Source organism: Drosophila albomicans, chromosome X, assembly GCF_009650485.2.
Source record: "Drosophila albomicans strain 15112-1751.03 chromosome X, ASM965048v2, whole genome shotgun sequence".
Lineage (NCBI taxonomy): Eukaryota > Metazoa > Arthropoda > Insecta > Diptera > Drosophilidae > Drosophila > Drosophila albomicans.
This window is the reverse complement of record NC_047627.2, coordinates 3,855,594-4,099,386: the sequence shown is the minus strand read 5'-3', so window position 1 is coordinate 4,099,386 and position 243,793 is coordinate 3,855,594. Positions and strand designations below refer to the sequence as shown.

Genomic DNA, 243,793 nt, shown 5'->3' with positions numbered 1-243,793 from the left:
AGACAATTTTAGGTATTTAATTATTTATGGTAATTATGCAATATTATGCAACGCTCTTTAAATGCCGTTAACTAATTATTGCATCGCTTAAGGGATCAATTAAAACCGCAGAGGGCTTAAATAATCGTAACAGAGTTTTTACAACGCGAGTTATTTGAGTTTGAGTGTTGCAAATACAACATTGTTGTCGTTATCACCATTCTGTTGGTCGGCTTTAAAGCATGCTATATTCGGACATGCCACAGTAAAAATTCATTATAACGAAACATTCGGTCAACAAGTAATCATGAAAAGTATAATTAAAAATAAAGAGCAATACAACAAAATAATAATAATAATAATAATAATAATAATAATAATAATAATAATAATAATAATAATAATAATAATAATAATAATAATAATAATATAATAATAATAATAATAATAATAATAATAATAATAATAATAATAATAATAATAATAATAATAATAATAATAATAATAATAATAATAATAATAATAATAATAATAATAATAATAATAATAATAATAATAATAATAATAATAATAATAATAATAATAATAATAATACCAAATGACAAAATATGTACTATATATGCAAAATTTAATATTGACAAATACTATAAGTATTTCAAAAGCTCTGGCTATTTACTTAAATCATAAACAGAAACTGTTAGTGAATAATTCCGCTATTAAAAATAAAAATATTCATTATAATACTGTGCTATTGAATTCGCTTTTGAATTTAAGCGCCAAACTACGCAGCTACAATCAAAAGCGACAGCGACAGCGACAGCGCTGCCAGCTGTGAGCGAAGTCGGGCAAAGCTCTCGCTTTGTTTACAAACAACGTGAAAGCGAAAAACAAAACAAAAAGCTTTGGCCGGCATTGTTGTCGCTTGCTCTCTCGCTCTCCCTCTCACTCGCCTTACTGTGCGCTTCTCTTTTGTTCTCTTTTATCGTAAAGTGCGCTTGCGCGTCAAATGTCAAAAATTGCAAGTCAAAATGTAAACGAAAGAAAAATTGTGTGAAAAGCAACGGCAACGACAACGACAACGACAACAGCAACACACAAACACACACAGCGACACACACGCGGACAACACAGAAAAACGCAAAAGACACCAAAAATAATTAAAACGAATAATGAGAAGAAGCTGAACACGAGCTAAGCATATGATAAATTAAAGTCGATTGAATTTTTCGCCAGACGTCACAAAGCATTTCACATACGCATTTCGTATTTTGCATTTGTCGCGTAAATCGAACTGAACTAAATACAAAAGTTTAACAATTTTCCACTGTTTTAAGGCATTTGTTGTTTTTGTACTCTATATTTGTGTTTTGGAAAACTACTCGAAATACTCGAAATATCTACGCAACGTTGTGTTATGAAATCGTGCGTGTGTGTGAAAAAAGAAAACTAAGCAACAATTACTATTGAAAACAAACGTGCAATTTATTCCATTTTCGATTTTCCAACCTCGCCCCGCAGCAATAACAATAACAAATCCCCTGCGCTTGCAATTCAGGTAGAATTTTTGTATATTAGTATTAAAAGTGCAACCTCAAGCAAGCAAAAGTTTATCTATTTAGTCAAAAAATTGTATGGTGTGAAAATTCGTTGCGTTTTTCGCTGCTGTCTCTGCTGATGACTCATTGAGTGTCCAAGTGTTTGTTGCTATTTGCTATTGTTGTTGTTGTCGTGTTCGTTATAGTTGTTATTGTTTTGGCCGCACGCAAAGGCCGCTGGAGGCTTATTTTTAGACCCACCCCCCCTCCTTAAATTGTACTCATTATTTGAACAAACGCTGAACGGGACTTGATAGATCGATATATTCCACTTGAGTTTGTCATTTTAAAAAACAAAAAAAGTGCAAAAAAAAAAGTGAAAAAACTAAACTCGTTTTAGCAATTAGCCGGCGCAACAACAAATAGCAACAACAACAGCAAATGGACATGTGATAAATGTGATTTATTTTCTTCACCCAGCGAGAGTCAGCGGCTTTCAAGCAAATTTTCGTTGCATACTTTTAGGCTGTGCCTGTAAATCGCTTCAATTCCTTTATTTTTTGGTTTTTGTTATCGTTAATGTTTTGTTTTGTTTTGTGTTTGAGTTAATTATGACTTCACACTATGTTTACACGTCAAGTGTGCGTTACTCAATTTTTGTTTCACACTTTCGGCAACTTTCGTAAACATTACTTACTCGACACACACTTCAAAGTACATTCAATAAATTGTTTAGTGTACATATCGAATTAGAGCTTATTACCTTTTGTTTCGTTATCATGTTTTCATTTATTTTTCGGAAATAACTAAAAATTTAATTGTAATCGCAGCATCGCCTTCACACACACACACACATTCACAGAAACACATTCACACACACTTAAAAACAAACACACGCATATTCATGTAGAAATTGGAATATAGTTTTGGATGCCTCGATGGCTCTTGTTACTTTGCCGCAATTGTTAAAGAACTTACGCAATGCTCCAAACACTTTGCAGTTGATCCCTTCAAAGAAATCCGCATTATTAATAACTAGCGCATCAACAACAATTACAAGCAGAACAACAACTCAAACAGACAAAGAAAACACAAGAACAACAAGAACAGCAGCAACTGGCAAAGCCCAAATAACGAATTACGTCGCACAGCTGCGTCAACTGAGCAGCTTCAGCTTCAGCAGCCGCAGCAACAGCAACAACTATAGACGCAAGAAGAAGAGCAGCAAAGGCAAAAGCTGCGAGTACAGCAGCACCTATGCAAGCTTAGGCAAAGCACCAACAACAACAACAACAGCAACCACAAGAACAACAACAACATCGACAACTATGTCTCAAGAGGTGGCGGCCGTGGCCGGCATGGCAGAAGCTCAGGCTCAAGCTCCGTTCAGCGGAGAGTACTTTGACATGCCCCCCTTTCACGTAAGTACGAATGAGATAGCGCGCGCGAGAGAAAGAGTAACATTCACGCATACATAAGTGCATATGTTACATGCATGCATAAAAGGGACAAACAGACAAGACAGACAGACAGACATACATCAATCAGCTGCAGCAAAGCTCATTAGCTTGCAGTGTCAATTGTGTCAGTCTTACACACACGCACACACAAGCACACACTCACAGACATCCTCTTACTCACTCACACAGGCTTGGACGTGTGAGAGCAAAAGATTTTTGTACTGTGCTGGATGTTCTTTTATGCACTTAATTGCTTTTACTGCACCGCCTTCTACTTAACATCCACTTCCTTGCCAATCTCTGTCGCATGTTCTTTTCTCTATTCTCTTTTGTTGTTGTTGTTGTTTTTGTCTTTATTATACACACGTACTACCTTTTGTAATAGGCTGTGTAAGTGCGTGTCTTGGTGTCTCTGTGTGTGAGTGTATTTGTTCAGCATAATACTGCACTAATTTCCCCATGTATTCACACTCTCTCTCTCTCTCCATCCTTCTCCATCCCACTCATCTGGGATTTTACAGTGCGAAATGAGTGACTCTGCGCCCAACACGCCCGGCCCCAATTCGGTACCGAAAAAGTATTATCGCCATGCGGCCCACAGGTGAGTGCACGTCTTAAGTAAAATCATTCCACACACACACACACAAGCAAAGGTGGCAACTACTTCCACAGAGCATATTCAATTTAAATTTAGCAGTGCGTGAACAGTATATGATTTTGATCTGCTATTCATACCATATAAATATAAGAGCAGTTCAATTAATCTAAATATATTTCATATGCAAACACACACACACACACACATGTTCCATCATTTTCCACAATGTTCGAAAGTTGCCAATTCATTCTGCTCGAGTTTCTGTTCGTTCGCTGTGACGTCACAGCAACAACTCGCATAGACAAACGCATGTGATGAGATGGGGTGGGCAACATTTTAGATGAACCCACGATTACTGTAAACAAACTCAACGTGAGACTGAGACTGAGTCTGACATTGAGAATTGAGAGTCATCGCGTCGTCCCTCTCTAGCTCATTAGGCTGTCAAGACTGACCCAGCAAGTTCTTATCATCAGCGTCATTTTGTTGTCGAGCTGTTGATTTTCCTTAACCCTGTCAGAGGTGACATAGGTCAGCATTCTCTGTGCAAATAGTTGGGTAAATTTCAAACGAGGTCAAAGTTGAATTCACACAAACACTTTAAATCGCTTTAAGCTGGCAACGGGAATAGTTTAACTAAAACAAATGTAAAAGATAAAATATCACAGCTGATGACAATGCTAATGCCAAGCATTGGAAAATTCCGTTGCATATTCAGAAGTTAAAGTATCTTTCAAATTTCTAACAGTGTATCGCATTACGTATGCCTCTAGAATTTTACAGAGAGTTCAGTTTAGCTGTGTTCACGGCCAATGACGAATGCCGAATGCAAAACACTGTTGTTACCTTATCGCCTTATCTCTCAGCAGAGACGCTGTGGAAAACAACAGCAAACTTCCAACTACACACAAGTTTACATAGATACGTAAGTGCAAATATGTGAAGGTGTGTACTATATGTATGTATGTATCAGCGAGTCTAACGCAGCAGAACCAGGGACATTACTATATAATACTATACTATATAATATATACTATGGAATATATACTTTGTAATGGCGAAATTTAAGTTATCTATCATATCTATATCTATATTAACTCACTTTATACTGCAGCTATTTTGCATAGTTTTCTTTTTTGACTAACGTTTGCATAAAGACCTAATATATCTATTATTTAAGGTCAGCTATGAACTATGAACACCGAAAGATATAAGTTTTCTAATATAAAATTAGTGAAGAAAGGCTCTAGAGAATGATATAGGGGCAAATTCTAAATTGAGGAAAATAAATTATTCATCAAAAACAAGAACTTAAGATTATGTGAACTATCACTGAAAGAAATTACTTTTGAAATTTAAAATTAGTGAATAAAAGTATGACATTGGGCCAAGTTTTTAATTGAGGAAAATAAATTATGCATTAAATTCAAAGAAGTTACGATTCTGTTTTTATTAACTCACTTAATACCGCAGTTATTTTGCATAGGTTTTTTTTTTGACTATCATTTTGATCAAAATATGATATTATATTATTTAAGATCAACTATGAAATCACTATCACTGAAATAAATTACGTTTGTAAACTAAATTTAGTGTATGAAAGATTTAGAGTACGATATAAGGGCAAATTTGAAATGAAGGAATATAAATTATTATTTAAAATTAATGAACTTACTATAATGTCTTTATTAACTCAATTTATATTGTAGCTATTTTGTATAGATAGATTAGAAAACTGATCTAATATTATTTAAGATCAACTATAAACTGTCACTGAAAGAAATTACTTTTGTTATCTACAGTTATAAAGAATAAAAGCTTTAGAGTATGATATAATGAGAAATGTGATATGAAGGAATATAAATTATTATTTAAAATTAAAGAACTTATGATTTTATCTTTATTAACTCAATTTATATTGTAGCTATTTTGTATAGATTTCTATTTTGCATAGATCATTTTGATCAAAAACTGATATTATATTATTTAAGATCAACTATGAACCGTCACTGAAATAAATTACTTTAGTAAACTACAATTAGTGAATAACAGAGTATGATATAGGGGCAAGATTTAAATTAAGGAAACTAAATAATTTAAAAAAAAATCAAGAAATGATGATTCTATATATTTATAAGTTAAGGGAAAGAGCATTGCTGCCTCGACTTGGCTTATATTGTTGTTAATTTATATTTGTTTTCGCTTATTTTGTTTTAAACATGTCTGAACACAAGTGTGTAAATGAGTATGTACTTATTTTTCGTTGGTTCCACAATATTAACCAGTTTTCTGGGCGTGTTTTATTTCGAGTGGGCTCTTTTCGCGAGTGTCAATTGCATTTTCCACCACGCACACTTGTGCATTAATATATGTATGTATGTACATACATATATCTAGCATATAGATGACTTTCTGTCTGGATGTCTGAACGTCAACTCTCGTCTAGTTTGCCACGTAACACGCATGACATTGACACACTACAGACACGACTAGCCACACACTCAGTGAATATTTCTTCTTCTTTTTTTCTCGAGTGTGTGTATTTTTTAATGGAATTCCTTAATTTGCAAGAGCAAATAAACAGATGAGTCGAAAATCATATGATTTCAATGCTGTTTTGTATTTTTTCCTTAATGGGTTTCCATGAAATAGGCAAACATAAACATTGGAAAAGAAAAAAGTGAACGTGAATTATGAATAATGAGATCTAATTTTAGGTACATTGTTTATCGTTAAAATTGTCACACTGTAGCTCTATTAAACAAATAGACTTTGTGATAAGTCGAAGAGCAGCGACAATGATTCACAGATCTCTGGTGAAATACTTTCCCAGATATTCGATACTTGCACATTTGATACACTTGATACGATTGTGGGATTGAATTGTTCAGATCGGAAACACTCTCCGATATGCTCTAACATTAAAATGTTAATTCCCTCCAGATATTGGGACTACATGTGTAGACTATATATGTTTGTTTTTGTTTTTGTTTTTGTTGTATGATACGACGACTAGGCTTATAAAATATTTATGAGTCTACGCTGAACAAATCATTATTATAATTGGCTACACAGTGGGTGCAGTCAGTCAGCGTCGAAGAAGCATTTCATTTCATCTGCTCATCGAGTGTAGCATACAGTTGGCAGACACTGTGGTGGCATAATTAATGTGGCCCCAAAACAACAACCGAATATAAAAATCAAAGCATTTTGACAGGTAAAGGTGTCAAAACATATTCGATACTATATGTTGGATTTGCATATGTTATGCATATTGGGTTGATACTATATCTATAACTATTGTATAATCAAATTGAAATGCTCGTAAATCTCTTTCATAAATACGTTACACGTTTCACTTTTTGGAACGTGTTGTTGTTGTTGTTGTTGCTGTTGTTGGTATTGATGCCTGCTTAGCGAAGTCACAAACCCACGCAGCGTGCAAACGCCCAAACACGATCCATGTTTGAATAGACTTTTAACTTGGCTTTGACGTCGATGTGGATATCGAGTTGTTGTTGTTGTTGTTGTTGCTGTTGTTGCTGTTTCTATTTATAATTTCTCATTTGCTTTCGAACGCGTCTTTCCGACTGACACACTGAAATTTCCATTGGTCGCTGCTATTTTCGAGTGTAGTACACTCGACTCGTCTGTTCACTTTATGGCGTGAAGATAAAACGAGTAAAAGCAACACTCACCACCAATACACTGTACATACATACAATAGCGACATGTGTATGCTCTATGCTAAGTGATACTCTCGTTGTTTTTAGTGTAGTGAGTGATTCACAATTGTTTCGTCAAGTTGGCAGGCTCTTTCACCCTGACCATCACTAATTTCAGAAGCTTATAAGGCATAATAAGAAGAGAGAGGGAGAAAGAGCGAGCGAAAACAGAAACACTTTGTATTATTATTGCATAAAAGGCAACAACAACGACGCCTCGAAACGTCTACAGGGTAGACAAGAACAGCAACAGCAACAGCAACAACACAACAACATTAAATAGTACACAGCTGTGCTATGTAAGTGCGCCTACTCTTTGACACGCAAATACACGACGCGGCGATGAGACGAAGAGCTTTCGAAGAGCGAGAGAGAGAGCATGCGCGCGTCGCTCAGAGTTGCGTTGAAATTCTCTCAGCATTGCTTATTTGCTGTTTTGTAATTGTTGTTGCTGTGCTGCCTGCTTGCTTGCTTGCTTGTTGCTGTTTGTTGTTGCTTCCTTCCCATTTCTACTACGTTGCATTCGATGAGCGTCGCCGTCGACGTCGCCGTCAGTTGAAATTCGAACGTTGACCGAAATTGTTGCTCTCGTCATAAACACTACGCCACAAACAAACAAAAGAAATCCCAATTGTTATTATATTTCTTCAATTTTTTTTTGTTATACCTTATATACGTACATACATATTTTTTTTGTTGTTGTGTCGACGCATTGTTTTCTGTGATAAGCTGTCAATGCTCTCAGCATAAATTGTCAAAAAAAAAGAGAAAAAAAAAAAACAAAAGAAAATTACAACAAGCGCAAAAGGAACTACAACAACAACAACAACACCACGCAGAAGATCATTCCACACACGCTACGTGACTGCTGCCGACGTCGCTGCTGCTGCCGCTGCCGCTGCGCTGTCTCCTTACATAGATTCGTGACGTTTCTGCCCAGCTGATAAGAAAGGCGGCCGCCACATTGCTTGTTTTTGTTTTGTTTGTGCGCCGTTTTGGTTACGTTTATTCTTTCATCGTCGTTGTTGTTGTTGTGTGTTTTGCTTCACATTTCGCACGCGTCGCCTACTTGCTCTCTCTCTCTCTATCTCTCTCGCTCTCGCTGTCGCGCTCTTTGAGCTGTGCTTTTTTGAGAGCTCTGAACTGTGTTGGTTTATCGGCAGCGACGCGTCGCCGCAGCAACTTAGCTCGCATTGCTCTTTGGCACTTTTGGCTAACCAGTCGCAGTCGCAGCAGCCAGCAGACGAAAATGCCGCTAACACAAAAACAACAACCGTCATCATCCACACATTCCAAGCCGAACACTAACAATAACGGGACACGCGAACGTGAACGCGAACGCGAACGAACACAAACGATTGGCGAAACGGACATGGATCAGTCAGTGTTGAATGGGCTTCATTTGGGGGATGGCAGCAGCAGCTATCACGGTCACAAGCGTGAACAGGGACACAGGTGAGCCAAAAGTAGCAGTGAAGAGTCGCAGTCACAGTCGCAGTCGCAGTCACTGTGAACAGTCACTTGCTTATCAGCTGAGTCAATACGCAAGTCATTCGTCAAGTTTCGTCGAGTGCGCTGCAACGCAGCTCTCATAACAATAAGCTTTTGTCTATGATCTTTATCTTGATGACGGTCAAGTCCCCTTCCCCCCTCTCACTCAACCCTCTCTCTTTGTCTTTCGGTCAGCAACAAATTGCGTGCAAGCTGTGCGAATATTTTTCATTATCTTTTCTCTTCCTGTATGAAAGATTAATGACAGATCTTTTTGTTGCTATTTTTTTTGTTTCTTTCTTTCACCTAACTGATAAATACACTATATAAGAGTTGAGTGTTTAGTGTTTAGTGATGAGCGCGCACAATGACAACTTGGTGACAGCTTCAATTATATATTGCTGCGTGTGTGTGTGCCTTGTTATCGGTTATCGGGTTATCAGTTTTCTTTGTCAGCCATCTATCGATAAGCTAAGATTCACGGCATATTCATTTTGTACGCTTATCTCTGCGACTGTGCTAAGCTCCATTATCAAAGCACCCATCAACAAAACTTCATGGCTTTATCTAATCACACACTATTTTATTTTATTATTATTTTTTTTTTTTGTTCTACACTTATTAAATGCGTTACGCTAATCCTGCGAGTCTCAAACAAAAAAAACATCACTTTTGCACTTTCACTTCGGATATTGCTTTCTCAATTGAACCACAAAAAATCGTTGCATATTTTGCGGCGCTCATTTGTGGGTGGCTGAGGGGAGGGAGAAGGTAATGAAGGTTTATTTGCCCTTGCGTAGCTCAGCATCGCATCGCAGTTGAAATCTCTCGATGTCGTTGTCGTTGTCTTGATCTACAACATTCCCCCCTTGTGTTTAGCTGCCCTTCTCCCCCTTTCTCACCCCTTTGCACCTCCCCTGGCCGTACCTTTGCCACCCCACGAATGTTTTCAGTCTTAATTAATAGCGAAGCGTTTGCTGGCAGCTTGCCTAATTGCTGTCGTCGCAACACGCGACGTATGCGCAATTTTCGATAATTCTTTGCTTGCTGTTGCTGTTGTTGCTGTTGATTTTTTTGTCTGTTTTCTCATTTTGATTTCAGTCAATTAATGTAATTTTGCTTTGCCCACAGCGCACAGCTAACTAATCTGCTCTGCTAATCAATTTTGATTAGATTTGATTTCGTCTCCCCTCTCCCCTCTTCACTCTGTGTTGTAAATCATTTGAACTTGACATTTATGTTATGTTTTGGTTTTGGAAATTGGATTTACACTTTGCATTCAATGCGTTCAGTCCCCTTTCTTCCCCTCGTAAATGCCACAACGTGCTTGCGTTTAGCTTCCCCCATCCCCCACTTTCTCCTCCTCAATCTCTGAAGACGTGCCCCGTGAGAATTGTCTACAACCAAAAAAAGATGTTATGTTATGTTAGAGTGAGCCACAGTTCACCTTTTCTTTTTCAACCATCCACAAAATTGGTCGCCCTCGCTCTTTGGGTCACGTAGTCGAAAACTTTTGCAACTTTTCGCGACGCCGGAAACGGAAGCTGCAACAACGATAACTGCAACAGCAACTGCAGCTGCCACTGCAACAAACTGCTGCAGCGAGAAAGCTCAACGCAATTTACATTTCATTGAAATTCCCATGTGAAATGTACTTTACACTTTTTATTTTCCCCAACTTTTTTCTTATAGTATTTCATCGCTTTTTTTGTATTTGTGTATTTTAAATATAAACAAAAATTGTGCGTGGCAAAGTAATTATTATTTCTGTTATTACCAATGCTGCGCATAATTTATGTTGTTCTCTCTTTTTTTTAAGGGAAATAAAAATAACAAACTGCAGTTTGCGGCATTAAATTAATATTTTTTTGTTTTTAATATTTGCGCTTTAATAACTGGCCAAAGTAATTAAACTTTGCACCAAATAATTCAGGAATATTCTAGTTGAGCTTCCAAGTTAATATTCAAACAAATTTTATGAATATTTATGTATTTTTTTCTGAAACAAATTACTTTTCAAAACTGATGAAAATTATTTACCCTTAGCAATGTTAAGGAATATTCTACATAACGTTTAAGAGTTAAATTTCAGTTTAAAGAGATACAAAAGAGGAATATTTGATGTATCGATTAAGAATTGAGTTTTAGCTTAATAGCTGAAACAAATGTATGCATTTCTAAACTATTTGAATCTGTTCAATTCGATTTCTTTACTGATAATTTGTTCTTAGAAAAAAATAAAAAATAATAAATGAGTAAAAGGATAAAAATACTTAAGAAATATTATGCTGGAAAAATTCTAAAAATATGTCAAAGGCTATTATAGGTATATTAAGTACTACAAGTAGTAAGTAGATGTTTCTGATTTTATTATTTATTTATTATTATTTGATATGGGATAAATGCGATTAATGAATTGATTAATTTGCTGAAACAAAATGAAGAAATGTATTGCATAAAGTTCAGTTAAATAAATTAAATAAATATAATGATTACAATTTATTTTCCATTTGTGAATAAAATACTTCGACTTTTAAAATAAACTATATTTAAACAATAAATGGAGTAAAATTAAATGACTTGAAATATAGTTTCTAACGAAGCATTAAATGAACTTAAGAAAGTTAAATCTGAAATATAAATATTAGTTTAATTAAATAAATCTAGAATATTTTAGCGAAATAAATGTATAGAGAACATATTTTAAAATGCTTAGTTGTCTAAATCGTTTTGTTTGCAATTAATGCTTTCATGCTTTGAATAATTGACAATTTATGGTCATCCTATTGTTTGTGTGTGTATTAAATGTGAATTTGTATCATTTCGATTATGCACAGATAAGCTAATCAAATGATTAATGCGAAAATTCCAATTGCTGTTGTCGATTTGCATTTCACATTCGGGAAAATTCGGGGAAAATGCAATCCAAAATCCTATCAAATTGCAGTTGCAATTAATAATTGCAAAATGTAATGCAATAATAACATATTATTACAAAATCCAATTCGACATTAAAGCGAGAGAAAGAGAGAGAGAGAGATAGGGAAAGTTTGTTTGTTTACATATCAATGTGTGTGTCATTAAAATGCAAATAGCATTTGCCACGCCCACCTCCCAAGTCCGCCCACCTGGCAAGTGTCACGTTTACGACTGCGAAGCGATGAAACTAGAAGAACTCGTAAAAATGGGGAAAATTCTGGAACAAAAAAGGAAACCAACAAAAGAAAACAACGCCGAAAAACTTCACTTGGCATTCAAAACCTCGAAGCGCATTTTACGTGCTCGTCGCGATTTCGCATCCTGAATTCCTTTGTGAGCCAACCGAGCTGAACATCGAAGAACCGTGACAATAATTAAACACTCCGCAGATTGTCTTTTAAATACTTTACTTTACTTTACTTGACTTTAATTTGGCCAAACACAAACGCTTTCTTCAACTTCTTTGTTCCATTTAATCACTTTAGTTTGCCAACTTGCTTTTGATTGAGCAACTGCGAAAAGCGAGCGAGATTTATTTGAACAAGAGTTTTTCATTTATTTGGAGGTCTCTTAGTCTTATTTTTACCTTTTATATACTACAGTATTTTATATATATTTTATTTAGGTTTCTCTTAGCATAATCAAAGTTACATTGGAATGTTGTATTGTTGGGAAACAAAACTCTTAATTACTACGAGTTAGTTGCTTTGGCTATTTGGCAATTTGGTATATTTTTAACTCTATGGTATTTTTATAATGTAGTACTTTAGCAATATACCGAATACAGTATTCGATGTATTTTAGTATTTTTGCGGTACATTTATTTGGTATACTTTATATACCAAATGAATCCATCGATATATTTTAGTATTTTTGCGGTATATTAATTTGGTATATTTGATATACTAAATGAATCCTTCGATTTATATGTGTGTATTTTTGCGTTATGTTGAATTGGTATATTGTATATACCAAATAGATGTTTTAGTATTTTCTGGCATATTCATTTGGTATATTTGATATACCAAATGAAACCTTCGATGTATATTTGCATTTTTGCGGTATGTTGACTTGGTATATTCGATATACCAAATAAATCATTCGGTATATTTTAGTATTTTTGTGGTATTTTAAGATGCTTTTATTCCCGCTGAGTATAGTCGAGCATACCCGACTATAATTTTCGCTCTTGATTATATCTTATTTAGTTATGCCTGAATATAATCAATGTTAAATTTGTCAGTTATATTCAGTCATCTTTTTTTTTTAATTTTTTAATGGGATAATTCGGAGATTTAGTTTGAAAGTTTAGTTTTCCAAAACGCATAATCCCATAACACAACATTTTAATTTAGATCTATTTTGTTGTTGAACATACTATATATATTTTAGTTATGCCTTTATGAGATTTGAGATTTTATGATTACGCTTTTTCTTGTGTAATTAAAAGTGGATGAGTTTTGAAAAGATTTTAATTGTCTCCTAATCCAACGAAAGTTATATTGGCATGTTATATTTAGTCGTTATTTTTATAACTTTTTTATATAAGTTAAATTTTGAAAATATACTAGAATTCAATTGAATTGTTTATTGCCAATAAAGTTAATCTAATATGACAAAATTTTTAATAAATTTTAAGCGTAAGACTTTAGGAAAGTGACATAAAGAAATTTGCTAAATTTTGTTGTAAAATTTAGTTTAAATCACATTAATTTTGCCACATCAAACGCTTTAAAAAAATCATCAGTTAGCAACACTTAAAAATGTTTTTTCTTGCAATAAAATTCGTATACATTTGATTAATTTCATCATAATTCATAACAATGATGAAATTCCTGTCCGGCATAGAGAGAGAGAGAGAGAGAGAGAGAGAGAGAGAATGTAGTTTTTTTTTCGACTTACTTCCGGGGCGCTTCGTTTGATGGTCGCACAAAAACGCATAAAAACTGTGCTAATCAGATTAGCGAATTCGCTTCTCACGCTGCGCTTTTCTCTGGCAAAAGAGCAACAATTGAATCTACCTTTATTTATTTGATCAATCAGAGTGATGCCGCTCCACTTGTTGAGTTTGTTGTGGAGGCGAGAGAGGGAGAGATGAGAGATGAGGAGGAAAACACACACACACACACAGCTAGGGGCTTGACCTCGCTGCCGTTAGGGTGCTTAACAGTTAGCTTAACAGTTATACGCGGGGTTGGCAGCCCTTACTTTGGCTTGCCTAATTAACCCCGCTCAATTCACATGCGAAGCCGCCCTCAATCAATTGCTGCGGCATCTGCAGCCATTAACCCAGCCCCTATTTTGATACAAAGTTCCCCTAAACTGAAACTAAAAAAAAAAATGTGAGAGCGTTAACGTGCTCGACTTTTAGATACCCGATGCTAAAAACAGCATGTGCTACAATTATACCAAAAATATACCAAAAGTATACCGAAATATACCAAGAATATACTAAAAATGCTAAAATAAAACTTATGATATAATTGAGATACACGCTACACATTTTCAATAAAACTATATTCTTCAAATATACCAAAAAATACTAAAATATACCGAAGGCTATTTTTAAGATACCAGATCCCTATTCTCAAAAAAACACCATGTGCTACAAATATACCAAAAATATACCAAGAATATACTAAAATACTAAAATACAACTTATGATATAATTGAGATACACGCTACACATTTTCAATGAAACTGCATTCTTCAAATATACCAAAAAAAAAACTAAAATACACCGAGAACTCTGTTTTCCACCACCGAAATATACCGAATTTATACCAACAAAAAAAAACTGAAATATGACGACTTTATTAGAAGCCCGCGACCTATTTTCAATAAAACTATATTCTACAAATATACCATAAAAAACTAAAATATAATATCTGCTACCGTTTTTCAATATAGACCATATTCTACAAACAGAAAATATTAAAATATAACAAAAGCTATATTTGATAAATTTGGTAAAAATAAAATTGAGCCATATTCTATAGAGTTTAAAATATACTAGATTGTCATCTAAAACCCAAAAGTAGATTGAGTCTTTTGCCATACAAAAGTAGCTTCAACAATTTCTTCTTCTATATAAGCGCAACCAATTTTTCAAGAATCTTAAATATTGCAATTTTTATTATATGTTAAAAAATTAGATTTTTGTCAATTCAATTTATGTCAACATGTCAACAAACTTGATCTGGATGAAAAACCTTTATCTCTTTTAGCGTCTAAAGTCTAGGTTTTCATGCAGACAGACAGACAGACAGACGGACATGGCAAGATGGTATCGGCTGTTGACGCTGACCAAGAATATATATACTTTATAGGGTCGGAGATGCCTTCTTCTACCTGTTACATAAATTTGCTGCCGGCACAAAGTTATAATACCCTTCTACCCTATGGGTAGCGGGTATAAAAAGAGCAACCCTCTCTCTAATCAAGGTCACACGCAATTTGAAAATTGAAAGTGCGAGTAGTTTTTCGTTTTTTTTTTTATACACATTTGCTGAAAAGAAAGAACACAAAAAAAAAAAAAAAATGTCACACGCAGCAAAAATTTTGCCCACGCAGCTTTGAACAATAATTTTAGTGATCTCTGTTTGTGGAGAAGGGGCAAGACGAGAAACGAGTTCTCGCCACACATTGTGTGTAGATAGAACAGGTCGTCGACGTCGTCGCCTCATCGTCATCATCATCGTCAGTCTACTATTATTATTATTATTATGAGCACCTCGTAGTTTTTTGTGTGTGTCTTTTTTTGCGCCTCAGTTTGGTTTTGCTTCAAGTGCAGTTTGGACGGCAGAGAAACGACGCGACAAATTTCGTATTCGTTGTTACAATTTCCCCAAAAATAAATAATTATAATAACAAGAATAAACTAAAGGACTCTTTCACTGCTGCTGTTGCTGTTTCTAAATGTGTATTGTATTTTTGTATTGTGCTGTGCTTTTGATGCTTTCCAAAGGCGATTAGAGCGCACAGCTTGTAACAGTTTACTCCCAGATTTAAGTATTGAAAGTGTAGTGTCAACATTTCATATCTTACACTAGACAGCAGAAGAGTCGAAATGCGATTTTTTGTGCAACCGAATTTATGTTCTATACATTTCAGTTGATTTTTTGGAGAGAATTTTATTTGAAGCGCTTCATTTTTAATCTTGATTTTAGTTCGAAAATGGTATTTGTATACATTGATTTATTTACCATTTATTATGGAACACATTTTGTTGGAATATCTCTTTTCACGCAATGCAAAATACTATTTCATATATCTATAACTTTAATATAAGTTATCTGCAAATGAGCTGGTCACACTAGAATTTCCCTTTTTCTTTTTAATCTGGTGTTGAGGTTGAAAAATGTGAAATTTTGAAAACATAAATTTTTTTAAAATTAAATACTTGTCTTCTTAATTAGTTCAACATATTAGTTGTAAAGCTTCATTTGAAGTATTCTTTTTCATATTATATATATTCTCAATTGTCAATCATTAGTTGCTGTCGAAATATAAACTTTTTACGTATATTACTCGGCTTTTTGCTTACATTTATTTACATATTCCATTTATTATAAAGCAACCTTTAATTATGTTTGAAAGTTTTATTTGAAAATTGAATTTTTCTGATTTACTTTTAATTGCCAATAAGTAGCATTTAATATACAAATATTTTTTTCGTTTACATTCATTTATGTTCCGGAAATCTTAAACTTTTGTTCATACTTTTGAATAATTTATTTGACGTTCGTTCTTCTTTGTTAAACAATTTTAAAAGCCTAAATAGAGTCTGTTGGGCTTATTGCATAAATTCGAAAAAATATTTTGTTAAAAAATACTATTCGCATTCTTGCATACATTAATTTATATTCTTTTATTGCCAGCTAAACTTTTGTTAAATTTGGTGCAAAGTTTAAGCTTTTAAACTCAAAATATTAAAGTTAAAATAGTTTATAAGAAAAGATGTTAATTTGTTTTCTATTTATGATTAACTAACTTTATCTTTAATTCAAATTATGGTCGATATTTTTTCTACAATTAAAAGCGCTTCATTCTTAGTGCGCTTTTAATCAATCTTTAGTTGCAGCTTTTATTATCTATTTTTTTTTTTTACTATACATATAAAACTTAACATTTAAAGCTGAGTCATATTAAATTTAGTGTTTTAATACTTTATTTAATATGGTAAAGAAATAAAATAATCAATAAAGTGTCATTTATAAGTTGTCAATTTGTTGTCTAAATTTATGTAAAGTTTTATTTGCCAACCTTCTTTCTTGATCTACTTTTAATTGCCTTCTCATTGCCGTCAGTTTGTTTTGGTACACTTTATGGCCTCGATTTATATATTGTCCTTTCATTGCCTAACCTAACAAATATTTTATAGTTTTTCAATAACATTTATTCCTTGCCATTTTCTTCCCTTATTTTCATTGTGATCAGCTTTCAAGTACTTGAAGTTTTTCCTGCTATTTTTGTTCCGTGAATGAAATACAAAGCAGTTATGAGCATTATCCACCCTTGGTTATGTCGTCCTTTTGGCGTTGTCCTTCAGCAGAACTCAATTCGTATATCCTTCTGGGCTTTAATCCTATTTGCTTTGGCCAACAACACTGAATGCGTTCAACAGTTTTGCGCAGTTTTCTAATTTTTGTTGGCCAGCGTAAATGTTTTTCCCTCTCTCACAGTGTGTGTGTGTGTGTGTGTGTGTTTATGTTTGTTGGGCTATTTGGTTTTGTGGTTATGCTTATTAAGTCAATTATCGCCCAATTGTGCCGACACCGATGCGCATGTGGCTAGCAAGTGGTCTCAGGTCTCAGCTCATTTCTCAGTTCCCTTGCCTCTCTCTCTCTCTCTCTGTCTCCATCTCTTCTCTCCTTTCTATTCCTGGTTTCCTTCACACACTCACATACATATTCCACCACAATATGAGTGTGTTTGTTTGTAATTTGGATTTTAATTGAAAGCACATAAGCACACACACACACACACACACACACACATTCACACACTCACAGAGACATTCACACACTCATTCCTCGCTCGACCTTCGCCGTTAGTTGCCCAAAAACATCACAACTCCTGTCAGTTACGTTTCCTCTTTCTCCCTTCCTCCCTTCCTTCTCTCCAGCCTTCTTCCCTTCCAACCTTTTCTCACCCCTTAGCTCTGACCCTGATTCAGAATTCAATTTGCTTAAGGCCTTGGGGCCTTAAATGGAATGCCAATGGAATGCGCTTTCTTAATTGATTCCAGAGTTAATTTCGTAAGACTCGCAGCTGACAAATGCGTATGAGAATTTATATACCTGAAGAGGTCCTTCATATCATTCTGCACTCAAGTTGGTTTAAAGTCAAGAGGAAAGAAGGAAAACTAACGTGATAACGAAACTACCTTATTAATTGTAGTACTCAAAAATTTATTTGTATTTCCATTTCAATGATTTGATGTTGCAAATTTCAATAATGAATTAAAAAGTTAATCAATTCTTACAACATTCTGTTGCAAGCTGCGTATACTTAATGTTTGTTCTTAATATTTAGATTGGTCTCTGTTAATAGTTGCTTGTTTTGTTTTTAAATTGAGTTTTAAAATTGGTGAAACTTATATATTTTAATTTCCCTAATTTTATATATCAAATCAACATACAACGCGTACACTTAATATTGAACTAAGGTATTGTACAAATCTATTAATATTTTCAACAACATTCTGTTGCAAGCTACGTATACTTAATATGTATACTTAATATTTCGATTAGTGTCTGATAATAGTTGCTTGTTTCTTTTTAAACAGAGTTTTAAATTGGCTGAAACATATTTCGCAGTATATCAAATATACTAAATCATAGTACAGTGCGTATACTTTATATTTAAATGTCGTGTATTTATTTGTACAAATCCATCAACATTTTCAACAACTTTCTGTTGTAATGTGCGTATACTTAACGTGTGGATTGATGTACTTCTTTGAACTTTATTTGTAGAAGTTTGCCATTTTTTTCAACAACTTTCTCTTGTAAACTGCGTATACTTAATGTGTATAGCTCATATTTTGTTAATTATATCATATCAAGAAATTCGCTTGTAAGCTAACAAATTTTTTAATTGCCAAGAAAGACTTAGATAATCATTAATTGTATCATTAGTTTATCGATAAGTTATGATGAAATTTCGACAGGATTTATTATCAACGCAATTCTCTATCTTTATAGAACTATTGTGGAATTTTTAGCAGCAAGTTTTTTATTCTTAAAGGCTACATATGATATTTTCCTTATGAAATATTTGCTGAGCAATATTTCTAGAAATTAATTATTTTATTAGTTATTTTTCAAATGGGTAAAAGAAACTGCTAAGAATATTTTAATTTGAAAAAAAAATTAATTTAGAAGCTTTCAGTGCGTATACTTAATATCGATTGCATCTCAAATAGTTACTTCATTTTTATTATTACTCCCTGTGAAAGTGGGAAATAGCGAATTGTGGGTTTCTCTGACAGATTGTGGCTCAAAGTGCTGCGCACCTGGTTTAATGTATTTGTATTTGTGTTTGTGTTTGTGTTTGTGCCAGTGACAGCTAAAGATAAACGAAAGACAGTCAACTATTAGATTCCTGCAGCTTACACGTGTCCAGCGAAAAGCGACAGACAACAACAACAACTGATATGAAATGAGACAACTAGAGGAAAAAGAAGTGTTGAGAATTGCAAAGTGCAGTTGATGACAAAATGGGAAACGCACATTCGAAATAGTAGAAACTGGAGCTAAAAACTGAAACTGAAACTACAACTCAAGCTTAAGCACAAGCTGAAACTGAAATTGAAACTCAATTTAAGAACAATTCTAGCGAGATATGACGCATACGCAGTGTTGTCCACGTGACTCTTACTAAATGTGGAATATGCACTCTTTGTCGACATACGAGAGCAACAGTAGAACACAAAAAAAAAAAACACAAACAAATAATCATTCTTGCCATGTCCCTTTTTGCGTCACTCGCAATGACAATTGTCTCGCATCTGAAGCGCAAGCGAATAATATTTGTTTATGTGAGGTTCTCAATTACAACTGAAATTAAAGAAAGTTTTGTTAATTTCATTTTGATTTGGTTTTTAGAATAATATGAAATTTTACTAGAAAAGTCAAAGAGATTCACAAATTGTTGTCTCTATGCTTAGGCTGATTTAATTTATGAAAAATGAAAGCATTGCTTGGAAAATTGTATTTGCAAAAACTACACAAATTAATCGCATCTAAGTACTGCAAAGCATTGGATACTTTAGTTTTACTACACTAATCCAACATCAACAATAAATAAATATATATTTGCTATGCATATTGGATCGTAGACTAATTGAATTGAAAGTCTGCCTTAAAAATAAAACAATTTTTCAAATTTAAGAACCTAAAGCTCATGTTTTGTGGGTGACAATAAAACGCCAAATGAAATTGATAAAATTAACAAGATTTGTAGTTTTCTTTTCAATCTAGAAAAGAATATTCTTACAGCAAGATTTGATTCCTTAAATAAAATATTTTTAATCCCTAATTGCAATTTAGCTTAAGAATGTTTTCAACCCGAATATCTTATTTCAAGATGTTTTTTAAGATCAAAAAATTTTAAATCAAGATTTGCAACTTTTCAGTCTAGAGTTTTTTTCTCTGTGTATGGAGATTGTCTCCTCTGCATTGATTAACTAAGTTAATAAGTCGGGGAAAGCAACGAATTTACTCTTCTGTCTTTAACTATTGAATATGTATTAGATAAATCAAAATACATAATAAAGTTTTGTTGAATGATAGAAAAATAACATTTTATTTTAAATTGTTACGGAGTAATAAAGTAAAAAAAAAAATGATAAAAAGAATTGCATATGTAACATAGAATGAACTATAATATACTTATGTAAATATATAAAAAATACAAAATACTTATGTATTTAGTATATTTAGTACGCAATGGTATAAGGAATATTTATATACACATCTCTTTATAATTTCATTTGACATTCATTTTGTTGTGTTAAGCTGTTGAAATTTTAATTTCTTCTCTTAAAACATTGACGTACAATTTAGTTCTTATTGTTTTTTAAATTTGAGTTCTTTAAAATTACATTTTACACCAAAAACCGACTGTGAATAGCTCATTATAGAACTAAAGTTAACTTTGGAATTTAAATAATTGGTAGAAACTGAAATTGCACAAACTTTTATTTGAGCCATGCCACAAAATTGAATCCATCTTTTTTTTTATACGCGGGTATTATAATTTTGTGCCTGTTACATAAACAAGCGGAAGGATTCATCTCCGAGTTCATAAAGTTATTCTTGTTTAGTGTCAAAAGCTGAGACAATATAGAAATCTGGTATATTTTGTATGTAGTACTATATCGATATACCAATTATAATCGGCTATATTTTTTCTTCTTTATGGAGTATTTTAAATGTGATATTATATCTATATAACAATAACAATCTTCGGTATATTTTAGTATTTTTTGGTTTTTAAATTCAGTAAATTTGTAGAATATGCTTCTATTAAAATTTTGTAACCGGGTACCTCACAGTCGAGCACACTCTACTACAGCTTTCATACACGTTTTTTCATGCGATTTTGAAATGAAATGTGGACTTTCAGCTAATGTATTTTTTGTATTTAATTTCAGTAAATTTTTAGAATACGCTTTTATTGAAATTGTGTAGCGGGTACTTCACAGTCGAGCACACTCTACTGTAGCTTACATACTCGTTTTTTCATGCGATTTTAATGTGGACTTTCAGCTAATGTCATTATTGTAAAGAGCTATGCTAAATGCATTACGAGCTGGACGAATGTCACTGACAATTGGACAAGGCTGCGAGGTGGGTGTGTGTGTGTTGGTTATGAGTGTGTGGGTGTCCTGTATGTGTGTGTGTTTCTATTGTCCTGTAGATGTGACCATGCTCTGGGCCATGTAACAGGACACAACTGGCAACACAGTGGCGTAGATTGTCATTATGCTGGTTCATCTGGATCAAATCAGCCACACACACACACACACACACACACAAAAAGTTGTTGCTCTATGTGTTGTGTTCGATGCAAGGATAACAGCCATAACAGCCACTTGATATCCTTGCAGCACACACTTAAGCACACAGAGAGAGTGAATGCAATGTCAAAATAATACAAAATGCTGTTGTCGAAACTAAATAAATTCCATTGCACACGAACTTTTACGCACACACAATTCTTGACAATTGTCAGTGAAGTGGAAGGGGAAAAGGATAAAGGATAAAGAACACTCGTCCTTAAGTTTGATCAAGCATTTATTTGCCTTTCTTGAAAAAATGTTACAATTTATTATAGAGTACTTCAGCTTTTGTCGACGTACTTTGAGTTAGAAATCTCCTTTTAGCCATTAGTCGAGATTGTGTTGCCTAGCAAAGGAAAAGAAAAAGAAGAAGAAGCAATGCAACACAGCAACAACAACAGCACAAATTTGAATTGCTGCAATGGCAATTGCAAAGCAGCAACTGAGCAGCAACCTGCTGCTTTCTTTGCATTGCAATTGCCAAGTGACAACACAAATAGCACTAATAATAACAATAATAATAATAACTACAATAATAATAACAAAAGCAGAACGACAATGCAACAGCCGCTTAACTCGTAAGTGTGAAATGTGGAAACAACTTGAGAAACTGTGAAAAATGACAAAACAGAGAACAATCTCGAGTGAAGCGTGCAAAATTCTAGTTAATTAGCAATACAAATTGAGCAAGGAGTGACTCATGGATACCCTGTAAATATGATTAAGCAAAGCATCTGTGAAATGACATTTCAAAATAACTGACAAAATAGAAAACAATCTCAAGAGAAGCATACAAATTTGAACTCAATTAGAATAAATTCTAACCGATAGATACCCTGTAAATATGATAAGGTAAAGCATGCATGGAAAGCTACTTAAAAATATAAATGACAAAACAGAAAACAATCTCGAGTGAAGCTTGCAAAATTCTAGTTAATTAGCAATATAAATTTCGATAAGAAATCCACAAAGAATGTCTCATGGATACCCTGTAAATATGCTTAAGCAAAGCATCAGTGGAAAGACATTTCAATATAAATGACAATATGGAAAACAATCTTTAGCATGCAAAATTTAATTAGTAAATTGAGTTCCAAAAAAACGAAATATCTAACCGATAGCTACCCTGTAAATATGTTCAAGTAAAGCATAATTAGAAAAACGTTACCAAACAAAACAATCACAGTTGAAGCATGCAAAATTCCAGTTAATTAGCAATACAAATTGATAGAAAAAATGCACAAAGTCTGACCGTTAAATACTTTTTGCAAATAAGTTTTACTAAAGCACGAATGAAAAGATAATTTTAAAGTATTTGCAGACACATTTATATTCAGCATGTATTTTCCATTTATACTAGTCAAATTCCCATGCGCCAGCCATATTTCCTTAAACATTATCTTGTGCCAATACAATGTCAATGCACTTGCCAATTAATTCGTGTTAAAACATTTGTTTAATCTATTGCCGGGCAAAGTGAGAACAACAACAGCAGAAAAAAGTGAAATGTCAACAGCCCAATTAAAAGACACGAAGCTACCATCAAAAGTCTAAGGAATGACATTATTTATTTTCATATTTTTTTGTTTGATGCAACAGAGAATAATGAGTTGAGATTACAGCAAGCTTATCAACGGTAGCAATAGTCAATATATATATATAAATATTGAAATTCACTCTATCGCCAGATCAACATCTCTGAATTTGAATAACAAAGTTGTCGATTGACGCAGTCATAAAGAAAATAAATAAATAGGAGGCGAATTGCATAAAGCATTTTGATGGCCGCTGCGTCATAAATATTGCTCATACGCAATGTTGTTGCTGCCAATACAAAGTACATGCCGGATATAGAAATTGTTGTGTGTTGTGCGTAGTTTAGTTGCCACGTTTTTCACATTTTCAACGAGCTGAGTGAATTTTTGACAATAACTCATGCGTCCATAAAAAGAGCAAATCGAATCGCGAATGAAGCGTCAACATGCTCATCAAAAATTATGGCTAAATTCTCGTTGTAGTTGTGGCTGATCAGTCACTAGCTACGAGTGTTGTTCATATGCCTAGCATTGATTTATTATATACACAGCAAATGTAGTACTCAAGGCAATCAATCAAACTGATAATCTATAGCATGACATATGCACAATTCTCTTGAGGCAAACTTAAAGCCTTAAAGAATCTATTACTCTCAATGCTTAGCAATAATGATAAACATCATCAGCGCTCAATAGAGTGCAACATTAAGATAAACAATAGATTCGCGTGCAAAAATCGATTAACCCCAATAAATTTTGCCAATAAAGTCGCGGCTTAATTATTGTTTTTTGTTTACACTCGATTTAAATGTTCTGCGCTTCTAGTTGCATTTGCCTTAATTAATTATATTGAGCGACGCGGCTACGAAAATAAATGCCAACGATTTATGGTGTTGAAATTTTGCATATTCATTTCGCAGCGGGTATAGGAAAAATGTGTGTTGATGTTATTTTTATTAATTGATGCGCAGCGCAATTTGCAAATCCCAAGATTAGCGACAATTTATTTGTGCATCTATTGCTAATTTTAGACAGGGTCAACAGGCTTGTTTTTTTTTCTTTTGCATATTTCCTCATCAAATTGCACAGAGTTAAGCGCAAAAAATTGAACTGTGTAAATTGGCAACGCCGCATGAGCGTAAAATTAATAATTACAATTCAATTCGAAATCTTAATATTGGCGACAATTTATTTGTGCATCTATTGCCAATTTTACCTGATTAAAAATATTTTCGTTTTTTGAATTCTATTTTGCATATTTCCTCATTAAAAAATTGAACTGTGAAAATCGGCAACGTCGCATGAGCGTAAAATTAATAATTACAATTCAATTCGAAATCTTAAGATTGGCGACAATTTATTTGTGCATCTATTGCTAATTTTAGACAAGGTCAACAGACGCGCAATGCGTTTTTTTGTACTCTGTTTGCATATTTCCTCATCAAAGCGCAAAAAATTGAGCTGTAAAAATCGGCAACGTCGCATGAGCGTAAAATTAATAATTACAATTCAATTCGAAATCTTAAGATTAGCGACAATTTATTTGTGCATCTATTGCTAATTTTAGACAAGGTCAACAGACGCGTAATACGTTAGCTGATTAAAAATGTTTTCGTTTTTTGTTTTCTATTTGCATATTTCCTCATCAAAGTGCAAAAATTGCAATGTGAAAATTGGCAACGTCGCTTGAGCATAAAATTAATAATTACAACGTTTCGCCTTTTATTTATTTTTTTTACACCACTTTGGGGAAAATATTTTAAATTTGCAGTCGCGTCTGTCGCACTCTTTGACCCCACACACACACACAAAGAGTGAGTGTGTGTGTCGCAGATTTATGCATTTTGTTCGAATTTGGGTTAAACAACATGGATGCAAGTTTTCGCTTATTTGGCAAAATTTCAACTGAAGCAAATTGCAAAAAGGGACAACAAAATAAATAAATGCACACACACACAGATGCTGCCAAAAGCAAAAACACCAAAAACAAAAAACGACAAACAAACCGAAGTTCAAATATCCTAGCGCAGTGAACTGTGACAAATAAATATATAAATATGCGTATACTTAATATACGTATACTTGATAGCTGCTCTCAACTGATTAATGTGCTTGATGATTGCAGTCTTTTCACTGCTGAAAGTTGACAAGCTCATTATGACCTTTTTTTTGTGTGTATTGTGTCTGTATCTGTGTTGAGTGCAAACCGCAAAAGCAGCAACTTGACAACTCTCTCACTCGATTGCTAATGAGTTTTGCCGCAAAAAGGGGGCGTGGCAGGCAGCTGTCAGTGGCCAGGCGACAGCGTTGGGGGCGTGCTCAACGCCCACAACAAGTTTACTTTTTACAATATTCTTATACATTTCATTTTTCGTTTTTTTTTTTGGAACACTAATTGCTGACCGCTGAACAGACTGCAGACAAGTCGAAACCGCATCAACTTTGACTCGATTTTCAAACGCATTTAGCAGAAATTTTCATTTAACCAATGATTTGATTTGCTTTTGATTTTGGTACGTTTTCATTTCATTGAATTCGAATTGCAATTTAACATCGCATTGCACTTTCAATCTGCTGCGACGTGATAAACTTTTGACCCGTTGCAAAAAAGAGTGAAGGATAGAAGCAGGGAATTGATTTTGTGATTACGCGATAACAAAACTCGAGGCGAACACGAGTTAATAGCTGTTTTAAAAATGCATGCGCTTATTTAATAAGTGCGCTTGTAATTGAAATTCATTTACTATTATCACACTTAACCAATCAGCTCTTCAGTTTCTTTCACTTGCATGAAATGATGATTATTGTGCTCCTTTCGCACTTGTTTTTTAGAGTCCAAATAATGTGCCGTCAGTAGTTTAAAAAAACATACAACTGGTTTCACAATTATTGAATCGTATAGAATAGAATAAACGAAGTGAGAACTGGGTATTAAAATAATTAGAGATTAGGTAACAACAATTTGTAGAAATTTAAATACAATTTATGTCAACTGGAAAGTCAAAAGTACGAAAGTTATTAAATGAAATATAATTTGCATACAAGTTATTATATACAAAGTTTAAAGCATGGTAGATAATAATTATAAATGTTGTTTAACGAACTGTATCTAGAAGATAAAAAGAGTTTATTGCATTATTGTCGTTAATATAATTTAGTATTTTATTGGTATATTAATATAACTACTAGAGGTTGTAGTAGTTTATATATATACTATACTACTACTATACTGATCTATTTTATTATATTTTTGATATAATAATTCGTTATATTTTAAGAAAAATATCGTTATGCTATTGGAAGATTTATTTCTTGTAAATAACATTTGAAATTAGCAGCTGCATTTTTTTTTTTTTGGCTGCCTGAAAGTATGCAACGGTTTTTACTCAATCTAAAAATCTCTTTTAAAGATAATTGTACTCGCAGTAGATTAATAAAAATGTTAATAATGTTTAATAAAGTTTAATATAAACAATGAAAAGATGCATGGAGACTGAGAGAGAGAGAGAGAGAAAGATCACTATAAGTTAAATTTACTTACGATTATGTAATTATAAATCGTATAAGTTCTTAATGATGGCAACAATAAACAGGAAATCGTAATAAATAAAAACATAGATTGACAGTTAAGAGCTTACCATGCAGTTAATAATATTTCTCGCCTATTTTCAAAATATGCTAAAAAACATAATATTTGACCATCAACATTTTCAAAATACTTTAAAAATATTCCAATCTGCATATGTACTTAATCATAACAAATATTTGTCAATAAATATTTCGAAAATATTCTAAAATAACTCTTACACTAAACATATATTTATTTTTGTGACTTGCAGAGTTTTTGTGAACCGTTCGCTGCATTTGGAGAACATTAAGTACTATGGCTTCGACATGGACTATACATTGGCAGGTAAGCATTGAAATCTATTACTAAATACAAAAAATGCAAATCTTAAATTGTTCAACTCAACTTTTTAGAGTACAAATCTCCGCAATATGAGCAGCTGGGATTCAATTTGGTCAAGGAGCGTCTGGTGTCAATGGGCTATCCCAAGGAGATTTTGCAATTTGAATACGATCCAACATTTCCAGTGCGCGGCCTTTGGTTCGATACGCTCTACGGCAATCTGCTGAAGGTCGATGCCTATGGCAACATTTTGGTCTGTGTGCATGGCTTTGAGTTCATCAAGCAGTAAGTCAATTCATTAATTGAGAATAACAAATTTGAAGTAAATATTAAATTCCAATTCAGTCACCAGGTGTACGAGTTGTATCCGAACAAGTTTTTGAAGCTGGATGAGTCGCGTGTTTATGTGCTCAATACGCTATTCAATTTGCCAGAGACATATTTGTTGGCCTGTCTTGTCGATTTCTTTAACCATAGCTCTGAATTTGTGCGGTAAGTTTAGTTTAGTATTTTCAATTTTTAATCTGTCTTCTAACTATTTGTAGTTTTAGTTTGATTTTGATAATTTGATATTGATAATGTATATAACTACCTATCATCCTTTTCTCTATTTTCATTTTTCTCTTTCTATGTCTCTGTCTCTCTTTTTCTATAGCGTTGAACGCGGCATCAAAGCTGGTGATTTTCTTTTTACCTATAAGTCGATTTTCCAGGACGTGCGTCGTGCCGTCGACTGGGTGCATTCCGATGGCGATCTGAAGCGTCGTACCACACAGGTGAGTTAATCGCTTTCTTCTCTTCCGTCTTACATTCATAAATTACAAATTATAGCTATGCAATTCAAAAAGATAAAAATCATCTCATTAAAAACGTTTTTTTAGATACATATATTGTTAAAAGAATTTTGCAATCCGTATTTATTGTTTTAAGAACTTGATTCGAAGATCAAATAGTTTTCTAAATTATGATTCTGATTGGATTCTAGTTGTGAAGGACACTATATCAATATACCAATTTTGTTCTATATTAATTTGATTATACTACAAGAAATAGTATACCATATAGCCTGTGGTATATGTTAGCATCTTTTTGGTATATTTTAATAATAGTACCGCACTGTTATGATTTTACATGTCTTTATCTCAAAATATTATCTATTGAAAACATAAGTTAAAGAACATAATGTACGATGGAAAATTAAACAATTACATTTTTATTTTAAATTTTATTAATAAGAAAATTATTTGTATGTTATTATATTTTCAATTTAGCAAAATAGAAATTTATTTTTTCAATATTATTCAAATAAAGTGTTTTTTAAGTATTGAAATAGAAATAAAAGTATTTACATGGTGTTAAAAATATACAATAAAGTATAGTATATTATTTTCTATTACAAAAACCTCTATCGTTCTGTAAACTGTAATTGGGATTATTTATTTTTAAATGGTATATCATTACACTATCACTAGAAAAATAAATATTTAAAAAGTATATATACTTTATGGTATGCATTGTATTTTCCATTACAAAATCCTCTTTCTAAATGGTATTTTAGTATACCATTATATATTAATATACCATAGTATAGAAATATTTATTTTCCATTACAAAATTCTCTCTCGTTCTTCTTATAATTTAAGATTACTAATATCTAGATCACTTAGTCTTAACTTTATATTTTTACACTTTTTAAATATAAAGAAAATGTTTTAATTTCTCTCTTTTCTCTCTGGTCCTCCAATCTCTCGCTGTCTCTTCTCTGCAGAACATGGCGTACTATGTGAAGAAGGATGCTCGCTTGCCAACAGTGCTGTCGCGCATCCGCGTCTCGGGTGCCAAGGTGTTCATGTTAACGAACAGCGATTATACGTACACCAACGAGATCATGACCTATCTGTTTGACTTTCCCCATGGCGCCGATGTGAATGAACCGCATCGCGACTGGAAGACCTACTTCGATGTGATCGTGGTGGATGCGAGGAAGCCGCTGTTCTTTGACGAGGGAACCGTGCTGCGACAGGTGGACACAAAGACGGGCAGCCTGAAGATTGGCACACACATTGGGCCACTGCAGCCGGGGCAAGTGTATTCGGGGGGTTCGTGCGAACTCTTCACCAAGTTCATCAATGCCAAGGGCAAGGATGTGCTCTATGTGGGCGATCACATCTTTGGCGACATACTCAAATCGAAGAAGATACGCGGCTGGCGCACGTTCCTCATTGTGCCCGAGCTCGTGCGGGAGTTGCACGTGTGGACCGACGAATGTCAATTGTTTGCTCAACTCCAGAATTTGGACATTAATCTGGGTGATTTGTATCGCGATCTGGACTCGAGTGCCAAGGTTAAGCCGGACATATCGCATCTGCGCACCAGCATACGCGATGTCACACACAAAATGGATATGTCCTATGGCATGATGGGTTCACTTTTCCGCTCGGGATCGCGACAAACGTTCTTCTCCAGCCAAGTGGTGCGATATGCCGATGTGTATGCCGCCACGCTGCTCAATCTCATCTATTACCCCTTCTCGTATATGTTCCGTGCACCGGCGATGCTGCTGCCACACGAGTCGACGGTGGCTCACGATCAGGTGCATCAGCCGCCACCTCCGCCGCCATCCTCGTCTAGCACAACACTCGAGGATGCGAGCAGCAGCAGCAGCAGCAAGAATACTGGCTCAACTTCCGGTTCCGGTTCTGGCTCCGTTTCCGGCTCTGTTTCCGGCACCACTGTGCGTGCAGATGAATCGCAGAATGGCAGCAACAATTCGCCCGTCAAAGATCCCAAGGATCTGCATCGTGCCGTAAGTACTCAATATATGTTTATACCACATACATACTTCTATACTAAATATATGGTATACTTCCACATTTAAAATATACAATAGAATATAGTGTATAAGTATTATATTTTAACTTTATTTTTGAATGTAGTAGTACATACTGTACATACATATATCAATATAGCAAATATTCCCTTTGGAACACTTTAGTATTTTTTTGATGTACTAAATATGTGACTATACTACCACTTTCAAAATATACCATAAAGTATAGATTATAAGTATTTATACTTTACGGTGTACTTTGAATGCAGCAGTAATATATTTTAGTATGTTTGGTATACTAAATACTATACTAAAATATATACTCAATATATTTTTATACCATATTTTTATACTAAATATATGGTATACTTTCACATTTTAAATATACCATAGACAAAAGTGTATAAGTATTTTAACTTTATGCTATACTTTGAATGGAGTAGTAGATATAGCAAATATTCCCTTTGGTACACTTTAGTATTTTTTGATATACTAGATATGTGGTATATTACTATACTAAACTATATACTCAAAATATTTTTATACCACATATATACTATATATATGGTATACTTCCACATTGAAAATATACCATAGTAAAAAGAATATAAGTATTTTTACTTTATGGTACACATTGAATGGAGTAGTACATATTTCAATATAGAAAATATTCCCTTTGATACACTTTAGTATTTTTTGGTGTACTAAATATGTGGTATATTACTATACTAAAATATATACTTAATGTATTTTTATACCATATACATATACTAAATATACTTCCACATTTAAAATATATCATAGACCAAAGTATATAAGTATTTTTAAGTTATGGTATACATTAAATGTAGTAGTATATCAATATACCAAACATTGCGTTTGGTATATTTTAGTATTTGTTGGTATATTAATTTGATTATACCATTAGAAGTACTAATATCATATACCACATACAGATGGTATATTTTTAGTATCTTTTTGGTATAATAATTTGGTATATTGTTTATAAATATTAAAGTAAATATTAAGACAACTCAACTTTCTACGCAGAGCTCCATTGTGCACACACGCCCATCGACGCCCACTGTGGTCACCCACACACACGACGAGGACTATTCCGAGGAGGAGGAGACTGCCAGCGGCGCTGAGTCGACGACAGAGCAGCAGAAACGCAACGAAGCCTCCGACTAAAGCAGCGCTGCCTCTTCTTCTTCTTCTTCTACTACTACTCTCCTTCACCATCTCTTCCCTATTTTTCAACGAATTTTCATTGCTGTTTCTATCGCTCCGTTCTACAAACAAACAAAAAAGGATCATGTTGCAACCTTCCGTTTTACAACATGTTGCAACTAGTGAGAAACGTGCGATTTCATTTATTTTTTTGGCGATTTTACATACAACAAAAATTATATATATATATATATATATTAAAATAAATATATACATACATACACAATTATATATACATATATGTGTAACTATATATATACTTGTATATCTGTATACGTAAACATTTATACACTAGCGCGAATTGGTTCCATTTTGCCCAACAAATAAATAGCAAAGTGTATGTTTTTTTTTTTTTTTTTTGAATAAAAACATTAAAAAGGCAAGCCGATTTTTTACTTGATGGGATATTAGGGAATATTTTTGCAATTATTATAATTTGAATAAAAAAAAGTACTTGAAAATTCATTATTATTTACACTGAGTCTTCTGTCTATATGCACATTGAATGATAATTGTACAATTCTATAAGCTAGAGTGACTCAACTTTTTCCATAGCTTTTTATATTTATAGAGCAGCTTCGCCCGCGTTTATTGTTAATACTATATACACTACAGACCCCTCAAAGCTGTGCGTCACTTTGCGAAATAAGCTATTAGTCAAGTAAGGGTTTTTTTTAAAGAAAACTAACATTGATTGAAATGAGCCTTCGACATCAGCCAAGAAGCTCTATGTATTTATGTCTGATTTGTGTTAACAGTTCCAATATGTAATGATTTCCTGCCAAAATCAAGGATGTCCTTTGTTTCTTTGTAGGTTTAAATTACTTGGGGTGCCTTATTTATAGAGAAATAATAGGCACAAAAATGTTTTCCTTATAGGTAAAATTTCATCATACTATTCTTAGGGCACAAATAAATAATATCATTTCTGATAATAAAATGTTACCAGAGAATATTGATCATGAAGTTGATTATGCTTACTGTAACACTCAGAACAACATTGTAGAAAATATAATTGCTTTCCTTTTAATACCCGCTACACATATGCGAGAAGGGTATTATAAGTTTGCCCTTTGTTCGGAAATACTTTTGTATGGCAAAAAACGCCAAATGCAATCGAGTCCTAGCTGCTTTTGCTCACAAGCTGGTATATTGTGTACTCAATGGTATATTGGGAATGTTTATATCGATATACTAAATATTACATTCGGTATATTCTAATATTTTCTGTATTAATATACCGACATTTTTGTGTTTAAAGTCATAATTTCCGAAAATATTGTTGAAAATCGAATAAAAGTTGTCGAAGTTATTTAAGAAATACTTTTGAATGGTAGAACGCTTACTGCAATTGGGGTTTGAATGTAGTACAACATCGATAATCCATTTGACATATGTACTTTCAGTATTTACGGTATATTAATTTGGTATATTTTAGAAATAATACCACACTGGTTTGCTTTTATTCAAAAAGGATAGAATGTATCTGACCGTCTGATACAATTGTCTGTTGCCTTTTTCACTTGTTTTCAAACGAAATCTAAAGTTTAAGCGATAAAGTGCTATTAAAAATGCAAATGTATTATAGTATTCTCATGTACGTATATTCAGAAGAAGAAAAAAAAAAAAACACGGAAAATAGTATGCATATCCATAGCTATAGTTAATATTAGAAGAGAGGCGCGGCACGCTTCAAGAGATTCACTGCTTGGGAATCTTGTTGCCATCGCACTTGAGTTCGTTGTAAATGTGCTCGTTCTGATAGTCGCTCTTCAGCTCAGTGACGAGCTCCGAGGCATCGTCCTGCAAAGAATCAGTATAAGCATAAGCAAGGCTAGAAGTGGAGCAAATGGGGAGCAAATATCACAACTTACATTGAAGATGACATTCTTCTCGCCCTTCTGGTACTCGCTGAACAGGCCAAAGACATCGACGAACTTGCCGTGATCCCCGAAACGTTCCGAGATCAGCGAGAACAGATGCTTGATGGTCTCCTGCTCGACGCTGGTGGCATCGGAGCGTGCAAAGATGGCATTGGGAAGCTGAACCTCAACATTGCAGGCAGCGACATCGGTGACTGGGCGACGCTCGAGCGTTGGGCAGACGAGCTGCCAATCCTTGTGCTGCTCCAACTGCTGGGCGGGCACAATGAGCAGCTGTTGCTCCTTGCTGGGGACAATGTTGCACCAGTCCAAGCTGCGACGTTTGTTCAACAAGGCGGCACTCAAGCGCGCACGCTCGCTGCTGGCATCGTAGTTGCTGCACGAAGAAGAAGACAAGACTTTAGTTTGTGGCAAAGTTTGGAAAAGATTGATTGCTTACATTGGAGCCTGCTGCAGGTCATCGCGGCTGAGCGAGGGAGGCGCCACAGCCACCAACAGCTGCTCAGAGGGCAACTGCTCATAGAGCAGCGGTATCAACTGCTTGCCACGAGCATCCGCATAGCTGCCAGCTGTCACCACTGTGACGTCAGCCTTGTTGCTGGCCAAGGCCTCAATGCAATCGACGGACTGCACACACTCAAGCTCTGGCCGGGCATCGCGTGCGTAGGCGGCACGATGCAGTGCCTCGCACTTGGACAGCTCGGTGTCCCGTTGCACGCACAGACGCAGCTTGCGAATGGCGCTGCCGTCGCGTTCAATCACATCCTTGTAGCCGGCACGCTCCAGATACACTTTGGGATCGACTGCCTCGGGTTTGCTGTGATACACCGCATTCGGTTGGATTAGCAAATGGGCAGCGGCATCCTTGTTCTCCGCATGCAAACCGTTCTCGAAGAACTTCTCCAGACGCGACTGCAGTTGATGCAACTTCTGTTCGCCATGCACCGCCTGCTCGTTCGAAATGTAACCGATCCAGGGGCGTTGGGCCCACGAGCAAGCTGCCCCAGTCACCGGACGACGTGTGCCATCCTCGCACAGATACTCAAAGTCCTCGGGTTTGCCCTCGGGGGGCGGTGCCGTTGCGTTGCCCGTCAAGCCGAAATACTTCTTGATGAACTGCACCTTGGTAAAGGCTACCTCGCCTTGTCCCTTGTCCAGGCAGCGAATGGCGCCGTCGTAGCCACTGAACTTGTCCGGATAGTTGCACTGCGTGGGATTCTCGCAGAGTGCGCACAGATTTGGATACTTCTTCTTCAGCAGACGATCCGTGTCCGGATGAGCAGAGTAAGTGCCCACCAAACAGGATTGCGAGAAGAACTCGGACAGCGCTTTGAGTTCACGTTCAGTGGCCGAAATCTGCGGATCAGCGGACACCTTCAGCACATGGGTGTTCTTCAACTTGGTGATGGGAATTCTGTAGCCAACGTTGCGTCCGAAGCCAGTGTGACAGGACTTTGCACCGCGCAGCTCCTGCAGCGATTTGATTGGCGACGTTTTCTTTACCAGAATGATGCCCTCGTAGCGGAAATTGGCTGCAGGTAGAAATATCATATATGTATGTATTTAATATATTATACTATTTAATATATTATACCAGAAATATCATATATGTATGTATTTAATATATTATACTATAAACTATAAATAGTATATTTAACTACAAGCTATTTATTAGTATATTAATACTATACAAAATTATGGTTGAGGAAATTATCATAGCAGCTAGAAAATTCATATATTTAATATACTATACACTATAAATAGTATATTTAGCTATAAACTATTTATTAGTATATTTACACTATTCAAAATTATGGAAGAAAAGATTGAGGATATTATTATAGGTAGAAAATGCAAATAATTAATATACTATGAACCATAAGTAGTATATATAACTATAAACTATAAATAGTATATTTTAAATACTTAACAAAATAATGGAAAAAGGTTAAGGAAATTATCATTTTTGAAACATTACAAAGAATCTTTATCGTTTCTTTACCAGAATGATGCCTTCGTATCGGACAGCAGGTAGAAAATGAATATATTTAATATACTATAAACTATAAATAGTATATTTACACTATATAAAATTAGGGAAAAGGGTTAAGGAAATTATCATATTAGAAACATTATACAGAATCATTTCTGCCATCGAAAAATAACATAATTGCTTTACAAATTCTAAAAACGAATTATTTACCTACACAATTATTTAAATAAAGATGTAGGAAATCGTAAAATTATTAACAAATAGAGATAATTTGCGTTAGCGAAAGGTAATTTAATTGCTTTATGAATTCCATTTATGACAACTTCGTTTTTTAGAAAATTATCAAACATAAAGAAATAAATATTTCTGTTGGATACAACTAGTCTCTAAGCCCTCCAAATCCCAGAGTTTTCATAAGGCAATAATCATATAATTTGTATTATCTGAGAAACGAAAAACTTTTCAAATAAATTATGTTTTTCAGTTGGCCATAAATATATGATAATTGATTATTGCCAACTGGTAACTATAATTCAAATGACTTAAAAACTTCTCGTTTTTCACATTAAACAAATTATATGATAAGTGTCTCAAGGCACTCTTGGAAATCAGATGCACTTACTCAAAGAACTCAAAAAACAATTAATCAAGCAATTAATCAATCATAATTAAAAAAAAAGAATTAAAAAATATCATTCCTGGTAATAAAAGCATAATAGGAAGGAACTCCAAAACACAATTAATTAACAATTATGGCAAAATAATGAAAAAAAATTAAATAAATAAAGATAATTTCCAGTTATAAAAAAATTATCATTTTAAATTTTACAATATTATAAAATATATATAGCCCAATTCATAAAATTGAAAAGGTCATTGTGCTGGCAAAAATTAATCTAAATGTTTTCGAAATTCCAAAAATGATTAATCGCTGTTCCATCAATATGTTAGAAGCACAACATTTAATTATAATATTAATGAGTTAATTTCTAGCTTGCATTATTTATTGCTCTCAATATAAATTGACTGCGTTATTATGTCGGAATTTGCATATTACAAGAACGCAACTCACTTTTAGAAAGTAATAAATATTTATATATGCCGATTTTTTTCTTTATCAATTAGTAGTCAATAGCGTTCGTTTTACAGCGATAAAATGAAACTTAATTTGCACTTTACTCTAGATAAATTATTTCAATTATTTCGCATCAAGAATTTTGTAGAAATTACATTGTGTTCTTTTTGTACGAATATTGTTTGTAGTTCCGACTTTTAAAATATATGCTTCGGCAGATACATATATACAATTAAAAAAAAAAATAATAATAATAATAAAAAAATATGCGTCATAAGAATGCCATAAATTGTGAGAACATCGAGTGTTCTTTAAGATGAAACTATAGATAATTCTGACACTTGAACGATCACGATATTGAACTGCAGCTATCGTTCTATATAGTCTATATTCTTTATATGGGTAATTCTCTGGAGCAATTTGGAATAAGAAAAAACATAAACTGATACAATTTAAAAAATAAGTAAACGTTATACTTATAGCTCTAGATTAGCATTATATTTTGAGCTAAGATTGACTTTAGCGACTTTTTCTGTTTTACGATAAAATATATAAATTCGTTCATTTTATGGTTTTCATATGATTTTGTTCGTTTTTGCAATTATAGTAATTCGAAAATTATTCTTAGTTCTTTTTAAAGTACTAATCAAGAGCTATAAATTCATCTTTACTTAAAATAAAAAAACGTTGTGTATATATGTTTTTTTTTTCACTTTCGCATGCAACATTTTCGATACTGAACTATCCATATACAAGTCAAACATAAGCTCGAAAAGAATGTGAGAATAACGATTGTTCATTTCGATGAAGTAATAGATAATTAAGCTTTTTAGGCTTCTGACACTTGAACGATATATAGTCTATATTACATATATGGGTAATTCTCTGCTGCGACACTATTAACAGTAAACAAAAAAAAAACTGAATTGTAAAAAAATAAGTAAGGGTTTTTCGTATAGCTCTCGATTAGCATTATATTTTAAGCTAAGATTGATTTTAGCGACTTTTTATGTTTTACGATAAAATATATAAATTCGTTTGTTTTTTTTTCACTTTAGATAATTTCACACGCGAAATTTACGATAAAGAATTATCCATATACAAGTCAACATAAGAATGCCATAAATTGTAAGAATAACGATTGTTTTCTTCGATGAACTAATAGATAATTAAGCACTTTTTTTGACACTTGCAGCTAACTTTCTATATATAATTAATATTCCCGATAGAGTATAGAGAAAGTCAGGAGTACTCACCGTCTTTGCCCTCCTGAGTGCGTATCTCGGAAATGACACGATAATCCTCGTTCTTGCGATGATAGGCCATGTACATATCCTCGGGTTCACTGGCCAGCACATCGGCCTTGCGCTGCTCGATCAACTCGAGGCAATCGACACGATCCCGTCCAGCGACGCACTCCATGCGAATGCCCGCTTCTGACGGATCCGCGAGCAGTTTCTGGCAATCGCTCAAATAGATTTGAGGCACACACAAACGATCTGAAGAGAGTGAGAGTTAAGTATATATAATGTATATATATTTTAGATTTGTCTTACAGATCGGCTCCTCGGCTGCGGTGAACTGCAGCAGCAGCAGCAGCGCCAACATCGCTGCTGGCAGCTTCCAAGTTATTGTCATCATTGTGGCTTTGACTCAACTGTGGAGCTCAGCTTGCCGGCCGGCGCCTTTTATAGCCAAGCCAAGCCAAGCCCGCCCCCTCCCCCCTCCCACACACACACACAAGGGTCGTCATCGTCGTGTTGAGCTCCGTTCAGCTCGTCTTGCTTTTTGCTCTATTTGCTATTATTACGATTGGATTCGTTGTTGTCGTTTTGTTTTTAGTTTGTTTTGTTTTGTTTTGTTTTTTTTTGCTACTCTGTTCTGTTCTGTTTTGGTTTTTTTCTCCTCTTTTTCCGCTTTGATTGCCGGTGATCTTTTCATTAAACGACAGATGCAAAGGAAAACAAGTTAGCAAAGGTGCTCAACTAAATAATACCCTGTATTATACACATTTTACAAGAAAAGACTTATTTTGTGAAATGTGAAATTAAAATAGGTTGGAAATTGTAAATATCTCAAAAATAAAAAATAGACAATTTTTTATTAAACATTTCATTTATTATATTATTAACAAGTGAGAAAGCTACAATCAAGTGTAATTATTTTAAATAAAACCAAAACAGTGCGGTATTATTTTTTAAATATACAAAATTAAAATATCGCATAGATACAAAAATATACCAAAATCTATATTTGGTATAATGATACAAAATTCAAATTCAACATATACCATAGAATGCAAAGTATACTAAATTGTCCTTACAAAAGTTTTTCATAAATAACTTCTACAATTTATATGTGATGGCAAACAAATTTTCAAGAAATATAAACATTAATTTTAAAATTACGTTTCTTATTCGATTTTTTGACGATTTTCAGAGGAAATTTGCGGAATATATAATTTTAAAAAAATTTATTTTAAATTGTATAAGAATATTTCAATTTTGAGATATCTGAAATAACACCTTCACCTACACCTTCAATAAATTGGAAAGTCTTAAAAAATTAAAATGGAATGGAACAGCTTCATATTAGTTTTCTTAAATTAAATTTTAAAAAGACTATAATATTTTCCAAATGTACTTAAATTTTAATCATTATTGCATGCACTATTTATACATTATTACATATAAATTGCCAATTTAAAAAGTGAAAAATATATATAAAATAAATATTCATTGAACAAATTTTGCAATTTGGTTTGAAATTCTCAAGTTGTCGAAAGCTAGCTGCACTTTTGCAAAATTTAATCACTGCGGGGTATGCAAAAAATGATATGAATATAAAAACGTCTCGAGTACTTCGGGTTCTTCCCGCAACAGCTGAAACTTTGCGCTACGCAACAATCGTTGGGCGTGTGGATTATGGATGCAACTGCCTACGACTTGTTGCTATATATGTATACTATATAATATAGTATAGAATATAAAACTATATATTAATAAAAAAAAATCAAGGCCTAAATGTTAATTCATTTGACAAGTCGCAGGCAAAGTTGAATAGATGATAAGCAACAAAGATCTGCTAGACCGAATTGCGATGAGGGAAAAAACATTTTGTGTGATTACCCAAAAAGACCATAAAATAATTATTAAACTCACGTACAAGCGCACTTTAAACATACATTTCGATTTTATTATAGAATTTTGTGTGGAGCCAGTTTTCTAATCGAACAGCTGATCTCTTTTCAATAACCTACAAATTATGAATATAAATTTGAGTTTGGTTAATGGCTTAATTTGCTTGTGCGCTTCTCCCAATTGCATATATAACCATATATAATTATTCGTACATATGTATATTTCACTATCAATCTAATTTCTTGAATGCATAATTCAAAACAAATGATTGTTAGCTAAGCTACATAAGCGAAGCGGCTTCTTAGAATCTAAAATTCAGAATCGAGTATAGATTCGATAATTTCTAGAAACAGGTTATCGCTAAGCTGAGATTCGCTTAGACCGCAGCCAGCGGATCGACTTGATTATAATTTGTCTTGCTTGATTCGCTTAATGCAATTCCAGCACTTTCCCCTCCCTCGCATAGTGCCTACACCGCCACCGCCACCGCCCCCCATAGAGACTTGTCATCATTATTTATTTTCTTTAGGACAACAATTGATTTTAGTTGCATGACAGAACCTGTTTCGTCGACCCTAGAATCCAACCAACTAACTCACCCTCTTATTCCCATTCCCATTCCCATTCCCGTTCTAAATTTGCGCGATCTATTTAAAATGCAAGTCGGGTGGAGGCGACTGGACAAATTGTGAGGCTTGTATTTATTTTTTGTTGTGGTGGGCGGTGGAACTTATAAACGAACCTTAATGAAATTCACTAGAAATGGCTGGTAAACAAGATCACAAAAGTGAACTACTTATATATACTATATACTATGTCTATATGTCGGTGGGTGTACGACAGTCAGACGGACAGCAATAATTATGTATTTTATTTATGACTGCACAGCACCGACGTGAACCAATTAAGCGCCAACTGAAAAAGCTTTACGATACTATACTATATAACATACTATAGTACAATCCCATCAAATTTCTGTTGATGCACCAAATATACGTAAGCAGCAGATGGGTCAATTTATTTATGTACTATACATAATGATGAGAGAGTAGCGAACAGATTTGATAAGTGACGTTGCACTGGGAATTTATAATTTCAAAGTTGCACTTGATTGCATTTATTGTTGCTATAAAATACTACTTAATAAGCAATTATTTAATTGGCTTGCCTCATGATTAGACTCAATCTAAAATGGCTTGCGCAATTGATAACGCTTGGAAAATCCCCCTAAAAGGTCAGTATACCTGGAATCAAATGAACTTTTCAATTCCGTCGTTACTAAGCTAATTCAATACAATTCAATTCAAGCTGGTTGATTTAATCCATAATAAGCAGATTTAAAATAATTCAAATTAACCCGCCAAACGCAATACATCACGTTTGCACAGTGGCGCCATCTAGCGACACTACAGCTACACGTTTCCAACACTGCTCACAGCTAAGAGAAATGTACAGTGACCAATTGCCACATACTGAATATTGGATAGCGCAGCGATGCGGAATGTCTGATAAGTTATCGATGTCATCACAGTTATTAATTCATTCCCTGATTATTTTAGATCTGCATCTCTCCTCAACCCTCTTATGACTATCTTCTGGTCGCACAGCTGACAGACTTCACGGATCCCGTTCAATATGCACAACAGAGACGAGAAAACCTAAACAGTTTAGAGTGAGACAACAAGAGACAGAGCAAGCGAGCTAGAGCATGACTAAGAAGACAACTTGCTTTTAATACGTGGTATGCTTAGTTCGTTTTGTTAATTTTAATAGTACTGTACTATTAACCATTTACCTTTATCAGCACTTATTAATTAATGGCCTTCTAATTTCCAAAACTATCTGAGTTTTACGTTTTCATCATAGAGCGCAATTTCGTTAGCAATTTCATCAGCTTGTAATGTTTCACAATAATTTGAAATAGTCGATCATCGCGCGCATGTGCGTTATTGCAACAACACTTGTCACTCATCGTTAGTGTGACCATTTCCGTTGTATTCTTGATTTTCAGCTTATCGTCGTTTAAGGGTTATCTTCAAAATAAGCAAGCGTGTATTTATCAGTCGGGTTTTATATTTTTAGTGTTTCCATATATTTTTAAATTGTTCATTTTATGCATTAAAAGATCTGTTTAGTGAAAAGAAAAGAAACTTAGAGAGCGATTCAAAACTACCCGCCTTTTTATACTCACACGAATGCGGTGTAACCAAACTAATCTAGTATATTCTATATGGTATAGTATATTTGCAAGAGTAATCGATTACAAAAGATTGACTATCGAATTGCGTTCATCTCTAAAACTAACGAGACCCGCTGACGTGTTTCCAGCAATACAAAATAAAACACGAATCAGTTTCCACCAAAACACACAACATTAATCCATAATTCGTATATATTTACTGAACGACGTCCAACGGGCCATCAAAATAGAAACCATTAGATACAGTACGACAACAGAGTGACGACTTCCCTGTGGTAATCAACAAATGCAACCAAAAATTGCAGTCATTGAATTGAAAGTTGGCAAATCGCAACCGCAACATTAACGAAATTGAGAGCGACGATAGCGGCACTGGGTGGAGGGAGACAGAAGAGTGGCCACAAAAACAGCAACAAACGAGCTGGAAAGACAGAAACCGCATTACAATAAACTGTAGCCGTGGCCACACACCGAACACACACACGCACGCACATTGAGTGCTTGTGGTCCACGTAGAAGAAGCTGCCCAAGCTACAGACATAGAGAGAGACAGAGCAATTCACAGACACAGCAGCAGAGATGGCGTTGCTAACGATGATTGCCCGTGTCATTGATGGTCTTCCATTGGTTGGCACCATGCAGGACGACGAACAGGTGAGTGAAGCACACGCACACAAAGACAGCTAAATGCTTATGTGTATAAACTTTCACTTTTTTGTTTGCTGTTTGTAGAGCGGTCGCAGCATTTTGGACTATCAAAATCAAGCGAAAATGTTGTTTCGAAAGCTGGGTACACACTCGCCGGCCAGAAGCAGCATTGAGACAGGACCATATCTCTTCCAGTGAGTAACCACTAAAAACCATACAAACAAAGAAAATCGCTTATAGAGTATGTATTTTGTATTTCAAAATTGAAATCGACTTCGTACCCCACGATCGACCACCAATCAACTACAACAACAACAGCTATCTAATCGAGAATGATGTTTGCTATTTGGTGATGGTTGATAAAATGTATTCGAAGCGTTTGGCCTTCAACTATCTGGAGGATCTGGCACAGGAGTTTCATACGAACTATGGAAGGCGTGTCAATTCCGTGACACGCCCCTACGCCTTTATTGAGTTTGATGTGTACATACAGAAGGCGAAAAAGCAATTAACCGATCGCAGACGCAACATCAGCAACATCAACACACAGCTGCAGGATGTGCAACGCATTATGGTTCAGAATATCGATGATGTGCTGCAACGTGGCACAGTCTTGGCAGGTGAGTTGAAACACCTTTAAAAGGAGATTATACCCAAGATTATATGTGATTCCGATTGCATTATAGAGTTGGATACGAAAACACAGAACCTCTCGATGATGTCGCAAAAGTATAAAAAGGATGCCAAATTGCTCAATCGCAAATCGATGTACGTGAAGGCGGCGGCTGTGGGCACCATATTTCTAGTGTTTATATTATACTTCTGGGTTTTGTAATATATACATGTGTGTATGCGTGTATATGCTTTAATATGTGTATGTGCATATGCATATGTATATTTAGTTGCTAGTTGTTAATTGTTAATTGTAATTGGCTTAGCACCAGCAGCAGCAGCGGCGGCGACGATGATGATGATGATAATGATGATATACTTAGTTGATGTTGCTGTTGTTGTTGTTGCTGTTGCTGGCAGTGCCCTGAAAACGTCTGAGACGTGAAGCGGGCGCAGACAGCGGAAAGGCCAAAAGACATTTAAATATTTTATATAGTAATTGTACAACAACAACTGAAGCAACGACAGCAGCAGCAGCAGCAATGAAACCGCTAGTTAATAACATTAACAACACTAAATTTGGGGGCAAAACACAACACACGACTTTGACATGCGCCGCGCTTGCTTTCATTTACCTTGCGTTTTGAGTTTTTTTCTTTTACAAATTTCATTTATCATTTAAATATCAGAACAACAACGACAAGATCAACTCCATTAGCCAGCAATAAGAACAGAACGAACCATCACTCTTTGTATTAACGCATTTATGCCTTTGTTAATCTGATTCGATTTGATTTAATTTGTGTTTACATACATCGTAGTATAAGCGGGGAGAACGCGCAGCCTTAGTTTCGAAATTTTGTAAATGAATTGAAAAGTAATAGATGCAAGCAAATGTGTGAATAAAAATAATGTAGATTGTATATGCATATGATATGCTGATCATGATATGAATGACTAATGATGGATGCTATGTAACATCAATAAAATACGATTTAGGCAATTTATTTTAAATTATTAAGAATATTAAATCAATTTACATTGTTTCAAAATAAAATATATGGCATATTGTAGATTGAAACCAAACCAATCGCGAGGCTTTACAAAATCGAATTTGGAATACATACGTCGTTCAGTTTTCTGTTCCCCATTCCAAGAGTAACCAGTAAAAATGCGATTTCAATTTTTTTTTTTTTTTTTTAATGATTAATTTTTCCATTATATATTTGTCATTTGAGTGATGATATATTCGCCTATTCCTTGCCATATCCGTATGCAATATATATATGTGTATGCATATTATATATAGTTGGATGCCACCTTTTGGTTTTCGCGATTTTGCATATATAAATTTTTAATATCAAATTTTTTACAATTAGGAAAAAATGCGCCGGTATCATTTACACAGTTTATATAATTCTTGTATAATTTCCTTCTGTTAAATATATATATATATATATATATATTAATTTATGTGTGTATATACTACACTATATATATATACGTGTGTCTAAATTGCTTTAACAAAATTGATTAAAAAAAAAACATATTCGATAGCGAAACATTTCGTGAAATATACAGTAAAAATGGCCAATCGACAGGGAGCATATTTTTCTTTTCCTTATATTTTTTTTGTTTGTTTTAAATTTATCTTTTTCGTTTTTTTAGATAAATGATAAATGACTGAGTAAAACATTTGTTGTAATGCGAATACAGTATGTGTGCTTGATTTTGGTTTTTTTTACTTAGAATTTTAATTTTGTTTTTTGTTTTGGAGCTAGCACTTTCGTATGTCGTACTTTGGAAAAAATTGGTTTGTTATTCCTATAAATTTAAATGTATATCATTTAATTGTTGTTGCTTGATTTTCCTTTTTTTTTGTATACATCACAAATAAATTGTATATATGTATATTTGGTTTGAATTTCTTTGTTTTTCTTGTATGTATATCAATTGCAATTGCTATATTCGATTAAATTTGTTATGTTTCACTAGAAGCTCTGGCTGTGATCGGTTGGCTATTTATTACGTTTACACAAATCATTATCATTATCATTATTAGTTTGGTTTTCAGCGAACGAACGAACAGAGTCTAGACACTTTGAGACAATTCAAAATACATTTTAAAAGGTGAAATAATTGTGAATATTTTTGCTTTCGAAAACATGTGTGTGTGTGAGTGAGTGTGTGTTGATCTTCTGCTCTCTATGTGAAATAATAAAAGCAGAAACCATAATTATTTCCTAAATTTATATGTATGTATATATCTCTCTATATATATTAGTATAGTACTAGTTATTTTGTCATTAAAAAAAAAAACAAAAAAAATATTTAAAAAAAAAGATATTCCTATTGCCTGCGCATGAAAAATGTTGTACAAAATATTTTGTTTTAATTCTTCTCATGACTAACCCTAATGTTATTAAGCATTTCCTTTTTTTTTTTTTGTTTAGTTTGGCTTCTTGGTTTCTTGATTTCGTAATATTGGTTTTTCTTTTTGTTTGTCTTCTACATTCAAAAGGCAGTTTTTGAGCATGGAGGGACAATGTGAGATTCATGACGAAGCAGATAGATAGATAGTTTTCTTTTTTCCTTTTTTTTTTTGTTTGTTTGTGTTTGTTTCGTTTAGCTAGGAGAGAGTGTTTAAGAAAAGATTTGTACAAAAAATAAAGTGAAGAAAACATATATAGTTAGTATATAGTATAGTAGATGTAACTGTACGCCTAAAATCTGTTTTTTGTCTGCAGAGTGGTATGTATATCTATAGGAAAATACACATACTTTGAATATAATAATAAATGTACCTAACACGTTGCGGTACTTCTTAGAGCTATTCAAAAAAAAATTAATGGTGTTTACAATAGTACAATACAATATACGTTATATATGTATATATGTTATGTGTGTTTAAGCTTGTCTGTGAGTACCAATAAGTAGCTTAGCTTAGGAAAGAACTTGTTGTTGTTATAGTGTTGAGTAGCGCATAAAGTTTGTCACTAGCGATCGTGGCATACTTTACGGCATACGTTGGCTTAAACCCTAAACTGCTGCAGTGTTATTATAGTATATGCTATAAGTGCTTCTTTGTATATGTATGGGTCTCATGTATATATGTATGTGTATGTTCGTTTATGCATATGTAATTCCTCCTGTACACTTTGTTGCTGTTGATGATGATCCCGATGCTCACTTGATGCGCTGATGATCGGGCGTGCTCTTGAGTATATCCGGCTGATGCGGATGCGCCACCTGATGATGGTGATGATGATGATGCGTGCTCTGCGAATTCAGCGTACCCTGATGACTGCCACCGCCACCGCCACCTCCAGCTGCACCGCCATGATGTGAGCTGCTCAGCGTATGCGAATGCGTCGAGTTGAGCGTGTGCGTGGCATGCGAGTTGAGCGTGTTGTGCGCCGTTGTCGTCGCATTCGTGGAGAAGCCAGTGATGCTGCTTGCCGCTCCCACAGCAGTCAAACCGGCAATGCCCCCGCCACCGCCACCCGCTGGCCGCTGAGAGGTCCGCAACGAGCGATGCGATCCGTTGCGTGTCAGCGAATTCATTTGCGGTGTTCCCGGCACCGTGTGACCCAAGGCATTCATGTAGTCGGCAATCAGGAGCGTTATTTCCAGTATCTTCGGTTTGCTCATCGCAAACAGCAGCTTCTGCTCACAGCCGCCGGCCAGCGTGCCATCGTCATGCGACACGACCAGCATAAAGTCATCCTGGCAGCCGCCAAACGTCATCACAGTGCTGTAGGGATAACGCGCCACCGGCGCCATCGTCGACAGCTCGAGCACATTGAGCGCATCCTCTGCCACAGCCAACCAGGCGACCGGGGAACCTGCAGCAGCGTGTGGCTCGCATTGACGTGGCTTGGCCTGGAAGAGGCAGGCACCAAAGTAGGGCCACTTGCGACAGCAGGTCAAATAGATGCGCACACAGTCGAGGGTGGAGCGACCCTTGAGCAGCGTCCACTTCGAGATGAGCAGCTCCTGCACATCCTTCAGCTGCTCGGCACCGAGCGCATCGCGATACCGATACGGATAGAATTTGTCCAGTGCCTTCAAGCACATCACGTGACTTCTCATGCGAATAGTCGCCCATATCGATCTGGGACATCAAGGAGGCCAACTCCAGTGCCAATTCACGGGAGAGTGGGAAGCGACCCTGAACAATCTGCGCGTTCGTCTGATAGCACAACAGCAGACGCTCCTTGTCCGTCTCGCATTTGATGGTGTGCTTCCAGTAGAGACGATTCTTGTAGCTCAGCTGTATGACGCGTGAGTTCTCGAATTTGCCGGAACCCTTTTCTCGCAGCGCCGTCTCCCACTTGCTGATCACATCACAGAGCTTGGCCAGGGGTTCCAGATAGTGTTCCAGATCCTTTTCGATGGGATCGTCGCTGAACAGGCAAAAGCCATTCGTTGCATCGCGTGTGCCCAGCTCCTGAGCCAATGTCGATTGGAACTCCTCAATCGTTGTGGATCCATCGAAAGACACCACCTTGGAAAAGCATTGATGACAAGGTAAGCAAGGAATTTAGCAAGTGGTAGTTCAGCAGTGTAGTAGCTTACCTGGTAAGTAGTGTTCATCATGTGCACGGGTATCGCATGAGGCAGCGAGTGATGATATGGATTCTTCAGCAATATCGATAGCACCTCCATGCGCGACGGTTTCGTTTCGCGTCCCCCATTCTTGAGGGTTCTCTCCAGAGCTCGCTCACAGTATGCGGCATATTTGCCCGTCTCCGTTTTGGTATCCGCATTGCGGGACAAATGCAACTTGAGATACCAGAGCAGGCGACTCGATTTGGGAACGAACAGCGAGACGGCGAGGGCGAGTAATTGCCAGCCCTGGACAAAACTGTAAGCGGGCGGATTGGACTTGCAGTCAATGATGGGCGTCGATACGGGCGCCTGTTAGAAATAAGAGTTTTTTGGTTACGAATTTAAGGAGTAAAGGTTTTTGTTTAAGGTTTTATGGCAACACTACGTTTGAATTTTTTGACTACGAGAACTGAAAGCAAACTTGTACACAGAGGACACACTGACAAAAGTAACGTAAATCGGTAATTATTAATCGTTAATTGTGTTTAGATTAGACAATAGCAATTTCCCCTCATACCTGTATCGATGTGGGCGAACTGCCGTTGGCTTGAGCTTGTCCAGCCTGTTGGGTATCACAGGTGAACAGGCTTTGGGTGGCGCACAATAGTAGTTGCTGTAAATTTCATTGGTTTCGTTGGTTGGTTGGTTGGTTGGTTGTCGTCAGTAGTTCAGTGTTGCAAAACGTTTAGGGTTACGGTTACAGTTACGTTTTGCGGTGTTCGGTTAACGGTTTTATTTTGGTTATCGGTATTGGTTTTGATTTCGATACACATACAAACGAAACGCAAAACGTAATGAAACACAATAGAATAGAATAGAAGAAGAAAAGCCAAAAAACATTTGCTGATCAATTTGAGCTCACGTTCAATTTTCACTTTCTATATATTTATGTTTTGTTTTCTTTTGTTATTTTTTATCGTGTGTATTTTACATCTATACAAAAGTCGTATGCTTTTGTTTGTTTGGTTTGTTTGTTTTGTTGAAGAAGCGCAATTAGCAAACGAGGAAACGAGTTAACTTTCAAGTATAATGCGAAACATTCAAAGCCATTTAATACAAAATGAATAGTGAAAGTAGCAACAAACTATGCGCAAAACAGAACAACAACCGAAACTAAACTGGGCAAACCATAAACAAGTCGAGAAAACTCTAGAGAGACAACAACGTTGAACAACATTAATGCGTTCGCAGCACACAGCAAACGTGATTAGAAGTTTTGTAATTAGTTATGATATTTGGTTGATGCTCTCAACTTTTGTTATCACGTTAAGTGTGCAGCGCATGAACGTAGTTCAGTTGTATGTGAATGTGTTCTATGTGTGTGATACACTGAGAGTAAAAGTATATAGTTATAGTTTTGCAGCAGCGTTTTTGTGATTTGTTTTTTGCTGCTTTGTGACTTGTGGTGACGTAGAGCCTCTTGAATTGATATTGATTTCAGTTAAAAATACTTTAAACTATTTCTATATTTGCTAAACTTATGTTTATATTAAGATATCTAAAAGAAAATAATATCACACTAATTTGATTAAGCTTGTGCTACATTTAGTTCGTATTGATTTCAGACATAATCTAGAAATAATCGACAAAATGCTTAACCCTTTTTTCAAATTTTTTTTTAATGAAAATTATATTCGTATTTAAAACCCTGTTTAGACCAAGTGCTTCTTCTTCAATGATGCGGTTCTATGATGCAAGTGTTTACATCAAAGTTGCATCACGCGAACAGCTGTTTGGTAGTGCAAAAGTAAACCAACTTTTGCAGGAAGAAGAAGAATATCAAAGGTAATAAAAGCAAATGAGCCAAAATTAAACAATTAAATAAATTATGCGACTCTGCGGGCACTTTCAAAGTATAAGTTTATATAAATTGTATTTATTAAGTTGACTACTTATTTCCGTTTAGCATCATATTAAGGCATATCGCTTCACAAGAATCATATTCCTGTATAAAGTGATCTAATTGATCGACATCTTCTTATGCCTCTGTCGATTTCCTTTTAATTTGTCGGCATATTTAGGTTTTTTTTTTTTAAATTTGAAAACAGTTTGAGATAATTTGAAAGCGGCTAAAAATTTGTATGTGGAGATGGATTGCCGCATCATCAATTATGTAGCTCCATTAGTCGTCCCTCTCTTACAAAGGGGCGCTTATGGAATAATGTAGCGAAAGATTCCACTTAACGGAAATTTTCAATGTTGCAGCCCAGTGTAAACAGGGTATTACCTATAATAAATATTTCTACCATTGATATTTTCTTTTTAATTCTAATAAGGATTGTAGTATGGTATGAATAACTTGTGGTTGTCTAATTGTTTTTGAGTTCTCTTCTAAATTTATAAGAATGGGAATGGAGAACCAAGTACAAATAAAGGCAAATTGTATTTATATTATAATCTTACTGTCTTATACTTCTGCTAAGCCTAATGTTAAGAGTACATTTGTTTCTAAAGTCATTACAACCCTCCTATCCTATCCTAAGACATATGAGGGACCTCTACGTGGCTCTGTGGGATGATCTATGGGTGTTTGCAGGCGCGTTTTGTTGTACGATAGTATGTATTGTATGTATGTATGTAAGTGAGTTCCTTGTGATGTAGAGTATAGTTTTGTATGTTTGTAGTACTATACTTGTGTATATGTATGTAAGTATTGGCAAGTTTGTGGGTGTGTGAAATTTACAGCAAATACTTTATACAATGATAACGAATCAACAATAAGATTATATCAAAGAAAGAAATATGTAGATGTGTATGTAGATATATTCATAGTATATATTATATATACATTGAGAATGTAGGCATGTTTGCTTATATAGAGTATATACACATAGATTAACGAGCAGTTTCATCAGATATAGCTGGTGTATTGTTCTTGAAAGCTAATGCACGAATACTTATGTATATAATGTATGTGTATACGGCTAATAATGCGCCTTGTATAAATAGATTTATACGATTATAGTAGATTGCATATGTGTATGACAGTTATGGGGGAAATTCATTGTCTGTTCCACTACTATACTTAAAACAAGTCAGAGAAAAAAGAAATCAAGTTAGGATTAGTAGACAACAAACACATGCATAGAGGAGTATTAAGATCTTAATTTGAGATAAGTTAAGAGTATTTATGTTGGTATGAGAGTATATCTTAAACATTATATTGTGTGATTATAAAGCGTTCGTAAGCTTTTAATTTGAAGCAAAGCTTTTGTTGTGATCAAAGCAAATGCACATGATAAGCAATAAATGCAATTAATCTCGAATCAAAAATGATAACATAATATAGTACGATACCCATATTCAGTTATAGGAAACATTTATTTAGCTAGTATCGGTTGAAGTAGCTAAAGGTCAGCTCAAAGTCTAATAAAGTGAGCTTTTCTTTTGATCTCAATTGAAATTCGCACATGAAATGCATAGATCATGAGAGAGACAGAGATAGATAGAGAGCTACTGATGACGGAGAGAGAGAGATAGATACATAGAGAGAGTTGTGGATTCGAGCGGAATCCAATTTGCTAGACATGTAGTTAGTATTTTTGGGATTAGTACGGGGAAATCATAACGAAACAAAAAAAAACATTAAACAACTCTATTAAAGAGGGGGAAAGGGTTTCAACTAAAAGAACTTTTGAATGATAAGAAGCTTTGCAACTGAAAAACTTACGCGCGTTTGCTTGCCCAGTTTCTTGTTTACCTGGACACCGACACTTAGTTTCTGGCCCATATGTCGGGAGGTTTGCTTGATCAGTATGCAGATCATTTCGGTTTGCAGCTCCGGCATGTCCAGACAGTGTTGCAAAGCATTCTGGGCGAGCACCACATGATAATCGATTCCCGGCTGATTGACAGCGACCGACATGAACAGCTGAATGCTCTACAAAGATCAAATTCAATGATACGATACGATTAGTTGAGAAACCTTTGAGGAAGAACTTCAGATAACTTTTATAGTTAATATGCAATATATTATATAAATAGAACAACTTAAGATAACTTGAAATGCAATAGAACATTCAAAGAGTTTAAATAAATCTTATTCAGTACTATAATATTTGAAAGCCAACTTAAGATAGGTTTGCAATCATTAATGGTTAACAGCTGAATGTTCTATAATGATCGAACTCAAAGTAATACAATTAGTTGACTATTTTTTAAAGAACTTCAGATAGGATATGATAAGAACAATTTAAGATACTTTGAAGATACGTTTTTAAGTAATAGAATACTTAATGAACAATTTAAGGTACAATGTTAAATAGTAATATTACATTAAAAGAACAATTTGAAATCTAGGTTTACGAGCATATATAACATTAAAGAAACCAATTATGAAAAGTTTCGAATCAATCAAGCAATTAAATATAACATTAAAAGATCAACATGAGATAGGTTGCAAATTAATGCTATGATACTATAATTTAGTTTCAGATCAAATGAAAATCGCTGTGAGGTCAATTTAATATCTTACCTTGAAGAGTTTAATGGCCTCTGGCTGCATGGACTCGGTGTGCATGGAGGACAAGGGCGCTGCGATGGTATCTTTGGTGTGTAGCAGTATGGGATGGCGCCAAAGCACGCAGTCTACAAGAAAAAAAGAGAGAGTATGACATTGAAGGACCTTCCGGAAGCGAGAGAGATCTTTTTGGGACTCACTTGGATCGCCGTCGGTCTCCATGAGCTTCTGCACCAGCTGTTCGTATTGTGTGCCCGCACTCGGTCCCCCTCCGGATACCACGGTCAGATGATAGAGCCAATTGTCACGCTCCGGTTTGCCGGATAGTATCAGATACGTGGGACCCTGGTGTGCCGGATAGATGGCGACCGTGAGACGTGCTTGATCCTGGGCGGCATCTTCGCGTTCCTCCGAATCGGAGTCGGACACATGTTCCACCTCCTCGACACGCGCATCGCGCATGTTGATCTGTCCCAATGGATTCTATAAAAAAGAAGACAGTGATTGATATAGTGGTAAAGTGAAGTAAAGAAATATTGAGTTCGACTTACGGTTTCTGCCGGTGCCTTGAAGTAGAGGAACATTTTGCCAAGCAGGACACACCAACACTTCTTGGCGTGGCCGTTCTTCACCTTGGTCACCCAGCCCTGCACCGTGGGCTTCTGATCGTCGCGACTGAGCAGCAACTTTGTCGCATTCCGACGCTGCACATTCTGCAGCACACGTATCCAATCATCCATCGTAGCGTGCGAATCGGCTGTCAGATAGTAGACCTTCTTGCCCGTATCGATCTCAAATGTGGAAGCGCCCTCGGCGCGACTAATGCGACAGGCTTCGTCCAGCTGGATTTGACCCTGCGGCTTACGCTGCACATCGTGCTGACTCTTCCAGTAGTTGAGGCTGCCGTTCTTTAGAACGAACCAGCGTTTGCGCCACGTCTTCAGCTTGCCACCCAGCTTGGCCAGGTGTCCCATCTAAGGAGAATGAATTGAATGGGTAGGAATATAGTTATTTCATTTAATTTTTGCTACTTATTTGCTAATCGAAATTCCCTTCAATTGACCAACTGACTGACTAAACTGTGAGCTCGCAACCGAAATGGTAAGACCTAGAAGGCTGCATTCATTAGTTAGCAATTTATCCACAACATAAAATGACTGATTGAATAACTAACATATCCTAAACAGTAGATTTATTGCCTACATATGCTTATCGCAATTCCTTTAAATTGACAAACTAGCTGACTAAATGATGATTCAAACTGGTAAGAGCTAGAAGGCTGCATTCAAGAGTTATCAGTTCATCGCAGTTCTTGTGCATTGACTAACTATCTGATTGACTAAACTGTCAACGTAAATCCTAAATGGTAGATGCAAGAAGGCTGAAATTTGTACAGTACATTTCTTAACTAGAGTTTTGTTTGCAAACTTAAAATGAAATTTTTAGTGCAATACCTATTACTTATCGCATCACTATTCAATTGACTGACCTCTTGAAATATCGACTCACATTCTAAATGGTAAGAGGTAGAGGGCTGGCATTTTTATGCAAAAATTATTAGTTAGGGATTTATCGACAACTTAAAAAGTGATTATTTGTCGTATTAGCTTAACTTTACTGACTGACTCGATGTGGTAAGAGCTAGAGAGCTGCAACTTGTACGCAACATTTACTAATTAGTGGTTTAAAGATCACTTAATTTTTTTAACTGACTGAATAATTCCCTGATTAATAGTACACTATAAATGGTTAGAGGTAGAAGCGTGTCATTGTTTCATAAGATTGCGTTTAATAAAGAAAAGTGTTAGTCAAAATGCAGAATGCAAAGAGAAAAAAAATGTGGATTTCAAATCTGTTTTCGATCCTAAAAACAAAAATCTTTAGGTTGATAAATCTTAATCTTGTGAATCTTGATTTAAGATCTTTCCGATCTTAAGAAAACAAGATTTTTTCTTTCTGTGTATCGTTGTCATATGGCTATAACCAAAGCATTACAATAAGTGTAGGTAGTATTACCTTCTCGAGGGACTCGAGCTTCTTGCTGGGCGAATCGACGTAGGATTGACGCATGAGCAGCGATGGCATCGAGGCGTCCATGCACGTTGACTCGGAGACGGCATCGGGGGGCAGGGCGTAGTCGTCGGAGAGGCCTGATTCAAAGGAAAGATCTGAAATTACTGTGCCACGCATGTGGGGACTCACGCGCAGTTGCGTCAGCTGCGCGCCAGTGGGCGTGGTCATGGGTATGGTCATGGGCGTGGGCGTGGGCGTGAGCGTTGTCGTGGCATGTAGGCGTGGCAGCGTGCTCTGTACATGTTGCACGGACACCAACGGTGGCGCCTGAGCGTGTGGCAACGTGTGATGATGCTGATAGTGATGGTGATGTGCTTGTTGTTGTTGGTGGTGTTGTTGTTGTTGTTGGTGTAAAGTTGTTGTGGTGCGTGTTGTCATTGTTGTGAGTACTGTTAGGCGGATGTGGGATGTGGTTAATGAAGGCGATGTTTGGGTTAATAATGGTAATCGGAGGTGGAATCAAATATGATGGCGGTCGGTTATCACGACAACAAGGGCGAGACGAAGGGCGATGGAAATGCAACCCGTTTGTATTAGAATCGTTTGTTAGAATACGCTTTGAAAATTAGTTGTATTTAGTTTGACAGAAAGCCAAAGAGCCAGGCAAATTCGGTTTGCTAAAGGAGTCAAGGATTTAACTAGAGTAGATGAGGAATTTCTATAATTACTTCAAGGAAAATTCAGAAGAATAGCAATTGCATGAAGCAACAAAAAAGAATGGAAGAATTATGGAAGATGTTTAAAATAAGAAAAGAAGTATAATAAAAATGTATATAATTGTTATCAATGGAATGCAGGATGATATTTTAAGAATAAGTTCCAAAAAAATAACATTTGAAAACTGAATTTTGAAATATTTGAATAATACAATTATACAGTATTTAAAATTGAATAGAAACAAGGGAATATTTGATATTATTAACAATAGCAATATTAGAAATTAAAAAAAAACTAAAAACAAAAGAAAATGTCACAAAAGGTTACAACATCTCTTCTAATAGAAAATATTATTTTAAATGGATAAAAATGTAAATGGGATATTTATTGATAATAAAAATTTAAAGAAAATATCACATTTCAATATAAAATATAAATGCAATATTGCTGAAAAAAAATTCAAAAAAATTATTTTCAAATTTCATGAGAATTCCCAATTTGAATTTGTGGAAAATAATAAATAAATAATTGTAGAAAATATAAGATTTAAATAAGAAAATATGAAATATTATGAGTATGATAAATTTAAATTTAAATTATAAATTTTGGAGTGGGAAATTTCGTGGAAATTGAGAACTCCGAAATTGAAATTGTGGAAAATAATAAATAAATAATTGTGGAAAATATAAGATTTAAATAAGAAATAGAAATGAAATATTTCTGGACTAAAATCGTATAAATCTTTAAGTGGGGAATTTCGGGAAAATGAGAGTTCCCAGTTTGAAATTGTGTAAAATAATAGTTAAATAATTATAGAAAATAGAAATGAAATATTTCTGGACTAAAATCGTATAAATCTTTAAGTGGGGAATTTCGGGAAAATGAGAATTCCCAATTTGAAATTGTGGAAAATAATAATTAAAGTTAGAAATAGGATATTTATCGGAGAAATAGGACAAGAAATAGGAATAGATGCATAAAGAAAGGATATAAGCAGGCGATCAAAGAGTTAGTTGGGATTACTGAGTTAGTTAGTTAGTTGATTAGTAGTTGGTAATTGTTGGATGTTGGTTAGTTGGTTTGGTTTAGTTAGTTGGTTCGTGCTGTGTGTGGGGCTAAGCAGTAAGCTGTACGCTTTCAGGCTACAAGTCGGGGCTACGAGACAAGCAGGAGGCGGAGAGTTTCACTGAGACTACGGGTCGTATACGTACCACGCGCTTTGGCATTCTTGGGACTCTCGGAGCCGCTGCGCTTGGCGGGACTCAAGCTCGACGAGGTCTTCAGACTCTTCGAGGGACTCGAAGCGCTGCCGGATGTGGAGGTCTCCGTGTTGTCCGTGCTGGAGGAATTGTGCGAATTGTGGGTGAGCATGACGGCATGATCCTCGCCATCGCTCGAATCATCGCTGGAGTCGCCGGTGAAGGGCATCGAGCGTATCTGCGAGGCACGCCCCTTGACCGTGGCATAGACGGGCACAGAGATATCACAGAAGCCGCCGCTGGCGGTTTGTTGTTGCCTCGTCGGTGGCTGCGGCGTTCCCGGTGTCCCGCTGCTGCCCAGCGTGCCGCTGTTTCCCCCGCCACCACCCTCATGATGACCATGACCATGTCCATGACCATGGGCACGTCCACGGCCATTGGACAAGGTCAGACTGTGCTGCTCCTGCTGCTGCACATCCGGTGTGGCATGGCTGTGATCATTGCTGTCCGCCGTGCTGCTGTTGCCATGCCCATTGCCAGCTGCGGCTGTGCCTGCGAGGCCATCGTTGGCCACCTGATAGATCTTGGCCTCCCAGCTGGGAAAGCGATGCAAGGGCGGCGTGGGGGGACGTGGCACGCCCAGTTCGCTGGTCGTCGTTGTGGTGGTGCTCGAGTTGCCGCCGCTGGCCATCAAGGCGGGATTATTCTTCATCCATGCGGGTAACTTCTCACACGATGGCGTATAGATCTCGGCATAATCGTGCGCAGTATCCGTGTCGGAACTATCCGGACGGGCCGCTGTCGATTGCGCCGCCTTGCTGGAGATGCTGGAGAGTGGGGCCAACGTCAGGCCGTCGACTGCGGCCACCAGATTGCGTTCCAATTCCTGGGGCTCCATCGAGAGATTGCGTCGATGCTGATGATGCGGATACGAGCTGGTCAGCGGACGACTGATAATCTCCTGGGGATCAAGACTCTCGCTGCGTCTGCGTGTCTCCGGGGTGCTGGCAAAGTCCTGCACATCCAAGCTGAGACTGTTGCGCACGGGTCCGACGATGCTGTGTCGCTGCGATTGATTGGCAATGTGATTCTTGAGCAGCTCCAGCTGCTGGTTGCACTTGATGTTCTGTTCGCGCAGCAATTGATTCTGCTCCTCGAGATCGCGTAGCTTGTTGTTCACCCACTCCTTGATCTTGGCAGCTTTGGCCTCGATCTGTCGTGCGTCATGCAAACGCAGCTGACGTTGCTCCTCCACCTGGATTTCCAATGAGCTGATTGTCTTCTCCGCCGCGTCCGATGTCGTTGACGAGGATGTGGCACTTGTGCCGCTTGTGGCAAGTGCTGCGCTCAATGCAGCTGCTGCTGCAACTGCCTGTTGCTGCTGTTGCTGCTGCTGTTGTTGTTGTTGTTGCTGGTGGATGGGCGAACTCGTTGCCGTGCTCTGCTGCGAGTGCTGACTATGCGATTGCTGTTGCTGTTGTTGTTGTTGCTGCTGTTGTGCTTGGGGCTTTGGCCATTCACTCAGCCGCTGCTCCATAGCACGCACCTGTAAGTAGAGCAAACAAAACACAATCGAGTTAACTAACTTTGCTTCTTCTGTTTTTTTTTCTTTCTTTAGCGCAATTCAATTACATTTACACTAAGCTCCCCAAGGATTAAATTGATGCCCACGCTTTGTGTGCTTGCCACAGAGCGTTCAATCGTGCAACAACTAATCTACTTCAGCAGCAAGGGAAGCAGCAAGGAGTCAAAGTCTGCACTTTAATTACTATTCGGTTTTTATTGTGTGCATATTTGTAACAATTAAAAACTCTATTTGGCGCTTTTGAATTGACTTTTAAAATAAGGTTTTCACAATCTTTGTAATATGTAGTTAAATACTACCCCATTGTTATTTTAAAAATTTGATTTTTAAGTAATTGTTGAAGATTTTTCTAAGCATTTTAAACACTACTTGGCAGACTTTGTAGTTGAGAGTTTAAATGTTCACACAGTTCATTTTAATCGTAAAATTATGCTAATCATATCGAGCTGGCTTCATCCAATAGTTTTTCAAAATATAAGCTACTTCAAAATCATATAAAATATTATAATATTTAGTAGAAGTTGCCAACTCTCTAACAAAAGTATCCAAAATTGTGCTTTACTTTTTTTATATTTCTTGGCAGACTTTATCAAATTGATTTTATTTGCTGAAATTGCTGTCAAATAGTACAATGATAAAATAATTCGAAGAATCTAAAAGTTTCTCTAAATACAAACGACTTAAAAGACATTTAAAATAATGATTGAAATAGTAAAAGTGTGCTGCTCGCTGGCAAATGATTTTCAAAGAACACAAAATGGACTTTTCTAAGAAAAATTCAATGAAATACAATCAATTTTTCAATCTTAGAGCTTACTTTCGCTCTCTTAATTTCAACTAGAATTGCCCGAAAAGTAAGACTGGGTTCAACTGTGAGATACCTCAGGTATCATACTTGTAACCGCTTTCAACAAAACCATATCCTACAAATATACTCCTTAACAAAGCAACCAAGACCCAATGGTAAAAAAGCGTTTTTTTGTCATAAAAAAGTATTTCTTTAAAAATTTTTATCTGAGCGCAACCAAATTTTTAGGAACCATAAATACTACTAGTGTTATTGTATGTACAGAAAATCGACTTGTGGGGGCGGAAGTGGGCGTGGTAAAACTTTGAAACACTTGACCTGTGTGCAAACATAACAAGTGATGTCGAAACAATGTATATCTATATATCTTACAGTCTCTGAGAGTTAGGTGTTCATACAGACGGACAGACAGACGGCCATTGCTATATCGGTTCGGCTGTTGACGTTGATAAATCATATACCATATATTCTTTATGGAGTCTGAGTTGTATAAATACAATTGTTTTAATGCTCTTATACTTTCGTTAAATGACGAATTAAATTCAGAATATGGAATTCTGCAATCAGCATGAATATATAATTAGTTAAAGCAATCAGAAGAGGCAAGCAATCAGACTCAAGTGCGCAAAAAGAGGAGAAAGAGTATGTAAATGATGAGGCGCAATGGCGCAAAAAAGTTGTGTAATTAAACGCAACCATTTGGGATAGCAAGCATTTAACACACGGCTTTGTCACAGAGAGAGAGAGAGAGAGAGAGAGAGAGAGAGAGAGAGAGAGAGAGAGAGAGAGAAGGCGAAAGGAAGATAGGCGAATGGCATGCGAAGAATGTGGAAATGTGCTCTGCACAGGATTCTCAGTACACATTTTTATGGGCAGCCAACAATTTGCAAGTAATGCGAAAGACAGACGAAGACAAAGCTGATGTGGTGGAACACACAAAGGATGGTGGCGAGGTGCAGAATGTGGCAAGAAATAAGTTCATTTGGCACGCCAAGTTGCCAAGAGTTGTCAAGTTGCCCTCGAGACTGGTCACAGGAAACCAAACTGACAACTAAACCAAACCCGGAAGCATTCTGAGCGCCACACTTGCAACATGCTCCTCTTCCTCGCTTCCTCTTCCACTTCCTCTTCCTCTAGCTGCTGCTGTCTACACCTATTGCATTATTAGTTTTGCCACTTTGGATTGTCTGACAATGCAAATGGGTCAATTGTCCAATGTTCGATGTGTGTTTGTGTGTGTGTGTGGAGAAATTGCAGGTCGTGGAACCCGAGACTCGACTCCGCCTTTGCCGTTGCCGTTGTCGTTGCCACATCATGTTGCGCACACAACTCAACAACTCAAGCTCAGCTGCAGAGTGAAGCGGAATGTTAAAAATAAATAGACTGCCAAAAATAACAACGAGAACGTCAGGTTATTGGACGCGACCGACGCATATAAAATGCCAAAGTTTATGCTTGCTCCTCTGACACGAACAGAAGCTCCTCAAACACACACACATAGACACATGCAATTCTTACACACACACACAGAGAGAGATACACACTGACAACGCCTCAATAACCGCCGACAGTTATAAGCCCGAGAATAAACAGAGTTATGGTCATGCAAAACAACAAAAAATATACTGTATATACATATATAGTATAAAATATGGATACCAACCATCGTCGTTGGTTGTCGGTTGATGACACCGCGCCATATGCGTTTAAATCAAACAAAGGGAAAATGTAATCAAACTTGCCCCAAAGGCACCTTTCTAGCTATCGCTTTCACAGCTTTGTCCAACATAATTATATTTATTTAAATTAGAAAAGCTGCACTTAACAAGAGTTTACATTCGATTTTAAATCGATTGGTTTAAATATAATTGTAAGAGACTTTTATTTCCTTTTAATCAGACAAATATAATAACTAGAACTGACTAAAATATAACTAGAAGAACTGAAATATAATTTAATTAAAAAAAAAAAAACTTTATTTATATAATTAAATCTAGCAGTTTTGATCAGTAATTGAAACTATAGTAGAATAATTAATATACCTAAAAAATGTACTAAAATATATTGAAAACTATATTTGGTATATCAATATTTTACTACATTCAAAATATACGATAGAGCACATAATATACCAGATTCTCAGTCAAGGCAACAAAGAAAAAATGCACTTTTTGTCTGATCGAAACCAAATTTTTAGGATTCTTAAATACTGTAGTTATTAATGTATGTACCAACAAGTAAGAAAGCTACAGTCGAGTGTACTCGACTGTGAGATACCCGCTACCCATTTTGAATAAAAGAAATATACTTTGCGGTATTTTTCTCAAAATATACCGAATATACTACAAAAATACTAAAAATATATCAAATGGTATATTTGGTATATCAATATAGTACCGCGTTCAAAATATACCATAAACGGCACAATATAACAGATTGTCAGCCAAAGCGGGTATAAAAATCGCAGCTCTAGCTTGAAAATTAGGCGTGATATTCTATTTTTGTCGATTTGTGGGGGCAGAAGTGGGCGTGGTAAAATTTGAAACAAGCTTGATATGCGTGCAAACATTACAAGTGCTGTCGAAAAATATTATAGCTCTATCTCTTATAGTCTTTGAGATCTAGGTGTTCATATGGACGGACGGACAGACAGACAAACGGATGTTGATCAAGAATATATATATTTTGTAGGGTTGAAAATGCTTCCTATTACCTAGCAGATACATTTCTTGCTCGCTCAAAGTTATGATAAGGGTATAAAAATTCAGTTTAAGAGTTAAACTATTTTAATTAAAAAATAACCCCAAACAATTAACCTAAGTAGAAATTCCTTAATATTTTGAAGTTGCTTATTGCATGAGCATGCTTTTGAAATATCATCACAATCAATAAAGTAATGCTATACAAAAAATTTTAATAAATCTTTTTTCTTTATTCTATAATTTAGTGAAATATATCTTAGGTTTGAAATGTTTTATTAAAGGTATTGAGAGAACATATTTTCTTTATTAATTTCTTTCCTAAAAGATTTCTTAATATTTGCAAGTTTTACTATTTTAATTCCCATTTTGTGAGCAACTCTTTAAATGCAGTTTTATGCCCCGAAACGTAAGCAGTTGATTTCATAATTTAACGTGCAACATTTTAAGTTAATCTGGGCTAAAATATGTTACCACGTTGTGGCCTGAAAAGTCTATAAAAAGCTTAAGTGCGATGGAATGCGGGGAGAGGCGAGGAATGTGGAAAGTGGAAAAGTCTGGCAAAAGTCAAAGCATTTACAGCGACACTTTTGCAACGGCAAAAAGTATGCAACTTTGTGTGGCATGCAGCTGTTGTGTGGCAGACAGGCAGCCAGGCAGCCAGGCAGAGGCTAAGCTGGGCAGCGTGAATCAAGGCATTAAATACGCCCAAGTAGTTTCTTTCGGTTTCAAGTTTCTGGCCAAAAACTTGGGCCATAAAATTTGATGTCTCCATCCCTCCCCCTAAAAAAAGAGAAAAATAAAAAATAAAACGAAGGGAACATTTAACAAAAGTTGTGCAACGTTTTGTTTTCATGTTGTTCGTTTTGAAGATGCCAACAAATGGGATATCTAATGTTTAAAGTTTAGTTTAACATATGAAGGGGATAACAAGGGAGGGAGGGAATTGGGGTTAAAGTTTAGCATTTGTTTGGAATCCTTTTTGGATATAGTAGAATGCATTTAGGCGTTTGCGAAAAACTTGTTTGTGCTTTGTGACAAAGAACAAATAGGAATTGAAACTTTGGGGCAAACACAGTTGACTTTATCTGTGTGCTGCCACAAGCTGTCGTGCCGTGGCTTGTGGCAACCACAACAACAACAACAACAGCAACAGCAACCACATGAAATGTCAGTCAGATATATTAGTATAAATCTGCCGAGCTGCCAACCAAAAGTAAATCCGGCAATTTTCGCCATTTGATTGGATTTGAATTGGAATTAAAGTCGCGTCTTATTGCCTCCTGAGCTCATAAAGAGCCCAAGACTTGGGTCTTTAGAAATAGAAATAGAAGTTGATGTTGAAGTTGAAGTGGGGGCAAGTTGCGCTTTACGGCTGAACGCAGCTGCAACTGTCAAGCGTAAAAAGGAAACAATTCGATTTTTTATTGCGGAACGACATTTTTATTGCTGACTGCATCGAAGGCAAAATGTGAATGTGAAATGGAAATGGAAAATGGAAAATGCGAACGAAGTTTTCTCTGCATTTCTTTTTGCAGACTGGCCTCATCGTCTGGCACTTAACATAAATCTAGCTGCTTCTGTCTGTGTTGTATGCCACTTGCATTAACTGTAAGCCCAAGAATCCTACACAATAATTTGCCCCAACGCACAATCCGATTATGCCCCAAAGCAAGATAGCGATGAGAGAGTTATGCATGAATGCAAAAAAATGTTTGAATTTGAATTTGAAATTTGTGAATGCGACGCAGAGACACAAAGTTTGCAAGCATTTGGATGCACATAATAAATAATCATTTTCTTCCAGAGGGAATCAAATTTGTTTTTGGCAACAAACTTTTCTCCATCCTTTGGCCCGTGCTCTGGCGAAGCATGAATCCTGCTTTTTTATGACTAAATGAGCAGACGCAATTAAGTTGGTCTGCAAGGGTTGAAAGAGTGAGGAATGCGATGGAGAAGGGGGAAGGGGGAGGGGGGGGGGGCAGCCACCCAGCAGATGACTAACTATTGCTAAGCCGACTGGCTGCCAAGAGCAGCAATAAAGCAAAGAGAACAACACAGAGAGAGAGAGAGAGAGAGAGAGAGAAGTGAGTGGCGAGCCATAGAATGGCCATTTGCGGTGACTCAGTACTGTATGCTTGTGTTTGTGTGCTTGTGTGCGTGGCTGTCACAGATGATTAATAAGTTTGTAATGGCTACTAATGCGACCGCTAGATGGCGCTACGCACACCACTTGCACACAAAAGAAACTCGCGCCACATAAAAGAAACCAACACAACAGAATGCGAGGGCATAAATTATGCAATTAAGCTGATTGAGTTATGCACCACGAACGCCAGGTGGCGCTCTGTGCGTAACAAGCATAAATAATAATGCCGGACAGCAGCAGAACTTTTAATCCTGCAAAAAAAAAAAAAACTAAAAAGAAAAGTTTCTGCCATTTAATCAAATTAGTTTTTGCGCGTAATAATTTAGATCGCCTGTTAGTTGAATAAATTCTTTTTGCAATTTATTATTTATGTATGTGCTCATTTATTGTGGGCATTATGAAAGCAGATTTCTCAAAGGAAAAGATTTACCAAGAAACAAAGTTATTTATACCTAGTTAAGTCATTGCATAATTAGGAGAAGATGAAGAAGAATATGATTCTGTATAAAAACATATTGTTTGATCTTCAAGAAAACAATTTAGGTTTTATTTAGTTATCTTTAAGTTATTAAATAGTTGATAATTAAATAGGTAGTTAAATATAATATTTAAGTGTTTATTGTTATTTGTATGATATATTTTCTATAATATTTATAATAGTACAGAAACGCATAAATTGTCAATTAAATATTTTCTGTATGCTTTCTTTCTGGGGCCAATATTGTTTCATTTATTTACAATGTAAGCATTTATGTTGAAAAACAAATAAGAAAGCTACCCTTTGAAATAATATCATATTCAACAAATATACCAATTTAATATACCGAAAAATACTAAAATATACCAAAGACTTTATTTTGTATATCGATGTAGTGCATTCAAAATATACCGCAAAATACTAAACATACATTCTTTATTACCGAAATTTTTGAAATTAAATCATATACAAAAAATATACCAATTTAATATACCGAAAAATACTAAAATATACCAAAGACTTTATTTTGTATATCGATAAAGTGCATTCAAAATATACCGTAGAATACTAAACATACATACTTTATTACCAAAAATACTAAAATATACCAAAAACTATATTTAGTATATCGATATAGTAATGCACTCAAAATACTCTGAACATACATTAGTACATACTTTTCTATTCTATTCATTAAAATTCTCAAGATTTTCGCATTTTTTTGCTATCTACTTTATCCGCTTGTCTTTCTTTATTGAACACCCTTCAGTAGACGACGATTATCCTTTGGAATTGCTACCTCTGCAAGGTAATTCATTAAGAAGCAAATCCCTTTTTCACTCTTTTGCATTTTTCGCTCAATCTGCTTCGAACAGCTGGCAATTTATTGCCTCTGATTGACAGCACTTTAGTTCTTCAATCTTGGCTTGCCTCATTTTTCTATGCAGCTGTCTGCGAGGGGCAAAAAGGGAGTCTGTATAGGAGAGGTGGGGGGTGGTGGAAGTGAACTCGCTTTCCGTTGTACAAATTGATGGGCCGCTTTGGCAATTTGTTAATATATATTACACACAAATGTGCCGCAACATCGCAATGGGCAACACACACAAATGTTGATATCTGCCCCCCCACCCCCGAAATTCTCTTTATCTCCATTCCCCATCTCTCACTTGCTCTGCATCAATTTGCTGGGGCATCCACTTTGCTGCACATCTCATATTTGGCGTCTTTCACATGTTGCCTCTTTGCGTTTTATTTGCGTTTCTTGTGTTTCTTTCACATCTTGAGCAAATAGCTTCCTCCTCCCCCTCTTCCTCCTCAAGCATTCACCCTACACGCTTGATGCTCCACACGTTCCTCGCCTCGCCTCGCCTCGTCTTGGCTGTCATGCCACATTTTCGACGTTTAATTTCGAGTCATGATTCCATTGTTATTTATAGTCAACAAAGCGGCAGCAACAGCAGCCACTCTAGACAACACTCCATAAAATATTGTGGCTCCCTCCCAGCTGCAGCCTCTCTCTCTCTCTCTCTCTCTCTCTCTCACTCTGTCTCTGCCCCAAGAGGTGGCACGCGTCGCTGTTGCCTTGTGTCGCGCTGTGTTGCGTCGTCGCTTAGTCTGGGGTAGCTTCTGTTGCTGCCACTGCCACTGCCACTTATCTGGCTGCCCCATGCTCCACGCTGAGCTTTTCGTTTGTGGCTTTAAATTGTTGGCAACACCATAAGAAATTTGAATTAAATCCCAAGTAGCTAAAACTCTTTCTCTCCCTCTCTAAAGTCGCATCATCTTATTTGCAGCCTGATGTTGCAACTAAACTAGCTCTTCGCTCTGCCTTGTCTCTGTCTGATGACGACTTTTCCATTAGAGTCAATGTCAATATTTGCAGCATGTTTTGGCAGCTTTGAAATTGAAAATGTGCTTGTTGCAAATTATGCTCGACGTGGCTGCTGCTGCTGCCACACCGGCAACATTGTCTTCTGCAACTTCTACTCCTTCTTCCAGAGTCTTTTTGTCGTCAGCTCAAGAACAATTAAAAATCTCGCGGACATTGCCACGTTTTGTGGCGCATCACAAGTGCCACTCATGCCTCGTGTTGTTGAGTGCAACGTGTTGACGTGTGTCATTTTGGCGAACGTGTTGCATACTTTGTGGCATCCACACACAACACTCTTTTTTTCACTTTAATTATGCTTTAAATGCTGGCAGCACTTCAGATGAAAAATGTCAGAGATTTCCATGCGCTGCCTAATGGGATTTTCCTTTTAATTCTTTTAGTGGGGAAAAAACCGACACACACTCTGGAGTTGTTTATGATGCCGCATCGCATCGCATCGCGTTGCAACTCGAGTAATTTGCCTGCAAGGCTGAGGGCTGCCTGCCACGCCCAGAACGCAGCTCAGCTCAACTTAATCAGTTTTGCTAAAAGCGAGTCGAGGCAAAAAACTTTGCTGCGCCTTTTGCCAGACAATAAACTAAAAACAAAAGTTTTCTCCGCTTGCTGATAAAAGTTTCAGCCAACGACGGCAAAGTTGGCTTTAAAACGAGTCGAGTGTTTGGCTATCGACTGCAGATTTTTAGCATCTTAAGCAGCCCCAGACAAAGTCTCTGCAACCTCTTTTCGGCCACTCTCGAGCGTCATCAGCAGCAAAAGGCAAACAATTGTGTGTGTGTGTGTGTGTGTGTGTCTGGCAGAGAGTGGACAAAGTGGAAAATGAAAGAAGAAAATGGCTATTGCCGGCAATATTTTTCAGCGCTTTTCAATAATAATTTTGGACAACTGTCACTGACAGCGCGGGTGGCATGCCACTTTGCTACTACTTTGCTCTCTCTCTCCCATTTCCCATTTCTTTTGGGATTACTTTTTATACCCGTTACCCATGGGGTAGAAGGGTATTATAACTTTGTGGCGCCAGGTAGAAGGAGGCATCTCCGACCCTATAAAGTATATAAATTCTTGATCAGCAGCCGAGACGATCCATGTCCGTCTGTCTGTCTGTCCGTCTGCCCTTATGAAACACAGGATCTCAGAGAATATAAGAGATAGAGACATAATTTTTGCTGACAGTATTTGTTATGTTTGCACGCAAATCAAGTTTGTTTCAAATTTTTGCCACGCCCACTTCCTCCCCCACAAATTGACAAAATTCGAATAACATCCGTAAGGATTTTAAAGATAGAGTCGCGAATTTTGGGATATACAACAATTAATATAGTCTTTGTGATTCCTGATTTGGTTGCGATCAGATAAAAATTGTCAAAGTTCTTAAAAAAATTATTTTGTATGGGCAATCTTTGGACTTTGGCTAACAATATGGTATAATATCTTAAATTTAGTACCATATAAATATACCAAATATACCATTTGACATTTTTTAATATTTTGCGGTATATCATTTTATTATATTTTGAGAATATTACCGCAATATGTTGGTTTTGTTCAAAATGGGTAGCGGGTATTTCACAGTTGAGCACACTTATTTTTTTACATCCACTTTTGTTGGCCCTGGTGCAAATGATGTTTTTACGCCCGACTGGCGACAGAGGCAACTGCAATGAGCTGTGCATCGATGTAACTCCAACTCCAACTCCAACTCCAACTCCAATGATCGAGACACTGTGGAAGTTGCCATTGCTCTGCTCCCCTTTTGTTAATTATGCGGGGAAACCCCACAAGCAGCAGCAACAAAGCAAAAGCAAAGCAAAGCGAACTGAGGCGAGTCTGCAACTCCAACTGATTCTCTTTCTCCTCACTTCCCCTCTTCCAATTACACTTTGTTTTCCCTTTTTCACGTTTTTTTTTTTTTTTTGTTTGTGTATTTTTCTTTTTTTTTTTAATTTAGAAAAAGGCCTTTGTTCATACGTTGCCTGGGCAATGACAAAAAAAGTGCATTCATGTGTAAGTGCGACAGAGCGAGTGAGTCTGAGAGTGAAAGAGAGAGAGAGAGAGAGAGAGTGAGAGTGAGACATTGTTGTCTCTGCTCATCTCTACTTTAAAATAACAATTATTATTGTTTGAGCCAGCTTCACTTCAAAACAAATTCTATTTGCTAGTTTTGGCTGTAGCAAAAAATATATATATATTTAAATAAAAGTTTGTAAAAGGTGTGGACACAAAAAAGGAAAATATAAGCTTGGGTTTCAAATTATAATTGCTTTTTTAAAGAGCTGCTTTTCTGATTTATGCAAGAAATCTGTGCTTAAATATTAATCATTTACATTGGTACACTAATGAACTTTAACGGCAAAAATAATAAGTACAAAACTGTAACATTTGCTTTTTTTAAAACTTGCTTTAGAATTTGTTTCTCCTATTATCAAATGATTTAAAATTTTAGACACATATTCTGTATTAATTTATCCACAATAAAAGACTAAAATTTTTAACATACATAAATGAGACCTTTGAAGTGAGAAAGTTGTGGTTTTGTTTGTGAGTGTATATGTTGCTTATTAGTTTTGAGAACTTTACTTAATCCATAATAAGCTCACAAAAATCATATAAGTGCAGCCTAGCTAAAATTTAAACTTATGTGCTTTTTACCGTTACTTAAAAACGGAAGATGCAAACAGACTACGAAATATTATATAATTTTTTGTACATTTTTCTTTGCTATATTATTCTTCATGCTTTATTTCGCTCATTTTCGTTTTCTGATTCTGAAATTAAACTTTAAGAGATGTTGTATAATTTTGGACAAACTTAAATGCATGGAAATATTTTCCTCGATAAATTTCAACATGCAGACAAATCGTTTAATATAATTGCAGAGAATTTATAATATTTGACAGAAATACACCCCAATATCGATATAGTATGATATATTTCTGTTCTATTCCATATGATTTTCGTCTAGCGGTTGAGTTTTTAAAGCCATTTGTGGACTGCAATTCCAAAGGCGACGCCAACTTTTTGATCACAACTCATAAACGTGACCTTTTCGTTGTTGCCAACCAATTAAGCGTGAAGCGACTGTTTGCCCCGCATAACAACGGGCGAAAACTGTGAAAATCTGGGAAAACAACAAAGACAACTTCATCCATGTCGCCGCCTTGCCTGAAGTTCAGCGATGCGTTCAAGTCTTCGTGCAGCAAACACATGAAGAGAACACACAGAGCGAACATAAGAACAGAAGAGGAAGAAGACAAGAAGATAGACGAAAAACTTGTAAGCAATTAAAAGCATTTCATTTGTTCCCTCCTCCTCTCTTCCTCTCCTTCTCACGCTCTAGCATTTTGTCGCCCACTCTCACTCTCCATTTCATTACTACGAACTCTTTTCTTTTCTCTCTCATAAATATTCGATTTTTATGGTACTTTTGACACAGCTGCGATTGCAAAATTTACGTTGAGAGATCAGACAATATGGTGCCTAAATAATTTAGAATCTTTTATGATGATGCCAGACAGTTAAGTTTATAATTTGATTAATTGAAAATACGTGTAATACTTTGCTCTTGAATTCATCAATCTATATATATTTTATAGTTATACAATTCATTTCTGAAATTTAAAACTTTTCAAGTGGCAACAATGAAAAAATACTGCTAAATTAATAGTGAATTAGTATTAAGATTTTAATAGAATAAAACTTGTTCTAAAAATGGGAAATTTTTAGTATAAGTTGCACAACTTTAGAAAGTTTTTTTTAATACAAAGTCAATTTATTTACTCTAATTTTGAAATATTAAGCATTCAGCTTAAAAGAAAACAAGTAGCTTAGTAGAGAATTGATATAAATCAGCAGCTGTTTGGAATCTTTTCTTAAAGAACATTTGTCAACTGAATATGTTCAATAAATTGTAACAAGATATGTAGTTAATTATGAGAAGATTTTCATGAAATAATTTTCCCATAATATAATAATCTGAGGCGTAGATTGCAAGTCATTTGAGTCACATTTATTATTATTATTATTATTATTATTGTTCGTTGTTCAGTACATACATTTTGTGCAGATTGTGCAGTTGCCCTGTTCCTTTGGTAGAGTTGCCATTTTGATAGATTTTTCAATTTCGCTTCTAGTTGAATAAATTCGCAGCACTGTGTTCAATATTCTGGTTAGCACTGTTCTTATAAGATCAGAAGTTCATTGGCATGATGAGGATTTGGTGCTGGGGACTCGAGGGCTGCTCGTTGCTGATAAGGGATGGGGGTTGTTTTTCAACAATCTCGCACACAGCACGTAGTAGTAGTAATAATAATAATAATTCGCGTGGCCAAACTATTTTGAGTGTGTATGGAACCGGTTTTTGCCCGACGGTGGTGGGCGGAGAAGGGTAGGCCTAGAAATATAGCGGGCGCTGATCGTGAACACACACACTTTCGAGGGTTGATTCTTAGGCACCCCTTTGTGAGGCAGCACAAAAACTCAAGTTTTTTTTTTGTTCTCAGTTAACAAAAAGTGAAAAAAATTGCAGTTAAGAAAAACTCTTTATTAAATTTGTAAGAATATAAACGTTTGATAAGCTGAGCTATGCCGATGCACGATTTTTGAACCACAAAGTTTAACGGCAATGTGAATGCAACAAATTGGAGACGCCGCCAACGCGACGCGCACGAGTCGAGCAACTGTGAAGCACTGAAACGTCTGTCAGCAAAGCGGCAAACAGCAAGCCAGCAAAGTACCAAAAGGGAAATTTCATGCGCGTGTAGGAGGGAAATTCTATGTGTGTGTGTGTGTTCGGACAGCTGAGCGAGGGAAGTTTTAGCGAATCGAAGCGCAGCGAAGCATTTGCTTGTTGGTTTTATTTTTGGGGTGGCAGGTAATACATCTTGCAATATATGTCATATATCACACACGCACACCTTACTCGCGTGTGTGTGTGTGTGTATAAATAAATAATATGTTGATTATTGAATAAACATTATCTGATACATAGGGAAATTTAGGGAAATCACTCAGCGCTTTATCAGCAGCTAAACGCGAATATCGGTTAGGTCATTAATGTTATTGCTTCTGTATTCTGTATTAGGCGCTTTAATGGCATTCTCACTTGCCACATGCCGTTAACTCTTCTTCTTGTCTTGCTCATGCCACTTTGCTGTGCTTGTAGATGACTCACATGAGGATGACACAGCTAACGGTACTTGCCGGCAACTGGCTTAATTACTATACACGCACTATTTACAGAGAATTAGTTGGCTAGACTCTAAAATAATATCCGGGGTAGATGCGCAAATCAGAATAGATGAAAAGATGAAGTGATTGAGATTTGGTATTGTAAAATTAAAATAAATAAAAGTAAAAAATAATAATAGTAATGATAATAATAATAATTATAAAAATAATAATAATAATAATAATAAAAAAAATAATAATAATAATAATAATAATAATAATAATAATAATAATAATAATAATAATAATAATAATAATAATAATAATAATAATAATAATAATAATAATAATAATAATAATAATAATAATAATAATAATAATAATAATAATAATAATAATAATAATAATATAATAATAATAATAATAATAATAATAATAATAATAATAATAATAATAATAATAATAATAATAATAATAATAATAATAATAATAATAATAATAATAATAATAATAATAATAATAATAATAATAATAATATAATAATAATAATAATAATAATAATATATAATAATAATAATAATAATAATAAGCTTTATTAACTTATTGAAATATCTTTGAAGTTCATATTGAGTACTGGGTAAATCTTTTCTAATTTATTTTGAACACTCTATCGAATACAGGATATCTTAAGCATTAAACATCTTCCTCTATATGCTGGTGTCAATGACTTTCTCCAAGTTTGCGAGCTACGCCGAAATGGAGTTTGCTCAAGGAGGCGTGCTTGGCGGAACTGGGAAGGGAAAGGAAGCAGGGGATAATGGGTAGGTGGAGCATGGGGCGTGGGACGTGGGGCGTGGCGTATGGAGCAACAGCCTCAGACCGAACATCAGTCACTTTGGCTTCCTTCCGGCCAAAAGTGCGTGTCATGTGCAAGGAGCCAGTGAAGGGTCCAGGAATGGGGGTGGCAAGGAGCGGGAAGTGAGGCTTAGAGATGCATGTCAGTTGTCAGATTATGTGTCGGAGGAACAGCATTGAGAGCGGAGCAGAGCATCGCCGCACAATTTATCTACGCCGGAAAGATGGGATAAGGGGAAAGGAAGTTTTGGACAGAATGTTCCTTCACCCTCCCCCCCCCCCATAAAAAAAGAAGCAAACATGAAACAAGCAAACAGACAAGCAACGCCTGAAAACAGGAGCCTGGAGCAAATAATAAATGTACAGCCAAAAATGGTAACATGTAACATGTTGCTTGGGATCCCGAGTCACCGCGACCCCTTTTGTCGAGTCGAGGGCTCTTTAGCTGATTGTTTGCGGTTGGTGTCAACAATTTGTCTGATTAAAAAACAACAACGAAGCATCGCATCTCTCTACGTTTATTTTGTTTTTATTTTTTGGTAGAGATGAGTCAGTTTCATTGTCGTCCTTGTCATCTATCAGAGCGCCAGCCAGCATGAAGATTATTGGCTAGACGCATATGCAACAACAGCAAAAAAAAGCTAGCAAAAACGAGAGAGAGAGAGTGAAGGAAAAACAACAAAACAAAAAAACAAAAAAAAAAACATGCACATATGACTAGACTGGCTGGCAGCCAAAATAGAGAAGAAACACTTCGCTTCCCCCCACCCACGACTTAAAATCGGCAATTTTCGCATATCGCAAAGTTAAACCTCACATCGAACAGCTGCTAAAGTGCAGTTAGGTTTCTGGAGAATCAAGTAATTGACAAAAGTATTCTATTCAACGAGTATGTGCAGGCTCAACACATCATTCGCATGCAACAACTGCAACTGTTGCATGGAGTCGCCAACTTGCTTCTTACTCGTTGCAGCTATTTTTAAATGCATATTAATGTTGGAGCCAAGTCGCGTTGTCGAGACCGCCAAATGATGTCGTCGACTTGCTGATGACTTTTGAATATATATGTATGTACACTTATGTATGTAAAGAAAGCAACTGCAACTGCAATGGCAACAAAAAGACCACTTAAATCAAGAGAAAAATGCAACGCATTACATTTTTCAAATGTGCAACACACACATATCAAGAGAGAGAGAGGGAGAGAGGGAGGGAGAGCGACGCCAACTGAGGGCGCCCCGACTGCGAGTGGGCGGCTGCATCAAGCGAAAGTGGCGCCGTCGTCAACAGCAACAGCAACTGCAACAGCATCAGCATCAGCGTGCGCGTCAACGTCAGCGACTACGTTGCCTTCTGATGACGGATGCATGCATCATTAATTCAACTGAAGCAGCACAGAGCAACAAATAAACAACAACGACAACAACAACAATGAGAGCTGCAACGCCAACGCGATTTGCTTTTCTCTTCTCTTCTCTTCTCTTCATTCTGTGAACTTTTATGCATAATCATGGTGAAAAATATATGGAAAGGGAAATTAACTTTACATACGCGACCTGTGGATGCACTGTAATGCAAAGATTAGGCTTAACTTGCTTTAATAAATAATGTAACACTAATACTAATGCGCAGAGAAATACTACTGAATTTCTTAAAACTAACATGTTAATGACCTGAATGGTAATTTCAATGTTAATGTAAATGCTAAGGACTCATTTCAATTTTTCTGTAAAGCAAATTTAATAATTATTTTAATGCTTATGAAATGTGTGGTACTGCTGACAATTGAATCAATAATTATATTATAATATTTATGCTGCACATTTTTATAATAACAAATTTAATAATAAGGGTAATACTCCAAGAAATACTAATGAGATTTGTAATATGTTATTTGAAGACTCATTAGCAACTTTAATGACAATCCTCATGCTTAAAGAAATGCTTATGAATTGTGTGGTACTATTGGTAATTGGATTGCTTACTATATTCTAATATTTATGTTGCACTTTTCTATAATAATAAACCTAATGATAATGATAATAATCAAGGAAATACTAATAAAATTTGCAATAATATGAAATGAATGAAATTTGTAATACTATGAAGACTCATGCGCATTATTCTATTGTAGCAAATTTAATAATAATTTTATTGCTTGAAGAAGTGCTTAAGGAATTTGTGGTACTATTGATAATTGGTTCGATAACTATATTATCACATTACTGAAATAACGAATTTAATAATAATGCTAATATTTAACGAAATATTAATGAAATTTGTAATACTATTAATAATTGTAGCTCAAATTGTAATATTAAAATTGATGTAAAGGCTGATAACACAGTTGGAATTAAAAATTATGCTAATGCTTAGAGGAATTCTTTTTTACTTTTTAATATTATTGATGATTGTATTACAATATGAATTTTGCACATTTTTTTTATAGAAAATAATTACTAATAATCTCGATTTTCTAAATGTATCTTGCTCGATGCAAGCAACTTATCCAACTTGAGTGCCTTTAAGGTAGAGTATTCGTTTATAGCCAAGTCCGGCTGGTTGGCAAAATGCATTAATAGTGAGCTTGACTGGCGAATGCAATCAACGTTGGCCCACATAGACTCTATGAGTCGACGTCTAAATGTAACTGTTTATTTTTCCTTTTATTGTTTTTTGTATCTTTCTTTTTGTTTAGTATCTTTGTATCAAATCATCTGAGCGCTTTGTTTACACAGAGATAAATGGCCAGTGTTTGAGGAGAGGGAAGCATTGGGAAGTGTTTGTTGAGATAAGGAGAATCTTGCAGAGCATTTCTCCAGAGAAAGAGTGTTAGAGAGCGAGAGAGGGAGAGTGGCGAGAGATTGGCACGTGTCCAAGCAATGAATGCAGCTCAAAGTTGCTGCTGCATTATGGGGCAGACACTGGGGCAGGCAGCAATCAATCAACTGGGCAGCCGAGAGCTGCAACTGATGCGACTGTCTGTGGCAGCGCGAGTTGCGAGTTGCATTGCCCACGTTGCACGTTAATTGATTTTGCAGTATTTTTGTGCCTGATGTGGACGATGATGATGATGATGATGACGATGATGATGTGTTGAGTGCCAGAGGCGCCACAATCGAAACGTTGGGGGAAAGGGATAAACAACAAGCAAGACAAACAAACAAAACAAAACTGGCAAACGCGCAAACCGGACAACAAAGAGATGACGACAAACAGATAAGTGGATAAATAATTGAAAAAATCCCATCAGCTGCCGAGAGTGACCCAATTATTATGGCCCCCACCGAAAAGGTTAAAAGTTCAAATACGAAATGCGAAATGTTTTAATTGAATTCCGTTATTGAAGCAAGAGACAGAGAGAGAGGGAGAGAGCGAGGGAAAACTTCTGCAACGCCCCAAGGCAGCAGGAATTTAGAGAGTTGGGGATTTGAGATGTTGCACTGATGCTCAACATAAATTATGGACCATACATTTCAGCGATTTTGAAATGCGACATAAATTTCATTTTTTTTTTTTTTTTTTTTTTTTGAGTGTTATGAGTTGATTTTAGATACATGTCGAGTGAATGAAACACTGGGTTCCCATTTCTATTTATAGCTTATAGCCGCATGCATATAAAATTAATATAAATTTGTTATGCGGTTAGTTGTTTCCCTTCTTATTTTGTCGTTGGGGTGCTTGGGAGAGAACGTTAACCAGGTGGGCGTCCAATCGGATTACCCAATCGAATTGTACAGCAAGAATTCGGGAAATGTTTTAAAAGTCATTTAGATTTAGGATCTCAGCTAATTATAGTTGCAACTGATTTGAAACAAAATGCAGCAGAAAGTGTCAAATTCTTTTTGTTTTTATATGAACTATGAACAAAAGAGTTGAATTTATGCTGGCCATATATCATTTCAACAAGTTTAGCATAGGAATGCTTAAATTCAAGTCCGATCTTAAACGTAAATGACAAGTTTACTTAGTGAAACTTTGGAACTAATATACAATTTTCTTAAGAATTCTTATTGGATATGTAAATATCACACTGAATAAAAATTATAAGTTTTATATATTTGTTTAAGAAGATTCATATCCCTGAGCTTTCTAAAGTGATGCTTGATATTTGTATTTGCTAAGAAAGTTTTACTTAGTTTCTTAATTAATGAAGTCTCGAAATATTTTAGGACTTCTTTCTCAATCTGAAACTTTTCTTTAATTTCAGAATCTGTTAAACCTAAATACGAAATAAGACTAAAGAAGATTATGGAGTGTTGGTTGCCTTGAAATATTATGTAACCTAAGGATCAATTTGATGGATGTTTTCGCTGGACTTTTGATGAACTGCATCTGCATCGCTTACCTTCTTTCTATAGTTATCCATTCATAAAACTGGTTCGTTGCTCGTTTTCGATATAGAAGTCGTTGTTGTTGGTGTTCTCTTGTTTATTATCGTTGTATTAGCTATCTTAAGTAGTAGTTGTTGTTGTAGTTCGAAGCCTGCTGGTGGGAGGCGGAGGGAGAGGTTTGGCTCATTTGTAGTGCATCATGCTAGTGCAGCAGCCGCTGTTGGAATTTTCTTTGTTTGTGTCGACAGCAAACGCAACAGCGGCGATGTTTCGCACTCAGTCGGCGACAGAGCAACATTCTTATTCTTGCTGAATTTGCCGTTTAACAATTGTTGTTGTTGAGCACTTATCTATGCATTAGCATTAGCTTTAAGTAAGAGCTACTTATTGTAGCGGCATTTGCGTCTGGCAATGCCCGAAGCGATGCGAGCTGCTGGCAATGCTGGAAGAGCAACAGCAGCCAGTAGACAGAAAGCTTCTTCTTCCTCTTCTTCTTCTACTTCTTGTTGTTCTTCTTCTAATATATACAGTTGCTTTGTTGGTGTTTTTGTTGTTCTCGTTGTTGTTGCTGTGTTTGTAAATGGACGTTTCCTTTCGCTTCTCCTTTGGCTTTGCTTCTGCTGGTGTCTTTGTTATGATATGTTTGGAGCTTAATAAGCTGCTTCGTTGTCTCGCTCACATTGTTAAATAGTATGTAATTAGTTTAGTTTATGCACAATTCACGCGTTTTTTTTTGTTTGTTGTCTCCTTTTGTGCTGTGCTGCGTGTGTGCGCTGCTTCCTTTTTTCGCCTTTCGCCAGTCAGCTGTCTGTCATTGACATGTGCGCGCGCTCTCACGCTCTGCTCTCCAATTACCCAGCTCTCTCTCTTTATCTCTCTCTCTCTCTCTTTGGCTCGCGCGCCAATACACAACGTAGGGTGGCCACACACACACACACAAGCGCGCACGTTGTAAATGTGAATGGCCGTTGGGTCTGTGTGTGTGTGTTTGTAGGTTTGTGTATATTTTTGCGCAATACAATGCGAAATTTGGCCTATAATTTACTACGTTTAGCACATTTGGCTGTCATCATCAAATAGATAGCGCACACGCACACATGCATATCCACACTCACTTACACAAATACAGTCACACACAAAAAGAATATATTGGTTAATTTTTTCACACACTTGAACGTAACATTTTTGCTGCTTCCATTTCATTTGTTAGTTTCTTTTCATTTATATCAATTTTCTTGAATGAATTTGATTTCGTGTGATTAATCGCGCGCGCCCTTAACTATGCACTTTGATAATTTGATTTACATATTATTCGATTTGATTTGAATTTCTTTTTCGTTTCCGTTTTTTTTTTTTGGTTTTTGGCTTCTTTTTTTTTTGGCTACGCTCCAAATTTACAACACAAGCGTCGCAGTCGACGTCGCCGTCGTCGCTTGGTTTGTTGTTGCTGTTATTGTTGTTGCCAATTGCTTTTCTTGTTATCACCGTTGTTATTGCTGCTGCTGCTGTTGTGTTGTTGTTGGTGTTGCAGTTGTTTGCTGAAGTTGGTTTTTAAAATTGTTTAAACAAATCGAAACGGAAAATAAAACGCAGCCTGTGCAGCAGCGTTGTAGCAGCTACAAGTCTTCTTTTGCACAACTTTTGCGCTCTGCGCTTTGTTACGCTGCTTTCGTGACGTTCCTCCTTATGTCGTTCATTCGTTCAGTTTGTTCGCTCACTCGCTCTTTCGCTCGCTCGTTTGTTCGCTCGCTCAATCTCCTCTCAGTCAGTCAGCTTTTTTTTCGGTGGTGGTTGTTTCACTTTTTTCGGCTTTCTTTTGATTCCTGATGACGTTGTCGTCGCTGTCGCTGTCGCTGCCGCCTTCTGTCCTTAAGACTGCCTTTCAGCACTGTCCTCCCCTCGCATGTGTCCTGCATACAGCTGGCAACTGAGTAGCACAAAGTTACAGACAGGCTCAAAGCGGAAACTTCTTTCGCTGCAGTTGCCCGACAAACGCAGTCATAAAAAACAATTCAACACACACACACAAACACATGCATTTCTTGCTTTTGCAATGCGTGCTCTCATTATTGCTCTCTTGCCTACTCTTCTCTCTCGTTACGAGCTTAAGGTAAAGCAACCCTTGTTGGTGTGCTTACAGTTTAAGTAGCACTGTGTGCAGTTTGAAATGCACATTAGTCTTGTTTGTTTTGTTTTTACATTTGGTGCGCACGCACGCGCGTTTCAAACATTGTGTTTTGGTTATATGCCGGCGTTTTGCAACACTGTCTGTGCCATGTGCGCCACAGCGGATGCAACATAAATTTCAACGACTATTTTTTTACGATGTTTTTGTTATTTACTCTTGATATCTTGTTATTTAGTCTTGTTAGTCTTATGTATCCAAAAATATTAAATTAGCTTAATCTTATTTCTTCGTACTAATTCAGTAAAAATAAAACAATAACATTAAAGTTATACTGGAATTTTTGTATTGTTCTCTTAGACTTGGGACTGAAAAATGACAATTGTTGTCCCCATATTTTTGAAGTGTTAACTCATAAGAGTTAAGCATAGCAATATGTGTCCTTTGAAAAAGCGGAAGGATATGGGAAGATTCAGATTGTTTTTGACAAAGTACATTTGATTGCTTATTAGCATTAATGATTTCGAAAGGACATATTATTTGTAACCAGGATAACTAATAGAACCGATTTGCATTCAAATATTCAAGATTCGAAAATATTTACCTGAAATGTTTTTGTTGAGGTGAATATAGAAAAATGGTCAAACAGAAATCCTCCATATCTTTATAATTTGAAAGACGGTCGTGATAACTTTTGGCACAAGGATTGCTTTTATAAAAACAAAATAACGGGTGTGCTTGAGAGGACGAATATCCTTACAAGACCCGAGATGAAAGGACTCTTTTCTAAACAAAGATTTGCGTATATCTTGGTCGTAGCCTGTCTGATTCATGCGAGTCGTATCTCAAAGGAAGTTCTTTCATGAGAGCTATCATTGTGGCCAAGGACATTCAAATCGTCTCTGTCGTTGTCAAGTTTTCCTGCAATTTGCTTGAGGTTGCTTTATTCTTTTGGCCCCGGACTGAATAATTAAAAATGATCCTTAAATAACCCTATTTGTTTTTTATGTCAATCGATGGATTTTTATTAAAAATCAATTAATTGCATGGATGCCCCTAAAAGTATGCAATGTAAATACTTTATATTTAAGTGGCGCCATCTGTTGATCGTTTACGCAATGTCGATTTTAAGTGCCACATAAAAAATTAAATATTTGTGCATTAATTTAAAAATGTTGAAGATAAACAACAATTTGGCAAATTTTGGATTTTTGTTTCTTTCATTAATTATTTCTCGAATCGTTTTCGTAAAAGGATATTTCATTTCCAGCCATAACTCTGCCAAATCCATAAAAATCTGGCTAGGACACATCGAATTGCTTTTAACTATTTTAATCATCCTTAAAGAATAACATTGTTTTTACTTAGCCAAGAATTTACCGCATATCGGTAATTTGTTGTGTAAAGAAAGTTCTAATCAATACAAAAGATTCTGCAAACAGCCAAGTAACACAGACTATTTATATTTTTCGCATGATCCCAAAAAGTTCTATGTAAAATGAAGCCAAACATACTCAGAACCATTTAAATAGAGGAATTTCAAAGGTTGTATTTCTATCCCACCTCCGACTCAATCTCTTCACATCTCTGCAGTCCCCAAAAAGCGACTCCAGCAGCTCGTCCTAGAGAAAGTCGGCCAGGTGCACTTCCTGTGGGAAGCCATGCACTTAATTGCCGGCGTTGAGGCGTAGTTAAGAGTACTTATGCTTATGTTTTTGCATTTTAATGATTAATTAATTTGATTGGCATACGACAAACACACAAAAAAGGGGGAAAACTGTTGATGCTGTTGACTACGGAAGGATGAACACTGTTGTTGTGTGTGCTGCTTAGAGTGCAACGTTGCTGAGGGTGGAACAGTACACTGAGAGAAAAAATTCTAGATTAAAAGTAGCCTGCAAATCTGAAGTATGCTTTTCAAGTTAAATAAATCTTAAATCAAGATTTTTATGCTAAATTTCTGTTGATATTGCTGTTGGTGATATCGTATATAAGAAAGAGAGTAATAATTGTAACTAATATTAAAAAGAAATGTATGTAGTAGGACGTGTACCTACACACACACACACATATATATATATATATATATATATTAACTTAACGCTCCACAGAAATTAGACAACATACATGAATGTGTAAGGAATATAAATATAACACAAAAACACGGAATCTTTTTTTTTTTTGTTTTATTTCAATGCATTTAAGTTTAAGATTGTTTGATCCTTGCTTTTTAACTCAATTTAAAAATTTTTAAAGATCCTGAATTTCAAGATTTCAATATATGTACTATAACATTTTTGTAGAATTTTGATATTGTTCATCTTGGTTCAATTTGACATTATATAATCTTGTTTTTAAAATTTTATTCTTGAGTTTAACACGTTTTTTCTTTCTGTGTATGAAATGTGAGCTGCTTATTGTCTTTTTTTCTTTTGTTGTACTGTAAATTGAAGAGCGTACACAAACAAATCCTTTTCAATTTAAGCATTTCTATTTGTTGAAAATCTTTAAAATTTAACAAGAGCTTAAAAATTGTTACTTATTGATATAAATAATAATTTTTAGCGGAATTCTTTTCCTTTTTCTTTGAAATTGACTTAATATTGAAGTGCGTAGTATAGTTCTAATGAGCGAGAATTAATTTTAAAACGGAATTCTTTTCCTTTTTCTTTGAAATTGACTTAATATTGAAGTAACTAATAATTGAAAGAGTTCTTCAAATAGTTCTAATGGGCGAGAATTAATTTTAAAACGGAATTCTTTTCCTTTTTCTTTGAAATTGACTTAATATTGAAGTAACTAATAATTGAAAGAGTTCTTCAAATAGTTCTAATGGGCGAGAATTAATTTTAAAACGGAATTCTTTTCCTCTCTTCTTTGAAATTGACTTAATATTGAAGTGCGTAATATAGTTCTAATGAGCGAGAATTAATTTTAAAACGGAATTCTTTTCCTTTTTCTTTGAAATTGACTTAATATTGAAGTAACTAATAATTGAAAGAGTTCTTCAAATAGTTCTAATGGGCGAGAATTAATTTTAAAACGGAATTCTTTTCCTCTCTTCTTTGAAATTGACTTAATATTGAAGTGCGTAATATAGTTCTAATGAGCGAGAATTAATTTAAAACGGAATTCTTTTCCTTTTTTTTCTTTGAAATTGACTTAATATTGAAGTAACTAATAATTGAAAGAGTTCTTCAAATAGTTCTAATGGGCGAGAATTAATTTTAAAACGGAATTCTTTTCCTCTCTTGTTTAAAATTGACTTAATATTGAACTAAGTAATAATTGAAAGATTTCTACAAATAGTTCTAATGAGCGAGAATTAATTTTAAAGCGGAATTATTTTCCTCTCTTCTTTGAAATTGACTTAATATTGAAGTGCGTAATATAGTTCTAATGAGCGAGAATTAATTTTAAAACGGAATTCTTTTCCTTTTTCTTTGAAATTGACTTAATATTGAAGTAACTAATAATTGAAAGAGTTCTCCAAATAGTTCTAATGGGCGAGAATTAATTTTAAAGCGCTGCACGACTAATTGAAGCGTTAGTAATGAGCCTGTTGGCAAGTCGGTTGTTGCTCGCCAGCTGCTGTTGAAAGGTCTTTCGAATCGGGGGTCGAATTGTGAGCTGAGCTGAGTTAAGCTGGGCTGAATGTTGGAACTAACCCCTTGATGACGATGACTGGGATGTGGAGTATGTATGGAGTATGGCATGTCACGGCTTGGTAGCTAGTTAACAATCCACGTGTTTGTACATGAATTTAATCTCGGCGCAAACAAAGTAACAAGAATTCAATTTGTCACAGTGGTTGGCAATGGCAACGACAACAACAACAACAACACCGAGCCTATGTTGCGTTACTCCAAAGGGGGATCTGGGCCAGGATAACGGTAGCCATAGCCATAGCCATCGACGTAGCCGAGAGATAAACCAGCTTGGAAAATATTTGCATTTCGCCTGTTTTTGGGGGTGTTGCGTAGGTAAAGCCAACAGCCCCCGGGGACTTGTTAATGCAAACAATGCGCATTTGATATTGAAAACGCGCGTCGAGTACTTGCGTGTGTGCTGTGGGTGAGAGGAGGGGGGAAGGGTGAGGGGGTGGAGGGATGCGTGGGTGATGCTGCTGTTGCTTGTTTGTCGCATTCGGGGTAGTTTTACGATGTCTGCAGCGACTGTTGCCTTGAGAGGGTGAGGGGAAGGGGGAAGGGGGAAGGGAACAGGCAACAGGGTTTTGGGGCAAAAAGCTCAGCATCACTTGCGACCGCACGAACTTCAATCCTAAATCGCCGACTGAAAGGGGGACAGAGGCAGATGCGATTGCTACGCAGCGTTGCATTAATGTGTATTTCCGGTGGTTCTGGAGCGGAAGTCGATTTATGTATTGTACGGTGCCTGGCGACAACAGTTGCTGGTCAGAAAGACAGAGAGAGAGAGAGAGAGACATCTGGGTCTAAAAAGAACCCAGACAAGTCCTCCAAGCCGAGGCTAAAGCATTTCATGACCCTGACTTTAGTCAAATCGCATTGTCATGTAAATGCCTTAAATGCTTTAAACTGACTTCTAATGAGGCGATTCTCTATCTGGCCAGACGCGGCTTTTTCTACCCTTGTTTTAATGTACCACAAACTCCACACACTCATAGAGAGGGGACATATCAAAAGGGGGGAAAGGACTCACTGACTGACTGACAGTCATTTAATGACTTACCTTATCTTCAGCTTCTTCGGCGCGTTCTTCCGCTTCGATGACGCGCTGTTCCAGCTCCGTTAACTGCAAGTAAAGTACAAGAGAAACTGCGTTAAGAAAGAAGTAAACTCTTTAGAAAGAGAGAAAGAGAGAGAGAGAGAGAGAGAGAGAGAGAGAGAGCGAGTTACTTAAACGTCGGAAATCATGTGCAAATAATCGAGTGCCCAGCTTTATCACAACACGCCACATAAACATCTAGTTTATGGTTATTAGTTTTCGCATATTGTGAGGGGATTATTGTGGGGCGATATAAGATCTTGGGTCAGGCGAGTAAGGAAATTAAAGACAACCTCATATTGCCATCCATAGCTAGGAATAGGAAGTTCAACTATAGCGTAGATTATTTTAACATAGTTTGTCCAAATGGATTTTGCAAGCTTTTCAATTTAAATTTAATTTCAGTTCTGAGCATATTCATAACATATATGTAAGAAGTCGATACACCTTATCAGTATTAGTTGGCGTCAGTAAGTCGATAGGCACGAAGCTATCGGTATCATCAGTGTTCAATTTCTTTCAGTTGCTGAAAGTCGTGGAAAATATTTAAAACAGTAGCAGCAGTATTCGTTAGTCAGGAAGCAGTAATATTAAAGCCTTTCATTATTATCTAATATCCGTATTCTATATAAAAACAAGTAAGAAAGCTACAGTCGAGTGTGCTCGACTGTGAGATACCCGCTACCCATTTTGAATAAAAACAATATATTTTGCGGTATTATCCTCAAAACATACCAATTATACTACAAAAATACTAAAAATATATTTTGGGGTAGTATTATTAAAATATACCAAATATACTAAAATATACCAAATGATATATTTGGTATATCGATAAAGTACCGCATTCACAATATACCATAGGCGGCACAATATACCAGATTGTTGACCAAAGCAAATTAGACACCTAGTAAGTAGGCGTTTTTGCCCCTACAAAAGTATTTATTTAATAACTTTTTATCTGATCGCAACCAAATTTTCAGGAATCGTAAATACTATAGTTATTATTGTATATACCAAAATTAGCAATTGTTATTCGATTTTTTCGATTTGCGAGGGCGGAAGTGGGCGTGGCAAAAATTTGAAACAAACTTGATCTGCGTGCAAACATAACAAATGCTGTCGAAAAAAAATTATAGCTCTATCTCTTATAGTCTCTGAGATCCAGTGTTTCATACGGACAGACGGACAGACGGACATGGCTTTATCGTCTCGGCTGTTGACGCTGATCAAGAATATATATACTTTATAGGGTCGGAGATGCCTCCTTCTACCTGTTACATACATTTCCTGTCGGCACAAAGTTATAATACCCTTTTACCCTATGGGTATCGGGTATAAACATTACATATACATACATATGTAGTTAGACGCTTCCAAGTCGTACTCTTTAATTAATATATACTTGTAGTAAGATATCCATTTCCCCTATTACACACAAACTGTAAAAAAAACTCGAAAACGAACGCTCCAACACTTTAAAGAAAAAAGAAATCATTAAACATAATCCAAAGATCACTTGAAATCAATCCACCAAAATTTTAGAAGACTCACAAAAATTGTACCAATACACTTAAGAGAAACCTAACTCACAATAATCCAAAGCCGCTATAAGAATTATAATGTTAAACTAACAGAAATTGTAAAATTAGTTCTTTAAGAAGATTTAAAGCTCTTCAGTAGAAAAGTAAAGTTTTTTTTTATTTTGTTTTAGACTGCGTAACAGCATAACATTTATATATGGAATATACAACTTATTGTAATACAAATGGTATATGTAAATGTTTTTTCTTAACTTTCAGTTCATTTTAAAGCAATTTTATTATTTGTTACAAAATGTGAAGAAATAACAAATCATTCCACAGGAATGTAACTTTTGTACGTTGTCTCATTGTATTCAAAATTAGATTAAATCAAGTGGAATACAAAACGAAGCTAAAACTTATAAAATATAGTCATAGTCGCTAACATTTACAATTTCCTTTCAAAATTTTTTTTTGTAGTATCAACATTTGCGGAAATAAATTTTGTTTGAGAATATTCAAACAATGAACTTATTTTGACTAAAAGCTTTGCAAAACTGTTCGGTATTATTCTTACAAAATACAAAATAATATATACATTATAAAATACATATATAATAAACCACAAAATTACTAAAATTTATCCAAATCCTTATTTGGTACATTCGAAATATACTATAGAGTCAAAAATATACTAGATTCTCAGCCAAAGCAATAATATATGTATATGTATATACAATATAGGGTCGGAGTTGATTTCTTCTGTTATGAACATTTCCTGCAGGCACAAATTTATATTATTCTTCTACACTACGTATTTAACATCAAGATTCGTGATAGAATATCTAAAACTTGAACGGTGTATAAAATCCAATAAAAAACCTGTTTATTATTTGCTTTTGATTTTATTATTTGTTATTGTAGGGAAAACATGAATATAACTCGCAATATTGTTACTGAAACATTACGGAATAATCATGTGTATTTAAAAACAACAATGGAAACATCGGATTCTTTTTCTCTCGCATTGTATCGAGCATTCTTTTCTTGATCATCCAAGGATATAGTAGCGAAAAGTATAGAAATAAATGAAACATATATTTTAAATACTCATGTTTATATATTGATTTGGTAAAATAATTAAATAGTTATTACATGCAAATTATTATTAAATTAGTCAAAGTAATCAGTCGAATGCGGTTGGTTTTAATCCCGACTTGTATTTTTCGGTTCGTGCTTTTATGTTTTCCACCCTAAGCCTTGCAAAGCTTTTCTCTCTTTAGCTTTTAGCACAATTTCCCTTTATTCGGTGTGGTGAAGCTTGAAAGCTTTCGCAACGGAAGTGTGTTGAATAGCGCGAGTTGACCGACAGATGGCGCCACGGGTACAGTGCGTCGCTCTTTTAATCCAGCACCCGCTCTTGCGCTCTCTTCTTACCCTCTCTTCACCCCTCTCACTCTTACCACCGCTGCATTGGCATCAATCAATCAATCATAGAAAATGACAGACGATTTGCGGTTAGTAAGGATAATGCGTTCACCAATACAAATACAATTCATAGCCTACGCTTTGCCGCACTTGCCACCTGAGCAGCAAATATGTGGAGGGGGATAAGGGGAAGTTTCACAAAATCTAACGGCGCCCAAATGTCTGGCGAAATTGAACCGTTACAATGGCCAGCCAAAAGAGTGGGAAGCAAGGTGGGGGGAGGCTTTGTTTTCGTGTTCGTGTGCCACACCTTTTGAGCCACTTGAGGCAGCTGCCAGAGGAATCGAGGCCCAACCCAGCTCCACTTGTCAAAGCAACTCAGCTCAGCTCAGTAGAAGGAGGAAGCGTCGTCGATTCAGCTTCGGGTCATGCTTTTGACTTGGGCGGGCGGAAATGCTAATCTCGCACTTTTAACTGCTCAATGGTTTGCCATTAACAGGCCCATAACGGATATAACGTTCGTTTCCCCTCCCTTCCCCCCCTTTTCTTTGCTATGCTTTGCTTTGCTTTGGGTGTGTTCTTCTCCCTCGCTGTGGGGACTCTCTCTTGGAATGCCATCAATTAATCACCAGAGTGGCCCGCGAGCTTCATCGTCATCGTCATCGACTAAAGACTTGATTCCGCTGCAAGAGCTAAAGCCAAAGGCGTTTCTCTTCCACATTTTGAATGCTTTCAGTGCATTAATTTCCGCTTTTTATGCCATTTAAGTGGCCCATTCAGAGAAGCCTCTCCACTTCACTCCACTCCATTGATTGATGGATGCCAAACAAAATATGAGTGCTGCGCTCTGTCTCTTTCTCTCTCTTTCTGTCTCTCATCTCGCAATATATTTAGAGTATATACATATAAATAGCGGAAGCGGAAGTGGAAGTGGAAGTGGAAGTCATAGCGAGCTGCGAGGGATTGTCAGAAGTTTCCTCTGCTTTGGCTTAAATTACCCAGGATAATGGCTCGAGTTGATTTCAAGTACTAACGCTGTCGCTGATTAGATTACATTGTGAGAGCCAATACACAAGTACATCACATAGAACTCAATAAATCTGATGTGTGTATTGCGGATAACGGGCATCAAGTATTCTCCTTCTCAGCTGCGCCTTTGTGTGCTTGAGCTTAGCAAAATATCGCGCTCACTTTGCAAGAGGTTAAGGGTTAAGCATTAGATTTCTTAAGTGCTTAACTCCTTGTGAGAAATATGATAAGGTTGCGATTTGGCCAATTTGATAGCACTTTTACCTCCCAGTTGTTAAAGCTGCTGCGAGCTTTTATTTATTCGAGTAAAATACATTGTTACGTATACGTAATATCTTGTACACCAATTCATGTTTGATTTAAGGCCCGATTTTTCAATCCCTGAATAAGTTTTATTGTTCGTATAAACTGACTTAGAAGGATAATTTCATTTCTTCAATGTCTCAATGTTACAAGCGACTTGTTCCGAAATATACCCAACATGCGTCACATTTATAAAAACAGCTGATGTCAACAGCTGCTCAACTGTTTGGCAACCGTTACTGCGTGTAAATTATGGGCGCGATTGATCTGAATTTTCTGAGATAAGTTCTCATAAAACCTAAGCGTATCACAAAAGAATCAAATGATAACAAATTTACTCCCAGATTTCGCATTTCTAAGGTGCATTATTTCACATTCAAAAATCGATGCCAAAATTAAATCCAAAGTTTAAATTTGGCTTATCAATTTCAAAAGGAGTCGCAAAGATATTTGATATGTGTTATCATCAGGGCGCAAGCTTTGATCGGCATTGCGATTTTATACCTGTTGCAAAATATTTATACATATGTATGTATATGTAATAATATATTTATATATATATATATAAATATATATATATATATATATATATAGATATATATAAATATTTTGATTCTGCCACCAGTCACCAAAAATTAGCTGTTTGGAATACAATATTGTCATCTTGTCTGCATTTTTTACATCCACAACTTTAGACTTCACAACACAACTTTATGGGCACTTTAAAAATATGAATTTTGTTATGGAGAACTTAATAAAGCAAATAATTTTATTAACTGTACATCATTTTATGAGGGGATTGAAAAATTGTCCCGAAACTTTTTTTTCAAGCTAATAATGAAAAAGGTTTTCAAACATTCAAAAGCATAACTTAAGTGGAATATTTGATGTTCTTTTTTATATAGTTTATATCTATCAACTGCCATTTAAAAACTATTGATTCTATTTAATTTTATTTTGTTTTTTTTTTAATTTAGAAAAATAATAAATTAATATCCACTATTATTTTAAGAAATTTATGATTACTTAAAACTTTGTTTGTTTAAAAGACAAGTTTAAAGTTTCTCGAAGTTTTCTTTTTCTTCTTTAATACATAGAACAATGCATAACTTAATTTTAATTTAAAGAAACGTTGTTTCTAAAATAGGAAATTCAACTTTTCTACGAATTATTTTCGTTCTTACTTTAAAAGGAAAATAATGATGACAAAGTCTGCATCATTTCAGTGTTTTTTTATAGTTAGACTGAAAGTTTTAAACAGCTTTGAATGTATTGCATTTAATCAATGCCCAGGCAGTATATTCAGCTAATAATGTTTATTACTTGTGAACAATATTTAAAGTAGCTTAGAGCACCATTAAATTGGGCCAAGTGGCGCCACGTTGATTGTGATCCACATTGCTAGCAGAGATTGATCCGAGTTGATCCAAATCCTCGTCGACAATGACGATCTCGAGGGTGAGCGTGGAAACCGCATTTCTGCTCAAATCAGAATCTGAATTACTTGCGAGGCAGCAGCAGAAAAAGCGACTGAATATGTTGCGCCACATGGCGACGACGATGAGCGCACAAATGCAACTGTGCAACTGCAACAGCAACTGCAAATGATGCTCAGAAGCAGCTGGCCATAAAGTAAAGCTGGCCAACAACTGCAGAACAGTGTCACAAAAAAAAAAAAAAAACAGACTAAGCAACTGCGTTGCTATCAGCAACTGGATGCTATAAAGCTGCCACACAACAGTTTGTTGCATGCAGCATTCGGTAGACAACATGTGCACGAGCTTGGGAAAATTGTTTAGCTGCACTCGGCCCATGGATGAGGATTGGGAGAGCAAAGAGCGTCGCCAGGATCAGCAGCTGAAGTGCAATGATCCGGGAAGGCGACAACAACAGCACTTCAGGCAACGCCAACAACAACGGCAACATTTTGTGGCACCGAGTGGCGAACGAATTGCGCAGCGATGTTGCCACAGGCAACCGACATCAGCTGCAGCTGTTGCAGTTGGCACAAGTCTAGAGCGAGGTTTTAGCAACTCTTACGAGGCAATGGAACGACTCGATCAGATCTTTGAGGACAACACGCTTGAGGATGGCGATGAGCAGCTTTAAATTGTACACAGAAAGAAAAAAGTGCTGAAATCAAGTGTTAAAATAAAGATCGAAAATCTACAAAAAATGTAGATGATTCAATCTTGAAATTCAAGATTTTAATCTTACTTCAAGAATGGAAAAATTTTTAAATTTAACCAAGAACGTCTGAATTTAGATTGTTAGAAATAAACAAATAATGGATTTCGGTTTTTTTTATATATATTTAAATATGTATTGTTCTCTAACAACAAACAAAAAAAAAGAAAAATAAATTTGGCTGTGTGTTCTTTTAAAAGAATCGTTTACTTAAAATAACTATTTATAGTATGAATCAAAAATAAAATTCGTTTCTTGCAGATCGAAAAAATCAAGATTTACAATTTACTTTTCAATTTGAAATCAAACATTCTAGAATCTAGATTTTAATCTTTAATCGTTTTTAATCGAAAATGCAAATTTAGAAAAATAAAACTTGATTCGAAATTGTTTTAACCCAAAAATCTTAAATTGAGATTGTTTTTTTTAAGATCAAAAAATTTAAATCAACATTTTTTAAATCCAGATATTTAAAAGAACCGTTTATGAATCAAAAATAAATTTCGTTTCTTTCAGTTCGAAAAAAATCAAGATTTACAATTTACTTTTTCAATTTGAAATCAAACATTCTAAAATCTAGATTTTAATCGTAAATGCAAATATAGCAAGAAAAAGTTGATTTCAGATTGTTCTGACCTAAAAATCTTATATTCAGATTGTTCTTTTCCAGATCAAAAAAATTCGAAATCAAAATTTTTTCAATCTAGATTTTTTTTTATCTCTGTTTAGTGAAAACATAATGAAATACAATACAGACTTGTGTGGCAAGTTTGGCGATTAAAGCGCAACATAATGTTGTTGAAAACAAAATGCCGCAAATGCTCATCAATATTATGAACAGGGCAAAGTCGTGGCAAAAGCTAATGGATTATGCCAAAGTCCAGCCAAGGGGCAAAGGGGCAGAAGGGGTCGAAAGTTATGCGTGTGTTGCGTGCGTGTTGGGCTTGAATTCAGCAACTTGCCACTTGATGTGGCAGGGTTAAGGTGTGTTTCACCTGCGTGTGACATACGCATATCCGAGCACACACACACACACACACACACACACACATGGTGAACCGCCTTTGGCTGTTTAATTATAGGCCAGACTCGGCAGCCAATTGGCAAGTTAATTAGAACTTTTGACCAGGCCAAAACAGCAGCAGTTTTCTGTATACATTTTTTTTTTTATTTGGCTTAAAGCAGCCACAACGATTCATCTTAATTGTTGGGGCGTTTCTCAACTTGTTGTAGCCAGAAATTATGAGTGGCGCCTCCCGTTTTAGAGGCAATAAGCATATCATTGCTGCAACTCACAGCAGTTGGCACACAAATCTAATTTGCCAGCCACGAATGCAATTTGCGGACAAATAAATGGCCACAGCAGACAGACGGCCAAATTATGAGACCGACAGGGATATGTACCGTAGTATATCAGAGATGATGATGGACGAAGGCAGCTGCTGGTCATTGACTTTGTCATCAACTTTCGAATGTGATTCAAATGTAGTCAGCACACATTTGCAAATGTATTTTTGACTGGCTTTACAAAATGCAAATTGCAAGCAGAGGAAAAAAGAAGACTTGCATCACATTGTATAGCTTGATTAATTATCAGTCATATGCCATTTAAATCACTCAATTATATCAAAGTGTTTAAAAGTTATAATATTTCAACCGAAACGAAACGAAAGCTACACTTTTAATAGAGAGTTAGCTTCCTAAGAAATCGAATTTCTCTGGAAAGGAACAAAATGCGGCTGATCGCTGTGAATTAAAAATAAAATACTCTATACAATTTATATAGACACTCAATTCAAAGTTTGATTTTCTGTCCAAAAACTATAAACCACATTGAAAATGTAGAAATTTAAAAAAATATATGCACAAAATAAAAAAGATGTTAGTATTAAAAGATAGTTAAAACGTAAAGAATAAGCATCCAGTTGAAAATTCAATCTGTAATAGTTTTTGTTAAAAATATATTCATTTTAAAATGCCCTGCAAAATTTAAAGTCAATAAATGCATAGTTGACTTTAACATCCAATATGTTAAAACTGGACTGTTAAGTTAACATTACTGTTATGTAACACATTGATCTATTCTTAATATGTCAACATTGACATATTAAAACGAAACAACAGCGAAACAGGTCTAATTTCCCATTGTAAAATGTAATTATTGCAAAAGCTAACTATTTTGAAAACTTGTCAAATAAATTTTACTTACATTTATTGTAATTATGGTAAATTGTATTTATTTTGAACTTGTGTGCTTAATATAATTTAAATTATGTTAATCAAGAAATGCTTTTAAGAGCAAAGTCAATTTTGAATCGAAATGTTTTAAGCTATTTACATTGAAACAAAAAAAAAACAGTTTTTGAAACCGAGTACATTCATCTTAAAAATTCTGTTTCTAAAATAAAAGTACTTTAAGAACAAATTCTTAAAACTAAGAACATTAATCTGATAAATTGCAAATACTAAATTGGAGTTTCAAAATTCTGTAATTTATTGGAATATATAATAATCTTTTATTGTGTAGTTTTGAGTGTTTTCGTTCATATTTTATTTAGTCAAGCTGTCGCTAACCATTCTTCATTGCAGTCTAAGAGAGGAGGTAAAATGATAAAATAATAAATAGACAAAAAAAAAAAAAATAAAAACAAAACGAAACAATAAAATATAATGTAATATTTAAACTGTAAGTGTTCATCTTATAATAATTTTTGCGTTAAAACTATAAGATTTTTAATTTTTATTAATAAGAAAGTGGGTCGTATATCAAATGTTGTAGAAGTCAAGATGTTCTTTTTTAATATAAGAATTCTTATGTTGTGGACGCACTTTTTAGACCAAAATTCTTACTACTAAGACCAAAATCTTAATTATAAACCGTTTTTTATAGTTTATAAAAGTATATGTTTTTCTAAATTATTATAGAGTTCAAAGTTTATTGCCTTCCAAATTCGTTATAATTTTCTAAATATATGCAAATGAATTTAAAGCATTAAAATATAAATGTCAGTGAATTCAAAATGCAGCATTAATTGTCTTTATAAATCCGAAAGAAAAAAGATTCTGTTTATAGCTTAATTTATGCAAATTATGTATATAATTTCTTGAATTTATTATTTTTATTAAAGTATAAGCAATTAAGTAAATTAAAACAAAATTGTACTATATTTTCTTCAACAACAAAAAACAATGAAGAGTTGCTCCCAAAAGTATGCTATAATTTTTGCAGTTTGCCTCTTTCATGCTTCTTCTGTTTTGTTATTCACATTTATGTCATTCAAATTAATAATTTCAACTGAATATATATTGTGCTTGTATTGCAATCAGCTTCATAATTCCAACTGCTTTTAATTTATTGCGAAATTATGACATTGTCAGCATAGTTGAGGGAGAACACAAAGCGTACGAAGCTGTACGAATTTAATCCCTTGGCGTTAGCTTTCAATTCTGCCTCAAAACGTGCGTTTGATATTTAAAGCTTTGGCCATCACTTTATTTGATTTGATGCCACATATTGAATACGACTTTGTGGCAATTTGTGTTTATGTCGCCTGCAGGTGAAACCTTTGTATGCGGATTAATTTGTCATGCTATTAAATTTCTAGCCAATTCATTTATGTTTATTTATTTATTTTATACCCATTTTTTCTCGTTGTCGTTGTCGTTGTTGTTGCTGGCAGCTGTTTCACTTTTTTCTATTTATTTTCACCGGGCTTATGCACTTGCTTCGACTTGTTTATCTTTTTATTTGGCTGATGGGTATCTGTGTGTCGATTAGAAACAAACAGTTGGCTTCTACCTTCAATGTTAATTGCAAAAAGTTAATTAAAAATTGTTGTAATTGAATTTTATTGCTGTTGTTTCATACATCTTTGTTGTTATTATTCAATTGTGTTACTGCTGCCATTATGTCATTTTGAGTTAATTTTGGTTATTTGCCGTTTGCAAATAAAAGCGAATTGCATAATGAGCACACTACAAAAAAAAAAAAAGAAAAAACAAAACAAATAAATATGAATATAATACACAAATAAAAAACACTCACACAGCAGCATTAAATAATCATTTCGGGTAGTCGTGGATCATCGAATCCATCGTCATCGTCATTCTCATTATCATATTCTGGTTTGTTTGTCTTTTCATTAGCATTCTTAATATCAATAACATGAGCATCTTTAGGTTCCTCGCTGATGTCCACCGAATTGCCAACGGAATCATAATCCGAATCACTTGATATGGCACCTGCCTCCAGTTTCACTTTCTGCGATATTTCTCTTGGCACATCCATGATCTGACCGAGACTCCAAGTGGAGTCGCCAACGTCGGGTGCATTGATTGTGGCACGACGCCAAAAGGGTTTGCGGCAACGAAAGAAGTCCAAAAACAACGAGAGCAACATTCTGGCTGTCATTGCGAGTGCGAACAAACTGAAAAGCGCGATTACGCCTCGACTGCTTTTTATGCACACTCTCTCAACTGTTTACGTTTACGTTATTATTATTTGTGTTTATATTCTTGTTACAAAATTTGTTGCGGACGTTTGCGATAAATCTTGTAAAAATGAAAAAAAAAAAACAAAAAACGATTCAGCAGCTGCTTTCCCCAATCAAATGGATTTGTGTTTAGTTGACCAATATGACATTTGGGCAAAACGTCAGTTTGTTTAATAACATTTGTCAGCTTAGACATTGGCGACACTTATTTCATGGTATTGCATGTCAAGCTGGGAATGTTTGTGATTCAGAATCATATTGCGATAAGTATCGATAAACAAAGTTGTATAGAACAAGTAAGAAGGCAAAAGTGGAGTGGGCTCGACTGTGAGACACCCGCTATCCATTTCAAATAAATTCTTATAATATACCAAATTAATATACCCTAAAGTACTAATATATACCAATAGCTATATTTTGTATATTGATATATAACATACCAAATTCATATACTACATAGTATATACTGCAGTCTACATTCGGTATAGTATAGTACCACATTCAAAATATACCATGGAGTGCAAAATATATTAGAGCAACTATGACCCGTAGAATATACCAAATTAATATACCCTAAAATACTAATACATATATACCAAAAGCTATATTTGGAATATTGATGTCAAACATACCAAAAATATACCGCAAAAACACTAAAAATATTATACAGGCTATATGCGGTATATTGATATAGTGCCACTTTCACAATATACCATGGAGTGCAAAATATATTAGATTATCATCCAGAGCAACAATTGATATACCCTAAAATACTAATATATATCAAAAGCTATATTTGGTATATTGCTATAACACATACCAAGCAAATATACCACAAAAATACTAAAAACTTGCCGCGGGCTATATTTGGTATATTAATATAGTATTACTTTTAAAATATACCATAGATTGCAAAATATATGAGATTATCATCCAGAGCAATTGTGACCCGTAGAATATACAAAACTAATATACCACAAAAATACTAAAACAAAAATTCTGCATACTATATTTGGTATATCGATGAAGTACTATATGCCAAATATACCAAAGAGCTCAAAATATACCAAATTGTCAGCTAAAGCAAGTAAAACCCCAGTGCAGTAGACGTTCTTTACCATTAAAGTATTTCTCAATTTGTATCCGATTTCAAAATTTACAGCAACCATAAATACTGTATTAATTATTGCAAGTACCAAAAATGGCAACGCTTGGAACTCGATTTGCTGGGGCGGAAGTGAACGTGATCTGCGTCAACACATAATTATATAATCTCGAACTCAATGTCTTATTGTCTCTGAGATTTAAGTGTTCATACGGACAAGGATATAACGTCTCAGTTGTTGACGTTGATCAAGAATATATATACTTTATGGGGTCAAAGATGCCTCCTTCTAGCTATTACACATATTTCCTGCAGCCACAAAGTTTCCTTCCACCTTATGGGTAGGTAGAATAATAAGGAAAATTGTATGTGAATATAAAGATGAGAAAGTATAATCAATAACTTAATCAAATTTAAAAGAGAGAGGGAGTAGCTAGAAGTTCACGGCTTTATAAATGTTAATTTCTATTTGTGTACTGAACAAATCTAAGAAAAATGTAAAGATTATTTTGCTTTCATTCCCATGTTCTTAAAAGTTAAGTTATTGACTTTGTATCAAAGCTTACTTAATTATTTATTTATGCTCATATTAAATTCAATATACATATGCTAAATGAGAACATATCAGATAAAATAATGAATCAAAAATGTAATGTTAACTAATTATTAAATTCAGTTTTATTCCGATGTATTGACTGGTTAAAAAGTAGTTAGTGCAGTAGTAAAGCTATTGACATTGAATCAAAGCTTGTTTTAAAGCCTAATAAAACCTCACACAATAGAATGAATAATGAAAGATTTTATGAGTAACTATTAATGCGCTGCTAAATATTTATTTCGATCCCTAAAGCATATCAAATGAAATTTCTCTCTGTAGTTCAACAACTTTAAAGCACTTAAAGCTCGCTAACTCTTTACTGGCTTTTAGCTGAGATTCTCAGGTTGATTAAGCTAATTGAAATCTGAATCAAGAAGTGTGTGTGTGTTGTGTGTGTGTGGAAAGGACCAAAGTAGTTAACACTGCAAATGCGTCACACATAATTATATAATTCGAACTCAATGTCTTATTGTCTCTGAGATTGTTAAGTGTTATACGGACAAGGATATAACGTCTCAGTTGTTGACGTTGATCAAGAATATATATACTTTATGGGGTCAAAGATGCCTCCTTCTAGCTATTACACATATTTCCTGCAGCCACAAAGTTTCCTTCCACCTTATGGGTAGGTAGAATAATAAGGAAAATTGTATGTGAATATAAAGATGAGAAAGTATAATCAATAACTTAATCAAATTTAAAAGAGAGAGGGAGTAGCTAGAAGTTCACGGCTTTATAAATGTTAATTTCTATTTGTGTACTGAACAAATCTAAGAAAATGTAAAGATTATTTTGCTTTCATTCCCATGTTCTTAAAAGTTAAGTTATTGACTTTGTATCAAAGCTTACTTAATTATTTATTTATGCTCATATTAAATTCAATATACATATGCTAAATGAGAACATATCAGATAAAATAATGAATTCAAAAATGTAATGTTAACTAATTATTAAATTCAGTTTTATTCCGATGTATTGACTGGTTAATTTTGCTTCTTTGTTTTGTTCTAAAGTAGTTAGTTGTTAGTAAAGCTATTGACATTGAATCAAAGCTTGTTTTAAAGCCTAATAAAACCTCACACAATAGAATGAATAATGAGTTAAAAAGGTGTAGACTTATGAGTAACTATTAATGCGCTGCTAAATATTTATTTCGATCCCTTAAGCATATCAAATGAAATTTTCTTCTTTCTCTGTAGTTCAACAACTTTAAAGCACTTTAAAAGCTCGCTAACTCTTTTACTGGCTTTTAGCTGAGATTCTCAGGTTGATTAAGCCTAATTGAAATCTGAATCAAGAGCGAGTGTGTGTGTGTGTGTGTGTGTGTGTGAAAGGACCAAAGTAATTAGCACTGCAAATGGCAATGCAAAGTTCACATATATCGCGTTAGATTGTGTAATGAATAGTTAAACAAATGGCGAAATTAATTAAAATTACAATTAAAATTGGAATTGTAATCGGAAACGGAAATGGAAACGGAATGGGAATTATAGTAAATGTAATAATGTTGTTGGCGATACTTTTGTGAAATAGTTTCGGTCGTGTCTAACATGCTGGCTGGCATTATGAATAATGCATAAATAAATAAAAATAATTATGCAAATCTTTTTATGCATTTATTTATATGCAATTTATGTGCATATCTGCAATGCATAAAGTGCATTATATAATTACAGTTATGGGCGGCGCCTCACCATCAATTTCAATGGCCCAACGCATTTGCATAATGCAAGGACCTAGCCCTACTTCACGTCTCCCCTCTGCACCCCCCCTCGCTTGTCCATTTCGTGCCATTGACAACAGCTGGCTTTCGTTTTAAAATTATATATTGAGAGCAAACGATGGGGGAAAAGTTGCAACTGCAAATGGCGCGTGGCACGTTCAACGCTTTTTCTGCATTTTATTTGTTTACGCGTGTTTGCTGCCTTCTGTATTCTGTTTTCTGTTCTCTTCCTACCGCCCCGCTGATGTCGTGTCTACCCGCCAACGGCGACGCTGATTTTAATTAAAGGAAGGCGGCCTGCGAGTGGCAGCTTAATATACGAAAAATATTGCGCATACGTCATGTGCGCCAGGCATATTAATTTTACATTTTGTGTTTGCAAATATTTTATGCCATTATCTTATTCCACTTCAATTTCAACATTCTATGCGCAATTTTTGTTACCTTTGTTTCGTGTTTGTTTCTTTTTTTTTTTTTTTGTGTGGTTAAAAAGCAGGCCAAAAGTTTCGCGTTGGCAATTGGTGTCAATTGCATGAAGGCCAGCAAAATACATGCATACAAACATATATTTATTTCTAGTGTGTACATTATGAGTATATGCGTGCTTTGCATGCGTCAGTGTGGCAAGTGTTTTGGCTTTAGGTCAAGTGTACAACGAGAAGTGGAGGGGGCAAAAGCCGAAAGCCCGAAAGCCCGAAAAAATAAATATATATATATGCATAATGTAGGCTAACATGGGTTAAGGTGCCTCATTAACCTGGCAAAGTTGCACAAACAAGCATCAAGCTTTAAAAAAAAAAATGAAGACTCCTTGCCACCGCCACTCATTATGCAACTGTGGCAAGGTTGCGCGCACCGCGTTGCAAGCGTTGCACGCGTTGCCAGGTGCCACTTGATTGGCAAGCTGAAAGCTAATTAGATGCACCACACTTGCCGCACTTGCCACCGGAAGCGCTTAATGGCAAGCGCATAAAACGCTTAAGGCGCAAAACTTTTGAGGCACAACCCTTTAAAGTTGTCACACAGCACAGTACAGCGTCGTGGGACGACTTGTTAAGTGGCGCAGTGCAGCGCAAAAACTCTTCCCAAATTGACACAAATTGGCATGAGGCAAGTACATCATGGCAATCAGATTAGCAACGACAGCAACAGCAACAGCAACGACAATCTTCCTCGTCAATGTGCTCATCATGTGCCACATTGCCAGCAGACATCTTGCAAGGCTTTTACGCTCCACGCAATGTTTTGCAGCTGCTTTCAATCATGACGCACGGATTAGGACTCAGGTTAAAGATTAACAACAGCAGCAAGAGCAGAAAGAGCAGACAACAGACAACAGACAACAGAAGACAGAGGACAACAGACATAGAGAAAACAAAATAGACAATAGACAGTAGACAGAGTTTGTTAAAGCAAAGGCAAAAGATGAAGCTGAAGCTGCAGCTTGGCGGCAGGATTATAACAGTGTGTCTTCTAGTTAGACAGTCGCTGCGGCCACGCCCAGCATTTGTTGATGCCCTGTGTCAGAGAAAAAGCTAAGCCGATTGTCAGTGGCAGTCAGTGAATTGATGGAATAGAGCACAAAAAAAAAGAGGATAGAATGGTTTCAAATTGAAAGATGAGAAAGCAACAAAAACATAGCTGATTGAATGTTGCAAATTAAAAAGGAACACGAAATAAAAATGAATTAATGAGTCCAAGAAATATGTCTTTTTTCTTTCTGTGAAGTTTCAGGGGAACGAATTGAAATGCAAAGTTAATATTTACACTTTTTCGGCCTGTGAAATCTCTTCAGAATTGTAATTGTAACTAATATTTTATCTTCTTTTTTTTAACAAAATGAAGTGAAACACAAAATAGCACACAAAATGGAATATGGAATAGAACGAAAAGTGGAATAAATTAACTAATGTATTTTTACGTCTTTTATGCTTTGAACTCTCTCGGGGCAAATTGAAAATGAAATTCAATCGAGTTGATCTTTTGTTGGAACACATTGAAAAGGAACACAAAATACCGCATAAGATGGAATATGAAATAGAACAAAAAGTGGATTAAATGAACTAATACATTTTTCCATTTTCATGCTCAGAACTCTCTTCGGAGCAAATTGATAATGAAATTAAATCGAGTTGATCTTTTGTTGGAACACAAAATAGCACACAAAATGGAATATGAAATAGAACGAAAAGTGGAATGAATTAACTAATATATTTTCCCATTTTCATGCTTAGAACTTTCTTCGGAGCAAATTGAAAATGAAATTAAATCGAGTTGATCTTTTGTTGGAACACTTTGAAATGGAACACAAAATAACGCACAAAATGGAATATGGAATAGTACGCAATATAGTTTTGAGTGAAAAGATTCTAATAATGTCGAACTAAAAATATATATAAATTGAATTAAAATATACATTTATATATCTGCATTTAAAGCATTGAAAGGCGAAAGGACGGAGCAAAAATAATATGCAAATGGGAGATGAAAGAAGATGAATCTTAAGCTAGATAAATATGAGCACAAAAACTGCGAGCCACTTAAGGCTGAAACAATAGAGAAATGAGTGCATGAATAAATGATGGAAACGAATGGAAGAGCAAGTGAGCGAGCGAGCGAGAGCGCGAATGAATGACGACTGTCGACTATTAGCAGTTGATAGCGATCCCAAGGACTTTTGTCGGCGTGCAAAGTGTTAAAAGACAAACACAAAGGTCCCTTTTTGGGGAGGCCGAAGACGCAATCAGACGGCAAGAATAGCAATTAGTGCATACTTTTAGGCTTAGCAAGCGTCATGCAAAACACCGAACAGCAGGCGAAGCGAAGGCGAAGAGCGAAAGAGAGAGAGAACGAGGAAGAAAGGCAAATGAAAAGACGCGCGTGCAATAATCACAGCCAAGTGCTGCATATTTATAGGCGCAATCAAGTTAATTGCGCACAGAAAACACAGAGAAGCACAAAGCGAAACAGAGAGAACAGAAAACAGAGGCAGATAACAGACATAACAGACAGATAACCGGACAGCGGCAGAGGAGACGGAGACGGAGACAGACCAAAAGTGGAATGAGCCAACAAAAGCAAGACAGCTACTGTTAATGGACTACGACTTGAATGAGGAAGGAGGCGGAGATGGAGACGAAGACGGAGACGGGTGGAGGAGTGGCAGACAACTGCTAGGGGCAGCAGTAGTGCTCAGGTTCAGGTGGCAGTTGGCAGTTGGCAGAAGCAAAAAGCAGCAGCAACGTCTTAGGTAGTTAATGCGCCTGTTTTTACATTTCGCTTTTAGTGATTTCTGTTTTTCTTTTTGTTCGCTTTTGTATACTAATTAACTTAATTGTGGGCAGTTAGTTTGTTTTGCGGGTTTTTGAGTTTGGGGCACCCATTTTTGCCTTTAGGTTTCAGGTTTGCGTTTAAGTGGCATCCTCACGCGTAATTGCCACTCAAAGTTCAATGCATGCAGCCAAAGCGCCGCTAAGTATGCAATCAAAATTTTCATTCGTTCAAAGCGCTCCGCCCACTTTTGCACTTGTCCACTTCAGAATGCGATGAGTGCTCGCAAATAAAGAATACAAATTATACAGAGAGAAAACTTGAAGTGCGCCAATTTGCGTGAATCGATTGCAAAATATCCTATTAGTTGCATTTCATTATTTATTTTGATGTTGGATTTTGTCCATGATAATGTCTAGTAGTATTTCGTTAATTTTTTTGTTAATTACTGAATACTAAATCAGCTTTAAGATAACAATAAATATCAATTTAGAAAGCTACACTCGAGTGTGCTTGACTATGAGACATGCATTTGTAATAAAATCATATTATAAAAATAATATTATAAAAATATACCAATAATATACTATAATATACTAAAATATACTGAAGTCTTGATATATCAATTCTGTACTAAATTTAAAAAAATACCATAAAATAAAGCCATATTATAGAAATATACCAATAACAAAATACCAAATTATACCGGAATCTTCGTATATCGATTCTGTACTACATTTAAAAAATACCATGGAATAAAACCATTTTATAGATATATACCAATAGAATACTACAAAATACTAAAATATACAACAGCATACTAAAATATACCGAAGCCTTGGTATATCGATTATGTACTAAATTTAAAAAATACTATAGAGTAAAACCATATTCGAACCATAGCATAAAAACATATTATAGGAAATATACCAACAATGTTTTACAAAATACTAAAATATACCGGAATCTTGGTATATCTATTCTGTATTACACTTAAAATATACCATAGAATAAGACTATATTTTTCCAAAAATATACCGAAGCCTATACTTGGGATATTTTCATATTGGACTTAGTTCAAATTATACTACAAAGTACAAAATATACCAGGTTATTTGCCAAGGCAATTAAGACAATTCTTAAATAATTTCTACATCTTTTAGTTGATCGCTCAAAAATGCTGTTTTTATTATTGTAACATATGTAACATAACAAGAATATGTTTAATATTTTATGTAAATGTTAGTATGTCATATTATTGGTAAAATTGAGATTAGTTTTATATTGGTGAAAATTGAGAATGTTTAATATTTGTTGTACAGTTATGTATTTTAATGAATAATTTGTAGTATTCGGATGGTTAATTTTTCAACCACGAAACACGACAAGAAATAAATATGGAATATCAATTGTTAAATACTCTATTATTAAAAAAAGAACGCTACAGTGGAGTATGCTCGACTGTGAGATACCCCCATTGAATAAGAGCAAAAGAGTGTGGTATAAAATATACCTTAAAAATACTAAAATATACCATAGACTTTATTTGGTATATTGGTATTTATTTGCTAACAACGGAATTGAATCTAAAAAGATAATTTCATTTATATTTTCAGTGCTCTGAGAAAACAACGATGAACAAGAAGAATATTGTGATTAATGAAACATGACCGTTTAAATATAAAATAGAGCAACTAAAAATGACAGAATTTGTGAGTAGCTTGAATAGTTTTGCTTGTGCATTAAACTTGCATGTTAAATACTTCACATAAAAGTTGCTGCTCTCTGATGTTGTTGAAAAAATATGAAATACTCTCTGAAACCTTGCCGCTCAATTAGCGAATGCCACAGCCGCAGTTGGGTTGCGGCTTGCCTCACAGTATGTGTGTGTGTGTGTGTGTGTATTTGATGAGCTGCTTAACGCGGCACATTATAAAATTATGAAATTAGCGAGCGATTCCCTTGGCGGCCTTTGTGTTATAGTTGACTCGCTCTCATTCCCTCATTACTTTTTTGTGAGTTTCGTTTGGTGCAGTGGCAGGCAGCATTGCCTCAGCGTTGCATGCCGCAAGCAAGCTGCACCCATCCCAATGGCCATTGAAACCATTCAGAGTCTCAGCCTCCGTCTCAGTTTCGGTCTGCGGTGAATTTCAATTATCCCTGATGGGTCGCCTCCCATCTATTGCTCCAGCTCTACACATTTTCATTTTCAGTTTTCTGTTTTTTTTTTTTTCGTTGTTGTGTGTATGTTGATGTTGAGCCTGCGCCTTGTATTTCATTTTCAGTTTTATGCATGAGACGCCGCCTAGTTTTTCATTTCTGCAAACTCGAATCTTCTTTTTTTTTCGTTTTTCGTTTTTGTGCTCTTGTTGGCTCGCCCTTCATTTTGCCTACATATTTATTTTGGTTTCATGCTTGCTGCCTCCAAAACCATGTTTTTTTTTTCTGCTTCTGCCGTCCATTTGCGCTGTAAATTGTTTGCATACAATAGAGCAACGAGCAACGAGCAACGCCCAACTCTCAGCGTAGCTCAGCTCGGCTCCATTTCCATTTTCCAACGTCCAAGTCATTTGTTGGCCAGCTCAGGTCTTAACTTTTGGCGCGGCTTATTTGTGCGGCAAGATTAAGTTTCAAATTGATGGGCATTCTGGAGTCCCGCTGCTGCCTCAGCTTCAGCTTCAGCTGCTCTGCTCTGCTCTGGGTCCAACATAGTTTTCGTTTTGTATTCATTTTTGTTTTTTTTTGGTGTATTTTTGCCTTGGCTTTGTTTGTTAGTAAGCTCCATTGATGGCCAAACTTAAATTTGATCATGGTGAAACTCAATTTTGCACCTCTCGCATAAGCTACGCGATTTGGGTTGAAACCAAAATCAAGGTACAAAAACTTTTCATAATTGCAAAATAAAAATGCGCAGCTACTTCTAGAATTTCTTAATCATTTCGCAAGTTTTAGCTTAACTTCAATCTCAGCTGTGCCAAAAGTTCTTGAACAGAGTTATGGTAATGTAAAGTAGAAATAGATTCTTGATACTGCTTTGAATTTAAACAATTAAATCCAGCACAAAATTGTGGACCAATATATTGAGCAAATAAAAAACATATTTGCAGGGTTAAAGAGTTTAATTGAAATTTCGATTTCTTTAATTTTAAGGAAGTAATTTTAAAAAATACTAATAAAAAGAAATTTGAAAAGAAAAATTTCATGGTTGAAGCTTAAACATATCGAATAATAGTTAAGAAATTAGTTTTATTTCAGAACAACATTTTGGAATGAAATATTTTATATTGGAACAGATGGAAATGGACCGCAATAAATTACTTATTAAATCAAATTAAACCTTCATCAACGCATTTATAAAAAGAGTTGTAAATGCAGCATAGAAATACAAAATAATTGTTGAAAAATGCGTTTTATTTCTGAAAAACTTTTTGGAATTAAGTATTAAATAGTGAAACTCATTGAAATGAGCAACAATAATTTAGCAGTTAAGTTAAAACGAATTTTGTTATCAACACATTTCTAAAGTGTCTTGTAAATAAGAGCTAAAAACTAATTTCTATTTCAGAAAAACATTTTGGAAAATAGTATTTAATAGTGAAACGCATGGAAATGGGTCACAATAAATTAGTAATTTAATTATATAAAACCTTTATTAACACATTTTTTAGTGGGTTGATAAAAGTTTAAAATAATTTAATTACTTAGTGCAGCTTAGAGATACAAAATAATAGTCGTTCGTTTTAACATATTTCTTAAAAGCTTTTTGGAATGAAGTATTAAATTTCGAAACGCATGGAAATGGGCAACAATAATTTAGCAGTTAAACAAAATGAATCTTGGTATCAACGCACAGTGTTTAGAACTGAGATTGGAGTTTAAATATACAAAATAAGAGTTAAATAATATGTTACCTTCAGAAAAACCTTTTCAAAAATGTTCCAAAATAAATTAAAAGACACTCTGCAACAACCTCTTGAAACCAAAATTAAAAAATGGAATGTTTGGAATGAAACAATTTACCATTAAGTGTCACAAAACAATAGGAATGGTACAAAAAATGTTGCCGCATTTATTGCACTGCATTTTCTTGTTGTCCATCGCCGTCTCTGCCACGCCCGGTGAGTGTTGCACTCTGCACTCTGCACTCGTTGTTGCATGGACAGATAGATGACAGACCACGGGGAGAGAATGCAGCTGCCACTTTTGCCATGCAACTTCCGGCAAGCATTTCCGGCATCTTGGCAGCTTGGCAAAGCCAGAGACGGGCAATTTATGCGTCACTTGGTGTTGTCTTCGGATTGTTGTTCCACACTATCCGCAACTACAACGAACTGAACTGAAATGCCACGCAGTTGCCACGCTGCAAATGCTCGTGTTAAATACCAAGGACACACCGTTTGCCACAAACTGTGGCACTCACCTGCACACCCCTATGACTCCCTCCCTCCCTCACTTGATGTGTGTTTGTGTTTTTGGCGTGAAAAACTTGCGCATAAAATTTCCATATCAGCAATTTTATTTGCAACAATTTGGCAACACACTTTTGTGTGAGGCATGCCCCACTCTCACTCCCCCTTACAGTGCCTGGCCTGGCCTGGCGGTGACGTATCAATTTCCACTTGATTGCATTAAAAAGAAGCAAACAAAAAAAAAAAAAAGAGGAGAAGAGCGAAGAAAAGCACGCGACAAAGCGAAAGAACGAGAGATTGAAGCGAAGTGAGGTGAAAGCAGAGAGCGCAGCAAAACTTTTTGGCGCAAATTAAGTTTTGGCACTCTTCCCCTCCCTTCCTCGGTTCTCTGCCCTACAACACGTGCCACGCCCACGCCAACGCCCAAGTTACCCCCGCAACCCTTGGCACCCTTTTGCGAGCGATCCGTCGCCGCAATAAATACAATTTTTGCGGCAAACGAAAATCGAAAATAAAGTTAAAAATTGTACGTTTTGCCTGCGCATGTGTGTGTGTGTGTGTGCGACACTGACTGCAAAAAGTTTCCACACACACTCACAAAGAGACAGGGAGAGAGAGAGAGAAATGCCGCTTTGTACAGAAAACTTTTGGCGAGTGCAAAAGTTTACAATTTTTGTGTCGAACTCGCTCGCTCGCTCGCTTACGTCCAAGTTTAAAGGTTAATGATACCGCAAAGTAACACCAAATAAGTTAAGGACCACGGCAAAGGCAACGCCAACACCGCGACGGGGGCGGGGCGGGGCGGTGCGATGGAGGGCCAACAACTCGCAACTGGCAACTCGCAACGGGCAACTAGCAAAGAAAGGAAAAGGAAAAACGCTTCTGATTGGATTTGCTACGTGCACGCAGGCAGACAAACGAAAAGACAGACAGACAGACAGACAGACTTGCAGCAAGTTCTTTACATATGACTGTATGTGACAGTGTGACCATGCGAGGCGTCGCAATTGTGGCACACAACAATCGAATCGTTGTGTGAGGACCACAGACTGGCCGTAGAATTTATCAATCAAGTGCAACGCAGAAAACGGAAAAACTTTGCTGTTCACCACAGTTAAATGACGACGTCGACAAAAGATTAAGACAGTGAATATACTGCAAAAATACTGCCATTTAAATTCAACTGTTTGCAACATGTCGTATACGTAATATTATAGAAATTAGCATTGACAATCAAAAAACAATAACTTAAATTTCGCAGTATTTGCCAACATTAAATTACTTCAAACATCGCAAATGATTAAGACAGTGAATATACTGCAAAAATACTGCCATTTAAATTGAACTATTTGCAACATGTCGTATACGTAATATTATAGAAATTAGCATTGACAATCAAAGAACAATAACTTAAATTTCGAAGTATTTGCCAACATTAAATTACTTCAAACATCACAAAAGATTAAGACAGTGAATATATTGCAAAAATACTGCCATTTAAATTGAACTATTTGCAACATGTCGTATACATAATATTATAAAAATTAGCATTGACAATCAAAAAACAATAACTTTAATTTCGCAGTATTTGCCAATATAAAATTACTTCAAACATCACAAAAGATTAAGACAGTGAATATATTGCAAAAATACTGCCATTTAAATTGAACTATTTGCAACATGTTGTATACGTTATATTATAGAAATTAGCATTGACAATCAATAACTTAAATTTCAAAGTTTTTGCCAATATTAGATTTCTCCAAACATCACAAATTTCACATTTGTTGAGTTGTTTTTTCAATATCAATTCAAAAAGGATTTAAGAAAATATATTTTTGCGTGTGAAAAACATTCATTACATTTATTTGGTCATAAATCAATGGCCTCAAATTAATTTGAGTAAAATGTGACTTCATTATGATGACTTGCTTTGTGCAACTTTTTATATCAGCAACAAATATTTGAGGCAACGAAAAAACACTGCTATAAAATGGAAATACCAGCATGTCGTATACGTAATTTAAGAAGAAACTAATTACCCTAAAAACTGGAAAATACTTTAAAATTCATTTAAAATGTGTTTCAAATATGGCCAAAAACTTAAAATTTATTTATTTCATGCATTTCGATAATTAATTATGATTCTATTCAAAAACAAATGAATTCTTGTGAATTGCGTATTATTTTTGATTAATGAAATGCAGTTTCAATGATTAACCAAGGCGATGGATGCAGTCAATTGCACAATTGCACACTGAAACGCACATCATAGGGATTGAAGTCCAAACTCATGTCCATGGCTAATCTCAGCTCCTCCATGGACTCAATCGACTCCAGATGCGTCTGAGAGATGGGTTGTCGTGTCATCGGTGATTCATTTGGCAGGTGCTCGACAGTAGCAGCCACAGCCACAGGCACAGCAGCTGCTGCTGGCTGACTCGATGCCAAAGCCAGCTGCTTGACTGGCCTTGGTCCGAAGCAGAGGCCGATGTCGCTCCAGAGGCAACAGAACTGCAAGAGTGTGAGCATCGTCAACGAGCTGAACCAACTAACTGATGGATTAGACTTGGCCCTGACTGTGACTGTGACTCTGACTTTGACTTCAACTCAAACTCCAATTCCAACTTCAACTGCAACTGCAGCTCTGACTCTGGTCTCTAATCGAATCTTCATTTGGACAGTTGACAGTTGGTTTTGCACAAACATTCGTATCAATTATGCTCGCACTCAAAACACGTGTGAGTCCAAGCAAACGAGTGTTCGAGTGTTGGCCAAATACGAGTATAGCCAGATAGCTGTGATCAGCTTAGGCTTCGATACTGCACATTTTGTTGAGGTTGAGGAAATTAAGGCAACTACAAACATAAGCTGCTTTCTGTTTGCATAACTTTGAGCTTAATTCGTTTGCATTTAAAATTAAACACATCTTTTCAAGTCCACAAATTAGGCTGATTAGGTATTTTTGTAAAAGTAAAATAGTTTTTATACCCTTTACAAATACGTATCTATCGTTTGGATATAAACTGTAGAAGCTATTTAAGAAATACTTCTCTGTGGCAAATAAAGTATAACGCAGTTTGACTGATAGTCTGGTATATTTTGTAGTACTTCATCGATATACCAAATATGATATTTGGTATATTTTAGTATTTTCGTGGTATATATTTCGGTACTTCATTGATGTACTAAATGTAACATTCGGTATATTTCAGCATTTTTGTGATATATTTATTTGGTATATTTTTGCTGATTTAGCTGACTATCTGGTATAATTTTACCTCTATAATATATTTCGAACTTTATCGATGTACCAAATATGTTCTTTGGTATATTTTAGTATTTTTGCAGTATATTTTGGTACTTCATCGATGTACTAAATGTAACATTCGGTATATTTCAGCATTTTTGTGATATATTTATTTGGTATATTTTTGCTGATTAAGCTGAAAATCTGGTATAATTTTACCTCTATAGTATATTTCGAACTTCATCGATGTACCAAATATGGCCCTTGGTATATTTTAGTATTTTTGCAGTATATTTTGGTACTTCATCGATATAGCACTTATGGCATCTATGGTATATTTCGAGTATATAGTTCATCAAATATAGCTTTCGGTATATTTAAGTATTTTTCGGTATAATATTTAGTATATTTACGGTATATATTTGGGTACTTCGTCGATATACCCCTTGCCACATGTTTTTGATGCAATAATATATCAACCACAAATTATCGACTGAACTGTATTTCATTTAAATACATATGTAATTAAATAAATTGCATAATTTTATTTAAAATGTATGTTCAAAGTTTGTATTGTAACTTAAAGAAAATGCTTGAACTCGTTGTCAAACGCGCATCATTAAAATATTGATTGATTTGAAATTAATTAAAATCTCAAGTTCCCTTCAACCCAACAGAAATTGAGAAGAGTTGCGCAAAAAGCGCTTTAATTGCATTGGGATGGCTCATTAATTATTTTTGATGATCATTAAATTTCATGAGCACAACACATGAGCCCCGCCTCCGTTAAACAGCTGTTGGCGCCTTCAGCTGGCGCATTCAACATGCTCTATGCCACATGCCACATGCTTGTTGTGTACATGCCACTCGCTATTGTTGTGTCCTAAGCTCGCAGCAGAATGTGCCACAAAACGGTGGAGGGGGAGGTGCGAGGGGGGATGGGGGTGGGTGATGGGGACACTCTGTTTGCTTAGTGAACATTTAATTGTTGTTTACATTTGTACTTTGGTTTGCTTTATTTTCAAGCACTTTGTTGCCACTCCCTCCGACGATTCCCCATGTTGTATTTTTTTTCGTTACGTTTTGTTTTTTTAATAAGACTTCAGCACATAAACAAGAACAACAACAACAACAGCGACAGCGACAGCGACACTCACACACGCAGAGCAAAAATGTTGAACAGAAATTTACATTTTAATTTCTTTTAATTAAAAAGGAAGCAAAACAAGCAGAGCCAGGAGAAAAAACAGAGCGAAATGCAATGCAAAATAATACATTGAAATGTATGTGTGTGTGTTGCTGTGTTGTATTTTTTATTGGCATTAGCATTTGGCATGCCAACGGGGCGGATAAGTAATGGAAATGAGCTCGCGACGGTGACGACAACAGCTGTCAATAGAAGTTGAAAGGATTCCAGTCTTTAAATTTCTAAATGCCGCAAACGCAGCACCTGGCAAAAGCGAGCTAAAAAAAAAGATAGGATGTGGCACGATTGCCGAACCTTGCCGCGACTCAAGTGTGGCAAGCAGACAGACACAGCAGCAGCAGCTAAGCGGATGAAGCAGGCAAAGACGAAGCTTGTCCCTTGACGCGAGTCAACTTCAATTTGAATTTTGAATTGAAATTGTCTTTGATGCTCTGTCTCTCTCTTTCTCTCTGCTCTTTGCTTTCCAAGAGCTATTTAATGTCGTGCATCAAAGCTACTTTTTAATGCCTTGAAAAACCCAAAAAATAATACATATATTTGAGAAAAAGTGACAGTGAAGCTGCTTTAAGGCTGGATAATCTTAGCGAATCCTTCGGGAAGTTAAAAGGGTTTAAATAGTAATGTGATGAAGTTTTTTGCATAACGAATATGTATATTGACAATGTTGAAAATATTTGCTGCACACCTTTAAGGCAAACTTTACAATTTTTTGTTGAAAAAAGACGATCTACCTTTTTTGAAAACGTGATGAGAAGAGAAGAAGAAGAGAGCAACGTTATTTGAAAACTTCTTTATTTTGATTTCACCATTTGATTTTTTTATAGCAATCCTCTACAATTTATTAAGAAACATTGTCAACTAATTTAAATACTACCTCACCTTGTTTTAAATATTATTTTTATACTCGCTACTTATAGGGTAGAAAGGTATTATAACTTTGTGCCTGCTGAAAGTTTATGCAACAGGCAAAAGGAGTTAGAAGCTTGAGTATATATGCATATTTTCAACAGCTACGGGGCTTAGTGACTTTGACTGACATTCTGGTATATTTAGAATGTAGTACCATAACGGTATATTTTTAATATTTTTGTGGTATATAATGTAGTACCCTATCGATATACAAAATATAGCATTCGGCATAATTTGAGAATTTTTGTGGCATATTATGTAATCCACTCATCAATATCAAATATAAACCTTGGTATATTTTTAGTATTTTGTTGTATATTAATTAAGTATATTTTTTAGAAATATACCATATATACATCCTTGCTTCTTTGAATATGCATTATGACGCCTCATTAAATGTATATGAAAACAAGTAAGATAGCTACAGTCGAGTGTACTCGACTGTGAGATACCCGCAACCCATTTTAAATAAAAGCAATATATTTTGCGGTATTATTCTCAAAATATACCAAATATACTGTAAAAATACTAAACATATACCAAATGGTATATGTGGTATATCGATATAGTACCGCATTCAAAATATACCATAGACGGCTCAATATACCAGATTGTCAGCCAAAGCAACTAAGACCCTAGTAAGTAGGCGTTTTTGCCCATACAAAAGTATTTCTTTAATAACTTCGACAATTTTTATCTGATCGCAACCAGGAATCAGAACCACTATAGTTATTATTATATATACCAAAATTTGCAACTCTAGCTTAAAAATTACGCTTGTTATTCGGTTTTTTTGATTTGCGGGGGCGGAAGTGGGCGTGGCAAAAATTTGAAACAAACTTGATCTGCGTGCAAACATAACAAATGCTGTCGAAAAAATTATAGCTATGTATATCTCTTATAGTCTCTGAGATCCAGTGTTTCATACGGACAGACGGACAGACGGACAGACAGACAGACGGACATGGCTATATCGTCTCGGCTGTTGACGCTGATCAAGAATATATATACTTTATAGGGTCGGAGATGCCTCCTTCTACCTGTTACATACATTTCCTACCCTATGGGTAGCGGGTATAATTATGTTAATACATTATTGAACATAGGAACTTTGAGGCACTAACTAGTTCTATTGAAAAGCTCTTCAACTTATTAAATATGTTATTTCGTAATAATATTCTTTCATCATTATAATTGTTCACAAAATAGCATACGATATATTGTGATTATACTCTCAATATTTACAATTAGTTAAAAGCAAACTTAAGGGTTAACTTATTTGAAAACTTGTTCATCATGGTATAAAACATAATTTGTTTTTAATATTTCTCATGAGTTTAATTCTTTAAAAATGAAAATCAACATCAGCATTATAGTTAACTAACAGAGCAACTTTTAGAACAAACTTCTTCCACTTGTTGCGAAATGTTATCGCTTATTAATATGCAAAGAAAATCCTATTTGAATAACAATTTTCGATGAGAGCTGAAGCACTACACACAAGGGTTAACGTTGCTCATATGCATAGTGTTTTTATTGCATTACAACGAGCTGCAACATTTCCTTGCACATTCACTATATATGCAATATATAGTGTGGCAAGTTTGTTTGGCTCTTTGACATCTCGACCAGGCCTCATCTTCTCTTCTCTTTTTTTTGGCAGCAAGGGCAGGTGGAGCGTGTAGTGTAATGCGATATTTGAGAGCAACAAGCATTGCACTAAGCAAACAGACTTGTGTGACAGAGACAGCAAGAGAGAGAGAGAGAGAGAGAGACTTGCTGAAGCCACAGCTTTAAGCCCAGAAATGGACCAAAGACAGAGAAACGTTGCTGAACGCAAAAACGCAAAAAGCAAAAGCCAACAACGACAACAAACCGCAAACGGACAGCTTCATTAAGGGGTTCCATATACACACACACACACACATACATATAGAGTACACAAATACGTGCGTGTGTCTGTGTGTATGAGTAAACTTTTCAATTTCTTTCGCAATTTTCCATTTCACTTTGTATTGCTCTGGCCTCGGCTCTAGCCCTGGACTCTCCATCTCCCTCTCTCTCTCTCTCTCTCTCTCAGCCTTTTTGCCCCTGTCTCTTTCTCTCTCTGGCTCTATTTGCGTCTTTCTGGTAAATACACGAATGCGGTATATTTATCTTACATTTTTCAACTGACCCACACACAGCGAGCGAGCGAGAGAGAGATAGAGACAGAGAGAGAGAGCACTCATCTCCACCCACTCAGCTCCACCTGACAACATTTTGCACAAATTGAAGTATTTACCATTTTGGTCAAGGCGAATGCAGCAAACTGCGTGCCGCACATACAATATATATTTCATGTATGCCAAAACTCTCTCTCTCTCTCCCTCTCTCTCTCTCTCTTTATACATATACAAGTCTATGTTCACATACTACTCCCAACTATCTGCAATATATTTAGTTTTGTATAGACACACGTCCCGCTTTAAGGGTATATTCATTTAGCAGCACATTCATTTTATTTATACACAAATCATTTATGGAGAAACATTTGTGTTGAACTTGTGACTCTCTGACATGACTTTCAATAAACAGCGAAACTAATTCTCTATTGAAAATCATCTAGTTTCAAATTTCAAATTTAATATCCATCAACAAAATGTAGAAATGCATTAAAATCTAATATCACAGAGCCATTTTTATATTAGTTTGCTGAAGTATTCAAAATTGCATTTCTTATTACAATCTGAACTGATATTTTTGCTTAGTAGAAAACAATTATTATTTGAAGTGCATTCGTTATTAAAACTCTTTAGTCAGCAAAATGTATTTTAAATTATACACCTATAAACTGACATTCTTGTATATTTTGTACTCTATGGAATATTTGAAATACAATACAATATCAATATACCAAATATAACCTTTGGTATGTTTCTAGTGTTTTTTGGTATATTAATTTAGTATATTTTAGGAAATATACCGTACTGCCTTATAATCGAGCACACTCAACTGAACATTGTAATAATAAGTATTAAAAATGTAAAAATTTATATGGACTCTGAAGAAAGACAAATTTATTATAAATGATGTATTTAATTTGCAATCATTCGAAGTATTGAATATTTTCAATTCTTTATTATAACACTGAATAACTCACATATATTTTATATATTTCCAGCGGAATTGTATTTCCATATTCCACCATATCAAAATAATTATTTGTTCACTGATTTATTTGATTAATTACTTTTTAATTACTTTTTATTCTGTAAGTCTTCAGTTAGTCAAATGTTATTTAAATTATTCTTGTGTTCAGCAGAATTTTATTGTTATTTAACAAAAGTATTTGAAATAACATTCTGAATTATATCTTTACAGAAAACCAAATGTATTTTGAATGATGCGGTTTTCCTCAGTGTAGCTTTGTTTACTATTTGTTAGAAGTATTTAAAAGTGTTATTTTTTTTGTAATTTTTAAATCTGCTAAATGTTTTTTAAATGAATTATTTGCTCAACGGAATTGCGTTACTTTTTGAATATTATGTAGTTATGCATTTTGAGTTTAAATTGTTTTAATAATCACCTTTTATATTTTGTTTAATTGCAACTGCTCACAGTTTGTTTATATTTATGTAACGAAAGCAAACTCATTTCCAGATAAAAAACCAAGTGTATTTAAATGTCGTCTATCTGACTCCTATGAATACACACACATTTTTTACAGCTTTCTGGTAAAGTTGCCCGTCTACCATTTCAGGTTCATTTGCTTTATGTAAATTTGAGCAGAAAGACGAGAGAAGCAAAACACAAAAAAGAAAAGAAGGAAAAACTCTCGAAGCGAAGCTATGCGCTCAATGTGAGCTCTCAGTGTTATTTCCCAGTGCTTTTAGTGACTTGCAGGTTGCAGGTTGCAAGTTGCCGGTTGCTGGTTGCCTCTTGCTGTAGCTGTTGTTTGCTGGCTGGGTTGATCGCTGCTCCACCTGGCTGTCAGCCAGTTGCCAGCAAGGAGGAGGAGGAGGCGGCTTCGCAGCCATTTGTCTCGAGAGCAACGTGCAACGTGCAATGTGCCACGTGCTGCATGCTGCACAAACAAATCGTTGCGTAAGCGTTTGCCAAAGTTAAACCGAAAAACCCACGCCGGCCTGAGTCTCAGTGGCTCAGTGGGTCGAACCTAGCGACTGCTGACTGCACCACTTCTTAGATCTAACCCATCACTAACTGACTATCGTTTACTGTCCCTCCTCCCCCTCTCTTTGACTATCTCTCTCTTCCATCCCCTTCGGCACATGTCTGCACGTTCATTTTCAGCTCCTATTCGTAGCATTCTGCTTTGGTAAATTCTACGGCTGATGCTTGCTTCCGGGCTTCCGCTCTGCTTACATTTCTTTTTGCTGCTTTGGCTTCGCTTTGCCAGCGACGTCGCTGTCGCTGTCGCTGTCGACGTCGACGTTAACGTCGACTTCCATTTGTTTCTTCAATTGCGGCGTGTTACGTTTCATTTTCAATTTTTATGCCATTTGCTTTAGCCCGTTTCCCGTTGCTGTTGTTGCTATTGTTATTGCTGTTTACGCAGCGCACAGGAGCGGATTTAACATACAGTGCACAGGAGCGGTTCAGCCAAATGAAAGGATTTAAATAAGGGGAATATAATATTTCGAAAATTCTACTTTCTGTAGTCTTACATTTATGTAAATTTAGTAAATGTAAATACAAAATTCTTATAAAGTAGTTTGTAAATGTCATTAGCACTTTTAATCTCTAATATATATCCTATGAATCTATAATTATCTTAAAATAATAATAATTATCTTAATAAAACAAGTAAGAAAGCTACTGACGAGTGTGCTCGACTTTTAGATACCAGCTACCCATTTTCAATAAAAGCAAATTGTATATTTTCAATGTAGTAGTATACCGATATACCAAATATACGTTTTAGTATATTATATATAAGAATATGTGAACCAAAGCAAAGAATAAACCCCTTGGCCATATCGAATTATTTTAAAAATAATTTGTCTCTTTCTTTTATTGTCGACGATTTTTCATCAAATCTAAATAGTGCGGAATTATAATAAAAATATACCAAATATATATGTCTCTTTTGAAAATATATATATGCTGAATGTAATTTATTGGTTATTGATATTATACATTATAAGTTATTTAATTTAGATTTCTTATAAATATTCTCCTACTATTCCAAAACTCCTGAAGTAATTCATAATTTACGTATTGCAATAACTTATTAAGGCAACTTGAGCGTATGCATAATAATAATAAAAAAAACAACAAATCAGCTTAGAAGAGCTACACAACTATTTACAAAAATTTTATGTTATGATTAAAAGAGATATGATTTATAAGAATTTACAAACAAAAACAATTCAAAGCAATTAATATTCAATGCATTATTTGTAAGTAGATTTTAATTTTTCATTTGATAGAAGATATTAATCCCTAGATTTTATTTATTTTATGCCATCTTCTACAATTAGTCAACAGCAGCTGGAAGCTAAAACAAAAAATACTGAAAGCAATGCGAAGTAAATAATTTAAAGTTGAAAACTTTTTATTAAGTAATTTTCGTTAGTCGAAATGAAGGCAGAGGAGGGATGGATGGATAAGTAAGAGCAAACAAACACGTTGCAAATATAATCATAATAAAACAGAAATTAAATAAAATGAAATGCCATGAAAAGCATTTGCACTTGTTCAAAAAGTAAGCAACAACAACAACAGCAGAAGCAGCAGCAAACAGTAAGAGAAACAACAACAGCAATAAGAAGAACAACAGTAACAGTTTACAGTGAGTGAGTCCATTAGCTACGCACGGTCCAGATCCAGATCCAGATCCGGATCAGAGACGGAGACGGAGAAGGAGAAAGCAAAGAGAAGGCGTAGGCGTTGAAGGGCGAGGTGTATTGCTATTAAATATTTACTTCGCGCACTCATTTCTTTTACTTAGCAGAGGGGAGAGTGAGGGAGGGATTGGAATGGGGAGGAGGAGTTGGAGGAGACGGCATTTGGGCGCAAGCCAGATAAACATAACCGTTTCGTTTTATGAGCAACAATCATTGCTTTTGATTGCCGCACTGATGGCTCCTGGCTGCTGGAACTCTGAAACTCTGGCAGCTGAAAACGGTGTCAGGTATCCTTATCCTTGGCCACCAAAAGGTATCCTTGCATTGCCTTGGCGAAGGTGTAAAATGCCGCATTGCTTAAATTTTTTATGGCTGCCTCTGCTGTTGTTGTTGTTGCTGTTGTTGCTGTTGTTGTTATTGTGTCGTTCTCATGATTGAAACTCATTTTGCTGCGCATTGCTGGCAGCTTTTTTGGCTAGTTGCCAGACGGTCTGCCTGCCACATGGCTGCCTGTCCAATTGATTGTGGCAGCAACTCATTGGGGCAATTGTTGCTGAGACCCTTTTTTCCTTCGTTTCTGCCGCCCTCCTCTCCTTCCTCCTCCTCCTCCTCCTCCTGATGGGCCTATTAGTTTTGCTTCAGCGAGCGCCTAAAAGTAGGCAACACTTTTTGAAAGCTAGCTCAGCACTTCCTCTCAAGTTGTTTTTCGGTTACTTGCGCAGTTTGTCAGCACAATTAAATCTGGTCATCAGCAATTATACATACTGGCTATTAAATTATTATAATTATTAATAAATATGCTTTCAGATCGAAAGCAGTATGCTAATTTAAGCAAAAATACAAAAATCTAAATAAATGTGAATTGAATTGAAAACAAATCGTCAGCTAGTTTCATATTTTCGTAGTAAATGCACCAATTATTTTTGTTTTTATACCCGCTACTCATAGAGTTGCAGGAAAGGTAACATCTTCGTCACTATAAAGTATATATACATATTCTTGATCAGCATCAACAGCGGAGACAATACACATAGCCATGTCCGTCTGTCTGTCTGTCCGTCCGTCTGTGTGAACACCTAGATATCAGATACTATAAGATATAGCGCTATAATTTTGTATCACCAGCACTTCTTATGTATGCACTCAGATCAAGATTGTTTCATATTTAGCCATGCCCACTTCCGCCTCCGAAAATATAAAAAAAAGAAACGAATAACAAGCGTAATTTTAAGGCTTAATCAGCTATTTATGGTAGATACAATAACTATATCAATACACCAAAAATTGCATTTGGAATATTTAAGTATTCTTGCAGTTTATTTTAGCTGCTTTAGCCGACAATGTCGTATATTTTGTACACTATGGTATATGTAGAATAAAATATATAGTATAGTATAGTATAGTATAGTATATAGTATAAGTATACTAGCTGTATATAGTATAAGTATACTATACTATACTATACTATATATTTTATTCTACATATACCATAGTGTACAAAATATACGACATTGTCGGCTAAAGCAGCTAAAATAAACTGCAAGAATACTTAAATATTCTACAAATATACTCATAATATACCATAAAAATACTAAAATATACCAAATGTACACTGTTGGTACAATACTTGGTATATTTTAGTATTTTTGTGGTATATTATGAGTATATTCGTAGAATATGGTTTTATTGAAAATGGTTAGCGGGTATCTTGCAGTCGAGCACACTCGACATCAGATTTTTATGATGCAGGTTTGGCCTCAATATAATCTATTGTTCGGTTCTTTGTTGCTGCACAGCTTGATTTACTTAATAAATAAAATATAAATAAAATATCACAAACCTAAACCTATACTTAATTATATCTTATCAATTTTAATTTAAGAAAAGTTTGTCGTAAATTTACAAATGACAGAAATTTGTATTTAAATTGTGCTTGAGCGTTTTATAGTTTGCGTAAAAGTTTTGCGAACGCTAATTGGTTGCAACTTTGGAGGTAGGAGAACAACACGCAGCTGTCACAGCTGCTGCGGCTGCTGCTGCTGATGCTGTTGCTGATGCCCCCAGGTGGCGTCCAGATTGACGAGCATAAAAATAACAGCGATCAAGTGACACAAGACTGGGCGCAAGTTGTAGCAACTTTAATGAAATTTCCTGCATATTAAGCGAAAACTTCCGCTCGCATTCAAGCGGTGCGAATAGCGTAAAAAATATATATACTGTATAGAGAGAAAAAGCAAAGCAAAAGTTGCAGACACACACACACACACACACACAGATAGAAAATCCAAGTGCAAGTCCAAGAGCAAGCCAGGAGAATAGTAATCGAGCTGCGTTGGCTTCCCTTTTAATTTCCGTTTTTATGTGTTCGCCCGCTGGCTTTTGGCTACATCATCTATCCCATCTATCCATCTACTCTACTCTACTCTACTCTACTCTCTACGCAGCACTTTTGTCTTTGTATTCGCGGTGCGTTTTTTTGTGCAAAAAAAGTGAAGAGAAGACACCTTCGTGGGAGAGCTTCAAGGTGGCCATGACAAAGCGCTGATGTTGCAAATTAGAAGCCGCCGCCAGCTCGACTGCTGATGATAAGCATAAAATTATCGACACAAAAGCAAAATTTTCGTAATAAAAATTTTAATTAAGTGTCTTTTTCTCTCTCATTTCCAACTCTCACACTCGCTTTCTCTCTCTTTCTCTTTCTCTGGCACTTTTTGGATGTCCTCATCGTCAGCGTTTCATGGCGTGGACAGCGCCCGCAGGCGACTGCCTTTCATCGAAATAGCAGAGCAAGACAGACAGCTAGACAGGAGCAAGACGTGGTTAGAGAGGGGAAGAGGAGAAAGAGAAAGAGAAAGAGGAGCTGGAGCAACTGTAGCTGGCTATCATAGCGCGTAAATTTATGCAAATCGGTTTTTTCTTGCAGCCGAGTTACGTTTTCGGCATCGAATTAAAAGTAAAGTCCTCCAAATGCAAACACATAAAAGCGACACCGATTAACGATTTTAATGAGTACTAACTCGCCTACGCAATTATGAGATAGCAAGACGAGAGAGAGAGAGAGACAGACATAGAGAGAGAGAGAGAGGGACAGACGGCAGTTTGGCGCGTGATTGCCAGCGGTGACTGTGAAATTTAATGAAATGCAATCTATACAAAGGCATCACAGATATAACAAAGAGTGAGGGAGACACCCCAAAGAAAAAAAGAGAGAGATTGAGGCTAGAAAGAGAAAAAGAAAGCCAGAATACTGGCAGCACGTTTTGTATTTGATTGATTATTAAGACGTAAGCAAAATGATTCTGATTTAACATCAATTTCTAGATTTGCGCTGCTTAATTCAGAAGCAAATTTGTTAATTAGCAACTTTGCAAAAGGAAACACAGAGAGAAAAGCCAAAAAAAAAAAACACTCTAAATATTATAGTTGCAAAAGCAAATAGCTAGATATGCAAGTTCAATATACATATAATGGTGATGTTAAAAAAAAGTTGAATGTTTGTATAACTTAATGTATATGACACGCCTACTTTCACCTCCGTAAATCTACAAGCTATAGCGAATTTCTGTATAATAATAATAACTATAATCTTTAAGAATAGACTTATTTAAGAAATTCTTTTGTATAGGAGAAAACGCGTACTTGCTACGGGTCTAAGTAAGATTGCCTGACAATCTGGTATATTTTGTACTCTACGGTATAATTTGAATATGGTATATTTTGAACTGTATATAAATTATAATTGTACTAATTATAGTCTTTGGTAAATTTTAGTAGTGGAATAGCAGTAAGAAAAGCATCACAAATATAATTGTTCTAATAGCAAGTACTTGCTCATTAGTTGATAATGAAATTAAAGCAAAGTTTCTATTGAATATAACATAGTATATAAAAACAAACATTAATTAATTTAAAGATGTGCCTGCTTATTATAGGATTAAGTTCTTAATTGACAACGTTGCTCCATTTGCAAATGACAGCAAAAGTAGAAGCAAAGGAAGAAATGCGCTCTCTAATGGTAAAGAGATACTTATGTATATACTCAATACTTTTTAATGAGGTACAAAAATAAATCAAAGTATACACAAACTTGAAGTTTCTTTTGAATGTAAGACAATTGCTTTTTGCATTCATTATATAAATTTAGCATTATTGTTTACAACCGATACCCAAAGCGTAGAAAATTTGCGATGAGATAAAAATTTTAGAAGTTCTTTAACAAATACTTTTGTACAGTATATTTCGAATGTAGTACAATATCAATATATCAAATATAGCCTTCGGCATATTTTTGGTATATTTGTAGAATATGGTTTTATTGAAAATAAGTAGCGATATCGCACAGTTGTACACACTCATCTGTAGTTTTATTTTTTCTTTAATTTAAAGGACTACATAGATCAATCAAATATTGATGATAATTAAAAAAAAAAAGTTACAGCTATGAACAATCTGAAGTTCCTTTCGGAAAATTTCAGATTTACGCTTCCCATTTTAGCATTAATTTTGGGAAGGCAGAAAACATTAAAAGCAGTATTGTTCTAATAGAAAATATATATTTGCTCAATAACTGATGATAATAAAAAGTTAAAGCTATGCACGAGTTTAAAGTTTCGCTTTGCATATAAGGCTATAAAATATTTCTCTAATTTGATTAGCTTTGCTGCTTTTGAAGACTGAGACTACGACAAACATGTTTCTTTCATTTTATGTACGCTACTTCGCTACTCGAGCTTGCCAGCTGAAAGCTGAACGAGATTTATGCATTTATTTCTGTATGAGATTATGTGTTGCAGAACCTATTAGACGGCGACGTCGACGTTGTTGCTATTGTTGTAGTTGTAGTTGTTGCAAATGCAAGACGAGTGCAATCAATTTAAGTGCTTAGAGCTGCGTTGCGTTGCGTTGCGTGTTCTGGCTTAAGTGCCGGACAAAACTGAAGTCGAGCGGACAACTGTCAAACTGACTTGAGCTGCAAATCTTCAGCACATTGCCACTTGGAAAAAAATGCAGCAAAAAGGGGAAAGACAAGAAGGAGACAGCGATAGTTGGCAGCTGGAAAGCAAGTTGCACTTAATTTATACAGCGAGGAGAGGAGCGAGAGACACAGGTGGAAACAAGCGACGACGACGACGACGAAAGCAAAGTAGCAGCTGGAAAATTTATGCGCGGCCGTTTCAAGTCAATAAGCGCATTTGTCTTGCCAACGGGGGAATTCAAACAAAATTTATTTAATTCACTTACACACACACACGTAGACAAGAGTCCGGCGAGGGATTCTTCGCTTGGATGTCTGGCAGGACATCAAGCGAAAGGAGGAGGACTCGAGGAGTCGAGGAGGAAGACAAGCCAGGCAGGTTGCCAACAGAGAGAGAGAGAGAGAGAGAGAGAGAGAGAGAGAGACAGACAACTACGAAAATCAGTTGAAAGTGTTTGTCAGTTGTCTTTTGCATTGTTTTAGTCTCTCTCTCTCTTGCCACCCTCATTCGCTTTAACCCTTGTGTGTACGTTTCAATGCCATTTCCGTTTCCGTTCGCTTGCACTTCACACAACAGCAACGGCATTTGGCAGCTGGAATCTGTTGCAGACGCCACACACACACACATACAGCGACACTTTCCATGCCACAAGTTGAAACGTCTTGAGGCGTTATTTAAAATTCAATCAAATGGCATTTCCAACATCGAGAGAGGAGGCGAAGGCAAATTTGATTTTTAGCTGCTCCATTGCACAGAGAGACGCCTTTGCCACGCCCCCCTCCCTCTCAGCCTGTGCAATGGCATAAAAAGCAACGATTATTAAAGGACCTGACCAAGGAGCAAAAAGTGAAGCCAAAGAGCAAAAGAGCAACGTTATGATGATTATGATGATGATTATTACAAACTACACTCCACAACAGCACATTACATTTATTGTTATTTTTATGCACTGGCCAACAAAACACAGCAGCCACAACAACAACAACAACAGCAGCTGGAGAACAGACAAAGAAAACTACTTAGACAAAATTTGAATTTATGCAGTTCGAATATTGCTCGAAAGTCGATTGCAAATGATGAACACTCACACGTAGTGCAGAAAATAGATTTAAATGTGCTTTAGAATCAATATTCATACACACAAACAAATGCACGTGTGAGCTAAAGCAATACACTGCGCGAAAATACTGTATTACTTTAAGCAGCTGAAAGCCTAATTATTTTCTTCATATAACTAAACAAAAATTGTGATTGTTGCTTATGCTATATAAATAGAACATAACTACAAGTATATATTTATAAAACTTGTCTATAACTTTTAAGAATATATTCACTAAATAAGTAAGCAATATAAAAATATGAAAAGTAAAAAAAAAATTCGAAAAACAAATACTTTAAAAAATTAAAACTCTTTTCGATGCAAATACGAAAAAATGTTTAATATTTATAAAAAAGTAAATAATCAAAAAATAAGAAAATTAAAGAAAATGCAAATAAAATATTTGTTAATATTAAAAATCATTTCGTAGCAATTACAATTAATGTTTAATATATAAATACAAATTACGTATTAATACGAGTATAAATTTTGTTTTTAAAGGTACATCAACTTCATATTTATATATGTAGAAATTTAGTAATTATATGAATACAAATTTAGTATTAATGAGTATATCAATTTAGTATTTATTTGTATTTAGTATTTTAATGTAGTATTTACGATCTAGATTTAGTATGTATACTTATTCAAAATAATCTTAATGCATTTTTTTTATATACAAATTGATTTTTGTATTCATGTGTATATAAATTAGGTTTTTTTTTTTGTATTTTGTATATTAATTTTATATTTTCAATATAAATTAAATATTTTTAACAAGAATAATAATAATTTTATTGCATTTATATGTATTTATTATTTTTATGCTGTATTTTTTAAATTAATTTAATATTTAGTTTTCATTTCATTTCAACATTTTGTTTTTTTTTTTGTCATAAATATTTTTAGTTATTTTTCTACGACAATCAATTAAGCTTCTCAAGTATATGATCAATGTATATAATCAATCAATCAATTATTAAAACTATTAACAAAAAAAAAAAGATTATGAAATATACATTGAATTTTTAAAGAATTAACTTTTGAATAATTTTACTACATCAAACAATCAGTAAGCTGTTTATCTAACTACCTAATTTATTCAAATTTTTTTTTTCTTTTAAATTTTTGATGGAAGAAGGTCTTAGTCAATTTTGCTCATCTTATTATAATAAGGAATCCTTTTCGATATTTCAATAAAATAACATTTCTTTATGTTGCCTTAAACAAGACTATATCAATATTATAAAATGTATTGCATATTTACAGGGTATTCAATTGGCCATCACATGACATGAAATTTGTAAATGTTAACAACCAAAATCTGGCTAAAAGCAACGAACGTTGTTTGCCATCTGCCCAGCCATGACCGCGGTTTTTTGCTGCTGTGTTTTCATTATGAATGTATTGCATATTTTTGTTGTTGTTTGTTTTTTCAGCTGCTTTGTGACAAGAGGCGTGGCAACAACAACAAGAACAACAATGTGAACACAAAACAACAACAACGAGAAGCTCGCTCAACTGTTTTTGTTATCTTACGCTTCGATTATTTTGCGTTAGTCGTTGTAGAAAATTAGCTAAATTGCTTATGGCAACGCACGTAGCGAGTGGCAAGGCTTCCTCCCTTCCCCCTTCCTTAGCCAGGGCAAAAAAGAGAGAGAGAGAGAGAGAGACTAGCATATTGTTTGCTGCTTTTTGGGATACGGCAAAACGCTTCTGAGGTTTCCTTCTCTTTTGGTTTTGCTTTTTGCTGCTGTTGTGTAATTGTTAATCACAGAAACGTTAAGTGTGTCTGTGTCTGCGAGTGTGTGTGTGTGTATTAGAAGGACACACATATACACACACAAACACACAATTCAGACACAAATTTACATAGCGCGTTTTTCCTCCCCCTCTGTAGATTCTCTTGCTGGCATTTCGACATTTTTGCGCCATTTTGCGCGCTATTGTTTCGCCTTTTTTGTGGTCCATTGGCTTGGACAACAATAAGAGGGGAGGGGAACAGGGAGAGGCAGGCATTCATCCTATGGGGAGTCGTGCGTAGTGCATGCCATTTGCAAATCTCTTCCACGAGCAAGAACAAAGGGGTGGCCGGAGGGAGGGAAGCGAAGTACGTGCAGGTAACGCATAATTAGGAAAATTTCCAGACAACGTTTCATTTGTTGTTGTTGCCGGAATTAGAAAAGCCAAGCGCGCAAAAAGGAAATTGTATTTGATTTTGTTGTTTCGCCTTTCGACTTTTTCGTGGTCTACAACTAGTTTTTCGACTAATGATCAGAAGTTGTGCTTGGCAGCAAATGAGCAGAGATACTTTTGCTACCATCTTTGATTAGTTATGCAACTGAATTCGATATTTATTTCAGTTTGTTACTCACAAAAGCTTTTGTTGATTGCATTTTCCGCACTGTTCACAGCTGGCGGGCACACGAAATTTCATCATTCGAAATATTGTGTAACGAAAACTCACCTGCAAAGAGAGAAGAGAAGGGAAGAGAAGAGAAGTGCATGAGTAAAATTGAAGGCAAAAGGCAAAATGAAAGGCTATATAGGAAGCGGTTAACAGGTCGTATAAGTGATTTTATTGGCCAAGTATCAAATGTACCTCTTTTTATGCGTTCGCCGCTCTGCTCCGCCTAAAAGTATGCAATACATTTATTTGGCGCACTCATAAAATGCCATTTCTAATTTACGAGACTTTCTTTCCCTTTCCCCTTCCCCCAAGCTGCATTTTATTGTCTTTGTTTATTCTTGTTTCTTGTTTCTTGTTTCTCCTGCTGCCTGAGCTGCTTCGATTTCGTTCGTGTGCTCCTCAACTTTTGCGCCATAAAAACCCAAAAACCCAAAAACAAAAGCAAAACAAGATTCGCAGCGCCTGCTGCGTTTTCTAATTAAATCAACATAAAAGCTACACAAAACAGCCAAAAACAAGAAACAACAGCAACAACAACAAACTGCCAATTTCACATGTGTTTTGTGAGCTCTTTTAATGTTTTCTTTTTTTTCTCCGTGGTGGTGGTGAAAGGGAAAGGCGGAGGGGAGGGGAGGCAGTCAGGTGTGGTTAGAGGGCAAAACAGTTGGCGCGTTCTGCAATTGCTGTTTTGCTGCGTTTTTGTTAGCCAAATGAAAAAAATTAATGATGTGGAAATTGCGCAAACGCATCGCATCGCATCGCATCGCATCGCATACTTTCAGGCTGCCGCTCGTTAATTTTATGTTCTCTGTACCAAAAACCCAACACACACACACACACAGAAACTTTGCTGCGCGTTGATTTGATTAGTTTTACATCAAAAAGCAACTGAAATCAAATTGCAATCCCCATCATCTCTCTCTATCTATCTCTCTCTCTCTCTCTCTTTTCAAATTACTCACATTCCACATTCAAATGCTTTTCATGTGCAAAAGCTTGTATAACAAATTTATAAAACGAATCAAAGTTCTCTGTTGAACGAAAGATAAAACAACGAAGCTTAATACATTTCTTTAATTCAACAAGATTAGCTATCTATTAATTGTCTTCATGTTTCAGCAGTTGATAGAAACAAATGTAAATAATGTAAATTGAAATGAAAGAGTTTGAAAAAGAGTGTGTTGGATTATGCGATACCCGGTTTACTCATTTTGAATAAAAACAGAGTGGTATTATTAATAATATATACTAAATTAGTATACCCCAAAAAGTACTACTACGAACTACTTTCGAAGTATACCATAAAAGTCAAAACATACCATATTGTCAGTCAAGGCAAACTATACAAAATGACACACTGTAAAATACTGAAATATATCGGACATAATGAGTATATCCATAAAGTATTACATTCGAGATTACTTTGAATATACCAGATTGTTTGCTAAATTACCTAAAACATATCAAATAAAATACCACAAAAATACTAAATATACTAAATTAATACACCGCAAAAAATACTACTACGAACTACTTTGGAAATATACCATAAAGATCAAAATATACCATATTGGCAGTCAATGCAAACTATACAAAATGACACACTGTAAAATACTGAAATATAGCGGATGCCATATATACCAAATTACTTAAAATATATCAAATAAAATACCGCATAAATACTAAATTATATAAAAGGTATGTCGATGAAGAACTATTTTCGAATATCAGTCAAAGTAAACTATGCCAAAGGGTATACTGCAAAATACTGAAATATACCGGATGCCATATTTAGTATATCGATAATGTATTACATTCAAGATTACATTAAATATACCAGATCGTCTGCCACATACTTAAAACATATAAAATAAATTACCACAAAAATACTAAAATATACCAAAGAGCATATTTGGTATATTGTTAAATTACTGCATTCAAAATATACCATAGAGTTCAATATATACTAGAAGGTTAGCAATTTCCTATCGGGTAGTGGGTATAAAATGAGATTTAAGTTCCATCATTTATCAAGTTATAATAAAATAAAACAAATTTCAAATTAATTTCTATGAATAGCTTTCTCAGTTATTATTCATATAATTTTCATTTCTTTAAGATTTTTAATTGGTTCACTTTTCTGTCTTTATATTCCATCATTATTCATCAACCTGGCTTTGTTCTGTCTGTCGTCTTCTAGGCTAATTGAGTAACTTTTTATGCTGCTTAATCGAGTTGTAGCAACTTGCTGCAAATCTGTGGCACAACAACAAACAACATTGAATTCTATTTTGCCTAATCAATTTAATGAAGCCGCAAATTTTTCATGCTTCAGTTTTCTTTTTTGTTTTGGCGACACCCAAAACAACTTGCCGCAAATTTCACACAGCATATTTTTGCCAAGAGCGGATTAGAAGGGCTGGCGAGAAGAGGGGAAAGGGGAAAGCGTACGCACACTGCATACATAAATCAATTTCAATTAACGTTAATTAAATACGCATCAAGTGGGCATGACCACAGAAGCAACAGCAACAGAAGTAGACAACTCAGAGCAGAGCAGGGACAGCAGCTGGACAAAGTAAAGGGAGGGGGAGAGGAGGGGGAAGAACCGCAGGACCACAGAAACCAACACAAAAAAAAGAAACACCAAACGAAACGAAACGAAACGGATGGGTTCTCAATTTGGGGTTGAATCAAGTGCAGAGTACGAAATTGGGATGCGGATTCAACAACAGCAATAACAAAAGTAAACAAAGAAAGCAACGAAAAAAAAGTGAGTAAATGAGATTTGCAGTTGCTGTTGGTGTTGTTGTTGTTGTTGTTGTTGCGGCTGCCGTGTTGCAGCTTCGTTTTAGTTTTTGGCCGCCGCTCAAAAGTATGCTACACAAATTGAAAATAGCTGCGTGGCAAAGCCAACAACAACAACAAAACGTGCGATGCGATTGCCAGTTTTCCGGCCGGGGTGAATCCCTTTGCCCTCCCATCCCTTGTTGCCCATCCCATCCTCGCTCGTTCCCTTGGAGACATTAGATCTGGGAACTGACTCTGCTTTCGGTTTCTATCTGTTTCTCCGTGTGTGCGTTTGTGCTTTGCGGTTATGCGCTTGGTTTGACAACCATGAGACTAAAGCCAAATAAACAAGCATACAACAACAACAACACTAAAATGAACCTGAAAACATACACAAACACAAAGAGTGTGTGTGTATAGTGGGAGGCCAAGTGAAACCGCAATGATGTGGCTCGGCGACAACGCACGCACCAGACGAACAGACATCTAACATTACATAACATGCACAGCTACTACATCTACAACAACCACAGCAGCAGCAGCAACAACCACAGCAACAGCAACAACAACAACAGCCACAGAGAACAACTCCAACATAATAGTCAAATTCAGCTCACAAAAAGCCACCCTCGAAAAATAACCAAAGGCCTGTAAATGACATTGATATTTTTCTAGTTTGCCAACTACAAAACAGCAAGAAAAATATTGCACAATCAAATGGTGAGCCAATGAACGAAGTCTTAATACTCTTTATGAACAAATAAACATGTTAATATATATACATTTTGTTATTTGCTGCTACCTAAACATGCATACACATATTTATATATATTTCATAAATTAAATAATAAAGAGTTACTGTAGTGAAAATAACATAAACTGATACAATTTTAAAAATAAGTGAATGTTATTCTTAAAGCTATAGATAAGCACTATATTTAGAGCTAAGATTGATTTTAGGAACTTTATCTGTTTTACGATAATTGCAATTATCACAACAGAAAACAAAACAGAACGAAAATTCCAAAACCATTCTTAGCTCTAATTTAAGTACTTATCTAGAGCTATAAAAATAAACTTTTCTTATTTTTAAAATTGTTTCAGTTTATGTTATTTTCAGTCTCGCACAAATTCCGTCATGGAATTACCCATATACCGAAAATAGGCATTGCAATTTATTAAATATTTCTAACTTTATTATATTGTATATTTGAAATAGTTCAAGTAAATTTTGAATATACCTAGCTCATTCTTTTTTAGTAAAATATATTTTATTTTATTCGCGATATAAATTTTTGTGTTTATTTTTTATATTTATATAATTTATTAACTAATGTCCATTTCTTAATTAAGAAACACTAATAATATAATACAAAATAATTTTAAGTAAAGCTGCAATTTAATCGAATATTACGTATACGTAATATATTGTCAATATAGCTCAACCGAAAAACTTTGCAAGCAAGCACAGAATGCCTTGCTTTTGACAAGATTAATGAACTGTTTGCTTTATTACAATCAATATTTTGAGCCACCCGGCAGCCACAAACATAATACGAAAAAGCCTCGCTGCTTTTTCGCCCGTAAATTATAATAATTATATTAATAATGAAATCGCTTTGCAAATGCCAAAATTTTCAAATTTCAAATGCTACACTTTGTTTATAAGTTTGCCAGCTGCTTGGGGGAGTTTTTGTTTCGAAAGTCGCATTCATCTCGAGTTCGCATTGTTTATGAGAGCGACAGAGAAAGAGAGAGAGAGAGAAAGAGAGAGAACTTCTTTATTCCAAGCCAATTTCATTTCTATATTATTATGAATTATATGTATTCATTTTTTTTTTTCGGCTGTATTCTTTAATTTCTTTTTTTTATATAAGTTGGCGTTTTTGAGCCAACTGTAATTATAGTCAACTTTGCATAATTACAAAACTCATTAGAGCCAAAAGTTTTGTTCAGCTTGTGAGAGGGAAGGGGAAGAAGGGGAAGACTTTCTTGTCGACGCACAAGAATAGGCAACGGAAAGTGTGTAAATTGTAATTTGCGACTTTTGGGCTAATTGAAAATGAAATTGAAATTGAAACTGTTTGCTTACCATAGTGGAAGGTGAATTGCGTTACGTTTTTGCGATTGCCATTGCTAAGCGGCAGCTGCTTTGACCTCGATCGATAAGCAAACAGCTGACAAACACCGAACACACATTTAAGTTTTCGAAAATTGAATTTGAATTTCAATTAAGAGTGTGTGTGTGTGCGCAACAACTGGTTGGGGCATGTATAAAATTGTGAATTGGACGCAGTTGTAGCCTGACCAGCAAACAATGTGCCACGTTGTCGATTGCCTACTGATGACCTTCTGCTTCAAGCAGCATCAAACGGATATGCAAACCCTTGCTGATCGTATCGAACAGCAACAACATCAACTGCAAGAACAGCAACAACAGCTACAACAACAATCGGCTGTTATTCACAGTGAGCTACTCAAGCCGCCAAATAATGTTTACGATGATGATGATCGAGTGAAGGAGCCGGAAATGGAAATGCGAATGGAGAATGATGTTGTTGCCAATGCAGAGCGTGGTTCGCATTCGCCAGCACATCTCGAAGAGCTGAGCATCGATGCGGATGTGCATGAAGGCAAGCGGACGAGAGCCGATGACTTGCCACAAGCAGTCACAAGCAGCAGCAGCAACCATGAACGATTTTCGGGCGTGGCCTTTAAAGATGAAATTGAAATCTTTACAGATGTTGAGTTGGGCAACGGAGCGCGTTACTCAGTGCACTAAAAGCAAATGGAGAATCGAGAATGGAGAGAAACTGGAGATGTGGCAATGTGACGCTGCTTGAGTGAGAGATGAGTTTCAGTTACACAGGTGATGGATAAACTCATCAAAATCACGGCTAACGGTTACGGTTACGGGTAACTCAATCGGGCACACGCGCAGTTCAAAGTTCAAAGCTGACTTTGATATGGGCTAGCATTTCACACACAGACACAGACAGAGACACAGATTTTCTATTCGTCATCAATCTGAAACTGTTCTCCACACACATCCATCCGAACTCTAAACCAGGCATTCAGTCAGTCAGTCATTCAGTCAGCCATTTGGCCAACTGTCAGCATTTAACCATGTTACTTTCTCACTCTCTCTCTGTCGTCGTTCGCTGTCATCGCATTTGCATTTGCAAATTGGTAACACAATACGTTGACACCAGCACACAACTCCTCCCCCTTCTCCTCCTCTTCGCTCCGTTCAATCAATCCCTCGCCTGTCGCACTCGATAATCACATAGCAACATCAACAGCAGCAACAGCAGCAACAACAGCAGCAGCTTCTGACAGCACAACAGTATTAAGCATAATTATAATGTTAACGATAAAATATATTGTATGTATATAGTATTTATAATGATCAAAATTATTATAATGAGCAGCATAATTATGGAGTTATCGAGTTCGATTAACATAAGCGCATCATTTGGCATCAAATTATAAAATTAATTGTTTACCAAGCACTCAACAACAGCTGTTGCCATGGGCGACGGTGTTTGCATTCGATATTCAATTCGTTTGAATTTCAAATTCATTTCGAATGAATTCAATTGCCGTCGACGTCGTCTGGCACTTTAAGCTCAATCAACAACAGTTTTCTGTGGCGTCCTCGAAACCAAAACAAAGCCTCAAACAGATTATTGTTTACAGTGTGTGCGTCTATATAAAATATGGCAATACAATCGCCTTGCCACAGTCAACAATTGCAGTTGCCCCAAAGGGGGACGTTTTTTTTTTCTTTGAGGAAATTAATGTAAGCTGCTGTCTATAAATTTTAATAAATGTTTATTAATTGTAGTTTCATAAATTGTTGTTTTGCACTCCCAAGTCTAATCTTTGCCTCATGTGCTCTGAGTGCTGTTGTGGCTGCTGTTGTGCAGAGCCTTTGCAGCAACTGCCTTGCCAGGACATTCAGCTGATGGAATTGCATGCTGAGAAAAAGATCACAATCACTCAGCAGCCAATGCGTAGCAATAGCCCTTATTCTGAACTCAGTCTCGCTGTGCGTCCCTACAGCTGGCCCTGTGAGAACGATGAGAACTACAATGTGGATGATTATGAGACGCGTACGCCAAATATGTGGCGTGCCTGGTGGCTCAAGAGTGCCAGCGAGTAGATGACACTAAGCAAAAAGCGAAAGAACAACAGTTTGAAAGTGCAGCAACTACTAAATTTAGTTATTTTCCACTTGAAGTGGAAACGAATATTACATTATTAAGCAGAGGCAGCTGCTAATGAAAAGCAAAAAGCCAATGCATAACGAACTATGTTAGAAAAAAAGTAGAAAAGCTACAATCGAGTGTGCTCGACTGTGAGAAACCCACTACCTATTGTGAATAAAAGCAAAACAGTGTGGTATTCATTTTAAAATATACCAAATTAATACTACATTCGGAATATACCATAGAGTGCAAAATATACCAAATTATATACCAGATTTTACTACATAAAAAGTATTTCTTAAATATATTTTACAATTTTGATCCGATCGCAACAAAAATTTCAGGAATCATGAATAATTCTGTTATTATTGAATATACCGATTGCGACTCTTTCTTGAAAATGACACTTCCTATTCGATTTAAGTCGATTTGCGGCGTCGGAAGTGGGCGTGGCAAACATTTAAAACAAACGAGGCTGTGGAAAAAAAATTAGAGCTATACCCCTTATAGTCTTCGAGATCTAAGTGTTTAAACGGACGGACAGACAGACAGACAGACGGAAGTGCACTCGGAAGTGTCTCCTTCTGCTTTTTACATACAGTAGGTCACAGCTTATTTCAACCACCACCAACCGACAACTTTGAGTTAGTGTACTGGCCAAACTAAAAGAGGTATTAACTTTATTTAAACGCAGGATTTTAGTTTAATGTTTTAACATACAAGATACCTTTTCATTTATCCTCTAATTTTTTGTTTACTATATAAAATTATTATGAAAAACAAAAAAATGCCAAAAAAAAAAAAGTACCACAGCTTATTTCAACCAGCTGAAAATAACTAAATATAAATATGTTAAACTGTGTATTTAGAATTTCGTATGATCTCCTTCTTGGTTATTAGCTCCTTCCAGACAGTTTGGAACAGATTCCACCAATTTTTTTGTGATATAGGGCCTAATTTTGTCCCATTCTTCCACTAAAGCCGTTTTAAAGTTAGATTTGTTGGAAATTGGCCTTTTTTCCGATGTTCTGGTCCAAAATGGCCCAAAAATTTTTTACAACATTTATTTACTGACATTATAATTTACTGAGCTGATGGTTTCATGACATGACGACAGTTGCACATCAGCCAATCTTGCCTAATTCCTGCCTTAAGCCTAGGGTCATTGTCTTGGTAGAAGCGGAAATCATCCTTAATGCCCAGTTTATCTGCACTTTGGATCAAATTGACCTTCAGTACCTCTAGGTATTGAGTCTAGTCAATGGTCGCGTCAATAAAATTGAGTTTTCCGACTACGGCTGTGGACATACAGGCCCAAACCACGACGCTACCACCGTAATGCGTGACTGTAGGCTTTAAATTTATGTTTTGAAGCCCCGGAATTTGGATTCTGACCGACATATGGAGCTCCAACCAAGTCAAAAATGTTGATTTTGGACTCGTCCACAAATATGATTAAGTTCCAAAAGTTTTTATCCTTTCCCACATGCTCCTTGACAATATTTCATAAATTTTTGGACGGGATAATCCATTCTTTAAAGGAGTTATGACGTCATTTTCCTTCTCAATTGTGGTTCATGGACCCATTTTGTAAAATACGCGTGTCTCTTGAGATCTAAAGCTTAAAATGTCGAAAATCTAACTTCTAAGCATTAAAAATACTATACACAATGCAATAGATCAATAAAGAACCGTTATTTTCCTAGGAAACTGATCTTTGCACAGCAGCAAAGTTGCTGGTTGAAATAAGCTGTGGTACTTTTTTTTTTTGGCATTTTTTTGTTTTTCAATAATTTTATATAGTAAACAAAAAATTAGAGGATAAATGAAAAGGTATCTTGTATGTTAAAACATTAAACTAAAATCCTGCGTTTAAATAAAGTTAATACCTCTTTTAGTTTGGCCAGTACACTAACTCAAAGTTGTCGGTTGGTGGTGGTTGAAATAAGCTGTGACCTACTGTACATATTATGCAGGCACAAAGTCATAATGCTCTTCTACCCTATTGGTAGAAATACAAAAAGTTTCAGTAAATACGTAGCTAACAAGATACAGTTCAAAAGCATAAACAAAGCTACAGATACATTTAGCTCTAAGCTGAAGCTAAATTAAATTGCATTATATAACAGATAGAGCGCTGGGTTATTTGACCAGCAAATACCCTGTAAGTGAATAAAGCATGCAACGAATATAAATGCCAAAAAATACCTTTAGTCAACCAAGTTGACTGTTTGCACAAAGGGCATTCAGTAATGGGTGAAAAATAAAACAAAACGCACAGCAAACAAACTATTTTGCAACTGGCTTTGCTCTCTCTCTCTCTCGCCCCCTTCAAATAGTTTAGCATAAGTTCACAGACACACACACACACACACACACACACACACACGCGGTGTGGCACATGCATTTTTAAAATGAAATTACGCCACGTTTAGTTAACTGTCTGGCCGCAAGACTGACTCTTGGCAACAGGGAGTTGGAATGCGCTTGGTTAAGACTATGTAATAAAAATTTGATTAGCTGCTTGTTTAACTTTAATTAAGTTGATTTCATTGCGCACAAAACTGTGTGCAACATTCTTCAACCACACACACAAACGTACACACACACACACAGAGAATCGGGAGTAAAAAGCAGAGCAAAAAATAAAAGAAGGCAACAAACAAAGTTGAAAAGGTCGACGCCTGGCAGCCAAAGCTCAAATATTTAAACAGTGCTGCACGAGTTTTGTGTATATGCCACACACACTCACACACACACACACACACGCTGAAGTTTTTGGGGACACAACGCTGCGCTCAGCATAGTATTAACATTTTGTTGAGCAAACATCGAGTGTTCAGCAAAACACCCAAACAAGCAGCATAATATTCATGATTATCATTAGCACACACACACACACACATAAACAAACTAAAACTCAAACACTAACACTAACACAGTGGACAGAGAGTGCATTGTGATTTCATGAGATTTGCACGAGCGGTCAACAAGTATCCTGCAGGACTATTGCTGCTGACATTGCCGCTAACATTTGACGCCTGTGCATATCACATATGCAAGCTGAAAGGCAAATGCGCAGAGGGAAGCAGAGAGTTGGAAACGGGGATTGAATTTCGAGTTTAGCCATTTAAATTGACCACACATTTAAAATACTACAATTTTGAGTAGAGCTGCCTTCAACAATTATGGTTATATTATATACATATATATATATATATACTCAAAGTATATAACTTGCTTAGTGAAATACATTTAAGATAAACCAAGCTAATTAGAAGTTTAATAGGAATTCATTTTGAATTCATAAGCACTGGCTGTCGAAAAAACTATTGATATATAAGGGAATAAGGGGGTATAAGGGAATTATAACAAAACAATACAGCAATGTCCATCTATCCATATTAACCAGTAGAACTCAGAAACTATAAAAAATAAATATGCTGCTGGTTGATGGTTGATAATTAATTTTATTTAGTATTTTATGGTATATTTTAAGAGTGGTAGTATATCGATATACGAAACATAGATGATTGTGACTCTTAAGTATATATTTCGGTGTATTAATTTGGTATATTTTAATTATATTACCGCACTATTTAAAAGACAGAAATAATTATACCTGATACCCATAGGATAGGAAGGTACTATAACGAAACAATATAACAATGTCCATATGAACTCATTGAACTCAGAAACTATACAAAAATATAGACGAAATTTCATGCTATGGTTGACAATTTAGTATATTTTCATATTCTATGGCATATTTTAAATGTGGTAGACTGTCGATATTCGATTCATGGCTTTCATTGTTTTTTAGAAAATTTCCAGTATATTAATTTGGTATATTTTAGCTATAATATCACGCTATTTAGGTTTTATAAAAAATTATGAACAATAAAAGTAAGAGAAATAACTTTTACCATAATTTCATATGGCGAGGGCCTTTGTATTCTATGCTGTTGTTGACAATCTGTAATTTATGCATATTTAATGATATACATATATGTTTTAGTATATACTGAAACGTATATTTCAGTTTAAGTACGTCATAATATACTGAAACGTATATTTAGCATATATACGATATAATATACTGAAAAGTATATTTGGAATATGTACTAGATAATATACTGAAACGTAAATTTGAGTTTAAGTACGTAATAATATACTGAATCGTATATTTAGTATATCCACGAATCACTATATTATACTGAAAAGTATCTATGTTATAATATACTCAAACGTATATTTGGAATTTATACGATATAATATACTGAAAAGTATATTTGGAATATGTACTATATAATATACTGAAACGTAAATTTGAGTTTAAGTACGTAATAATATGCTGAATTGTATATTTAGTATATCCACGTATCACTATATTATACTGAAAAGTAAATTTGGTATATCTATGTTATAATATACTCAAACGTATATTTGGAATATATACGATATAATATACTGAAAAGTATATTTGAAATATATATACTATATAATATACTGAAACGTATATTTGGAATATATACTATATAATATACTGAATCGTATATTTCGAATATATATACTATATAATATACTGAAACGTATATTTCAGTTTAAGTCCGTAATAATATGCTGAATCGTATATTTAGTATATCCACGTATCACTATATTATACTGAAAAGTAAATTTGGTATATCTAAGTTATAATATACTCAAACGTATATTTGGAATATATACTATATAATATACTGAAACGTATATTTGGAATGTATATACTATATAATATACTGAAACGTAAATTTGGTATATTGGTATATATATATATAACATACCCCATAGTCGAACACACTCGACTGAAGCTTTCTTACTTGTTTCTTTGCTTGATGAGCAATAAAAAGCATAATTCAATACACACACACGCATAGAGCCATCTCGCTTTCCTCCCACCCCCTCTCGCCCTTTCTCTGTGATCTCTTTTGGGAGTTGGCAACATCTTGAGAGCGCTGTGTGGCATGCCATTAAAGAACGTTGATGCCTTGATGCCTTGCCACTTAGCCAAACGCTGCGCATATTATCGATGTGGCCATAATGCGAGACAACTTGCGGCGCACAAGTTAAACTCTGTTGTTGTTTCGCCCTCCTCCCACTTTCTTTCTACTACAGTTGTTGTTGTTGTTCTTGCTGCTGCTGCTGCGTTAGCCATTAAAAACTTTCCGGCAATGCCATTAAAATAAAAATCGAGAGCGTGTTAAATGATTTACAAAAGCAGAAGCAGAAGCAGCAACGAAGCCAAAAACAATTTCAATGCTTGAGACTCAAAGTTGCGTTGTGGGTTTATCGCATTGGCATAATGTGTTTCAGGTTATATCCCCCTAACATCGTCGTTGTATTTTATTTTATGCGGCTTTTGCGACAAGCTAAAGCTTTTCGCTGCACCCAGTTTTTTTCTTCTTTTTTTTACTGTACTTTATGGCTTTTATGAGTTTTCAATAAGTTTTTCTTGCGCACAATGTCGCCTCTTCATGTCTTCAAGTCTTTGCAAGTTTTGCCCCAGCAATTCAATTGATGATGTCCCATGTATATGGCAATTCGATATGTCTACAGTTTCATATCAATTACTTGACCTTTGGCTATGGCAAATGCCTTGTTAAGCATTGCAATTCAGATTTAAATGGCATGAATATGAGTACTCAAGAAAGTTGAACTTTCTACAACACACAACAGAATAATCAATTTTATTTTTATTTACCCGTTGAGTTCATCTTAGAATTTAACAAAGTAGTAGAAATATTCAATAAATATTTAGGGTAAAAATTAAGTTACGATTTCAATTCAAATTTAAATGGATAGTAAAGTATATTGAACTTTGTATTAATTCATTTTTTATTTACCTATTTAGTCGTTTATTTCTTACATCTAAAAACTAAACTCTAAGTTGCAAATAATGTCAATAGAGTTTATATTTTAATACCAATTTAAATGAATAGTAAAGTATCTTTAACTTTGTAGTGTGCAAATCACAATTGTATGTTGTTTATTTCTTAGTTCTAAAAATTGAATACCAAGTTGCATATAACAATAGATAAATAAATATTTGCAATACTCTCAGTTCAGTGAACTTTGAGCGGACAAATGATATCATAGATACATGATATAGTTTCAGCTATAAACACTTGGCATTTTTATCGCAGTTTCAACTTTATCTGATTGCCTGTCAAAGCCTTTGACTTTGACTTTGACTCTGACTCTGAAATTGATACGCTGCCTGAGGAGAGTTTTCCCTTACGTCTGCTATTCAATTACGCACTCACTCAAATAGAAGAGGGTGCATAGAGCGAAAGGGGGAGAGGAGATTTTCCTGGTCAACTTAATGCAACTAATCGCCTACCATTAACCGCCAATGACACTTTTATGCCACTTTAATAAACTTGAGATATACACAAGTGACACCAAGGGGTGGCTTCAGGGTAAGCGCATGTGTGTGTGTGTGTGCGAGAGGGGGAAGGTGGGTGGCAAGGGGGTTCAAGGATACGTGTGACAGACGCTTGTCCAAGCATCACAAAACTTTCGGCACGTTGCGGCAATGTCTTAAGCGAGAACATTCTGTCTCTCCCCTTGCCGCCAAACTTTAACCTCTCTCAATTGTCTCTCCCTGGAGTTGGGACAACTTGTTCCTTGTTCTCGATGCTGTTGTTGTTGTTGTTTCAGCTGTGCCGCAGCACTTGAGAAAGGGGGCGTGCCACTCCACTTATATCAATAATAATTCCTATTTGTAATAAAGCCAAAGCAAAAGGGCGGCCTTTTGAGGTGGGGGGATTAACAGTAGAAAGGAGTTGCATACTATATACATACGTATGTATATATCCTATATCTGTATGTGTGCAATAAGCAGCAAGTGAATTGCATAAATAAACATCAATTCAATTCGCACACACACGCTGCGAGTGTTGCCCCATATCCATATCCAAAGTAAATTGATACAAATTGTTCAATAATCACGCCATTGCATTTTATTTTTGTTGCGCCAGCAATGACAACAAATATAGCAGAAACAATGGCACGTGTGGTTTAATGGCAACAACAACGCATTCGTATATATACACATACACATATATATTTTGTTCTTTCTCTCTCTCTCTTTGTGTGTGTGTGTTTGTGGACAACTTACCAAAGTGCTGTGCATTAGCCTGGCGGCAATTTCATTTGTTATTAATAGCACATGGTCACACTGAACCAACAGCAGAACACACACAACGACAAAGTTTAACGACAGCACTGGCAAAAGATGCGAGAGCAAGCGAGATGGCCAAAGGGTCGTAATGAGTGGTCAAGCACTATGCATTTAATTGGGGCTCTCGGTAAGTCCTTGTAATGCGCTCCTTCCCTTCACCCCTCCATGCGTTCTACAAACAGCACACAGCAGCGGACAGCACAATCCCAATTCATTTATTAAAAATTCAACAACAATTTTAACAAGCCTTCTGTTGATTTCAAATAAATACTTGATAAGGCGCAGATAGTTCTTAATGCTTTCAAATTGCAACAAAAACACACACATGGCAATTTTGATACCTGCTATCCATAGGGTAGAAGGGTATTATAACTTTACACCTGTGTGAAACAGGCTGAAGTTATTTAAGATATAATTTTTGGATATAGGAGAAAATGTCTCTTACTATGAGTCTGAGTTGATTTGACTACCAACCTGGTATATTTTTTTTACTCTATGGCATATTTTGAATGCAGTATTATATCAATATACCAAATAAAATCGTTGACATGTTTTAGTATATTTTCGGTTAATTAATTTGGCATATTTTAAAATTAATACCGCACTATTTTGCTCATATTCAAAATCAGTAACGAGTAACTCAAAGTCGAGGACACTATATTAATTATATCAATATTAAGCTGAAGCGAAAGATCAAATTGTTTGCATTTGTGTGCTTATATTATTAGATAAATTGAAAACACTTCTTATCATATTTCAAGTGCAAAAAGTTGGCTGAGTTTTTGGCAATCGTATAAAATAAGATATTCTTTCAATTGTTAAATAAACTTTGCTATACACTTAATTTAAAATTGTAACTATTTCTTTCATATTCCTCTAATTAATTTAATACTTAGTTCAATTTAGAAATAAGTCATCCCTAAGTACTGATTTTATGTGGTTCTAAATGTCATTATTTGAGCAACTATATTACATACATAAATGGTCAAAGGAAAAATAAGATGACTTTTTGATGATTCTTAGAAATATATTATTACAGTATTGCACAAATTCTTCAGCATTTAAAATATTTAAAGCGAATTGAACGTTGGTTAAATTTTATAGAATATCAATCCCAAATATTTAATTTTTATTTGCTTAAGTAATAAACTATTTTCAAACATTTTCAGACCATTTCTAGAAATATATTATTACAATTTTATGCAAAATTGCAAATTTTTCATTTTAAAATTAAATTATTTGTGAACTATTTCAACAATTATCTCAGTAAGAAAGTTTGCGATTCATTGAAATACATTATTATAATTTCGTATAAATTAAAATTGATGTTTTGTATGATTTATTTATGTGGGACTGCAGCTCTTTCCTTAATATTGCGTAAATGTTTTTGCCACACTTTGTTGCCCCACTTTTAATCAATGTAAAAACACTTGATAAATGAGCGTTTGATTGAATGAAGTTCGCATTGCGGTTCATCTGCGGCTCATTGTTTCAATCGATTTGAAGTATTTGCCTTTTGCCTAGGCTTTAGCCTTCCCCCTTCGACTCCCTTTCCCACTCCCTGCCTTGTCGATCCGCCCATTCGATGTTATTTATCATGTGGCAATGTTGTAATGCATTTTGTAATCGATACAAAGCAATCACAACGAATTGAAGCCCAACCTTACGACCATACGCAAGGCGGCACGTGACCAATCAGCCTTCGATATGGGGTAACCGTAACCGGGTGGAGGGGGGTGGGGTGGTGCCACGCCCTGCTTGGCACAAATTAATGGTACGCTGCGAAAGGCAGGCAAGAATCGTGAAGTCTGGCAACCACGTAGCACACTCACAGCAACAAGAACGAGAAATGTGATCAGCGAACGCATAAATGCAATCACAAAATAATTCAAAGTTAATTTCGAAGCGAGCAAATGAACAATGCCATAGAATAGGTCATAAAGTTTTTAAAGGTTAACTAAGGCTGCATAACACAAATATAGAAGAAACTTAAAAAAAAAACATAACTAACTAAACTAAAAGTCAGTATATATGTATACATAAATAAAATTGATATTCTCTAATTTAGAATGATAAGCACACAAAGGCAGGATGAAACAAGTGAAAAAGCTACTGTCAAGTGTGCTCGACTGTGAGACACTTGCTATCAATTTGGAATAAAAGCAAAATAGTGCGGTATTAATTTAAAAATATACCAAATGAATGCACCCCAAAAATACTAAAACATACCGACGACTTTATTTGGTATATTGCTAAAATACTATATAAACAAGTAAGAAAGTTACAGTCGAGTGTGCTCGACTGTGAGATACCCGCTATCCATTTGGAATAAAAGCAAAATAGTGCGGTATTAATTTAAAAATATACCAAATTAATGTACCGCAAAAATACTGAAACATACCAGCGACTTTATTTAGTATATTGCTAAAATACTGCATTCAAAATATACCGCAGAAATAAAAATATACTAGATTGTCAATTAAAACAACTAAATATACCAAATTAATATGCTGTAATAATAGTACAATATACCACAGGCCTTATTTGGTATATTGTTATAATACTACAATAAAATAATAATACACAGAGTGCAAAATATACCAGATTGTCAGCAAAAGCTACTAAGACCGGTAATGAAAAGGTGTTTTTCCCCATACAAAATTATTTCTTAAATTTTGTATATTACGCTTATTTTTTAATATTTCTTGATTGAAAGAAATATAGGAAACTGTCTATATTTAACTTGCAACAGCTTTCAATTAAGTAATAGCAGCTTTTGCCACAAATTTATATTCTAGAAAAACCACGACAAATAAAAAATGTATATAAAAAACAAATGCAAAACTCACAAATCAAGAGAATAAAGAAATACTATACATATTTCTTTAAATACTACAAAATGTACATAACACATAATATAAATACTAAAGCCACATTAAAGTTGTTTACCTAAGACGAATAATTCTATAAAACAGGAATTGAATTGAAGCAAATATAAAGCAGGAAAATTGAACTAAAAATTTAACAAAATATATGATATAGAAGTAAGAAGTCGAATATATATAAAATAACATTTAATTTAATATTAAATGGAAAATCAGAATAAATTAATACTTTTGGATATTTATTTCATCGTTTCAAATGCGAGTATTACAAAAAATTAAAATAAAAAACATATATATATATTATTTTTCTGTTGTTTTTCCAGAAGTGACAAGGGCTATAAAATAGGAATTATATTTAAACAAATAAACAATTTATTTGAAATACGAATTTCAAAATTGTCATAATATAACATTTCATTTAATATTAAAGTTAGAATTTGAAATGCAAAATACACAAATATTTTAAGTACAAATGCAAAAATGTGTTTTACACGATGTCATTTAGCACTATAAAATATTTAATGTAAAAATGCAAATGTAATAATAAATACTGTAGCCACGTTTGATGCCACATCAAAGTGTGTGTGTGTTGTTTTTTTGTACCGACATAAACAGTCAATAAAATACTTTTTCACATGTGATGAAATTACGCTGCATACAATTTGCGATTGAAATTTATTCAGCAGCCGAGAGAAAAATTGTTGCAAAATCAAATAAAGTGTTTTTCTGCTGACTTTTAAGTAATTTGCCAGAGAAGCATCGCGACTCGACGCTGTGTGTCAATGTGAATGTGTCACAACTGAATGGCCCAATAAAATGCGTATTCAAATGCCAAAAAGTAGGCTACAATTTTGTGCCAGCTCGGCAGAAGCGACAACGCGAAGTGGAGAGTGAGAGAGAGAGGGAAGCGCGTGCTTTTGACTGATAAGAAGTGACAGGCTGCCCCTCTGCCCCTCTTCCCCGCTGTCCCACTGCCCCACAACAACAGTGCCTGGCACATTTCCATTGATTTTTTCCGTGCTGCCATCGTTGTTGTTATTCTCGGTTTTGTGCTGAGCGTGCAACGACGACGACAACGACAACGACGACGACGACGACTGACAGCGACTAATCAGCGGCGTAAATAATGCATAAGGGAAATATAAGTGGTGGCAAATGGAAAGTATGCTACATAAATTGGAGCAGCAACAGCAGCAGCAGTTGATGTTTATTTATTTTCGTACTTTTTTCGTTCACTTTTTGCCTTTGGCAGCAGTTTAATAACATTTGGCTCAAGCACTTGGCCAACTTTTGAGAGCTACAGCTGTATTAATTTGTTGGCATTAGCGAGAGACAAGCATAGCAAAGTGATAGGGAAGGCAGCTGCAATCGTATTGAAACTTTAATGACTTTATGCGCCAGTTGCAACGACGCGTCGTTGCTAAGTTGCAACAGCAACAGCAACTTGCAGCTAGCAACTTGGCAAAACTTGACCAAAGCCAAGTTTGCAACTAGTTCCCTTCATTTCCTATAGTCCAGACAATTAAGTGTGCAACTTTTGCGCACAATTGTACTTTAAACTTTGCCACCTTGCCACGCCCACTTGGCATGAGGATGATGATGCTCTTACAGCGAATTCTATTGCTGCCGCTGCGTTGCTGCTGCAACACGTTGAACAGATTCAATTAATTAACTGTCAATATTCTAGGAAGCTGCACGCCCTGCACCACACCACACCACATCGCACAACATTTGCCCACATTTGCCAGCGCTTCGCTTCGCTTTGCTTGCTAAATAATTAATGAAAAGACAAATTGCTGTTGGCACAGCAGCAGCAGCAACAGCAGCAATAGCAACAGCAACCAACAACACACGCTCAATCCCGAGCTCAATCTTTATGCTGCTCACTTTTCATTTGCTATTGCTGCTTTGATTTTTCCAATCCATGCATTTCCATTACTTCGCTTACTTTGCTCTTTCCCCTCTCCTCAGCTACTTTAATCGTATACCTTATTTATTTATTTTTTGCGCTGGTTTTCTTACGCTTTTCATTTGTTCACAGATTGCGCTTCATTAATTTCATTACTAATTGCCTGCCACATAAGCACAGACGAAGGGGGATTCGTGTGGTGCCAAGTGATTTGTCAACGCCTGCAGTTAAAAGCATAAATATTCTTCAATGTGGTATTTCCTGTATTTTATTCATTATTCATTTTAAAATGTACAAAACTATTTATTTGTTCTTTTATGAGATTTAGGAGATATTTTTCATAGTTTAAGTTCAATTAAAAATTAAAATTAATGGATTATAAAAGGCAAACTCAAAATGTCATAGCTAAATGCATTATGTTATTTATAGAAACCGTCTAAATATATAGGATTAGCTTTTAACTATGATTAGGGAACATTTATTTCCAGTTTATTTTAATACCCGCTACCTATAGGATACAATGGTATTGTAACTTTGTGACCTCAGGAAATGTATTTAACAGGTATAACGAGGTAACTCCAATCCCATATAGTATATATATTCTTAATCAGCGCCTATAGCTGCGACGATTTTGCCATGTTCATCTGTCCGTCCGTCCGTATGTTTGAACACCTAGATCTCACAGACTATAAGATATAGAGCTATAATTTTGTATTGACAGCACTTGTTATGTTTGCACGCATATCAAGTTTTTTCACATTTTTGTCACGCCCACCGCCACCGCAAATCGATAAAAATAAAATATCAAGCGCAATCTTACAGCTTTAGGTTTTTGAAACAATAATAACTAGAATATTTACGAAGCCCGAAAATTTATTAACGATGAGATACAAAATGTAAAACTTATTTAAGCAATGCATTTGTAGGGACAAAAACGCTGACTGCAATCGGAAATTAGGTGGTTGACAATCTGGTATATTTTTTACTCTATGCAATATTTTGAATGTCTTCAACAGATTTTAGTATTTTTATACCCGCTACCCATAGGGTAGAAGGGTATTATAACTTTGTGCCGGCAGGAAATGTATGTAACAGGTAGAAAAAGGCATCTCCGACCCCATAAAGTATATATATTCTTGATCAGCGTCAACAGCCGAGACGATCTAGCGATGTCCGTCTGTCCGTCTGTCCGTATGAACACCTAGATCTCAGAGACTATAAGAGATAGAGCTATAATTTTTTTTCGACAGCATTTGTTATGTTTGCACGCAGATCAAGTTTGCTTCAAATTTTTGCCACGCCCACTTCCGCCCCCGCAAATCAAAAAAATCGAATAACAAGCGTAATTTTAAAGCTGAAGTTGCGAATTTTTCGAATTATATACAATAATGATTCCTGAAAATTTGGTTGCGATCAGATAAAAATTGTGGAAGTAATTAAAGAAATACTTTTGTATGGGCAAAAACTCCTACTTACTAGGGGTCTTAGTTGCTTTGGCTAACAATCTGGTATATTGTGCCGTCTATGGTATATTTTGAATGCGGTACTTTATCGATATACCAAATATACTATTTGGTATATTTTTAGTACTTTTGCAGTATAATCGGTATATTTTGAGAAAAAATACCGCAAAATATATTTCTTTTATTCAAAATGGTAGCGGGTCGAGTACACTCGACTGTAGCTTTCTTACTTGTTGTGGTCTATTTCTGTGGCATATTTTATATCAATATACAAATTATAAACTTTTATTTAGTATTTTTCGGTATATTATTTGATATATTATATAAATAGCACCTCATTGCTTTGCTTTTATTCAAATTAGGTCAGTCAATTTTTTTTAATAAAAACAATTTAATTTAATGGAATTATTTTATTATTAAGCTGAAGAAATTGCAAATTCTTAAATTCGTTTTTTTACAACTTAATTATATTGTAAATAGGTATTTTTGCTATTTTACTAGAGAAATTTTGGTTGCGATCGAGTAAATCTCATATAAGCTTTTCAAAAAATAATTGAATATAGTAAAAAATGGAATTCTGCCCTCGGTTGTAATTGCTTTGGAATTTATTTTTTTCTATAGTATTTTTTGAATATAGTAGTTTATCGATACACCAAATTATACATACATGTTGGTATTTGTCAGTATTTTTTATATTATTATTTGAAATCATATAAATCATACGCACTGTTTAGCAAGTACTTCGCAGTCCAGTTCATTCAACTTATTTATTTATTATAATTACCTGTAAATAAAAAAAGAAATATATTAGAGTTAAATGTGTTAATGCAACAAAGAAACAATACATTGCATTCTTCCAGTTAAAATTGATATTACAAGTACTTCAATTCGCTTTTAAATGTTTATTATAAATGAACAATAATATAAGTAAATAACTCGAAAGAATTTATGAGGCAAGTCAACAAAATTCTTCATTGCTTGCATTGAAATCCATATAACAAGCATTTCTATTAACTTTGCCTTGAGGTTTATTCTCAGACATTTTGCACACTCGCCGCATGATCATTTGGCAGATCAATTCGTGGCATTAGGCCAATTTTAAATGCAAATCTGTGTGAATGCTCTCGCACCTTCTCGCTGAACTGGGTCGAAGAAGAAGAAGCAGCAGCGTTGATTTAACATGCAAATGTGGTAGAGCTTTCACAGCTTTGCCGTTGGGCTCGGCACCCAATGCATAAATCATGGATAGCCTGCCAAGGAGCTCACACACACACACACACACACACACGCAGAGGAAAACAAAAAGCAAATAAAAGAAAATATAATAATAAAAGGGTTGCACAAGTGGCAGCTTTCGCTTTCGGTTCGCTTCGTTCTCACTCTCTCTCTCTATCTCTCTATCTCTCTCGCTGTCATGCGAGATGCTTTGATGGGATTTCGGTTGCGCAGATTTGCGCGAATTGTTGTTGTTCGGGTTGTTGTTGTTGTAGCTGGTGTTGCAATCGATAGGCGGCGAGGCGACGCTGCTTTTATGCCGGCACTTTTGGCCTTAGCACGTTCAGCATTTGCGCGCCACAAAGTATGCTATGCTTATTTATTATTTACACGAGTGAAACGTGTATGAAAGCAAAAGAGCTGCTAAAAACCTGAACTGGGAGGACTTTGTCCAACAACAACAACAGCAACAGAGATGGAGATGAGGCAGCAACTTCAACAACAACAACAACAACAGCAACTCGTGTGTGTTTGTGGTTGATTTGATTGCTTTATGCACCCAGTGAGTGGCCGGATGAATTTCAAATGAGCCGCTGCCGCTTCAACTTTGTCTGCCACACGTTGTGGCTGGCGTCCAGCTATTGGACTTCTCTCTCTCTCTTTCTTCTCGTTGCAAAAAGGTGCCAAATAATACCGAAGAAAAAAATGGCCATATGAAAAAGGTTTAAAAATGTTAAGATACGGCCACAGCGCAGTCATTAGAGAGCTCTGCCCTCCGCTTGCCACGTTTTATGTGGCATGGCTATATCTAACGTGTTGCACACGTTTCGCCTGCCAGTCAAGCAATGTGCGAGTGTGTGTGTGTTTCAATGGAGATGGAGATGGAAATGCGAATAAACATGAGAATGGCACTAGAGAGTTTTGGAGAGAGAGACTTGGAAAAAAGTTGAAGCTGGGTGAAGCGAATTCTTTGACTGTTGTTCACTCCCCTCGCTCTCTCTCTCTCTCTCTCTCTCCACCCACTCTCTCTCTACTCTTCTTCTCTTCTCTTTCTTTGCCGGGTCAGTGTTCACACGTCTTTGTGCAAGGCTTTGGACAATCGTGTCGACTACGTTAAACTCGCCCCGCAGCTTTTTAGGGACAAGCAGCAGGCAAGAAGTCAGCACTGGCTACAAAAAGAGGGACACAGAGGGACGAAGAGGGGGAAGGAGAGGAAGACGGAGAAGACTGCCTGATGCTCCTTGCTGGCTATGGTTTTGTATCTGTGTGTGTGTGGTGTTGGTGTTCCCACAGTAATTTGAAATTCATGCGCTTCGTATGTGGAATAAATTCAAGATTTTGATTTGCTGCTACGTGTGGCAGCTTCTTATTCCAGCTCTGCCTCTTGCCACGCATCTGTTTGACTGTGTGTGTATGTGTGTGTGTGTGCAATTGAAGGTGTGAAATCGTACATAAAGGATAATAAAAGTGAAAAGCGTGAGTGTGTCTGTGCGTGTTTTTTACCCCAGACGCATTGCTCCGCTTAAAGCTGCATATAACATACATATACATATGTATGTATGATAACATGAAAAACCTCGCTTCGAAATTGTTTAATAATTTTCCTCTTGTGCCGCCGGGCCATGTCTCTTTGGCCAAGCTGTTGATGGCCCTAATTGTATGCATTTGGCAAACTGGGCTAAATAGTTGACACAGCTCTTTCATTATGTCAAGCAGAGAACTGAGAACTTGCACTAAAGTCACAGTAAATGAATTATAAATGCTATTTTTAAGCACTTACATGATGTGTGCAAATGTTTATAGTCAGTGCTTCAAATTTGCCACACGCTCTTGTTTCATTTATTTTGAATGCATCATATAACTGAGAATATATTTAACTTATTTAGTTTGAATTATTTTAGGTTAAGGAATCACAAGCAACTTTTTGCTCATTATTTATGAAACATTACAATTATGTTTAAATACTGCAAAAATACCTTTAAAAGTTGTAACAAATCTTTTGCTTATATTTCATTGACGTAGTAAAATATTTATTACATTTTTAAACTCCATCTCTAACTGGAACTATAATACATAATCTCATTTTCATTACATCATCATTACACAAATATTATATTAACATTGCATTAACATTATATTAACATTACAACAATAACACATTAACATTACTTTTGGTTTTTTATGTTAACGTATACTTAATATTTAACTAAACTTTATTAAGTTTTTATATTTCGTTATCATTGCAATAATATTTGAAGTTATTTTCGAATGGAAGCACAAAGTCATTGTTTTATTTTTTTAGTATTTTTACTTACGTACTTACTTACTTAATATGAATATAATACTGTTTGTGGTTTTTACGCCTTTCTTTAACATATACTATCTCATAATCCTAAAAACAACGTTTACTTAAAAAAAATTTACATCAACGATTTAGTATTTCTTTTGACTTTCTTTTATTAACGTATACTTAATATTAAACAAACTTTGTTTGTAGCTACTGTTGTTATATTTAAGTAACTTTTATGATTTTTTTTTGTGTATATATATTTCGAAAATTCTTGTATTTATGTTTGCTTGCTTTTCCATCACGGTTTCTTGTCGTCTACTTAATACAGCTTAACAGAATTTGCAGCAAGTCAAAATCAGACACTCTACAAGCTTCGCTTAACTAATTTTTAAGCAGGCCTCAAGCTTCTCAGTTGCTTCCCCCATTTCCAGCTAGAATTTTACAAAACATGTGTGCGTAAATTTCATTGGCTTTGTGCGCGTATTTCAGCTATTCGAAATGTAATTTATGGCATTTAACGCCGCCCCAAAAGCACACTAGCGATGCCAACAATTTGCCTCATTGTCGCCGCTTCGATAGCGTCTTCCCCTCGTTCTCCCCTCGTTCTCCTTGCCACACTTTGGCTTTAGTTCATTTCCATGCAGCAAAGCTCCATGACGCAGTTGTTTGCAATGGGCTTTTGTCGATGTCACAGTCGACTCTTGTTTTCAGATTTTTCAAATGATGCCGAAAAGTAGGCAACAACGACACACACACACACACAAACACACGCGCTTAACACACACACACACACAGAAGTATTTATGTACATAGACACACTCACACAACAAGCAAATAAACACGCGCGAATATTACGAGCTGCTTGACTGCTGACTTTGCTCTTTCTCCACCTCAGTCTCCATTTGTTGTTCTCATGCTTTCTCTCACTCTCTCTCTCTCTCGCTCGCTTTCTTCTACACTGTGGCTGTTATCTATATCTTGCGCTGTCTTCGCACGGCAGCTGTGCGTTTATTTTTGGCATCGCGGCGCGTCTCTCTCTCTCTCTCTCTCTCTCTCTCCCTCTAAGCTTGCAACGGCGGCTGCCGCAGCATTCAGCAGGAGGAATACATGTCAATGACTTTACAGAAAGCGGAAACTCATAAAGATAAGTGTTGACATGGCTGCCAACTTGGCTAGGCTCCGCACCTTCTCTCTCCCCTCTCCCTCTCTCTTTATCCTTGCTTGCCACAACCCTCTGCACATCCCTTTTGCTGTCCCTACGCCGCCCTCTAAGTGGCAACTGTCGTCTCGAATTTGTGTCATTCCACTGTGCGTCTCACACTACTAACTCACGGTTCTCGCCAACTCTCTCTCTCACTCTCTCACTCTCTCTCTCTCTCTCTCTCGCTCTGCGTATGTATTTGTTTAAATGTGCTTGCACAACAGCCGAGCAGCAGTTATTTGAGTAGACAAAAATTGGTTGAAAATTAAGCGACGCAAATGTCTTTAAAACTGCTTTAAACAAGTAAGAAATCTAAAGTCGAATATGCTCGACTGTGAGATACCCATTTTAAATTCAACCATATTCTAAAACTTTTTCGAAAAATATACTCAACTATGCCGAAAGGTAAAAATGGTATATAATATAAATTTATACATTCAAAATAAACGACAGATTGCAAAAATTGCCTAAAAAAAACACTAAAATATACCAAATACTATATTTAGTGTATTTGGAATTTTCATACTTTCAAAATATACCATAGAATACTAAATACACTAAATTGTCAGCCAAATCCCGATTGCCATACATAAAAGGATCAAAAAATCAAAAATGGAAAGTATAAACAATGAAATTTAACTATTCTTGTTTCTGCTTAAAACTCGATTTTTTTTTATTTTTGTTTTAAAACAAACTCCTACTTACAGCTTAAATTGTTATGCTACACTTTCAAGGCCATTCGAAGTAAATAATTCGCTTCATACAACAAGTATTTTGAGTGATTATCAAAAAAAGTCTGAATTAAAAGTAGACAATAATATAGCATAAAAAAAGATATAAAAGCAAAAAAAGACAAACCTAAATGCTTGGTAAAGTCTTGTTATAACAACTGCAATTATTTGCTCAAGCTGCACATTCAAATTTCACAAATTGCTGTATTACGTTACGTATACGTAATGTGAGTAGTCAGTGAAAAGACAAAGCACACTTTGGACAACAATATCGAGCAAATGCTTGTTATTGAAACTGCAGTTATTGCTTTTGAATTTGCAATGTAAACCGGTATTAAACAAAGTGTTGTACACGCTGAGGTATACGTAATATAAGAAGACTTTTTGTACACACACTTAAAGCGCATGGAGTTCATGACTTGGTAAATTGGCAAACGCTTTTAAGCTGGCGCAACACTCAAATTCTCCGACATAAACTATGTGAAATATGATGCGAGATGAAGGCCAGGCCACAATTAATGGTAATAACGATGCTACACACATGAAAGAGAGAGGGAGATGTATATTATTATTATTGCCAAAGCTATGCAATTAAGGCCGTATATACATAGATGCTTTATATGCATGACCCAAGCCAAACCACAAGGCGCCAATTGGCAGCAGAGGCGAGCGACAGCATTGAGCTCTATTGTTGTCGGGCTGAGCAAAAGCCAAAGCGAAAGCCAAAGCGAAAGCCGAAGCCAAAGCAAGAGTCTAATTAATGGTATCGCATTTCATGCATCACTGCTAATTGTTATCGATAAATAATGCAATGTCAGGCAGTCGGCAGTCGACTGTTGCCATTTTCTTTGGCTGCTATTCTTGTCACATTTCCTATAATTCAATTTATCGGGCATGCAACAAATTGCGGCCATTGAGGGGCAGCCACTTTTGCGTGCCTGCATATAAATCTCCAATGGCAATCAAAGGCTTATTAATGGCCACATGCGGAACGGAAATGCTCAAAACGCAAACGATAATGAAAACGGAAATGACCAAACGCATGTGTGTGAGTGAGCGGGGCAAATTGAAACTGTTTTATTCCAGCTATTCCAGCTAAATACGTCGTTTCAACTAGCTGTAAATTGTAAATTGACCAGTTTAACGCTCATAAAAAAACGATTGTGGCAAAGTGACATTTTAATGGATTGATTAAGCAAGTTAATGCAAGTCAAAATCGATTCAACAAACTTATAGTTACTGTCTTTATTGGAGAGCTACTTTACTTTGATTGCATTGAAAGTAATATCGAAAAATAATAATAACAAATATGACTTCATTACAAAATGTTACAGAATTTTAAATTTATCATGACAATTTACCCATTATACCTTTTCGATAAGAAGAAATAGAACAAATTTATATAAACTACAGAAAACTGCTTTAGGTATATTAATATAATAGTACATTTAAAATATAATTAATCTACTTTAATAACAAATTCTTAAAATGCCAAATACTCGATTACAAAAATGTTACAAAAATCTGTAATTCATCGAAATTTCTTTAGATTTTGCCTCGCTTTTATTCTTCGTTGCAGTCTAAGAGAGAAGGTTTCTATTTAAGAAATACTTATCATAATCACTATTTAGTGACAAACATACAACTGAATAACTAAATGCGCAAATTTTACTAATAAAATAAAGATAAAAACAAAAATAAAAGAAAACTTTTGATTATCTTATACTTATAGGACTTTTGGTCTTAAAACTATAAGATGTGTTACTATTATTATTAAGAACTTGGGTCTATTAAATGTTCTTGAAATCAAAATGTGTTTTCAAACTTTAAAATTTTTATGTTCTGCACTGACTTAATACTAACATTAACATTTTGATTAAAGAACCTTTTTGCAGTGTAATAAATAAAATATATATGTATATAGTACATCTTGATTACAAAAGTGATATTAAAAGCATATCTTGTGGATTACATTTGTTGTTTGGCAATCAAAAAAATCTTTTGTATTTAAAGCTGCGTAACATGGGGCGAATGATTAATATGCTGTATGTGTGTGTGTGTGTGTGCGGGAACCTTTCGCCGCATACATCAAATGCCACGAGGCTATTAAAACTCATTATAAAGTCATGTTAAATGAGGGTTTTGGCAGCACGGCAGCATTAATTAAAACTGAAACTGAAACTGAAAAATAAAATGCACATCATAAGCCGCTGCCTCAAGCGATGCCCAAAAACTCGCCACACAACGCAGTCGACTTAAAAAACGAAAACAAAAATATAAAGTCAAACAAAAACTAACAGTGAAAAAAAAAAACAACAGAGACGTGGCAGAAACAAAAAGGAGACTGTCCAAAATAATTACGAGAGGCGAAAAAAGCGCTGCTGTGATTTTTTTTTTCGGTGCTGTCCGAGTGAAGCACCAACAAAACAAAACAAAAGCAAAGCCAAAAGGCATAACAAAGATTTATGCCTTGTCCAAAGGTGGAAGCATAAATTTAATGCGCCCCGAAAATGTAGGCAACAGCCAAACAGTCAAACAGCTAGCCAAAAAAAAATAAAAACAGAAAGAAGAAGCCAAAACAACAACAAAAACAACAATTGGCAAAGCCACAGCGAAAGTATTAAAGCAAAAAGTTTATCCCGGAGAAAAACTCTCGCCGTTGCTTTTTCGGCTAAAACTTTTCAATGTTGTTGCGATTGTTGTTTCCGCCGACGTTGTTGTTGTTGTTGCTGTTGTTGTTGTTGCGGTTGCATGATACGGAAATTTTTGTGGCTCGCAAACTTTTCGTGGCCAGCACACACACACATACACAGATACAAAAACCCACACACACTTAGACAGAAACAGAAACAGAGTTGCATTGAGCACAAAGAGTATTTAGCCGTAAGTGGTAATAATTACGAATCTCACTGAATTCACTCTGCGATGCTTTAAAGTAACAACACAGCCAACTGTGCTCCTCGTTTACAGTTACTTACACACAACACACATTCGCACACACGCACAGTTGAGCGAGTTAATTAAGTTTAATTGGATTAAAATTATACAAAATTATACGCAAGCTCTGCTCGCCCAGCGGTGGCTGGTGAAAGACCAATAAATTGGAAAGGTAAGCAGATTTATTGCGACAGCAGCGCGTGGAAAGCTCGCTGCAATCACAACAATTTCCACAGCACAACAACAACTACAACAACAACAGAAACAATTCTGCGCTGCAACGCTGCAAATTAAGTTGCTTATATCGTTCACTTAATAAAATTTGCGGTGATTATAAAGAGCGCTCTGCTTCATTTTACATTATTTAAACTGCATTTTAATAGTTTCAATAATACATCAACTTAATTATGATAAATTTTCTACTTAATGTCAGACTATAGCTATTTTATTTCAGACCTCAATTTCATCTCAGAAAATTCAGAATACTTATATACTTAATTAACATTTTAATAATTAATAAATTCAATTTCTGTAAATTGTCAATTTAATATCAGATTATTTCGAAAAATAATAACTTGAATTTGTATAATAAAATTATAATCACAATAAATTAAATTTCATTAAATCTTTGAATTTTTAAAGTGCTTCTCATTGCCATGTAAAATTTTAACAAAGTTTAAAAATGCATGTTAAAAATTCTGTAAGGTTTCTCATTAATTTTATACCCTTTACTCATAGGGTAAAAGGGCATTATAACTTTGTGACTAACGCCTATTGCAATCAGATTTTAGCTGCTTTGGCTGACAATCTGGTGTTTTTTTTACCTCTCGTCGATATGCCAAATATGGTCTCTGGTATATTGTATTTGGTACATTTCAAAAATAATACTGCACTGTTTTGTATTTATTAAAAATGACTAACGGGTATCACACAGTCGAGCACACTTTTTTACTTGGGTAAACATTTGCTTGAACTAAGTGTTAGCTGTCATAGGAAAACATAGTAACAACATATTCAAGCATCTCATAACAGAAGCCTGAAGCATGAAAAAGTTTACAATAATAACAAATAAATTAAATGAAAGTTTCAAGTTAATTTTAAACATAATACAACACAATATTTATTTCCTACCATAATTTAAATTCAATCGAAAATTACATGTAAAATTCCAATTTTTGTTAGTATGCAATAACTATATATATTTCTGTTAATTTTTTTAAAATTTCTTTTTATATTTTATAAAGCTAGCTAAGAATTCCTTTGACTTAAATAATAACCAATAATTGAATATTATAATAAATAAATAAATAAATTTAATAATACAATATTTAAGCAGAGAAATAGATTACGTAATAAAAATTATTGTAATTCCCACACAAAATATGGAAGGATTACAACACATAACAGAAATTACTTATTAACTAAGCGTTCATCAAAACTGTTTTTCAAAGATTTTTCAAGGTTTATCTTAATGCTTGCAGCGACTGCTGGCTTAGATCAATAAAGTTGAAGTACCTAAAGAACTCTTTATTTCGTATTTCATTCTATTTATAATAATTCACTTCATGGTTCATACTATTTTGACTTTAACGATTTCATTACTTTAATTTTAAACTAATTAAAAATAATTTTAAAAAAATTGACTATTATTTTTTTGATCTCTTTTTACAAGCTATGTCTCTCTCTCTCTCTTCTAATATCGCCCATCTCCCTCACTCTCTACACTTAAATTGTTTGCCAACCTGTCTGCAAATTCTTTTGCAACTCAATCACAGCTTGTTTATGAAAATTGTTGCATACTTTGCAGCGCCAAGTTGCGGCCAAGCAACTTTCCAAGCAGCTTGCCTCATTTCGTTCGTTCCATAATTGAAAATTCTATTAGGGGCCAACGTCAACGTGTAATGTCAAGTTTGCATTAACAAGCCGACTAATTTGACTGGCGTCTTGCATTTTAGAGAAAATGTCTCCCAAGGAAAGCAAAGCAACTTGCTTCCTTACTTATGATTTTTTTTTTTCATTTTTTGCCTATTTGCTGCATAAAAGCTAAAACACTCCCTGGTGCACTATTGTTGGGAGAAAACAGGAAGGGGAGGCTGAGACTGAGACTGAGACTGAGAGAAAGTATGCTTTAATTTGATGACACCAGGCGAAATTCGCTGGCTGACGCTTTCGGGCCTTTATTGAAATATTATGCAACAAAGTTGATGAATTTTTAGCTCGAGAAACTTCAGAGCTGCATGGGGACTGCGCATTAAGCAAAACTTGCCACTTTCCAACCCCCCCTCCCGCTTCACTCCGTTGTTATGCCATTGTATCAGGTGTTTACCAAACTCAAGCCAGGCCAACGACAACGACGACGACGACGTCAACGACAGCGACAACGGCGAAGGAAGGAAAGCAAAAAAATATTATAATAGCAATTGAGAATTGCTGATGAGCTTTGCAAGCCGACGTCGACGACGACGACGACGACAAGAAGAAGGCTCGCCAAGACATGGCATAACATGGCTCCCTCCCCTCCCCTCCACTCCGCTGTACACCCCTCTTTGGCTGTGTCTAACCCTCTATAAACTGTCAAGTCGCTGGCACAACAATGCAACACAAGAGCGAAGAGTGAAGAGTGAAGGGAAGAGAAGAAGATTGTGCCTAGTCGGCACAGTCTGAAGCTGCCGCAAAGACTCTCTCGCACACATAGAGAGACTTTGTTGTCGAGGGAGCATTTTAATTATTCAACATTGTTGACAAAGTTTCAGCTGTGACTGAGCCACACAGACAGGGACAGAGATAGAGAGAGAGAGAGAGAGAGAGAGAGAGAGAGAGAGAGCTAGCTAGCGAAAGCAATATGATTTGCTGCTTGAGCAGTCAAAAGTTTTCGGGGCACAAAAATTGTGTCTACAACACAACACAACTCAACACAAGAGCAATCTGCGGCAATGTCAACAGCAACAGCAACGGCAACAGCAACAATATGTAGTATAGTAACTATGTGCATATAGATTTTTGCATATTAACTTATTCACATACATATTTTTTTTGTGATTGCTCGCAAATTCTCGTATCAATTCACTTAAAAATCCATCAGCAGCAGTAGCAAAGGGAAAGCCGCTTCTTTTGTTCAGTTTTTTGTCTCACAGTTTTTAACTGTGCAATATTCCATTTATCGACCTGACGCGAAGTCCTTTTGCCCATATCGTCCTGTAATTTAATTCTTTTACAGTGACCCAAAAGCCACAGCAAACGGCCGCAACTGATGTCGATGTCGATGTCGTTGTCGTTGTCCATGTCGATGTTGAATGTTGCTGCCTGGCTGCTGCTGCTGTTGCAACTGTGTGGCAGCAACAGTGTCAGCAGCAAACGATGACGACGTTCAGCTAAGTGAAGCGGACTCTGCCACCCATACACACACACACACACACACACACATACATATGGAAACAGAGTGAATGGCGGCTCGTTTGGTGGTTGGTTGCCGCCGCCTGCCTCACATGACTGCAATTTTTTTGGACGGCGCGCTTCAATAATTCTGTTTGCTGTCGCACACACACAGACACAGACACACACACACTTACTCCCACACAGACAGAGGCAACCACAGAGAGCAATACGTGTGCAGCTAGCATATTTCGAGTGGCTTTTGTGGCATTGACGTCGACTGTTTGCAAAAGACAAAAATGCCAGCAAACTGCAGTCCAAGGCGACAGCAACAACACAACACAAAACAACAACAACTGCAACAACAACAACAATGTGTTGCTGAAAAATTACAATGCAATTGTTTGCCATTGGCACCCAGTAAAAAGACGACGGCAAAGTCTGCGAAGCCAAAAGTCGACCAGAACCGGAACCGGATCCGGGACCACATAGAGCAGACATTGGCCAGGCCAACACACACACACACACACACACACAGACGCAAGCACACATACATACATAGAGAGCGGGGGTCAACGGGGTCATTATCGATTTAAAGTGCTGCCACTTTTATTATCAACTAATTGAAACTGTATTCCACTCACTCAAAGTGTTGCCTCGTTAGTGATCGACTGGCACAACTACAACTACAACTACAACTACATCTACAACTACACATAACTGCTTTATGGCGACTCAACTCGACCCGAGACGCCCCTTTTAACTTGACTGCCATAAATTACGAACGATTTCGTTTGTGTTGAGCAACCTTGTTCGAGAATGAAACACATAGAACGTGAACTATCATTTAGCTTATTGCAGAAATCACTTTACACAAATAATTGCATTTAAGCCATATTTATTCATTAGTTAGTTGTATGTAAATTGTTTAGCTGACTCCTATTAAAACCAAACTGATGTAAAATAATAAGGAAATAAGCAAAACATAGCCTTCGGTATATTTAAGTATTTTTGCGGTGTATTTTCACTTAAGAAAAAGTCCTTTATAAACAGGATATAACTTGATATATACTTTTTATGCATAGTATTTCATATAATGTTTTAAATGTATTAAGATGAAGTATCATAAGAGTAAATTTTTAGGGAAAATACTAATTTTTGTAATCATATTATTCCTTAGAAGTATACAAACATTTATAATTTATGTGATAATAACTACTATTATTTATATATGTATTTGTCGAACTGTTATAATTATATTATATTATTAACAATTTAATCTTGTTTTGAACTTATTCAAATTCTTCATCAGAGTAAAGCATTCATACTTTGGTCATATTTTAAGTTGAAGTCGAAGTTATCTAAGAATTATTTTTGCATGACAAATAAAAAACGCCTAATTTAATCAGATGTTAGTTGCGTTGGCTGATAATCCGTTATATTTTTTTCACTCTATTGTATATTTTAAATCTTGTACAATATGGATATACTAAATATAGCCTTTGGTATATTTTTGTTTATTTTTGTAGTACATTTTGGTATAATGTTTTGGTAACATTTTATTAAAAACTTGTTTCTAACTTATTTATTTTGAATTTATTGAACTTCTTTATGTCTTTACTTTCATAAAGAAGTTCAATAAATTCAAGGAATATTTATATTCACATATGTATGTATAACTACATTCTTATGCAAGAATATAATGGAATATAAATAAATGTAAGCCACATACAAAAGAATTCAAGAAAGTTGACAGCCTCATTGAAATGATATTCCAAAGAATTGAAATTTATTTATTTATATTTTTCTTACAGCATCTTAAAAAAAGAGTTATATTATTTGAATATTTGTTTATACAAACCATAAATAACATTCAATGGACTTATTTGAATAGCTTTTAATGCATTTTTCATGCGTGCTTTATGCTTGATTTAGCAATTATTTTAAGCAGATTCTTTTGTGCCTCAACTCATCACTTAACTAATTTGTGTTTTCATCAGATTGTGTGCGTGTAAATGTGTGTGTGTGTGTTCGTGTCACGACACGTGTCCAACTCCACTTTGCACGCAGTTACTTAAAAATGCGTGTGTGTGTGTGTGTGTGTGCCATTTTTTCACACACATTTTCAGACACGCACTCAATGTGCATATTTAAGCACATGAGCCGCAACAATTGTGAGTTTGCATGTGTGTGTGCGTGTGTGTGTGTTACCCTGGCAACCCTAACCACTAGCGACCACCCTCCATTATCATCTGTTCTCCCCCTTTCCCTTTCCCTTCCCCATCCCGCCCGCTCTCCTTCTTTCTATCTCACCGCAGCTGCTTGGCAGCGGACCGAACAATGAAGCTTTTGTATGCGACATCGCGTTTGCCTTTTTGTTGCTGCCACACACACACACACACACTCACACTCATACACACACATATGGGCATTGTTTCGTATTGAACCAAGAAGCAAAGAGAAGCGAAGCTGCTGCTGCTGTTGCTTCTGTCTTGGCTCGGCGTTTTCATTTGCGCTTCAAATCTAAGAATAATAGCTGCCTTGATTACATTCACGCCGCTTTATGACAAACGAAAAAAACAAGGGATACAACAACAGCAACAACAACAACTACAACGTAAACAATGAAAATAGCAACAGCAACAATGAGATGTTGCACAGTGAAACAAACTCATCAAATTAAATTGGCGGCGCACAAATTTGTGGCAAAAATAAAGCATAAAATTGTGCATAATAAATCACAAATTTGTATAAACTTTACTGCTCTTCATTATTAATAATATCGTCTGCATTTTAAGTTAGATTATCATACGAAATGATTTCTATGACTATGAAACTTAAGGCAGAAAATTATATAAATATTAATAATAACTTGAAACATTTGTAGGCAGACAATCTGGTATATTTTGATCACTTTCTTATATAGTAGTTCAACGATATACCAAATATGACCTTGGTATACTTCAGTATTTTTTCAGTATTATTATTTGGTATATTTTAGGCTTATTACCGCACTGTTTTGTTTAGTACTTCAACGACATACCAAATATGTCCTTCGATATATTTCAGTATTTTTGCGACTCAATATTTGGTATATTTTAAGAATATTACCACATTGTTTTGCTTTTATTCAAAATCGATAGCTGTAGTTCAATAGTTATAATAGCTTGAAACTTTTGTAAGCTGACAATCTGTAATATTTTGACCACTATTGTATATTTCTATATGTAATACTTCAACGATATATCAAATATGGCCTTCGGAATAATTCAGTATTTTTGTGGTATATTTCTGGTGTATTTTAAGAATAGTACCACATTGTTTTCGCTTGCGGGTAATTCATTTCATTTCAATTTTCCCACTGCCTTTGCACCACTGTGCAATGTATGGCAGCGAAAATGAAAAGAAATGAAATTAAGTGGCATGTTATTCTTTGTGTGTGTGTAGGTGGCCGGAACGTGGCAAGTGGCAAGCGGCATGGGACATGTAGCATACAACACAGCTCCAGCCATCAGGCATCAAGTTAAGCCCACTGTTAAGGCCTGTTAAACATTTCAAGTGTTAATTGTGTGCGAACAACAGCAACAACAACAACAGCTGACAGACAGAGAGACAGACGGAGAGACAGGCGAACAGACAGCCAAGACAGCTATCCAATTTGTGGTAGAGAGGTGGAGGAGGGGAGGAGAGGGGCAGTCGCTGTGATTTGTACAAGACTCACTTGCCACATGACTTGCAAGTCGATCGCCTCTTGAATGCAATGAGCGTTAAGTGCAGTTGAGCCTGGACGCTGGATCAAAGGACGACGAAGCACACACAAGCTGAATTGGAATTCAATTATGCAGCAGCAAGCGTGGGGCAACAAAAGGCAACAATAGTCATACAAAAAGGCAGCAGCGTTGGAAATTTTAATAATTTCTTATGGTTACTTCCGCCTGCCACTGCTGCCACATGCCACGCTGCCACTTGCCACTGCTGCTCCCAATGGCAAATCAATTTGCGCTTTACATAAAAATCAACAAAAGACTTCGTCAACTCATGAGTGTGAATGTGTTTGTGTGTGGGTGAAAAGCTCTTCGAAAATCACAGCACATAACCCATTAACCCCACGTTGCCCAACTACTTACAATATAGTATGCATAGGTTGTACTCGGTGGTGAAGGAAGAGGAGGAGGTGGAGAAGTAATGGAAATGTAGCAAGCGGCAACAAAAGGCGATTTTCATACAATATTCTTTGGCTGTCGTTGTCATCATCATCGTCGTCGTCGTCGTCGTCGTCGTTGTTGCTGCTGCTGTCGCATTTACATAATGAATTCATATGTTTAATAAAATCTACACGTGAACATGAATATATATACGCCGAACACACACTCACACACTCACTTGCATACACGAAAGGACAACGGAATCTCGAATCTGAATCGCTTCAAAAAAAAGAGAGAAAAGGAAAGAAAATAAATGGAGCAAGTGGAAAGTGTTTGTGACGCTTTGTCTCCTTTCTCCCCCCTTTTTGCCATTTTTTTAACATTCTCTTGCATCATTTCAATAGTTTGGCTGATGACAATGATGCTGCTGATGACTGCACAGCTATGTTATATACTTTATATACAAGTGATAAAAGTGTTTGACAGGTGTGCGCGTTTGAGGGGCGCGTCCTTGTTTTGTTGGCTTAAATTAAAATCATATTATGTTTGCATATATTAGCGCACAAAGTGCTTTAGCATGTTATCAATAAGTGCAGCACATCAAAAGAGCACATATTATCATCAAATGTGCATTACACATGTTTCAAGCGCAAATTGAAATTGTTTGTACATTGTTTTTTTTTCTGAGTTTCAAAATAAATCATTTTTGCGATATTAAGTAAATTTAGTGTAGGAAATTGGAATTGTGTATAACAAACATTTGTTTCTTTGATTAGTTTTTTTTAAATTGAAATTTTTACCATCTTTATCTTTACGTATTAAATTGAAATTGTGGTTTATAAGCCATTTTGTTAAATTTAACATGGAGAAAAAATACAATCCAATGGGTTCTACACGCAAATCAATGCAGTATTGATTTTAAAATATACTAAATTAATGTACCGAAAAAACACAAATATGCACTGAAGGCTATATTTGGTATAACGAATATATATTAAAATATACCACATGAAAAAATATACCAGATTGTTAGATATACTACATTTGGTATATAGATAAACTATCACATTAAAAAAATACCAAAGTATAAAAACATACCAGATTGTCAGATACACTAGTATATACTGAAGTCTACATTTGATATACGTCATACTAACACTTTAAAAATATACCACAGTGTACAAAATATACAGATTATCAGATATTCTAATATATACCGAAGGCTATATTTAGTATATCGATATACTAACACTTTAGTGTAAAATATTTACCAGGTTTCCAAATAAAATTGATATAATAATCTTGCTTAATTTGTTGAACTTTCTTTCACAAATTGCCACGATAAACACACATTTTCTATATTATATTCTAAATTATACCACATGAAAAAAATATACCAGAATGTCAGATATACTACATTTGATATATAGATAAATTATCACATTAAAAAATATCAAAGTATAAAAACATACCAGATTGTCAGATACACTAGTATATACTGAAAGTTACATTTGGTATATCGATATACTAACACTTTAAAAATATACCTCAGTGTACAAAATATACAGATTATCAGATATACTTATATATACCGAAGGCTATATTTAGTATATCGATATACTAACACTTTAGTGTAAAATATTTACCAGGTTTTCAAATAAAATTGATATAATAATCTTGCTTAATTTGTTGAACTTTCTTAAGTTTACCACCTGCGCACAAATTGCCACGATAAACACACATTTTCTATTGGACTGCATAGTCTAAACAAAGTCTCATAATTCACTTGCTGCTTTTTGCCAAATTATCGATATTTAACAGAAGTGAGAGAGGGAAAGAGAGAGTGGGAAAGTTGCAAAAGCCAAATAAATTTTTGCGCATTAACCGAGCAAAAGTTTTTCACAAATTTTCCACCACAAAACTGTCGAGAGGAAAAAGTTTAAATGACCCAATCTCTAAAAATACACGACAAGTGTGGGAATGCGGATGCCAAAGAAGAAGTAGAAATAGAAGTAGAAGTAGCCGTAGCCGTAGAAGGAGGAACAAGGGAAATGATAACAAAAACAGTGCAATTGTACATGAAAAGCCAAAAGCTATGTGTTGCCATGTGAATACTTATTTTGGCTACTGTGGTCAAAGAGACAGAGACAGAGAGATGGGTTGGGATGGTCTCCTGTTTTGAAGCTTGTTGTGCCGAAGCTATTTGGAAACTCGGTCAAGTTGTTGCCAAGCACACACACACACAATACCATCCAATTGCCAATTGTGATAAATTGTACTTTTAAGCAATTTAAACCCAAAAAAAAAAAAAAAAACACTTTGAAAGAGAAAGAGAGAGCGAGCGGAAGAAGAACGAAGCGAGCCCTCATCAAAGTCAGTGTCAAGATACCAAAAAGGTTGACTCTCAAAATTCTCTGAACTGCCGGCTAAGCAATACCCTGTAGAGAGTTAAATGGATGGGGGTATTATTCATAAAATGAAAGTCATAAACTATGAATAAGCTGTTAACTTTGATAAAGGACTAGCTGTCAATATATTTGTTTTTTTTTTTCATTTTGTGCATACATATTTTTACATTTCATATTTAAGTTGTATTAAATTTGAAATATTTTTTGTATGTTGTCAATACAATTGAAATTTCTATAGTTTAAGTTGTAGTGAATTTTGTTCTTTAATATTTTTGGTATTAAAACAATCTGGTATGTTTAGTACTCTATAGTATATTTTGAATATACCAAATATAGGCTTTGGTAAATTTGTCGCCAATTCTATATGAGTCTGGATTCTTAGAAATTTATAGCTACAGAGCATTTCTCCAGCCAGCAAACTCATCGCTTTTCAGATTTTGGATTTCGGGTATGTAAAACTACTTTACTAATAATGCCTCAATTGTGTAGCATTTTGAGGGCTGGGCTCGTCGGCTCGCCGGCTTATTGCATAGGGTCTCATCTCATCTCTCTTTCTGCTGATATTTCTGAGGGGTTGCTGCTCGTAGGTGATTTCGGGTTTCGGTCTCCGTTTCAGTAGCTTTTACATCCATTCTTTTTTTTTTTTTCTGTTGTCGGTTTTGTTGGCTCCACATATGTATACAAAATATACAGATGTATGTATGTATGTTTGGCATTACCCTAGTTAAGCGTACGCAACGCGTCGTCCAAAAGCATTTTTCCCATTTGGTTCCTGCTGCTGCCTTTTTTTGTTTTTTGTTTTGTTTTTGTTGCGTTTGGTCTTGTTGTTTTTGGTATCTTGAGTATTAATCCTAATTGAAGGGAAATCCCTTGATGGACACGCACATCCAGTGAGAAGGGGGTGAGAGAGAAAGAGAGTTGGAGCGGTTAAGCGGTAACCCTTTTCTTTTTCTATTCTATTCGTATGTTTCTCTTTTTTTCTTACTTTTTTCGTTTTTGTTCCTACTCTGGGACTGCCCGAGTTCGTTAGTTTTGCTATTTTATGACGCTTTGTGTTTTCTTTTCTATTTTTATTCCTTCGTTTGCTCTCGTCTCGCCTTTTTCTATTTTTTTTTTTAAGCTATTTCAGAGAAGTAGCGCTTAAGGAAATCTGCTGTGAAAGGTTGTCCCACATGTGAGTGAGTCTCCGAGTGTATGAGTATGTGTGTGTGTGCGTGTGTGTGTTGCAAGGATTGCCAACATGTGGCGCAAGATAAATGCGAGGCGTCTCAAAATTAGCTGCGTCTATCAGTTAGTCTCACGCAACCTTCTCCTCTCATCTGGTCTGGCAGCTTTGCTCATAGATTTACACGATATTGCGAAATGAAAATTGTTGGCAGCAGCAATTTTAAAGCTTTAAAGCTAATATATTGAGCGACAAAGACTATAAAAAGTGTTATTTATAAGTTAGTTATGTTTTCAAACTATATAAAAAGGAACACTAATTAAAAGTGTTCGACTTCAGTAAAAGCAAAGTGGAATTATCCTTTAATATACCCATGATATGACTAGAATTTATTCAATAGCTATATGCAGTATAGCAATATAGTAAAATAGGTAAAATATACCATAAAATGCAAAAGTATACCCAATTCTTATAAAGTGTAAAAGGATTCTCAATAGCAACCAGCTAGGCACAATATTAAGCTGACTGCTATAACACTCACAAGTGTGATTAAAACAAACATCATATTGTTAGCTGACAGATAAATGACTGCATGCTGACAATAGTACAGTAATATACTATTAATATGTAAAATATACCACAAAGCTAATAATTATATCTTAGTGTAAAAGGATTTTCAATAGCAACCAACTAGGCACAATACTAAGCTGGCTTCTAAAACACTCACAAGTGTGAAAGAAGTTAATATCATATTGATTACTGGCTGATAAGCGACTGCATGTTGACAATCGTATAGTAATATACCATTAATATGTAAAAAATACCATAAAGTGCAAGAGTATACCAAATTCCTATAAAGTGTAAAAGGATTCTCAATAGCAACCACCTAGGCAAAATACTATGCTGACTGCTATAACACTCACAAGTGTGATCAAAACAAACATCATATTGATAGCTGACTGATAAATGACTGCATGCTGTGAATAGTATAGTAATATACTATTTTTATGTAAAATATACCATAAAGTTTAAAAGTATACCTTCGTGTAAAAGGATTTTCAATAATACCAAGCTAGGCACAATACTAAGCTGGCTGCTAGAACACTCACTAGTGTGCTAGAGACAAAGATCATATTGTTAGCTGCTTGATATAAGACTACATGCTGACAATAGCTCAACGCTACAACTAATGACACAGCTAATTAGAAGGAAAAGAAATGCATGGTATTTAAACCTTAGAATTGCAGAAAATGCCTTACTTATGTGGGCAGACAATAGCTCATTCATTGCTTGTAACGTGCAGAATATGAAAGCAAAAGTGAAAAGCCAAGTACAACAAAACAAACACACACGCACACACACACACACACACACAATAAAGCTCACCTATCAGATACCCTAGTTAAAAATCGTATATTACTAAAGTACACCTTATGCATTCATTCTTTCTACACATCATCACCATCTACATATATCTATAATTTTCGTTATTTAATTAAAAGGCAGATGAATTATCGAAACTAAACTACTTGATATGTTTGCTTTGCAGGGTATAAAAAATGCGCAAATAGACATTTAATGATTCCCCATTGTCATTACATAAAGGTGGCTTATAAAAACATTATTTCACAATGGAGGTGTTGACGCTGTGTGTGTGTGTGTACGGGTGTGTGTGTGTGTGTGTAATGCGTGTATTGTATAACAGTTGCAGGTCATGCGGGCTGCTGCTGCTGCTCATTTGTTGGCTGCCACAGCTCCCAGAACGAAGGCATTTCATGGCGACTAACGAGCAACCTGGGCATAGCTAACTCAACCTTTCTCCCTCCCCCCGAAAAAAAGAGAGAGAAAAGAACAAACACCTCCTTTTACTTTAGCACACACAGAGAACGACACAGTAAGCAGTCAGGCAAGTAAACAGGGATTGCCTTCACATCGACCCCTCATGTGTACATGTAATTATGTTTAGGTGTGCATAATTTCTACCCGGGCATATTTCGGCTCGGGGTATACGACACATTAAATAATTGTCAGCTGCTGGTGTTGCGTAGCCAGCCATAAAAATGCCATTGATAAGGCCAATAAACAAAGGCAAACATTAACACACACACACACACACACACACTTAGATGGCACCCACAGAATTCTAAATTTTTATAAAACATCAAAGCGAATAAAATGGCGTTGATATTGCATTTGTCATAGAGCAGTTTTAACGGAGGGTGAATTTGTGTAGGAAGCCAAGATAATTGTGTTATAAGACAATATAACATAACATCAAAATAATCAATACATAAATACGATTAACTTTAGAATTGCATTTAAGTTTTGAGTTATTGAGCTTTTAGGTTATGTCGACTTTAGTTGCAGATTCATTTAAGCTGGTCACACTCAATGCAAACTCGTCCTTTCCATTCGAACTTAAACCAGCTTTTCTTTACAAGAAGTTCATCAATGTTCTCTGCTTTTATTTAAGAATCTTCTTCTACTTCTGTTCCTTTTCTATTTCAATTTTCTGCCTAAATATAAGTCTTCATACCAGAAAAGTAAAATTGCTCGTCGTCACTTGTTATCTGGTCTCTGGCTGCGACTCAATCAGACATTTTCAAAAGACGCTTAAGACTCCACTTGAATTGACTAATAAAATACAAACGAAAAAAGTATTTACTATAAGCTTAAACAAAAGCTGGTCACACTGTTCCTTAACTAACAAAAAGCCGCTGCAATCAGCTTACGCAGCTGGTCACACTGGCAACAAACTCAATAAGTATTAAAAATATGAGCGCGCTCTAGTTTATTTTTATTCTTTTTGCATTTTTGACTGGAGGCACTTGAAAAAAAAGTTTGCTTGGGTGATTCGGAGAATACTTTAAACTTGGCCTCAACTTGATAACAACTTTCGAATTGTTGTTGTCTGGCAAATTCGATTTAAGTTCGGTTTCCTTTCAGCTCGGGGTTCGTCTTGTGTGTGTTTTTTTTTCTCTTTCTTTCGAGGGGTTTGCTTTTTTTTTTGTTGGTTTTTGCCGTTTTGCCTTTGAGCTCGTCATTCGTTTATTGCGGCAAAGTTTCTTGTGCCCATTTCTTACGGTTGATCTAATTTGTGGGGCGCGCGCGTTTATGACAAACGTTCGGCAAATCGAAGCAAAACTTTGATTGTGTGTGCTTTGCTGCCACACACACACACAAACGTGGCTTAGAATGTTGCAGCAGGAAGGCGGCAGGATGGCAGCAGGAAGGAAGGTAGGCAAACAATGAAATGTCTGCATATTTTGGCACATTATTCAAATTGCCATTATGCACGCGTCTTGCCCAGGAAAGTATGCCAACAGCCAAATTGCAATGGCAAATGGCGAATAGCGAATGGTAATAGCAACAGCCGCATTCCGTACTTGCAACAGAACCGTTTCCCGCTGTCCGCTGTCCGCAAATGTCCTGCTGTTGTCCTGGCCGTGGCTTTGCGGCACATTATAGCGGCCACATATGCAATGCAGCAGCAGCAGCGGTGGCACCACCATCGATATACCGACCGACATCAAGGGCGGCCGCGGCAATGCGACACAACACACACACCGTGCAACAACAACAACAGCAACAACAACAACAACACAAAGGTGTGTGTGCAACGCTTTTCGTTTCGTTTCGCTTTTCGTTTAGTTTCGCATCGTTGCCATTGTTGCCACACACACGTGGAGTGTGTCGAGTTCATTATCGCTAATAAAATGCAACCGGCCAAAAAGCCCCAACTATGTCATGCCTCCCCTTAAACTTGTGTGTGTGTGTGTGCGAAGATAACCTCAAAAACCGTTAGGCTGCGTGCGTAGGGTTGCCAGGTTGCCAGGTTTGCGCCATCACTCATTAGGTTCGTTCGTTTGCTCGCTGCGGTGCATTACAAATTTAAATTGTATGCATGCCACAAACACGAACAAAAAAAATACTATACTTTACAAAAAATACTATATATAGTAGTTTTTATAGTATTTGCATACACAAAATAAAAGAATCAACTTGTCGCATATTATTTATGGGTCGCTTTTTCCTGCACAACGCAATGCGACGCAAGGCTTAAAAATGTTAAGCCCACAAAAAGCGTTTCAACCTTTGTTTTTTTCTCCATTTACTTCGCTCAAGATTTATGACTACGGTCAGTGGATAGGCCAGCGACAAGCACTGACTGGACAGACAGACTGAAGAACAGACAGACAACTTGATTGCCTCCAACTAAATACTGACTTTGATTAGAATTTCGAATGTAATTCGCAAAGCTGCAAATAATTTTACATATCGATTCGATGAGCTCTAAAAATGAAAACATGAAACAGCAGTTTTCTACAAAAAGTAAAATAAATTATATTGTATTTTGCAGTCTTGTAAATTGCTTGTCATCATTGACTAGTGCTTTAAATGAAGTATTTCCATTGCATTTGCTCTCAACATGATATGAGACACAATTTGAATAAAAATATTTTAATTCATTTAACACTTTACCAAAAAAAAAAGGATTGTTGACAAGAAATTTAAACATAACAACCTTAAGATAAGATATACATAGTATATCCATATACCAAATATTAACTTCGGTATATTTTTGTAATTTGTAGTACGCGATTTTGGTATATTTTTGGAATAATACTGCACTGTTTTGCTAGAAATATCGAATCCAATACTTTTAGGCTGAATTTAAAGCAATGTGATGGAATTTAATTATAACACAGTTGTTATTGGTGCATTAAAACTATATAAAGGAATTGCATTGCCTGTAGCGTCGGGCACAGAACTTAAAACTCTAACTTCAAAAAAGTTTGCATCAAAGTATCGATACTTATTGACAGTGTGACCAGATAAACACTATTAGAGTTGCCAGATGCATATCCAACACAATGAAATCACTTAAGAAATCCATTAAATAAATCCCAATTTTGCTAATGCAATAAGTACTTCAAGTTATATAAAAAGAAAACAAGTAAGAAAGCTACAGTCGAGTGTGGTCGACTGTGAGATACCCGCTACCCATTTTGAATAAAAGCAAAATATTGCGATATTTTTCAAAATATACTTAAAATATACTGAATTGTTTATTTATGAATTTTGAATATAAGCAAAATATTGCGATATTTTTGAAAATATTCTAAAAATATACTGAATTGTTTATTTGGTATATTTATATGGTAATACACTCAGTATATACTAAAGAGTGCAAAACATACCAGATTGTCAGCCAAAGCAACTAAGACCCTTTGTAAGTAGGCCTATTTGCCCATAAAAAAGTATTTCTTTAATAACTTCCACAATTTTCATCCCAACCAAATTTTCAGATATCACGAAGACTATAGTCATTAATATATATGCCAAAATTCACAGTTCTAGCTTTAAAATTACGATTGTTATTCGATTTTTGTCAATTTGCGGGGGCGGAAGTAGGCGTGGCAAAAATTTGAAACAAACTTGATCTGCGTATAAACATAACAAATGCTGCCGAAAAAAAATTATAGCTTTATCTCTTACAGTCTCTGAGATCTAGGTGTTCATACGGACAGACGGACAGACAGACAGACGGACATGGCTCGGCTGCTGACGCTGATCAAGAATACATATATTCTTTATGTGGTCGGAGATGCCTCCTTCTATCTGTTACATACATTTCTTGCTGGCACAAAGTTATAATACCCTTCTACCCTATGAGAATTGATCTATTGCCGACTTATCACTTGAGGAATTGATAGTCAGAATAGCGAGAGGAATTGTGAAATCGATTTGTTGCTTCGTTGCATTTAATTGCAAGTCGAACTACGTTCGTTTTTTGTTAGAGATTAGCTTACCTTGCGCAGCATATCGTCGAGTGAGTCGACGTCGAGTCCGGCGTAGTTGTTGTTGAATTGACTGGAGCAATTGGACGAAGTGCTCGTGTATCGCTTGCGTCGGCCGAGAGCAGGTGAATTGACCAGTGAGCTGGGGCCACTGGAGCTCACATAGCCCAACTGGGCGGCGGCCATCAAAGGGTACAGCGAATGATGCGCCGGCAAGTGTGGCACATGCCCCATGGCTGTCACATGATGATGCGACGAGGCGGCGGCGGAGCAACAAACGGCTAAGCAAGCGGCATTTGGCGGCGTTGAAGGTGCCGAAAGTTGCTGTTGCTGCTGCTGTTGCTGCTGCTGTTGTTGTTGTTGCTGTTGGTGCCGCACTGTGGCAAGCGGCGAAGGCGGCGCTGTGTGATGCAACTGCAGCGCATGATGATGATGGTGATGCGGCGCATGGACGCCATGATGCAAATGATGATGATGCAAATAGCTCGCCTTTGCCGGCGAACTGTTGCTCGACGAACTGTTCGAGGTGCCAGCGGTCACTGTTGAGTCTCCTGTTGCTGTTGCTGCTGCCCCGGCTGGAGTCAACGTTGTCGTTGCACTGCCACTTGCAACAGCGGTTGCCACATTTAGCTCGGCTGCCGTCGTGGCGCTGGCATCGTGCGACATTTGGCTGTGTGACGAGTGACGATGATGTTGCATGTCCACTTTTGTTGCTGTTGTTGTTGCTCCCGTTGTTGTGGCATCCACCAGCATCAGCGTTGTGCCTGCCGCATCCATGCCCAAAAGCAAGCTTATTTCGTTTTCTTGTATTTATAATTTATATATTTGATTGTATTTGTTTATTTGTTACTTGTGACGCTGCATTTTTATTTGTTTTTTCTTTTTTTTTTTGTTTGGCTTAAACACTCAAGTGTGGCAGCTGCGAAAAACGAGAATTGTTGCATTGAAAGTGTGCAAAATTTATGTTGCATGCATTTAGGCGTCGCCCACTTGATTAATGACTCCCCGGGGAGTCTGCAGCGTTAACCACAAAATGCGTTGCAATGGAAACGGCAACTGCAACTGCAACTGCAACTGATTGTTGTCATTTGACATTTGATGGGCGCAAATCGAATCGAAATGACAAGCGCCATAAAGCAGACAGCAGACAGGAGACAGAAGCATAAATTAATGCAATGCGATTGGCATTTGCATTCGCTAAATAAATAAATGAATGCACACAAACTCATCATAATAAATGAATGCGAAATAAACACGCACACAGCACTGCAAAATACCCTAATTCAATCAAATCTGCATTTACAGGGTATCAAAGCAAATTGCTGTTAATGAATGTGCTTCACGTATCAGATGCACAGATTAATTAGATTCGCTCTAATTGCACTTGATACAAGGCAATGGCGTCATTTGATTTCTATTCATGGCAATGAACAACAATAAACAATAATTAGAGACAATGAAATAACTAAAATGCACTTTGAACCACACAACTCAAATAATGGAAATAAAGCGCATTCATTTGCATTTTGTAAGCGAAAGCCGAAAAAATTGACAGAGAAAGTGAATTGAAAGCCACAAAATATTCAACTAAATAAGGACTAATAATAAACATTGCTTATATGTTGAATATATGCAGAATAATACCAAATAAATATCAATTTCTGTACATTGAAAATGAGCTCAATAAATTTTGTATAAATTATGCAGCTGCCACAAAACTAATGAGCATAATAATTAAAGCTAATTATACATGAGTTTTTGTTAATATTTTATCAGTTGCTTCAACTGTTTTTTTTTTTTTAATTGAATGCAATGATTTTGTATTGAAAGAAGAAAATCAAATGAATATCACAAAATTTGAATTTACTGCAAATCGATTTTAACTACTGCAATCATATTAATAAAAACGAATGTGCTCTGAATTTAATAAAAATAAACAACAAATAATTTATAAGAAAATTAATAATTTTACGCATTTTAGTATGCAAAGTGCATCCAATAAATGGTTGATGAATTATATTATAAAATATGATATATAATTAGTCAATTAGTCAAATGTGAAAAATTAATTTAATATATGTACATAAGCGAATTTAAATTAAAAGAAATGAATAAAGCAATTTTCAATTTAGGCTTTTTTTGTTTGCAACGAAGCATATAAGTGATAAATTACATCAAATAAATAAAGTATATTAATTAAAATCGATTAGTTAACAGTAGAAAATTTATGAATTTCTATTACTTGCAGCAACTAGCTTTTAAAATTAAATAAAATTAATTGGAATTATGAAAATATTATTTGGCAGAAACCCAAAATAAATGTTGTACAACTAGTTGTATAACATTTGTTTAGAATTGCCTTCAAAGGTAATAGGTAAATAAAATAAATAACTCCATTAAAATAAATAATAAAAATTATATAATCATTTTGTGGTATCTATTATTATTATATTGAAACGAATGCAATTCCGAATTGCAATGAAATGAGCTAGATTAAATGGCCTTTAGGCTAAGGCATATTAATATATATTATTTGTGCAAATTATTGTAAATCTTTCATAGAAAATTGTCGCAAGATCTCTTAGATAAATTAGTGTAAAAAAAAATTAAATACAAATTGATGAAAATTCATTTCTATTACACAATGATTTAAATAAATATTATTTGTAAGCCTCATATAATAAATGCTGTACAACAAGTTGTATAACTTAAGTTGATAATTATCTTAAAATCTTGTAGATAAATCAAATAGATAGAACTCAAAATTAAATGATGATATTTCTGGCTTATATAATTTGTATTGTGAAACTTTCCACAAAAAATTGCCGCAATATCTCGTAGATAAATAAATAAATATAAATCTCGTAGATAAATAAAGAACATAAATAAGAATGAATATATTCTATCAATTGTTCTATTTAATTATTATAAATAAATGTTATGCAACTAGTCGCAAAACTTTCATTTTAAATATTTTTATGGATAAATAACACAATGATAAATAATAATAGAAACACGAAGTTTCATCGCACTAACTTGTTTTTTAAATAAAATAAAACTGAATAACTCTTATTTAAAATGTTCTTCTAGACAGCAAAATTCAGAAGAAACTCAAAGCTCAAGTTGCTGATTATCAATGGCAATGCGCAATTAATTGGCTGGCAAATGAATCGATTGAGTTTTGCTAATCAAAAAAGTCGCAATAGTCGCTTGATTGTTGTTATGGTTGCTGCCGCGTTGGCTGTTGATGTTGCTGCTGATGCTGCCGTAGTTTACTATGCTGCTACCACACACACGCTTGAGTAGAGAAGATGCATGGCAACATTTACAACAAAGAGCAATCAATCTTAGAGCATAAATAACTCAATTTCCAGCATTAGCTATTGACTAAATGCGCTGCTTCTGCTGCTTGCTGCTGCCTGGCATCAATAAATAAGCGCTAAGAGAGAGTTAGAGAGAGAGAGAGAAAGATTGGACACTGGACACTGTCTGAATATGCTGGAAAAATGCTGCGGCATTCGAGCCAATTAGTGATTGGCAACTTCTCTTTTTAAAGTGTAAAAAACTAGTGAGGAGTGAAGAGTAAAGAGTGAGGAGGTAGTTTATCGAGATCTAATTTCAAGTGGCAGTCGAGAGACGACGACGACGACGAGTCGAGTGTAATTCGACACAGCAGCAGCTGGAGATGGAGATGGAGATGGAGGCGGCACCAAAGTGCCAGGCGACATATTTGGCAGCAGGCAGCAGGACATGTCTGCATTGTTGTTGTTGTTCAAGTTTTGTATCGTCCATTTAACAATGTGTGCCACAAAGCACGATGATGATACACAAACACACACACTCACACACAGACGAAGAGGTGCTTAACATACGAGCAGAAGAAGCAGCAGCAGCCAGACATTGCTGTTGTTGCTGCTGCTGCTGTTCTTGTAAGGACAAGCCGTTTTGGAATCTATATGGCCAGGCCATAATTCACCAGAGATAATATACATATGTCTGGCTGGCTGGAGCCTGGACTTTATGCAATTGCTCTGCACGCACAGCAACAGACACGACAGACAGTTGGGCATATTAATGACACGCTGCCTGAGTTGCAGTTGGCTTAAAGTTAGCCAGCTTAAAGTTGCGCGTTGCATTGACTTTTCAGCAAAATACAACAACAACAGCAAAATAAAAATGAAAACAGTATGCTGTGCCTTCCGCTGCTCATCAAATATTTATGACCACACACACAGGCATACGCATATTTTTCTTTTGGAAATACATCAAATATGCTCGTGTATTTGCTTGGCTGCGCCAAAAATTATGCTACAAAAAAAAAACACAAACGAAAACAAACAAAAAACGAAGCAAAACTGAAAACAAACGCAACGCAAAATGAAAAGCAAACAAAACTGGAAACTCGAAACACAAGCACATAAATATATATATATATCGAATGTATATATGTATATGTGTAGAAATATTTGCGAAGAAATCGCGTTTGGCGGGAGGCTTCATTCTGTCTGCCATTTGTTTTGGAGCTCTCAATTTGGCCGTCAGCAACAATTGCTTATTGCAATCTAGATTGGCTATAAATACTCGTTATGCACGTACTTTAATTATGCATTTGGCTTTATTGTAAATTGATAAATATATTGCACACACACACACACACACACGCACTTGCAAAAAAATATATAGATTTCTTTATATTAAATCAATGATAAATAAATCGAATTAAAGTCGACTTTTCACTTTTTTGTTGTCGCGCATTCAGTTTCAGTTTCTGTTTTTATATTAAATTTGTGAGTTTGGTTTTTTTTGGTTGCTCCAAATTCGACAAGTTTCACATTTCACGTTTCACACATTTCGCATTTCGTATTTCGTATTTCGCACAATTCGCGCACGACATGCAAAAAGAACCGGGCTAATGGCCAACGAGCGAGCGAGTTGCCGTCGAGAGCACGCAACGCGTTACACAGCCAAACACAAACTGATTGCCGTGTGCCGTGCCATGGTTGTGATTTACCGACAACCGACAACCAACAACCGACAACACAGCAGCAGCAGCAGCAAGCGAAGTCCACAGTTGTGTGTACCGTCGTAGTCACACACACACAACAAGGAAACACACACACACATGCACACTCTCATGGCTCCACTCACTTGTTTGTGAGCCAGCACAGCTGTGCATTGTGCGCATGTGTGTGTGTGTGTGAGTGTGTTGAAAGAGCATCAGCCTCACATCGTATTTGTGGTGAGTGAAATTTCCCTATTTTCTACTTTCAGCTGAGATAATACACGGAATACGAAATACAGGTTGTCAAGTCCTTTTATCAAATGTGAGACTAAGGCTTTATACTCTGCGTTATTATCAGCTATCTACCGTTTATTTCAACATACGAAAGCGACACCACTTACAATGATAAACACATAAACTGAAACAATTTTAAAATATGTTAAGGATTTTCTTATAGCTCTGGATTAGCATTATTCGTATATTTAAGATTGATTTTAAGAACTTTTCTGTTTTACGATAAAATGTAAGAATTCTTTTATTTTTGCAGTTATCTAAAATAATTCTTAGCTCAATGAAAGTGCTAATCAAGAGCCATAATATTCATCTTTACTCAAAATAAAAAATGTTTTGATATATATTTTTTTTCGGAAGCGACATTTACGCCAAAGAATTATCCATATCTAATATTCTAATAATTAAATGTAAAAATTAATTTTAAATTTTTCTAACGCTTTCTATTTGTTACCAAATTTTAAATAAATTAAACAACAAAGTGTACATTTTAAAAATGATATTTCTTTTTTTTTTATTAAAATTTAATTAACCCGTTAAACCGAACATAACAAATTCATAACTGAGAATCCATTATTAAACACTTTTTGAAGCATTTCAATAAATTTTATTCAATTAATAATAAATTCAAAATGAAATACTGTTTATTTATTTATTTATAAAAGTAGACAAAAATTTATAAAAAAATCTTAGCCTACTAGGAGAAGAGCCATGACATGAAATATACTGTAAAATATCTCATTTAATTGTTATTTGGTTTTTATGTTTGCAAGTTCCGGCTTGCTAAATTTTTGTCTATTATTTATTTTGAAGCAGTGAAAATGAATGAACAACAATAACATTATAGTGCACTGCCTATTAGCAACATATTTTTTAAATAAATATGGTAAAACTAACCTTTGACAAGTAAAAACAAACAAGTGTGCTTGATTGTGAGATACCCGTTACTTATTTTCAATAAAAACATATTCCAAAAATATACCGAAAAATACGAAAATGTACCGTAGGCTATATTTGGTATATCGATTGATTCAAAATATACCAGATTATCAGCTAAATCAACTAAGACCCGATTACTACGGGAGTTTTTTTTTTTTTGGCGTTTAAAAGTATTTCTTAAATAACTTATGTATAACATAAACATAAATAAGAATTTTTTTCCCCTCGCAACCAAATTTTTAAGAATCATAAGAAATATTTATCAATGACTGCATCATTAAAATTTAAGCTAATGTCACACAATTTCGAATATTGTCAAGTAGAAAGAAAATATAATTGATAATACATAGGGAAATTTAGTTATTAAGTCTTTGAAAAAGCACAGTAAGAATTAAAAGTTTAAGACTTAATAAACAGTATTATACTGTGTGTAAATATTCATCTGTTAAAAATAGAATAAGAACAATTCATCAACAAAGCGATGCCGTAAGCGAGAACAGCTCACCAAACAGCTGCTTGAAGCAGCGAGCAGCGAAACTGTGGAATTTCCCTTCAAAATATTTCCCATTGAACTCAAGAGCAAAAAGGATATTTTGAGTACTTTATTCGTTGGCGTGGTGAAACAGCGAAGCAGCAGCAACAAGAGAGGCGAAGAGCGAAACGAGTAAATTGAGCTTCGTGTTTTCGGCTTGCCTGCTGATTTTGAAAGCCCCTTCCATTTCTCCTTCCCCACACACACGGACACAAGAGCGTGTTGAGAGGGTATGCGTGTAGCATACTTTCGTGCGCTGATTGTGTGTGTGTGTGTTTTTGCTCGCATTAAAGCCAAATTTAGTTAGCCTTAAAGACGCGGCAAACGCAACGCAACGCGGCCACATTTGTTGTTTTGGCCGCCTGCGAATTTTAATGACTTTTGCTTGGCAGTTCGACCTGTTTTTCGCGCTCTCTGCCAAAAACATGTTTGCATTTGAATTTTAAATTAAACGCGCGGCGCAAGCACTAAGCTGAAGCTGAGAATGACAGGATGTGGACACGACGGTTGAGCATGTGAAATTGGCCAGCTTAAGCGAGCCGATTTCTATATTGATTTTGTAGCTGACCTTTTTTTTTTTGTTTTGCTCGACTGCTGCTTTTTGGCCAATTATCGTGTGTGTGACACAATGCGAGAATGGATTTAAGTCATGTCAATGCGGCGGCCAGTTTAATTGTGCCTCCAAATCCGCACCTGATTCTAGGCCGAGCTGTCAACAGCCAGGCATTAGATGCCACACACACACACATTCCACAGCTGTTTCCACAGCCTGGCAGGTGGCAAGTCCCATGCTGACAAAAAAAAAAAAACAAGAAAACGTGTAAGAAAGCTACTGTCGAGAGTGCTCGACTATGAGATACCCGCTACCGATTTTGAATAGAAGTATAAACAATGCGGTATTCATAATATACATACATATATGCCGATGGCCATATTTGGTATATATACTTACTTTATTCTTAAAATATACCAAATTCATATACCGAAAATATACTGAAGTATACCTACGGCTATATTTGGTATATTGGTATAGAACTGCATTCCAAAATAATGTCGTATTATTCTTAAAATGTACCGAATTATTACACAAAAATACTGAAATATACCGACGGATATACTTGGTATATTGGTATAGAACTGCATTCCAAAATAATGTCGTATTATTCTTAAAATGTACCGAATTATTATACAAAAAATACTGAAATATATAGAACTACATTCCAAAATAATTTTGTTTTATTCTTAAAATATACTGAATTATTATACCAAAAATACAGAAATATACCAAAGACTGTATTTGGTATATTGATAAAGTACTACATTCCAAAATAATTTTGTTTTATTCTTAAAATATACCGAATTATTATACAAAAATACAGAAATATACCAAAGACTGTATTTGGTATATTGATATAGCATAGAGTACTAAACATAAAAGGTTGTCAGCCAAGCAACTAAGACTTTATTACAGTAGGCGTTTTTTGCTTTTCAAAAGTGTTTCTACAATTTTCATCTGATCACACACATATGATAATTGTAAGTTGTAATGCCCTTCTTCCCTATAACGTAACGGGTATAAAAAGTAATGCTTAAATTGAATGCGAGTTGTATTCGCCCCCAATTCCAATTCACATGTATTTCATTTTCTTATTTTGGGGGCTCCACACGACGCCAACTTGTTGAGCAATTAAGCCAACGCTTTAAGCGCCAAAAGAGCCAAAGAGCCAAAAACTCGTATGAATTTATGTAAAACTGCAAATGAATATGAAAATACAACTGCAGTACACACAGCAAACACCACACAAAACATACGCAAATCATTTGAAGCAAATCAATTTTGAGTTGTTGTGTCAACTGTAATCAGATTGCAGTGGAAAAGCATTTTAATAATTTGAATAATATATTCGATATGTGCATTTCAGTTGGAAAACCAGTAGCTCTTTCGACCCTCATTAACATTTCGTTCAGACATTATTCATGAATGCATTCTGCATTCCCACAAACTTGAGCTATTAGTGTCGCCTCACAGCTCACAGCAGGCATATGAGCATTAACATACTTTCACATCGAATCAGTTGATGTCACGTATTGTCATCTGAACTAGCAATATTTTGGGAAATGTTCAGAAAGCAGAAAATCCCATGGTTGCATTATAATTTGCAAGATATCAATTATATTCTCAGCACTTAATTAGTAACAGCACACTTTCCTTTTTCTGGTTTACTGAAAATCTTTGCTTGTTTATAATTTATTTTAAATAAAATTCAATAATTCGAGAATTCGGCACAAAATATAAAAAATAAATTAATATAAAAAACTTTAAAACTGCATTATAAAAGTAGTTGAACTCTTAGAAACTTTATTCTTTAAAAGAAAAATGAATGAATTGTGCTAATGAACAAAATATGCAGCTAAACGCAATTGTCAACAGCTGCAACGGTTCTTAAGTGTAATTTGGAACTGTAACAGCTGTCATAAAATAAGAAATTGTATATTTCATTAAACTTACTTTCTATTACAAAAGTCGCAATGGTAATGATAATGCAGCTAAATTACCTGTTATTGCAACTGCCGTTAAGTGAGTTTTTCAGCTGCTTTTCGTATATCAGATAATTGTAAGATAGTTGAAAATTCACATATGTACATATTTGTAACATATTTGATTGAACTGATTTTCTGTTGGAAAGCCAACAATATTGGAAATAATGAAAAAGTTACTTTGGCAGTTAAATGAATGTATTTTTATCCGATTTTTTTTAACTATATTTCTATTTTTATATATACTACATTTTGTTGCAACTACCGTTAAATGAATTTCATCTGCTTTTAATGTTTTCAAGATATGTGTAATATAGTTGTAAATTTATAAATTAAGTAAATGTTACTTTGGCAGCTAAATACAACTTTTAATAGTTGCGTGTTAAGTGAGTTAAAGCTACTACAAATGTGCATATTTTTATTTAATGACTCACTTTCTATACTCTAGTCTCAAGACAGCTGAAAACTGATCGCCAGCTTTGCTATGTCCGATAACGTTAGCTATATTTTTGTCGCCTGCCGTCAGTTTTGTGGGCATCTGTTACACAGAGAGAGAGAGAGAGAGAGAGAGAGAGAGAGAGAGAGAGAGAGAGAGAGAGAGAGAGAGAGAGAGAGAGAGAGAGAGAGAGAGAGAGAGAGAGAGAGAGAGAGAGAGAGAGAGAGCAAGTTGGCCAAGGCAGCGGGCACTTGTTCAAACGACAACTGGCTAATATCCTTTTTAATCCCGTTGCCATAAATATACACATGCGGAGTGCCTAGCGAAGCATTGAAACTACACCTACACTAAGTGTGTGTGTGTGTGTGTGTGAGTGTGCACATTGGTCATAAGTATTATTGGTGTTTGGTGTTTGGTATCCAGTGTGTTTGGCTTGTGTGTACTCGGTATTTGCTGCTTGCCTTTCGCCTTTCGCATAGTTTTCATAAATTTGAGACTCTTTCTCTCCCCTTCTCTGTCTCTTTCTATCTCGCAGTTGGTTTCTTTGTATGTATGTGTGTTGTGTGGTGTCGTCAGGGCAATCCGCTTAATATAATTTTTCGGCATTACTTTGAGTATCCCGTTAACAACTCCACACACAGAACGCAACAACACCCGATCCTGGCTGCAGCTGACATACGGCTCGTTTGTGGTATGCGACTGTATGTTTGTTTGTTTGTGTGTTGGTGTTTGGTGTATTGGTGTGTGTGTGTGTGTGTGTGTGTGTGTGTGTGCAGTTGAGTCGTGTGTATTTCGCAGTTACACGTAACAACATAAACGGCTTAAATACGCAGCCAAAAGCCGCTTAACACACAACTTTAGTGCGGTTTTTGCCGAAGCAGCGAATGCCAAATGGAATTCGCGGCTTTAATTGCAGCCCGAAACTTTTACGGCTAGTGGCCAGTCAACCTTCCCTCCGCCCTCTCTCTCTCTGTCCTCCGTTGAAACCACCAACAAACTCGCTCCATTCATAATCATGTTTTATGCTCGGCGACCGCACCACAAAAGTAGGCAACGAATTCCGTTTCAGCTTCTGCTAAACTAAGCTGCCATCTCGCTCTCGCTTCCTTCTCTCTCTCTCTCTCTCTCTCTCCCTTTTCTCTCTTTTCACATCCTGTTAACGGACACAAGCATACACACTTAAAAGCGACCGCAGTCTCTTTGCCCTTTTATATTTATTAGCTTTATGGTTCTTTTTTTTTCCTGGTCAGGCATTTGAAATATGCCCACAACGCATGTAACTTGTTTAAGCCATGCGCCTAAAAGCTTACAACAAAATACAGTGGGCCAAGAAGCTAAGCAGCGCTAAAAACTTCGCAATTATCTTAAGCAAACATATCAAAGATGTAAGAAAGCTACAGTCGAGTGTGCTCGTCTGTGAGATACTCGCTACCTATTTAGAATACAAGCAAACAGTGCGGTTTTTTCCTTACCGAATTAATATAATTAATATACTACAAAAATACTAGAAATATACCGATGGTATATTGATACAGTACAACATTTAAAATATATCATAAGACACAAAATATACCATAAAAACAGTGTCGTATTAATTTTAAAATATACCTAATTAATATACAACAAAATACTGAAAATATACCAATAGATACATTTGGTATATTGATGTAGTACTTCAAGGTACAAAATATACCAGGTTGTCACATGTTATTACATTTTTTTCGATTTGGCGGGCAAAAGTGGGCGTGACAAAACATAAAATAAACTTGATTAAATATTGATTTAATATATAAGAAATGCTAAATTCTTTTTTTCCTAACTAAATAAAATGATATTTTGCACACTTTATAAGAAAACATGGAGGGAAGAAAATATTTCTGACTTTTCAACTAAAAACACTTTAAAATAATGGAAAAAAAAAACAAAACGCTGAGTCAAATAAATGAGTGACTATTAAATTTAATGTCGACTATCAAAATAAATGCGAATTATCGCCTAGTTGAAGTTAACTAGCTGAGCACATTTTCATTGCCATTGTATCTGGCATGATTTTGCTGGTTGTTTGTTGCTTGTTCAAGATATATTTCAGTTCTCAGCCTCAGTTCAGTTTTGCTGTCCCACATTCAAATGCTGTCGTCAACAGCAACGAAGCTGCCACAAGTCAACCATGAGGCTTCTTCTTTTTCTCAGCCCCCCAAATCAACTCACTTTCAGTTCAGTTCAGCTCAGCTCAGTGTAAAGCCAAAGCAAAAAAAAAAAAATGCGAAAAATGTAAAAGAGATAAAATAGTATAAAAATGCAAAACAAAATGGCAAAAGGCAAAAAAAAAGAGGAGACAACGACAAATATTTTTGCCTTGAAATATTTATTTGATTTCAACTTTTTTCTGTTCTACTTAAAGAAATGAGCTGACAGGGTAGTCAAAGGTCGGAACTAACGATGGTATTTGTTTATGTTATAATTCATTCATCTTGATATACACAAAATATATATATCTATATATAGAGTATAGCTATAAATTTTAACACATATTTAGCGTTGGATATCTGTGAGTTTTTTTTTATTCTAAAAAAGAAATAAATTATCTATATATGTATGTATATCTGTCGAAATTTTTACATCTATATTTATAGTGATTTTTTTATTGGTATAAAAATTATATAAGCCAATTTCTGGATTCTATATATGTACATAGTTAGACAGAAGAAAATAACCTTCAAATCTTTGTCTAGCAATTTCTACGCTATAACTTTGAACACATATAGAATTTTATTTATTTGCAAAAGTAAGAAATAAACATAGATAAAACGATCTCTATATTTTAATTCTTTATCTACATAAAAAAAATAAATAATGGATATCTTCTAGTCACCATTTCACTTGCATTTCAATGCTCAAGTTCCGTTTGCTCAAGTTTCCTCGCTTTTGTTTTACTATTTTACTATTTTATTATGACGTTTTTGTTGTCCTGGTTATTCTCATTGTTTGCTATACAGTTTTTTCTTTCGTAGTTCATTTTTTTCCCCTGTTATTGTCGAGATGTGTGCCATATTTTTTTTTTTTTTACACAATAGCATGTCATTTACGATGTTAAGCCATGCATAGCAGGCTTTAAAATGTACTATGAAAATAATATGATGGCAAATCCGCAGATACTAGTTTTAGCATATGTTTGTCTTGGCTTGATTAAAACTGCACAAACGTTGCATGTTGTTGATGGTAAGCTAGAGTAAGGTTAGGTAAGGTAAGGGTATTAAAAGTAGATTAAAAAACTCACTTGGCCAGCTGGAGTTGGAAGTCTAGACAAGGGATGAGAGAGTGCAATCCCAGTGAAAGTACGCTCGAGGATGTCAAGCGGCTAGTCTTTAATCTTGCCAAGCCGAAATGGGAGCAGCAAGGACAATGAGGCTGCAGGCTAGAGAAGGCAGTAAAAGACAGAAAGAAAAGGAAAAAGGAGGTGGAGCATGGCGACAGGACGACGGGGCGCAAAAGCATTTTGTATGAGGCATTGTCACGCATAATTAAAATTAAATGCGCTTTTGGGAATAATTCAAATGAATAAACGAGCGTGGCCAACATGTGTGCGCTGCATACACAAAATGAGCTCTCGTTGTCTTCAACACACACACACACACACTCGCACACACTCGAATTACCCCCCCTACCCCTTACCCTTTTCGGCAACACGCGAATCTGTTTTGCAGCACACACATAGACTTTTCTAGCCAGAGACATAAAACTTTAGAACTTTTGCTGGTGGCAAAGCAAAGACATTGCTTCATTTATTATGCGACTGATGGCCATTAATTTTGCAGGCCACCGAGTCGCTTGTGCTTGGCTGCTGACGCCTAAAAGTAGGCAGCACATGTTGCTCCATGTGCGTTGTCTCCATTTAAAAGTTGTCATAAACAACAAACACCGTATATCAATCCCTTCTCTACTACCTCCACACACACTTGAATGGACATGAGAATATGCCGAGGCAGTTCAACTCGACCAGTTTTTTTGGGGGGGGTGGTCTACTACTAATTAATTCTACGCAAATGGGAAAGTTCAGCCCCTTCTTATCTAATTGCTCGAAATAGTTGAGCACATTTTTGCGATGAGCAATTTATGCCCAGACACGAACGACAACATGAAGCTGTCCGAACATTTTTAATTAAAGCAGATTCAGCAGCAGCTTGACGTTTCAAACTTCTTTAATAATCCCCTTAATGAGTGAAATAATTGAAATTAATGAGTTTTCGATTAAAGTGCGTTTCGATCGCAAATTTCCATATTTCGTTCATAGGTCGATGTTCGGCAACAGGAAACTTATTTCCTATTCGGCGGCAAACATTTTCAATTTCCCTCCCACCGGATTGCATAATGGGCATAAACAAAAGGCAGACAACGTCTCTTCTCTGATAATAGAACTGGCAAAGTGAACAAACTTCTATCTGGGATCTGTATTTGTGTGTGAAATCAGTGCAATGCACGCTGCTATTCTATGCAGCCTATCTTGCGCTGTCGGATGCTGCGACATTGTTGCACACACTCAGCAGATACAGCACACAGACGTCACCTACTTGCAACACATTTTGCCAAAGCGAACCAAACGCGGCATCCGAATGACAGCAGTGACAGATGCGACAGCTACAACTGTTTGTGCGGCGACAGTGTGGCCAGCGTTTTTATTGTCATTGCTACCCAGTCACGAATACGAGTATTGCAACAGCGGGTATACTCGACCTTAGAGTCTACTGCATTTATATTCTTATAACAAAATTTGAATATTATCCAGTAAAGAGAATAAATGTTAATTTCGATTTTGTTCGATAGCATTCTTATAATTATAAAAAGAAATTTAATATATTTTTAAAAATTAATCTAAACATTGAAATATATATTGTTAAATACACATTTATATTGAATATTTTAAGAATTAAATATTTAAATTAGAGTTAAATTTTCAAAATTAAATATGAATATTGTATTAGAATACATTGAATACAAACTTTTTAAGTATTACATATTTTTGAATTGAATTTAGAAATAAAATACAAATTAACTAATATATATAACATAAAGTTTATTTATAAATTCACACTGTTTAATGATTATTCAATACAAGGTAGGAAAACAAAGAATACACATAAAAGAAATAAATTATTTATTTGCTAGTCAAGCCATTAATCTAATGCTGACGGATCAAAAAGCTGACGGACGTTTGGCAACGTGAAATTTGGCAACATTGCAAAATGAATTATTTTGAATTAATCTTAAAAAATCATTTTTTTAAGAATTTGAAATTTCTTAGCGCTCATTAAGTGAAGTTGCTATAAATTCTACACTAACAAAATTTTTTTTTGACAGTAAGTTTAAGCACTCGAAAGTGTATTTTTTCGACAGGGTATAAAGAGGTCAAGTTGCCATATTCCGCTACATGTTTTTAGGTATGTCGGACGTATGTTTCAGCTTTATCACTCGGTTTTAATCGACGATTTTTGTTTCACTGTTTCATCGTTTTTTTCTTTGCGACCAATGTGGAAATTGAAATGGCGGATGATGCCGATGATGCCTCTAAGCGCAGCTTTCGTCGCGTTAACGCGTTGCACACACACACACATGCTATTGCTTATGGCTTATGGCACTAATGTTGCCACTTTCGGTGCTCTGCTCTGTGCTCGGTGTTTGACTGTGTCCAATGTGCAATCACTAGCAACTGGGCCGTTGGCATTGCAGATTTATGAGGCCCATTTATGGCCATGGCGGTCACATAAAGCGTCAACTTATTTCCCCAAAAAGCGTGAGCGAGATGGCCTGTGTGAGTGAAGCGAAAAAGAGAGAAAGAGAGCTGGGGAATAGATGAAACCATTGCCAATTGACAAACAAAAATTTCATAACAATGTGCGCACGAATTGAAGGACGACCAATGCCACTTGGAGTGGCAAAGTGTCGCTGGCACTGCCAATGCCAATGCCACTGCCACAACGGCTACAAAGTTCCTTTAACACCAGAAAGCCGTTGTAAAGAGAACACAACTGTAAAACACTTCAACACCGATGAACTGTCTACCTCAACTTCAAAGGGCTTAAGTTTGGCAATGTGAAATTTGGCAACGTTGCACAATTAATTATCAGGAATTCATTTTAAATAATTATGTTTAAATTACAATGTTAAAAGACAATCTGCAAAATTCTCTATTCTGTTTGCAGGAGTTTGGCAACCCTGCAAAAGTAATATAGGTATATAAGCTTAGAATTTTGGCAATGTGAAATTTAGCAAGAATAGAAAACACATCTTAAGGCTATGGACCGAATAAGAATTTAAAAATGTACGATTAGGAACTATGAAATTCGACAACGTAGCAAAACTAAATGTCTTAAATTAGTCTTAACGAAACTGGCATTGATTTTTAAATTATAATTTCAGCCAACAATTTGCAAAGTTTCTTTCTTAAACCAATCATTAAAATAAATACGAGTTGTAGATTGTCGCTTTGTTTTGCTCAGCATTCATTTGCATATGCTTTGTCGCTGCTGTTGTCGCTGACTTGGTGTTAATAGTGAAGCTCGGCAACGTCGCAGCCGTAAACGCTTTGGTATATACGATACTATATTGTACTCTTTGCTCCATGAAACTTTATTCATTCGGTATTCTTTTCGGCACAATTTCCTTGCCTGTTTTGGCCAGAGAGCTCTTTGGCTTGGTTTCAGTTTTTGTTTGCTTTGCTGGCTGCTTGGTAATAAACTTGAATTTTATTGTTGTACAAGAATGTTGCAATATGCTTGGCCATAATTTCACGTCTTTCACATTGTTGCCAAAACATTCAGTAGCCCCAGCCGATTTTGTGGTTTTTTGCTTAACGCCTCTTTTGATTGCTGTTGTTACGTTTTTGCTGCTGCTGCTGTTGCTTCTGCTGCTGTTGCTTCTGCTTTTGCTCTCGACCACATTTAACTTTGACATTATGAAAAGTGACCTCGAGCCAAATGCCAAAAAATATATCAAACTAAATGGATTTGTTCGGCCAGCGGAAATCCTTCACTTTATAGTCGAGCAATCGATTTACTTACGAAATGATTAGTATTTATAAAATAAAACTAATTCAAAACAGGATTTCAAAATTTGCAAGAAGTAAGTATTCTTTCCATATTTATTTCTGCTAAACAAATAGCTGCACAATTTTTGGTTTGAAGTGGAAAAATTACTCTTCACGAGCACTCAGATTTTTATTCTACAAAAAAAAATGTTGTTAAATAATAATCATGTTACGATAAGATGAAAGCAAGCGAGTTAGAGAGAGGTCAGTGCAGGGCGCGTTGCTGTCTCAAGTTTAATGCAACTAATTTTAAAATTTATGATGACAAAAATGTGTTGCACTTGAGCGGCTGCTGCTGCTGCTGTTACTGCAAAAAGTTGCAAGTGCAAAGGCAGCAGGCAACAACAAAAATAGAAGCACTCATAAAAAAAGAGGTCGGAGCAGGGGGGGCGACAAAAGGCAAACAGAAAACTGCAAACGGCAAAATGGCAAATGGTGAAATTGCAAATGGCAAATGCATAAAACACAAATAAAATATTCATTGCATACTTTTAGTCATTGAGTTGTTATACATCTATTTTTTTTTCATTTTTGGTGCTCTGCTTGGCCTCGTTATGATATTTAAACACCCTGTGAACCGTAATAATAATATTTACTTTCATATTTATACATTGCAATATTGTAGGGTATCTAACTAGTCGTTGTTGTTTGACGCTTTGCACTGCATGTGGCACATTTTTTATTCATCTTGGGCTGCTTTTGCACAACATTTGCTGCCAATTAAATATTGAAACTGAGTGCAACATCAGGCAAAAGAAGGTGCATGCTTTTGCTTTTGTCCGTAAACGAATTTCAGATTTCAGCTTTTCAGTTTTCCGTTTTTTCCGTATTCCCCGTGCTATTTTCTTTTGGCCCATTCAATTTTCCATTTTTTTGCTTCTTTCATTAAAAACGTCACGCGGCAATGCACAAAGCAAACGAAACGAATGCACTCATTCAGCTCTCTCTTTCTCTTCCTCTCTCTCTCTTTCTCTTGCTATGGCAAAAATCAACAATAGCTTGCAAACTTTGCATTGCATGGCAATAGGCGCCACACACACACACAGAAAGAACTCACTCATACACACACACACATATCAACACCTGGCATAATGAATGCAACAATGCAGCTTCCTGGAAGTGAGCAAACTTTTGCAAGAGGTCAACGCAGGTTACTCGTCAACTTCTTGAGCAAGCAAAAAATTGAAAAAAGAATGACGAATTTGCTGCAGCTGAGAAGCTGTCAAAATGCTGCACAATTTGTACAGCTCTGACACATTTTCTATATCACAGAAATTGAGCGAGAACTTGGGAAATACTTTGTCATCGCATATTGAATAGTTTTATTCACGCCACAGTTTATTATTAATTACAACAGTGCAATAACTGCAATTGATTAATTTAAATCTAAAATATACTAAAGTACCGAACTTAACAAGTAACTCGGGCATACTCGACTATGAAATACCCGATAATTATTGTAATAAAAGTAAAGTAGTTTGCTTAAAATATATCAAATTAATGTAAGTATACTAAAATATGCTAATGGTTATATCTGGTTTATTAATATAGTACTACATTCAAAATATACCATAGAAAACAAAATGGTCAGCCGCATTCTGCCTGTTACATATGTACATTTCCTGCAGGCACATACTTGGAATACCCTTCTACCCATTAGGATAACGGGTATAAAAACAAAGAATAATTTGCTGCAGAATACTGCACAATTTGCAGAGCTTCGACACATTTTCTATAGCACAAAAATTGCGCCACAACTAGAAAAATACTTTGGCATCGCATATTAAATAGTTTTATTTATGTCCACAAATTAATATTAATTACTACATTACAATAACTGTAATTGATTAATTGAAATGTAAAATATATCAAAGCATCCCTAAAATACGAAACTACACATAATTTATTCCAACATATAATTATTAATTTCGTTTACAGCATTGGACTAGCTGCAAATGATTTATTCATTTCAATGTGAAATATATTAAAGCATCCCTAGAAATGTTTTGTCGAAATTACACACACATTAAATTAATTTCCAAACGCAATTATAAATTAATTTTACAACATTGCAATATAGCTGCAAATAAATGATGAATGCTAAAGATATATATATAACATAGAAGCACAACTTATGTAAAAGTTTTGAAAGCAACTAAGAAACTGACAACTAATTCATGGAAATAATAATTCATCTATTTTGCAGAAAATGAAATATTAAATCGATTGAATCACAACTAGAACTTATTAGAGCATTCGAATTTTGTGCAGCAAGTGGAAAACTTTACATAAATTCATCAAATTCCTACACAAAGAGAAAAAATCTAGCTTGAAAGGTAGATTGAAAATCTTAATTTAAGATTTGTTCGATCATAAAAGTAAACAATCTGAAAATAAGATTTTTAAGTTGAAAAAATCTTGAATCAAGATTTTTATGCTAAATTTGCATTTTAAGTATTTTTTAAAAAATCCTATTTTATTACAAAAATCTTGTTTTAAAAATGGTTTATTCTAGATTGAAAAGGAGATTGCAAATCTTGATTCAAGATTAGTTCGAAAGAATCCAAATTTAAGATTGTTTGTATTCTTGAGACAAGATTATAATTTGGAATTTTAATCTAGCATTTTTTTTAGAATTTCGACCATGATTTAAGAACCAACCTACTTGGTTCAATTTTGACTTTATATAATCTTGATTCAAGATTTTATTCTTGATTTTAACACGTTTTTTCAAACAATTATTAGTTTCAACTAAAGTAATATAGATTAATGCTGAGTCAAGCAGCAATTCTGAAATATTTGGGAAACGCCACATAAATTAATGTATGTTCAAAATGAAAGCAAAACAAAGAACGAGTAGCAACTAACACAATGTTATTATTATTATTATTGTTATTTACATGCTGGCACACCACATTTAACAAATTATTTTATGATTATGATGCATCCGTCAAAGAGGATGCAAAGACTAGCACAACCCAGATTGGCTGTGGAAAGTCGGTGTCGGTGTCGATGTCTATGTCTGTGTCTGTGTCGCTCAGCTCATGCATTATTCAGGCAGCGAAAAATCATTGAAGTGTAATTAATTTATGTCATGACACATGACCGTACAATGTGCAGCATGTGTTGTTTGTGGTGGTGGATAGATGAAAGTAATACACCGTCTATAGTATGTAGCTCACATTTTAATAATTCATATATAGTTTTTGCATTAATGCGCCGCCGCTAGATGGCGCTGCCAATAAGCCTAATGACAATGCCGAAAGGCCAATGAGGAGCCGCTCTTCTCTGCTTTGCTCTGCTCTGTTGATGTTTCTGGCCAAATGCCTAATGACTTAATTAGCCTAATCATTAAAGGACTCACACACACAAACGGAGAGTGAGAGAGAGAGAGAGAGAGAGAGAGGTGTGATTATTTGTGGACTCATGGCGAATGTCAACAGACATCTGCACTATTTCCGCTACAAATTAACCATAAGTTGCAAGCAAAGAGAGGGAGGGAGCGTGGTAGAGAGAGAGAGAGGGGGGAAGTAGCACTTCCGGTTGCCACATAGTCTACTTTTTGGTCTAATAATTGCGCCGTCGTAAAAATGTTTTAACCATGGGCCCCATAAATCATCATTAAGCACAAGATGTACATTAGTCTCACACACACACTCAGACACTTTGTTAGTGTGTGTGTGTGTGTGTGTAGTGTGTGTGTAATTAATGTGTCTGTGCGTCAGTTTGCCGCATGTTCTTTTTTTTTGTGCTCATCTGTATGCTCACTTATTAACTCATTTACGCTAATCAACAAGTCCCAAAGCGTCCGCATCAAAAGCGCCTCCCCAAAAACCCCGTTGGTTCTTTTATGAACTGATTCAACTGAACCGAACTGGTTCCACAGTCAAATTAAGAGTAGGAAAACAACAATACATCTGTTTTATTATGTTCATATTCACTCAGGCATTTTACAACGCGCAGCTCGTAAAATATTTCCGCTTGAACCGGTTCGTCTTTGGTATCGAAAGAAAGTGGTTCATAAAAACCTTTTATTAACTTCTCATTAAAATGATTATGAATAAGCGCCTATAACTTCTATAGATGGGCTGCATTTTATGCATTCAATGAGCAGTAGCGGAAATTCCAATTTTACGCTCGAACCGGTTCAACTTTGATGTAAGAATCAATAGAAAGAGGATAATAACAACCATTTACTATCTTGACATTAAATTATTATGAAGATATTTTTATGAAAATGTATGGTACTTTAGTAAGTAGTAAACAAACAAAAGAAACCGGTTCAAGCCGAATGAACCGGCACTAGTTGTCTGCGAAACTCATAAAATATTTACACCCCGTCACAAACAATCTTTATTAAATTGACATTAATTTTTTTGACATTATTGTATTTTTATGGATAGGCAGCAAATATAAAAAACCGGTTCAAGCTGGCTAAACCGATATAAATACAAATTTGAATATCGAACCGGTTCGACCATGGACTAAAACTCAACTGAAAGCAGTTCACAAACAATCTTTTATAAATTTCACATATTTTGTATAATGAAGCAGTGTCTATATGAAACCGGTTCAATTCGACTGACACTTTGGGTATTCAATACCGGAGATATTACAATTTATTAAAAAGTTTAAAATTTAAAACAAACAAAAATATATTAGAAACCGGTTTAAGCTGACTGAACCGATATAAACAGACATTTTACTATCGAACCAGTACGACCTCAACCTAACAATCAATAGAAAACGGTTCACCAACATCCTTTTATAAACTGGTTCAATCCGTGTGGCACATTTTACATTCAATACCGAAGGTATTAAAATATATTAAAACGTTTAAAATTAAAAATAAATAAAAATGAAAGAAACCGGTTCAAGCTGACTGAACCGATATAAAGAGACATTTTACTATCGAACCGGTGCGACCTTAGCTTAACAATCAATAGAAAACGGTTCACCAACATTCTTTTATAAACTGGTTCAAGCTGTGTGGCACGTTTTACATTCAATACCGAAGGTATTAAAATATATTAGAAAGTTTAAAATTAAAAATAAATAAAAATGAAAGAAACCGGTTTAAGCTGACTGAACCGATATAACAGACATTTTATCGAACCGGTGCGACCTTAGCCTAACAATCAATTGAAAACGGTTCACCAACATCCTTTCATAAACTGTGTGGCACTTTTTGCATTCAATACCGTAAAATTTATTAAAAAGTTTAAAATTAAAAATAAATGAAAATGAAAATGAAAGAAACCGGTTCAAGCTGACTGAACCGATATAAAGAGACATTTTACTATCGAACCGGTGCGACCTTAGCTTAACAATCAATAGAAAACGGTTCACCAACATTCTTTTATAAACTGGTTCAAGCTGTGTGGCACGTTTTACATTCAATACCGTAGGTCTTAAAATGTATTAAAAAGTATAAAATTAGAAAAATAAAAATGAAAGAAACCGGTTCAAGTTGACTGAACCGGTGCAGCTTATTTGCAGATAATGCTGCTAAATAGTTAAACAGTTCAATAAATAAATACATGTGTTAACGACTTACCTTCTCTCTCAGCATATCACGTATACGCCCCGCTTGATTCTTTGAACGATGCAACTCCAGCTGCAGCTCCAGACAACGCTCCTGCCAATTGATCTGCGTGGGAGAGAGAGAGAGAGAGACAGGAATACTTATGCTTGCCATCTCCTAGCAGCTCGCGACTCTCGAAACTCACCTCGGGCAACGCTTGGGCATAATTGTTCAGCTGATGCACGTCGAGATGCTCGGTGAGCGTGGAAAAGTGCGGCCACGGTGCATCGGGGGCATCGAGAGCGGCGCAGACCGCATTCGTTGCAGCGTTGGACTGCGTGCAGCTCTGCAGCTCCTTGGCGCTGGGCTTGGCCGGTATGGGCGGTGGGCGTGGCACGCGACGCGGCATCAAACGCGGACTGTTGGGGGCGGTGGAGGCGGCGACGAGACGCGCCTCATGCAACTGTGCGGCACGCGTCAACGGCATCTGGCCGCTGAACGATGTGGCACGCTTCGCGAGCAGCGGCGAGGCATGCAACGACTGGGTGCCGGAGCCAGAAGCCGAACCCGACGCTGAACCAGAACCGGAACCGGAACCCGGCAAATGTATGGGCAGCGATGGCGGTTGTTGCAACTGCTGATGATGTTGCAACTGATGATGATGTTGCAGCTGCTGCTGCTGCTGCTGCTGTTGATGGTAATTGTGTGAGGCATGCTGCGATGTGGCAGCGGGAAAGGTGTGCAGATAGCTGGCGCCATCTTGCGGCCGTAGAAAATAGTTGTGCGTATGCGTGTAGTACAACGTCTGTGTGGCAGCCACGCCCAGCGTGGGGGCGGGCGCGGGTGTGCCACGACCCGATGTCGATGCTGAGGCACTTGCCGACGGCGATGGCGACGATGACGCAGAACGACGTCGCTGCTCCGCTGCCTGTTGCAGCTGCTGATGCTGCTGTTGCTGCTGCTGATGTTGCTGCAACTGTTGTTGCTGTTGCTGCTGCTGCTGTTGTAAGTTGGTAAGCGTATCGAATATTTGCGATAAACGACCCAAAGGCACTTCGTCAGACATTTAGCCGAGCGACAGCAGCTGCAACAAAAAAAAAAGGAAAGTAAGAAGAACCCAAAGGGGAAAAGTAGAATTTGAGTAAAGCATTAAATACAGCAAACAAAATCTTAAATTCTAAACTTATTTTCTTTAAATATGTCGACTTGAACTCTTTCCCTTCATATGATTCTAATAAGCTGGAGCAACTATCATCATTTAAATTGCTCAACTATTTTTTCAATTTTTGCCATCTATCTTTGAGCATTTTTGGTACGCTCACAAACAAAAATCTAGTTTGAAAAGTAGATTTCAAATCATGATTGAACATTTTAAAGATCTTAAACATAAAAAATCTTTAAATATGATTTTTAGGTTGAAAAAATGTAAAATCAAATTTGTTTGATATATTTTTAACATCAAAATCTTACTTTAAGAATGTTTTATCCTACAGAGAAAGAATAAAATCTAGATTGAAAACATCTTGATTTAAGACATTTTTGATCTTAAAAACAATAATCTTGAGAAAAAAATGTTAGGTTGAAATAATCTTAAATCAAGAATTGTTAACTAAAACATCCTCTTTTAAGAATGTTTTAACCTAGATTGTAAAGAAGATTGCATATCGTAATAAGGAATCGATCTCAAAAATTGAAGCAAAATTTTTAGTTTGAAAAAAATCTGTTATAAATGATTTATAAACACGTAGCAAAATAAGAAAACACATAAATCTATTTTAATTTAAAAGACTAATCAAATAATCTAAATTTAAGATTTATTTAAGATTTTGGTATCTGGGTTCAATTTTTCTTCATTGAAAATGTTATTCTTGATTTTAGCACGTTTTTTCATTCTATGCAGTGTTTCTACTTTCGAGCTTGTGATTTCCATAAGTTTTAAATAACATTTTACTATCTCCAGCAGATTTAGTTTAATGCTTAAACGAATTAATTAAATTAAACAGAATACTGGTCCAAGTAGACCATGAATCTCGGCTAAAATCAAATTAAAAAGTTTCAATTAAAGCATTTATAATTCAATTAACTATTTTGTTATTAATATAAAATGACACTAAAAATACTAATACTAAGCAGTGGGAAATATATTATTTTTGAATTTAAATTAATCATCTTGATAACCTGCGGCCCAAGCTTTCTAATCTTCAAACATGTAGACTAAGAACAATCTAGCGGAAGCTCTTGAGACGCTCAAAAATGTGACTGCTGCTTAATTGTTGATAAGCTGTTACTCTCAAATCTCGCTCTAAAATTGTGCGTGGTGTGGCTTTGATTACAGTGTGTACAATGTGGCGGATGAGTAACGTAATGATGCTATCGATGAGCTTGAGTTTTGGCAAACAATCAGCTGAGCTCTCTGATGAGACAAGACAGATTATGTATTTGTTTATTATAAGTTCTTAATATTATTCTTATTAATTTAAGGTTTAAATAATGCTGTAAATTATAAATAATGTAAAACTCTTAGAATTATATGGAATCTAATTTAAGACTGAACAGCATTAGCAAAAAATATAAATTTGTAATAATGTAGTATATCAATATACTAAACATAAGCTTTAATATATATTTTATATGGTATATTTCGTACTCTATGGTATATATTTGAATGTAGTACTGTAGAATGTTGTATGTCAACACACGAAATGTGAGCTTTGTTATATTTTAGTAGATTTGCGGTATTGTTTTGGTATATTTGAAAAACATAGTTCAATTGAAAAAGGGTAGCGGGTATCTCACAGTCGAGCACACCCGACTGTAACTTTCTTTGTTGTTATTACTCTTAGTTGTATATTTAATACTTTGGGGTATATTTCAAATGTAGTACAATATTGATATACCAAAAATATGGTATAAATATTTAAAGGTATATTTTTGGTGTATTTTAAGAATATTGTTTAATTGAAAATTAGTAGCAAGTATCTCACAGTCGAGCACATTCGACTGTAGCTTTCTTTCTTGTTTAAAAATTCAAGACATTCCACTTAAGCATTCTAATGGCAACTCTGCTGAGAACCTATATAACCTCTATAAGGCTAAATGATACTATATCGAATATAAACGTATCGTTTACAAGATATTTAAATGATGCCCATACACACATACATATATGTCGTATAGATGTCTAATTTATAGCCATCAGTAGTCGCCTCAACAGCAAACGTGCCGCAGCAAAAACAAGCAGACGAAATCAATGCGAATGTCCGAATCTACGAGCTGCTAGTTCTCAGTTGAGTTGGCCAGTATGGATATCAATGTGTGTGTGTGTGTGTTGAGTTTTTTGGTTGGCAAAAACGTGGAACAACAGGTGCGCGAATCTGGGGCGTCAATTGGCATTACGTGTGCGCAATGTTAAATGAAAACAGTTCAAACAGTTAGAAGCGCCCAACTAACTACATATGAGTTTTGCCTTTGCTTTTCGTTCTCCCTTTTCCCTTTGGCTTTTGCTTTTGCTTTTGTCAACTGGCCAGAGACCTGGGCGATGGCAGCAATTATGGCCAAAGTGCTGGGTCAACTTTGTTGGCAGTAAATTGAATGTGCCATGAGATTGACAAGAACAAAAACAACTAAAATAAAAACTTGACATTCCAGCATGTGTTGGAGTAAAATGGAGTTTAGTTTTCGGCAAAAGGAATGTTGTTGCTGTTGCTGTTGCTGCTCCACTTCAATCATCAAAGCGTACAAAGTCTTTCATCTTTTGTGCGGTTTGCCAACGACCAGAAATTTGTCTGAACCTCAAAAAAGCAGACTTTTACCCTCCTTCGCAGTAAGTTCAAGTCGTCGCTATATGTACATGCAGGTTACAACAACTAAACTAACAGCTACACCAACCAACAGCAATAGCAACAAGAACACATTCAATGCATTTGCCGACTTTCTTTGCTTTCGGAATTTTTGTGGGTAAAAGCCTGCAGCTTCCAGCAGTTTTCCAGCATCCTTTCGAATGCAAGAAAGGATACCCAGTCTTTTTTGCCCCCGCGCTGTGGTGTGGTCGAAGACGAACCGACGACCAAAGCACATAGCACAACTCTCGGGGCATTCATGAGAATTATATTCAAATTTTGTGCTGATTACGAAGACGATGACGATGACGACAAGGACAACGGCAACTACAACGACAACGACAAACTGGCAGCTGCCCATGAAATTGGAATTGGAATTGAAGTTGAAGTTGAGAGAGAGAGAGAGAATGAGAGTTTTAGTTCAACTCATCGAGTGCCACTCAAATGACTGTGCGTATGTCCTTTATGCATGTGTTTGTGTCTGTGTGTCACTACACTTCATTTTACAAATTTTGATTAAATTTAAGTTGATTGAAATTCAAATTCCGTTTTTGATTTGACAAAATGTGCACTTCAGGGCACCGTTTTCATTTTGCTTCTTGTTTGAGAGTATGCAGGAGGGAAAGAGAGAAAGTTCTAAGTGCACTTTGCAGCAAATTGTTGCTAATTGAAGTTTGGCAACAGTGCACTGCAGCGCACAAAGGTTCTTGAAAGCAGCTGGGGCAGCAATCTTCTAGTTGTTTAACTAACAAATTGGCCCCATACTCGTTTTACCCTTTTACAGCTTCGTAAACAGTATTAGTAAATTAAGTTTAAGAATTTTGGCAAATTGACTGCAAATGTGAGCAAAGTACTTGTAACTCGGATTAAAGAGATTTCAAGTGATGGGTTAGTCAAGTGTTACCTGCATTCACGCATTTGGAAAATAATTTAGTTTAGGTGCGAAATTCGATTCAACTTGCACTTTAAAATTCTTGAGAACAATTTTAATATACGGAAATTGGAAAGGCAACATTGATGTGCTCGAAGTTTGACCGCAAAGAAGCTAAGGATCAGTCAAGTTGCGAATTACAACAAATTTCAAATGCCACATCAAAGCTCAACAATGTACTTCAAACTTAGCGACAGTGCAGTGAAGTTTAACAGCAATGCAGCTGAGATGCAAATCGGCAACCGCGCAGTGAAGATTGACAACAGTGTAGACATTGTAAAACCACTGTGAAATTTGGCAACAGCGCATGCCATCATTTGATAGATCTATTGGCTTATTGGTATTTGCCAGCAAAGTGGAATGAACTCATTAGCTGCGACAGCACTTTGAAGCTTTCAAATCATAAGCCGCTTAGCAATATGTAACTAACAGATACAGCTACTTATTTTTGTAGTAACTACAAGGAGTATCTGTGTTTGTGGCTCGGCTTAATATGGAGTTACACATACTCACTGGCAAATGGAGTTACACATGAACATCGCATATATATATAGAGAGTCAGCTGGATAAGTGCAGTTCCTATTTCAGACAGCATTGTCTTGTGTTTGTTCATAGCTTGAAGCAAGGTTTTTGGTTTGGTCTGCTTAGCTTTACGTTCTTGCAACACAACTCGCTAATGCACACACATGAGCAGCACAGCACAGCACAGCACAGCAGAGCAGAGCACATCAGAGAACACAGAGCTGAGTAGTCGGTGGAGTAGTCGGTGGAGTAGTAAGTAAACTAAATAAGTAACATATAAGAATGGCGGCGGCAACGACGCATGAAAACTCACTCAAATAGTTAGCAGACTTGTTTAGTTGCAATGAAGTGTGGCATGTTGCACAGCTACGCTTACAACTTACACACACACACACACACACACATATATACTCAGATCCAGACCCAGGAGCAACAACTACAATTACAACTACAACTAGAAGAGCAAAAGCAAATTTGAGACCCCTCTAGACGACAGTTAAGCTGCTCTGAGCTCAACCCAGTGCTTCAACAAATATTAGACAATGTATTTATGTATTATCAACTCTAAGTGCGTGTGTGTATGTGTGTGTTCAGCAGGGATTGAGTTCCCAATAGTCTCCGACTCGGGACTCGGGAATGTAAATTCCACAACTGGAAACATCGATTTGCACAAAAACTTTTGTCCAAATAAAGATAAGCCAATAGCCAAAAGAAGCTGATTGTGTCGCAGTGCTCTGCTCTCAAATGAAAAGGCAAAGCTGCATTAAGTAAATAAAAACAATTGTATTTCTTAAAGGATTCAAGAGCCAAAGCATGCTAGAAATGCTAAATATAATGTCAAGCGATTGACATTTGACTAAAAAAAAAAACAGATTTAAAAATAGCAATTAATTTGAAAATGGTGCAAGAAAATATACCAATTTAAAACATTTCAACAACAAATAATGTTACAAATATATTAAAAATTAAATTTTTAAATTCAATATAGTTTAAGAATTAATTAATAGCCACTTTCATAATTGATTTAAATTAAGAATGATCAATTTCTTAATTTAAATCAACTATGAACAAAAACAAAACAATTTTCTTCATTGTGAAATTGATTACCTAAATTACAAAAAAAAAAAACAAAATATTCATAGAAATTAATTAATTAATATAAAAATGTAATCCGACAAAATAAAGCACATGTGGAAATATAAAAATACATTTCTAAATCAAAATAAATATTGACAAGAAAGCTACAGTGTGTACTCGACTTTCAGATACCCGCTACCCATTTTGAGTTAGACCAAAAAATGTGGTATTATTCGAAAAATATACCAAATGAATATTTCCAAAAATACTAAAATATACCAAAGACAATTTTATATAGGCTCTCAGATCTTGATACCGAATTAATTTAACAAAATAATACTAAAATATACTGAAAGCTGTATTTGGTATATAGTACAACATTCAATATATACCAATAAAATACTTTCAATATACAAAAAAATAAACTAAACTATAATTCAATACAAAGCTATTCAAATCGGTAATACACTGCAAAATAAAAAATATACCGAAGTTATATTTGGTACTATGGTACCAATGGTACTATGGTACCACATTACAAATACACCAATAAAAACTCTTTTAATATAAAAAAATAAATATAATTCAATACAAAGCTATTCAAATCGCTATACCGCAAATATGCAGAAAGATACTGAAAGCTATGTTTGGTATATTAATTTAATACTACATTCAAAAGAATACCAATAGAAATACTGTGTCTATAAAAAAATAAATACAATTCAATACTAATATCGTAAATTTTAAATTTTGGCCAAGTCCGCTCAAAATTAAAGATTCAAGTTTAAAATGGTAACCAAAGTATCGAAGTAAATTAATAGAAGAGCGTTTTATCGACGGCAGCTGCCGCATTGCAAAATTCGAGTGGCAATTGACTAATTTGATGATGTTGGCCGAAAAGTGCTGACGCAGCAATAAATAAAGCTCAGTTATGCAGTAAATTCAACATTAGCTGTTAAATAACAGCATTTCGATATAAAAATGCACACAAACTGTGCCACATGCAACATGCATGCCATGCAGTAAATGATAGCTTGCCGCACTGACGTGCCCCCAAAATGTAACTCTTCCCCCGTTGCCCGTCGCCCCCTTGATGTGTCCACCCCTTCGACAAAAAAGTGGCAGCAAGCATTTGATGCTCGTGTTGCAAGTTACAAAATGCAAGTTGTAAAATTAATACAACATAAAATTGCACACACACACACACATACTCATACTCATACATTGACAGCAATTTGCAGCATGCATGCCTAGCCTCTCCCCCTCCCCCTCCCTTCGTTGCCCTGCTTTTGCCCCATGAGCTGCTCTTGATATCCCTCTCCCCTCTCATCCAAAAAACAAAAGCGAGCGCTTCCCTCTCTCTCCCTGTCTTTCTCTCTTTCTCTCTCCCTCGCTGTCCCTTGGCAATTGCTCGCCCTGTTGTGGCACTTCAAAAAATTTAATAAACGTTGCAGCATCGTTCGCATGCCAATAATTTCACAATGCCGCACACACACACACACACACTTTGCCCCCGAGCTGGCAGCTTAACCTGCCACAAATACTACACTACACTGCCTTTCCCCCTTCCCCTTTCCCTTTCCCTCCCTTTCTGCCATCCCCGTTACAGTTCCATTTCCATTCTCTTTCCCCATTTGCCTGTCTGTCTCTAGCTCTTTCTCTCCTGCTCTTTCCCTGACTATGGCTCTCTTTCACTTTCTTTTTTCTACCTCGCCTTCTCTCTTTCGCTCTTTTTATTTTAATACCCATTTCCCTCTCTTTCTTTTACTTTTTTTTTGTCTTTTTCTGTGGCTTTCCCTCTTGCTCTAACGTTCCCCGTCAGTGTCTCCCTCCCAATTGTGTTTCGTGTCATGCCAAGACCGAGACTGCAAGAATTTTATGCAGATCGTTAGATGAATCGTCTTGTAGAATGCTTCTTGCATTGAGTCTGGTGTACGCGCCCTCTTAGCGCAACGCGTAATTTCCCTAACGCCTACTTTTCTCGAACATGTGCAATTTTGTGTATCATGCGTCATTTGTTTTGTGAGTGCTGAACAAGAAAGTTGATTTTTTCCTGCGCGTCTTTTATAAAACAATAAGAGGTAAGTTGTTAATACTTTTAAACTTCTATTCTAATCTGATTTAAATTAAGAAATATATTTGTATTTATATTTACAGTTTTAAGGACCACGAAAGAGCTATGTTGGATGACAAAAATAGAAACTACAATGCATTGTTCAGGGCGAAGAATATTGAAAACGGCGAAATAAATTAATTTTTTCTTTTAGCTATTATATTATTTAGTTATAAGTAAAACTGTTTAGATAATATTATATATAAATTTAAGTACTCATTGTATTAGTTTTAATAAATTTAATTTCAAGTATAATAAACATTTTATTTACTGCATATATTTTTGAGCGTATTTTTTATTTTGCATATTCCGAACTACGCACTAGAATCTAAGCACAGATTTTCGGCAAGAGCTGCACCGCATATTTTCTACAAGAAACGTCGAGTACAAATTCCGCCAGCGCAGCCGAGGGAAATTTAAATTTCCCTTTGGCAAGAATTTATACTCGACGAGTCTTGTAGATAATCAGTTCCGCATATACGGCAAAACGAAGTGAGTAAGTCTTTTCGCATCTTGTGTCTACACATGACGGGACTGGAAGAAAACTTGTATATTGTCTACGAATAAAACACAATCGGGCTCTCAGTCTCCCTCTTAGTCTCCCTTTCAGTCTCCCTTTCAGTCTTCCCTTCAGTTTCCCTCCCAGTCACTCTTTCTATCTCCCTTTCAGCCTCCCTCCCATTCTTCTTCATTGTATTTATCTTCTTTCTCTCTCTACACTATCCCTCCCTCTCTCTTTCTCTCTCTCTCTTCCCCTTTATAGCCCCCTCTCCGTCTCACACTCTGCTGTAATGCGTCGTCAATTTGAAAAACATTGTCAATGCATATTTTGTCTCGTTGTGAGCGTGTGTGTGTGTGTGTGTGTATGTGAGCGTGTAACTGATGCTATGTGTGTGTGTGTGTGTATCTGTCCCCTTCTATGTGTGTATGTGTGTGTGTGACAACTACTAAGCGTCATATTAACAACATTGTAACATGCACGCAGCATAGAAGCGAGGGGCAGCCAACACAACAACAACAACAACAACCCGACAACGCGTTGCCAACTCCGCCACACACACACACCTTCCCTCACTTCCCCTCTATCCACCTCCCTCTTCACTAAGCTGCTCTTGCCCCATCCATCTTCTACTTTATGCGCTTTTATTCTTTTCGCCTTGTTGTTGCCGCCTTTTAACCAACTATTTTTCAGTCAATTCCAACGAAAAATTTATAATAAATGCTCGCGCACATGTGATGTCGCGCATTTTAATTGGTAACTCCCCCCTCCCCCACCGCTCTCCCCTTAACTGCCCCTATGGGTGGAGCGGGGCGTGGCTGATAAGCGCGGGTGCGTTTTGTCTGCCTCGCTTTTGTGGTTTGGCTGTAAAACGATTGTCGCTGTTGCCAGTTGTTGTTGTTGTTGTTGTTGCCAGTTGTTGTCGGTTCTGTAGTTGTTCATAGTTCACTTGTTGTTGCTTTGCTGTAGCTTATGCTCAGTTGGCAAGTACTTATGGGACAGTGAAGACAAAACCCGACTGAGGTGTGGGCCAAAGCGGACATGGCTGACTCTCTATGACCTACGTGACAACCAAAAGACTGCTCCAACTTCGCCCCGCCTGGATCAACTGAATATACACACTACACTGCAAAAAAAAATAGACCATTTTTTAAAATCAAAATCATTTATCTTAAAAATTGTGTTCTTAAAATAAGATCACTTTAAGAGAAAGTTTTTAAAACCAATCAAATTCTAAACAAGTTTTTAAAACTAAGGAATAGAAAATGCCAGATTCTCAAAATTAGATCAAAAATATTCGATACTACAAAAATACTAAATTACAAAATTCTGTAAACTATCGAAATTCCTATATGGATTTTATCAAGTTTAAATTTTCTCGTTAATAGCCGAGTTACTCAAGCTGTGGCGAACCATTCTTCATGATAATCTAAGAGAGAGATCCTAAATCCTTAAATACTGCGCAAAATCGATGATAAGTAGAGCTCACAACATTATAACATTTATACTACGTTTAACTGACTAACAGCAATAATAATTTAATATTTAAATAGTAAAATACCAATAAAAAGAAAGACGAAAAAAAATAATATATAATTAATATTTGTTGATCTCATAATAAGATTTTTGATCTTCAAACTAAAATATTTTTTTCCTCTTTTAAATAATAACTTTATTTTATATCAATATATTCAAACTATACAATTTCTTTCTCTTATAAATCAGAACTTGATCTTATGTCAAATATGCCTGAAATCATGTTCTTGACGCATTTTCTAGAACAAAATTCTTCGTACTAAGACCAAAATTTTGATTTTACAACTTTTTTCTTTTCAGTGTATACACCCACATAAACATATATACATACATAATGGATTGGTGTGCGTGTGCTTTATGGTTTTTAATAGCCACTGCATAATGCATGGCAAAATGCAATCGTTGAGCTCATCGAAATGCAACACAACTATGTAGCACATATAGCATGACTTTATCACTCTATATAGTACATATATCTGTTATATATCTGCTTGTCAACGGTAGCGGCTAAAGCTTTGGTGAATTGCAGTTTTTCATTCACAACACAATTTAAAATGTCAATAAGCTGCACAAAAAGTGAATTGTCCAAAGTGGAAAGAACTTTATTAATAGCACATTTAACAAATAAGTAAATATTGAAGAGGACATACATATATGAGTTAACTTAGCTGACATTTCATTATTAAATATTCGACTATTTAAGCTACACTTATATATTAACTCCAGGATGTGTATGTGACAGACATAATGAGACATCTCCGACCCTGTCTGTCTGTATGTCTGTCTGTCTGTCTGTCTGTCTGTCCGTCTGTATGAACCCCTATATCTCAGCTATTATTTTTGCAAATCAAGTTTCCTTCAAATGTTTGCTACGCCTACTTCCGCCCCCGGAAATCGAAACAAAACTAATAAGACGCGTTTTAAGCTAGAATCGAGACTTTTATGAGAATTCGACAATATTTATGAACCCTAAAATGTATTTAAGAAATACGTTTGTATGGCAAACGGATCTTAGCCAATTTGAATGACAATCGGCTTTTTTTTGTACTCCATCGTTTTTTTGAATTACTATTTTTTATTTTATTGCTGTGAAATTTACAATTTTATTGAAATATTTTCTACAACATTTTATTATCAACCATTACAATTTTGTTTTCCTTTTCAAATGCATAATTTCATCTGCATATTTTCAAATACAATTTTTCTTTTTATTCCTAAATATTTTCAAGAGTTCTCTATTTAATTTTATTGTTAACGATTGGACTATTTCATTGGCAATAAAATCACACGCTTATCTAAATATTTGTAAACAGTTTCTGTCACATTTTATTGGACGGTAATTTAATTTTTAAGTTTTTAACTTCATCAATACATTTTCAAATATTATATAGTACATTTCACAGTTAATCGAATATTTTATAATCATTAAATTCATTATTTTTACTAAATATTCTCCAACTATTTTCTGCAACTTTTTATTGCCAATTATTAAACTATTTTATCCACATTTTATTCTCATAATTCCATTAAAATATTTTCAAGAGATTTTAGTCACAAAAATACTTTGTTTATTGCAATCTTGAGTGCAAATTCATAATAAAGATTATCTTGATGCTACCTGACTTCTTACTAAATGAGTTCATCGCTGAGTATGAATTATTGTTTTGATTTAAGATTACACTCAAAGTGAATACATTTCTCACAAATTGCAAGCAAATACAAAAAATACAACTTAATTACGTATAATTAAAGTACTGAACTGCGATTTTCTACAATTCATTTGCTGAAAATCTATTAATGCAAGATCGTAAAAAAGCTAAAAATAAACTTAGGCGCGAGCTATTTAATTAATTTAATTATACGCTTCAAAATGACGTGAAGAACTTGTTCTTGAAAGTAGAACATTGACTAAATTTGTATATTCCAAAATGTTATCAATAGGAAAGTTATATCAAGTTTTTGGCCAACAAAACGAAACCGGTTAAAAAACAAACTTATTGTTGTTGTTGTTTTTGTTGCAGTTGCCTGGCCACCCGCTAAAAACTCAACTCTAATGAGAAAACAACAACAAAGAGTGTCAGAAAAATAAGCAGCTAATTAAGAGACACGGATTGTTGTTGCCACAGACTCACAATCACAAATCTAAAGCAAGGCAACCGAACCCAAAACTCAGATTCAGACTCAGACTCAGACCCCAAAAGTCAACCCAACCCAGAGCAGAACAAACGACCTTCGCTTCGGACCAGTTTGCGGCTTAAAGCAGCGACGACAAGTGCTGCTAGCAAATGCCTCAAAGTTGGCTAAAAACCCGCCCATTGTCCGTATAGACAATAAAGTGTTTTTATACAACTGAAAGAACATTTATTCGTTTACTCTTCAAAGCGAACTTAAGGCGATCAACAGAATAGCAGTCAAATTTTGAAAAGATTAAACATTATAACTAAATAAAAATTGATAAAAAATAAAGGAAGTACAAAAAAAATACACTATTAGATTAGTTAAAACACATAGTGCACTCAAGAAACAAATACAATATCAAATAATTTAAAAGCATCAAAATAGAACTTATATTTTATATATTGAGGCAATAAAATCAATTAAGTCTACAATTTTACAACAATTATTATTAAATTTAAAATTTTCAAAGCTCTTTAAAATGAAATTGAAATTTAAGTAAAATCAAAAACATAAATTGTATTTAAACAAACAAATTGCTAACTTTAAAAATATAGATTTAAGTAGGAAATAAAGGTTAAAAATTAAAAACTAACGAATGTAAAAATAAAAAATAAGAAAATATATGAAATATAAATATACAAAAATATACATATACAAAATGTAAAGCAAAACACATAAATATATAATATATAAAGTAAGTAAGTAAAGCAATGAAACCAAAAAAAAAACAAGTAAGCTAATACTGATAATAAATTAAAGTAAAAACTATAAATATCAAACATCTTCTTATTAAAAAAAAAATTGAAAAAAAAAATAGATGGCAAAAAAATAAAAAAAATCAAGAAACTAAAGAAATACAGCAAATACTTTAAATAAAACACTAATAATAAAAAGCAATTATGTATTTCGAATTTCCAATTCATAAAAATATTTAAAAACAAAATATAGCCAAAAAATATAAGAGAAAAAACAATAAATACTATGGAGAATATAAAGTAATTGTGAACTCTTGGATAAAATTGTTTATTTTTAGACACATCACTCGATTTTTACATAGTATAGATCTGCAAAGGCTAATTGCCTATGACCGCATCAGGGTTAAAGTTGTTGATGACTTCTTTTATTTAAGACTTCTGCAAATTTGGTTGCGATAAAATACAAATTTGGTTAAGAAATACTTTTGCCTGGGGAAAAACTTTCCTTCAACGGATCCTAGTTGCTTTGACTGACAATCTGGTATATTTTGTACTCTATAGTATATTTTAAATGAAGTACTATATTAAAATACCAAATATAGAATTTTGTATATTTATGCGCTATATGAATTTGTTATATTTTGAAAATAATTCCGCACTATTTTGCTTTTATTTAAATTAGGTAGCGGGTATCTCATAGTCATGCTATCTTACTTTTTTTTTGGGTCTGAGGCAAAGTGACAGCCTAAAAAGTTGGAGGCAAAGTCAACAGACTTCGGCCCCGTTATTTTTTTTTTGACAATTGCCTTAGTTTGCAGACTCCAACTCCAACTCCACTTGCTCGTTCGTTGTTGGCTGAATTTTACAGCTGCGCTGGTATTACAATATTTATGATTCGCATTCGCTTTAATTAAATTGTAAAGCCTGGGACTGGGCTTGGGCCTGGGCCCGGGAATGCGACAATGCGGCCGTGTCACACATTTGACTTTACGACTTGCATTTAATTAAAGTCAATTAAAGCTGTTGCAAGACAAAGACAGACAGCGAGAGAGAGAGAGAGAGAGCGAGAGAGCGACAGCTGCATTCAGTTTTTGGGATTGGCTTAAATATTGTTCGAAACTTGGCGAATGCATTTTGCAGACAAAATCTTGAAACCTTGAAAGTTTAGCTACGAGTAATTTCAATTTACAAATTAAAAATCAATTTCGTAAGATTACAAAAGATTGTAAAATGCATAAATATTATTATTTAATTAGTTTCATATTAAGATTTACTATTTATTAATTTCTTAAGATTACAAAAGATTATAAAATGCATAAATATTATTATTTAATTAGTTTCATTTTAAGATCAACTATTTACTGATCTATTAAGATTATAACATGCATAAATATTATTATTTAATTAGTTCCATATTAAGATTAACTATTTATCAAATTCTTAAGATTACTAAAGATTATAAAATGCATAAATAGTATTATTTAATTATTTTAACATTTAGATTTACTATTTATTAATTTCTTAAGAATACAAAAGATTATAAAGTGCATAAGTAGTATTATTTAACTAGTTTTATATTACGATTTTCTATTTATTGATATCTTAAGATAATAAAATGCTTAAAATTTATTATTTAAAAAGTTTCCCATTAAGATTTTTTTGTAAGATTATAGAATGCATTAATATTATTATTAAATTAGTTTCACATTAAGATTTACCATTTATTAATTTCTTAAGATTGCGAAAGATTATGAAACGCATAAATAGTATTATTTAATTAGTTTTATATTAAGATTTACTATTTATAGATCTCTTAAGATTATAAAATGCATAAATATTCTTTAATTAGTTTCATATTAAAATTTACCATTTATCAATTTCATAAGATTACGAAATAAAGATTATAAAATGCATAAATAGTTTTATTTAATTTTGTTCTCGTTAAGATTTACTATTTATCAATTTCTTAACATAAGAAAAGATTATAGAATGCATTAATATTATTATTCAATTAGTTTCACATTAAGACTTACCATTTACTATTAATAATATATGCTATTATCTAATACGTATCGTATAATAATACGAGCTTTAAATAGATGCCAAACATGGTCTCCACATGACTCGTAATTGGTAACAAGCCGTGTTCAACTATTTACAGTTACGTGCCTGCACTTTAATAGCTGTCGAGTAATCGCCCATTATGCATTGGTAGCTAGCTGTTCAGTGACTTCTCAAAACGCCATTTACACGCCCACTCCTTAACTTCCAATTTATTTATAAACTGCCCACAGTGAACTTTGGACAACAACTGATATGCATACATAAATATGCATATGTATGTGTGTGTGTGTGTGTTTGGTGCATATGACTGTCATAAAGTGAAGTTATCTTAATTAAAATGCAACAACAATATAAACAACTAACTATAGATTTATTTATGATGACTGACTGACTGTCAGATACTTTTCATTAGCTCTGTTTACAATCCACACATTTGTCACATTTGTTATATCGATTATCATAAAATTTACAGTGGAACATTGTAATACTTTAAACGGGAAATTAAGCTAAAAATGTGTAATGTTATTAATTTATATTAATATTTCATTATTATTACTAGTTTTCAAGGTATTTATAAGTTCCAAGAATGCAGATTCAAATTCTAAATTCGAAAACTTAAAAAGAAAGCAAACTTCAACTAAAATTTAAAGACGGTAAAATACAGAAAATATATTTTTGTAATGAAATGAACAATGTCAAATTAAAAACGTTTTGTTTATATATCAATATAAACACATAAACAAATTAAAAGTTCTGGAAAATATATTTATTTTTAATACAAAATGTAATCTTCACTCTACTAACATTAAAATACAAAAAATACTTAATAAAATTAACAAAATTAAATATTCCATTCAAGAAAAATAAAACAACTATTTTAATTTTTATTTTTAAAAGATTTGACTTGAGAGAATTCTATTTTAGAAACTTTTGGTGTTCTATCAAACACTTTGACACAACATTTACAGAGTATTTAAAATGGGGGAGAAAAAAACTCCCACAGCTGCCAGACAGAGGCCATATTGATATGCGATGTACGACTAAGTGTTTGTATCAGTGTGTGTTTGTGTGTGTTGCTGCATTTGCATATTCATGCAAGTGTGTGTGTGTGTTTGGAGCCTCGTTCAACTCGCAGATTGAAGTTTTATCGTTAATAAACAAAACGGGGCGCATGCTTATGCATGCATATGAATAAAATACAAGTAAGCATGGCAAAAGTGAGAAAAAATCTATACAATAATGGCAATAACAATAACAGCAAAAGCAACACCAATAACAACAACAACAGCAGCAGTAACAACTGTGACAACTGCGCAAAGCGCCATCAGCAGCAGCAGCAAAAGAAACTGAGCAAACTGAAAAAGTCAATGGACTGCAAAAACAACAACAACAACAACAACAACTACAACAACTGACTGCAGTTGCAGCAGCAGCAGCAGCAGTCAAAACGTCAACGTCAAATGCTCATTTACAAAGCAACAATAACAACAAGAAACCCAACAACAACAACAACAACAGTCACACACATTACAAGCATGGGCACTGCGCGCTCTGCTCTGCTGCTCCCCCACTCGCTGAGCTTACGCTCTCATTCTGTCTGCCTGCTGCTCTCTGTGCTGCTGCTGTTAACGTTACATTGAAGCGCGCTGTTGCGCTGCTGTTAGCACACAACAGAATTCTGTTAATTTACAGCGCGTTCCGGCTAAGCCAAAACAACTTTCAGGTAGTTTTAATATGCTTTTGTTTTAGTTGTTCAGCTTTGTTTTGTTTTGTCATATTTTAGCATAATGCAAAAGACGCATTCCCTTTATTGGCCAGGCTGAGAAAAGGACGGTTCAAGTGGTTTGTTCACGTTAAATGAGCTGCATTCTTATTTTATGATATTCGCATTTCGTTTTCGTTTGCACGTCATATTCGTAAGTACTCACTGATTGAATATTGTTATCATAAAGAATTTAGCCAAATATTTCCTTAGCCAAATATTGCCAGTTTTACAAATAAATCTATATTAAAACTTTTGCTTTATTTAAAGTATAAAGTAAGACGGAATCATTATACCTAAGCCTTTATACTATACTAAAATATACTAAATTATATACTATAAAAATAGACGATTTGACGAATATTCAAAAATGGATTTCGTTCAAAAATATAATTTTATTCAATTGCCATTTACAGGAGAATAACAAATAAAATAAAATATTATACTAAATTATTATTTATGAAAATTATATGCTTATTATATGTATATAAATTTGTATAAATCCCAACTTGAAGAAGAACAGTTATGAGAACTATAAGTATAATATAGTAACTACATTTAATGTATATCTAAAAAAAAAATACTAAATCGCTTACCACTGTTTTCGATTAACATATTCTCTTATAAAGAAAACAAAGTACTCATCGACTTAATTTCCCTAGACAGAGATACTCGCTTCAAGTATCTTCAACATACAGAAGTGATTTATCAGCATATTTTGCTCGTCAAGTCGCATTGTTTATAACGAAAGAAAACTGGTGCCCAGCAACAATAGATAGTATATACATGTATATATTTAGATACATTTGTATCTCAATATATGTAGAGGGGCCATAAAATAAATCCAAAGTCTCGTGTGACTCAAGTGGAGTGCAATTGACGCCATCGATTAAACAAAAAATGAAACTAGTCGACGGCGCCACTGAAAGATTGTTTTCTTTTTATATATACATTCATTTTTTTCCTGTTTTTTGGCTTGACTTCGCTTGGCTCTTAATTGCCAACCAAGTCAAGAGGGCATATACTTGGAATACTCTACGATGACGACGACCCTGACCTTGATACAACCACAATCCTGACTGAAGAAATTTATTGAGTGCATTTATGGCAGGAAATTCGATACTTAAATAAATACTAACATTTAAAGTGCTTTCAGGTTTCCAGCAACAACTTTATATATTGTATATTTAAATCTGTTCATAATGAAAACCATGTCGAATAACATAAAAATGTGGAGCAATCATAATGTCTTGGCTTTGTCAAGATGAAACAATGGAATTCAAAGGGGGAAATGCTCATTAAACCTGAAATGACAACATCAAAACAAAAGCACAAGACTCCCCAGAAGAAGAAGAAGAAGATGAAGCAGGTGAAAGGGGAGAGGGGATGAGGAAGACAAGTTACTGCTTATGTACCAAGAGGGGGAAGAGCCAAAAAACAAAAACAAACAAGTAAGAAAGTTACAGTCGAGTGTGCTCGACTGTGAGATACCCGCTACCCATTTTTAATAAAGGCAAAATATTGCGGTATCATTTTCAAAATATACCGAAAATACTAAAAAAATACTAAAAATATACCAAATGGTATATTTGGTATATCGATATAGTACACCATTCAAAATATACCATAAACGGCACAATGTGCCAGATTGTCGGCCAAAGCAACTCAGACCCCTAGTAAGTAGGCGTTTTTCCCATACAAAAGTATTTCCTAAATAACTTCGACAATTTTTATCTGATCGCAACCAAATTTTCAGGAATCATAACTACTATAGTAATTATTGTATATACCAAAATTCGTAGCTCTAGCTTTAAAATTACACTTGTTATTCGATTTTTTTGATTTGCGGGGGCGGAAGTGGGCGTGGCAAAAATTTGAAACAAACTTGATCTGCGTGCAAACATAACAAATGCTGTCGAAAAAAAATTATAGCTCTATCTCTTATAGTCTCTGAGATCCAGTGTTTCATACGGACAGACGGACAGACACACAGACACACAGACACACAGACGGACAGACGGACATGGCTAGATCGTCTCGGCTATTGATGCTGATCAAGAATATATATACTTTATAGGGTCGGAGATGCCTCCTTCTACCTGTTACATACATTTCCTGCCGGCACAAAGTTATAATACCCTTCTACCCTATGGGTAGCGGGTATAAAAAAATACAACGAAATAAAAGGAAAACAAGGCCGAAGTGCAGGAAATGTCAGCGTTGACAAGAAAATGCACTCGCCTTGCCAAAAGGATATACACTTGACACACCAACTTACACACACTCCCATTCACACACACACATATGTGCAGCCATTAGCATACGAGTGTACATTGCTTCAAGTATGTGTGTGTATCAAGCCACTATGGGGCATTTGACCACTTTCTCTGGCATTTTGGCGTTCTATAAAAGTGTCCCAATTAAAAAAATGTTATGTCACTGCATTAACAAAACATTAAACTGCTAACTTAACAGTTCTTTTCAGCATAACAGCTGTAAACTCAGCTGTTGTATCCAAAAGTACGTGCGCTAAGTTTGCACATTTTTTTCAGTCAGCGTTGTTATTTATTCAATTATGTTGAAAGCCATTAATAAAAAATAAGTCATGAATAAGAATTACGCATTTTTGTACTGTATGTTAAATATATTTAATTGTTTGTATATGAATTTTGTTATTTAATAAATGCTTCTTAAGCTAGATTTTAAGGAACAATTTTACACTTTGGAAAAGATTTTGAAAATAAGTTTAGCAAAATTTAGCAGGAAGTTAATGTGTATGATGTAGCGTTGTTAATTCTTAATCCATTAATAGTTCTCTGATTCTGCACTTTTTGGCACAATTGGCGCAATTTGCATTTTTTTTCTCCGTAATATCCAAGTTTATTTAATTTTTGTCACAGCCTCTTTTCTGTGTTGGATTCCTTAGGCATATAGTAACATAATACCAAAAATTCGCAGTAAAAAAGCTCTTATGGTTTACTCGTAATATTTAATGCCAGTTAAAATGGAAAATGTCCCATAGTGCAAGCGAGGGAAAAAGAGTCAAAAAGAGGCAACGTCATCAGCGTGCTTTCTATGTATTTGCCATTCAACAACAACAACACACACACACACATCTAGTCGGTGTTGTGTTTGTTTTGGACCCGCATAGGCAAAGTGGAGCCACGAGGACTTTTGCCCCCATTGCAAGCGAAAAGTTCAAAGTTCAAGTTACAAATCGGGCCAAAAGAATAAATCCACAAACGAAAAAAATGAAATTTAATGAAATTCCTGTGCTCTCGATATCAAATGCAAAAGAAAAGCTTTAAATTAAAGTGGCAACTCTCCAAACAAAAAATATAATTCAATATTAGGTCATGATGAGTGGGCACAACTTTTCTCTGGCTGCATCGATTTACTTGAAATTTTCAGAATATTATGCAAATACATAAATATACCAATTAGAAAAGTATTACATTATTATTATTAAAGTAAAACAATTAAGAAAGCTGCAGCCCATTTTGAATAAGAGCAAAAATCTGTGGTATTATTTTTAGAATATACCAATTTAATATACCAATAAGATATTAAAATGTACCAAAGGTCATATTTGGTATATTGCTATTACGATCATTATAAACTATATAGTCCATGTAGATAATATAGATAATTTTGTCTTTTAAATATATAGCTTAAAACATACTGAATGAATAAAAATACTATATTTTCAAAATTATTTTGTATACATAGATATATGGGTAATTCTCTGAGGGATGTCGCGTGCGACCATCTTTACAGTGACAAAAAAACATAACCTGAGACAATATTAAAAATAAGAAAGAGTAATTTTTATAGCTCTAGATTAGTACTTTAATTAGAGCTAAGAATGGTTTTGCAATCCACAGAAAGAATGGAACAACCGATTAAGTACTTTTTTTTTAATACAGCCTAAACTTTTTTAAATAAGTTCTTAATAAAATCAAGGAAAACACAGAAGCAATGCTCGATTGAAAATATAATTTTTTCGACATTTTTAAATATGTCTTAAATTATATCTTCAGGCAGCAATACGAGAAAATTGAATTCTGTCTTTGCTGTCGTTTTAAAATATATCTTAAATGACTGTGAGATACCCGCTCCCGATTTTCAATAAAAACATATTCTACAAATAAACCAAAAATATACGGCAATGTAGTATTTCTACTCAAATATTTTTTCTGACATTTTAATAAATACATCTTCAATTACGTGAAGTCAACACAAAGAATAAATAAAATGTTGGTTGAAAAATTTATTATTTCCCACATTTCGAAAGCAAAACACAAAAGGAACATAATACATTTCAATGAATATTATTTCATAATCATTAGCAAATATTTGTTTTGTAATATTCATAATTTCAGGAATACAATTTTACTATAAACATAACATATTTTATGCTCTTAGTTAAACTACAAGTAGTTTCATTAGCATTTATGAAAAACCTTTTGTAGCTAGACATCTAAGCATAAATAGAAGTGATGGCAGTAATTATGGATTTGCCATGAATTATGCATGTACACTTTTATGGCAACCCTGCAACCCTGCAGGCAGGCAACCCTAATGAAACACGCTCTCAAGTATGCAATAAATTTACACCAAACTCATCTCGACTAAATGCGATGCAAATGTGTGTCTGTGTATGCTTGCGTGTATGTGTGAGTGTGTTTAACTTTTCCTCAATGTCAAGGGCACATTTGAAGAAGACGATAGGAGGGAAAAGGGGCCGAGAGGGGGAGGTAGAGAAGTACTCCCTCCTTCGTTTTCGTAGCCTGGCAAATGGGAAAAGTCAGACATGAATTTGCCAATTGCCAGTTGGCCGTTCTTTGCATTTTTCATTCAGCCAATAATCACAACACTTGCCAGACGCCATAACTAACATGCAACATACAACTTGCCACACACACACACACCTACACTTATTTCGGGGTATAGAGAGCTCTCTGACGTAGGTTCCTTGCTTGATTTTTCTCCATCGTAAATTCTCATTTCTCAGGGCTGCTGCGAGGGCGAGTGGCAAGTGGCATGTGGCATGTGGCATGCGGCAGGCTAACAGGCTAGTGTAGCAAACAATTTGAACGCCGCTGCTCGTTATATAGCCAGTCATTTAATCAATTATGCAAAAAACGACGTCGACGATGTATCCGTAAAATGTTTGCCACGGTTACGGCTCCAGTTACGGGGCATTTCTTTGCTGCCCCTGTGTCCTTGTGTCCTTGCAACATTTGGCTGTAGCTTTGCTTGTTTCTTGCGTGTTTTTGGGGGCATCGTGGACGACGGCACGTTTACCTTTTCTTGTATAAATAATTAATTAAATGTACAAGAGTTTTGGCCTCCCGCACAACTGTGTGGCAGACAGACAAAGGATACGAATGAGAAGGAGGTCCTGGCAATGAGGCAATCGCAGTTACACGCTCCAAGGAGAGCCATTGGACAGTTAACAAACCACTTCGTTTAGGTGAATGGCGATTTGAATGGCGATGCATGAACTAAGTGAATCGAATTCGTATCCCAAGCCAGAAAAAAAAACAAAATAAATAAATAGGTGACAGAATAAAACGATGATTTTGCCAAACAAATGACGTCAACGTGATCAAAGTCAATCGAAACGAAACTAAAGGAAAGGTGCCAAAACATAAACAAATGTGAATCAACACACAAGAATGAATTGTATAAATGAATAGAAATGCAGTCACGACTCAAGACTGCAAAGTATCGAATCAATGTAAATAATATGATGAATGATTGATTATGGCAGCAAGATTGAACTATTTCGTAACGAAGGGAAATTAATATGCTGAAATCAAATGAATGAATGGATGGCAGCAAATAAATCATAATAAACTTTAACGGCATCACATTCACAAGAAATTGGATTGAATTGCATTGAAAGTAAATATAAAATAAAAATAAATTAAATGATTCAATAAAATCAATAAACAAAATATGTAATCATTTTTGTACTTTTTAGTAGGATGTAAAACTAAATTAACTCAAAAACATAAAGTGAATTGAAGGTAATAATGAAATAAAAATAGAGTAATTTAATTCAGCATTAATTAATTGAATTCACAGTAAAAAGATACATTAATAGAATTGCAAAATTGATCCATATTTTATTTTGAAGTTAAAACAAATTCCAAACAAATTCTAATACAAATTAACAAAATAAGTAATAAGAAAGCCAATCATAATAAACTTTATCAAATCAAAGACATGAGAAAACGAAAAATAATTTTTATTTTATGTTGTCTTTGAATATTTATCGCAATAGTCTGCAAAGTAACAAAGCAATTGACTTATTCGTATTAAAAGCAATTGATTTAAAGATGCATAAAAAATGTTTGTTCAATTATTTATTTATTTCAGCAACGGCAATAATGTAATTAAATGAATTCAGTTCATAAGTAATTTAACTTAAAAATGTAATACAAATCAAGTAAGAAAGAAACTTTCTAACCATTTTCAAGAAAAGCAAAACAGTGCAGTATTATTCTTAAAATATATGAATTAATGTACCGTAAAAGTAAAAAAAAATAAACTAAAAAGTATAGTTGGTCTATTTATATAGTGCTACATTTTATATAATTTCTTGGAACTAAGGAACTGCATTTGAAATTATAATTTAATACAAACTTATCCGATATAAATAAGTTTAATGTAATTGATGCATACATATGAGTTCGTATACTAAAATAATTTCGAATAATTCTATTTATTCAATGGGAAGTATTTAAACACATGTCAGAATTCATTTAGATATAAAATTTGGCTTAGTCTAGAAGATAAAATATCCTCAGAAAAGATTCCAACAATTTTACAGAATGTGATTTCAAATAATATATTTAATGCAAATTAATGTGCATTAAGTTAAGAACATTTTGTATTTACTCAAAGAGTATAAAACACTCACAGCTCTTTATGCAAATTGACAAGATTACAAAACTCTAAAGAAAATCTGTTGAATCGCAAAAAGAAATCTAGTTGGGGTCACAATTGATTGACCCTCTGTGTGAAACGAAAAACGGAAAAACGTTTGCATTTAGTTAGCCCAATTACCTTCGCACAGTGGCCGCAGTTCTTATGTTGCAACTATATGTTGCACTTGACACTAAAATGCGACTGTAACTGCAACTGCAACATTTGCATAGCGACGAAGTCCAATGCGTTCTTCTTTCGGCTTGCTTTGGCCACTTGCAGCAAAGCACTTGCAACAGCAGTCGCGCCACTTGCCCCACTTGTGTGCCTTGCCACACACTTGACAACGCAGTGCGCGAACGCAGCAGAAGAGCAGCAGTGTCTTCAAGTGTCGGCTCGTGTCCAAAATTGGGCAAGTCGGCCAACATCACGTTGAGGGAGGAGGGGGCGGAGAGGGGGGCAACTGTGGCAGCTCTATTTTTGGTCTGATTGCAGTGGGTGTCAAATCTATGCGGCAAGATTCGTTGACGCCTTTGCCATGTCGCCCAAAATAATCTACGGCAATTGCATATGGCAGGCAGAAAGGCAGGCAATAAACTTGGTCAAGTCCAAAACAACAAGAACAGCTAGAAGGCGCATAAGAGAGGGAGGGCGGGGGAACATTGCATCCGCTATGTTGCAGACATAGTTGGAGTCGTGTTCTCGGCGTGGGCGTTTCCAGTTCTTTTTCTTTTACTTTTCCATTTTTTTTTTTTTTTTTTTTGTTTTTTGCTCTGCTGCAGTTACTTCAAACCAAAAGTGCTCTTGACATGTTTTTATTAAAGTTTCCTTCTCAACAACAAATTTTTTTCTTTTTGTTTTTCTCTATATTTTTCCGTTGCTCTGTTTTTCTTCTTGGCCGGCTTGTTTGGCCATATGTTGATGGCTCGGACCAAAAACTGCACCGAGCAACGAAAATAAAATTGTCTAGCTGTGTGTGTGTGTGTGTGTGTGTGCGTGTTTGTGTGTGTATTTTGTGGCAAAGTTATGTTTATGTTGTGTGCGTGTACAGTTCATGGAATTGCTATTTGAGAGTTGCATTTTGCACCGCCAGCTGATGCCACAAAATGACGCAAAACTACTGCAATCAGATGGTGCAACTAACGGTTACAATCTCCAATCCACAGCTGCATTATTACCAAATTAAATCGCTTCCATTTTGTCCTTAACAAATGCATTTGCGAAATGTAACATTTATGCAATTTAAGCTGGAGCTTTTAGCTTAAATTGAAATTTCAAATCACAAAACATTTAATGTACTTAAAAGCTTACTATAAGTTTATGCAGCTTTTAAGCTTCAGCTTTTATTATTAATTTATTAATCAGTCAGTAAGTAAAAAGCAAAGTTGTAATATTCTTTTTATTTTAAAAAAATCGTAATAATTTAAAAGTAATGCACAAAATTGTCGATCAAGTTTATTAAAGTTTTCCGTTAATAAATTCGGCAAACTTATTAACTTTGCTTCAATTGAAGCTGCTTGCTTCAAAGGAGTTTTCAGCTTCAATTAAACTTTTAAAACATACAATACATTTGAAGTTTTTGAAAAGCTCACATGAAGCTTTGAAGCAAATGTATAAACAAACTTCGTATTAACTTAAAAGCAAAGCACAAAGCTGTCCATAAAGTTTCTTAAAGCTTTCGGTAAAGAAATGATTATATATATATTAAAAAACTTTGTAGATGGATTTTTTTGTATACATTTTGTTGAAAGTACTTTAAAGCTTAGACCAGAAAGTATATGTTATCATATTTATTAATATATTAATCAGCTTTGTCAATACCTAAAGTAAGGTAAGGTAAGGTATAATATTTCCATACTGTTTTTCGGTTTTTAAAAAAAAAAGTATAAAAAAAGCTTACTAACTTTGCTTACATCTAAGCAGCTTATTTTGACCGCAAATTCAACTTCCAAAAAAAAAAAAACAATTTAAATTATCTAAGAATTCAGCTTAGCTAACATAAAACTATATTTTTAAGCAGTTACTTAGTTAATACTCTAGAATTTAAGCTTTTAAAAATAAAATACAAGCCTTTTAAGCTTTAATCGAAAACTTTAATATACTTTAAACTAAATGTAAAACTGGGAAATCTAAGCTCAACGTACATATTAAATTGTAATGTATAAAGTTGTCTAAAGACTTGATTTAAGTCATCTGATATAATTTTTTATAAACAGTAAAGTTAATTAAAGAAAAAACGAACTGATCGAATCGAGCTCAAGTTCACTTCAAGTAAATATACAATTAACCCTCAAAGCAAACACTTAACTTGACCCAAATAGATGGAAAAACACAAGTAAGCAGCAGAAGAACTAAATGCAGAAGGAAATGTAAGAAAAGTGCGCGAAAACTAATGTGAAAGTGGCAAAACAAATGCGAAAATCAATTAGACAGAACAAATTTCCAAATGTCGAAAGCTCGCAAAGTGTTGAAGCGATACAACGACACAAAAAAATAACGATACAATGTTCTGGGAATTGTGAATTGCGAATTAAAAAAGAAGACGATAAAATAAAATAACAAAAAAGAGAACAAAATGTAAATAACAATGTGGAAAAAGGTGAAAGGTGACAGGTGAACAAGCTTTCCAGTAGCTAATGTGAACTGCACTAGATACAAAATCACGGCACTTGAGCTCTGACCACAGATAATTGCCCAATGGGCAATCAAAATCAAATCGATTGAGCCGCAGTCAGCAGACAACAGACAGCTTGTTTACACAGCCTTCCCCTTACCCACACCTAAGCCATTCATTGGGCAATGTGAAACTCTATAAACAGTGATACGATATTACAAATATTTAGCCCACATTCCATTGAATAGTTATGCGAGGCATTCCGATTGCAAAGCATAAATATCTCAATGGAAAAACTTTTGCAAGCAAAGGGTTAACGGCACCGTCGAAAAAAAAACTAGACCCCCAAACTCCAGCGAAAAGAAGAAAAAATCGTAGAGTTTATTTTGAGGTAGAAAAGCCAAAGCAAAACAAAGTCATTGCTAAACAAATAAGACAAAGGATATGGTTCCAGGAATGTAGCACCAAATTAACATAAATTCCGTTTCGAAGGCAAAGATATAGAAAGAGGAAGTAGACGTGGAAGTGGAAGTGGTAGGAAGCAAAAGGTAAAAGGTACAAAAATAAAGCAAGCTACTACAGAAGCATGTTGCAAAAAGTTCAACGACGCGAACACAGTCAGCCCCAGAAGAAGGGTGCTGCACACTGTGCTGCACAGTGGGACAAGTGGGGTTGGGGGTGGAGGGTGGAGGGAGGGTGTATTGTGTCTATGTCTATGTCTATTTTCTATGGCCTGCTCCTTTGCTTTCCTCGCCTTGCCTTGCCTTTCGTTTCGTTTCGTTTCGTTTCGTTTCCTTTGCTTTCCTTGTGCCTTGCACAGTGGCAACTACAACTACTCGTTGTCGTATTCCCACAAGAAAAATCAATGGAATTGTTTGGTATATTGCGCTATGTTGGGGACACCGCCTCATTGAATGCCTTTTCTCTTGATTTGTCTTTCGTTTTGTTGGATTTTTTTTTTTTTTTTTTTTGGTTCGTTCTATTCTATTTTCCTGCTTTCTTCTACATTTTTATTTATTTCTGTTGGTTGTTGTCGCCAGTTGCTTTTTCGGTTTTTCGGCCAAATGAGCGACGACATCGACGACAAATGCTGCAAGTCCGTTTTCCTCATCAACCTCACCGCTACCTTTCTCATCCACTACTCCCCCTTACCACCACATTTCCACTTTCGTCTGCTGTGCTAATGCTGTTGACTCGGTTGACATACTTATTGATGGCACTGTGCAATGCACGACACTGTCTCGTGGGTGTGGTGCGAAGTGTGCAGAGTGCGGAGTGCGTTGAGAGGATATTGCAAAATTCAACCAGGACAAATAGCAGCTGTTCTAACACGAACAAGACTCTACAAAATATGACCATGAAATCCATCTAGCTCCCAATACTAATCCACTATCATGACACAACAGACATACGCAGACAATGGCGTAACTTAGAAAAGCTTTTATTTCATTTTTAAATTACTAAAACGTTTGCCAAACAACTGAGTTTGCTTAGTTGTGTTGCCCAAAACGAAATTCTATATAAAAATTAACATTAATAAACTTTTATATAATGGAATTTTTACTATATGTATATCTTAACACTACAGAGTCTGTAGTACAGAAAATAGAATATATATAAAATATTGTAATAATGCCTGTATTCAAGTTTTTTTATCACTTTCAACCACACTTGTGAAATACATATTTCATTCATTAATTATAGAAATATTCAACAATTTTAAGCAGAAATTTATCTCAGCCATAGAAAAATATTATTATCTTAATCTCAGATATTTGATAACATTTATTCATTTTAATGTGTGTGCTAAACTTGCTTTATATTAGTAATCTATCATTTACTTGCTGATAAAAAAGTGAGCAATGCAATTATTTAAATTTTACTATAAAATGTTCTATCATAATAGGTATCATAATATTAAAAATTCTCATCACTAATATACATAGTTATCTAAACCAACTCTCAGGTATTTTAAAGAATTTACTCAATCCCCTTTGACTCTTCATTATGCTTGTATTTAATTGCCGTTAAAAAATGAGCAGTACAAATAACACTTGCTCCAATGTATACGATTATGAGTAGTGTTAATCGCGCATCGACATGTTCAGTGTCCAGTGCATGATGCATTTCATTGAATTTCTTCTACTCCCCCAAAGCGCCGTTTCAAGCAAAGCGATCAACGAGTCAGCAATGCATGACCACAGAATTACTCACCTCACGCTCTTTCTCTCGCTCTCTGTGTTTTCAATGACCACTGCAGGCAGCGCTGTTGTCCAAAAGTAAATGGGATATTTGGCTTGCCCAGTAAAGCAGCTACATCGCTGCTGGAGCATCAGCAATAACAGCAACGTAAGGAGCAGCAGAAGTCCATGTAATAATCTTAGCAGCAGTCACACTGTACACAAATGTAACAGTAGGCGGCACACGAAATAAGCTGTAGAAAATGTACTAAACGGCCGCATGGGAATTTCTTTGCATTTATCAAAACGCGGCAGAGCGTCGCAGCCGGCGTCGCAGTCGGCGCAAACACGTGAGAGCGCCAAACTGCGCAGGCAAACAAAAAAAAAAAAACACAAAAAACACACACGAAAAAAAAATTGCAAACACTTCTTTTTGTTTTTGCTGCTGTTTTTGCCGTTGCTTTTGTTATTGTGGTGGTCGCAGTTGGGTGGCGTCTCTCACTCTCCTCTCTCCCACAAACGTACAGGGAGCAAGACACACACAAAAAAAAACCGTAAATTTTGAGTTGTTCCGTTTGTTTTCGATTGCTGAGCTGATGCTGTTGGTGTTGTTGACAAGTATTTTTCACAATAAACTCATTATTATAAATTCGTTGACTGGCTTTACATTAATTTTCGATTTTACCACAATTGGGCAAACAGCTGTCGATGTAATTGTTGTTGTTATTGTCGCTTTTGCTGCCGCTGCTTTTGCTGCTGCTGCGCCCTGCGCGTCATCTTCTTGCACTTGTTATTGTTGTTGCCGAAAAGGAGACGCGTGCTGTTTTAATTTGCTTTGCTATTCGCTTCAATATCATACACAAAACTAACACTAAAGATGTTCACTAATAACAACAACAAATCCCGTTAGCAATAGTTTTTAAACAAAATAGTCACAAAAAAAACGGTTGGACAACAACAAACATTTGAACGACTGACGCGACCGCGACACGGACACAACTTGACGGCTGGTGAAAAACTGCTCTTTCCCAATAAGAAAGAGAGTACAACACGACCGAATAGCAGTGTCGGTGGCAGCGAAGCGCTGTCGGCGTCGCAGCTGTCACGCGCGTTGCTTTTGTTCTTCTTGTTGTTGTAAGTTGCGTTCTATGCTTTTGTTGCTGTCGTCGTCGTTGTACACAACCTTTTCTGTATGAGTGTGTCGGTCTTTTTGTTTTTGCCTTTTTTTTGCACAACGAGAGAGCCGGAGAGAGAGAGAGAGAGAGCGCCGTCGCTCTCAGACTTGCTGCTCAACAGTTGTTTGTGTTAACAGTGCGCTGTTAACACAGCCCAACAGCTGTGGACCAACTACATTATAACATAGCACAAATAAATGCAGTTAACAGCGCACTGTTAAATTTAATTGACAAGCATTAAAAACGCTATGTTAACAACTAACAGCTAAATCTAGGAAAAAGGCAAGCGAGACTTTTAAATTTTTAAACACTGTAAAGAAGGAGGAGTGGGAGTGGTCAACTAAAGCAGCAGCTCTCCCCCCACCACCCTTCCCAGCTCCATCGACGATGGCAACGCTGTCTGGCTCGACAACAACAATTAACGGCATTCCAATGTGTCTGGCCGCTTTGCTGCAGACTGACGGGAAATTTCAAAAATTTCAATTCACAAAAATTGAGAGAGGAATGCGCCCATTCACATGTACTCGCTATGTGCACTCGCATGTCCTTCTTTTGTCCGTCTCTCTGCCTTTCTGCCTGTCTGTCCCACTGTGCAGGTGTGTCGCTATGTGCAACTGTGCATGTCCTGCCTTCCGGACAAAATGTCTGGCAGCAACAGAAGCAGCAGCAACAGCAGACACGCCCCCCTCAGCAGCTTTCGCTTTCATAAATTTGTAGCTTGGTATGAAACTTAAATTAAAATGTTATCATCAAATGGCTATATGACAAGTTTTATTAAAAAATTCCATGAGCAGAGCAATGTAAAAGAAGGTTTTCAATTGATATACAAAAATATTAGACAGTCAAAATGGCAGCTCAATCTGCAATACACATAAAAATATAAACACAAATGCATACATTTGTCTTCGCTTCAATATGATGCACTTGAAAAAACTAGGATACCCCTTGCAATGCTTCTTGGTGACGTTAATGCAGGCATGAACTTTTTTCTCGCAATGTAGATTTTACGAGCACACAACAACAAGTTACATACGTATTAGCGAGTTAACGGATCAGCCTAAGAAAGTGTTGTTGAACGCATAGGCTGAGAATACGAAGGAACATGCAAAATTGTTTTTGTATTTTGCTTGTCCAATGGACTGAGCAGCAAAATTGCTTTTGTTTTTTGCTTTTGCAATGCTGTGGCTGCATTTGCATTTACTTTTGTTGATTGCTCTTCGTAATGCAAAAACAAAATTAACTGTAAGAGAGCAATGGCGTGAGCTTTCGCTTTACATGAAATTTCATAATTTTTAATTGATACTAGTATTAAAATTAAAATATCTTCGGCTGCAGTGAGCTTAGTAACATAGGGAATAAATGTGTATTATTTGTTGATTGTTATTGAACGCTTCAATAGAATAATAAAAAGGGAAATTTTATTTATGTAAACATTGTAAATGAAATAAAAAAGTTAAATCTTAAAACAGGCGAAAGCAATTTCGATATCGAGTTTCAAATAGCCGCAACGTAAACGGACAACATCTGATTTTGACATGTCAAATGCAAAGAGACAGAGAGAGAGAGAGAGAGGGGAAGTATGCCGGATATACTCGAGTGCTGTCAATTCGCATGCACATCGACATCATAGACATGCTGGTGAAGCATCTGCATCACCTTCGCATAGCTTTCATGATTTAACAGTAAAGCACTTGATGCATCAGCATCCATCAGCACTCTCGGATCATCAACGAGGACACTTCAACTACAACAACAGCAATAGCATGCTAAAATCAAGGCGAAAGAGAGAGAGAGAGAGAGAGAGAAGCATTGCAATTACAATAATGCATATAGGATAGGAGGAGGACAACATAGTCGTCATCCAGGCTGAAGTGTGCCCAAGTTGCCATCGTTGATGCCAATGCTGATGTTGATTCCGATGCTGATGCTGATGCTGATGCCGATGCCGATGCCAGAGCCAACACATCACATGCCATGAAACAATAAATGAAGCAAGCGTCGTTTGACGTTGACTGACCAGACGGAATAGCCAGGACATACATACAGGACATTCATGGCCCCAAACACACAACCACACACACACACACAAAACACTGCGATACACGGAGTGATGCACTTAGAGAAAAGACATACTACAAAATGTACTCTACATATGTATTTTCTTTTTATTTATTAATTTATTTATTCTTTATTTATTTCTTTTTATTATAATATACTTACTATAACTACATAGTTGTTATATTTATTTACATTTGTTATCCACTTATTATATATTCTTTCTATATACATTATGCTTTATAATTCATTTATTTTAAATTATTTTTTTAAAACTGTTTGTTTTATATATGTTTATATACATTTCATATTTTCTTTATTATTTTATTTTATTTACTTGTTTTATTCGTTTTCAATTCTATTTTACTTTTTCTGAAAATTAGTTGGTTTATTCTAAACTCTTTGGTATATTTCAAATCACTTCAATGATTTAACGGTATATTTAAGAATTCTTGATATTTTAACAATAATACCGCAGTTTTTTGCTTTTATTCTTTCGACCACCAGCCAAATCCCATAAATTTATGTGCTAGTTACAATAATATCATTTCATAACCTTTATTATAAAATACATATATTTTTTTAAACAACTTGTATTTCTAATGCAATTATACATAAACATTTTTTTCCCACTACTTGAACATAATTTTCTATCAATATTTTATAATTATAATCAGTTTGCATAATTTGGGTATTTTTTTTTTAATTTGTATAAAACAATTACAATTCTTCAATTTTTTTAAACCATTATATTTTTGTATTGTGTATTAAATAATCGTTCAGCAGTTAATTTATATGATAATTTATTTATTATTAATTTGACTGTTATTTGTAGTATAATATTATTATTTCTTTAAGGACTAGCACTGAAAATGAATAATAGTAAAGTTAACGATTATTCAATAAATATTTCAATTTTGTAATCTACTCCAATAAGACGAATTTCTCTCAGTGTTCTTTTTAGTAATAAATTAATTTACTTATAAACCACAAAAGAGATTTTTACTGAATGAGTGTGAATAACTGCGAAATTATTTATATAGTTTGCTTTGTCATCCAAGTAGTCATAAATTTGTGGCAGTGTAGCTGCGACAATGCAGCCGTCAGGTGCTGAGGATAGTTGTTGCTGGCAATGAAGTGGCCCATGGACCGTGTCGTTTGGTCAGTGATTACACGTCCTCATAAACAACAACATAAATGCCAGCGCCGTCTAAGTTGTAAATGCCAGGCCAAGGTGATGCATCGTCCAGTCCAGAAGGAGGAAGAGGAAGAAGAAGTCGAGTCAGAGTCTGAGAAGGGGGATGAGCAACTATCTGTTGGACTAAAGCACATGGACTGCTTATCATGTGGCTCGGCGGCAGATTTATGTGGCAGGACTTTAGTTTTAATTTAGCAAAGCCGCCAAATTATTAAGACAGGCTCGTAAGCGGTTTGTGGCATGCCACACACACACACACACCAACTCATGCAACACTCACTGTGTCGTGTGCTTTGTCGCAACTGTACGGAGACAACATCCAACGTCCAACGTGCAATGTGCTGTGTGCTGTGTGCAACGTGCAGCGTACAACGTGCCACAAGGACGACAAAGTCAATAAATTTTGTGGCAGTGGATTGGCCAACGAGCTGCACTTATTTAACCAGGCTATATTCCCATCTTCATCCCATCCTCATCCCCATCCTCATCCACTCTCTGAGGCACTTCATCTCCATCCTTCTGCTGTTGCACCACCTGCCTTCCCGCCCCCGCTCTCCGTCCACGAAAGTGTCTCGAGTAGCTCCACTCTCATTGTCCCAGGTGTCTATTTTAGTTGCTTTTAACTTTGTTATGGCCAACGACGTCTTACAAGCTTTTAAGCATAATGTGCTGCTGCTTGTGCCAAAGCCAGCAAAGCAGCAAGTATACGACTCGTTGTCCTTGTCGTCCTACAACATAGTTAACTTCATCTCAGAGGTGTGGTCAGTTGGCCAACGTCCTGAGCTGATCTGAACTGAGCTGCTGTTCAGATTTTGTGACCCACTAACAAAGCTCAAGGATAACATGACGCAAATGCAGCAACGATTATTCACAAGAAAGCAATAACAACAGCATGGTTAAAAAAAGTCATCATTAAGCTTGGAGATTAAGCGCTGATTCCAGATGAGCGGAATAAATGATGTGAGAAACTTCGCAAATGTCATAAATTTTAGAGTGACCGTTTTTAGTAAATTGTATGCACCGAAACTTGGTAAGGAAATAGTAAAAAATCCAAAAAAAAAGTTTTTCCACAATACAATTATTAAAAGAAACAGATAAACTCACATTTATTGTTCATTTCGATGACAACAATCAGACTTTATTGCAACTTGGCAGCAATATTTTTTTTTTATTTACATTTCATATGCAGTCCTGAGATTCCACAGTTTTCATTAATGATATGTCTCTTCACGAGAAAATGTTTTACACTTCTTTTTTTTTGCCACTTCCAAGAAATAAATATTCTAAAGAATTAACCCTGTGCTCTATACCGTCTATAGAAGGGAAAAGCTGTTTTAAAACCGATTTTCGCTGTCCTTATTGCTTTTTGTTCATTTTTCTAACTTAGGAAAGTCCAAATATAATATTCGTTGCATTTGGAATAGATGACAGATAATTTCGTCAGCTGCTGCGGTCGTCTGAATTTGAAAAAGACTCCGACAACAATATTATAATAATAAATCTAAAAAATTCTTCTTTTTTTTAATTTAAGTAATAAAAAATTAATAAATAAGTAAAATACAAAAGTTTTCATATTTTGACATTATAACTTAAAAGAAAATGAAACTTAATTTTCCGTAATAATAATGTTGCGCAATATTCAAAATATGTAATATTTTTGTATTGTATATATTCAGATTAGAAATTAAAATTGAATGAAATATATCTCATTTTTTATTCAGAGATATAAAATTGTATTCAATTTTTAAATTTAAATATGAACTTAATAAATATATAAAAGTTTGAGTTTTTACATTGTGAAATTAGAATTTTAGTTTCCCGTCAACTTTTATTTTGTAAATATTAAAATATACAAAACATTTATTATACTTCGCAAATTCTTACTTGGATTTAAGAAAGAGAAATTTAATGTAAATAACATTTTTCTTATTATATTTCAGGTTTTAGATTCAGTAAAGTTAAACTGACTCTAAATTACATGCAAAATAATATATTTTATATATTACAGTCGATATTTTCTTTTTGACATAAATGCACTTATTTGAATAAACTATATTTCGCATTTTAAAATAAACACTTTGCACTGAATTTCAGTTTTTTTTTTTTTAATTTAATGAAGGAAAATAAAACGTGAATTTTGTTGTCAATTCAGAATTAAATTATTAAAGTATACATAAATATATTATTTGTATTTTTTTATTTCTTCCACTATTGCTCGAATAACAACTGTATTTCCCTTAAAATTGAAAAGAACAAAACAAAGCAGGATATAAAAATGAGACTTGTAGAAAATTGGTTTAGTCAGCAGAGCTGAGAAATCATTAAATCGAAGAGAGTTACAAGCCGAGAGAGAAACAATCACAAATGCCCGAAATGCTGATGATTGAGGTGGATGCTTAACCTTCAGTTGGAGCAACAACAACAATAGGTAAAAGGCAACCACAGTAACGTAGATTATAGAATAGGGAAAAGCAGCACCTTGATACTAAATGTGATCACGCAGTGCGCATAAACAACGAATGCCGCGTAAAAGTTATAAAAACAACAACAGCAGCAGCTGTGTCGCTTAGATGGGAATGAAGCTCAAGTAGGCAGGTGAGTGTTGGGGTTAGACCTGGGGAGAGGGGGAAACGCATTGCCGCAGTGGCACAACTGAACTATAAACCATAAGAATAAGACGTGCGAAGTGATAATCATAAAATAGGCAAAAGGTTCGGCCACAACAAACTTTGTGAGGCGCTACAAAGCAGTGGAAAAATTAACAAACACAAATAGAAAACCTATGCTAAATTTAAGAATAACATCTTGAATTGAACCAAGATGGTTTATTCTTAAACCAAAATCAAAATTCCACAAAAAAATCTAAATTGCCCAAACATTAAATTCAAGATATAACTCTTATTGCAGCAATAGAAAAATTTCAAAATTGAACCAAGAAAGTGAAATCTCATCAACACCAAAAATTAGGCTTTACTTTTTAGAAAAGGGAATTCCAACATTTGAAATTCCAAAACTAAAAAATCATTTTTTTAATAAAAATAACAAAGTTTTTTAACTTTGAGCTTTGCGATCTTAAAACAATACTTTTAATCTCTAAACCATGATTGATTTAAGATTTTTTCAACCTAAAAATAATGTTTCAATACAAAGCATTCTTCAAATATGATTCTAATCTTAAAATACGATTTCTTTTAGTCTTAAAATGCAAATTCAACATTAAAATCTTTTTTTTAATATTTTTTCTTTACAAATTTTGTTTCAAGATTTTTTGAAATCTGAAATCCACATTTCTAATTTATTTTTCAATCTAACTTTTTTATCTCTGTGTAAATATAGATTCCATTTTTATTTTTATATATAATGAATTTTTTATTTATATGTAATATATATATGTATATAATAACAGAAGAATGTATGCATATAATAACAGAAGAAGAAAGAGGACAATATTTCTAAAAAAGTATTTATTTATTAATGTTTTAAATATAGAAATCATAAAAAGGTGAAAAAAATACAAATTAAAAATAAAATAAAAGTACCCAATCTGTAAATATAAAAAAACACGCAAATGAAACCCAAATAATATGTGAAGGAAATTATAAAGTAAGAGAAATTTGTGTGTTTTAATAATACAACAGAAAATTCTTCTTTGAATTTGGAGTCTAACCTAATGTAGTTTATATTTTTTATTTAATTTACATTATGAATTTGTAAAAAATATTTAAAATCAGAATTAAAATTGAATATCAAATGGTTAATTTTCTAAAGAAAGATTCGATTGAATTTTCAAAAGCTCTTTCAAAAGTGATAAGTAATAATCAATTTTGATAAAAATAAATAAAACAATCTTAAAATAAAGTATTTTTTTTTTATGTATACATTAATCTGTCTTGCGATAATTAGATTGTTTTAATATGTTATAATGTCGAATAAAAAGAAGTTTGATGATAATGATTTTATACTTGAATTTAATTAAGTCCATTTTTCTGTATGTATGGAAAGATGAATCACGGTGTTGTCTACCTTTATTTAATATAATATAATCTTAATATAAATGTTTTTTCTATGTTATATAAGAAACGATGAACATCGTGAAAATGAAAGTAGGGTGCACACAGAACATATGACAGATTATTTCAAACATACACTTTATGGGACGGGCAATGGTTCCCCATTTCCTGTGTGTCCTAAGTCCTGTGACCTGTGTAGGTGTAGAGACTAAGTGTGTGTGTGTGTGTGTGTGTGATGCTGTGATGTTGGGCACACAGAGAGAATCGTGTAAGCAATGCGCGGTACGTGTACTCAACACACAGTACTCATTACACACACACACGCGCCGATGAAAAGCCAACTGAATGAAACACCTGTGTCAAGGTGTTGACAACAACAACAACAACAAGAACAGCAACAACAAGAACAAGCGAAACAACAACTGCCAAGATATGGAGGAGCCTTGGCAAACGATGTATTGTTGTGCCATTAGCGTAACTTTTGCAGCCAGTCGACGGCACATAAAACGCCATTCGAGAATTGGGCAATGAGACGTGCGTTGCTGCCGCATGTTGCAAGGTGGCAACGGTTCGCTACACGGACAGTGTCAGCCAAAATTAATCAGAGTTTCAATCAAACATAAAATAAACGCCGAGATTTGCGAATGTGTTGCAACGGAAATGTGTTAAGTGCCAACTGACAACAGGACAGCAACAAAATATACAAAATACGAGAAAGGAAGCTACAGTCGAGCGTACTCGACTATGAAACACCCGCTACCTATTGTCAATAAAACCAAAACATTGCTTTATTATATATATTTCAAGTGTTTTTTTTTTTTAGTATATATATATATACTATTTTCAATGAAATCAAACCATTTCGGTATTATTCTTAAAATATACCAAATTAGTGCACTAAGAAATACAAAAATATACCGAGTATTTAGTATATCGATATTGGTATATTGGTATTACGTATAAAATATACCTATTCCCAATAACACCTAAACGTAATAACAAAATAATATACTGAAAAAAATACTCTAACATTCACAATATACCATGCAGTAAACAGTATGTCAGATCCAAAAATGTATGGAGTGTGATCATAAAATATACTAAAAAAGTATGTATATATATAGTTCATTATTTAGTATATCGGTATAGTATTACATTTAAAATATACCAAAAATATACCAAAGAAACTGAAGTTGTCTATTCCATGCATTTTCTGGTGGCACAAAGTTATGTACATATATACCCTTCTACCCTATGGGTAGCGGGTATAAAAAACGAGCCAGAAGTTACCTCTGCCTTTTGTGTATTATGTTGGATAACTAAATGTCCAATGCGTTGCATCTCGTTTCGCACTTTTTTTATTACTCCCCATTTGGTTGCGGAGTTTGGGGAGTTTATGCCATTTTTGGCAAAATGAAGGTCTGATTTAATATTGATTGAATTTGGTTTTTCAGCCCGGTGAAAGCGACTCAAAGGGAATTTAGTATGTAGTTGGGATATTGGAACAATGCAAATAAAGTAACATGCCACTATCAAATAAGGATTAAAAGTTTACTAAAGTGGAAGTAGAAATATTTGCAAAAGAAAAGGGAATACAAATTGCCTTAATTGGCAGAAAAATAATCAGAACACAAACAAAATATATTTTTTTTAAATAATCATAGAAATAAAGTATAATTTATATTTACTATAGGAAAAAAAAAACTTTTGCAAAAACTTTGAACTATGCTGAGAATGTAATCTTAACGAAACTACAATATTTTACAATAGCTTATAATATAACAAAAACTATACAAAATTGTGATTTTTATTTCTGAAATATTAAATGCTTTCTACGAAAAATGTAAATAAAAATATAAGTTTAGTTACAACTTTGAGTACAAAAATTACACAGAGTAAAGCAAACATGGAGAGAGAAAATATGAAAAAATAAATGAAGAACAAAATTATAAGTTAAAAAAAGATTTAAATAAAACTCTCAATGAAAAATAAAAACACAAATAAATATAATAAATACTAATATAATATTTTGCCATATAAACATTGTTGGATTTAAATTAAAATATATACTGAGTAAGAAATGCTATGAAAATATAGATTTTTTTTTTTGCGAACAAAAATTAAGAAAAATATAATAAAAATAGTGTTGTAAGTAATTGTTGTTTAAATTAATTCTGAGTGAATCAGCACTTACTTTAATACATTTCTAAAATTAGATTTACTTAACACAACACCAGAAACTTGATTCTAATTTTAGAGGAAGGGAATTATAATATTTACACTTTCATAATTTATATATTTCTTCTTGTAAGAAACAAGGAATCAAACCAAACTTAGAACAGGATGTTTTAAGCTTAGAATAATAAAAAATTCTTGACATACGATTTTTTCAAGAAGCAAGATTTTATTCTTAAAATACACATTGGCATAAAAGTCTTGTTTTGAGTTTTTTGGGAAGATCAAAAAGTTCTTAAAACAAAATTTGAATTCTACTTTAAAATCTTGATTATGTACATTTTCGAATCTTAAAATCTTATCTTAAGATTTTTTAAGATTATAAAGTTCTTAAATCAAGATTTGCTTTTTTTACTTTTCAATTCCGATATTTTCTTTTGTGTGAAGTGTAATACTCTGACTATGTCTGCCAATTTTCCCACTTTCTTTTCATCTTTCTCTCTCTTTCGCTCTATCCTCACTCTCTCTCTTTCTGCCATCCAATTACACACCTTGGGAAATTTGATTTAATGCCAAGGCGTGCGTGTGCGCGTGTCATGTAGACACGGTAATTTTTCAGACAATTACACCAGCAACAGTAGCAGCGGTAAAAGCAGAAGGGGAGTCAACCCCAAACACACACACACACACACACACACACACACACACACACACACACACACACACACACACACACACATGCTGAAGTCACTCACACACATGATACATTTCACCTGCAAGTGAAATATTATTCAAAAATCAGTTACGCCCTCCGCCGCCTTGAAACTGGCGACGCCTTTTGCGTTGCTCAAAATTTATTAGACCAGGCATTAGAAAGGGCACAACCTATGCATTACCTCCCTTCCCCTCCCCCACTCCCCACTCACACACACACACACAGCATCATAGCACTTAAGAAATGTGTAAGGAATACAGAATATAAAAAAAAGAAGTGAAACCCTTTCCCCAACCATTTTTGGCTTTGAACTACATTAAGAAAATCACTCGCAACTCAGCTCAACTGCAGCTGCTGGTCGAATTGAATTGAATTTATGGCTGCTTCGCATTCTCTGAGTGTGTGTGTGTGTGTGTGTGTGTGTGACGCGTGGGCGTGTCATTAGCAGCATTGAAAAAGAAGAAAGTTAAAAGTACAAAAAAAAAAAAATAAAATAAATAGGGAAAAAAACAAATAAGATGGTGTAAAAAGTAACCTGAAATGTTTTATTGCATGTGTTTGCCGTGAGTTATGTTTGGGCTCCGACATGAGATTTACATTATGCCAAACGTCTTCCATGAGAAATTAGCGGCACTTCGTTACCCCTCACCTCTAACCCACCCACATCCCTCTTGAGTCTAGGCAGAAGCTGCAAATCTTATCAGAGCTTAGAGCGCTAAAACATTTCACCTGCTGACTTCGCATACCTAGAAAAGCGATTTCTTCCATTTTTGCATTTCTAGCAATTTAATTAAAAGAAAAGAAATGACAAGAAAAGAGAAAAGAAGAAGAGAAAAGAAAAGAAAAGAGAAAAAAAAGATACCCGCTATATAGTACATTTTCAATAAACCATATTCTACAAATATTATATACCAAAAATATACCTTAAAATGCTCAAATATACCAAGGACTGAAAAGTATAATAATATCAAATAATAAAACTTATAGAAGTTATTTAACAAATACTTTTGTATATGTATATATACCAAATATAACCTATGGTATAATGTAGTAAATTTTCATTATAATGTTTTGGTATATTTAAAGTACACTGTAAAATGGGTCAGAGTCGAGCACACTCGATTATAGATTAGTTTATAGACTACACATTAATAAATTATTTTCTTTAATATGAACAAAAATTCAGTTATTAGATTGTTTTCCTTAATATGAACTAAATACTTACATATGTACCTTTTTATAAACTTTGCTATAATCAACATTATATCACATTAATAATTTTCAATGATGTAAACTTACTTTAATATTGTAAATTGAAAATTTACTGCGAATATTCATTGTTATAAAATTATTTGCATTTTTATGTTTATGTACATATGTTTGTGAACTTAAATTTAATTAAAATCAACAATAAACATTCGACTAATAAATATAAAATATTTCTTTTTATTTTTATAAATTTTAAATGTTTTACCATTATTTTTAGTATATTTTTATATATTTTCCTTATGCTTTCTACATAAGAACTAATAAAATATATTTCCAAATAAGATCAAGGTAGTATGTACTTAATATATATGATAAGTTATGTACTTATTACACTTTTATATATTTATTTATTTTATTCAAAGAGTACTATTATATTCAATTATAATATGAAATTTACTGACTACTCATTATTTGAAGCTCTAAACATTTTATCAACTACTCCTTAAATCTAATTTACTTTGCCCGAAAAATACTCTTTGATTATTCTGCAAATTTGATGAATTTCTTTCAGATACAATAAAAGTTATGCAGCAATGAACAAATATAAAAAAGGTATCAGTTTTGTTGATTACAAAATTGCTGCTTGTTAATTTCTAAACAGCTTTCATGTTCGTTTCCTTTTACGCTCTTATTTGTTTCTTTTGTGCTCCCCTTCAACACTTGCTTTGTATTTTCTTATTCTGCCATCGTTGCTTTGGTAAACGGGAAAAAAAACAACTTTTTCTTTTCGGTTTTTTAATAAGCTGACTGTGTTACATCAAAAATCAAGGCAATTTCTTTTTTTAGGCGTATTCAAAATTAAATTTTCACCGACAGCAGGGGAAGGAGGAAAGAAGAAAGCAGGAAAAACATTGCTATACACGTCCACTGTCTTGGCTGTTTTTCTTCGCGTTTTCTTCCTTTTTCTTTATGTTGACTGACTTTAATGAAATTAGATTGATTTTTATGCTGACGTCCGGCTTCGGCACTCGCACCACTCTCCATTCTGGACTTCACATTTTTACGGCTACTTATTCATCAAGTTGAGCGACTGACTATATAATTTAATTTGTGTGTAGTAAAAATAAATTTTTGATAGATGCGTTGCGTTCGGGCAGCTGCTGCTGTTGCTTCGCTTTCAGTTTTTACGACTCTGGACGCCAGGTGGAAAGCTCGAGGAGCTGTTTGCTTTATATTTACGACATATTTTCGTTTTGCGGCTTCAGCGAGCGAGCGAGCGCTGAAAGGTATGCTACAACTTTATGGCGAACAGCTGGCAAAAAGCGTTGCATACGCTTAGGCGCAATACTCAACACACTTTAGTATGTAGATGTGTGTGTGTGTGTTTGTGTGTGGGTGTGTAAGCCGTCTCTCTTGCTCTCTCAGCGCAAATTAAAGTCAGGCACAGTTAACACTTGACAAAATTATTAAACTTTATTAACCTCTTACGCTGTCTGCATTGCCAGGACCATAAATTTAGCCAGCCACTGTAAAGACAAAGGGCCACATGTGTATGTGTGTGTGTGTTGGGGCACTGCAGCCAATTGGTAAACGCGCCAGCCACTTGTAAATTATGGCCACAGTCGACAGTCGACAACGGCAACGTTGACTTTGACTTGGGGCAGCAGCTGAACTAGGTCCAAGGCACAAGGACAGCTTCACCTCCCTTGGAGGGAGAGGTGGAACGGGGAACAAGGGATATTCACTCGCTACTTTAAGATGTTTGGCCCTTTGCAATGGATTTGCACTCGGGATTGAGATTGCGAATCCTCTGTGTGCATTTGCTCGCCATTTGCAGCTGAGCGCGTTTTAAATTGCGACTATTCGATTCTATTATCTGTGGGCGAAGTATTTCAAAGTGGATATGCTCGATATCAAATTCGATAGCGGTAAATTGTTCATTTTGAAGTTCGATTGGTTGACAACTTAAGTTATTGAAATTCGATTTACTATTAAAGAAATTTTAACGCGGATTTTACATATTTCTTTTTATATTTATTTATTATTTTTAATGAATTTTGATAACAAGAAGGATCATCAATAATATTAATTCTAGTAATAATAATAATAATAATAATAATAATAATAATAAATAAATAATAATAAATAATAATAATAATAATAATAATAATAATAATAATAATAATAATAATAATAATAATAATAATAATAATAATAATAATAATAATAATAATAATAATAATAATAATAATAATAATAATAATAATAATAATAATAATAATAATATATAATAATAATAATAATAATAATATAATAATAATAATAATAATAATAATAATAATATTAATAATAATAATAATAATAATAATAATAATAATAATAATAATAATAATAATAATATTAATAATAATATGATTAATTTATTTATGTTCCCCATCTTTAAAGATCTACTCAATATTATATTGATATTGTCGTTGCTGGCACTATCTTTTGACGTCCCCACAAACACACGCACACGCACACGCACACACACATACACCCACTCACACACTCGCATCTAGACAGAGACACATGCGTTTTATTTTGTCTCGTTGCATTTGTCTGTGTGTGAAATTTAGCTCAGAGAAGCTGGGTCCTATTATTATTTTTAAAATTTTTAGATATTTTTTTGTTCTTAGCTGCTTTACTTTTAGTGTATCTGAAAGAAACTCAGGTAATTTTCAGAATATTTGAGAGCATTTTTATTGACAAAGTAAATTTGGTTTAAGAAGTTTTTGAGAATAAAAGAGATTGCAATGGAATATATACTATTTATTTTATCATTATGTTTATTTCATGATTTTTTTTATTATTCTTTCAATATTTTTTTTGTTTTTGTGGTTTAAGCTGTTCTTTTGTGTATATTTTATCATGGTCAAAATATCCTTTAGTAATTGTAATATATTTATATGCATATTATTTTTAATGCAATCTTTAATAGTTGTTAATTTAAGTCAATGCAATCTCCACTCATTAGTTAACATAACTCTAAAAATGTTCTGAGAACTTAAATTTCTTTAAATTTGAATTTATATATTGCTTCAAATAATATATCAATTTGCAATCACAATTCTACTTTTTCTGTATAGAAATTAATGTTTTATTGAGATGGAAATTTCCATTTAGCCTTGGTGAACTCTTAACCTGTAAATGTTGCCACTCTGCATTTTTTAAGACATTAAACCCAAGTAATTTTCATGCAACTTTCACATATTTGTCACCGGCTTTACGCTTAAATTCACCAAATTTATGGTCATTCAATACACAGCAGGCGTTCCCTTTTATTTCTCTCTTTCTCTCTCTCTCTCTCTCTTTGTCTATCTCTGTCTGTCTACGGGTTTTTCTGCTGCGTGTATGCGACCCTGTGGGCTGCTGCACAATTGTAATTTTTGCGCACTTACAACAGTAATTCGTGTTAACTTTTCGTGTAATGTGCAAATTTATGGCACACATTTCACAGCTCAGAGAAGCTGGGTCCAGTGATTTGAGATATTCAAAAAAAAATTGGTGCCCATTGCTTTAAATCGTTTGCCATTGTTTGCCCAGGAAAATTTTTTTTGCCCACCCTTAGTTTCGAAATTATGAAAAATTTTTTTTTTTCGAAAATTCAAAAATTTTTTTTTTCAAAATTTTTTTTGCGGAAATCGCTTTAAAATCGTTTGCCCATCTTTAAGTTTTTCGAAAAAATTTTTCGTTTTCGAAATTTTGAATTTTGAAAAATTTTGACATTTTTTCGGCATGAATGACTCAAACTCGATAGCCCACACCTCGAAATTATGAAAACTAAAGCTCTACAACGGTAGAGCCCATATCTCAGAATTTCAAAATTTTGAAAAATTTGAAGGTTTTCAACTTTTTTGATTGCCCATACAAATTCATCGTTTGCCCAATTTTCAAAGTCTCAAATTTTTGCCAAATTTCAAAATATTTCAAATTTTTTTGACTTTTTCAGACTGCCCATTCGCTATTTTCGTTTGCCCACCCTTTAGAATTTCAAAATTTTGCCGAATTCCAAAAATTTTCATACTTTTTTGATTTCAGCCTATGGCCCATACAAATTCATCGTTTGCCAAATTTTCAAAGTCTCAAATTTTTGCCAAATATCAAAATTTTTCAAATTTTTTTGACTTTTTCAGACTGCCCATTCGCTATTTTCGTTTGCCCACCCTTTAGAATTTCAAAATTTTGGCAAGCGAATCGCAGGCGGATTGCAAGCGGATCGCAGTCAGATCGCGGGCGAAAATAATTGAATATAATAATTGAAGTATTATTAAATAACTAAGATTTTTGCATATGAACTTTGTTATGTTATATTTTTAAAATATTTGAATATAATAATTGAAGTATTATTAAATAACTAATAATCGCGAGCGAATCCAAGTGCGTATATGATATTCTTTTGACCAAGAAAAATGTCCCTTATTTTAAGTTGCTTTGAAAACACAACTTATGTTATGTTTTTAACATATTTTGAATATTTCAAACATTTTTTAAATAATAAATAAAAAAACGAATAAATCGCGAGCGAATAATCGCGCGCGAATAAATCGCGGGGCGAGAAAATGTTTGAAAACACAACTTATGTTATATTTTTAAAATATTTGAATATAATAATTGAAGTATTTATTAAATAACTAAGGTTTTTGCATATGAACTTTGTTATGTTATATTTTTAAAATATTTGAATATTATAATTGAAGTATTATTAAATAACTAATAATCGCGAGCGAATCCAAGTGCGTATATGATATTCTTTTGACCAAGAAAAATGTCCCTTATTTTAAGTTGCTTTGAAAACACAACTTATGTTATGTTTTTAACATATTTTGAATATTTCAAACATTTTTTAAATAATAAATAAAAAACGAATAAATCGCGAGCGAATAATCGCGCGCGAATAAATCGCATGGCGAGAAAATGTTTGAAAACACAACTTATGTTATATTTTTAAAATATTTGAAAAAATAAAAATTAAGTATTATTAAATAACTATGGTTTTTGCATATGAACTTTTTTTCAAAAATTATTTAAATAATAATGCGAATAAATCGTGGGAGAATCGCAGGCGAATCGCAGGCGGATCGCAAGCGAATCGCAGGCGGATCGCAGATCGCAAGCGGATCGCAGGCGAATCGCAGGCGGATCTCAGGCGAATCGCAAGCGGATCGCAAGCGAATCGCAGGCGGATCGCAGGCGGATCGCAGGCGGATCGCAAGCGGATCGCAGGCGAATCGCAAGCGAATCGCAGGCGGATCGCAAGCGGATCGCAGGCGGATCTCAGGCGAATCGCAAGCGGATCGCAAGCGAATCGCAGGCGGATCGCAGGCGGATCTCAGGCGGATCGCAAGCGAATCGCAGGCGGATCGCAGGCGGATCGCAGGCGGATCGCAAGCGGATCGCAGGCGGATCGCAAGCGAATCGCAGGCGGATCGCAAGCGAATCGCAGGCGGATCGCAAGCGAATCGCAGGCGGATCGCAAGCGGATCGCAGGCGAATCGCAGGCGGATCGCAAGCGGATCGCAGGCGAATCGCAAGCAAATCGCAGGCGGATCGCAAGCGGATCGCAGGCGGATCTCAGGCGAATCGCAAGCGGATCGCAAGCGAATCGCAGGCGGATCGCAGGCGAATCGCAGGCGGATCGCAGGCGGATCTCAGGCGAATCGCAAGCGAATCGCAGGCGGATCGCAAGCGGATCGCAGGCGGATCGCAAGCGAATCGCAGGCGGATCGCAAGCGGATCGCAGGCGGATCGCAGGCGGATCGCAGGCGGATCGCAAGCGGATCGCAGGCGGATCGCAAGCGGATCGCAGGCGGATCTCAGGCGAATCGCAGGCGGATCGCAGGCGGATCTCAGGCGGATCGCAGGCGGATCGCAGGCGGATCGCAAGCGGATCGCAGGCGGATCGCAGGCGGATCGCAGGCGGATCGCAAGCGGATCGCAGGCGAATCGCAGGCGGATCGCAGGCGGATCGCAAGCGAATCGCAGGCGGATCGCAAGCGGATCGCAGGCGGATCGCAGGCGGATCGCAGGCGGATCGCAAGCGGATCGCAGGCGGATCGCAAGCGGATCGCAGGCGGATCTCAGGCGAATCGCAAGCGGATCGCAGGCGGATCGCAAGCGGATCGCAGGCGAATCTCAGGCGAATCGCAAGCGGATCGCAAGCGAATCGCAAGCGGATCGCAGGCGGATCTCAGGCGAATCGCAAGCGGATCGCAAGCGAATCGCAGGCGGATCGCAAGCGAATCGCAGGCGAATCGCAAGCGGATCGCAGGCGGATCGCAAGCGGATCGCAGGCGAATCTCAGGCGAATCGCAAGCGGATCGCAAGCGAATCGCAAGCGGATCGCAGGCGGATCTCAGGCGAATCGCAAGCGGATCGCAAGCGAATCGCAGGCGGATCGCAAGCGAATCGCAGGCGGATCGCAAGCGGATCGCAGGCGGATCGCAAGCGGATCGCAGGCGGATCTCAGGCGGATCGCAGGCGGATCGCAGGCGGATCGCAAGCGAATCGCAGGCGGATCGCAAGCGGATCGCAGGCGGATCGCAAGCGGATCGCAGGCGGATCTCAGGCGAATCGCAAGCGGATCGCAAGCGAATCGCAGGCGGATCGCAGGCGGATCGCAAGCGGATCGCAGGCGGATCGCAAGCGAATCGCAGGCGGATCGCAAGCGAATCGCAGGCGGATCGCAAGCGGATCGCAGGCGAATCGCAGGCGGATCGCAAGCGGATCGCAGGCGAATCGCAGGCGGATCGCAAGCGGATCGCAAGCGAATCGCAGGCGGATCGCAGGCGAATCGCAGGCGGATCGCAGGCGAATCGCAGGCGGATCGCAGGCGAATCGCAGGCGGATCGCAGGCGGATCTCAGGCGGATCGCAAGCGAATCGCAGGCGGATCGCAAGCGAATCGCAGGCGGATCGCAAGCGGATCGCAGGCGAATCGCAGGCGGATCGCAAGCGGATCGCAGGCGAATCGCAGGCGGATCTCAGGCGAATCGCAGGCGGATCGCAGGCGAATCGCAGGCGGATCTCAGGCGAATCGCAGGCGGATCGCAGGCGGATCGCAAGCGGATCGCAGGCGAATCGCAGGCGGATCGCAGGCGGATCTCAGGCGAATCGCAAGCGAATCGCAAGCGAATCGCAGGCGGATCGCAAGCGGATCGCAGGCGAATCGCAGGCGGATCGCAGGCGGATCTCAGGCGAATCGCAAGCGGATCGCAAGCGGATCGCAGGCGGATCGCAAGCGAATCGCGGGCGGATCGCAAGCGGATCGCAGGCGAATCGCAGGCGGATCGCAAGCGAATCGCAGGCGAATCGCAAGCGAATCGCAAGCGAATCGCATGCGAATCGCAACCGGATCGCAAGCGAATCGCAACCGAATCGCAACCGAATCGCAACCGAATCGCAACCGAATCGCAGGCGAATTGCAAGCGAATCGAAGGGTGAGAAAATGTCTGAAAACACAACTTATGTAATATTTTTTAAATATTTGAATATAATAATTGAAGTATTATTAAATAACTAAGGTTTGAACTTTTTTTCAAAAATCGCAGGCGAATCGCAAGCGAATCGCAACCGAATCGCAACCGAATCGCAACCGAATCGCAAGCGAATCGCAGGCGAATCGCAACCGAATCGCAACCGAATCGCAGGCGAATCGCATGCGAATCGCAACCGAATCGCAACCGAATCGCAAGCGAATCGCAAGCGAATCGCAACCGAATCGCATCCGAATCGCAAGCGAATCGCAAGCGAATCGCAGGCGAATCGCAGGCGAATCGCAAGCGATCGCAGGCGGATCGCATGCGAATCGCAGGCGGATCGCAAGCGAATCGCAAGCGGATCGCAGGCGGATCTCAGGCGAATCGCAAGCGAATCGCAGGCGGATCGCAAGCGGATCGCAAGCGAATCGCAGGCGGATCGCAGACGGATCTCAGGCGAATCGCAAGCGGATCGCAAGCGAATCGCGGGCGGATCGCAAGCGGATCACAGGCGAATCGCAGGCGGATCGCAGGCGAATCGCAGGCGGATTGCAGGCGGATCGCAGGCGGATCGCAAGTGAATCGCAGGCGGATCGCAAGCGAATCGCAGGCGGATCGCAAGCGGATCGCAAGCGAATCGCAACCGAATCGCAAGCGAATCGCAACCGAATCGCAACCGAATCGCAAGCGAATCGCAACCGAATCGCAACCGAATCGCATGCGAATCGCAACCGAATCGCAACCGAATCGCAAGCGGATCGCAAGCGATCGCAGGCGGATCGCATGCGAATCGCAGGCGGATCGCAAGCGAATCGCAAGCGGATCGCAGGCGGATCTCAGGCGAATCGCAAGCGAATCGCAGGCGGATCGCAAGCGGATCGCAAGCGAATCGCAGGCGGATCGCAGACGGATCTCAGGCGAATCGCAAGCGGATCGCAAGCGAATCGCGGGCGGATCGCAAGCGGATCACAGGCGAATCGCAGGCGGATCGCAGGCGAATCGCAGGCGGATTGCAGGCGGATCGCAGGCGGATCGCAAGTGAATCGCAGGCGGATCTCAGGCGAATCGCAAGCGGATCGCAAGCGGATCGCAAGCGAATCGCAACCGAATCGCAAGCGAATCGCAACCGAATCGCAACCGAATCGCAAGCGAATCGCAACCGAATCGCAACCGAATCGCATGCGAATCGCAACCGAATCGCAGGCGAATCGCAACCGAATCGCAAGCGAATCGCAACCGAATCGCAAGCGGATCGCAAGCGATCGCAGGCGGATCGCAAGCGTATCGCAAGCGAATCGCAGGCGGATCGCAAGCGAATCGCAAGCGAATCGCAGGCGGATCGCAAGCGTATCGCAAGCGAATCGCAGGCGGATCGCAAGCGAATCGCAAGCGAATCGCAGGCGGATCGCAAGCGAATCGCAGGCGGATCGCAAGCGAATCGCAGGCGGATCGCAAGCGAATCGCAGGCGAATCGCAGGCGGATCGCAAGCGAATCGCAGGCGAATCGCAACCGAATCGCATGCGAATCGCAACCGAATCGCAAGCGAATCGCAAGCGAATCGCATGCAAATCGCAACCGAATCGCAAGCGAATCGCAGGCGAATCGCAGACGAATCGCAGGCGGATCGCAAGCGGATCGCAAGCGAATCGCAAGCGAGTCGCAGGCGAATCGCAACCGAATCGCAAGCGAATCGCATGCGAATCGCAACCGAATCGCAAGCGAATCGCAGGCGAATCGCAAGCGAATCGCATGCGAATCGCAACCGGATCGCAAGCGAATCGCAACCGAATCGCTAGCGAATCGCAACCGAATCGCAGGCGAATTGCAAGCGAATCGAAGGGCGAGAAAATGTCTGAAAACACAACTTATGTTATATTTTTTAAATATTTGAATATAATAATTGAAGTATTATTAAATAACTAAGGTTTGAACTTTTTTTCAAAAATCGCAGGCGAATCGCAAGCGAGTTGCAGGCGAATCGCAACCGAATCGCAAGCGAATCGCATGCGAATCGCAACCGGATCGCAAGCGAATCGCAACCGAATCGCAACCGAATCGCAGGCGAATTGCAAGCGAATCGAAGGGTGAGAAAATGTCTGAAAACACAACTTATGTAATATTTTTTAAATATTTGAATATAATAATTGAAGTATTATTAAATAACTAAGGTTTGAACTTTTTTTCAAAAATCGCAGGCGAATCGTGAGCGAATC

At 35.5% G+C, this 243,793-nt stretch overlaps 6 protein-coding genes across 12 annotated transcripts; 3 read left to right on the top strand and 3 right to left on the bottom strand.

Annotated features, from left to right (window-relative positions):
• Positions 1-1,199: 1,199 nt before the first annotated feature.
• Positions 1,200-31,572, top strand: LOC117563674 (cytosolic purine 5'-nucleotidase). 5 transcript variants are annotated; one of them, XM_034242130.2, is made up of 9 exons: positions 1,201-1,534; positions 2,516-2,935; positions 3,496-3,575; positions 27,211-27,284; positions 27,353-27,566; positions 27,627-27,773; positions 27,937-28,057; positions 29,050-30,087; positions 31,162-31,572. In XM_034242130.2, the coding sequence occupies exons 2-9, from the start codon at positions 2,843-2,845 to the stop codon at positions 31,300-31,302; spliced, it is 1,908 nt and encodes a 635-aa protein (XP_034098021.1). In that variant the 5' UTR covers positions 1,201-1,534; positions 2,516-2,842; the 3' UTR covers positions 31,303-31,572. The 5 variants fall into 5 exon arrangements, with proteins under 5 accessions (XP_034098028.1, XP_034098021.1, XP_051861013.1 ...); XM_052005053.1 differs by having other exon boundaries at positions 2,345-2,935; XM_034242137.2 differs by lacking the exon at positions 2,516-2,935 and having other exon boundaries at positions 1,200-1,534.
• A 1,349-nt stretch (positions 31,573-32,921) lies between these two features.
• LOC117566938 (transferrin) lies at positions 32,922-37,961 on the bottom strand. Its single transcript, XM_034246572.2, has 5 exons — positions 37,849-37,961; positions 37,549-37,791; positions 33,664-34,756; positions 33,216-33,600; positions 32,922-33,144 (listed from the first exon to the last, which is right to left on the bottom strand). Exons 1-5 carry the CDS (start codon positions 37,931-37,933, stop codon positions 33,043-33,045), a joined length of 1,908 nt encoding a protein of 635 aa, XP_034102463.1. The 5' UTR covers positions 37,934-37,961; the 3' UTR covers positions 32,922-33,042.
• A 3,708-nt stretch (positions 37,962-41,669) lies between these two features.
• LOC117566948 (vesicle-trafficking protein SEC22b-B) lies at positions 41,670-44,660 on the top strand. Its single transcript, XM_034246584.2, has 4 exons — positions 41,670-42,286; positions 42,365-42,474; positions 42,599-42,900; positions 42,967-44,660. The coding sequence occupies exons 1-4, from the start codon at positions 42,212-42,214 to the stop codon at positions 43,113-43,115; spliced, it is 636 nt and encodes a 211-aa protein (XP_034102475.1). The 5' UTR covers positions 41,670-42,211; the 3' UTR covers positions 43,116-44,660.
• A 97-nt stretch (positions 44,661-44,757) lies between these two features.
• Positions 44,758-222,535, bottom strand: LOC117578040 (uncharacterized protein CG43867). Its single transcript, XM_034263157.2, is given in 14 exon segments — positions 44,758-46,964; positions 46,966-47,399; positions 47,471-47,812; positions 48,021-48,116; positions 51,174-51,383; positions 51,978-52,090; positions 52,163-52,445; positions 52,514-52,936; positions 53,979-54,424; positions 55,904-57,437; positions 82,689-82,751; positions 192,614-192,706; positions 192,786-193,664; positions 221,561-222,535. Coding segments are annotated over 13 exon segments (5,784 nt in total). The 5' UTR covers positions 193,647-193,664; positions 221,561-222,535; the 3' UTR covers positions 44,758-46,078.
• Positions 92,060-93,768, bottom strand: LOC117578042 (uncharacterized). 2 transcript variants are annotated; one of them, XR_004573348.2, is made up of 3 exons: positions 93,240-93,768; positions 93,063-93,169; positions 92,060-92,993 (listed from the first exon to the last, which is right to left on the bottom strand). XR_004573348.2 is itself a non-coding variant. In XM_052005132.1 (2 exons), exon 1 carries the CDS (start codon positions 93,603-93,605, stop codon positions 93,249-93,251), a length of 357 nt encoding a protein of 118 aa, XP_051861092.1. In that variant the 5' UTR covers positions 93,606-93,767; the 3' UTR covers positions 93,011-93,169; positions 93,240-93,248. The 2 variants fall into 2 exon arrangements, 1 of the variants encoding a protein (XP_051861092.1); XM_052005132.1 differs by lacking the exon at positions 92,060-92,993 and having other exon boundaries at positions 93,011-93,169; positions 93,240-93,767.
• On the top strand, positions 129,590-131,857 carry LOC127565640 (uncharacterized). 2 transcript variants are annotated; one of them, XM_052005131.1, is made up of 2 exons: positions 129,590-131,084; positions 131,160-131,857. In XM_052005131.1, the coding sequence occupies exon 1, from the start codon at positions 129,600-129,602 to the stop codon at positions 130,062-130,064; it is 465 nt and encodes a 154-aa protein (XP_051861091.1). In that variant the 5' UTR covers positions 129,590-129,599; the 3' UTR covers positions 130,065-131,084; positions 131,160-131,857. The 2 variants fall into 2 exon arrangements, with proteins under 2 accessions (XP_051861091.1, XP_051861086.1); XM_052005126.1 differs by having other exon boundaries at positions 131,160-131,851.
• Positions 222,536-243,793: the final 21,258 nt, after the last annotated feature.

Coding starts and splice junctions, on each gene's coding strand:
- LOC117563674 (XM_052005053.1), top strand. CDS start 2,453: ATGGCTCTTGTTACTTTGCCGCAATTGTTAAAGAACTTACGCAATGCT. Junction 3,576..27,210: donor TATCGCCATGCGGCCCACAG/GTGAGTGCACGT, acceptor TGTGACTTGCAG/AGTTTTTGTGAACCGTTCGC. Junction 28,058..29,049: donor TGAAGCGTCGTACCACACAG/GTGAGTTAATCG, acceptor TCTTCTCTGCAG/AACATGGCGTACTATGTGAA.
- LOC117566938 (XM_034246572.2), bottom strand. CDS start 37,933: ATGATGACAATAACTTGGAAGCTGCCAGCAGCGATGTTGGCGCTGCTG. Junction 37,792..37,848: donor CGCAGCCGAGGAGCCGATCT/GTAAGACAAATC, acceptor CACTCTCTTCAG/ATCGTTTGTGTGTGCCTCAA. Junction 34,757..37,548: donor CACTCAGGAGGGCAAAGACG/GTGAGTACTCCT, acceptor TTCTACCTGCAG/CCAATTTCCGCTACGAGGGC.
- LOC117566948 (XM_034246584.2), top strand. CDS start 42,212: ATGGCGTTGCTAACGATGATTGCCCGTGTCATTGATGGTCTTCCATTG. Junction 42,475..42,598: donor ACAGGACCATATCTCTTCCA/GTGAGTAACCAC, acceptor CAACAACAACAG/CTATCTAATCGAGAATGATG. Junction 42,901..42,966: donor ACGTGGCACAGTCTTGGCAG/GTGAGTTGAAAC, acceptor ATTGCATTATAG/AGTTGGATACGAAAACACAG.
- LOC117578042 (XM_052005132.1), bottom strand. CDS start 93,605: ATGACAGCCAGAATGTTGCTCTCGTTGTTTTTGGACTTCTTTCGTTGC.
- LOC127565640 (XM_052005126.1), top strand. CDS start 130,872: ATGAATTCAATTGCCGTCGACGTCGTCTGGCACTTTAAGCTCAATCAA. Junction 131,085..131,159: donor TTTTCTTTGAGGAAATTAAT/GTAAGCTGCTGT, acceptor TGCACTCCCAAG/TCTAATCTTTGCCTCATGTG.